Source organism: Cervus canadensis, chromosome 28 (assembly GCF_019320065.1).
Source record: "Cervus canadensis isolate Bull #8, Minnesota chromosome 28, ASM1932006v1, whole genome shotgun sequence".
Classification (NCBI taxonomy): Eukaryota; Metazoa; Chordata; class Mammalia; order Artiodactyla; family Cervidae; genus Cervus; species Cervus canadensis.
In genome coordinates, this window is record NC_057413.1 from 35,837,207 (window position 1) to 36,125,564 (window position 288,358).

A 288,358-nucleotide genomic window follows, 5' to 3' on the forward strand; every position below is an offset into this window, starting at 1 on the left:
CTTTCTTAAAAGTCCTCCCTGGAGATTCCGCGTTGTCTGTGATAAACTTCCTTTGAGTTATTTCTACCTAATACTTTCTTTTGATTTAAGTCTGTGGTTACAAAAGAACAACTCTACCAGGTATAGAGTCATTTTCTGAGGGAGGATAAAAAAATAATTTGGCTTAAGCCTAGATTCCCGAATAACATTCTCCTGTTCAACTCTCTTATTAATATTATTGGGTCTAACCCTTTTTCACTGTTGCTGAATTTGAAACACCATGTGTGTGGTGGCATGGCAGTAGGTCACGCCTACACTCTGGGTTAGAATCCAAATGTTCATGTGAGAACGTATGTCATGCTTATGTTCCTTGATAAGGAGATTTTTCCTGAAAATGCCCAGAACGAATCCAGGATATCAAACTGTGGCTTGGAAACCAACAAATGATGAACAAATGATGAACTGGCCATCGGTTTCTTTAAAGTCTAATTATAACAGGCACATATTTGCCATCTGACATAACTGGCTTTGTGAAAACAATCCTAAGCAACAGCAATATTCTCTTCTGTGTCCTTTGGAGAAACTTGCTTTTGGGGAAAGTACATGTTTTTCTAAGAAGTTATTAATTGACTTAAGGGTCCATGTGTAACTGTCCCTGGTGATTGGATAGTTGAGAGATACTGCCAAAAAAGAAACAATGGGATGCTTTCAGAGAAGACTGTATATTGGATGTGCTCAATTCTTAGAAAAATAAATGCAGAACATCTAATCTCACCACAGTTGGATACATATGTTTTTGCAGATGGAATGTAATTTTCTAAAATGTCAGCTGTGTATGTCTCATAAATACTGAAAACATATGCTAATTTTTGGCAGCAGCCGAGGGAAGCCTTGGCTTCCCTTAAATGGGGCCTTAAATTCAAATTTAAATGCACAATTGGTGAGTGAATCCTCAGCAATGATGGGAATGTACAAGAGAGATGGCTCATGTGGTGCAGAGTCAAAGATTGACAGAAGGAAGAGCAGCAGGTGGAGAAGGAGGCTGCTGAAGGCACTTAGGGGCCTGGTAGAAAGGCAAATGGCAGCAGGGCTCAGGTTGTTGGGGGTGCAGTGGACCCCAGGACAGGATGGCTCTGACTCAGACTCTGAGACCATTACAGTCCCAGAATGGCTTGAGGGATGTTAGAGCCTATTATCTTATCCCTCCTTTCCAAATCAGCTCTTCTGTTGGCCAGGGCTTTAACTTGGCTTTAAACTCCACTTTCAGAAAACTAAGATCATGGCATCTGGTCCCATCACTTCAAGGCAAATTAGATGGGGAAACAATGGAAACAGTGACAGACTTTATTTTTTTGGGCTCCAAAATCACTGCAGATGGTCACTGCAGCCATGAAATTAAAAGACACTTCCTCCTTGGAAGAAAAGCTATGACCAACCTAGACAGCATATTGAAAAGCAGAGACATTACTTTGCCAACAAAGGTCTGTTTGGTCAAAACTAAGGTTTTTCTAGTAGTCATGTATGGATTTGAGAGCTGGGCTATAAAGAAAGTTGAGTGCCAAAGAATTGATGCTTTTGAACTGTGGTGTTGGAGAAGACTCTTGAGAGTCCCTTGGACTGCAAGGAGATCCAACCAGTCCATCCTAAAGGTAATCAGTCCTGAATATTCATTGGAGGGACTGATGCTGAAGCTGAAGCTCCAATACTTTGGCCATTCTTCTTGATGTGAAGAAGTGACCCCCTAGAAAAGACCCTGATGCTGGGAAAGATTGAAGGCGGGAGAAGGGGATGACAGAGGATGAGATGGTTGGATGGCATCACTGACTCGATGGACATGAGTTTGAGTAAGCTCCAGTAGTTGGTGATGGACAGGGATGGTGTGCTGCAGTCCATTGGGTCACAAAGAGTCGGGCACGACTGAGTGGCTGAACTGATTGGCCAGGGCAGGGTATCTCCAAGAGTGTTCCTTGGGAGTGCTGCTTCTGCTGGGTATATTGGATGTTTATATGTTCCCATTAAAACAAAGGGCAAGGGGCCAGTTGGGGTAAAGGGGGGCTGAAAGTAAGTTGGAGATACAGTGAATTGAACAAAGTTATATACAAATCTTTACTTTTGGACTTTGCAAAGCCATATATTGCCAGGTGGTGCTAGTGGTGAAGAATCCACCTGCCAATGCAGGAGACACAAGAGAAAGGGGTTTGATTCCTGGGTGGGGAAAAACCCTTGGAGAAGGAAATGGCAATCCACTCCAGTATTCTTTTTTTGAAAATATTTTTATTTATTTTAACTGGAGGCTAATTATGTTGCAATATTATAGTGGTTTTTGCCATACACTGACATGAATATTCTTGCCTGCAAAATCCCATGGACAGAGGGGCCTGGCGGGCCCCTCACAATCCAAGCGCACACACACACACACACACACACACACACACGGGTTGTCCAGAACGTTTGTTTGGGTTTTTCCAAACTATCTTACATATATATATATATATATATATACACATATATATGTACATATATATGTATACATATATAAGAATTTTGAGTCTTTAAAATGGAATATGGTATTCAGTATCTCTCAAAATGATCTAAACACAGATTAGTTTTTTCCTTTGCTATATCTCATAGGGCAAGCGTTTGTGAAATATGCTTGGGGAATGCTGGCTTGGATGCCTGAAATTTGCCCGTCAGCTAATTATTCAATTGAGTTAAGATAGTAAGATTCCAATCCTCCTTTTAAAATAAATATAAAGCTATTTCCAGAGGTCCTGCAGAGTGAAGTGCTATCTGGTACACACACCCCAGCACTGACAGAGCAAGCAAGGGGTTGCTTGCTAACTGAGCGTGAGTAGGGAGTAGGAGAAGTGGAGGTGAGTGGCGGGGGCATGCTTGTGGTTTTTGAACAGTGAGTCTGAGGCTGCAGGAGGGCAGCCGAGGTGCTGGGATGGATGCAGGCAAGGTGAGAAGTTGGAGGTGAAGTTACTGTATCGGTATGAAGAATGGATATTTTAAGACTCTGGGAGCAAGGGTTGCATGCATGTGCGAAGTAGCTGGGGAGAGTCGAACGGTGCTCATGGCTGGAGCGAAATGAAACAGAGGGAGACAGGCTGACTTTGGGGCTACGATCTAAGTATTTAAAAGACATATGCCTCTGAAAATAAATGAATTGTCAGCTTCTGTTGAAAAAAAAAAAGTGGGGTTGTTTAAAAGTTATTCCTAAAACACAGTGTGAGCTTTGTCAAGAATTTCAGCATGTCCAGAGTTTCTGAGTAATGTCTAAAAGAATGAGAAAAAAATGCATCTTCTTAGCCAAAACATTTCTCCTTAAAATATCATTTTTAATCATAAAATAACATGTATCTATTGTAGAAAATTCCAGAAATATAAAAAATAAGACAAAAAGAAAGGTCATCTTTATCATCCGTAATCTTTCAAACTAGAACAATCCATTATTATAAAATACTGTAAATCTTTTACCATATTATCTTCCAGTTTCCCCTCCCCTCTCTAGGCTCCTCAGTTTTCAAATTGTGTAGTTCTGATTGATATTGAATATCAAACATAACATTTTCATGATGATATCATAGCTTAACTGAGTGCGTGCTTAGTCATGTCCAACTCTTTGTGACCCCATGGACCATAGCCCACCAGGCTCCCCTGTCCATGGGATTTTGCAGGCAAGAACACCAGCGTGGGTTGCCATTTCCTTTTCCAGGCGATCGTCCCAACCCAGGGATTGAACCCACGGCTTGTGCATTGCAGGTGGACTCTTTACCGATGAGCCACCAGAGTCGGCAAATATGGCCTGCTACCTGTTTTTGTAAAAGCCCTGAACCAAGAATGGTTTTTACATTTTTAAACTGTTGAAAAGAATCAAAGAATAATATTTCCTGATATTTGAAAATTCTATGAATTCACATTTCAGTGTCCACTAGTAATGTTTACGCGGACACAAGCATGTCCACTTCTTTACTGGGCTGCTTTCCTGCCACCATGACAGAGAAGTAGTTGGGACAGACACAGCACGGTCTGCAAAATTTAAAACATATACTCTTGGGAAAATTCCCGAAAAATCTTTGCTGACTTCTGGTTTAGTCAGTCTACAATTTGTGAGCTTCTGTTTGTTTCTTTGTTATTATTTTGCCTATTATATTAATGTTTTAACTGATATCTTTTGATGGAAATCTTTGCCTACTTTTTTGGTTATTCTACTGGGTATTTGCCTAAAAATATGATTACTCTGTCAATATGAGGTATGAATATTTTAGGGCTCCTGATGTATGCATATCAATTTCTTTCCAGAAAGGTCAAACTAAGTTTTACTCCCACTGGAAGCATACAAGGGCTGCATAGATTTTGCTTTTGGAAAGATAATCTTTGTACTATCCTGTCTTAAACTATCATCAGTTTGATAATGAAGCAGTATTAGTCAAGTCCAGCCTTGCTAGTTATGAGGATTTGCTGGGGAGTAAGTTTCACTTCCTTCATCATTTTCCCTTCTCCTTTCAAGGCAGCCCTGACTGCTAACACTTCCTGTTCTGAGACCTCAAACAACCTGTCTGCTCCTCAGTCACTGCAAGCAGGAATGTCTAGTGGAGAAGGAGAAATAAAAGATTCATCAGGGTCTGCGTCTGATTCTGTGCAAATCTGAGGTTAGGGCTCCTTTGCTGGTCTACATGAATATACCTATATTTTGCATGACTGATTTTATACTCAGCCTTACAAATTCCACCTGAATCTGCCCACACCCTCCTGTTCTACTGGTGAATATTTTCATGTCCTGAAGAGGGAAGCGTTGTTAGTATCACTCCCACGGGGGCTAAAAAGGATAGAACGGTGCACATGCCCAGGGCCTAGCGACTCTCACTGTAATGGTATTTGGTTGGAGAATGGATCTTTAAGCTTCAAAATGTTAAGTTTAGATTTTACCTGTCCTTAATGTGAAACTGATTTAGGCTCTAGAGAATCCAGTTTTTTTAAATGTATTTTTATTGAAATATAGTTGATTTACAATGTTTCAGGATTAGGGTGGATTGATTCATATATATATATATGGTATATAAATAGAATGATATATATTTATTCTTTTTCAGATTCTTTTCTGTTATAGATTATTACAAGATATTGAATATAGTTCCCTGTGCTATACAATAGGACCTTGTTGCTTATCTATTTTGTATACAATAGTGTATATCTGTTAATCCCAAATTCCTAATTTATTCCCCCCACCTTTCCCCTTTGGTAACCATAGTTTAGGTCCCAGGTTCCAGCCTATCTTCGCGGGACTGGGACTGAAAAGTATTATGAGACCATTGAATTAATTAACTTTAATCATTTTACTTTATTATTTTTTATAGCACATCATCATATACCACATTACCTCATACCTCATGTGTACCACATAATATAATACATATACTACAAATTGTTTAAAACATTTTTTATATTGGAGTATAGTTGATTTACAGTGCAATGCTAGTTACAGGTATACAGCAGAGTGACTCAGTTATACATATACATACATCTGTTCTTTTTAGAAAGCTCTTTTCCCATTTGGGTTATTACAGAACATTGGGCAGAGTTCCCTGTGCTGCACAGCGGGTCCTTGTTGGTTATCTGTTTTAAATATAGCCGTGTGTACATGTCCATCCCAATCTCCCAGTTTATCCATCCTCACCATATTTCCCCTTTGGTAACCATAAGTTTATTTTCTAAGTCTGTGAGTCTGTTTCTGTTTTGTAAATAAGTTCAGTTGTATCATTTTTTTTTTTTTTTTTTTAGATTCCGCATGTAAGGATATCATTAATCATTTTAGCTTGGCCTTAGGCTGGTTGCCATCTAGAGACCCTCATTCCTTTATTCAGCAACTATTTAATGGAGTAGTCTCTACTGAAAATATTCTTGAGCCCTTAACTTTTCCTTTTCAAAAAATCAGAAAAAAAATCCTAGGGAGACCGCAGAATTACCACCTCCCATGCGTCCTCACATAGGTTCCACCGGTGACTGGATGGGGCCCTGATGAGGCTCCCCCAGCTGAGCCCAGCAGGTCTCCCAGGCTCCTCACACTGCGGGTCTGCCGGCAGCCTGTGGGGCCGGGCCTTCTGTGAGGCTTGCTGTGAGCAGGTGCACTGTGGCTTTCTCAAACTCAGGCGCCAGCAGGTGCTCAAACCCGAGCTTTCAGGAGGGCTGAGGGGGAAGCCACGTCTCTCCCGTGCACAGGTTCTAGCAGACGACTGGCTGTCCCGGCAGAGCTCCTCTGAGTCACTTGGCGTCTCGGAAGCCGTGTGCAGCCTGCCAAGTCTCCACCCCGCCCTCGCCACCCCAGGAGGCCTCCCAAGTATGCTTTTAGCCAGGGAGAGACCTTGGCAGAGTGTAAGGGACAGATTTCTCCCTCTGTTCCTTACAACAGGATGTCATGCAGGCAGGCGGCCTAATTTATCATGGCAAGTTCTAATAAAGAAGGCACATACATCTTCAAGAAAAAAATCAGCTTCCCAGGGCTCTGGGGCAAAATCCACAAAAGTACACACACACACTCTCCCTTTGAAGGACAATGATGAATCTAGAAAGTTAGGAAAGAAAGATTTTATACCAAACTCTGAAATGAAAGTGATGAATCTAGAAGACAGTTTGTTAAATTAGCTATGATTTACAGAACATGGGAAGTAAGGGAAAAAAATGCAGTTTCTAAGGTAGGATTGTAACGCTGATGTGACAGTCCCCACAGAGGACACAGAAGTTCAGACTCTTTAGATCTGGAAAGACAGAGACATAATTTCATCCATTATCCTAATTTTTCATATGTCATATGATGAAATATCTCTTAAATATGGTCTAAGTGACCTTTATAAAAAAACATTTGGAATTAAACAGAATTAAAATTTAAGAGGCTGAGTGCTGAGTCATTTACCTGGAGAAAAACTGCAAGTTGGATAATAAATGTCAGATGATGACAGAAAATAAGTCAAGGGATTATGAGCATGAATTGTGAAGCTGAATAGTATAGGACTGATTTTTTTTTCTTTTTGAAAGTAAGTAGCATACTGCGGGGTGTTCTCTGCAAGTCATCACTGACAATTTTCTGGATGAATTATGATTCAGGGACATATGCAGCACTTGAAGAAATCTCAGAGGGGTACTAAGAAAATAACTACAGAAATGAAAATACAGCATTTAAGAAAACTTAAGGAACTGGGACTTTTAGAGTTTTCAAAAAATATATTAAATAACTTCAATATCTTTAAATATTTCCCATTCTCTCTCTCTTTTCTCTCTTTCCCATTTTCTTTCTCTTTTCTCTCTCCATCCCTCTCTCTGTCTCTCACACACACCCATTGGAGCTTGAAACAATTTTTTTCTCACATATTGATATATTAACTTCAAAGTTAATGGAAATTGAGCTGTTCATTACCTATCCTAGCCTGTTACTAACCATTCCTATTAAGAATTCAGGCTAAATGTTCATTCATGGATGAATGGATAAAAATGTGATACATATATACAATGGAATACTACTCAGCCATAAAAAAGGATTAAGTAAAGCCTTTTGCAACTACATGGGTGGACCTGGAGATTATCATACTGAGTAAGTCAGAAAGAGAGAGATAACTATCATATGATATCACTCATGTGGGGAATCTAAAAAAGATAAATATGAGCTTATTCACAAAACAGAAACAAACTTCACAGACTTAGAAAACAAACCTGTGGCTACCAAAGGGGAAAGAGGGAGGGTGAAGTATGAGTTTGGGGCTAAGAGAACAGATGTATACTACTGTGTTTAATGTGTATACAACCAACAAAGAACCAGTGTATAGCACAGAGAACTCTGCTCAATATTCTATAACAACCTAAACGGAAGTGAATTTGAAAAACCTAAGTACACGTATTCAGATAACTGAAGCATGTTGCTCTACAACTGAAGCTAACATAACATCGTTAATCAAATATCCTCCAACAGGAAATAAAAATTAAATAAATAGATTCATTGAATTAAAAAAAGAAAGAATTTGGGGCCCTGTAAAATCCTAACTGATAAGAGTCCAATTTTTAACCGTAACTCAAAGGAAAACCAGTAAATATGTTTTCACTTCAGATACATTTCAATCATAGAAGGATGACCAACAAAGCATTTATCTTCCTCCTATTTTTGAAGATGTCTGCATATAAATGACTCCAACACAGAGGCCAGTCACATCTCCACTTCCCTCTCCACTGGGATAACCAAAGTGAAGCATCTTTTGAAGAATTTCTGTGGGAAGAGGCCTCACAAGAAATCATGGGTTAGAAATAGTCTAGTTTCTCATTTCTATGTTATGGTTTAAATCTGAGGAAAGTTGAATTTGCCTTTCAGCCCTAAGATAAAAATATAAGAAATGTGACCCAAACTGTGGGGAACGTAAATTCCTTCAGTGTTCTTTTGTCCAGGAAAACTTGGGACTCTGAAATTAAGGAAGAAAGAAGCTATAAAATGGAGGAATTATCTCCAAACTCTTTTGGAGTATACTTGTATGCACTTTCGTATATACTTGTAATTTTTCTTTCTGCATCTTTATTTGCCAATGTGGGGGTCTCACAGTTGGATCTAAGAACAAGCCTTCAGAAATAAGACTTGCAGATAGCCTGGCCAAATTAGAATGTAAGTCAAATTTCCTTGGGCTTTTGGACTTTTAACTGAAGTTATAAAAATATCCATTATAGGTGCTAAGTTGTGATATTCAGCACTAATAGTTAGCAGTGAAAGTTAGATATTTAAGCAGGACTTATGGCACAAGAGGGTTTTATATTGACATTCTGTTTTCCTAAGTGTCTTTCACCTTCAGAATTGCTTTGGGTGTTTAACTCAGGGCTCTTCTGGTTGACAGCAACAGAAACCCAAGCCAAAGGAGCTTAATGAAAGCAAAAAGGGTTTATTAGCTCACAGAAGGGAAAAACCTGAGAGTAAGCCTACTTGCAGGACCCTTGGTCTTATTGCATTAGGTCCATTCCTTCATGCAGTGAATATTGGTTTATTCTTCCATAGGAATGAGCTGGTGAGAAGTACAGACATGGCCCTTACACTCCACGACACTGCCTCTTAGGTGTAGGTTTGTGGCTCAGCAGGTGTAGATGGATGAAAGATGCTTTAGTTGTTGACACTTAAAATGTAATAGTACAGCAAATATATAATGGTTTATTCTTCTGGACCTCAAGCAGAAGTGAGTCCTGAAGAGTCAAGGCAGAAGGCAGAAGCCATTTCTAAGATGGCAGTATTTCACGTACAGGCAGTCCCTTTGTAACATAACTCCTAAATCTACAGCCTGGGTTGGTATGAAGCTGAGGTGAGACAAAGGTAAGACTGTTTCCTGTTTTCTAATTTTGGGGTCTATGACTTAGATCTCTGTCATTGAGGAGGAAGGGGCCACATTGTGGATTTGGATACAATAATGTTCTCAAACAAAAATCAAGGAATTTTACTTGACAAACATAGAATTTTCTAATTTTAAAATTTAAATGCTTATATCCCTGTCTTAATAAAGAAAACAATTAATAAATATTAAATAAATAAATTATTGAATAAAATGAAATAATAAGATATTTACTGGAGGATATGATAACTAAATGATATTAAACTAAAATTGAGAGACTTGCCTGGTCAAACCAGTGGTTAAGAATCTGCCTTCCAATACAGGGGACCTGGGTTCGATCCCTGGTGAGGGAACTAAGATTCCCACATGCCATGAGGTAGCTAAGCCTGTATGTTCTAGAGCCCACATGCCACAACTAGAGAGAAGCTCATGTACCACAACTAGAGAAGCCCCTGAGCCACAACAGAAGATCTCAAGTGCCTCAACTAAGACCTAACATGGCCAAATAAATATTAAAACAAAAATAAAATAAAATTCACATTTTTAAAAAATTGGGAAACTTTACTTGGCACACATATTCTATTTTTAAAATTTCAATATTTCTACACCAGTCTGAAAGAAAATATTCAGTTCAGTTAAGTAGCTCGGTTGTGTCCAGCTCTTTGTGACCCCATGGATTGCAGCATCTCAGGCCTCCCTGTTCATCACCAACTCCCAGAGCTTGCTCAAACTCATGTCCATTGAGTCAATGATGCCATTCAACTATCTCATCCTCCTCTGTCGTCCCCTTCTCCTCCCGCCTTCAATCTTTCCCAGCATCAGGGTCTTTCCAAATGAGTCAGTTCTTTGCATCAGGTGGCCGAAGTATTGGAGTTTCAGCTTCAGCATTAGTTTTTCCAATGAATATATAGGATTGATTTCCTTTAGGATTGACTAGTTGGATCTCCTTGCAGTCCAAGGGACTCTCAAGAACCTTCTCCAACACCACAGTTCAAAAGCATCAATTCTTCGGTGCTCAGCTTTCTTTATAGTCCACCTCTCATATCCATACATGACTACTGAAAAACCATAGCTTTGTCAGCAGACCTTTGTCAGCAAAGTAATGTCTCTGCTTTTTAATATGCTGTCTAGATTGATCATAACTTTTTTTCCAAGGAGCAAGCATCTTTTAATTTCATGGCTGCAGTGACCATCTGCAGTGATTTTGGAGCCCCCAAAAATAAAGTCTGTCACTGTTTCCATTGTTTCCCCATCTATTTGCCATGAAGTGATGGGACTGGATCCAATGATCTTAGTTTTCTGAATATTGAGTTGTAAGTATTAAATAAATGTACTAAATTATCAAATAAATAAAAATGAAATAATTCATAAATAAGATCTTTACTGATAACTAAATGATATTAATCATATATTAAAATATATTTATTAAAGTAAATAGCTCAGAAAGTTCACACTCTGCTAGAATAGCTGGGTATACAGTAGTTGTATTAGTTTTCTATTGCTGGGTTACAAATTGCTACAAATTTAGCAGCTTAAACTAACACAAATGGAGTATATCACAGTTTCTGTAGGTTGAAGTTGGGCACCGAGGGTCTGGGGAAGCAGAAGTTTCCTGTGATCTGTGATAAGGGATGAGGAGGTGGGGAGGAAGTGGCAAGCCCAGAGGGTGGAGAGTGTCTTGGAGATGGTTCAGGAGCTCAGAGCTGATGTTAAGTGCAGTTGGATTCGTGTCAGGGTTTCAACAGGGAGAAGGTCAGAGTCACTTCAGAGAGGAGACAGTGGCAAAGTCTGACCTTGACCCATTGGATGGGTGGTGGTGACTTTGGGAAAGACAGGGGAGCAGAAAGGGGGAGCACATTGTCTTGGAGGGAAAGAAAGATAATAGATGCAAGTCTGACCACATTTCATTCCAACTGCCTGTCATTCATGCAAGAGAAGATGTCCAGTGGACAGTTGGGATACTGGCTGAAAGTTAGAGAAAGAGACCTGGGTCGATAAGGGAGTGGTAAGAAACTATTCCAAGGATATGGTAGGGGCCAACTAGGTGAAAAGCTAATGAGAGAATACAAGGAAAAAGAAAGAAGTGATGTGGAGCCTTTGCAATAGTTCTTAACAAAAAATATGTACTTGGATAGCTTCAGAGGAACTTCTGCAAGCTGTGGATCTGTAGATCCCATCACCAGCATCCTGAATCAGAGCCTGGTTAAGCACCCCTGGTCCATTGAGTACAGTAGACCCTCTGTATCCATGGTCTTTGCATCCTTGGATTCAACCAACTGCAGAGAGGAAATTATTTTTTTAAATCCAGAAAGTTTCAAAAAGCAAAACCTGAATTTGCTGTGTGTTTGCAACTGTTTTCTTGGTGCATGCCTGTTAAGTTTCTTCAGTCATGTCTGACTCTTTGGGACTGTGTGGACGGTAGCCCGCCAGGTTCCTCTGGATGGGGTTCTCCAGGCAAGAATACTGGAGTGGGTTGCCATGGTCTCCTCCAGGAGATCTTCCCAGCCAGGGGTTGAACCCACATCTCTTATGTCTCCTGCTTTGGCGGGCTGGTTCTTTATCACTAGCGCCACCTGAGAAGCCCCATTTACTTAGCATTTATAATTTATAATACATTTACTTAGCATTTACATTGTGTTATGTATTATAAGTTATAAATGAGTTAAAGTATATGGCAGGATGTGCATATTTATATGCAAATAATGCGCCATTATATAGGGCACTTGAAAATCCGTGAATTTTGGTATTTGCTGGGGTCCTGGAATGAATGCCCTGGAGATACCCAGGGACAAGTGTGTAAGAGATTGTTTGCAGATTTGGCTGGGGCATTTCAGGAAGTTGTAAGAGCACAATTATATAGTGAGTTGGGATAGAAGAGCCTAGAGTAAGTTCAAACAGGCTATTCTAGAGGAACAGTTTAAGACAGGAGGAGATGGACCCATCCATAGGGTGTTTTGTGAGAAGACAGACCGTGGTGGGACACAGATCAACAGATCAACAACTGAAGGAGGGAATGTGGGAAATGATGATCATCCCAAGACCCCAAGACTTTCCTATCTGACCTGAATTCTGTAGGACTCACTTCCTGAATGAGAGCATTTCCTCCTGGGGAGAAATTAATTTGTACATTCATTCAGCCCAGATTCACTGAGCACTTACTATATTTCAGATATTTCTAGCTGCAGAGGATAAAGCTGGGAGCAAGAGGACAGGAGCCCTCCCTGTCTCTTAGTGCTCACCTTGAGACGAATGCAAGACACCTGAGCATCTAACACCTAGAACTTCATATAGTGATCTGTTGAAAATAAAGTGCAGTCAGGGGTCCTGGGTGGTTCTGTCTGGAGCGGGTACGCAGGAAGGACTCTCTGGAGGGGACCTTTGAGACCTGAATGGAGGCATCTGTGATAACGTTTGGAACAGAGCTTTGGAGGCAAAAGAAGAATCGAGTGTGACTAGAACCCACTGGTGTGGATTTGTTTGCTGTTCAAACGCTCAGTCGTGTCTGCCTCTTTGCGACCCCATGGGCTGCAGCACACCAGGCTTCCTGTCCTTCACCATCTCCCCCGCAGCTTGCTCAGACTCATGTCCATCGAGCCCAGGATGCCATCCAACCACCTCGTCCTCTGTCGTCCCTTCTCCTCCAGTCTTTCCCAGCATCAGGCTCTCTGCTAACGAGTTGGCTCTTCGCATCAGGCGGCGTGCGTAAGGAAGGGCACAAAGGTCTTGGGCGGAGGGGGAGGGATGAGAAGCCAGAAGAGTGACGGGTCAGCCAGGGCCAGAGCGCTTGCAGGTCTGAGCGCGGGTGATGGTTAGAGAACTTTCTGGCTGCCGCGTGAGGGACGGACTAAAGGGGGCAGAGCGCAGACCGTCCATTTCTCAGGCACCTTGTTCCCGACTTTCCCTGCCGCCCCTAAGTCCTCCAAGGTAACTGCCTACTTATTTGAACGCGAACTTCCCTCAGGTGTTCCTGCAGCTCAGGTCAAAGGCAGGTCCACCGGTCAGCCGCTGGACCAGGTGGACCAGGTGTCTGATCCCGGCGTCCGGCGGCGGGCCTGGGGCTCCCCGACTCCGCGCCCGGGATGCGCTCGGGTCGCGTCTCACTTCGCCCTGCCGCCTTCCACCTCCGAGCCGCCTTGCCCTGACCTGCTTCCCGGGAATGCCGGGCCCGCCTCTCCCCAGTCCCACTGGGACGTGAGCTCCTCTGGCTTCTAGCGGGGTGCCCCGGCAGCTCGCATTGGGGATTCGGATCCAAAACCCACCCTCTGGCCGCGGCTCGCGGAAAGGGGGCGGGTGGGGGCGCGAACCTTATCTCGGGCTCCGCCTCCGGGACCGGGAGCGTCCCGCGCGCTCCGCACCGGCCGCCCGGGGCAGACGGGCTCCGGGCTCCGGGAGGGGAGGGCGGCCGACCCGCTCCGGCCCAGGTGGTGGCAGGGCCGCGGCCGGTCACTTCCAGGACCCCCGGGCCCCCGCGGGGCGCGCCGCTGCCGCGACAGCACCCCTGAGCAGGGACGCGCGCCAGGTAAGGCGGCCCCTTCTCCTCCCCTGTCCCTGCCGTGACGGCAAACCGGGGACCTCCGGCTGGAGGTCCCGCGTCTGCAGGGTGCAGCGGGCCGTCTGGAGGGTGCAGTTTCATCCCGCGCGTACGGAGGCAGCGGGTGAACCGGGAGGCAAGTCGGGACCCAGGATGGAGACAGGGACCCGGGATCTGTCCCGCAAAGTTCCTGGGCGGTTGCATGATCTCCGGAGCCTCTCGGGTCTCTGATTTCTGCTCGGAGCATTCTGGCCTCGGAAAATGGATGGTGCGCGGTGATTTACTCCCCTAAGCTCGTCTCTCTGGGCCGCGGTCTTTCTCGAAGGGGCTCTGCTGTCCGCACGTGCGGCGCCGGGAGCGTGATGCAGAGCGCGGGGTGGCGGGCTGTGCGCGATGCCCCGGACGTTCTCCGAGACTGCGGCCCCGGAGGCTCACTCAGGGGAATGTGAAAAATCCGGGGCCGGGGCAGCACCCAGTCAATTGTATCGGAATCTGTGGGAGTGGGCTGCACGCTTCCCAGGTGACTGCTAGGTGGGGTGGCTTTGGGACCAGTGGGTGAGAGCCTGCTTGTCCAAGGAAGGGGTGTCTCTGGGCAGCGGCAGCAGCCTCCCCTGGGAACTTTCAGAAATGCAGACTCGGGGGCCCAGCTCGGGAGGCGCAGACTCTCCGAATCTGAAACTGCGGGGGAGGGACCAGCCCTCTCTGTGTTCCTGGACCCTGCAGGTCATGCTAGCGCTGGCTCTCTGTAGAGGACTCTGGGTCGGGTTTCAGCGGAGGGAAGGGCAGACGCCTTTGGATTTCCTTCCAGAGAAGGGAGGAAACAGACCCCTTTCCCGAAAATTTTAGATATTGATCAGTAGGGTTCTTCCCATATTAAAAAAAAAAAAAAAATGCCGTGGACTTTGGAGGATTCTAAAAAGGGTGGAGACTTAGCCATCACCTGGAGCCAGTTTTCCTGTAGTAAACATTTTCTATTTTTAAGAGTTGAAAGGAAGCCAAAGAAGACATGTACCTAAAACTCCTGGCTGCAATAACACCAACGTTTGGCCCCCGATGGGGCTGCTCCCTATCATCCCTGTCATCAGTACATGTTACAGGACTCATATGAGGTATGAGCAGCTCGAGGTTTCAGGGATTCATGCCATTTCTCCAGAGTACAAGGAAATTCAGCCTTGCAGGTCTCTGAATTCTCTGAGTGGCTTTTTTTTTTTTTTTAAATAGAGATCTGAGATTTCAAAATTTTGGCGAAAAAAAAGTTCCAGCTGTTCCTAAGTCATTAGTACAGAAATAGAATGACTTTGCAAATAGGCTTAAATGGATCTGAAAATCTGATGTTGGAACAAAAGCTAGAAGAGGCGTGACCGTGGTCCTAGCACATGTGTGCTGGGGTGAATACTGCTCCGTGTATGTGGGACTTTCTGCGTGGAGAACAGGTGCTTTCCAAGCTGCTATTTTCAGAACCAATTTGTGATGAGGTATAGAGACAGGTTCTAAGCTTGTGTTTAGAGAACTGGGGGAAATACAGGTTGTGGTGAGGACCAGGAGCCTTGATCTGAGGCCTAAGCTGCAGGTTCAAGATCTGCTCTTCTGATTCTCTGAGCTCTGGGGCAGGGGTATAACTCTGCGAGCCTCACCTTCCCCATCTGCAAAATGGGTACTGCCACAGTTCTCATGTTTTCAGAGTTAAAGGAAATAATGCTTCCAGCAAAGTCAATGAAATATTTGCTAGTCCAAAATGTGCACACACACACAGACACACACCCCAACTAAAAAGAAAGTAAAGACCTAATCCCCAAACTCTTGGAATGAAAACTATGTTGAGAACATGGTCACATTTTAAATTTACGTGTATTTATGTGTCAACCTCACCCTTAGAATTTACAGTTTTTCCTTACTAAAATCTGAATATATGGACATCCTCTATCTTCCTAATTTTACTCTATGTTTTATATAGAACTTTCTAGAAAAATATTTTTTCTAGTAGATTATCTTCAAGTCAACAGCCTAGTTTTTTTTTTTTTTTTTTTTTTTAGATAGTGGAGTGCAGTTTATTACACCGGCGGGCCCAAGGCAGAGTCTCCTCTTAGCCAAGGGCCCCGACCAGCATTTGTGAAAATCTTTTATACCCCATGTGTCCAAACCCACTACCCCAATTCCCTTGAGACTTACATAAACAAAGGAAGGGTAAATACAACTACAATAACCCCATCATTCACGTGTTATGTGTTCAAACAGTCAATAATCAATAAGCCCGCAGTTACATTCCAAATAGTTAATAACTGATAAGCCTGTGCTTACATTCTGATAGATAGTGTCCGGAGGCAGGGGTGATTAGTGTCTGTTCTTCAAGATTCCCCTGCCCAGAGGGGGGTCTTATCCTTCCATCCATAACGAGCATCATTTATTGAGATATATTGTACCTTAGCCCTCCTGCCACCCACATGAGAGCAGCCTAGTTTTTAATCTACTCACTGTGTATGGTAAAGGATTTTACCATTTGGTGGAATTTATAATCTAATCACATTCAAATTTAAATAGCCTTAAATCTGGCTCTCCAGAATATTACTCCTTATAAAAGACAGTTCAAATGATAGGCCTGGCATGCTGTGGCTTCCAAGAACATCAGTTTAGAAGTCCTACCTGGCATTTCCTAGGTTCTTGAGAGAGAAAAATGAAACCTTATCCAGTTGCATCAAGGTTTGTTCAAGACAATGTAAGAGAAAGCAGGTTGAGGACACAGCAAGGACAAGCCTAAACTGGCAGAAAGGTTAGGTGAGGTCCTTTTCTTTCTTAGCTGCAATATTTTCCCAGTGCTTCAGAACCACATACAGAAGAAGCAACTCCTTTTACAATATTTGATTGGAACTGATCTGGGTGATCCTCTTAGAACCAAAGAGTTCTAGTAAAAAAAAAATATGGGTATTAATTCCAAAAGAATATACCATTTGATTCTGTACTTTGAAATGCGTCTCGATTCACCTTTAATTTCAGTGATAAATTGACTATTAGATTTCCAACTGAGGATGCAATTTTAGGACTCATCTTCCATCTTTAAATATAAGAGATTGTACCCTTTCTGTTGCCAATGTTCTGTGACTTCTAGAAGACTAAATAGAATACAGGTTTCAGCACATAAACATCTTAGTTACTTCATTCAGGAAATCAGGTCTTCATTAGGATACTTTGGAATTTTCAAGGTAATGTTATTAAATTGAATGAGTAGAATTTAATGTTATTAAATTAAATGTAATTGCAACTTAATGTAAGTAGGGTTTTCTTTTTGGCTTACTATGTATGAGATGAGGAGTGGCTCTGGGCATGGAAAGTGAAGATCAGAGGCACTTCTCTTGATGGGGAAAATGAAGGCGTGTGGAAGCAAATTTAAAAGCTCAGTAATCAAATTATGTATCCTGGATAATTTAACTCAAGAGCTGAGTGTCTGTGATGTTGCAAGTCAGTGACAAGATGAGGCAGCCCAGTGAGTGGCCAATTCAGAAAGATGCTAATGCCCCATGGTGATTTCATGATTCTCCGCTTGCAGGCACAAGGGCAGGAGCAGAGATAATCATAAAGGAGTGAGTGTAATTGCCTTTATTTTTCATAACTTGGCTCACTTAGAAAGGTTCTGATGGTCTTCATTTCAGTTCATTTATTTTGATGGCCCACTTTGTTCCAAAGTTGATGGTTTTACCATTAAGGCCAACCTGGAAAGTCGTGTGAGCAAAACACATCACAGGAAAGGCATATATGTTTTTATTTTGTATTTATTATTTTTGGATTGTATTTCTCAGCATGCAGTAGTAATTCTTTAGTTTGTTTCATTAGCATTCTTGTGGGAAACAAGTTGAAATATTTATTTCTGGCAAGTGATCCAGTCTCACGAAAAGAGAATTGGCTCTGGAGGCTGAGATCGCAAACCTTTTCCATCTCACAGTTATGAACACACACTCTTCAGCCATAACACCAAGCCTTTAGTCCTGACTGTCACTTACTAGTTGTTTGAACTTGGACCAGTTGTGTAACCTTTCTTTGTTTCTGTTTCCTCCTTAGTAAAATTGGGGTGAATGCATATTAAGTCGCTTCAGCTGTGTCTGACTCTTTGACCTCACGGACTGTAGCCTGCCAGGGTCTTCTGTCCATGGGATTTCCCAGGCAAGAATACTGGAGGGGGTTGCCATGCCCTCCTCCAGGGGATCTTCCTGACCCAGGGATCAAACCTGTGTCTCTTAAGTCTCCTGCATTGGCACCACCTGGGAAGCCCTAAAATTGGGGAATAGTACCTACATAAGGGGGGTTATCATGAGGAGTAAATGAATCAATGAACATAAAGTTCTACTAACGGTAAATGCTTAATAAGTATTTCCTATCATTTCACCTTGGATGTTAATGGTTTAAGCTGAAGCTCTCTTTTTCTCTTTTCACCTCTGACAGTTAGATCCTGAAAAGGTAGTGCTAATTCAAGTTATGTTCATTTGATGCTTTTTCTGTTTTAGCTAGTAAGAGAATTTGTTTCTGAATAAATGAAGTCCTTCAACTTTCTTGGAAAATAATACAAACTTTTGAACAACATTCTAAAAGTTCCCAGATGCTGCTACTGTGGGCCTGAGATCACACTCAGAGAATGACTGCTTCACACACTAGTTCCCAAACTGGACTAAACATTGGAATCACCTGAGATCAGAGCTGTAGCATGTTGATGCCCAAACTGATTAAACAGTTGATCAGTTGGGTTAATTTATTGTGAATGTAGTTGTCATGTGCTTTGAAAAAGAGAGGCTGTGTAACATTACACCTTACCTGTCTATGTGGAATTCCCATGCACTCATAGCATTTTTAGGGATATTATAATTTGTCCAATCAAAATGGGGAAACAGTCTTGGGGACCTCATTCTTGGCTGAAAGCTCAGGAACAGTCAGTGATGGCACCAGATAACATCAGGATTCCTGTATTCTGCTCAGTACATTTTTCACTCAACCGCCTTGTCTTCTGAAAAATCAGATAATGTGGTAGAAGCACATAATCCAAGATAGAGTGCCCTGGGAATCCTATGGACCTGCCTGTCTCCCTTGACCCAGTTTGATTTTTGATTTCAGGGTTGTTTATTAAAAAACTTCTCTAAATGAAAATCCACTGACACCACCATACTTAAATTTAAGAAAATAAACCTATAGCTACTATCCCTTGTGAAAAGGATGAATATTTTTCTAGCTAGGTTAAGGATCCAGTTGAGTTTTCCCTCTTTGATGTTACTTTAGCAGTTTGGCTTTTACTAATGAAAAACTCAGAGGTATTTGAAAATTTCAGAAAACATGGACAGTTTTCTCAAGTCCAAGTTTGGTGACCTGCTGGGAATCCTGCCAGGTTCTCGTGTTGATTCGCTGTTTAATTTTGGTTCTGACTTGTCTTGTTTTGATATAGGTCAGTGTAGCCATGATTGCAATGTTATGTTACCCGTAAACTGTTGGTTTTTACAGTTATTGGTGTCGAGAAGAAAAGATTAAGAACTGACACAATTTTCTTTTTAAATTGAAAGTAAAAACTTCTAGTGAAGTTTGAGCTTTATAGGAAGTTCTTCTAAATATATTCTTTGGAAATGTAGCCTTTTACATTTTAATTATGTAACAGGGGTAAATAAAAACAAACACTCAGAATATACGTTTTATATTTTTATGGTAACTTTCAAATCTATAGGTGATTCAATGAAACAAAGTATTGAATGTTTTACAAATGCTAAACCTTGCTGTATTTCTCTACTGAATTAGGAAGAGACAGTTTGATTCCACCTCAAGGGGTTGTCTAGGCACTCACCAGTACCCAGAATTAGATACAATATTAAAGATAAGGAAAGGAGGGACATTCTTTTTAAGTGTTCGGCCAATAATCACACGGTGGTAAAGCGCCTGTCCAGCCTGACTGTCCCCTGGGATTCAGAGAAGTTACTTTGTTCAGTTTAGTAAGTCTATTAATAGCCAATTGGCAGTTTTCTTTTTTCAAATGGAAAGCGCCTCTTAATTTATTTCATAAAAGTAACACTTTGTACCTATTTTTAAGTGAAAAAAGGTATAAGGCAAAAATAGTTTTGATTTAAATTTATGAAAATCAACAAGTGTGGCATTCTCATTTAACATAATGTCTTGAATTAATCTTTAGAAAGGGCTGAATATGATTAAAAAAATTATTGAAATATAGTTGATTTCCAATATTGTGTTAGTTCCAGATGTACAGAACAATATCCAGTTATGCATATGCATAGTATATATATGTGTATATATAGGTATATATGGTCTTTTATAGATCTTTTTCATTGTAGGTTATTACGAGATGTTGAGTATCATTCTCTGTGCTACACAGTAAGTCTTTGTTTTATATATAGCAGTGTGTATCTGTTAACACCAAGCTCTTGATTTATCCCTCCCCCCCTTTCCCCTTTGGTAATGGTAAGTACGTTTTTTGTTTCTGTGGGCCTATTTCTGTTTTGTAAATAGGTTCAACTGTATGATGTTTTTTAGATTCTACATATAAGTTTTATCATATGGTATTTGTCTTTCTCTGCTGACTTACTTCACTTAGTATATAATCTCTATGTCTACCCATGTTGCTGCATATGGCATTATTTCATTCTTTTTTATGGCTGAGTAGTATTCCATCATGTATGTAGACCGTGTCTGTATCCATTGATAGTTCATAGCAGCACTATATACAATAACCAAGACATGGAAGCAACCTGTGTCCATTAGGAGATGAGTTTGATTTGAATTTATATCATGGCAAGAAGTGGAGAAGTTACCCCAGAGGGAGGCAGAGTGGAGAAGGGAAAAACCTGAGGCCTTGAGAATGCGGACGATTCCGCCACGTCTCTGCAGAAGCTGCCCTTCTCCCTCCGGCAGTGTCTTTCCATCCTCTCATAGTTCCTTTGCTTTTCTTTCCCTGTTCAAACCACCTGTGAGCCAACACTTCTGGACTAAGGTTTGAAATGAGAGAGAGTGAAAGATGCTTCGTGAGGAGCGGAGATGCCAAGGTAACTGTCTTAGGTAGAGTGGTTCATATATTTCCTACTTAGCTCCCTTCAGAATGAGGAGGGAGCAGGGATGAAAAGAAAACGTGGGATTCAGAACTCTTGATGAGATGTGGAGGCACATGGAACCTTATTCAAACTCCCGTATAACTTAGTGGCGGCAAGTATGTCAATGTGGGATGTGAGCAGGTAGGTACCTACAATCTAAGTTATATGTTGTTTTCATTCTGCCATTTGAATAATAGTACAGTATCTGTACATGAAGTACTAAATAAATAGACACACATTATTTCCAAGAAGGCTCTGGGCCAGGAAATGGGAAACCTGGTTTCTCATCCCAGTCCACCACTAATTTACTAAATTGGTCGCTTATCAGAAAAGCTTGTAGTAAAACAGACCCTTGGTAGGTGTGATCGGAAAGTCTTCTTTCATTTTCTTTTTCTTGGTGAAAAGCACCATTTAAGACCATCATGGATCATGTGAAAAGTTTCAGCTTAGACCATCTGTGTTCAGAGGTGAAGTCAGTTCAAGTAAAACCCTTCAGGATGTTAGTCTCTGAAGAAATGTAGCATTCACTCCAAAAATTCCTATAACAATGTTCTTGAATGTTCACTGAAGATGGATGTTACTATGCATGGGAAATAATGAGATAGCAGATCTTTTTATTTCAAGAAAATTGTATTTTCCTTTTCATGATGCCTAAACAAACTTTTTTGGCATTCATGTGGGAATTATATAAAACATATTCACTGGTCTTTTCAACACTTGGAAAAAAAATTCCTATTCTTAATTATGGGTTTTACAAGCGAAATCATGTTTATATGAGTAATCATATTATGTTTTTGAGCTCAAAATTGTATGTTTCCCAAAATGTTAACAGTTGCGTTTTGGAGGTAGTATGATAGATACTTTCTTCCTGCTTTTCTTTGTTTCCTCTATTTTTTGACACACGTGTATTAACTTTATAATGCAAAAATAAATACATAACTACATGCTTTGTGGAGGAAGCATATGAAATGGTAATTTTGAATTCTAATACAAATGGGAGATAATGATGTTACAGTGTGATTCATATACATTCCTATAATTCACAAAGCACTTGTTATTCGAGATGTACTTTGAAATACCAGACACACTAATAAGAGATAGTAAAATCTGGCGAAAATGATGGGAGTGATTTTTATGAAAAGCAGAATATCACTTTCTTAATCCATGTGAATGCCAGAAGAATATTATGTATTCTGATCCTGTAAACCCATCGAGGATCATAGCTGAGATGGGCGGGGGGGGGGGTGGGGTGTGGTGAGTCATGGCCTTGCCACTTAGCCCCTGTGTGACCTTGTTCATGGTTCTTAACCTTTTAAAGCTTAATTTGCCCATCTGTCAAGAGAGGATCAAAGGACCTACTTCATGCTGTGGTCAAGAGTGTTCGGTGCAATAATGCACATAAACTCTTAAACACAGTGCCTGGCAGAGAAAAGTACTCAAATTAGTCATTATCACGAGTATAATATTCTTCCTACTTCTGAGCTTGTTCACACATCTGATTTGGATGTCTACCTTGTGGAAAGCATGCTGCTTCTTTAGGGGAGGATATCCTCTGGGCAGCCTGGGTCGTGGTGGAGAGGTGAATCCAGACTTTTACCCTTCTCCACGTTGTGCTGGGGATTCAGGGGAGTGTGTCTCCCTAAGCTGGCAGCGCTCTGGGGGTGCCGACAGAGGCTTTGCCGAGCAACTCCTGTATCCATTTGCCTCCTCAAATAGAGGTCTTTGTGGCTATAGCCCAGAATTGGTGTGTCTGTATAGGATATGCATTAATTCATCCACTAGGCAATTATTTTTTCAGCTCTTTCCATAGATTAATTCCAGATCCTAGAGATGCAGCAAAAATGAGACATGATCCCTGTCCTCAAGGACTCACAGTCTCTTTGCAAATTTCACTGTGTCTGCTTTGTCTATCAGGGTTGGTATCATATCACGGAACTCTTAAACCTAGTACATTGCTGCTCTCAGTAGAGCGCTTCAAAGAGGGTGTCATGGTTGATTTCATATGTTAATTGCTCCCATACCCACTAATCTGAAGGTTTATTATTGGGGGTCCCTGGTTGGGTCTATGCTTTTCTCAAAACTGCGATGAACTCTACATGTATAATGTACATCAGTAAGTTTTGCAAAGTAGACTAGGCGCATAGTCTACCAATCCAAAAAGTAAACAAAAACCCATGATGAGCTGAATTGAAGTGATCAAGGCTTAAAATAGAAGGAAGTTATGGAGACACTCCAGTGTTCTTGCCTGGAGAATCCTAGGGACAGGGGAGCCCGGTGGGCTGCCGTCTATGGGGTCACACAGAGTCAGACATGACTGAAGTGACCTAGCAGCAGCAGCATGGAGACACTGGGAAAATCGGAATCAATTATTTTTAGACTACACATGTCAGAGCCCTGAAAAAAAATGTAAATATTTTTGAGCTCTGATTCATTCTCAATTAGTAAATTAAGTGAATGTCTGGCCAGTTACCAATATAGGATAGTGAGAGCCATTTGTGCATCTGTATTTCCTTAACTGTGCCTCGAAATATTTTTAATTTTTAGCTGGATAGTGTAATTTCACATTGGACATTTTTCGGCCAGACCCATTACATCATTAAACGCTAAACTTGAGTAGTACAATGAGTTTGTGTGTTTTAAATGTTTCTACATCATCTTGGATGGATAAGGCTGCCAAGTTGAATTTCACATCTCATATCTAGAAACCTGCCATGTTTTCCATACTTGAGCCTAAAACAGTTTAAGTAAGACTAGTGAAGCAATTATAATTTCATATTTTCAAACTTGATTTGAATACTAATGACTTTAAGAATAAATGTATGCATGTTTTCCACTTTATTCCATCTTCAGCTTTTCTGCAAAGAAAAGCATGTATCATAAAGGTAGCCGCAAGAAGAACCTCTTCCCTCTCCCTCTCTATAGTTGTTTTCATGTTGCCAGTCCTTAAGCAAGGCCAATCTATTTCTCAAGACAGTGTCCTCGAGGAATCTGATTATTACAGGGTTGCCATCTTCCCAAATGCAGGGAAGAAGAGTCCTAGCCCTGCTTCTCCAGAGGGTAAGGCTCTGCTACTTTTACTGTTCAGTTCACTCACCAAGTCGTGTCCGACTCTTTGTGACCCCATGGACTGCAGCACACCAGGCTTCCCTGTCCATCACCAACTCCCGGAGCTTACTCAAATTCATGTCCATTGAGTCAGTGATGCCATCCAACCATCTCATCCTCTGTTGTCCCCCTTTCTTCCTGCCTTCAATCTTTCCCAGCATCAGGGTCTTTTCCAATGAGTCAGTTCTTCACATCAGGTGGCCAAAGTATTGGAGTGTCAGCTTCAGCATCGTCCTTCCAATGAATATTCAGGACTGATTTCCTTTAAATTAGACTGGTTGGATCTCCTTGCTGTCCAAGGAACTTGCAAGAGTTTTTTCCAACACTACAGTTCAAAAGCATCAATTCTTTGGCACTCAGCTTTCTTTATAGTCCAACTCTCACATCCGTACATGACCACTGGAAAAACCATAGCCTTGACTAGATGGATCTTTGTTGTCAGAGTAATGTCTCTGCTTTTTAATATGCTGACTAGGTTGGTCATAGCTTTTCTTCCAAGAAGCAAGTGTCTCTTAATTTCATGGCTGCAATCACCATCCGCAGTGATTTTGGAGCCCAAAAAATAAAGTCTGTCTCTGTTTCCGTTGTTTCCCCGTCTATTTGCCATGAAGTGATGGGATCGGATGCCATGATCTTAGTTTTCTGAATGTAGAGTGAAAGCCAGCTCTTTCACTCTCCACTTTCACTTTCATCAAGAGGTTCTTTAGTTCCTCTTCACTTTCTGCCATAAGGGTGGTGTCATTGGCATATCAGAGGTTATTGATATTTCTCCCAACAATCTTGATTCCAGCTTGTGCTTCATCCAGCCTGGCATTTTGCAAGATGTAGTCTGCATGTAAATTAAATAAGCAGGGTGACAATATACAGCCTTGAAGTACTCCTTTCCCTATTTGGAACCAGTCTGTTTTTCCATGTCCAATTCTAACTGTTCCTTCTTGACTGGCATACAGGTTTCTCAGGAGGCAGGTCAGGTGGTCTGGTATTCCCATCTCTTTCAGAATTTTCCACAGTTTGTTGTGACCCACACAATCAAAGGCTTTGGTGTAATCAATAAAGTCTACTTTTACTGTAGACAATTTCAAATTTTGACTTTTTTCCTTTAATGTCTTTCTCCTGGGATTTGTTTTCTCAGAGCCATTTCTTGATGTGTGCTAAAGCAAACAGGGAAAGAAAGAAGGCATATGTATTATCTGCAAAAGCCGCAGGAATGAGTTTCAGTCTCTGTGGTCATTGCCCTCATTTGGGAGTTGCCTGTGTACTCGGTTGCTCAGCCGTTTTGTCTGACTCTGTGACCCCACAGACTGTAGCCCACCAGACTCCTCTGTCCAAGGAGTTTTCCAGGCAAGAATACTAGAGTGGGTTGCCATTTCCCACTCCAGGGAATCTTCCTGACCTAGGGATCGAACCCTGTGTCTCTGGCACTGGCAGGCAGATTCTTTATCACTGTGCCGTCTGGGAAGCCCCCATTAGGGAGTTGGGGAGTTTTAAATGCAAAACGAGGACTTTTGATATATGAAAAGGGCAGGGGGAGACAAGTGCTCCCAAGAAAGCTGTTGTTGTCTTTCTTCCCATTCACAAGAAGGGGCTACTGACAATTGTAAACATGTTGATTTTGTGCTGTGGGCGGTGGGTGGGGGGAAAGTGATGAGTCAGCAAGGTCCCTGGCTCCCTGGGTACCTGGTAGACTGAGGTTGCTTATGGTATGACTGGGAGATGAACTACTTCAAATATAAGTTTGGAACAAAGTAAGACTCCAAGTGGTTTAATGCTGGAGGTCGGTGCCAGGGAAGATTTGGTCTGTGTCATACTTTGCTTCATGGAGGAGGTGTGGCGTGAGCCTGCTTCTTGAAGCATGGTTCAGTTTAGACACACGCAATAGTCAACATAAATCATAGGGCTGGAAATTACCTTACAAGTAATTGTCATTTATGATTCAAATGTTGTTTATACCAATGACGCTTGATGCCTTAATTTCTCCCGATAGCATAACTAATGAGCACATGATCTGATGCCAGATGCCATTAAGGATGGGAAACTTTCAGCTTTAAACATCCTTATTTATTAAAAATGATTTTCTTAGGTTAAACTGAAAAATTCCTCCTTGGAGTGTCCATGCATTGGCCCTAATTCTGTGCTCTCGGAGTTACAGGGACAAAAAAATCTCTTCCACTTCAAACGCAATCTTGCCAGGATTTGAAGACAAGTGGAACATGGTATTCTAAAACGGCTTCTTTCTTTTTTCTTTGTCTTTTGTGTGGTTTACAGTTACATCTCCAGCCTGGTCAACCTTCCCTGGACATGCTGAGTATTGATTCTTTCTGACCATTGGTTGCTAAATAGAAAGGGTGTAGCCCTGCTCTTTTCTCACTGTGGCCCAAGAGCAAACTAATTTTTGGCAGCTAACTCACACAAATGACTTCAGTTTGCCATTAGCTAAGGTCTTTTTGTCTGCTCAGCCCTCCTGCTGTTAGGCCAACGGATTCCTTTTAAGCATTCCACAATCCAAATTTTGGATCCCAGGATTTTTGTGTATTTCTTTTGAATTTTGTCTTATTGTGATTGGCTCATTATTTATCCAGGTGAGATCTTATCCACAGGCTTCCAGTCAATCAGTTAGAAATCTTTTTTAGCTTTTCTTTATCTAGAAACTTGATTTGCATGTCATCATTTTCCTCACTCATATTATGGATAACCAGTGAACTTGGCAGGACACAAGACGGAATTCTAAAATATCTCACCAGAAACCTCTTGCCAGGTTGGCAACCACTGTTACTCACCATGGGGGAGCCATTTGATTAGTTTTATACTAGACTACATTTATCTGCTTTCATTTTTGAAGTGTCATAAGTATAGTCCTCTCCTGATAGCAGCTTGGTGCATGCGTGTGCTAAGTCGGTTCCTTCGTGTCCGACTCTTTGTGATCCTGTGGGGTTCATAGGCTCCTCTGTTCGTGGGATTTCCCAGACAAGAGTACTGGAATGGTTGCCATGCCCTCCTCCAGGGAATCTTCCTGACCAGTGATTGAGCTCACGTCTCTCATGTCTCCTGGATTGGTAGGATGGTTCTTTACGGTTCTTTACCACTAGTGACACATAGGAAGCCCAATCCTATCAAAAAAGTACAGGTCAAACTGCACAGCGCAGGGAACTCTACTCAATATTCGGTAATAACCTGTATGGGAAAAGCATCTGTTGAAGAATGAATATATGTGTATATATGATTGAATCACCATGCTGCACATCTGAAACTAACAACACTGTAAATCAACTATACACCAATAACATTTTTTTAAAAAGTGAAAAAAGTGCAGGTCAGTTTAATGTGATTTATTCTTGGTACTCAAAAACATCGTGTCATGTTTAGGACATATTCCTTTTCTAAGTTTTGTAAGTGCTCACAAAAAGGAGTGAAGTTTAGAATGTTTAACAACCAGAAAAACCAGGGCACCAGCCTTGCAGCTCAGGCCCAGGGCAGTCAGAAGAGGCGTCAGGGCGGCCAGCTGACAGCTGATTTAATCCCTCAGCCTTGCGGGTTTCCCAGAAGCCCACATACTCTTGATCTTCAGTGCTATTTCTTTTCTCCTTTCTGTAAGTTTCTGCTGTTTACTTGGACTTTGAGCACTGGTCTATATTTCACAAATGAAGATGTATTGTGAAACAGACTTAAAACTGGGAATGGGTGTGATTTGTTTAAGGGCTTGATGGGAAGGGAGGGTTTATTGAGGGGAGAGCTGGTAATATTTCCAAGTACGGGACCTGGAACCCTTCTGTAGAAATGGTCACCGAAGCAGAGAGGATGGTGGTGTTTCTGGCTGAGCACAAATCTGTCAATCACAAGCTAACCAAAAAAGTCTAGAAGATGAAGACCAATCAAGACAGATACTACCTTTTGAGAAATAGTGAAGAAATGTTGCCAAGGGCACTGTAAAAGGATCGGTTATCTCAAGGAAGGATAACTCTCATGGAGGGTATGATCTTAATCAGAAGGAGATAAAGGAGCAGGGCATGGGCGTGGGTGAGAGGAGGCATTTCTTTGGAACTTGAGGAGGTCATTGATACTGAGGTGTGTGTTTCCATAATGGTGAGTATGTACATACTACTTTATTGGATTTTAGAAAAAATGAAAATTAACCTTTGAAGCTGTAAGATGAGTATAATAATTACTTGAGATGTATGATCAATAGAAAACAGTAGGGAAAAACCTAGAGTGGGCAGATTTAAGTAGAGAAACATAAACTTTCTGCCTTCCTGGTTAATATTGTTGTATTATTCAGTGGCTAAGTTGTGTCCTTCTCTTCATGGCACTGTGGTCTGCAGCACACGAGGTTTCCCCGTCCTGCACTATCTCCCAGAGTTTGCTCAAACTCATGTCCATTGATGCCATCCAACTGTCTCATCCCCTGTCACACATTTCTCCTCCTGACCTCAATCTTTCCCAGCATCAGGATTTTTTCCATTAAGTCAGCTCTTCGCACCAGGTGGCCAAAGTATTGGTGCTTCAGATTCAGCATCAATCCTTCCAATGAATATTCAGGACTGATTTTCTCTAGGATTGACTGTCCTTACTGTTCAAGGGATGCTCAAGAGTTTTCTCCAACACCACAGTTCAAAAGCATCAATTCTTTAGTGCTCAGCTTTCTTTATGATCCAACTCTCTCATCCGAATGTGATTACAGGAAAATCCATAGCTTTGACTAGATGGACTGTTGTTGACAAAGTGATGTCTCTGCTTTTTAATATGCTGTCTAGGTTTGTCATAGCTTTTCTTCTAAGGAGCAGGCATCTTTTAATTTCATGGTGGCAGTCACCATCCGCAGTGATTTTGGAGTCCAAGAAAAGAAAATCTGTCACTTTTTCCCCATCTATTTGCCATGAATTGATGAGATTGGTTGCCATGATCTTAGTTTTTTGATTGTTGAGTTTCAAGCCAGCTTTTTCACTCTTCTTTTCACCCTCATCAAGAAGCTCTGTTGTTCCTCTTTGCTTTTTTTTTTTTCCTGCCATTTTGCCATTCTGCCATTTTCTGCCATTAGACTGGAATCATCTGCATATCTGAGGTTGCTGATATTTCTCCTGGCAATTTTGATTCCAGCTCATGAGTTATTCAGCCCGGCATTTTGCATGATGTACTCTGCATAGAGGAGAAGGAAGTAGCAATCCAGTCCAGTATTCTTGCCTGGAAAATCCCATGGACAGAGTAAGCTGCTGGGCTACAGTCCATGAGTTGCAAATAATCAAACATGACTGAGTGTGCACACACACACACACATACACATGTACACAATGTATAGAAGTTAAATAAGCAGGGTGACAATATACAGCCTTTACATACTCCTTTCCTAATTTTGAACCAGTCCATTGTTCCACGTCTGGTTCTAACTGTTGCTTCTTGACCTGCATACAGGGTTCTCAGGAGACAGGTAAGGTGGTCTGGTATTCCTATCTCTTTAAGAATTTCCCAGGTTTTTGTGATCCACACAGTCAAAGGCTTTAGTGTAGTCTGTGAAGCAGAAATAGATGTGTTTTTTCTTCTGGAATTCCTTTGCTTTTTCTATGATCCAGTGTATGTTGGCAATTTTACATCTGGTTTCTCTGCCTTTTCTAAATCAAGCTAGTACATCTGGAAGTTCTCGGTTCACATACTGCTGAAGCCTAACTTGAAGGATTTTGAGCATCACCTTACTAGCATGTGAAATGAACATAATTATATGCTAGTTTGAACATTCTTTGAAATTGCTTTTCTTTGGGATTGGAATGAAAACTGACCTTTTCCAGTCCTGTGGCCACTACTGAGTTTTCCAGATTTGCTGACATATTGAGTGTTCAGTTCAGTTCAGTCGCTCAGTCGTGTCTGACTCTTTGCGACGCTATGAATCGCAGCACACCAGGCCTCCGTGTCCATCACCAAGTCCTGGAGTTTACTCAAACCCATGTCCATCGAGTCGGTGATGCCATCCAGCCACCTCATCCTCTGTTGTCCCCTTCTCCTCCTGCCCCCAACCCCGAGTGTAGCACTGGTTAATATAGCAGTTTCATTATTATGAAATATGCCTTCATTACAGAGAATAATTAGTATATCAGTGTGAATGAACCTTTCCGCCTGAAGCATTGTGCCATACCTTGCTTGGAAGACCCTTACCGCTCTGTTATTCCAGTGGTGATTTATTTGCAGACTATCCTCTAAGCAAAAGTACAAAGATTTGTGTCCCTCCGATTTTAGAAATATTCAGTCCTGCTGGCCATTTCTGAATCTGTGAAGGAAAAAGGAATATTGAATAGAAGGAAGAGGGAGGGTAGGTGTGAGGACGCACCATGGAAAGTTTTCTGTGGACCATTGTGAATTCCAAATATGATCTTCCAGAAAGTTGTAGGCTATCATTGTACCTCACTTTAATTCCTAAATTGCAAAAGGGAAAGGGGGTGGGGAGAGAGATAACTTAGAAAGTTGGTTATAGATATAATATACAGAATATTATATCTATTCTATATATAATAGAATAGATAGCCAACAAGGAGCTTTGTATAGCACAGGGAACTATACTCAACATTTTGTAATACCTATAAAGGAAGAGAATCTAAAGTTATATATATAATACTGAATGTCTGTGCAGTACATCTGAACATATCAACTATACTTTAATTAAAAATTAAAAAAAATATACCTGAGTTAGGGAGCTCTTTTTTCTTAATGTTTGCCTTGTGTTTATTTTTACAGAGTTAGCATTCTTACTAAAAGAAATACTGAGAGGGAAGACAAAGGTTTGCAACACATGAATCAGGTTATTTTTGACTCTTTCATAGAGATGATTTAATGGGGGAGAGCAGAGTCTGGTTTTAGCTGTGGATCGGTTGGTGAGCATGTTGTGGTTCTAAGATCCTTAGAAGTGTCTGTGTTGAGAGGGACAATATCAGCCAGTTCCCCTGTTACCAGCATCCATTTCCCTTCCTGTCTGATGGTCTGAAGGTCTGAGAGTCTGAGGTTCAGTTGGTTGGTGGGTCTATCAGTTGGGTTATCAATTCATTGCCTCTTTTTCTTTCTTTCATTTTAGAAAAAGTGTCTCTAGAATGGTTTATTATTCTGCTATTTGTATAAGTAAGGCATAGAAAATATCCTAAATGTTCAGTATTAGAAACAAGGTTGATATTTGCATTGATTATGAAATGGCATTAAAAATGGTGTTTAACAGTAAATGTGTCTTTAGATATAAGTAGAAAATAGTAAACAAATTTGTATACATAAATGTTCATGTCAAAATATTCAAAGGAAAAAGGATACAGTTTTAGAACTTATTGCTTAGGAAATGAGTATTTTATAAATATGGAATATTCCCTTCTTGGCCCTGTTTAATCATTTTTTGCCTTCTATTTTATGTGGTATGCCTATTTTGTTTTATTAGCATTTTCCTAGTGAATTATTTCTCTGACTGCTTATTTTCAACACTTGTTGTCACTGAATTTTAGGTGGATTTCTTATAAGAAGCATGTAGGTGGACTTAAAAAAATTATCTAAAATATTTTTGAGTTCTAAATAGTCAAATTTAACTTGTTAAATTTTATTATGATTGCTAATATGTTTGAATTCTTTCTTTGCATCTTACTTTATATTTCTATGTCTATCTTGTTTTCTTATTCTTTATTATAATTCTTACTCTTAGCTTTTCCATCTTTGTTTGGAATTAATAAAGTTTGCTTCATTTTCTCCCCCTACCAATTATCTCTGAAAGTTCTTCTTTGTGTAATAGTGATTACTATTACATTTCTATGTATCAGTTAAAACTTGCATTTTCTTACCATGGGATAGCCAGTTGAGATCTATCCCTCCCCCCCAAATAACTTACTTATCCTATTTACATGGCTTTTATCACCTTCACTGCCCTCCATGCCCCATTCCACAGCCAGTCCCCAGTTTGAGGGTTTATGTTTTATTTCCAGAATGTTATTAATGTCTTTTCAGTAACAACTTTATATTGAAGTTTTTTATTTTGAAGGAATAGTTATTGGAAGGTGGCATATTCATTGATTATTAAGAAAATTTCTATTTCAGAACTAGCTCTTAGTTTTATCTTCTAGTGATTTTTTTGCAGAGATAGTAGACTTTTGAGTTCTTAATCTTCAAATGTTCAAAATATTAAAAAATAAAAGTAACTTTGGTTAAGTCCAAAACTGTTTTCATGCATAACTTCGAAGATTTGGATCCATTATCTTTTGGCCTCACTTTTGTGATAAGAAGCCTGAAGAAATCTGAATTTTATTTCTTTTTATATATCTTTTCTATGCCCACACCCTCCCACTCACCCTACCTTAGGATTTTTTGCTTTCTTCTTTGAATTCTGATTTTTTACCAATACTGCTCTAAAATATCTTTTCCTCCCTGCTCAAGCAATTCGGTACTTATGAGACCCTCTAAATCTGAAGATTAAAATCTTTATTTAGCTCTCAAAGCTTTTATTTTACCTTTTCTTACATTATTTCTACACATATATCATTGTGTTTTTTCCTTCCGAAAACTTTTTGAATATTTCGTAAGATCTGTGTCCTTTTGCTTGTGGTCTGGTAGAATTCTTCAGCTTGATTTTCCATCTAGCTACTTTCCTTATTATTTTCACATACATTTCCGAATATGTTAATATCTGTATTCAGACATTCTTACACACATCTCTAAATATGAATGACATCTAAGCTAGTCTTTTTCAGGCTGTTGTTAACTCTGTTTCTATGGGTGTTAGTTACTACATCTGCTGAGTTTGTGGGCTTCCTCTGTGGTGCTGTATTTTATCATTCACATCTTTGTTTTTGCAGTTTCATGTTTACTACTGTATGGGTGTTTTTTCCATTTACTGTAGCTTACCCTCAATGACTGTGGTTTGCAGTACATATTGGTGTTATGTCATCTGGACATGCCTATCTGCTGTTCCTCTTGGGTTTGTTCGTGGTGAACCTGAGTCAAGCTCTGCCCATCCAGTCCAAGAACCCACAGCTTCCCCAGGGATCCAAAGAAAGAGCTGCATAATGTCCAAGAGGCCATGGTTCTTTCTCATTCTATCCACTTCTCTCAGTGTTTTTCCTCTGCCTGCTCTGAGAACCTTCCTTCTTTCAGCAACCCTGCCTCCCCAGCAATATAGGCCGTGAAATTCTGAAAAGGTCACGTCCAGTGCTACTCTGACAGTGTTACTCTAAAGTACCTATAATTGTGGAATGGAACAAAAGTCATTTTAGCACCTGCTTTATTACTTCTGCTCTGAAGTGAACATTCTGGACCAAGCAAATATCAACCTCGGGCTCTTGCATGATATGGCTTTAAGGATATTGTTTGCAATTTCTTGTGAATAGCATTTGGATGTTATAGAAAAATTAGAACATTTCCTTTTGGATAATTTCTGACATATTGTAATTCTGAGTCTGCTCTTGGCACTTGCTAGATAAATGTCAGTTTCCCAACAGGAACAAAGTCCAGTGCAGCTGTTTCTGCTTCCACCATGGAATTTGAAAGTCTGTGTAAGAGACTGGATGTAACCAGCCAGTTTGGGAGTGAACAATGGGAGGCATGAGAGTTTCCCACATCATGAATTTCTTGCATTGTAGATGGTAAATTTGGTAGTAATAATGCTGTCTTGAATTTGGGCATTATGATACCTTTGAGGGTTCCTTTCTGTAAGATTTTTAATGAATATTTAATAATTATATTTTAATTATAAATATAATAATTTATAATTTAATAAATATATAATAGCTCAGTCTCTTTATCACACTTATCTCACATAACAGAGATTTAAAGATATCTTTTTAAACACTGCCCACTGATCTCATTTGCCAAGGTGTGGACCAAAATATTTACAAAGTAGAATGATTTCTAGTTCTTGGGGCTGGTTTTTCCCAGGAAATGTTCATTATTTACTCATTTTGAAGTATAATGTTGTCACTTTCCAGAATACCAGGGATAGTTTTATTCAACTGTAAGCATGAAGCACATTTCAAAGCTCAAATGCACATCCCACTGCTCTCTGCCATTTAAGAGTATCTAGACTAGCTTTCACTGCCATCCTAGGTGGCAGAAGATCAAAATTCGACCATGGTATTTGTTGGTAACATTTGTGTGTATGTGTGTTGAGGAGAACAAAGTAAAATAGTTTAAGAAATCCCACATTTAAGGATCCAAAACCCCACTGCAAGCATTCAGTTGGGTCTGTGTAGTTCTTGTCATTTGTTTAGAAGGAGGACTATTTTCAAGGGTTTATGTTTTGATCTCATAGCTTAGCAATAGCAAAGAAACACTTTCATGAAAAGAGATCACAGTGATATTGTGCATATCTTTGAAGCTCTTTGAATGTAATATAAATAGGTATGTTACTTTAGATTACAAAATACTTATAGAAAATTCAGAGTCTATTAGATCTAGTAGATCCAATTTGGAACAATGGGAAAAAAATGACCTTTTGGAGGAATTTGTTTTAAGAAGCTACTTATTAGCCTTGTATTTAATGGAATAAATCATTCAATAAGTCATTTGAGAGAACAGAACTGTAGCCAATTTGAAATGGAAGTGCTCTCCAGCTCACTCATCTCTTCCTCCTGGTTTGATAGAGGATATGCTGAAGTCCAGCCAGCCCTGTTTTCTTGCCCAGATTCCAACAGTATCTTCGTGACCTTGCTGGGTCTGGGACACAGATGGTCCAGCTGCCAATACAGTCCTTTTTTCCCCCGCACCTGGCTGAATATGGCCAGGAAGGAACTGAATATTGTTGACTCATCACTTTAAAACAAGTTACTGTTATTGAACTGAATATAATACTTCTTTAATTAACAAATGCAGGATGTTCATCATTTTCCATGTCAGAGCTTCCTTTTATATGGTAAAAAATTGCACACTAGTGTATTTTGGAAGATGGGCTTTTCATTTTCCATTCTTTTAACACAGTTAGTCACATTTTATTTGGTTCTCTTAAAGTCAGGATGGTAGATTGTTCACATTGGCTCTTTTTTTTCCTCAGGAAATGTCTCTGGCATACCTAATGAGACAGTGGAACCGTCTGGGAGGTTAATGAAGATGTACTGCCTGAGACATTTATTTGTTACTCTTGGCTGTTTAGCAAACATTTTCCCCATAGAAACAAAGGCTGGCTTTTGGACTGACAGAGCTATGAAGGGTATATAGGAAAAAGGATGACAGTGTACTTGAGGGAGGGGCAGGAAACACTGGCATTGACTGAAACTCTTGCATTTAAATAAGCATTATAAATATTGCAACTATTTCACATGGAAGCTAGAAAGTAAGAGTTAATATGAATTCATTTTGGGAACAAGAAATTTGAAACTAGATTGATAAATGCTGCATTTTCCCCATAAACAAACACATAGAATGGGCATGTTTCCCATTAGTATATTCTTGCTGCTGCTAAGTCACTTCAGTCATGTCCGACTCTGTGCGAACCCATAGACGGCAGCCCATCAGGTTCCCCCATCCCTGGGATTCTCCAGACAAGAACACTAGAGTGGGTTGCCATTTCCTTCTCCAATGCATAAAAGTGAAAAGTGAAAGTGAAGTTGCTCAGTTGTGTCCGACTCTTAGCGACCCCATGAACTGCAGCCTACCAGGCTCCTCCGTCCATGGGATTTTCCAGGCAAGAGCACTGGATTGGGGTGCCATTGCCTTCTCTGAGTATATTCTTAGTTGAAGATAAAAATAGACTATTGGAAATTTGGAATTTTAATTCTGTGACAAGAAGTGAGATGCAATAGGTATTCTGTAGTTTTGAAATATACATTCTGCCTTAAACATCACAACATATGTGAGCCTGATAAAAATCACCCATGACAATGTTTTATAAGTTAAGAACAATACAAAGTAAAAAATTTTTATTACAGTTCATCTTGGTCAAGAGTGCCACTTAAATTAATATGAGAATTATATATATTCCCTCACCAATAAAATGAGGCTTTGTAGAATTAAGGAAAATTTTTTGAAGCTTTAAATTTATTTTAGGAAAAACAAAAAGTCATGGAATCCTTAAACCTTGGAAGGTGCTGAAAATATGTCACTTCATGGTATTTATTTTTAAAAAGTTTAAAATTGAAGTATAGTTGACTTTTACAACTTTGTGTTAATTTCAGCTGTATAGCAAAATGAATCAGTTATACATATACATATTCTTCTTCATATTCTTTTTCATTATGGTTTAATCACAAGATACTGAATATAGTTTTCTGTTGTATATGGTAGGACCTTGTTGTTTATCCATTCTAGTTTGCATATGCTAATCCCAAGCTCCTAATCCATCCCTTCCTTACTCCCCCTCCTCCTTGGCAACCACTCTGCATCTCTGAGTCTGCTTCTGTTTCATATTACTCAAAAATTACAAGATAATTACAATCATTTCTTTATGAAGATTAAGAACATGAGAAATAAATTTGTATTTTTAAAAGGAGAGCCCTAATTACATATTCCAAGGCAATTTACAAGTGTTTCCTGTGTTAATCAAATATGTCATATTCAGTGGTATACATATTCTTCATATGTGTGATTTCTTATGAAAATACAGTCAGTCTGTTTTTTAAGATATAGAGTTTGAGTGCTAATTATAAACTATGTTAAATTCCATTATGGTTTATCATAAGATATTGAATATAGTTCCCTGTGAGTAGGACCTTGTTGTTTATTCATTCTATGTATGATACTTTGTATCTGCTAAACACAAACTCCCAATCCTTCCCTCCCACACTGTTCATGATATTTCTTAATTGATTTATTCTTGAGAGAGCTTTATATTAAAGAAAGAGTAAAACTTGGACTCAGTTCTTAGAGTTGATGCTATGAAGGAACACCGTGTTTCCTTTGGTCTTCTGTGGTAGTCACAGAACTTTGGGTTAGAAAAGCCCAGTCATTATGTTTTTGTTATGTTTCAATATACTGGCTTACTTGGAGCTTCCATAGAACAATGGCTTTAAAAGTTTTTTTACAGGACCCCAGGAAGATATTTTATATTGTGGCACATCTGTACTTATTTGATAGATGTATATTAAATATTGTCTCATGACAAATACCCACCTTTTCTACATGATTGATGTTCTGACATTTCCAATTCTGTTCATTCTGTTGGAAAAAACACTGCTTATGACCTGCTAAGTTGTAGTTTGAACAACTGCTATAAAATTTCCTCCATATTTGTTTTGGGGGGGGGTGATGAATGTGTAGTTATATGTGATCATCATTAATTTTTTTGCCAAGTATATTTCAGGTCCATGATAAGTTGACATCTCCTGACCCCACATTAGTTCTGGTCAATGAGTTCAGTGGAAATTGACGTATGTTTCTGGACTGGAATATTTGAGACCCTCTAGAGTAAAGTGCAACATTCAGAAAACTAAGATCATGGCATCTGGTCCCATCACTTCATGGGAAATAGATGGGGAGACAGTGGAAACAGTATCAGACTTTATTTTTGGGGGCTCCAAAATCACTGCAGATGGTAATTGCAGCCATGAAATTAAAAGATGCTTACTCCTTGGAAGGAAAGTTATGACCAGCCTAGATAGCATATTAAAAAGCAGAGACATTACTTTGTCCACAAAGGTCCATATGGTCAAGTCTATGGTTTTTCCAGTGGTCATGTATGTATGTGAGAGTTGGACTGTGAAGAAAGCTGAGCACTGAAAAATAGACGCTTTTGAGCTATGGTGTTGGAGAAGACTCTTGAGAGTCCCTTGGACTGCAAGGAGATCCAACCAGTCCATCCTAAAGGAGATCAGTCCTGGGTGTTCATTGGAAGGACTGATGCTGAGGCTGAAACTCCAATACTTGGCCACCTCATGCAAAGAGTTGACTCACTGGAAAAGACCCTGATGCTGGGAGGGATTGGGGGCAGGAGGAGAAGGGGACGACAGAGGATGAGATGGCTGGATGGCATCACTGACTCGATGGGCATGAGTTTGAGTAAACTCCGGGAGTTGGTGATGGACAGGGAGGCCTGGAGTGCTGCGATTCATAGGGTTGCAAAGAGTCGGACATGACTGAGCGACTGAATTGAACTGAACCGAGAGCTCTTTACTTCTATCATTGAAAATGGTCATGTTCCCAGAATGGGCCTGAAAATCAGTCATGTGTAGCAGAACCAGTAGCCAGCCCACAGTGTACATCGAATATGAGCAAAAAATAAACATTGTTGTTAAAAGGCACTTCAATTCTTGGATATATTTGCTCCTCAGTATGGCTTAACCTTTCCTGATGCATAGAGGATAATTCAATTATGTATTCTGCTGGTAGGAAAGAGCCTTCATTTGAAATATTAACACTACACAGTTCCATATGTACATACCTCATGTGATGCTCGTACCTACTTTCCTAAAAACTAAGAAGCGTTTTATTTCTACTTGCCCATCACCCAGCAAACAATTTGGTTTTCCTTCTGAGTTCTTTTTCTTGGAAAGGACCAGAGGTGGGTCATTCTTATTTCTCCCCCACGCCTATGAACCATCACTCTTGGCCTGTCTCAGCTCCCAAGTCTCTTTCCACTCCAGTGAAAGGGTGGAAGGAGACATTCTGCCTCAAGTCCTCCTGCCTCCTGGGGGCCTTTCTGTTCCCTTATGCCTCCACAGTGAACTTTATAAAATGTGACCCAGAGTATGTCTATTGGAAAATCTCTCTGAAGAATCCCAGGATGAGCTTTAATGACAAAATCTGTTGCTCTTCATTTGATTTAAAGACCCTTCGTGGCTTGTTTGCATCACTGTCATTCGTCACCTTCAGGGCCTGCTGTGGACTGAACAGTGTCTCCTCCAAATTCAAGTGTTAAAGCCCTCAACTGTATTTGGAGGTAGGGCCTCTAAGGAGAGAGGATTTAGGTTAAGTAGGGACATAAGGGTGAGATTACAGGATTAGTGTTCTTATAGGAAGAGATGCTACCCAATGCACATAGCCAGCATGATAGTAGCCCACCAAGAGGGGGCCTCACCAGAGCCCACCAAGCCATCACCTCACCTTGGACCGCCATCCTCCACAGCTGTGAGGAAGTAAATGTCTGTGGTCAACCCCCTGCTGTCTGGAATTTTATAATAGCAGCCAGAGCTTCTCAGCCCCCACAGCGTTCCCTCTGGAAATCTCACTTCAGGAAAGCTGTTTCACTGAACACATTCTGCCCTTTAATTGTGCTCTGGGTATGATTCGGTATTATCTGTCTCTCCTTTTAAGATTACCTGCAAATCCCTGGTTCTCCTTCAAGTCACAGGTCAGACTTTACATCCTCCTGGAAAACTCTCTTGTCTCCTCTCCCAGGTGGAGTTAGATCTTCATTTCTCTGAGCTCCCCTGGCACCTAGCCCACACCCCCATTAACATTTCCCCTCTTCTGTGGTAACTGTACAGTTCATGTCTTTCCACTGAACTCTACATTTTAAAATTTTTCATTGAAGTATAGTAGATTTACAGTGTTACACTAATTTCTACTGTACAGCAAAGTGACTCAGTTATGCACACTCACACACACTTATATATGCATTCTTTTGATATATTTTTCCATTATAGTTTATCACAGGATATAGAATATAACTCCCTGTATTGTACAGTAGGACCTTGTTGTTTACCCATCATATATGTATAATAGTTTGTATCTGCTAATCCCAAAGTCCCAGTTGATCCCACCTCCATACTCCTTTCTCTTGACAACCACAGGTCTGTTCTCTATGTGCATTTCTGTTTTGTTGATATGTTCATTTGTGTTCTGTTTTAAATCTTACGAGTAAGTGATATTGTATGGTATTTCTCTTTTTCTTTCTGACTTACTTCACTTAGTATGATAATCTCTAGGTCCATGCATATCAGTGCAAATGGCATTTCCCATCCTTTATTATGGCCAAGTAATATTCCATTATATATAGATACTCGTGCTGGGTCACTTCAGTCATGTCCGACTCTCTGCGACCCCATGGACCATGGCCCGTCAGGCTCCTCTGTCCATGGGGTTCTCCAGGCAAGAACACTAGAGTGGGTTGCCATTTCCTTCTCCAGTGATAGTATGAAGTGAGTGAAATGAGTGAAGTGAAGTCGCTCGGTTGTGTCCGACTCTTTGCAACCCCATGTGCTGTAGCCTAGCAGGCTCCTCCGTCCATGGGATTTTCCAGGCAAGAGTACTGGAGTGGGTTGCCATTTCCTTCTCCATATATGTACTACATCTTCGTTATTCATTTATCTGTGGATGGACATTTAGATTGTTTCCATGTCTTGGCTATTGTCAGCAGTGCAGCTATTAATATAGGGCTACATGTATATTTTTGAATTATAGGTTTGCTTGGATATATGCCCAACAGTGGGATTGCTGGATCATATGACAACTCTGTTTTTAGTTTTTTGAGGAACCTCCATACTGTTTTCCATAGTGGCTGCACCAATTTACATTCCCTCCAACGGTGTAGGAAGTGAAACCTACTTTTTAAAAGGCCATTAATTATGCTTTTCCATCTCTGTATCCCTAATGCCTAGGATGAATGCCCCATTGTCTGAAATGGGGTGGTCGTGAATATTATTGATTGAATAGATGAATAATAGTGGTAAAGGAGTTAATCATTTATTAACTTTTATCTCCTGAAGATTTTTTCTTCCTTCTTACAATCCAAACAACAAAGCTTCATGTGTTTTCCTTATCAAAACCAGCTGTCAAGACAGGATTTAAAACCATTTACACTGAAGTATAAATAACTGATTAAGAGTTATATCTCCCAAGGGAATTTCCATTTTAACAAGGATAGAATTCTTGACCTACGAAAACAAATCTTTCTTGGTAGAATTTCAGGCCTAACAGGCATATGGGATTGGTTATAACTGGGGGTGAGAATGGGGCTTAAGAAATTTTCTCTGCTCCAAATGCATACCTTAAATGTGAGATCAGATCTGTTACCTGCTGGCTCATGGAGCAACAGGCATGTCAGATTACACAGCAAATTCACGTTTGTTTCTACTGCTCAGCATAGATCAGATGGACTGCACATCTGGTAAATGTTTGCACATGAAATGTGCATCTGCCAAGCACTGTGGTTTCCTGGTACATCCCATCCCAGTGGCTCTGCGTCAAGGTCACAAAACCAGCATTACAGAGATTTGGTGATCTGGAACTGCATTCTGCTGTTAGTTGTTGAGAAAGTTGCTCTCTTAATTCCTTTGAAGACCCTCCATGTTGCCATTAAAGGCTTGGAAAAGGACTTGGGTGATTCAGAGTCCATTCAGTTGTTTGAAGCCATCCCATAGGGATGAGAATCTTGACTACTAAGAAAAAAGTCTCCCCAGAAAGTTCTTCCCAATTTTTCTCATTGCCCCATTTTCATGTCTGGTTGTCTCATTGAAGGTTTCATTTGCTAAAAAAAAGTAGGTATATGTATAGGTATCATTGGTTCACTTTGCTGTACACTTGAAACTAATGCAAATTGTAGATCAACTATACTTTAATAAAAATCATCTTTTAAAGCTTCATTCTAAATACTAACTTAAATCTTGCCTAACTTAGCTTTGACACCTTGCTCTTCATGGATGTGAAGAGCATCTGATTTTCATATAAACTGTAATACTAGAGATACCAATCAGTACTTTGCTTCATAAAAGCAAAGCAAGCTAAAGAACACAAAAGCCATCCCAAAACAATTCAAACTAAATTAAGTTAGGAAAATAGGATTTTCTAAATGCAATGTGACTCAAAGCAGACCTGTTAGTTAGCAAGTCTGCTGGTTAGACTGGAAGGCTGACATTTTTCTTTTCTTTTTTTCATTTTTTTCTACTACAGCATAGTTGATTTACCCTCTTGTATTAACCTTAGGTATGCAGCACAGTGATTCCGTATTTTTATAGATTATACTCCATTAAAAGTTCTTACAAGATAATGGCTATGATAAACCTGTGCTATATAATATATTCCTATTGCTTATCATTATTATTTTTTCTTTTTTTTCTTTTTTTATTAGTTGGAGGCTAATTACTTCACAACATTTCAGTGGGTTTTGTCATACATTGATATGAATCAGCCATAGATTTACACGTATTCCCCATCCCGATCCCCCCTCCCACCTCCCTCTCCACCCGATTCCTCTGGGTCTTCCCAGTGCACCAGGCCCGAGCACTTGTCTCATGCATCCCACCTGGGCTGGTGATCTGTTTCACCATAGATAGTATACATGCTGTTCTTTTGAAATATCCCACCCTCACATTCTCCCACAGAGTTCAAAAGTCTGTTCTGTATTTCTGTGTCTCTTTTTCTGTTTTGCATATAGGGTTATCGTTACCATCTTTCTAAATTCCATATATATGTGTTAGTATGCTGTAATGTTCTTTATCTTTCTGGCTTACTTCACTCTGTATAATGGGCTCCAGTTTCATCCATCTCATTAGAACTGATTCAAATGAATTCTTTTAACGGCTGAGTAATATTCCATGGTGTATATGTACCACAGCTTCCTTATCCATTCATCTGCTGATGGGCATCTAGGTTGCTTCCATGTCCTGGCTATTATAAACAGTGCTGCGATGAACATTGGGGTGCACGTGTCTCTTTCAGATCTGGTTTCCTCAGTGCGTATGCCCAGCAGTGGGATTGCTGGGTCATATGGCAGTTCTATTTCCAGTTTTTTAAGAAATCTCCACACTGTTTTCCATAGCGGCTGTACTAGTTTGCATTCCCACCAACAGTGTAAGAGGGTTCCCTTTTCTCCACACCCTCTCCAGCATTTATTGCTTGTAGACTTTTGGATAGCAGCCATCCTGACTGGTGTGTAATGGTACCTCATTGTGGTTTTGATTTGCATTTCTCTGATAATGAGTGATGTTGAGCATCTTTTCATGTGTTTGTTAGCCATCTGTATGTCTTCCTTGGAGAAATGTCTGTTTAGTTCTTTGGCCCATTTTTTGATTGGGTCATTTATTTTTCTGGAATTGAGCTGCAGGAGTTGCTTGTATATTTTTGAGATTAATCCTTTGTCTGTTTCTTCATTTGCTATTATTTTCTCCCAATCTGAGGGCTGTCTTTTCACCTTACTTATAGTTTCCTTTGTAGTGGAAAAGCTTTTAAGTTTCATTAGGTCCCATTTGTTTATTTTTGCTTTTATTTCCAATATTCTGGGAGGTGGGTCATAGAGGATCTTGCTGTGATTTATGTCGGAGAGTGTTTTGCCTATGTTCTCCTCTAGGAGTTTTATAGTTTCTGGTCTTACATTTAGATCTTTAATCCATTTTGAGTTTATTTTTGTGTATGGTGTTAGAAAGTGTTCTAGTTTCATTGTTTTACAAGTGGTTGACCAGTTTACCCAGCACCACTTGTTAAAGAGGTTGTCTTTTTTCCATTGTATATCCTTGCCTCCTTTGTCAAAGAGAAGGCTGACATTTTGATGTTGTTTATATTCTCAACATCCTCAATGAATTCTGTCCTAAAAAGCCAGGTAACATCAATATAATTGATAAACTGGTTTATTTTCTATTGTTTTAATTCAGAAAGTCATTGAAGAATTTCATAGTAGTTATCTTTTTTCCTCTAGGATTATGAGGGAGAAGGACAAATACTTATCTCTTGACAAGTGGACTTTTTTTGTAGATAGATCCATATAAATTCAAGGATGAGGGAAATTTTCTATCAAGTTACCTTTATCTAGTTTCTAGAAAGAAATAATGTAATATTCCTATTATTCCAGGTGAGGGAATCAAAGTGACTGGTCTTAGTATAAACGTCACTGAAGCTATGCAGATGGTATTCTGCTGTGCTTGATCATGTCAGTATTTTTCTATTTGGTGAATGATTGGTTATGTTTTTGATGTTGAACTTGAAAAGTAGTCAAGACATATGGATTTTTTTAAACATTTCTGTTTAGTATTTGTATTATATAAACAATTCTGTTCAGTTTTTGTGCTCTGTTGATTTTTGGGAAGATTATTTAAAATACGGTGGAGAAAAGCACAAAGTGTTGAATAGCAGGCACAATACTGATACTAACTTCTATAAATAGATACATCTTTAAAGGTGTATCTGGTTTTAAAACAATAAGGTGTTCTATTAGGTAATTAATACATTTGAACATTACAAGCCATGAATATATTTAAAATCTACAATTTTAGAAAACCCTAAAGACACCACCAGAAAATTACTGAGCTAATCAATGAATATAGTAAAGTTGCAGGATATAAAATTAAAACACAGAAATCCCTTACATTCCTATACACTAACAATGAAAAAAACAGAAAGAGAAATTAAGGAAGTAATCTCATTCACCATTGTGATGAAATGAATACAATACTTAGGAATAAATCTACCTAAAGAAACAAAAGACCTGTATATAGAAAACTGTAGAACACTGATTAAAGAAATCAAAGATGACACAGACAGATAGAGAAATATACCATGTTCATGGATCAGAAAAATCAATATAGTCAAAATGAGTATACTCCCGACAGCAATCTATAGATTCAATGCTACCAATGGTATTTTCACAGAACTAGAACAAATAATTTCACAAGTTGTATGGAAATACAAAAAACCTTGAATAGTCAAAGTAATCTTGAGAAAGACAAATGGAACTGGAGGAATCAACCTTGCTGACTTCTGACTATACTACAAAGCTACAGTCATCAAGACAGTATGGGACTGGCACAAAGACAGAAATATAGATCAATGGAACAAAATAGAAAGCCCAGAGATAAATCCACACACCTGTGGACACTTTATCTTTGACAAAGGAGGCAAGAATATACAATGGAGAAAAGACAAACTCTTTAACAAGTGGTGCTGGGTAAACTGGTCAACCACCTGTAAAAGAATGAAACTGGAATACTTTCTAATACCATACACAGAAATAAACTCAAAATGGATTAAAGATCTAAATGTAAGACAAGAAGCTATAAAACTCCTAGAGGAAAACATAGGCAAAACACTCTCTGACATAAATCACAGCAAGATCCTCTATGACCCACTTCCCAGAGTAATGGAAATAAAAGCAAAAATAAACAAATGAGACCTAATTAAACTTAAAAGTTTTGCACAATGAAGGAAACTATAAACAAGGTGAAAAGACAGCCTTCAGAGTGGGAGAAAATAATAGCAAATGAAGCAACTGACAAAGAATCTCAAAAATATACAAAGAGCTCATGTAGCTCAATACCAGAAAAATAAATGACCCAATCAAAAAATGGGCCAAAGAACAGACATTTCTGCAAGGAAGTCACACAGATGGCTAACAAACACATGAAAAGATGCTCAACATCACTCATTATCAGAGAAATGCAAATCAAAACCACAATGAGGTACCATTTCACACTGGTCAGAATGGCTACTTTCCAAAAGTCTACAAGCAATAAATGCTGGAGAGGGTGTGGAGAAAAGGGAACCCCCTTACACTGTTGGTGGGAATGCAAACTAGTACTGCCACTAAGGAGAACAGTGTGGAGATTTCTTAAAAAACTGGAAATAGAACTGCCATATGACCCAGTAATCCCACTGCTGGGCATACACACTGAGGAAACCAGATCTGAAAGAGACACGTGTACCCCCAATGTTCATTGCAGCACTGTTTATAATAGCCAGGACAAGGAAGCAACCTAGATGTCCATCAGCAGATGAATGGATAAGAAAGCTGTGGTACATATACAGAATGGAATATTACCCAACCATTAAAAAGAATACATTGGAATTAATTCTAATGAGGTGGATGAAACTGGAGCCTATTATACAGAGTAAATTAAGTTAGAAAGAAAAACACCAATACAGTATATTAGCACACATATATGGAATTTAGAAAGATGATAATGATGACCCTATATGTGAGACAGCAAAAGAGACACAGATATAAAGAACAGACTTTTGGACTCTGTGGGAGAAGGCAAGAGTGGGATGATTTGAGATAATAGCATTGAAACATGTATATTACCATATGTTAAATAGATGACCAGTCCAAGTTTGGTGTTTGAAATAGGGCACTCAAAGTCAGTGCACTGGGACAACCCAGAGGGATGGGATGGGAGGGGGGTTTGGGATGGGGACGCATGTACCCCTGTGGCTGATTCATGTCAATGTATGGCAAAAACCCTCACAATATTGTAAATTAATTAGCCTCCAATTTAAACAAATTAATTAAATTAAAATTTTTTTTTCAAAATTTTGCCAGTGACCCATATTAGTGACACATTCTTACCATCTGAAGTCCTTTTGTTAAAAAATGACAGTATTGTGCTGAGTCTTGACCAAATTCTTTTATAATGTAGTTGATATTCTTTTCATTGAGTATCTGAAAACAGACTTCCTTTGGCCAGAAACAAGCTGAAAATTCAGCCAAGTGGCAACCTAAAGGCAGCCAAGTGCCAGGATGCTGTGGTCAGAGTAGGTTTTGGTTTCTGTCATTCACCAATTACCATATGTTCTCTTTGCACTTGAGCAGAGAACTTAGCTACTTAAAAGCTTTCCAGTTTCCTTACTTGACAAACTAGGAGCAACCACTAAAAGTAAAGCTCTGTAGAGGGTTTCAGAAAGCTGGGGTCAGTGCCTCACTCAACAGCAGGTGCTCTGAACCAATGATGCACAGTTGACCTAGTGGTGGGACAGTTTCTTATCAGTCCAGGGTTTCAAATGGATTTAAAGAAATGCCCATTTAAAACAGGAAGTTGTTCGCTTGAATAGCAGCGTTATTGTAACTTGTATAATGTTAAAGGAAGATGGAATATTTTAAGGGTTTTGTGGGGTAAAACTTAAGTTGTGGCTTTGAAGGAGTCAGTGGTGTTTAAATGAAATTAGTGGTTAGAATGATCATTTTTAGGGTTTTGAGAAAAGAGAAATCCTTCTGATTTTTTTTTTTTCCTGAAGGGTCAGAATTTTGTTTTTATGTCCCTGCTTATTGACTAGCTGTACTTTTTGCTAAATGCATTTAGATAATGGAGTTACATAGAATGGGAGACTGTCCAACTATAACATTTCAACATAGTTGTCAGAATGAAATCTAATATGTTATTATTTCCATCAAATGGCTCATCATGATGTGTCTTTTCCAGCTAAGGACTTGTAAAATAGAGCAATGTCTGGATAACAATAGCTTGTACGTAGGGTCACTGTTTTTATGTTTTGGTTGGGTCAAATCTGCTGATTTCTAAAAACACAATCCAGCTTTCAAGTATATTAAATATGATTTTATTGTTCATGTCTACCATGTTCCAAAGAGATTGAGATTTGTTAAGTATCAGTCACTTATTGAAATAAGGTATGTATCAGAATGAAAAGTATTAATATAATTAGTATTTTTGTTTTAATTGTGTCTAAAATTGTAGACTGTAATGTATCTTTGTTGCATAAAACTGTAAATCCACATAATAAATAATGGAGTTCAGTTAGAGACAGTGATTTGGTCTCTTTATTTAAAAAATAATGATTGTTTGTCTACTATGCTTACATCAAAGATTGTGAAGCATCTGAGATTTCACCCTACTTGAAGTCTAAGAAGTTACTCTGCCATTGTTTCAGATTGGCATACTGGAGACTCTTGGATCAGAGGCAGAGGACTTTATTACAACACAGCAGACAGTATGAGCTTCATATTTGCTTTGGTTCATCTTGTTCCCCAAGTCCCAGGAGGGATCCAGGTAGATTCTGCTTACACAATGGTTTATGCCACAGCAGAGGAACTCTGAACTTAGGAAATCCCTTTTATAATAAGGGTACTAGAACACTTGTCCAAGATTTGTACTGGAAGAAGTAGTCATCTGTACTAAACCAGCCAGGAAACAAATCCCTCATCCCACAAGAGGTACTATTTATCACCACAGCTATTTGGGATATTCCCAGCATCCTTGGGAATAGTCTGGACAAAAGCTGATTGAAAGGCACAGAAACACTATGCAGAACTGTCTTCCAGTGCTTTACAGTTAAATTAAAATGGGAAATTTTAATATACATTATAGATCAATTAATTTAGTTCTTATCAGGTGGAAATGTTTTTGGTGATTATCCGATGAACCCTGGTTCATTTTGTTACTCTGGTAATAGTACATGATATAATATTCCTGAGTATCTTTGATTTAAAGGCAGTTTGCCATGAATACATTATGCAAGTATAGTTTTACACTGATTAGCGATGTTATATAGTTTCTGAAATTAGAATTATTCCTTCAACTGTGAAAACCAAATCTGTTGAAATCATTTACTGGTGGCCTCCAAAAAACTTTAATGTACTTTGTTTGCCAACATATACAGAAAATGACATATTCTTCATATATATGAAGAATATATATAATATATATATAACTTCATATAATTTTATATTAAAATGTAATGATTTAGTTATTTGGAAAAGCAAACTGGTGCTTTGCACAAAGCATGTTGTAAATTGAAGAATATAGCCTATGGCATCCAAATAAAGAATGAATAAAAATATAAAATAAGAAATTACAGGCCTTTTCCTTCATATTGCCTCCATAAAGGACACTTTTACTTTTCAGTGCAAAGAGAAAGATAAAATCAAGATGACAAAGAAGCAAAGAATATAGAAAAAGACGTGTTATATCCTCCCTTCCACCGGTGTTATTATCACTACCAACCTTTTTTCAAATGAACACAACTAATATGTGGATTGATTATCATGGAAAGTATTATTGGTAGGACTACTGTTTATCCCAGAAGTGACTGGTCCCATCATGGCTCATCTAGGGGTTGCAATTTTTTTTTTTTTTTAAATTCTGAATAGACCAAGGATATGTCTTCCCTCAGTATGTACCTTCTCAGCATTTAATAAAAAATAAAAATATGAGCCACTCAAGTGAGATTTCTTTAGAATGAGAACAAAAATGTAAAGGATGGGAAAAGCAAAGTACATAAAACTAGCTTATTTGCCTACCATTGCCAAAGTCATCAACTAAGCTTAGTTTTTTAATCTGTGATCCACTTTGAAATACCTCCCTGGGAGTCCCTTTTTTTCAAAACAAAGGGCTTAAACTGAATGAAAATATATCCAATTGACAATCACACTGAAAATTCTCTAGGCTCAAAGCCAGAGTATCTTTTTGTACATTATTTTTTTCTTAGCCTTAAGTGTAGCCAGATGAATTTTCATTTAGTGCTATCCTATCAACAGATTTAATGAGTCTTCTAATGGGAAATCTGCATTTCATCACAGAGATGGGTTATATGCCTAAAACTTTACTCCCTAGAGAACTAGAACCTCTTTCATATTATATTCTTTAAATGTACTAAAGACTCAGATTATATAAAAGTTTCATTCTAGGCGTGATATCTTAGAGCTTTACAGATGTATAGATTGAAAAAACATGAAAAATATAACCATCACTATCATGCAAGTGTGTGTGTGTGTTAGTCGCTGGGTTGTGTCCGACTCTTTGCAACCCCATGGACTAGTGCGCCAGGCTCCTTTGTCCGTGGGATTCTCTAGGCAAGACTACTGGAGTGGGTTGCCAGTTCCTTCTCCAATCATGCATGTGAGTGAAATATAATAAAAATTTTGTAGGCAATATTATTATAATGTTTTACAATTAGTTGTTTGCGAAATCAGAATAGATTAGAAGGAAAATACTTTCAATTTTAAAAGGACTTTCCTGTTCATGGCCAAAAATGAAAAGCAAACGCAAGCAATGAAATTGTGTGTGGTAGGTTTGTTTATTTCCTTTTAAGTTATTCTTATTTTAAATATCTAATCTACTCCCTTTAGAATGTTTTATTCTGAAATGAAAGCACAGCCCAGAAACACTGATAGTAAAAGTATAGACCTTATGTCAAATCTGAAACAGAAGGCTAACCAACAAATTTTTGTTTTTACTTTATTGCTTTACTCTTTGGGCAAAGGATTATGAACATGGTGGTTGACTTCTAGCATGAAACCTAAGACTTAGAAAGTTCAAATGAAGTTTTATTCATCAATGTCTTCCAAGTGCCAATCCTTGAGGCAAGCCTCTATTGAATTGTAGGTTTTTTAATGTGGTTGATTTTGTCCCTCAGGGGTACAACTGGCTTCCAATGGGTAATAGGCCAGAGATACTGCAGACATTTAAAATGCTTTGCACAGACCCCATGATAAATTCTCATCTGGCCTCAGATGTCAATAGTTGAGAAACCCTGGACTTAATAAACAGTAGTGCATTTATTGCATAAAGAGGAACCACAGCATATTAATTAATGAGAGGCAGACTTTTGCCTTAAATGCAGCATTGATGAGTGTGGTAGAAAACCGGGGCCACGTGGCCTCAGAGGGACTTGATTCAAACTTTTAGTTCTGTCGTTGTGCGATCAGCTTTTAAAAAATCTCTCTGAGCCACACTGTGCTGTTGTAAACAGAACCAATAGTTTAGTTGCTATGTCCAGGGCTTGTAGGATTAAGCAAAGTAATATATATAATTGTTTAGTCCATTGCCTGGTTCCTGTAGGATCTCAATGAGGTCAGCTATTGTTCAGGAACCATTCAGGAAGAATCTTGCAGCAATTAGAATTGTCTAAAGATTGATGTTTGGGGGCAGCAAGTTTCCTGTTCTTAAATAAGTTCAAGCTGAGGATGGACAACATCTTATTATACAAGTTGTTTTCTTGTATTTTTTTCTTAGTTATACAAGACTATTCCTAAATAAAATGTAAAATGATTGATGGCTTCCCTTGAGTCTTTAAGAAATTTTAGGCAAGGTTGACATAAAGTAAGCATAGAACTGATATCATTACCAAATGCAAGTTCATGTGCCTGATACACAGGGAACCCTAACAATACTGCAGCGTCAGAGTCTGAGGCAGAGAAAGGTTTACTGCAGGGCCAAGCAAGAAGGTGGATGGCTCATGCCCTGCAAAATCCCAAACTCCCTGAAGGGTTTGAGCAAAGCCCTTTTTTTTCCCTCAGCAGAGCACTTTTAAAGGCCAGGTAAGAGAGGAGCATGGTTGGTTGCTGCAAACTCCTTGCTGTCGGAATCCTTTGTTCTTAACAGCTGTCCACAGAGGTCAGGTCACGATGTTCCTGCTAACCTCCAACAAGATAAATGATATATAACACTCTTTTACAAAAGTTGCAGAGCCAGTATGACGAAGCACAGGCAACGGAACACAAGGGTTAAACTAAAGGGAACAGACCTAATGTAGAATCAGATTTGTTCTTCCTATTACAGTGCTACTCAGAGATACTGAACTTGCTTTGTATTTTGACATTGAAGCGATGACTCTCATTCCTTGCACGCATGTTTCCTGAGTTCCCCCTGCTAACCAGTATTAGTTACTTGCTTGGATTTCCATAAGCTATTTTCTGTGTTTCTATCATCAGATTTTTTTGTATGCTCCTTATAGTGAAACACAGGGAAGCTTGGTGCGCTGCAGTCAGGTTGCAAAAAATCAGACACAACATAGCAACTGAACAACAGCAATGCTTAGCGCAAGTCACGGTTGGCTATCTGACTCGCTATCGAACATGACACTTACTGAACTCCCCTGTATGTAAGGTCCCATGCAATGCACTGGACATGTGCTATAGCATTTGGCCAGTGGTAAATGTTTGTTGAATGAGTGAATTAAATATATTAATAATAAATGTAATATTAAGTTTTTACTCTGTATTATGCAATATTATTAAAAATAAACAATATGAGATACATCTTCAACCCATACCTTAAAAGCTCTTAATATTATAGGATAAACAGGGTATATAAATAATAACTTCTTCTTCAGTTAAGAGCTTTGATGAAAATGGTGCTCATGTGATAGGAACTACAGAGTACTATATATTGGCTGTTTTCTCCATGATTGGAATGGATGAGGAATACATTTTTTTTTTTCCCATCTGAGATGGAGATCTACAAGATGCCTTGTAGATCTATAGCAAGGGCAACCCATATGATGATTTTTACTACACAGTTAATTTAAGGAAAAGCTTTTGAATTAGAGTTGTTGAGAAAGGTACTAAGAAGAAAATAATGATATGATGAACAACATTCATGAAGTTATTCTGACTTGTTTTTTTAAACAAAGAAACTATACCTTTTTAAACTTTTATACATGGAATTAACATTAGAGAACAATTAGGGGTATAAAACTACTGAATATTCATCAACTATGTTTTTCTCTGTGAGGCTTCCCTGGTCATTCAGAATTAAAGAATCCACCTGTCAATGCAGGAGACATACGTTTAATCCCCAGGTTGGGAAGATCCCCTGGAGAAGGAAATGGCAACTCATTCAAGTATTCTTGGCCAGGAAATCCCATGGACGGAGGAGCCTGGTGGGCTACAGTCCATGCAGTCTCAAAGAGTCGGACACGACTGAGCGACTAAACAACAATAACTTTATACTCTACACTTTAAAGGCATGGTACTGTAGAAAAATTTGGATACCTTTCTAATATTTTGTACCAAGCTGATGTTCTATAAATACTTTTAATGTATTCTTCTTTATAGTACAGATCAGTGACTCGGTATCTACTCATTTGGGGATTCAGAATTTTTAGTACTTTGTATAGTATGTCACCATATGAGAAATTATCATCTTTAGTCCTCGCGTAGTAGGGTTGGCCTCCCACCTCGGAATGCACACATTTGAAGAATATGATACTACTGGAGATGATATGTTTGATTAATACAGGAAATACTTGTGAGTTGTTTTGGAATATGTAATTAGGGCTCTCCTTCTAAATATACACATTTATTTTCTCATGTTCTTAATTTGCAGAAAGAAGTGACTGTAATTAGCTGTAATTTTTAAAGTAATATGAAACAGAAACAGACTCACAGATGTAGAGAATGGACTTGTGATTGGCAAGGGTGAGGGGAGGTGGAGGGAGGGAAGGACTGGGAGTTCGGGATGAGCAGATGCAAACTATCACATACAGGATGGATAAACAGCAAGGTCCTACTGCATAGCACAGGGAGCTATATTCAGTATACTGTGATAACCCATAATGGAAAAGAATATGAAAAGGAATATATGTATATGACTGAATCACTTTGCTATGAAGCAGAAATTAACACAACATGGGAAGTCAACAGTTCTTCAATAAAAATTTAAAATATACAAATATGAACAATGCTGAGGCAAATGATCTCATAATTAATACAATTTTCTGTTTACAAATGCAAACAGATGTGGAAAATGTAGCTTAGCTCTCATGTGTTTTGACCCGGATAAAAAAGACAATGTCAAGAAAATATAGTTCCAATTCTGCAGGTGGTTAGGGATGAGACTTGAATTGGAATCTTCCTTAGTCAGAGGCAGTAAATAATGCTGACCTAGCCCTAGCTACATCCAACTGTCCACCCTCACATCTGTGTGCGGTTGACCATAGTCAAGAGGCTCTGTGATTATTCCAGTGGGAGTTATTGGAATAACAGAGCCCAGAGTAGGAGGAGAGAGAATGGGATTTTCAGCATCTCTTTGAGTCATCCTAGTGTGAATTGGGTTTTAAAGTCATCTTGGGCCAAAAAGGAAGTTTATGTGTATGTGAATAGGGAATGGATATCTTTTTGCTGTTTTTATATTTTGTTGTATTACCCTTTGATTCTACTTGGTTTATAATTTCAAAGCTAAGATATAAATTTTATAAAAATAAGCTCTTCTCCAAAAATAATAATGTTTGTTTTCTCTGTGGGGTTGAATGGTACCTGGGCTGGCTTGGTTAATCCATTGGAACTTGACCACTGGTGTGGGAAAATGTCCTACATGCCAGTTGACTTTGTAATCCTCCACAATGGCATTTTGTATACTCTGTCCTAGCCAATCATTACATGGATGTGTGAATTCAAAAGAAGTCATCTTGGAAGGTGAAGATGGATTAGTATAAATCTATCACCATTGTGAAAACAAATAAAACTCAATATCAGTGGTGGATGAGCCATCAAAATATTTAACTGATGGCCTCTAACATGTAAAGCATAGTGTGGCTTAGGGAATTAGTGGTTTTAAACCTTGTCATCTGGGAATTTACGTTACTGAATGCAGGTTCATGTGCCCATTGCATGGTGAGGCCAAACAAACCAAAACATCAGAGTTAGCAGCTGAGAAAGTTTTACTGCAGGGTCATGCAAGGAGATGGGTGGATTGTGCCCCTAAGCCCCAAACTCCTCAAAGGGTTTCAGCAAAGCACTTTTAAAAGCAAGGTGAGCATTGCAACAAAAAGAATAAAATACTTAGGAGTATATCTACCTAAAGAAACAAAAGACCTATACATAGAAAACTATAAAACACTGATGAAAGAAATCAAAGAGGACACAAACAGATGGAGAAACATACCGTGTTCATGGATTGGAAGAATCAATATTGTCAAAATGGCTATTCTACCCAAAGCAGTCTATAGATTCAATGCAATCCCTATCAAGCTACCAACGGTATTTTTCACAGAACTAGACCAAAGAATTTCACAATTTGTATGGAAATACAAAAAACCTCGAATAGCCAAAGTAATCTTGAGAAAGAAGAATGGAACTGGAGGAATCAACCTGCCTGACTTCAGACTCTACTACAAAGCCACAGTCATCAAGACAGTATGGTACTGGCACAAAGACAGAAATATAGATCAATGGAACAGAATAGAAAGCCCAGAGATAAATCCACGAACCTATGGACACCTTATCTTTGACAAAGGAGGCAAGGATATACAATGGAAAAAAGACAACCTCTTTAACAAGTGGTGCTGGGAAAACTGGTCAACCACTTGTAAAAGAATGAAACTAGAACACTTTCTAACACCATACACAAAAATAAACTCAAAATGGATTAAAGATCTAAATGTAAGACCAGAAACTATAAAACTCCTAGAGGAGAACATAGGCAAAACACTCTCCGACATAAATCACAGCAAGATCCTCTATGACCCACCTCCCAGAATATTGGAAATAAAAGCAAAACTAAACAAATGGGACCTAATGAAACTTAAAAGCTTTTGCACCACAAAGGAAACTATAAGTAAGGTGAAAAGACAGCCCTCAGATTGGGAGAAAATAATAGCAAATGAAGAAACAGACAAAGGATTAATCTCAAAAATATACAAGCAACTCCTGCAGCTCAATTCCAGAAAAATAAATGACCCAATCAAAAAATGGGCCAAAGAACTAAACAGACATTTCTCCAAAGAAGACATACAGATGGCTAACAAACACATGAAAAGATGCTCAACATCACTCATTATTAGAGAAATGCAAATCAAAACCACAATGAGGTACCATTACACGCCAGTCAGGATGGCTGCTATCCAAAAGTCTACAAGCAATAAATGCTGGAGAGGGTGTGGAGAAAAGGGAACCCTCTTACACTGTTGGTGGGAATGCAAACTAGTACAGCCGCTATGGAAAACAGTGTGGAGATTTCTTAAAAAACTGGAAATAGAACTGCCATATGACCCAGCAATCCCACTTCTGGGCATACACACTGAGGAAACCAGATCTGAAAGAGACACGTGCACCCCAATGTTCATCGCAGCACTGTTTATAATAGCCAGGACATGGAAGCAACCTAGATGCCCATCAGCAGATGAATGGAGAAGGAAGCTGTGGTACATATACACCATGGAATATTACTCAGCCGTTAAAAAGAATTCATTTGAACCAGTTCTAATGAGATGGATGAAACTGGAGCCCATTATACACAGTGAGTGAAGTAAGCCAGAAAGATAAAGAGCATTACAGCATACTAACACATATATATGGAATTTAGAAAGATGGTAACGATAACCCTATATGCAAAACAGAAAAAGAGACACAGAAATACAGAACAGACTTTTGAACTCTGTGGGAGAATGTGAGGGTGGGATATTTCAAAAGAACAGCATGTATACTATCTATGGTGAAACAGATCACCAGCCCAGGTGGGATGCATGAGACAAGTGCTCGGGCCTGGTGCACTGGGAAGACCCAGAGGAATCGGGTGGAGAGGGAGGTGGGAGGGGGGATCGGGATTGGGAATACATTGAAATCCATGGCTGATTCATATCAATGTATGACAAAACCCACTGGAAAAAAAAATAATAAAAAAAAATTAAAAAAAAAATAAATAAAAGCAAGGTGAGGGAGGGGCGTGATTGACTATTGCAAAGTTCTTGATATAGGAATCCTTTGTTCTTGCAACTGTCCATGTGGATCAGGTCATGATGTCCCTGTAAACCTCTAAATGTTATTTTCTGTTCTGAAAATTTTTGTCTCTCTATGAATGGACCCTTAAAGGTCAGAGCCCTGAGAATGGGCTCTCCTGTATTTTTCAGGCTGTAGGCAACATTCTTTCCCAAGTGGCACAGAGCTAGCATGACTAAGCACAGGCAACAGAGCACAAGGGTTAAAGTAAAAGAAACAGATCTGACATGGAATCTCATGTGTTCTTCCTTATTACACTCAGAGCTAGTCAGGCAACTGGACAACACACATATACATGAATGTATATTACCTTACAGAAAAGTGATAGACATCTTAAAATTTATAGACAATGGTTTATGAATATTCAGGGAAGGGGGAATTCTTTTCAAGTACAGCCATCATTGTTTTTTTCTTTTTTCAATCATAGTTTTGCAAACCCTGGTGTTAAAAAATTTAAGGAAAGAGGGAAGAAAAATATTAGTTATTGATGAGCAAGAGATTTTACTAGTTTTTCAGTTCAGTTCAGTTCAGTCGCTCAGTCGTGTCCGACTCTTTGTGACCCCATGAATGCAGGACGCCAGGCCTCCCTGCCCATCACCAACTCCCAGAGTCCACCCAAACCCATGTGCATCGAGTCGGTGATGCCATCCAACCATCTCATCCTCTGTTGTCCTCTTTTCCTTCTGCCCTCAATCTTTCCCAGCATCAGGGTCTTTTCAAATGAGTCAGCTCTTTGCATCAGGTGCCCCATTTTATTTAGCATTCCCAACAAGCCTTCAAGGTAGAAAGGTACTTCAAGGTACATTTATTTCTTATTTTAGAGAGAAGAAAAGTAAGCTTCAGAGAGATTAACAACCTTGCTTTAAGCCACACAGTAAGTGGTAGACGAAGGACTTAAATCTATTTTAACAAAAAGCCTGTATTCTTTCAACTATGCTATGGTTTCTAGCAATGCATGCAGAAAGATAAATAAGTGCTTAGATTTGGGAAAATCTAAAATGCTTCCATTTTGATCTATAGGTAATTGTACTTCGGCATATAGATGGTGTGAATCAGGAGTGGACACCCAAAGAAAGTACAGGTACAATGGAAGTGGTAGCATCAGTCTTGGAAATCGGGGATAAGTGAGCTTGTGGGAAGACAGCCAGAGGCCACCCAAACTCTCAGAGTCCCCTAGGGCTGGACAAGTGTGTATGTCCAATACTTCCCTGGCAAAGAACATCTCTCCAATAACTTAAACCTGGTAGGAAGCAAGGCTGACTTTTAGCAATAAAGGTCTGTATGTATCTCCATCCATTACCCACTCACTGAATTTCTAGTATGTGAAAGCACTATGAAACACATTGGGAAAGAGAGAGATTCAGATATGTCTCTGTCCATAAGAATCTCGTTAACAAACTAGGGGTCACAGTGGGGAGAGGGAAGATGGACAGGCATTTAGGTCTCTCATCCATCTGTACTTGCTGTTAGTATAGAGTGTGAATAGTGGTGCAATTTTATTCAATTTACCCTTCCCCATATGCTTACCTATTACAGCACATTTATCCAACAGTCCACCTCTTCACAACTCGTTTATAAAGCCACTTCTCTGTTATAACAAGTTCCCATACATAGGTGGATTTTTTTTTGAATCTTTCTTCAGACCTGTTTTTCTAGTCAAAACTTTTATTGATACTGAATCTTTATAATTACTATAGTTTTAAATGAAACAATATCTGTTGTTGTTCATTTGCTAAGTCATGTCCGACTCTTTGTGACCCCATGGACTGCAGCACACCAGGCTTCCCTGTCCTTCACTATCTCCCATACTTTGCTCAAATTCATGTCCATTGAGTCAATGATGCTATGTAACCATTTTATCCTCTGCTGCCCCCTTCTCCTTTTACCTTCAATCTGCTAGTACAAAACTATTACTTATTTTTCTTCCTTAAAATTGTCTTGGCTAATTTTGGCCTGTTTTGCTTTCATTGAAATTTTTGATTAGACTTATCAAGTTTCATACCCACATTCAAACACAAAACATCTTGGTTTTGATGAGAATTGCATTGAATGCATAGATTCATTTGATGGAAAATTTGTCACCTTTATGATATCAAGTCTTGTCATATGAATGCATTCATTTTTTCATAAATTTAGAACATTTTGCCTTTCAATTATAATCTTGTTCTAGTCACCCTAGACATACCATTATTTTTATTGCCACTGTAAATAATATCTTCAAAAACACATGCATAGAATAAGAATTTGATTTTAAACAGCCTAGCTTTGTATGCAATGACTTTGCCAAAATCTGTTCTTTTTAAATTATTTTTATGGAAATTTTTATTTATGTAATTTTTCTAATGATATTGGTAATTTCATTTCTTTCTCAATTCTTATATCTTATTTTTATCTTACTTTCCGAGATGGAATGTCTATTAAGTGCTAAATAGAGATGATTGCAGGCATCTTTATATTCTGTCTGACTTCATTCAAAGAGAATTCTTCTCATATTTTACCATTAATTGTTATATTTCCTATTGATTTTTTTATTTTATCATATTAAAACACTTGTATGTTTATTTTAAAATAAGTAATGGCTGTTGTATATTTCAAAATAGTAAGTGTTGAAATTCTCAAATGTTTCTTCTGCATCTATTTCAGTGGTGTGGATGGATATGAAATGAAAAAGCCCCAAGCCTATGACAGTAGGCTTGTGAATAGGAGACAGTAGTCAGTGAATATAGAGAAAGTAGAGTCTTTGGGGTTTTGTTGTTCATTGCGAGAGGATGAACAGAAAATAGCTGTTGGAAGACACTCATGGTTCTGATTTAGGATAGCTGGGTAAATGGTAGAGTCATTACTTGAATACAGAATAGAAAGACAATTGCCGTTTTTCAGAAATAGATCTTGAACTCACATCAAGATTGGATGAAACTGAGATGCATGTCAGCTGTATAAAAGTTGGTATTCACTAGACTTTTGGATGTAATTATTTAAAAATGGACTCTTGAATGAAGGAGTGAAGGGTACTCTGGAGATAAACATTTGGGATTCAATGTTATCAAAGTAGAAGTTAAGGTTGTAGGAGAGGATAAAGTTCTCCAGTGAGAGTTTGCAGATAAGAAAAGTAGAGATGGTGTGAAGTAAGTCAGAAAGAGAAAAACAAATGTTGTATATTAGCACAAAAATGTGGAATCCAGGAAAATGATGTAGATGAACTTATTGGCAAAGCAGAAATAGAGACACAGACATAGAGAGGAAATGTATGAATGCCAAGGGGGGAGGGAGAGAGTGAGATGGATTGGGAGACTGGGACTGACATGTATATACCACAATGTATAAAACAGATAACTAGTAAGAACTGACTATATAGCACAGGGGGCTTCCCTGGTACTCGGTAAAGAATCTGCCTGCAGTGCAGGAGACCCGGGTTCAATCCTTGGGTCAGGAAGATCTCCTGGAGAAGGAAATGGCAACCCACTCCAGTATTCTTGCCTGGAAAATCCTATGGACAGAGGAGCATGGAGGGCTACAGACCATGGGGTCGCAAGAGTCAGATGTGACTTAGCAACTACACCACCACCACCATATAGCACAGGGAGCTCTATGCAGTGAGAGCTCTACACTCTGGTAACCTAAATGGTAAGGAGATCCAAAAGAGAGGTGTATGGATACATGTAGCTGATTCACTTTGCCGTACAGCAGAAGCTAACAGCGTTGTAAAGCCACTATATTCCAATAAAGCAAACAAAAATAACAATGCAAAAAAGATAAGTAGAGACTCTTTGCTAACCTCCAGGAACCTAAAAACACACGGGAGAGTAGGAGGGACTCCCAGAGGAGTCTGAAAATATGTCATCCCCAGGGTGAGTGTGACGGGAAGCCTTAGCGTGAAAGTTTCAAAAAAAAGAAAAAGAAAAAATGAGCCATCTGTATGAGCCCAACATTAGGAGGTTGAGAGAGATGGCTGGAGAGAGTTGGGTTACTTTGGCAATCAGGAAATCACTGGTGTGCTTGATGAGCAGCATCAGTAGCACGCTGGAGTCAGACCTTGCATTGCAGCTGGGGAGGCTTTAAAAGAATGTGGGGAAATGGGGGGGGAAACAGATGAAGACCTTGCCCATGCTCATGAACCTTGGCCACAGAGGGAAGGATTGAGATAAAGGAGCATTTACACAAGAGAGTCAAGGGAAGAGTGATCCTGTGAGAATTAACTGTAAGTTTCCCAACTTGGAAACTGTTGGCTGGGTAAAGCCTAAAAGGTTCAACTTTAGTTACATGGGATTATGAGCTGGTTATTGGACGTGGGGAAGAACTGAGCGAGTTTGTGTGATTGGACAGTTTTATTTATTTATTTACTTTAATCTTTTTTGTATTTTGACCTTTCACGATTTTAAAAATTATTTAAATATTTAATTAAAAAAATTACATATTGTCCTTGGCTTTTCTGACTTAGGTCTGAAATCATGGTGTCATGCAAAAAAAAAAATTCATAAGAAGCAAATTCAAAGACTGAGCCAATCCCTACATGACCAGGAAGTCCTTAAGGGTATGCCTTTAATGAAAGTAAAACATAAGACGAAAATATGTTTATATAAACCATAAACATTTTGACACCTTATTTGTGGCCTAATAGTCCAGTGATCAAATGGATCTCTAATTTGAAAACGATAATCTAAAAAAGAAAGGTAACCTTGCCATTTGGGGTAGAATTGTGAGTCTGTTTTGGTTATCATGATTCAGTAAAAGCTCTTAAACCCACAGAATCTGCTGGTCTGTAATAGAGGAAGTCTTTGTCCTTGTTCTTGCTCCAGCGTTAGAATCAGAAGAGAACCATATTCTAGATTCTGTTTGTTCTGGCACATCTTAGTTCATTGGATTTGTTTCCAATTTAAATGATATCTTTGCCAGGTGAAGTTGGTAATGATTAAAGAAGTTTAAAAATAGGTCTTAAATCCAGTGAGATGCTTTTCATGTATTTAGCTGTCATTTGAAAATTATATTCATTGTAAAATGGGGTAAATCTTTTTAAGTTGCCACATTTATTTTCATAGTTGAAATTAGCCAAAATTGCCAGCTAAGTTGGGCTGTAACAAAAAAGTTCAGAGTTTCTATGGAAACATGATTTCATCCCATCTATGAAAACCCATTTTGTTTTTTCTCCTTTATCATGGAACTTGAATCTCTGCAATGTTTTTCCTGTGAGTCCTACTCCAAGAAAAAGAAAACAGGTTTCCAATTATACAAAATTCACATTTTGTCCATTAGAGTTTAACTCCAAGGGACTTTCATCAAGGGAGATAAACAATGGCCATAGCCTAAAATCTTTCCTATTTGGGTATTAATATGCATTTTTGTTATTTTTGTCCAGTATTTTTAAATACTTTGGTCAACTTCTAGTTACAGTTGTTCCAAGTTATGTGAAAATTACTTCATGCTTCTAATATCCTTGTGTGGTAGCTGGCTGATTTAGAAATCTCCAATGAAAGAACTGTAACATTCATCTTCATTTTTACTTTCTTCCCATGCTGACCCCAAAGTGTAACCCAAGTTTATTCTTAACAAATTCTTATTGAACCAATGATGCAAAAATTATTTCAGTGCCTTCTGGGAATTTAGCATTGTTGAAGGCTCTGCAGGATACAAAAGACAGACAAAATAATTTCTTTTTTGTAATTAGGAATCTAGAGAGAGTGAACAGTGAAATGTAAAGTGCTTGCTAGCATTATTTAACCTCATGCGAACCAGAGTTTTACTATCTCATTTAATCTTTACAGTAGTCCTAGAATAGCTGTTGCATTTTTCAGATGAAGAAACAGATTTGAGAATGGGCCCAAGAGAGAAACTGGGGGACCAGGGTTGAATACCAGCCCTATGCTGACTAGTATGTGTACTAGTTGGAGAGACAATTCTTCTACATAGAAACCCACTGGTGAAGTAGGAAATGTTATTGGTTGGGAGGAGCTCAGACGAGGAATGATGAAGTAGGTGAGAGTAATCATGAATAATTGTAAGTGAAAGCACTCTTTACTACATGGTGAACATTACATGTGCCTGAAGACAGAGTGCCTGAAGACAGAGTGCCTGAAGAACTATGGACAGAGGTTCGTGACATTGTACAGGAGGCAGTGATGAAGACCATCCCCAAGAAAAAGAAATGCAAAAAGGCAAAATGGTTGTCTGAGGAGGCTTACAAATAGCTGTGAAAAGAAGAGAAGTGAAAGGCAAAGGAGAAAAGGAAAGAGATACCCATTTGAATGCAGAGTTCCAAAGAAATGCAAGGAGAGATAAGAAAGCTTTCCTTAGTGATCAGTGCAAAGAAATGGAGGAAAACAGTAGAATGGGAAAGACTAGAGATCTCTTCAAGAAAATTAGAGATACCAAGGGAACATTTCATACAAAGATGGGCTCAATAAAGGACAGAAATGATATAGACCTAACGGAAGCAGAAGATATTAAGAAGAGGTGGCAAGAATACACAGAAGAACTGTACAAAAAATCTCCATGGCCCAGATAACCACAATGGTGTCATCACTCACCTAGAGCCAGACATCCTGGAATGTGAAGTCGAGTGGGCCTTAGGAAGCATCACTACGAACAAAGCTAGTGGAGGTGATGGAATTCCAGTTGAGCTATTTCAAATCCTCAAAGATGATGCTGTGAAAGTGCTGACCTCAATATGCCAGCAAATTTGGAAAACTCAGCAGAGGCCACAGGACTGGAAAAGGTGAGTTTTCATTCTAATCCCAAAGAAAGACAATGTCAAAGAATATTCAAACTACCGCACAATTACACTCATCTCACACACTAGCAAAGTAATGCTCAAAATTCTCCAAGCCAGGCTTCAACAGTACATGAACTGTGAACTCCCAGATGTTCAAGCTGGGTTTAGAAAAGGCAGAGGAACCAAAGACCAAATTGCCAGCATCCGTTGGATCATCAAAAGAGCATGAGAATTCCAGAAAAACATCTATTTCTGTTTTATTGACTATGCCAAAGCCTTTGTGTGGATCACAACAAACTGTGAAAAATTCTTCAAGAGATGAGGGGAATACCAGACCACCCCACCTGCCTCTTTAGAAATCTGTATATAGGTCAGGAAGCAACAGTTAGAACTGGACAGGGGACAACAGACTGTTTCCAAATAGGGAAAGGAGTACATCAAGGCTGTATGTTGTCACCCTGCTTATTTAACTTATATGTAGAGTACATCATGCGAAATGCCCGGCTGAATGAAGCCCAAGCTGGAATCAAGATTGCTGGGAGAAATATCAATAACCTAAAATAGGAAGATGACACCACTTTTATGGCAGAAAGCAAGGAAGAACTAAAAAGCCTCTTGATGAAAGTGAAAGAGAAGAGTGAAAATGTTGGCTTAAAACTCAACATTCAGAAAACTAAGATCACGGAATCCGTTCCCATCACTTCATGGCAAACAGATTGGGAAACAGTGGAAACAGTGACAGACTTTATTTTTTTGGACTCCAAAATCACTGCAGATGATGACTGCAGCCATGAAATTAAAAGATGCTTGCTCCTTGGAAGAAAAACTATGACCAACCTAGACAGCATATTAAAAAGCAGAAACAGTACTTTGCCAGCAAAGGTCCATCTAGTCAAAGCTTTGGTTTTTCCAGTAATTATGTATGGATGTGAGAGTTGGACTTAAAGAAAGCTGAGCACCAAAGAACTGATGCTTTTGAACTGTGGTATTGGAGAAGACTCTTGAGAGTCCTTTGGACTGCAAGAAGATCCAACCAGTCCATCCTGAAGGAAATCAGTCCTGAATATTCATTGGAAGGGCTGATGCTGAAGCTGAAACTCCAATACTTTGGCTACCTGGTGCGAAGAACTGACTCATTGGAAAAGACCGTGATGCTGGGAAAGATTGTATGTGGGAGGAGAAGGGGATGACAGAGGATGAGATGGTTGGATAGCATCACTGACTCAATGGACATGAGTTTGAGTAAACTCCAGGAGTTGGTGATGGACAGGGAGGCCTAGCATGCTGCAGTCCATGGGGTTGCAAAGAGTCAGACAGGACTGAGCAACTGAACTGAACAGAACATTATATAGTATATCTAATCAACACTGTATATTGTTTTTTATCCAGTGAAATATAGTATCTTGGTTCTGATACTTCTTTCTTAAGTGTCTATAATTTGTTTTTTAAAAAAGTAGCAATGCAGTGGTATATTATTTTGTTGTTGTTGTTTGGTCACTATGTTGCATTCTACTCTTTTGCAACCCCACGTACGGTATTCCTCCAGGCCCCTCTGTCCATGGAATTTCCCAGGCAAGAATACTTGGAGTGGGTTGCCATTTCCTTCTCCAGGGGATCTTCCCAACCCAGGGATCGAACCCTCTTGTCTTGCATTGGCAGGCAGATTCTTTACCAATGAGCCACAAGGGAAGCCACCTGGTACAATTATACTTTTCTTTTTAAAAAAGCACACGAAAGAATACATGTAAATTGATTTTGCTGATTATCACAGATTCACAGAATTCCAAAGTGGTCACTTCTTTTCTTTTATAGAAAAGAGCACAAGTCTCAGAGAGCAGTCCTGGCTGTTATTTTTTTATTTTTTTTTCCATTCTCTCTTGCTTAAATTCTAATAATGGCAGAATCAGGCTAAATATTGTCCTCCAACACCTAGTCTAATAGTTTTAAGTCACATAGTACTTTCACCCATTGATTTGTAGCAGATAGATTGTTGTTATTGTTTAGTTGTTAAGTCGTGTCAGACTCTTGCGACCCCATGGATTGTAGGCCACCAGGCCCCTTTGTCTTTGGGATTTCCCAGGCAAGAATACTGGAGTGGGTTGCCATTTTCTCCTCCAGGGAATCTTCCTGACCCAGGGATTGAACTTGCATCTCCTGCATTGGCAGGCAGATTCTTTACCATTGAGCCACCAGGAAGTCCTGCAGCAGGTAGATATACATCATTAGTGGGTAAATATAATTCTAATAATGTTTGAGTGTGTACCTTTTGTTTCCTCATGCTTCTACATAAAAATATCTGACTGTGGAAACCATACATTTAGTGTCTTTGTACAGAATGTTCTCAGCAATTACAGAGAACTTTAAGTACAGCATTACATCAGATGATAATCATGTTTTCTATTTTTCCTTACCTTTTTTTGTGCCTTTTCCTTGGTGATATTTTGTTTCTTTGTCAATGACTTTAAATTTTAGATTTTCCCTGTGTTTTCTCTTGGGTTCCACCGTAAGTGCCATATATTTCCATTTTCTATGATTAGTTGTTTTCCTTGAAAGGGAAAAGTTATAAGTTCACAGAGATAATTATGATCATATTCTATTTAAATGCTGTCTTTATCAATGTGCTGTTTGTTTAACAAGCCTAGAATTTCTACTGTAAACCAAAAATAGCTCAGGTGGGATCAAATTTTGTATTTGTAACAAAACTATAGTATAAAATCATTTAATAAGTGGTTCATATTCATTATATCATAGAAATCTTATTCTGTGAGTGGTGGTCTGTTTCTGACTAGCAATTAATATTAAATAATCTGTCAATGGTTAACTCTCAACAGCAGTCATAGATCCATGACAATTCAATACCAGAAGAATAATGATCTAAACCTTTAAAAATGAATTAAGTACACAGTGCATATGAATTATATGAGGCCCCAAGTTATCATAAAGTAGTTCCAGGAAACCCTCTAGTGTATCATAACTACAACCTGAGTATGAGGAATGTTAATAAAATGCTTTGCACTGATGCTTTTAGAATTAAGAATGATTTAGCAGTAATTATTCAGGTTCAACCAGGTCTCTTAAACTCTCCAGGAAATTTGAATTGTAGCCATCCTATTCTCCAGTGTTCATTTGACCATTTCATAATTTTGAAACTCATCAAACTTGGTTAGAAAGATCAGAAAAAGAACTAACTACTCATAAAACATCATGCTAAAAGTTGTTGATATGGGCATACACATTCACTGAGTTTTAATAAAAGTCTAGAGGTATTTTATTAATTAGGTGGCCTTAAGTTTAATTTGAAAGTAGAAGCTGTAAGGAAGGGCAACTTAAAGAAGAGAAAGAAATTTGAATTTTCAGGGAATGACCCAGTGAGATAACATTTGTTTTTTTAAAAAGGGGGATAATTACACTAGTAGCTAGGTATGTCACCCATCCATTTAAGCTACAATCCCCAACCCGGTTCTAGCTCATGCCACTGCTCCAAATTTAGTTAATTCACTTAGAGTAGAAACACTGAAACCAGGTGAGGGGTTTTTTGTTTTGTTTTGTTTTCTTGCTTCCCAGGTGGCGCTAGTGGTAAAGAACCCTCCAGCCAATGCAGGAGACATAAGAGATGCAGTGCAATCCCTGGGTTGGGAAGATCCCCTGAAGAGAGCGCATGGCAACCCCCTCCAGTATTCTTGCCTGGGAAGTCCCATGGACAGAGGAGGCTGGCGGGCTACAGTCCGTAGGGCCGCAGAGTCTGACATGAGTCTAGCGACTTAGCATGTGTGCATGCAAATAATTCAATGCATTGCCTTCTTTCCCACGATAGCTGGGTGTTTACGCTATTGTCACACATGGTCTGTGAGTATCAGTCTGCTATTAGCCATACCCAGGAATTTTGTGACATATTTTTTAGTAACCTCTGGCCATTAAAAAGTTTTAAACTAAGAAAAAGATAAAACCAATAGGGTTGGCTATTCATCTTACAAAACATTTAGAATAGAAAATTTGTGTTTTGGATACAATTTTTTTTTTATTGTATCTGTTACAAATATTTTCCTCCATTGGGTGGCTTCTACTTTTATTATATTTGTATAATAAACATTTATATTTTTTTCTTCAATTACTTAAGAAGGTGATGCAAACAAACCACCATGCTTCTATTATACCCAGTGAATTTTTTAAAATGGTGTATGTCATCTAATTCCCAGTCCATGTTCAGTTTTCTATGTCTCAAAAATATGTACAGTTTGTTGTTTCAATCAGGATTCCAACAAAGTCCACAATTACATTTAATCTCTCTTTTGTTTTTATGGCACTTGTTTATTAATTGTACAAATTTTCACTTTCACTGATTTCATCATCTTGGTGTCATTTAAGACAGGATGGAATTTCTTGTAATTGGGTAGATACAGAGACGTGAGTAGTTTCAAGTGTTCTTTATTATTGACGGAAAATACTTCACAGACGGCCATGTGCTCCTATTACGTCATGTCTGGAGCAGCATGCATCTTACTCACTTTAATGATGCTCAATAAGGTAGGTGAGTGGGTTCAAGTGCCGTCAAGTAATGCGTGTGTTCTGATTTCGTCTCTAACCTTTCACCCAGTCATACTGGCAGCCCTGGCTTTCTTTGCCGTATTGTATTTATGAATATAAAGAAGGCTGAGCACTGGAGAACTGATGCTTTCAAATTGTGGTGCTGGAAAAGACTCTTGAGAGTCCCTTGGACTGCAAGGAAATCAAACCAGTCCATCCTAAAGGAGATCAACCCTGAATATTCATTGGAAAGACTGATACTGAAGCTGAAGCTCCAATACTTTGGCCTTGTGAAGAGCTGTGAAGAGCTGTGAGATGTGAAGAGCTGACTCACTGGAAAAGACCCTGATGCTGGGAAAGATTGAGGGCAGGAGGAGAAGGGGGTGATAGAGGCTAAGATGGTTGAATGGCATCATAGACTCAATGGGCATGAGTTTGAGCAAACTCTAGGATATTGGGAAGGACAGGGAAGCCTGGTGCACTCCAGTCTGTGGGGTTGCAAAGAGTTGGACATGACTTAGTGACAACAACTCATTCATTAGTAGTTGCAAAATATGATTTTTCTAATTCTGTTATGTTCTGGCATTTATTAACTGTTGCCTCATTAATTGTATTATTACTCTGAATTATTATCCATGTAGGAAAAGTAGGATAAATATTTGATTCTTTTTCTTTATTTGTATGCTAGCAATCTCCAAAGGTGACCCAAGTGTGGTTTTTATTTTTAGTATTTATCATCATGAATTCATAGGTTTAGTGTAGCCATTATCATTTTCAATGGTCAGATGGTCTTATCTTTAGCAAATAGGAACCCCTCAGTTTAGCTTTTGGGTCATTTTGATCTAATGCTAGTCACTCTTAAGACTTTCCTTGTTTTTAGAATGACAAGATTCCTCTCTCTCATGTCCCTCAGACCTGGAATCTGCTCTTCTCCCTAAAGAGCCTGATTTCTTTTAATGGGAAATGGTATAAGAAACCACATTGGGGTACTAGAGTTGCTTACTGATGATTTTCTTCATATCACTTGGGCATTAGTTGCTTTCTTCTTCCCGTTTTCTTTTACCCTGGCTCCTCTTTTGTCTATCCATTTATTTTCTCTTTATTATCCTGTACTGCTTTTTCGCTTTACAAATGCTTACATTTTATTTTCTGAGTTGGCATACCAGGCACATCTAGGACCAGAACTCACATCACATGCGCTGTTTTCCAGCACACTTTTTGGTGTATCGTGGAAGAATTGGGAGATTAGGAAGCTGGAGTACAATTTGACCTGAATTAGAATTTCAAAATTTTATTAGCTTTCCCTTTGGAAATTGATGTCTTTGCTTTTCATATGCCTTACTGTAAAAATTAGAACCGAGTTAAGAGAAAAAAATAAAAATTAGGCTAATTTATGTTAATAAAAGAGGAATTTGAGGATAGGAAAAAGTGCTACATTTATATGCACAGTTTAAAATTACCAACGGGATCCCATGTCCTGATTTTAGTGGATTTGCTGGTACAGGCCAATAAAATACACTGTACTCCATGTTCCTTGACTATCTTTTACTGGCCTCCTTTTAAATGGTTACACAGACATGTACATTATTTCATTGCTTGAATATTTAGAAGCTGCTATGGCCAGATGGGATTTTAAACCTCCCCGCCAAACTTCAGTAACTCCACCAAGTCACTGCCATTCACTTTTTCTTGTATAGCTCTAATGGGTGCTGTGTGGTATACTCTATAAACAGATCAAGAAAGCAGTCTCCCACTCTGCAGCATGAGAGCAAATTCTGCAAAGTGTAAAATCATAGCTTCTTGGAATCTGTTAGCCTCCTGTCTACAGAATGAGGATTTATAATTACCTGTCTCCTTACAATACTAGATTTTTATTTAGAGAAATATGATAACAGATGTCAGTTGTTTAGTTAACCACGAACTGTTATACATAATCAAGATGGCCTTGGTTAATTACATATTTTGGGGAGCTTAATTTGACCTATGAAGTTCCAGAAGATATAACTTTAGTTGTGTTGTTTTAATGATTACTCACACAAACCAAACTTTTCATGTGTCCATGAACCCATTCTTAATTCTTTCACTGGTTTGCCAGCATTTTGCGGTTTTCAGTTCTATCTGTCCCAGTTGATACTTCTCCCACCACCTTAGTGACTCAGACAGCAATGCAGGAGACCTGGCTTTAATTCCTAGGTTGGGAAGATGCCCTGGAGAAGGGAATGGCAAACCACTCCAGTATTCTTTCCTAGAGAATTCCAAGGACAAGAGGACCTGGCCAGCTACAGTTCATGGGGTCGCAAAGAGTTGGACACGACTGAGTGACTAACACTTTCCTACCATCTTAGGGCTTCCCAGGTGGTGCTAGTGGTAGAGAACCCACCTGCCAATGCAGGAGACATGAGACATGGGTTCAATTCCTAGAGGAGGGCATGGCAACCCACTCCAGTATTCTTGCTTGGAGAATCCCATGGACAGACTGTAGACTATAGGCTGATAGTCTGTAGTCCATAGGATCACAAAGAGTAAGACATTACTGAAGCGACTTAGCATGCATGACTATCACCTTGATGCTAAAAATATAGAACACAATAGGAGTGTGTGTGTGTGTGTGTGTGTGTAAAAGCATGGAGTCCAGAATTTCAGTTTCCCCTCCTTTTCCTGTTTTACAATTTGGTTCAAAGAGCATATAAATATGTGCATGAGTGTTAGTGTCTCAAGAGGGGACTATTTTTAGTCTTCAAATTTATTTGATGGGTTTATGACCAAGCTTAGCAACCACATTTTGAGATGGCATTTTTCCCGACAGTCCCTTGTTTTCAAAGCTTTGTTGCATTCCTGGTGCTGCTCACGCGAATTCCCATGCCTTTCCGGCCACAGACCCAGTGAGACCCATTCACTGCAAGGAGAAAAGGAAGTTGCTCTCATTTGTATCCACTTCTCTCAGAAGTTGACTTACAACTTATTACAAAATAAAGTATTTATTTTGATCTTAACAAAATATTAGTGATAGTGGCAGTGGAACGTAATATAGCAGATATATATATATATATGTGTGTGTATATATATATTTAAATTGGAGTATAGTTGTTTTACAACATTGTGTAAGTTTCTGCTCTACGGTGAAGTGCATCAATTATATGTATACATATGTCCCTTCCCTCTGGACCCTCCCTTCCCACCCTTATCCCGCCCCACTAGGTCGTCACAGGGCACTGAGCTACGCTCCCTGTCCTATGCAGCAGACTCCCGCCAGCTCTCTGTTTTATACGTGGTAATGCTCGCTCTCTCAATTCTTCCCGCCCTCTCCTTCCCCTGTGTCCACGAGTCTGTTCTCTACATTTGTGTCTCTCTTCCTGCCCAGCGAATAGGTTCTCTGAACCATTTTTATAAACTTAGAAAATGGAAGAGAGATAAAAAGTAAAAGAAGATAATCATCAATTGATCTCATTTCTCGAGAGTCACCTAATCCTTAAAGTTTAGAGATCTCTTTGATTTTGAAAGTGGGATGCTCTACCCAATGGGAAAACCTTACCATGATGCACAGGAGCTGCCCACCCTCCCTGGATTCACTGTGCATTCAGGGGGAAAGGTTCTCAATATAACATACCCTCCCTGGATTCATTGTGCATTCAGGGGGAACAGTTTGAGACATAACACACCAGGTGGGGTCCTGCTGACTCGGTGTAGCTCCTGCCCTTCCTCCCCTTCCTCTCTCACCTCTCTGTCACTAACCTTCCACCTGTCCCTGGAACAAACAAACTTGCTCCATCCACAGAAGGAAAGCTGGTCCTCCATTTCGGGCAGGATGGCTCCTTCATATTCCTTCAAGAGTCAGCTCACAGGGCAGCCTTTCAGATGCCTTCTCTGAGCTCTGTATTGAAATCAGCCCTTGCTCTGCTCCTGGCCAAGGTACCTTAGAGCATCTACCAGTGTCTGAAATGGTCTCATCAATCATTTATTTAGTCTTTGGTACGTAGGCACCACGAAAGCAGATTCCTTATCTAGTTTGGTCACTTCTGAATGCCCAGCACCTGAAAGAGTGTCTGTTACATAATAAGCACTTGAGAAATATTTGCTATTGAATGAAGACTGGAAAGAATTCTGGAGTGAGAGAATCTGAGTGTAAGTTCTGAGTCTGTTGCTTATAGAGTATGTGCAACAGGCCAGTCATGTTCTCTAGGTCAGTCTTATTTTCCTCAACACTTCCCAAGATTAAATGGCATAGAATAGTCTCAAGCATTTTACACTGTAAGTTTTCCTTATCACAATAATCCTATGAGGTTATAGTATATAGATCATCATCTCCATAGTTGAAAGAAGATTACAAATCACCGGTTTCATTTCCTTTTTTTGAGCATTAGAACACTGTAAGGATATTGAATTATAGTGGGTTAGGGGCAGTGTTAAATCTATAATCTGGATTGCTTGGTGGATAGTTAGCCTAGTATATATTTTCCATTAGCAGGAGAGCTCAGTTTAAATTCCTACATGCTATTAAAAGTAATTTCCCCCTTTATCCTTATTCATGAGGAAGTTCTTTAAGTAACATTTTTCTAAAACAAGCTTTTTCATGTTTAAGGACAGTGTGTGTTCCTATGTTCCTTAGAGGCCTTCATTCATATGAATAATCATAGGTGACAAACTTACTGAATCAGAGTCTGCCCTTTAATGAATCTCTTATTTGTGTGCATGTTGACGTTTGAAGGATGCTAAGGTTGCCTAATTACTCTCTGAGTAGTCAATTTTGAATGTAGAGATTCTGAGTTACGCTTTCCTATTTAGGGTTGCTAACTTACTTCTCTATAAGGGGAATGCATGCATGCATACTAAGTCTCTTCAGTCCTGTCCGACTCTTTGCAACTCCATGGACTGTAGCTCACCAGGCTCCTCTGTCCATGGTGATTCTCCAGGCAAGAATACTGGAGTGGATTGCCATGCTGTCCTCCAGGGGTTCTTCCTGACCCAGGAATCTAACTCACATCTGCAACTCCTGCATTGCAGGCAGATTCTTCACTGCTGAACCACCAGGGAAGCCCCATAGAGGAATAGGAAGTGTCTTTTTTCTTATACCAGAATTTCTAGAACTTTGGTGGACATTAGTCTATGGGAAGCTTTTTGTTTTAAGCGTTTGGCCCCTTGCCCTGCAATCTGAAGCCAGTGGGTAGGGTTAAGTCATCCATATGTTTAATAAGCTCCCCAAAAGACAGAAAAAAATGATAAAACTCAATATGCCTCAGTTTATATACTCCATGCATAAGTATGTGTACATGCCAAGTTACTTCAGTCATGTCCAACTCTTTGTGACCCTATGGACTGTAGCCCGCCAGGCTTCTCTGTCCATGGGATTCTCCAGGCAAGAATACTGGAGTGGGTTGCCATGCCCTCCTCCAGGATGCATAAGCATATGTCCAATTAAATAACTGTAAAATGTATTTGTTAAATATATGAGTTATGTTTCCATGGTGAAATAATATGGTGGTGATATTTATTTAATGCGCTTTTTATATTGTCTACATTGACAGTTGTCAACTAAAATATAAAGCAATTAGACAATTCACTTTAGCCCAAGGATTCTGAAGAAATTAAATACTATGTAGAAATAATGAGGATATTTTTGGTAGAGGAGCAGAATAGCTTAATTTGAGGTTTTGGAGAAGGAAGTTAGTCAATATTTATTAGTACATGTTGTTGCCATAAAACAGTACATTCTGGTGATGACTCACCAAAAATGCTTCTTTCTCAATGACATTTTTTGACCTTTATAAGCTCTTTGTTAAAAGGGCCAGCCTAATTTAAAAAATGATGGTGATGATTTTGGACTCATTGTTTTTCACTGAGGTATAAATTGTGTCCAACAAATTTTACAGCTTTTAAGCCTATTCCAATCTGTGCACCCAAATATCATCACTGCAAATATAGACTATTTGTAACACACAGTATAGTAATTTGTGCTACATTCCAGTCTCTTCTCATCAAAGGCAAACTTTTCCTAACAGTGCAGTTTTTTGTTTTGGGACTTCATATACCTGGGATCATGCTCTGTGTATTCTTCTGTGTTTGTCTCCTTTCATTAAATAGAATATATTTAAAATTATTCATGTTGTTGAATATAATAAAAGTTTATTTTTTGTTGCTCTGTTCCATTACGTGAATAATCAACAACTTGTTTATCCATTTTCCTGTGGATGGCATTTGAGTTATTTTTAGTTTGGAACTATTATGAATAAAATTACTATAAACATTGTTAAAGTCTTTTTGTTGGCACATGTTTTCATTACTCTATTAGCGAAAGGATTGCTGGTCATAGTTTAATTTTGTAAGAAACTGAACTTAACACTTCTCTGAAGTGGTTACATCATTTTACACTCTTATCATACATGTGTGTGTTCCAATTTCTCCACATAGACTCATAAACATTTGATATTGTCAGTTTTTTAATTTTAGCCATTTTAGTGGGTGTGAAATGATATCTTATTCTGGTTTTAACATACACTTCTTTGGTAACTAATGATGAGAACCATTTAATATGCTTATTGGCTATTTCTATATTTTCTTGATAATTTAAAGTTTGTCCAAGACTTTTGCTCTTTAAAAAAATGCATTGTTTTCTGTTGATTTCTAGCAGTTATATAAGTTAGTCTGTGTATGAATCATGTTTTGTAAATATTTTACTCTAAATATTGACTTATTTTCTTAATGGTATCTTTTAATTTTGGTGAAATCCAATGTGAATCCATTTTTAAAATTGCTAATGGTTTCTATGTCCTAAGAAAATTCACCTAATCCAAAGATTATGAAGCTATTCTCTTATGTTTTCTTCTAGAAAGCTTATAATTTTAGCTTTACCTTTAGATCTATACTTCATCTAATTTTTGCATATGAAATGAGGTGGGGTCAAGATTTGATTGGGATTGTGTTGAATCTATTGATCAATTTGAGGAGGATAAAGATGTAATCAATTCTGAGTCTTTTAATCCAGGAATATAGATTTCTCCATTTATTTGATCTTTAATTTCTTTCAACAATGTATTATATATTTTAGTGTAGAGATTGTTCACAATTTTCAATAACTTTATTTCTAGGTTTATGATGCTTTAATAGTATTGGATTATATTGAAAACTTTCATAATATTGCATATATTATATCCCTCATTGTGTTGCCTGTATGTATATATATTTTTAAAAAAACTATTAACCTTGTATCCTGTGACCTTGCTAAATTTACTTACTGGTTCTGCTAGAGTTTTAGTAGATTTCAAGTTTCTATGTAGATAATCATGTTGTCTGTAAATAATTGCAGTTTTAATTCTTTGTTATAGTTTTTTTATACCTTTTATTTGTTATTTGAAATGTGGCACCGGCTAGGATTTCCTGTATATTTTTGAATAGAAGTAATGTGAGAATATGGCCTTAATTTTTACTGACTTGGGGGAGACTGCATTTCACCACTCAATATGATCTGAGCTATAGATTTTTCATAGATGGCATTCGTCAAATTGAAGAATTTTCTCCTAGTCTTAGTTTACTGAGGGTTTTATCATGAATGGGTGCTAAATTTTATTAAATAACTTTGCTGTGTAAATTGAGATGTCCACACAATTTTTTTTTTTTTTACTTTCTTAGTGTTGTAAATTACATCAACTGAGATTTGAATTTTTTAAAAAAGTATTTATTTATTTTTGACTGCCCTGGGCCTTAGTTGCAGCATGCGGGGTCTTCCTTGTGGCACACGGGTAGCTTGCGGGCTCCGGAGTGCGTGGGCTCTGTAGTTGGCAGCACGCAGCCTCTCTAGTTGAGGCAGGGGGTTTAGGAGTTGTGGCATGCAGTCTTAGTTGCCCTGTGGCATGGGGGATCCTAGCTCCTCACCCAGACATGGAACCTGCGACCCCTGCACCCGAAGCTGGAGTCCTAACAACTGGACCACCAGGAGAGTCCTGAGATTTAAACGTTAAATATTCTTGCATCAGTGAGCTCAGCCTTACTTGGTCATGGTCTTTTTCACATGTTGCTAGATTTTATCTGCTAAAGATTCATTCTGTATTTTTACATCCTTGCCTCATGAAGGATAATGGACTATAGTTTTATCTTTTAATATCTTTGTCTAGTTTTCTGTTAAAGTTATGTTGGCTTTATACTAGAAGTTGAGGAGAGTTTTCTCTTCCTCTATTTTCATTTAATTTTGCTTTATAAAAGTATTTATTACTTTTTTAATGTTTGGTAGAAATTACTGGTGAAACTATTTGGCACTGGAGTTTTATTTGTGGGAAAATTTTTGAATAAAAATTCAATTTCTTTAATAATTTCAATTTAGATCAGTTTCAGTAAATAGTGGGCTTCCCTTATGGCTCAGCTGGTTAAGAATCCACTTGCAATGCAGGAGACCTGTGTTCGATCCCTGGGTTGGAAAGATCCTCTGGAGAAGGGAAAGGCTACCCACTCCAGTATTCTGGTCTGGAGAATTCCAGGGACTGTATTGTCCATGGGGTCTCAAAGAGTTGGACATGACTGAGTGACCTTCACTTTCAATCTTAAGACTTTGACCATTTCATCTGCCTACTTATTATCCTTTAAGGTCTGTAGGCTCTGTAGTATCATCTCTTGTTTCAATTTTGACTCAGGTAATATATATTTTCTGTCTTATTTCTTGACTATTCTTGCTAGGATAAGTATATTTATTTGTTAAAGAATGAATTCTTTACATTTGTTGTTTTTCAGTTTTCTATTTCATTGATTATTCCTTTTTTTAATATTTTACGTTTAATTTGTTGTTCTTTCTTTAGCTTATTAAGGTGGAAGCTTAGATATTGATTTTTCATTTTTCTTCTTTTCTAAAATACGCTTTTAAAACTAAAGTTTCCCTCTTAGTAGAGCTTTAAATGCATCATGAATTTTTGATTCTTTCTTTTTTTAAATTGATCAGTTGAAATGCTTTAAGATTTTCCTTTGATTTTCTTTTTAACTCATGAATTACTTAGAAGTACATTGGTTAATTTCCAAGTATTTTGGGATTTTTTTCCTTTAAAAAAATCACTTGTTTTATTAAAAAAATTTTAAACTAATTAATTTATTGTTTGTGGCTGTGCTGGGCCTTTGTTGCCGCCTGTGCTTGGGCTTTCTGTCATTGCTGCGGGTGGGACTACTCTCCAGTTGTGGTGCTAAGGCTCCTCACTGCGGTGACTCCTGTTGCAGAATATGGTCTCTAGGGCATGCGAGCTTCAGTAGTTGCACCTGTGGGCTCAGAAGTTGTAACCCACTGGCTTAGTTACCCCTCGGCTTGTGGAATATTCCTGTCCCAAGGATCAAACCTGTGTCCCCTGCATTGTCAGTCAGATTCTTAACCACTAGGCCACCAGGGACATCCTTCTTTTTCTAATTTAATGTCATTTAGGTCAAAGAACATAATTTGTGTGGTTTCATTTCTTTGGAACTTGAAGCTTGTTTTTTTTGCCAGCATGTGGTCTGTTTGGTGACTTTCACATGTACAACAAAAGAATGTATATTCTGCTGTTGTTAGGTGGAGCATTCTATGAATGTCCACTAGGTGAAGTTGGTTGATAATGTTTTTTAAACCTTTTGCACTCTTACCAGGTGGTGCTAGTGGTAAAGAACCCACCTGCCAATACAGGAGACATAAGTGATGTGGATTCAATCCCTGGGTTGGGAAGATCCCCTGGAGGAGGGCATGGTAATATACTCCAGTATCTTGCCTGGAGAATCCCATGAACAGAGGAGCCTGGCAGGCTATAGTTCATGGGGTTACAAAGAATTGGACACGACTGAAGAGACTTAGCATGCATGCATGTACTCTTACTAATTTTTTTTGTCTAATTCAATAATTACTGAGAAATGAATGTTAAAATCTCACATTTTGATATGAATTTATCATTTTATTTTATTTATTTTTTAATTTAATTTTATTTTTTTCATTTATTTTTATTAGTTGGAGGCTAATTACTTTACAATATTGTAGTGGTTTTTGCCATACATTGACATGAATCAGCCATGGATTTACATGTGTTCCCCATCCCGATCCCCCCTTCCACCTCCCTTCCCATCCCATCCCTCTGGGTCTTCCCAGTGCACCAGCCCCGAGCACTTGTCTCATGCATCCAACCTGGGATGGTGATCTGTTTCACCCTTGATAGTATACTTGTTTCAATGCTATTCTCTCAGAACATCCCACCCTTGCCTTCTCCCACAGAGTCCAGAAGTCTGTTCTGTACATCTGTGTCTCTTTTTCTGTTTTTGCATATAGGGTGAATTTGTCATTTAAAAAAAATTTCCCCCATTTTTCTTCATGTATTCTGAAGCTTTGTTATTAGATATCTACATATTTAAAATTTTATGTCTTTCTGATCCATTACCCATTTTTTACCATGAAATTTCTATCTAAAATTCTTACTGTTGTTCCTTTGTATGTCATTCATTTTTTCCCGCTGGTCAGTTTTAAGAATTTACTCTTAAACTTTCAACTAATTATGCTGTACCTAGGTGTGACTTACTTTGTATTTTGTTTGCGGTTTGTTTGATCTGATTGGTGGCAGGGTTTGTCAATTGGAAAATTCTTGGCCATTGTATTTAAAAATATTTCTTTATTCACTTTATCCTTTCCATATGAGAAGCTAATTACCTGTGTGCTATTAATAAATGAAGACCACTTGATGCTGTCCCACAGAGTTCAGAAGCTCTGTTGCTTGCATGACTCACTCATCTTCCTATACCTTTGAGTTTAATTTGGTTAATTTCTCTTGATTTATCTTCAAGCTTACTGATCTTTTCTTTTGATATATGCACTCACTGCATTAGTTCTTTTTAAATATATATTTGCATTGACATCTCATTCGCATATTTTTTCAATAGTTTGTATCCCTCTTCGAAATTTCATGTTTTTGTATACTGTTGTCCATCTTACTCATTAGATCCTTTAACATGTTTATCATGGTCATTTTATAAATCCTGCTTGGTGCTTCTGATATTGAGGTCATCTCTTGTTGTTCAGTTGCTCAGTTGTGCGCAACTCTTTAGGACTCCATGACTGCAGCAGGCCAGGCTTCCCTGTTCTTCACTATCTCCCGGAGCTTGCTCAAACTCATGTCCATTGAGTTGATGATGCCATCCAACCATCTCATCCTCTGTCATCCCCTTCTTCTCCTGCTTTCAATCTTTCCCAGCATCAGGGTCTTTTTCTATGAGTTGGCTCTTCGCATCAGGTGGTCAAAGTACTGGAGCTTCAGCCTCAGCATCAGTCCCTCCAGTGAACATTCAGAATTGATTTCCTTTAGGATTGATTGGTTTGATATTTTGCAATCCTAGGTACTCTCAAGAGTCTTCTCCAACACCACAGTTCAAAAGCATCAATTCTTCAGTGCTCAGCCTTCTTTATCTCTGAATCTGCTTATATTGAGCGTTTTTCTCCTGATCAGAGTAAAATTTTCTTGTTTCTTCTCATATCTTGGAGGACACTTGGAAGATTTCTCTCAGCTTGTCAGTATAGTTTCCGCCTTTTGTGTTTGAGTTCCATTTCCTCTCGTGTCTCGCCACTGTAGTGAAGGCCCAGTGTGCCTTGGAAGGGCTTTTCTCAGTTCTGCTGCTTCTCCCCTAACCTTCAGCAAGACAAGGATTTGTATTTGAGGAGTTCCCCGGGTACCTGAAGAAGGAGAGGGAGGGAAAAAAAAATCTCTCTAGATTGTTTTATCCTGCTCTCAATTTTCTCTGTATTACTTGTCTATTCCATGTACCTAGATAAGGCTCCTGGGGAAGATTGCTGACTGAGGGCATCCTTGCTCTGTGGCTGGGGCTTCTCAGAATTCTAGTCTTCACACCAACTTTGGTTTCTTCTATACTGTGGCAAATTCTTCCTCCTCCTGGAATGAAAGGAGCCCTGGATCTTTTCTGTTCTATTAATAACTTTTGGAATTCAGCTCATTTAGGTTTCTATAAACCCTGTCTTTTCTGCTGGGTGTTAAAAGCCTATAGTTTATCTGGCATGTTCTCATTGTTGGGAGTGTCAGTCTTTGGCAACATTACACACTTTAACCAGGAGTGAAGTCCCGGGACTAACTTAGAAAACATGTTAAAGTCACATAGCTGAGTGCTGATGAGTTAATTAAAATAGAGCTTAATGTTTATAATTATTACAACCATTAAAAATGAAATCCCATCATTCAGTTTTATCATATAAGCTTTTTTTTTTTTTTTTTACCAGATACCCTTTGGGCATTTCTTAAATGAAAATCCACATTTAGAGAGAAGGATATGTGTTGCCCCTGAGATAATAGAAAGAACAGGATATGGCTCTACAGGCTGTGTTAAAAGAAGGGATTCCAGTAAATATTTTGAGAAAAGCTTAAAGTTTTAGGGAAGTTTTTGCTTTCCCAAGATGATTATGAATTAAAAAACTTATGTTCTTCCTCAGCTCCGATTCATTATGTTGTATTAATATATTTGAAATGTGCCTATTTGGACACATATGTTAATTCCAAGATTAGTAAAAATTAACTTGGCTTTAACTGGGTATTGTAGTTTCCAAATTCAAACTTACAATTGTTAGGTATTTATCTTTATTTTTCTAATATATTTAACTTTCTTTTTTCCCCTCTTTATTTCTTTTTAGGAGTCCTAAAGCAGAACAAAAACAGAAACATGGCTCACCATATTACATTTCTTTGGATAATTTTGGTCCTGCTCCTTCAGAATTCTGTATTAGCTGAAGATGGGGAAATAAGATCAAGTAAGAATTATCAGCATTGTCTTTTTTTGTTATCAACACATTGACTGGGGAAATGAAATAAAAGTAGCCCAAGTATTGGCTTTAAGGATCTCATTCTTACTGTCTTTGACGCTGTGATTGCCTGAAATAAATGAATTGCTATGTTACACATTAACTGGGAGGAAAAGCTATCAGAAGTCATTTTAAGAAAATTCTATGGTAATAGCTTATTTTATTAACCCACACTTGTTCAGTCATTTATATAAGCATCATGATATGGAGATAAAGTACCTACTCACAGGATTGATTACCAGGACCATCCTGTGAACTTATAGAGATAGCAAGATAATCTATGTAAATAACACAGGTGTATAAATGACTCAGCCTAGTGACAGCTCGATGTGTTGACTCTTATTCCACTGCCTGTAGGAAAGCTTGCATGGGAGAAGGAAAGCTGGGTTTTTTTGTTGACTGCACCTCGGGGCATGCAGGATCTTAGTTCCCTGACAAGAGACAGAACCTGCTCCCCTGCAGTGGGAGGTGGAGTTGTAACCACGGCACCACTAGGGAAGTTCCAAAGGCTGCTAATTGTAGTTCTGCAATCCAGGGCACCTTTTACAGACATCCTAGCATGCACACCGAGGAAACCAAAATTAAAAGAGACACACGTACAACGTTCATTGCAGCACTGTTTATAGAAACTAGGACGTGGAAGCAACCAAGATGTCCATCAGTAGATGAATGGATAAGAAAGCTGAGGTACACATGCACAATGGAATATTATTCAGTTATAAAAAGAACCCATTTGAGTCAGTTCTAATGATGTGGATGAAACTGGAGCCTATTATACAGAGTAAAGTAAGTCAGAAAGAGAAACACCAATACAGCATATCAACGCATATATATGGAATGTCGAAAGACGGTAACAATGATCCTATATGCCAGGCAGCAAAAGAGACACAGATGTAAAAAACAGACTATTGGATTACCTGGGAGAAGGCGAGGGTGGGATGATATGAGAGAATAGCATTGAAACATGTATATTACCATATGTGAAACAGATAACCAGTGCAAGTTGGACGCCTGAAGCAGGGCCCTCAAAGCCGGTGCTTTGGAACAACCCAGAGGGATGGGGTGTGGAGGGGGTGGGAGGGGGTTCAGGTTGTGGGGGGTGCACCTGCATCCATGGCTGATTGGTGTCGATGTCTGGTAGGGGCCACCAGAGTGTTGTGAAGTGATTGTCCTCCAATTAAAATAAATAAATAAACATTTTCAAAAAGTGTGTTTATATTCATACTTTAAAACTTACAAATATAAGCTCTCTATGATAAATGAATTAATGTTCCTCTAACAGTAAAAAACAGGTTTGGCAACTTGATTCAACTTGACTTAAAATTTATTGAAACAATAATGTTTAATGTTTGCAGAATGCTTTCATAGTTCACTCCACCCAAGCATTTCCACTCAAAAACACCCTTTGTTTTTGAGTGGGAAAAGAAATTCATAAACTGCACAGGCTTTGCATACATCTGGTTAGAGCTGGAGCTCATATTTGAACCCTGCTTTTCATCTTCAGTGGGCTTCCCTGGAGGCTCAGATGGTAAAGAATCTGCCTGCTATGCGGGAAACCCAGGTTCAGTCCCTGGGTCAGGAAGATCCCTTGGAGAAGGAAATGGCAACCCACTCCAGAATTTTTGCCTGAAGAATTCCATGGACAGAGGAGCCTGGGGGGCTACAGTCCATGGGGTCACAAAGAGTCAGACATGACTGAGCGATTAACAGTAACACTTTTGTCTTCAGTGCATTCCTTTCCTGTGACTCTGGTGATCCACCTCTCTTACAAGGGCATCTCTCAGAGTGGTATTTCATCTGGGGTTTATAAATGGCAGTACTTGCTTTTGTGTCCGTCCTCTTGGCTAATCTTGCAGTTATGAAATATATGCCCCATGGCCCTGGACTGGAGTAGAAAGGGCCAAGAATAACCCTGTACAAGTTTATGACCACTGAATCAAGTGGTACACAAACACTCGCAGTTCTAGGCACAACGAGCTTCATAGCATCAAAGAAGGGCAACCTCGAAGAGCCAGCAAACACAGCCTTCCTGTCCTGTCTCTCCCTCAAAACACCAATAAAAGCGTAACCCTATCATCCTCATCCAGCCTCCAAAGATAGCAGGAGAACTGAGTTCCCTTGGGTGGGACAGTTTGTCTCTGGGCAGAATCCCATTTCTGCAGTTCCTGCCCTGAAGTCTGGCGATGGTCCCCATGACAGAGGTTACTGAAAGAGTGTCTGTCCTTCACACCCCTCTGCATGGCGACACCACCTCATTCGAGTAAAATCACACGACTTAATCATCCCCTTTACAATGTTGTGTTGGTTCCTGCCATACACCAATATGAGTTTGCCATAGGGATGCGTGTTACCCCTCCCTCTTGAACCTGCCTCCAACTCCCATCCCATCCCACCTCTCTAGGTTGTCATAGGTCACCGGGTTTGAGCTCCCTGCCTCATACAGCGAAGTCCCACTGGTTATCTGTTTTACATACTGTAAATGTAAACGTACACAAATTGTAAATGTACACATGTTCTAATGCTATTCTCTCAATCTGTCCCACCCTTTCTTTCCTCCACTGTGTCTACAAAATGTCCTCTATGTCTGTGTCTGCACTGAAAATGAAAGTGAAGTCGCTCAGTCGTGTCCGACTCTCTGCGACTCCATGGACGGGCCCGCCACCCTCCTCTGTCCATGGAGTTCTCCAGGCAAGAATACTGGAGTGGGTAGCCTTTCCCTTCTCCAGGGGATCTTCCCAACCCAGGGATCAAACCCAGGTCTCCAGCATTGAAGTCAGATTCTTTAGTGTCTGAGCCATCGGGGAAGTCCTCCAAGTCTGTCTTCACTGCTGCCCCGCAAATTTGTTCATCAGTACCATCTTTCTAGATCCCATATATATGCATTAATATGTGATACTTGTTTTTCTCTTTCTGACTTCACTGTGTATAATAGGCTCCAGGTTCAACCAACTCATTAGAACTAACTCCAATGTGTTACTTTACATGACTGAGTAATACTCCATTGTGTATATGTACCACAACTTCTTATCCATTCATCTGTCAGAGGACATCTAGGTTGCTTCCATGTCCTAGCTATTGTAAATAGTGCTGCGGTGAACACGGGGGTACATGTGTCTTTTTCAGTTATGGTTTCCTCAGAGTATATGCCCAATACTGTGATTGTTGGGTTATATGGTAGTTTTATTCCTAGTTTTTTAAGGAATCTCCATACTATTCTCCATAGGGGGCTGTATCAATTTACATTCCCACTAACAATGCAAGCATCCATTTTTTAATCTCTGATTTTAAAGCAGATTCATTCATTAATCCTTAAAATGAGATAATTCAAAAATATCAACAAAAATCATAGCCCTCATTTATAAAGAATTTTCATGAGTTAAGCAGTGTGTCAAATTAATCTTCACAAAATTCTTATAAACTGCTTACTCTATCTTTTACTTTAAAAATTTTCAGCTTTATTGAGGTGTTCAACATAATTGATATGTAAAATTGTACGATATTTAAGGTATGCACTGTGGTGACTTTATATGCATACTCATTGTGAAAGGATTCCCCAGTCTGGCTAATTAAAAATTCATGCATCTGAAACCTTCCTCTTTTTGTTTTTTGTGTAACACATGTACACTGATGGTTTTCTTTCTCACTTAGGTTGTCGTACTGCTCCGACCGATTTAGTTTTCATCTTGGATGGCTCTTACAGTGTTGGCCCAGAAAACTTTGAAATAGTGAAAAAGTGGCTTGTCAATATCACAAAGAACTTTGACATAGGACCGAAGTTTATTCAGGTTGGAGTGGTCCAGTACAGTGACTACCCTGTCCTGGAGATTCCCCTGGGGAGCCACAAATCGGGAGAGAACTTGATGGTGGCCATGGAGTCAATACATTACTTGGGAGGGAACACACGGACTGGAAAGGCCATCCAGTTTGCCCTTGATTACCTTTTCGCCAAGTCCTCACGATTTCTGACTAAGATAGCAGTAGTCCTTACGGATGGTAAATCCCAAGATGAAGTCAAGGATGCTGCCGAAGCAGCGAGAGACAGTGGGATAACGTTATTTGCCATTGGTGTTGGGTCAGAAACAGAAGAGGCAGAACTTAGAGCTATTGCCAACAAACCTTCATCTACCTATGTGTTTTATGTGGAAGACTATATTGCAATATCCAAAATAAGGGAGGTGATGAAGCAGAAACTTTGTGAAGGTAAGCCTTAATATACTGTAGAAACAAGAATGACAGTTCCTTACAGTTTTGTATGACCTGTTCATTTATAGTGGGGGAGACAGTTATATTCAATGTCAGATGAGTTAAGTCAGAATTGAAGTGAGCACATATTTCTGTGTTAGAGTTATTCTGGATAAATTTTGTTTTGGGGAACAATTGCTTTCTTGTAAAATCTACAGTTGGAGGAGATAACAGTTTGTGATTTTTTTGTGTGTGTGTTTTCCTTTCAGATACAATGTGTTTATATTGTGGAGGTCATAGAAAGTTAAGATACATAAAGAATGAAAATATATGTAAATCATATATTATTGTATCACTCCTGTTAGCAAGATTTCTGCCTTTTTCATTCTAGTCTTTTTTGATTTCAGAGTGTTTGAGAGTTTATTCATGTGCCTAAATAAGGATGTGGTGTGTGTGTGTGTGTGTGTGTGTGTGTGTGTGTATGTGTTTATTCAGTTGTGTCTGACTCTTTGCGACCCCATGGACTGTAGCCTGCCAACCTCCTCTGTCCATGGCATTCTCCAGGCAAGAATATTGGAGTGGGTAGCCATTACCTCCAGGGGATCTCCCCAATCCAAGGATCGAACCCAAGTCTCCTGCATTGCAAGTGAATTCTTTATTGTCTGAGCCACCAGGGAAGACTGCCTAAATAAGGATAATATTGTATAAATAATTTCATACTCTACTTTCACATTATTTATACTATATTACTCTATGCATGATTTTAATATTCTATTAATATAGCATATAATCTTTTAAGATTATTTATTTAAATTTTCTCCATTTTTGTATATTTGGTTTATTCCTCACTTTTTCTAATACAAATAACTGAATATTCCTGTACCCAATTGTGAATGAGAATTAAAGAAAACAGAAAACAAATATCAAATTACTAACATTTTTAAAACTTTTGAAGAATCTTAAAAACTTCACTTGAGAAAAACAAACTCCCACCAGCAATGAGGAAGCCTTTGAAAATGTAGTGCTTGCTAGTCTATTAATTATGTTTACATCATTCCATAAAGCATGGGAAAGTTCCAGTTTTTGGTAAACATTAAACCTGTTAGAGTACAGACATGCTTGTGTTCACGTTATTTGGGGGGAGAATAATTTATTCATATCATTTATTTTTAATATTATAGGCATTTAATGTGCCATCTACCTAAAATCATATTCATGCAAATGGAAATGTTTTTTCCCAGTTTACCTACAAAAAAATCTAAAAGTTGTTGGTTTACTTTTCATAGAAAAATTTCTACATGATTATGACTTAGAAAATTTTCTTTGTATTTGAGGGGACTGTGGTAGAGAAAAACACTTCAAAGTTTTTTAGATTATCTGCTAATATTTTAAGAAACCACTTCAAAACAAAGAGCACAGAAAATTAAGTATTTTCTATAATAAAACTTTTAGAAAAGAGTCGGGATGGGGAATACATGTAACTCCATGGCTGATTCATGTCAATGTATGACAAAACCCACTGCAATGTTGCGAAGTAATTAGCCTCCAACTAATAAAAATAATTGAAAAAAAAACAAAAAGAAAAAAAAAACTAATAAGTAAATACAAATGCTCAGTATTCTTTTTATGATTCTCTAACAGTAAGACTGTGTTAACTTTTATTGCGTTGAACAGGTCAAAGGAATTTAGATTTTTAATGTGTTGTTGGATTAGTTAGAAATCTTTCACTTTGAAGTTAGGTATACTTCATTATTAAAATAAACTTTCCATGGTAAAATTATGCTTACCATTCATTTTAATCATAAAATATAAATTTGATTAAATATGTCTGTTTAGTATTTGCTTCACAGACTTTTCCTGAAGATCTGTATTTTGATAAATGCATTCTCTGTACTTAAATTTTTAAAAATACACATGAAAGAGTAGCTGTGTGTAAAGGGGTAAAGCTTCTTTCAGCTAAAATGTCTGATCTGTTAAAAAAAAAATCAAATTTGAAATCTTGCCAAATATTTCTTCATCCACACTCAGAAAAAGAATGTAAGTAATGTCTGTGTCTATTCAGTTCACATATTCACTGTACAATAGACATCTTTTAAAATGTACATTTTGAAGTTGTGCTTGTGGAAGATATGAGTTTTTTTGCACTTGACATTTCATACTGCATTACATTGTTGTTAATGCACTAAATTAATGCACTGCTGTATTTCAGAAGCCTCACATTATATATTTGTGTTTGATTATTTGACAAACTCACCTTTTTTTTTTGACAAAAGTTAACTTCTATTTTGAGGTGTTTACATATAAGGTTGTTCCCTTTTATATTTTACTGTTGTTGATCCAGGATGAACAAAATATTATCCACATCTTTGTTCCTGCATAGATTATTTCATCTTCATGAATCTACTGTTTCCTTGAAGGTGTATTGTTCAATATATTCCTTATTTCAAGACCACCTAAAAGTGATGGAAAATGATTTCTTTCTATAGCGGGGAGTATTTCTTTCAATTTGGGCTTAGTTTGCCCTTTTTCAGTTCTTTTGACTTGTAAAGGTAGGCTGTTTATTTGAGATCTTTATTATTTTTATTGCTATGAATGTCCTTCTCAGCACTGCTTTTGCGGCATCCCATATGTTTTGGTATGTAGAATTTTACAGTTTGTTTGTATCAAGATATCTTCTGTCAAATAAGTCAAATCCTTATTTGACTTAAGGATTGTTCAAGAGTGTATTAATTTCCACATATTTGTGAATTTTCCAGTTTTCCTTCTGGCATATTAATGAAAAATATTAATAAAATAAAATAATAAAATTATTTTAATATCATTCAGTTGTGGTTGGAAAATATACCTGGTATGATTTCGATCTTCTTAAATTTGTTAAGGCTTATTTATTTATTTATTTTAACCTAACATGCGACCTATCCTCGAGACTGTTTCATCTGTGCTTGGGAAGAATGTGTATTCTGCTGCTGTGGCCATGATGGGGGTGGGCAGTGTGTTCTATATATGCCTATTAGATTCATTTGGCCTATAGTGTTGTTCAAGTTCTTCTGTTTTGTTGACCTTCTGTCTGAATATTCTATTCATTATTAAAACTGGAGCATTGACATTCCTTATTGTTATTGGACTGCTGTCTGCCCTTTCAGTTTTGTCAATGTTTGACTCATATATTTGGGTGCTGTAATGTTGGTTGCATATATATATTTATAAGTCATATGTTTTGTTGGCAAATTAACCATTTTTATCATATATATATATATATATATAATGTCCTTCCTTGTCTCTTTTGAGAGATTTTTGACTTAAAGTCCATTTTGTCACCATTATTGTTCGCTTTTGGTGAACTTTTGTATGGAGTATCTTTTTTCTATCCCCTTACCCCTTTACTTTTATCCTATGTGTGTCCTTAATTCTAAAGTAAATTTCTTATAGACAGCATGAATATTATTTTTTAGAATTCATTTAGCTACTCTATGTCTTTTATTGGGGATTTTAATTAATTCACATCGGAAGTAACTACTGATAGGGGATGATTTAATATTGTCATTTATTAATTTTTTTCTGACTTTTTTTAAATTCCTCTTTTCTCTCTTCCTATTTTATTTTGTGTTTCATTGATTTGTGTAGTGACATGCAAATTCCTTTTTAATTTACTTTTGTATATTTTCTATAGGTGGTTTGCTTGGGGTTACTATGTAACACAGGCACGCCTACTCAGTCGTTTCTGACTCTGCAACCCTATGGACTGTAGCATGCTAGTTTCCTCTGATATAGAAAACATCATATAGTTATATCAATCTATTTTAAGTTAATAACTTCAAAAACTCTAATCTTTGTTTTTTTTCTGCTCCCTTTACACTTCTTAAAGATGCCACAAATTATATCATCTTACATTGTGTATCCATTAATATATTTTCACAGTTTTTTATATCAGAATTAAAAGTGATTTAAATATCACTGTTACAGTGTTACAGTATTCTGACTGTGTCTCTGTATTTACCTTTACCAGCAAATTTTATACTTGCCAGTGCTTTTGTGTTGCTGCTTAATATCCTTTCAATTTGAAGGCCCTCCTTAGTATTTCTTGTTAGGCAGGCCTAGTGGTGATGAGCTTTTTCTTAATCTAGAAAAGTATTTATTTTCCTTTCTATTTTGAATGACAGGTTTGCCAGGTATGTTATTTTTGGTTGGCAATTTTTTTCTTTGAACACTTTGAATATAGCATCCCATTCCTCTGTCGCCTGCAGTATTTCTAGCAGACATCTGGTGATTGGATTATGGGGTACCCTGCATGTAGTGAGTTGCTTTTCTGTTGGTGATTTCAAAGTTCTCTCTTTATCCTTGTGTTTGAAAATTTGATTATAATGTGTCTGGATGTGGATTTCTTTCAGTTCTTGAATCTGAATGTCTGCTTCCTTTCCTACATTTGAGAAAATTTTGGCTATTATTTATTTAAATAAGCTCTTCTTCTTTATCTCTTCTTCTTCTGCAGCTCTATAATCTATATATTGGTCTACTAGATGGTGGGCATGAGTCATTAAAGCTTTCTTCAATTTTTGTCATTCTTTAAAATTTTTGATCCTCTACCTGGATAATTTCAAAGGACCTGTCTTCGAGTCTACTGATTCTTTCTTCTACTTGATCAAGGCTGACTTTTAACCGCCCCCAGCCAGTTTTCTGGTTAAATTATCTGTTTTTCTGCTCCAAAGTTTCTGTTTTGTTCTCCTTTATATTTTCTCTTTGTTGATTTTCTCATTTTGTTCATGTGTCATGTCCTTGAGCTCATAGAGCCTCTCATGATGGTTATTTTAAACTCTTTGTGAGATAATATACTTCCCTTTCTTCAGGGTCAGTATCTGGAGAGTTATTATGTTCCTTTGATTGAGTCATATATTTCATAGTTTGGTTTTGAGATTTACACATTTGAAAAAGCAATCACTTTCCCAGTCTTTACCAACAGGCTTTGGCCAGTGGAAGTCCCTCAGCAATCAGTCTGGCTAGAGATTTTGAAACCATTTTCGGAGGGATGTGATTTCTTTCGGACTGTGTAAACCAATTTGTTAATTAGTGAGACAGGTTTCTTTTTCAGAAACTTATTATCTTTCACTCCATTTGGTATCTTCCTGTAACACTTCAAGTCCTCTAGTTTTACAGATTTCCCCCCTCTTCCTTGTTCTTAGTGGCCACCAGATGTCCAGGTGTGCTGGCTCCTTGTCAGCATCATTAGTCAGGTGAGACCAATATCATTCCCTCAGGCAGCCCTTTGAAAACCTGGGATGCTGGATGCACGCTCCACTCTTCTCTTCCTGAGGGAGAAGCTTCAAGTCATGTGTCTTCTCCTGACCATGCAGAGCCATATCACAACAAGCCACCCTCACACTCTTGCTTGTTCTCTGCAGTCCCCAGGCATTCAATTGATTCTGATTCCATCAGTGCTGCAAATGAGTCAAGGCAGAAACCAGTCTGTCCATCTCTCCAGTCTCTCTGAAAGCTGGAGCATTAGATGCAGGCTCCATCTTTCTTTCTTCCTCACTGGGGAGTCATTATAAGCAAGGGCATCTCTCTTGGCACTTATTTGTGTCATCCTGGAGAGGGAACTGATGTGAAATTACTCTTATTGCCTACACCAAGATGTTATTCTTATTTTTGCGCTCATCTGGGGAACTTCAACTTCCTGACTGGAATATGGAATGTTCATAAAGGTATTTTGGCCCATATATCATTGTTAAACCAGCATTTCACTTAGGGAATGGTTGTCGTGACTTTCTATTCTGCTATCTTGCTGATATCATTCTTCTGTTGTTTTTAGTTTCTGTTTGAGTCAGCCAAGCATGTTCTTATTTGAGTCAGTGAAGTAAGGCCTTGATGCAATAGAATGAGGAGGGAAAAGAAAGTGATTTCCCCTTGTGCTTTGGAAGGTACCATCCTTAAGTATCTACAAGGGCTTCCAACAGCTTGTGGCTTGAAGGACTTGATTTCAGGACCCGTATTTTGATTCAGGTGAGCTGAACTCGCCTGTGCACAGGAGAAGACAGTTAAAAAGGCAGGACCTAAAAACAGCCTGTGTATTCTTACCATTCCTTTTTCCACCATCGTGATTTTTGGATGAAGCAGGAAACGTATCTGTTTCTTAAAAGAGTATATGATGTGGACTCAGGAGGGACCAGAAGTCAGAAGGCAATTAGCTGTGCAAATGTAGCCATATGTTCTTAGAGTGATGAGAGGGGAGCGGGAAAGCGAGCTGGCTTCCCTAATTGGAACTCTGGCGTCTTTCATCCCAAAAAGCACTGGGGCTTTTTTCCTTCCAGTGCTTTCCACCATTGCTGTACTTTAATTTGGAATGATATTCAGGACTTCTGAATTTCTTTTTCTCTTGTTGAAACTATTCACATTTTGGATGACTCTTTGCTTGCAGATTGCTGGGTAATTTGATTATCTAATTCAAGGCATAATACTTACTAATAACAGCCTGGTATACTACTCTCCCCTACTCTGTTTAACTTGCATTTCAATGGAAGCCACAAAGGGTAAAGATACACATATTAGGAGTCATGGCCAGGACAACTGAGTTGCTTTTGGTGATAGTATTTTATGATTACATGATTTCATAACAAGCGTGTGATTAATTTCTCCGTCCTTACATGAAACTCATTTCCTTCCCTCTGCCTCTCCACTATTGGTACGTATGTGCTTGAATTCCTAACCACAGAGATGGGGTACAGGAAAATGAGAGGTGGGAGGTGGGGTGAAGTTTGGCAGATGGGATTTGATGAGGGGTAACATTTCATAAAACCTCATTGAATATTCAGGGGAGTCATTTTGTTTTCTATCTGTAGATTAAAAGAATTTAAATATAATCTGAATTGGTGACAATCTACATTGTCAAGGGCTAGAAGTGTATGCAAAAATATGGATTTTCCATTCATTTAATTAGAGAGACTAGAGCTATGTTTCTAATAAAGAAATATGATATGTTTATATTTCAAGTGAAAACCAATGATGAGTATTAAATTTGAAAAAGTGAGATGACTATGGTACGGTATGATTCAGAAAATATTCAAATTATAGCACACAGACCTTGCTCTCAGGGTTTATGATTGGATCTAAATGCAGCTGTGTACGTTCAGTTCATTATTTCTAGCAAAGAAAGAAATAGAAAATATTCAGGATAATTTTCTTAGGAATGTTTAAAGTGTATATAAGTAGCTCACTCTCCCATTCTTTCTCTCCCTCTAAAATGTTATTTATATAATACACATTACTTAATGACATATTTTATTATTATAACATCCTTTTAAATGATTGTTGGCATGCCCATAGGACTAAAAATTGTACAATCACTTTGGAAAAGTCTTTGACATTATCTATTATGGCAGAGCATACTGGTATCTTATGAAACAGCAGTTCTACTTCTAGATATTAATATTTAACTGTGAGAAATAAGTTCATATGTTCACCAAAAGACTATTCAAGAATGTTCATAGCAGCTTTATTTAAAGTTACCCCAAACTGAAAACAACTCAAATGATTGCTCACAGGAAAGGGGGTAAGTACATCATAGTATAATTCATACAGTAGGTCAAGGCATTTTACTGAATTGTAGGTTGTATCTTAATAAAAAAGTTAAAAAATTTCAGTAAGCACAATGCAATGTATATTAAAGTACTTGATAGTTCTTTCTATAAACCTGAGGCCATGTGAATATATATGATGGCCCAATCTCTGGAGTCAGAACCAGATTTGAATTTGGTTCTTGATTTGGTCAATACCACCAAAAAATTGATGCTTTTGAACTGTGGTGTTGGAGAAGACTCTTGAGAGTCCCTTGGACTGCAAAGAGATCCAACCAGTCCATCCTAAAGGAATTCAGTCCTGAATATTCAGAGGAAGGACTGATGCTGAAGGTGAAACTCCAATACTTTGGCCACCTCATGCGAAGAGTTGACCCATTGGAAAAGACACTGATGCTGGGAGGGATTGGGGGCAGGAGGAGAAGGGGATGACAGAGGATGAGATGGCTGGATGGCATCACCGACTTGATGGACATGAGTTTGAGTAAACTCTGGGAGTTTGTGATTCATGGTGTCGCAAAGAGTTGGACATGACTGAACTGAACTGAACTGTTTCTAAATATGATATTAGGCTAATTGACTGACTCCAACTTTGGTAATAGAGGCCTTATTTTCATTTCATTTCATTCATTTTATCTTGTATTTGGATTAAATAATAATATCATTTATTATCTCATACAGTTTCTGTGGATCAGGAACATGGGCAAAGCTGGGCTGAATGATCCTGACTCAGGTTCTCTTAAGGAATGCAGTCAGGATATCAGCTGGGGCGGCAGTCAGCTGAAGGCTTGACTGGGCTGGAGGTCTGCTTCTAAGGTGACTCACAAGGTTGGCGAGTTGGTGCTGTTGTTAGCAGGAGGTCTCAGTTCCTGGGCAGGAAAACATTTCCAAGGAACTGTTTGAGCATCCCTGCAACATGACGACTGGCTTCCCCCAAAGTGAGTCATCCAAGAGAGCCAGGAGGATAGCAGTGTCTTTCCTGTTGGTCACAGAGGTCAGCCCTAATAGTGTGAGAGGAAAGAGACCACACTGTATGTGTATTATTATCAGCGTGCTAGAGGCTAGAGCAACAGAGAGTCCTGTTAAGATGACTGGATGTCTGTTAAGTAAACAATAGAGTCAGCATGTTAAAATGATGCATGACTGTAATATTTAACAAAAGTTCTTCTCATTTAAGTTAAAAATGAAAAAAAAGAAGGAGTAAGCAATGAGTTATAGGAATGGGATACAGACTGTTGTCTGGATTTGCATAAAGGTAAAATGCATTAACTTTCTCCATCTCTGGTATTCAATCAGAGAAAGGAATAGCTTAATATTTCATCACATAATCAATGCTTTTAAAATGAAAACTGACAAAATTGGATGAGTTATTTTTGTAATTACCCTTTATTTTCTAAGCCAAGGATAGATTTCCATTCCTTATATTTTTCTTATTGTTGAAAAGTAATACATTTTATGTTAGTGAGACTACTCACTGGTGAAAAAGATTTTTACTTTTCTGGGTTGTGCACAAGTTGTTCTTGAGGCTAATTGGAGTTTATTGGTTCCATTGATTCGCCCCTGAAAGGAGTCTTATAAAAGTCTATGCTTGCTATGTTTGGCAGACATCTTCCTCTGAGGAAGTACTGTTGACTTTAAATCAATCTATATTTCAAGACAGTGGGCTTGCTTGCTGGTAAAAAGGATGAGATCATTTAATCTGTGATGAGAAAAGAAATTTTGTGAATCTGGGCTTTGGTAAATGGACTTTTGCTTAGATAATTTATTTAGGATTTGCTATTGCTATTTTATTGTATTTCCAATATGATGAGATGGAGTCTAAGTTATTACAGTCTTAGTACTAAATTGAAACTGAAACCGTGGTGGATGTGGCACCTTTTCTATGACTTGTACATTGCATGATAGTGAAGTCCCTGGTGATATAACAGACGTTCAGAAAGGCAAATTATTAAATTGCCACTGAATGTCATTGAGGAATGTGTGTCAGTGACACCTATACTCACATTTGCCTTTCCATTAAGGCCAAGTTCAATTCAGGAAAGCTTAAAGGAGCTGGCTTGCATAGATCTGAGCTGTAGACAGGGGCATCACAGACAACTATATTTTACTGGACTATTGGATCTAGATCAGTCAAGTTGCTTTCAGTCTCTGACTGCAAATCTCCATATAAAATTCCCCAGTTATCAATAAAATATGTGACTTCTGCAGAGGGGTGGCTTACAAACAATCTAACAAGTAGAATTGTATTGAATAGGCACTTATAAACTAGGCTAGGTGAGATCTGGAAAAATGTGTTCATTATTAATTAGTATGATAATCCCACATCTTGTTAACGTCTGGCTTCCCTGGTGGCTCAGTTCAATTCAGTCACTAAGTCGTGTCTAACTCTTTGCAACCCCATGGATTGCAGCACATCAGGCTTCCCTGTCCATCACCAACTCCCGGAGCTTACTCAAACTCATGTCCATAGAGTCGGTGATGCCATCCAACCATCTCATCCTCTGTCGTCCCCTTCTGCTCCTGCCTTCAATCTTTCCCAGCATCAGGGTCTCAGGGTCTTTTCCAATGAGTCAGTTCTTTGCCTGGGGTGGCCAAAGTATTGGAGTTTCACCTTCAGCATCAGTCCTTCCAATGAATATTCAGGACTGATTTCCTTTAGGATGGACTGGTTGGATCTCCTTGCAGTCCAAGGGACTCTCAAGAGTCTTCTCTAACACCACAGTTCAAAAGTGTCAATTCTTTGGTGCTCGGCTTTCTTTAGAGTCCAATTCTCACATCCATACATGACTACTGGAAAAACCATAGCTTTGACTAGACAGACCTTTGTCAGCAAAGTAATGTCTCTGCTTTTTAATATGCTGTCTCGGTTGGTCATAGCTCATGGTTGGTCATAGCTCTTCTTCCAAGGAGCAAGCATCTTTTAATTTCATGACTGTAATCACCATCTGCAGTGATTTTGGAGCTCCCCAAAATAAAGTCTGTCACTGTTTCCCCATCTATTTGCAGTGAAGTGATGGGACCAGATGCCATAATCTTAGTTTTCTGAATGTTGAGTTTTAAGCCAACTTTTTCACTCTTCTATTTCACTTTCATCAAGAGGCTCTTTAATTCCTCTTTGCTTTCTACCATAGGGTGGTATCATCTGCATATCTGAGGTTATTGATATTTCTCCTGGCAATATTGATTCTAGCTTGTGCTTCCTTCAGTCCAGTGTTTCTCATGATGTACTCTGCATATAAGTTAAATAAGCAGGGTGACAATATACAGCCTTGATGTACTCCTTTCCTGATTTGGAACCAGTCTGTAGTTCCACGGTCAGTTCTAACTGTTGCTTCCTGACCTGCATACAGATTTCTCAGGAGGCAGGTCAGGTGGTCTAGTATTCCCATCTCTTTCAGAATTTTCCACAGTTTGTTGTGATCCACACAGTCAAAGGCTTTGGCACAGTCAATAAAGCAGAAGTAGATGTTTCTTTGGAACTCTCTTGCTTTTTCAATGATCCAACAGATGTTGGCAATTTGATCTCTGGTTCCTTTGCTTTTTCTAAATCCAGCTTGAACATCTGCAATTTCTTGGTTCATGTACCGTTAAAGCCTGGCTTGCAGAATTTTTGAGCATTACTTTGCTAGCGTGTGAGATGAGTACAATTGTGCGGTAGTTTGAGCATCCTTTGGCATTGCTTTTCTTTGAGATTGGAATGAAAACTGACCTTTTCCAGCCCTGTGGCTCAGCAGTAGAGAATATGTCTGCCAATGCAGGAGACGCTGGAGACACAGGTTTGATCCCTGGGTTGAGAAGATACCCTGAAGGAGGAAATTGCAACCCTTTCTGCTATTTTTGCCAGGAAAATCAAATGGACAGAGGAGTCTGGCAAGCTATAGTCCATGGGGTCACCAAAGTCAGACAAGCACACACAGAAAGGAGTAGCTGGACATATGTAATTGTCCTGGTCAGACTCAAAAGATACACAGGTTTTCTGTCCCTGACTATGGTGGGATTTTAAATAGAACACATTTTTATGACCCTGATAAGACTGAATTACTTATATTACTTAGCCCTTAGATTTAACAGAAAGCAATTATTACTGTACCCTAGTGTTTAAAATAAGTTGGAGTGATCCATGCTTGTTTTAGAAAGCATTCCTTTCCTGAATACTCTCTGTACATATTGGGGTAAAATTACAACTGTTTAGTTTCCTGCACTTGAGAACTTAGATCTTGAGTTCTTTTTCTTTTTTTGTCCTTGCTCCTAAATGTACTTCTTCAAACTAACTTGCTTTATCTAGATTGTTCAACTTACCTGTTGTGGGTATTATCCTCTGACTGACTCTGTTAGCATTTGATTTTCTTGGTCCTTAAAATAACTTCCAAGTTCCAATTTTTATTTCCAATTTCCAATGGAAATTGGTTGCATGCTAAAACATACATCTTTTTAGGACACTATAGAAAAGTTAGTTTTTTACCTTTATTTCCCTGGAAGGTTTTGATTGGCAATCAAAGTAGCTTTTTATTTATGGAAACTTTCTTTTACCTGTTTCCTATAGCTGCTGCTAAGTCACTTCAGTTGTGTCCGACTCTGTGCGACCCCACAGATGGCAGCCCACCAGGCTCCCCTGTCCCTGGGATTCTCCAGGCAAGAACACTGGAGAGGGTTGCCATTTCCTTCTCCAATGATGAAAGTGAAAAATGAAAGTGAAGTTGCTCAGTCGTTTCCGACTCTTAGCGACCCCATGGATTGCAGCCTACCAGGCTCCTCGGTCCATGGGATTTTCCAGGCAAGAGTACTGGAGTGGGGTGCCATTGCCTTCTCCTCATTAAAGCTGCTGCTGCTAAGTCACTTCAGTCGTGTCCGACTCTGTGCGACCCCATAGACGGCAGCCCACCAGGCTCCCCCGTCCCTGGGATTCTCCAGGCAAGAACACTGGAGTGGGTTGCCAGTTCCTTCTCCATTCCCATAGCTAGGTGTATGCAAATACGCAAACTGCATTTGAGCATTTTAGCTACATTTTACTTTTTAGTTCCTGTGTGTAAGGATATTTTATTGTTCTTGTAGGCGAGCAAATAGGGAAGAAAGATTATTCCTTCAAGAAAATATGAGGGTACCAGGGGCTGAGAAGAGAGAAACATGAGGAGTTATTGTCCAATGGGTACAAAGCTTCTATTTCTGAAAATTGAAGCTTTTCTGCTTTTGTGGAGTTTTCCTTGTTTTCTTTTCTGGTTCCCTGGAATAGTGGCAGTAGATATACAACATTTGAATATACTTAATGGTAGTGAATTTACACTTAAAAATAGTCAAAAGGATAAATTTTATGTTTACTTTACAATTAAAAAATTGAAAGCCGATAGAAAAATAAAATGTAAATATTTAAATACATTTTCCCTAATGAGGGGGCTTCTCTGATGGCTCAAGTGTAGACACGGGTTAGAGCCCTGGGTTGGGAAGATCCCCTGGAGGAGGGCATGGCCAGCCCACTCCAGTGTTCTTGCTGGAAAATCCCACAGACAGAGGAGCCTGACGGGCTTCAGCCTGTGTGGTTGCAAGGAGCTGGACACGACTGAGCATGCATGGTCACTAATGAGATGTGCTGGATGTTAATGAAACCATGGCTACAGTGTGATTATTAATATACATTTTTGATTTCATGCATTGTACCACACTGTTTCCTATACAATCCTGGGGATTATTAATAGAATACAGTGCAAAAGATTTGATTATAGAAAAAGGATGAACACAGTACTTGCTTTATTCCCCACACTTGCATGCTATTTTGAAGTTATGAAGCATTTCCACATACATCATCAGACGAGCCCTGTGAAGGAGAGCATTATTCTCACTTCACAGATGAGGGGCCAGAGGCTCGTGAGAGGTTAAGAGCAAGGCTTTGGTCTAAACCTCAGATCCTGATCTTCAGTTGGAGCTCTTTGTCTAATATCTTACAACTTCTCTTTGGTAAAACAAATCAAAAGAGCAATTCAAATCTGAATATTCTTATGATATAATGTTTAACACATTTTCTTTTCAAATAAGCTTCTTTCTTTTGCAATTTTAAATCAAATGCATTTGAAATGAGGCTTCATGTTGTTCTGTATTAGCCTGCCCCCTGCCAGGAACAAATCTTGCATCATAATGACAGGAAGAATTTAATTTATTGATTTATGATTTCAGTTATGTAATACAGCATTAGTACCACATTTATTCCCTGCTTCTTGTGTTTTCATGTGAAGGAGCTTCAGCCAGATTAGCTCTTCTTTTAATAAGTTGTCTTGATTTTACATTAAAATGAGTTTTTAAATGATAAGAAATCTAAGTTTTAAGTAGAGGTGAAAAGACAAATTAATTCAGTAATGTAGTAAAAGAATAATATTTGTCAGAACATGGATTATTTCAAAATGTAAAGATGGTTTAATAGTGAAGTCCAATTTGTCACTTCTCTGTTCAAAGTTCACTTGAGTTGGCTCTTTTCTAGGTATAGGCAAAGTTTTTTTGGGAGTTCTCATTCAAATCAAAAGCAATGCTGCAATGAGTGTATAGATTGACCTTTCTCCACCTTCTTTCACTCCTTACCACTAATGAGAAAGTGCGTCTCCGGATAAGGGCATCTGAGAAAAGCAGATGGTCATGTTGGCAAAGTGCCTTTAGCTTTTTCTTTCTGGATGGATAGGCGTGTGAAGCCGGAGCTCCCTTTTCTCTTTGGTCCTGTGTGAGCTTATGGGCAAGTCCTGTTCCTCGGGTGGTTGGGGAATGAATCAGACCTGCTGGGCTGCCAGGCCGGGTGGTAAATTACAGTTCACTGTCTCATCAGACTCACTGGATCACACCCCTAACCAGCATCTTCTGCTTGCAAAGTTTCTATATCTTCTCATTAGCTAAGCTTCCTAGAGGAAGAAGAATGTGATTGATTAGGTCCTTCAAAACTCAGCAACCTCTGATCTGAGAGGAAAATACCCCTCCCTTCCCAGGGATACATCTGATTCTATTTATATCAAAACTTAATTTTATTTGCAGTATTAGTGATCCAAATGTCCATCAGCAAGCGTATAGATAATTGTGATATATCCGTACAACGGACACTAATCAGCGACCAAAAAGAATGAACTACTGAAACAATAGCCAGAGTGGATCTAAAATAATCATGCTGCATGAAAGAAGCCAGACAAGAAAGAGGACAAACAACATGCTTCCATTTCTATAGAACTGTATAAAATTCAAACTTACCTGTAGTGACAGGAGATAGTGGTGCCTGGGAATGCGGATGGGATTGGGATAGGAGTGGTGATCAGAGCAGACTGCAAGGAACAGAAGGATGCTTTTGGGCCAGATGCACATGTTCATTGCTTTGTCAGTGGAGACAGGTTCACAGGTATATACATGTGTCAAAACTAATCAGATTGTAAACTTTATGTTTGGTTTATTGCATACTTTATGTTTGGTTTATTGTATCTCAATTTACCTCAGTAAAGCTATTTAAATAGCAAAAACCCAGAACTTCCCTGGGTGTCTAGTAGTTAAGACACCAAGCTTCCACTACACAGAGCGTAAGTTTGATCCCTGGTCAGGAACTGAGACCCCCCCCATGCTGCGCTCTGTGGCCAAAACGAATAAACAGACAACTGCAGCCAAAGAAAGCAAAAACAAAATAAGAAACAAACAAGCAAGCTAAAAAACAACTCAGCATCCTCAGACCTGAAGATGCAAATATCCATATCTTCTCAGGAATACATCTAGTTTTATTTATAACAAAACTTTAATTAGTTTCAGCATTCTATGGTTCAAGTTATGAGAGTATTATTGACCTAATAAAATCCATCCGATTACTTTTTATTATAGGATAAGTATGATACTGTTCCCGCTCTTTAATGTTTTTCAGGAGAATGATTATCTTAAAGCACATTTTGTGGAGTTTCTTCTTTTTATATTCTGTTAGCTGCTCTATAAAATATAGGCAGTCAGGCTCAGTGTGTATATTATAGGATGGCCTTGGAAGAATCTGAAAATGTTGCAACATTCCTACAGTATAACAGCTTAATAGCATTTCAACTGTACAGAATTTTCCACATAATTTGAGACACTAGTTTCCCAGATAATTGAAAAGCACATCACATTTTTATAATTTATATAGATGACTGTATAATACAAACCTTAATGACTCTTCTTAAGGAAAAAGTCTTTGTTCTTTTGTGAATGTGATTAATAGAATACATAATCCGATTAATCATAGATGAGATAATAGGCCCATTTGAAGAATTTCCATGAACAGAAAAGACCCGCAGTTAAGTTTTTTCCAGAGTGAGACAACCAATGGCATTTAAACTGTAAGATTATAAACTGCTAGAACTGGAAAGAATATAAGGAACAACACACATGTTTTTTCTTACCTCTCACATGCTGGGAAAGCAAGAAGGCAGTCAAGAGTTCATCTCCCAGATCCAAGAAGTTCAAGAGCGTTATCCAAGGGTGTGTGACTACCGGACGGTCCTGGATGAGAAGCAGAAGTCCTGCTCCAGCCCTCCACCGCAGCCCAGGTGTTTCGTGGCCTCACAGTCAAAGAGTGACGTGTAGACTTCAGCACAGTGTTGCCCTTAAAACAGTTCATGAACACATATTCGTCTTACATTTCATTCTCTTTTAGGGAGAAGGAAGACAAGACTCCATCGTCAAGTAACAAAAGCACTCTGAAAACAAAAGAACAACGTTTTCTCAGAAATACATTTGTGTACATTTGTGTGCATATAGAGATTTTATAATTCTATGTTCTTTATTCCTCCTTTAATTTTCTTTGTTGTTGAAGTAACCCAGGATTAATCAACTTTCACGCCTTTTCCTTCATAGAATCTGTCTGTCCAACACGAATTCCAGTGGCAGCACGTGATGAGAAGGGGTTTGATATTCTTTTAGGCTTGGGTATAAAGAAAAAGGCTAAGAAGAGAATTCAGCTTTCACCAACAAAGATTAAAGGATATGAAATAACATCCAAAGTTGATTTATCAGAATTCACAAGGTAAATGTTATATGTGTTTTTCTATTTTATTATTTTCGTGTGTGTTTGTCTCTCAGTTGTGTCCAATTCTTTGTGACCCTGTGAACTGTAGCCCACCAGGCTCCTCTGTCCATGGTATTCTTCAGGCAAGAGTACGGGAGTGGGTTGCCATTTCCTCCTCCAGAGGATCTTCCCCACCCAGGGATCGAACCCGGGTCTACCTTACTTCAGGCAGATTCTTTACTATCTGAATCACCGGGGAAGCATAATTGCTTTACAACGGGCTAGTTTCTGCTGTATAATAAACTGAATCAGCCATATGTATACAGACATCCCCTCCCTTTTGAACCTCTCTCCCAAGCCCCCACAATGTCATATGTTGATACAGTTTTTTCTTGATAAATCTGTAGACATGTTGAGAATTCTTTAAGCTCATACACATTCTTCTTTTTCCAGCAATGTTTTCCCAGAAGGTCTTCCTCCATCATACGTATTTGTCTCCACTCAGAGATTTAAGGTCAAGAAAATGTGGGATTTGTGGAGAATTTTAACCATTGATGGAAGGCCACAAATAGCAGTTACCTTAAATGGAGTGGATAAAACATTATTATTTACAACAACCAGCAACATTAATGGCTCACAAGTGGTCACCTTTGCTGACCCTCGAGTTAAGGTAAAGATGCCTGGGTATGATTGTGGTATTCATGGGGAATTACCGTCAAGTTGGTGTGTTTTGGGAGAGGACAGCCATAATTTAAGATGACTGAAAAGATACTGATTTCATAATGTAATTTTGCTTACTGAATAGAAGCAGCAAAGGAGGAAAATTAGCATTTTTTAATTATTGGAGTATAGTTGATTTACAGTGTGGTGTTAACTTCTGGTGTACAACAGAATGACTTATTTATATGTATGTGTTATCCTTTTTCATATTCTTGTCCATATGGTTTCTCACAGGATGTTGAATATAATACTCTCTGCTCTACACTGGGAAGGACCTTGTCGCTTATCCATTGCATAAGTAGCAGTCTGCATCTGCTAACCCCAGCCTCACACTCCATCCCACCCGTCCTTCCTGCCAGCCACAGTTCTGTCCTCCGTGTCTGCAAGTCTGTTTCTCTTTCTTAAATCAGTTTTTGTGTCCTATTTTAGATTCCAGATATCAGGGATATCACACTGTGTCTGTCTTTCTCTCTCTGGCTTGCTTCAGTTAGTGTGATAATCTAACCCATGTTGCTGCAAATGGCATCACTTCATTCTTTTTATGGCTGAGTAGCATTCCATTATATATACATATATATAAAACATATATACACATATATAACATCTTCTTTGTGCATTCATCTGTTGATGGGCATTTTAAGTTGTTTCCATGTCTCTATGAACATAGGGATGCATGCATCTTTTCGAAGTATAGTTTTGTCTGAAGTATAGTATATTGTCTGGATATATAACCAGGAGTGGACCATATGGCAACTCCATTTTGGTGAAAATCTGTCTTAATTCATGTGAGATTGTGGGGTGGGGAAAATCATATTTTTCAGTTCTTGCTTCTAAGTGCCAGGAATATTTACTTATAATAACCACCCAAGGAAGAAGCTATTGCTCTCATTTTACAGGAAAAAAAAATGTTCAGGGATATTAAGTTCTCCCTCTAACTAGCATGGCTAGTAAATTGTGACATCAGGAATTTAATTTCAGTCTAGTCAGTTTCAAAGTCCATGTTGGTCTGCTTTATACTGCCATGTCCTACAGGATATTGAGGTAAAGTCACATTTGTCAGAACATTAAATACAGGTAGATAATGATATAGAATTTGCATTTATTAGGGGGACAGTTTATATCCCCTGAAGGAACATACATTTAATAAAATACATAAACTAAAAGTGTATTTTCCAAGGCACATGTGTTCAGAATATAGATATCATGATAAAAACAATTACATTTTGATTATTATTATAATTATAACAGTCTAATAGTATGTTATATAATTTAGGAAATATACAAGGCTGTACATGGAACTATGCATTTTTGCAATTTCTTCATTTGGTGAGAAGAATAAATTTAAAACATTGTTGTCTGCTGTTTTCATTAAAGTCAACGTGCTGGTTTCTGTAAGAAGTGGCAAATGAATATGGCATGTTTCTCACCTAAATGAACTTATTTATGATGTGATATCCAGTGCTTCTGGTATCTCATAGAAGTGCAAAATGTTACTGCAGTGTGGAAGAAAAAGTGGATTCCAATACAAAATGTGGGCAAGTCTTCATAAATGAGTTGGTTTCTGGAATGGGCTTTGAAGGATGTATAGGATTTTCTGAGATTTAACCCTGTTTATTTTTATTTTTTTTTCCATTTATTTTTATTAGTTGGAGGCTAATTACTTTACAATATTGTAGTGGTTTTTGCCATACATTGACATGAATCAGCCATGGATTTACATGTGTTCCCCATCCCGATCCCCCTTCCCACCTCCCTCTCCACCCGATTCCTCTGGGTCTTCCCAGTGCACCAGGCCCGAGCACTTGTCTCATGCATCCAGCCTGGGCTGGTGATCTGTTTCACCCTAGATAATATACATGTTTCGATGCTGTTCTCTCGAAACATCCCACCCTTGCCTTCTCCCACAGAGTCCAAAATTCTGTTCTGTACATCTGTGTCTCTTTTTCTGTTTTGCATATAAGGTTATCATTACCATCTTTCTAAATTCCATATATATGCGTTAGTATACTGTATTGGTCTAATGAGATGGATGAAACTGGAGCCCATTAGACAGGATGTAAAGGATTTTGATGAAAAGAGAGGACACGGGAATTGGTGGTTCATTACTAAGGAGTCACGTGTAGTAAAGTGCAGGGTTTTTATGTAGAGAATAGAATGTGGTGCCCCCTGTGTTTCGAGTATAAGATACTCACACACACACAAAGTTAGCCAGGTATAAGTTCAAACTTGTATCTTGTATGTGAACGTGGGCCTGGGAACTCTACACACAGTTTTGCATTTCGTTCAGTCGATGATGGAATTCCATCAGAAAGTCTCGGTCACTGTCCTGTCAGGATCTAAGCAGCTCTCTCCTCTGCTCCTTCCCCTTCATAAAGAATACCTTTGACTCTTTCCTGGACCTGGGCTCGGTCCGAGGAATACAGAAACTATGAAGATGGGGGCATGAGATTAATTCTAGTAGAGAATTCTAGGTTGGCTTGGAGGGAAGGGACAGGGATTGAGATGTGTTTAAAAATTATTCAAACAAAGCGAGATACCTGTGAGCCTAAATTATGACAGAGAAGGGCAGTGCAGAAGTGAATCTGAGTTTTGCTTAAACACAGCCTTGCTGGAATTTTGCGTCTACTTGTTATGGCAACTGAGGTAAGGAGGAGGAGGTAAGGGTGCTTGCTGTGATTTAAAAACGGGGGATATTATTAATATCATTTCATGGAAATCAGGAGAGGAAGAAGGTTTGGCGGAGACTGTCACAGTGGACGGACTAGTTACATGATCCACGGTTGCTATGAAGTACGTAGGATGAGGGGATGAAAGAAGCCACTTGAACTGGGACATGAGGAACTTTTCTGTGACCTTGAGGGAGTTGTTTCCACAAACACTTTGGTCCAGCTTCTTGGGAATGTGCGACGGAAACTCATGTAGGGATTAATAAAGTGACTGGTGGGTATTGGCCTTTGGGACCCAGCTTGGGTCAGGGTGAGTTAGAATATGATACAACCAATCTGCGTGGTATGGATTTATGGTTGATGACTAAAGAATAGAGACAAAGAAGATACAAGATTGCTAGGAATTCTCTTTATGAATCTCCTGTATTCCCTTCCTATAGACATTATTTGATGAAGGCTGGCATCAAATTCGCCTCTTAGTAACAGAACAAGATGTAACTCTGTTTATTGATGATCAACAAATTGAAAACAAGCCGCTACATCCAGTGTTAGGGATCTTCATCAGTGGGCAAACCCAAATTGGAAAATATTCTGGGAAGGAAGAAACTGTTCAGGTGAGTAAAATGATTTGCTTTTTTCATCCTATAAAATGGAGCTTTGGTGATAGTATTTATCACATTTATTGTATTTAATTTAATTCCTTTAAGGGACTTAGTCAAAAAGTGGTCCGTTCTTTAGTGAAATTGTATGTTTGTGTATGTATGAAAATGAAAAATCAGACTTAATATAATAATTCTTAGAAATATGTTCTCCCGAGTGCATGGTAGAATTCTATGCTATTATGAAACATTAATTTCATATTTCCCAGGAGAAGCATAGATTATATCATGAATTTGGAAAAGAGAATGTGATTAAAGTTGTGAGTGGCAGTTATAAAAATTTCTTTGCAGCTGTGAGGATAAAATTAGATTAATGTGTGTCAGGATTTTCATAAGCAAAACTGTGACTGTTCTGGTATTCTTTTAAGCTAGCATATCTATTATGGGTTGAGAGGTGTATATTTCAAGCCATGTCTTGAAAAATCCTTTATTTGAAAAGGTATGTCTTTCTCACTCTGTTTCTATCAAGAGAAGATGGTGTCATATTCAAATGTATGCTTATGGTCTCTATGTACTAATGTCAAATTGTAGTAAATATTTAAATAGTAAGAGGTGCTGGGTTTACTCATCACACAGCTCTCTGTGCCAAAAACTAAATATTGGAAACCATAGATGGTTTCTTGAGCCTACTCTGTGCAGTCAGGGATGTGGAGAGATGCAGAGTGAACATGGAAAGCCTGGGAAAGCTTTCTGGTGGTCCAGGAAATGCTTTCTAGAGGAGCTCTTAATACAAGGGTACTACATAAGTACCACTGGGTTTCCCAAGGAAACCAGAGATTTGTGTTTGCTGCTAGGAAAGTTTTCCTTGGAAGTTACATTGCATCAATCTTTATACTGTACGTCAAGAATTCAAATTTTGTGTTCTTATTATTTATTGTATTTTACTGTTATCAAAGATAAGTGCTTTGATCTGTGACACATTATTACTACAGTGACTGCTTCTGTGTATCTGAGTTGCTTTTTATAAGGCAGTTTGTTTGGCCCTCAACTTTAACTTCACTGGTTTTGTGTTTCCAGTTTGATGTCCAAAAGCTACGAATCTACTGTGACCCAGAGCAGAACAACCGGGAGACAGCGTGTGAAATTCCTGGATTTGTGAGTAGGATGGATTATGTTTTCCACCAGGTGTTGCTTTAGAACTTTCAATGCAATAAATAGAATGCAGATAGCATGTGAGCTTGAATTTAACTTACAGAGTTAATCTGTTTCTTCATTTTCAGTGCAAATAAAATGATATTGATGAAAACATATTTTGAGGTTCATAATTGAAATACTGTTACTATGTATTAATGTAGAAGTGTAAATGGAAGAGCACAGGGAACATTTTTTCATCATCTTGGGGGTCGTTGTTGTTCCACTTCTTGAATGAAGCAGGGTTGGACCTGCTCTAGAAAAACATAGAATTCATTGTCTGAATGTCCAGTGAGTAAAACACGTTTGTAAACCTCATTGATTCTGATGTGGCACAGTTCTGAAGAGTAGAAAATTATTCATTTTCCTGTTCATTAGCATGTTTTTTCAAACCATAATGAATATAAAGTTTTCTTCTTATTGTTGTTAGTTAGGTAAGATTTTCTTATATTTCTAGGATATAAGCAACTTTCTATCTATTTAGAGATTTTAATGCATTAGGAAGAAAAAGATTATAAACTAAAATGTTAGAGTCTGATCATACGCATGTGTGAAACTGATTTTTCTCTGGGGAAAAAAATGGTATATTGTTGGTAATGCAGAAATGGTAGAATATAAAACTCTTTGACGATGTGAATTCTCAGTGACATTTGAGGCCTACATGGTTCTTCTCCTTGTTATAGTCTTGTCATCATCTTCCTTTTCCCTATTAAACTGAGTAACTTATGGATCCACATCTTCTGAAAATTTGAAAGCACAGAGCAGTGAATTTAAGAGATCTATAATGAAAATCAACAATGGAAACTTCTAGAAATGATTCCTTCTGCATTTTCTACTTTAATTTTTTAAACACTAACTTTTATACATACTTATAACTTGGAATATAAATTTCTTTTGTTTAAACACTATAATGTTTATTTTAGATACTTATAACTTGGAATATAAATCTCTCCTAAAAGCATTAAGCAGTTATTGTATTTTGAGAGTCTGTTGTACATACTTGATTTATTGCGTTTCTCCACTGACTTTTGCCATGACCATGGCCACTCCACCCCCTGCCTCCCATAATAGAAGCATAGCTTGAGACTGTAGATTCTGAGTTCTCATATCCACCTTCTGTGTTTTATGCCTCCTTCCTCTCATGTGTGACTTCTTCAGGTTTTTTTATACCCTTTTTCACCTTTATTCCCATCTTCTCAGTTTTTGATTGAATCTATTATTGTTTGGAAAGACTACTAACATATTTAAAACTGTGCATTATTCAGTAAGAAATAGAATGTTTAGCAAGAAGCTTTCCTAAAGTAAATTGCATAAATTGAATGTATGTAGTTTGTGACTTGCTTAGATGTGTTTTGTCTTTTTCTCGGGTTCTCAAGTGATTTCCCCAGGGTGCATGCATGCGTGCTAAGTCACTTCAGTTGTGTCTGACTCTTCGCATTCCTGTGGACTGTAGCCTGCCAGGCTCCTCTGACCAGGGGATTCTCCAAGCAAGAATCCTGGAGTGGGTTGCCCTGCCCTCCTCCAGGGGATCTCTCTGACCCAGGGACTGAACCCGAGTCTTTTATGTCTCCCTGGAGAATTCCGTGGACAGAAGAGCCTGGTGGATGACAGTTCATGTAGTTGCAAAGAATAGGACACAACTGAATGACTTTCATTTCACTAAGTGATTTCCAGAAAGTTCAAGAGAGCATAAAACCCCACGTTGAGGTATTTTTATTCCTGCGTGGCTGTTTTACCAAGCACACTCTCATCATTGCTAATTTCCTTCCTTCATCCTATTATAAATGTAAGAATAACATATATAGGTAATTTTTTAGGATAGTTGCTATCAAATGTTTTAGCTCTTGCTGGTTTTGATACTTCATTTATCTCTGCTCTAGACAAAGAAATATCTGTAAATTAGAAAGATAATTTAGAAATTTAATTCAAAGCATGTCTTAAAAACATGTTTGTTGTTGTTTTTCTTTCAGAATGGTGAGGTAGGCCTGGATACTATTATTCTCCTTATGGTAATGTTTGCATGGTGGGACTGTTTAGCTTCTTCCATCAATTGTAAGTATATTAGAGAAATAGAGTCCATTTCTATGTGGTTTGAGTGTATCTGGTATTCATAGCTTGTTTGTGTGATGCTGAATTTCTTATTGGATTGGGAAGTAAATGTAAGTTGTCTTCACCGTTTCACACACACACTGACACATGTGTGTGTACACGTGTGTGTGCATCTTGCCGTGTGGTGTGTGTACACGTGTGTGCGCATCTTGCCGTGTGGTGTGTGTACACGTGTGTATGCATGTCGTGTGGTGTGTGTACAAAGTGTGTGTGCATCTTGCCGTGTGGTATGTCTCCTTCTCTTTTAGTGCCTCAACGGTCCCAGTGATGTAGGTTCAACGGCAGCTCCCTGCATCTGTCCTCCAGGAAAGCCAGGACTACAAGGGCCCAAAGTGAGTAACACCTAACTTGCTTTTTTTGTTAAAACAGACAAACTAACGCTGAGCAAGCACAAAATTCCTAATCACCACTGAGCCTGTTGTGAATATTCTGCCTAATATCTTAGAAGAGTTTAAATGGTGAGTTTTAGTGATTTTTTAAAAAAAGTGTATCCTAATCTGTAATTGCCTTTGAACCTTAAATTGATACCACAATAAAGTGGGGGAGAATATTTTGTTTCCTTGCTTGTCCGTTTGTGTTTTTTCCCCTTAATGCCGCTACTGTATCCCAAGAATGATACTTGCTTACAACCAGGTGAAAAATGAAGAATGATATGTTCAAAATTCTTAAATGTCTAAATGCTTAATCTGTCAAGATGATTTTCAGATAGAAAAATGAAATAAAAACTTTAAAATTGGTTTGAGTGTTGTGTTTGATGTCCAGGTCTAAAAAGAGAGTCAAAGGTGTGTATATGTACTCATTTATATTTTTACTTATCATGCAATAATTATTTTTAGAAAGTATATTCTTTTAGTCATTTTCATACATGCATATCTCCCAGTTGCATTTCCATATTTATTTGCACATGTATCTGCATACATATTATTTGTGTGCATATGTATTTTTTGTGTATATTTGTATAAACACATATTCATTTGTGTACACATGTGTATATGATTGGAAGTATGATGTGCATGCTATTTTATAACTAGTTACCTTTTACATAATAGTCTGAATCTGTTTCTATCTATTAAATGTGAATGACTGAATTTTTAAGTAAGTTGACACTGACTTTGGCATCACTTAGACATAGCCTAGGACACTGAGATGTTAGTGGCTTGTCCTCTGTAGATGAACCTTGTTTGTGCCGCTGTGCTGTGCCTAGTCGCTCAGTCGTGTCCCTCTCTTTACGATAGCATGGACTGTAGCCCGCCAGGCTCCTCTGTCCATGGGATTCTCCACGCAAGAATACTGGAGTGGGTATCCTATCCCTTCTCCAGGGGATCTTCCCGACCCAGGAATTGAACTGGGTTCTCCTGCATTGCAGGCAAATTCTTTACTAACTGAGCTACCAAGGAAAACCAAATCTTGTTTACTTAATATTATTTAAAAATATCATCTAGATAAAAATGTCTAACTTGAAAGAAGTATGACTTCTTAGCTTGAGAGGATGTTCTGAGTATTGATCATTTATTACCTGGAGTGACCATAATAAATTTTGCTAAATATGAATTATAATATTCATTTAGATGGAATTTTCTGATAAATTTAAATCATCACAACTAAAAAATTTCAGATTTTAGATTGGTGATCTGGGAGAATTGAATTCTGGTCTTTTGTGCATGTTTCCCCATCCATTTTCAGGTGATAGTTTATGACCCACTTCAAACCTAGCTTGAAATTAGGAAAGAAACATAATTTAAGAAATAAAAGGATAAATTCAAAGTAAACCTGTTTGGCTTGAAATTTGACTTCAGTCCTTCATAATCTATTATTGTGAACAATTTTTAGGTTGCATTTAGGAAGATTAATTCAAGTGTTCTTCTGATAAAGTAGCCATGTTATTTAGGACGCTTTAACACAAAGGAAAAATACCTGCAATATGCTTCTCAAACAATTTACCTTGCAAGGCAGGTGTGACCTACCTACCCACAGACTATCTTTTGATATATGTTTATACAACTTTACTTAACTTGGAATATTTTACATTGAAGTGATTTGATCTGCAAGAGATACCATGTGGAAATCAGAGTTCCATGACATTGACCTCTCTAAGCCCAGAGGAACTTCCATCTGCTCAGGTTGCCCCCAGGGCCTCTAAGGGGCTGTCCATTCTGGGGGCAGGCATCCAGGGTCTCCTGATGTATCCTGATCTTCATTAGTGGTCCATTAGGCATCTTGAAGTGATACCAATTTTTATGCATGTATGTTCCTACAGCAAACTTTTAGCACGCCCTTTGTCTTATCTGTTAAAGCCTCTGATTTTCAGTATTTTCAAGTTTCATGTGTTCCTCATTTTCATTCTCTCTTCTTAGTCATCATCTCACCCCTTTGCCACCTACTACTTTAAGTGAAATTGCAGTTTTCCACTGATCTTCAAGTTGGCGTGCTTTCTCAATCTGCTTTCCATTTTCTTCAGAAACGCTGGCAGGAGGCCAGGAACACACACACACACTCTTCCATCCTTTCAGGGCTGTTTCCCCTGGAGGTTGTTCCTCACTCACATCAGGGACCTGTATGTGAAAAACAGGGTCCATAGCGACAGCCTGAGGTTTTCTTCCTTTGGAGAACTTCTGGCCTGGAAAATTGATAGGTTTTTAATTAGTGCACCAGAATCAGAACTAAAACAAATGAAGCGATTTTACTATACATCCAGCTGAGATGTATTGGTCGTTTTTGGTAGATGTTGTCTGGAACGTTTTACAGATTTCCATCGGGCAGACTTACCTGTGCAGGAGAGTCTAGTCTTCCCAGTAGCGAGACATTGGGTTCTGGGAGCTGAGAGTTAAGTCATGAAACTGAAAGAGGAGAAATGCACGTGTGGATGGGTGAGTACATGCTGATTCTAAGATGCAGTCAGTCATCTGCTTCAAGGTTTCTGAACTTCCAACAAATATGACAACCCTTTTGTAAAACCAGGTTAACTTAACTGAGATAGCCCATACGTTGGCTTCCCTGGTGACTCAGATGGTAAAGAATCTGCCTGCAATGTGGGAGACCTGGGTTCGATCCCTGGGGTGGGAGTATCCCCTTGAGGAGGGCATGGCAAACCACTCCAGTATTCTTGCCTGAAGAATCCCCACGGACAGAGGAGACTGGTGGGCTACAGTCCATCGGGTCACAAAGAGTTGGACACACCTGAGCGACGAGGCACAGCACGTTCCATACTTGGCGTCTTCAATAATCATAGAGAAATATATCTGTTGTGGGGCTGTGAGCCCCTGAATGAGGCTGGCTTATTCATTCTGTGTCCCTACTGTCAAAGGGAGTGACTAAATTAATGACACTCTGGGAATGATTTTTGTATGGAAGCATTTCACAGTGAAGGTTATAACGTTCAGTTCTCCTTTGGAATTTCAGTGTCTAGAGTAGTGCTTAATAGTAATAATTTTTGTTTAATGAATTATAAAATGATTGAAAAAGTAAGATTCACCTATCCCCCAATTAACCCATGTGGAATGCCTTTGTTCTATATGAACGATCCAGGCAATCTCTGGTTTAAAAATAAATCCCTTCCAAAAGACCTGTCCATGCAATGGCAGCTTCTTCCTCCACTTCGTGGCTAAAGGGACATTTGTGGGGACAAACTCCCCACATTTGATCTAATCTTCATAATCTGCCTGCCAGTGCAGGAGATGCAAGAGAAGTGGATTCGATCCCTGGGTCGGGAAGATATCCTAGAGAAGGAAATGGCAACCCTCTCCAGGATTCTTGCCTGGAAAATTCCACGGACAGGGAAGCGTGGGCTCCAGTCTGTGGGTTCTCAAAGAGTCAGACACGACTGAGCACACACACACACAGAGTGAAAATGTGGAAAAAAAGCAATTTTTTTTCCAACTTTTTCCTAAGGAAGAAGCAATTTCTTAATAACTTATTTTCTCTGAAATACCATTCTTTCTACAAGTTTATTGATGCCCTTTGTTTCAACCCTGATGGTTCTACTGAGTAGGGATTCCTTTGGGTTATCAAAGTAACCTCGGGCTAAAATACAAAAGCCTTTGGAAAATTTTAGGAACCACTGGGCGTTCACATATTTATGCTGATTTCCCCAAATTAAGTGGATTCCTTCTAGCTGAAGAGAATTAGCATTTGAGTTTTGAGGGAGAGAGGAGGTTGGTTTTGGTGAAAACCAAAGGAATTGGTCTTAGGTCAGATACTTCTGTGGAGGCCAATGGGTAGTCTCAAGGCACAGGGGTTTTGAGAAGAAAGTTTTAAAACACTGGATTCAGTCCTAGGAGACCTTTGCTTTGGATGAATAACTTAAAATAATTAGCTTACTTTTGCAAGCGCAGTTGTTTCTCACTTTGTTCATATTTGCACACTTGCAAGGCCGTGTGCAGGGATGTTTCAACTTAGTCCATGATGTTCCCATTCCTGGCAGAAACTCAGAAATTCTGTGGCACAAAATCAATTCATCATAAGTAAGAATTGCTTTTCAGCTGAATACTTATTTTTTGAAATTGCACATGTTTCAACTAAAGTAGAAGAAAGTAGATTAAGAATTTAGTCACAGTTGTGTAATTATATGTCATATGTCTAATTTAATATATTTGGAAAATCATTTCCACATTAAGCTTGCTAGCCTTCCCTGGGTTGGTTTTGATAACAGTTTGCATTTTGATGTGGGCAGAGAGAGAGGCATTTAGGAGCATCGTATCTAAAGTTGAATTAGCTGAGTTCCCATCTCCACTGCTGCTTTGTAACCTTGGACAAGTTACCTAACCTTCCTGGGCCTCAGTTTTCTTATATATAAAGTGGGAACAGTAAAATTACCTGCTTCATGGGATTCTTATGAGGATTAAGAAATTGAATACAGGTAAATCTCATAGGGGGCTTCCCTAGTCGCTCAATGATAAAGAACCTGTTTGCCAATGCAGAGGACATACGAGATGCTGGTTCAATCCCTGGGTCTGAGAGATCCCCTGGAGAAGAAAATGGCAATCCACTCCAGTGTTCTTGCCTGGAAAATTCTGTGGACAGAGGAGACTGGTGGGCTACAGTCAATGGGGTCTCAAAGAGTCAGACATGACTTAGCAACTGAACAACAGCACATCTTGTGGAGCAGTGCTTAATGTGTAGTAAGCAATCAGTAAAGGTTGGTGTCAGCTTTTACTACAGTAGTAAAATCGAATTTTTATTCTAATTAGCCTTCTCTTAAAAAATCAGTTAGGGTTTACTTTATTCTTCCAGTTTTTTGGAAGCAATAGCAAACCTACCTGAGGTTTTGCAAATAAACCAGTAGGGCAATAGTTCAAATAACCACTAAAAACCTACCAGAAATAATACAACCTGCAGAAGAGATTATTTTCCCTCTGCAGGCCATTGACCTGTGTTGCCTTAAGAAGTCACATTGGGTTTATCTCGTGGGTGATTTTTTTTCCCTTGGAAACTTAGTTTTGATTCATTTAAAATATTATCATTAAGTATGTTTTGTACTTTTATGCAGCTTAAAAACACAAGTCCTGTTTCTTCTCATGCCAAAGTTTTATTTCATCATCATCATAGAAGTTAAACCTTCTCAGATCCTTTTGATGTTGTGAATTTTGCTGGTAATTAATACTGTATGAGTAAAGAGGTCATTAACAGATTGGAAATAATCAGTTCAGTTCAGTTCAGTCGCTCAGTTGTGTCCGACTCTGTGACCCCATGGATTGCAGCACACCAGGCTTCCCTGTCCATCACCAACTCCTGGAGTTTACTCAAACTCATGTCCATTGAGTCGGTGATGCCATCCAACCATCTCATCCTCTGTTGTCCCCTTCTCCTCCCTCCTACATTCTTTCCCAGCATCAGGGTCTTTTCCAATGAGTCAGTTCTTCACATGAGGTGGCCAAAGTATTGGAGTTTCAGCTTCAGCATCAGTCCTTCCAAAGAACACCCAGGACTGATCTCCTTTAGGATGGGCTGGTTGGATCTCCTTGCAGTCCAAGGGACTCTCAAGAGTCTTCTCTAACACCACAGTTCAAAAGCATCAATTCTTCTGCGCTCAGCTTTCTTTATAGTCCAACTCTCACATCTATACATCACTACTGGAAGAACCATAGCCTTGACTAGACAGACCTTTGTCAGTAAAGTAATGTCTCTGCTTTTTAATATGCTATCTAGGTTGGTCATAGCTCTTCTTCCAAGGAGCAAGCATCTTTTAATTTCATGGCTGCAATCACCATCAGCAAATAGTTATTGATATTCTCCTTGGTACTCAGCATTGTCCTAAAACAGTGGAAAACATTGACCATGGGTTTAAGGGGCCTAGATCCAAACGATGGATGAAGAGCAACCAAGGGATGATTTTGAGAGAACCCCTGTTATGAATGAGTGACCAGTGAATGACTCGGGAACTGCTGCAGTATTCAGTAGAAACGGCATCAGGAGGAGATGCAGGAACAAGGAGGGTACACTGACTGGAAACCTTGTTATCCTGACTCAGACGCAAAAGGAAGAAAGTCTTCCCAGGAGAAAAAAAGAAGAAAAGAAAGATGGAATTTGTTGAGAAGTAGTGAGGCCAGTCGGAACATGGTTAAAGAAAGATGGCAGAGAGGCCAGAAATCAGTGTGGATCTTCTCAAAATAAGAAGAAAAAACATCTAATACCCTAGAGAATGGAAACCCTGCTCTCTAGTGCCCCGGCTGACACTGGCTATCTTTGGATTAGAATTACAAACTGTGCCTCTTCAGCATGAAATTACATGTCCCTGCATTACTTTTCTCCCCAAGTTTACAGCTATTCCTTTTCCATCTCTTTTAAAAACGGCGTGTCCCTTCTCCTCAGCCTTTCCACATGGTCGACCTCTTGGGCAAGCATAAGGAAAAGCCCATCCCTTCTCCACTGGCTCCTTGATAGAGTTCACACAGTTCTTTCCATTTTTCCTGTTATGTTTCAGGAACAAACCTCCCTCAGCAGTAGCCTGAAGTCGAATTTCAGACCAGAGCACTTGGCTCTCTACAAGTTCCCTTAGCAGTGGCCTTTAGTTAACATGTAACCGCTGTGGTATATGTGAATGATTTCTTGCCGTAGATGTGAAGCCCTGCTGAATTGAAATCAGTTATCTCTCTGTAGTAGTTCACCGATAAATGATGGCTGAGACATGATTTTTTTCAGCAAGATGCCACTCATGGATTCCATAATACACAAATATGATATTATTATTATTGTTGTTTTTGGATACACCCTGTGTTTTGTGGGATCTTAGTTCCCCGCCCAGGGATCAAACCTATGCCCTCAGTGGATGGAGTCCTAACCACTGGACCACAGGGAATTCCCTGATACTATTTTTTGAAGTATTTCTTAGAATTAAATTATAACACACACTCACCCCCCAAAAAACGTTGCTTTCATTGCTTTTCACACATGGTCATCTTCTGACTGGTCAGTTCAGCTCAGTCGCTCAGTTGTGTCTGACTCTTTGCAACCCCATGGACTGCAGCATGCCAAGCCTCCCTGTCCATCACCAGCTCCAGGAGCTTACACAAACTCACGTCCATTGAGTCGGTGATGCCATCCAACCATCTCATACTCTGTCGTCTCTTTCTCCTCCTGCCCTCAATCTTTCCCAGCATCAGGGTCTTTTCCAATATGATTGGTCAGTATTGGCCATTGTGCAACATGCTACAGTTTTTAGAATTTGTCTGGGCTTGTTGCTAAGCTGTACAGAATAATGTTCCTTGAAGGTCTCTGGTTGGTGAGGACAGCATTTGTATTTTAGGTGTGACATGTATTCAAGGACGTTGGGAGCTGGACAGGGTTGTTTGACTTGGGCCTGGTTTTCATGAGGCTTTGTTTTCATGGGGCTTCCCTTGTAGCTCAGCTGGTAAAGAATCTGCCTGTAATGCAGGAGACACTGGTTTGATTCCTGGGTTAGGAGGATCTGCTGGAGAAGGGATAGGCTACCCACTCTAGTACGGTTGGACTTCCCTAGTGGCTCAGCTGGTAAAGAATCTGCCTGCAATGTGGGAGACCTTGGTTCAATTCCTGGGTTGGTAAGATCCCCTGGAGAAGGGAATCGCTACCTGCTCCAGTATTCTGGCCTGGAGAATTCCGTGGACTGTGTGGTCCATGGGGTCACAAAGGGTTGGGCATGACTGAGTGAATTTCACTTTTTCTTTCACTTTTCATTTTGATGGAAATATTCAAATTGTAGAAGTTTAATAGTGTATTAAAATGAAATTATAAATATAGGCAGAGACACAGTGACTAGATTGAAAGGAACAATTGTTCTATGGCTTTAAACTTCACTCCCACATGGAAGATCGTGTAGCCTGTGGACTTTAAAAAAAAAAAAAAACTAACTTTTTTTGGATATAAATTATTCCTATTTTTATTGAAGTATAGTTGAATTATAATGTTGTGTTAATTACTACTATACAGCAAACTTATTCAGTTAAGCATACACACACACACACACACACACACATATATGTTTTTTTTCATGGTCTTTTCCATTATGGTTTATTGTAGGATATTGAATATATTAATAGTTCCCTGTGCTATGCAGTAGGACCTTGTTGTATATCCATCCTGTATATAATCATTTGCCTCTGTTAACCCCAAATTCCCAACCTATTCGTCCCCCACCTCTCTATCCCCTTGGCAACCACAAGTCTATTTCTGTCTTTGAGTCTGTTCCTGTTTCATAGGTAAGTTCATCGGTGTCATATTTTAGATTCAACCTACAAGTGATATCATATTAAAAATAATTATAAATTGAATTGTTAAATCATAAGTCGTGGATTCCTGTAGTGTAATGTCTAGAATAGAATTAAAGTTGCAGATTTCTGAGTGAAATATTAGTTGTTGAAGCCATAATTGTTGTGACATTGCACAGTTGTTCAGAATTCTAAAAATGTTTCCTGTCATAAATACTGACATTTTACATTAGTGAAAAGTACTTCCCTTGTTATACCTGTAATATTCACAGAATTAAATTCCAGAAATGTTTCATAGTAAAAAGGCTTTACTTTTAAAAGTAACTATGATATCATTTTCCTAGCCCTATTTTGGGATTTCCAGTTTTACATTTGTTTGTTTGTTTTACAAAAAGCTGCAAATGATGGAATTGGTTTTGAACCCTGGAGGGCTCTGACCGAATCAGTAGAATTGGTTGTTTTGGACTGAGAGCATTTTTTTCCTCTCTAGGGTGACCCCGGACAGCCTGGGAATCCTGGCTACCGCGGACAGCCTGGTCAAGATGGTAAGCCTGTGAGTACAGAAAGCTTGGTCATCTCCAGTACTGGGATTTTAGGGTCAATGTAACCTCATCGCATGGGGCCAAGTTCAACAGGCAGGGGAGATTTTATTCAAGACAGTTGTTATAGAGGAGAGTCAGCTTCACACAGTTGAACCAGAGGGAGGGGGGCTCCTGAGTGCGGGGTGAACTGGGGGGAAAGTGCTGGAGGCCTTTGAGGGGAGGCTGATCCAGGGATGGAGCAAAGGCAGTTGCTCCTGAGTCTGGCGGGTGTCCTCTGGGGGTTTAGCCCATGTATTTGCTCATGTGCACCTGTCCAAGTGAGGCTCCTCACCTGTTTCCTTCATGGTTCCGTTTAAAAAGGGACGGCTCCTGGGCCCTGGGGAGAGACCTGGGCTGTCAAATGGGCAAGAAGCTTTCTAAAAGATTTACATCTCAAAGGACCAGATAAAGAATTTAGATGATCAGTTTTCCAAAGTAAATGCTATAAGAAAGGAGATCAGGAGTGTAGAGTTGGGAAGAAAAAAACTGAAGTTTCTTCAAGCTGAGTGCAACATTAGGGCTAGCTTGATCAACAGAACTAGTGTCTTAGTCACCTAGGTATCTTCACAAGAGCATACATCTTCACTACTTTTAAAAAATTGCCCAGGGAGTTCTTAATAACAATAAATAGATGGGTTCAGAAATCCTATTTTATTTGCTTCATATCTTAAAGTTTTCAAGTTAAAGATGATGTTATTTTCCTAAGAATGTATGCACTGTAATATCCCTATAATCTGACTTTTAAAATATCTTGTAAAGTGCATAGAGAATTTTAGGGATATTTATGAATTAAGGAAACATAAAGCTTAACCACTTTTAAGCAACTGAGGCAAATGCTTACAGGTAAGTCATCTGTCAGAATGTTTATCACAGTAAACAAACACGATATATTAGGTCTTGAATGTTAAATAATTTTGCCAAAAGAGTATCTCCTGGGAGACTTTATCATGAGATATTAACTCTTGCCATGAAGCCTGGGAAGGTTTATGCTGTGAGTCAATAATTTTCGAGGCATGAAGAAGTATAATCCTCATGTTAAACCAGCAACACCCCAACCATCAGGACTGAGGAGCTTGTTCAGTCCCTGATGGAGGTTTGCTAGCAAATTTCATACCAAAGATACAGCCAGCTTTGGAAGCGGCAATGGAGGGTGCCTTCCACGTCTGTGTTGCGTGGGAAGGGGGTTAACATACAGGGGAGCTCCTGTGAGAGAGATGACAAGGAATGGCATCTGCAGAGGTGACGGGGCGGTGGTCAGCTTGAGCCCAGGAGCTGTTGGTCGGGGGCTGGTGCTGTGAACTGACCACCCGCACCCCCAAGACTCACTCCCTGGGGAGTGAGTGTGACGGAGATAGGTGGGGGCTGCAGAAAGGGAGTGACGTCGTCTGACTCACGATTCAGAAAGATAAAAATGAACTTTCTGTGGAGAGATCACATGAGTGTCAACTGAAAAAAAGTCATAACCTAAAGCTTTATTCAGGGGGCTTTCTGAGGACTTCAAGCCTGGGAGGCGTCCTCTCAGACAGCGCGAGGGACTGCTCTGGAAAAGGAGAGGCCAGAATATAGAGGGGTTATTGGCAAAAAAGATCAGGTCATGCAGACATCAAAGGTTATCCGACATCTCAGCTCAGGAGTTCAGTGGGTCTCCGTGTTTGGGAAGGGCCTGAGGCTGGGCTCCTTGAGGTCGTTCCCTGACCTGCACCTCAGCCGTCTGGAGCCAGTTGTCCTGCCTCCTCATCCCGCGGCTCCTCAGGGTGCATCCGGGGGGCTGCCGGGGCTGCCGGCCTGATGGTGGGCAGGCTGTTTCCACCCGAGTCCCTCAGGGCTGACCGTCCAGGCAGCTGGAGAGTGGTGGCTGCAGCATCCTTTGATTTCTGATAGGGCAGGTGGCGTTTCCCAGGCACATTCACAGTCTGTGCCTAGACTGTCGAATTTGCTTTTCATAATTTTTATTTTGGCTGCGCTGGGTCTTTGCTGCAGCGTGTGGGCTCTTAGCTGTGATGGCCGTGCTTCCCTGGGGGGACAGGAATTTCCCTCGCTGTAGTACGAGGGCCCAGGAGTCCTGGCACACGGACTCCCCGTTGCATGTGGGATCTTAGTTCCCTGACCAGGGATTGAGCCTGAATCCCCTGCTTTGAAAGGTGGATTCTTAACCACTGGACTTCTGGGGAGGTCCCCTGGATTTGCTGCATAAATGTCATTGAGGACCTTGATAAATGAGGTTTCAGGGAGAAGCTGGGTAGAAAACTGGATTTGAGAGAGGTAAATCAGGAGGTCAAATGGTAACAGGGTACAGATGCTTCTGAGGGGCATAGCAGGGAAGAGAGACCTGGAGTGGCGGCATGTGGAGGATATGGGACGAAGGGGGGTTGAAACAGCAGGGGGTGTTAGAGCATGTTTCTGTCATGATGAAAACTAGGCGGAAGGGGGCAATGTGGTGTTTTGGGAGATAAGGGGTCTTCTCGGGAAGAAAAGACTTGGGTGGGTAAGGGCACTGGTTCCACTCACTAGAGGGAGAGTGTGGCCTGGATAAGAGTCTAGGCGGTTAAATGTTTGCATGGGGGCAGAGAGCCAAGCCGCCCAGTGTAGCAACAGCTAGGCATGAGGATGGAATGTTTAGCATCAGAGTGCTTCTATTTGAGTTGAACGAAATGAGTAGATTTCAGTCCTACCATCTCCCCCTTTTCCTTTATCCACTCCTGTGAGGTACCTGTCAGTTCTCTTATAACCCTCCCCTTTCTCAGGATAGCTGCACCAGTTACGTGACCACAGCTCACTCCCTCAGCCCCACTTGCAGGGGGCAGTTCCCACTTGATCACACAGGGGGAGGTGGGCTTTATGAAGATGAGCCGGCTGCCTGGAGACCCCTTCCACGGGACACGCTCTTCCTGTTGCTGGCAGGTACAGCGCTGTCCCGGCTCCAAAGCAGAGACATTTCACATGCAGACATGTCACCTGCTGACCCTTCCCAGTGACGTGCAGCTCCCCGGACAGGACTGCCAAATTATTTGGGCTTTTGTCTTTTTAGTGGTTACGAAGTCCTGGGAAGTATTGAGAGGTGAGTGCGTTCCACAGGTTATCAGTTCTAGTTTGCTCTTTTTACCACTGGAAATTAACTATAATTAGACTTCCTAGTTGGCACTAGTGGTAAAGAACCACCTGCCAATGCAGGAGACCCAAGAGGGGCAGGTCGATCCCTGGGTCAGGAAGATCCCTTGGAGGAGGAAATGGCAACCCACTCCAGTATTCTTGCCTGGGAAATCCCATGGACAGAGGAGCCTGGTGGGTTGCAGTCCATTAGGTCACAAAGAGTCAGACACGACTGAAGTGATTTACCATGCACACAGCCTGATACAATAACTTTGGATGTTATACTGTGTGACTCTCATTTGAACGATACTAGGCTTATTGTCTCATCTCATTCAGCACATGGATATTTGTGTGTGTGTATATAGCTGTAGCTCTGCAGTGTCTGACATTAAACGTTAGACACTATCAGGTAATATCTGCTGTAAGAGAAAGGACAAGCTTAATAGACAGGGTAATGTCCACATCCTAAACTCCAAGCCCTGTGAATATGGCACCTTACGTGGCAAAAGAGACTTGGAGATGAAGACATTTTCTTGACTAATCTGAATGGCTCAGTGTCATCACAGTGGTTCTTATAAGAGGGAGGCAGGAGCGTCAGGCAGAGGAGGAGATGCTGTGGGTGATGGAAGCAGAGATCAGAGGGAGCTGCCCTGAGCCAAGGGATGCAGGCAGCTTCTAGCAGCTGGGCAAGCGAAGGGACAGATTCTCCCCTGGTGCCTCTGGAAGGAAGGCAGCCCCAACGACACCAAGAATTTAGCTCCCTAAGACCCATTATGGATTTCTGACCTCCGGAACCAGGAGTGTGTGTGTGTTAAGGCACTCTGTTTGGGGGGATTTCTTATAGCAGCCATGGGAACTGATACACTACCGCCAATCCTGTTTACCCAAAGGGATACCTTTTTCTCTTACATATCTTCCCACCCCCTGTCTTTTCCCCTCTACAGGAGATACGAGGTTGGGTGGCCAGGCAGTAGGAGAAAGTGAGCCTGGAGCCAGAGCAGCTGAGGGTCATTAGTGTGTGTCCAGGGCCAGCGGTGGAGTGGGGCGCGGTGGGTGGGGCCTCTGGCTGGTGACAGAGGCCATCTGGCCAAGGAAACTTGGATGGAACAATTCGAAGGGAATTCTGCTTTGTTTGGATTTGGTTTTGTGCAACCCCCCTCAATCAGCAATTTGAATCTTTTTCACATTATAACCAGGCCAAGTCAACTGAAGCTTTAAATAGGAAATTATTCCATTCTGGAGAAACACTAATTTTCATCAGGAAAATGCCTTCGACCCGAATTAAAGAGCTGCCTTCAAATCCTTCCACTGCTTTCTCATTTCTCTATCAGTTAAAGACTTCTCTCAGCACAGTGTCTGAAAGTATTACTATTTTACTGTTTCAACACTATCAAAAGAGAGGCAGAGGAAGTATTTATGTATCCTCTTAGGTACTTAAGGGTAGGAAAACTATTAAAGGCTCTGCAATGCTATGTACATTGGAGTTTTTAAAAGAAGGCCATTTTGGGAAACATAATGGGGCTACTTTATGATCTTGTAGAAGTTTTGGCTTTTATGGTGTTTGTTTCTGTCTTTTTTTCTGTCATCATTAATTCCTCTTCATGAAGGAAAGTACTTCCCTGAACCCAAAGCCCCGGCTGGTTGTTGGGAGGATCTGGGGCCATTTTGCTCTCTGCTTTTGAAAGTTGTTTTGCTTTCTTGGGCCTCAGCTTTTCTGTCTGGAAAATAAGAAAGTGGTGCCCAGTGAGGCCCAGTTTCTCTCCAATGCTGATTTCCTAAGATTTTATCAAAGTTATCACATTTGCTAAGAGAGAAAGGTGAGCTGGACCTAGTTTCAGGTTTCTGGACAAGATTCTCCATATTGGCCTTCAGAATTGAGGACTTCCCTGGCGGCTCAGATGGTAACGAATCTGCCTGCAATGTGGGAGACCTGGGTTCAGTCCCTGGGTGGGGAAGATCTCCTGGAGAAGGAAATGGCAGCCTACTCCATTATGATGGCCTGGAGAATTCTATGGACAGAGGAGCCTGATGGGCTGCAGTCCATGGGGTCCTAAAGAGTCGGACGAGTGAGTGACTAACCCTTTCTTTTCAGAACTGACCCAGGAAGATGACCATGCACTGCATCTGCTGGACCAGCGTGCTCGGTCCAGAGTCAGCCGTGGGATGCAGTGCGTCCCCCAGCCCCGCCCCTCTCAGCCTGTCCCCAAGTGGTCCACAGATGCCAGAAGAAGGGTGACTTTCTCCAGAGATTAAACCTTATAGAAGAGGCAGTTAGCACAGATGGGGAATTCCAAACTGCAGGACCTTCTCCAGCCGCAAATGGGGTGGGGCCAGTCCTCCAGATGAAGGGGAAAGGTCTGCGGGAGGAAGGAGGGGTCTCTTAGAGCCTGCAGGCCGTTGTGACCACTTGACTTTGGTTTCAGTCGGAATGAGCTCAAGAGCCACGGGAGGGTCTGGAATAAAGGAGTGATGTGATATCGCTTATTTGTGAAGGAAATGACTCTGACTTCCGAGTTGAAACTGAAAATTGGACTTTAGGGCAATAAGGGCAAAAGCAGGGAGATGAGACAGGAAATAATCCAGGAATGAGACGAGGGTGGCTGGCATCAGGATGGTAGGAGTGAGGGGAAGGGAACTGCTTATCTTCTGGAGATATTTTGAAGTTAGAGCCCCTAGGATTTACTGATGCATCAGACATGAGTTTGCGAAAGAGCAGTCAAGGGTGAATCTAGTCATGTAGAGGGATGGGGGCAGAGAAGACTGGGGAAGGGGTGTCAGGAGTTTGCTTTGGGATAGATCAGATTTTTACATTAGATGTTCAAGCAGAAATTGTAAGTGGATGACTGAACATAAAAGTCTGGCATTCAGAGGGAGTTCTCTTTATGAACTGTCCTTTCTTGTATTTTGGATCCCAGTTAATGCAATTCTTGTACATTAAGATAACGAATTCTTTGCTATAGATGTTGTCAATAGTTCTCTTTATTTGGTTTGCAAAAGAGGAGTAAAATTTCCCCACTATTAAGTATTTTGCTGTTTCTTCCAGGGTTTCTTTTTTTTTTTTTTTAAGCATTTGATATTCTATGTTCACTGACTTAATATGATTTTCAAGAATTTTTGATTCTTGATTTCATTTTGGGAATTTATTTTGGCTTTTGTGTTGACATGAAGATCCAAATAGCTTTGGCGAATTTGGAGAATGGCTATTCTAACAGACTGAAATTCAAATGGAATATTTGTCTGGGACATGGCATTTAAATTTAACCTTGTCAAAAGAAAAATTAACATATGTAATGTGTGACTTAAAAGGCTAATGTGACTTTTGGCATTGTTGGTAATATATGATGTGAGTATTAAGAAAGACTGCAGTCCTGCTTTTGGAGTGCTGAAATTGGTTAGAGGTACGAAGGAGCTGGGATTCACTCAGAAGTGAGTCAACTCAGAAGACAACCTTGGGAGGGGCGAGGGGGTTACTGAGCTTCAGGTGTAATCCCAGCAAGGAAGCTCTTCTCAAATTCCACAGTCCTCCAGAGTGATGGTAGAGAATAGGAGGAAAGGAACACTAGCAAATAAAAAATAAAATAAAAAGGAACACCAGGCTTGCAGAGTAAGCTTGGCAAGGCCTGGGGGGATAATTAGTAATAGGACCCAGGAGCAAAGCTTTTTATACTTTTTTTTTCAGACTCTGAACTGAATACGGTGTACTCGGTCATTTAAGAGCTATGGGGAGCTGGAGTCTGGGTGGTATGGAGATGGGTGGTCTGGAAAATGGGAGATGTTAGGGGACATTCTAGACATTCTAGATGTTGGGGACATTCTAGATGTTGGGGACATTCTAGACAGAATACTTTCTACCTGAGCCCTCCCTTCCCCTGGGTCTGTGTTCCTCACAAAACATGCTCACGGTCACACCACACACACACTCCTCAGGAGTCTCACTGATAAACTCAAATGTAGACCATTTGCCTCAGGTGAAGGATCCAGCGCTTGGGCAGTTTATCTTCCTTTTTCTGACAAAATGGTACATAAAACTCACCTCTTCTATAAAGCTTTTCTAGACAAACCTTAGTGGATTAGCTACTTCATTTTTTTTCAACACACCCCTTATGTCAACCTCATATATGAATCTTTCCATGTTTATCTCATGCATCCCTTAAATAGATTACAATATATTTTATATATTATAGGTAGTATGTACAATAATAATGATTGTGCATAATCATTATATATGTGAAAGCTATTTGTATATTTAATTAAATTAAGGAATTGTTTGGTGAGACATCTAGCACTTGTGATTTATTTTTTAGCATTGTGATTTTAAAGGCCAATTCATGCCTACATCATATCTTCTTTTGATTATAATCTGTCTGAATGCAGAGCTGTTTTCACTATTATTTTTAGACCTGTAGGTGGTGGTGACTAGTTGGACACAATGTTTATATGTTTGCTTGTTTATTTGTTTTTTCATTCTTCCATTCACATGCTAGGTATTTCATTGAGTGTTCTTCTAGGCTAAGGGAATATAGCAATGAACAAAACAGAAAAAATACCCTGCTGTTTTGAAGCTCACACGCTGGTGGGGAGAGACAGATAATAAATTCTCAATTATGAAATAATAAATAAGTAAGCAATATCAGATGGTGGGAAGTACTATGAAAAAAAGCAGCAGCAGAGCAAGAAATGGAATGAGGAACTATTGGCCATTCCCCTTTGAACATAAAGCATAACTATAGAGTTTATAATAATTATTAAAATGGTACCAGTTACCTTTAAAAGTTGTGTGTTCTCCTTTTGAAATAAGCTTAGTATAACTTTAAGTGTAACCTCATTCAGGGAATGAAGTAATTTACCTAAGTTTAATTGAATCTGTGAATCTGAGAACAGAACAGAGCTGTATCTGCAGAGATTATTTGTCAAAGGAAGGCAGTGGTTAGTTCAAGGCAAATTATTATGGGAAAGTGGATCGTGTTGTTTTATGATTATCATCCATTCCTTTATCTAAGGCAGGGAGAACTAGATTTAGATTAAGTTTCACTTACAGATGTTGCTGCCCACTCCCCATCTTTGGATGTTTTAATGACTTTTCAACTTTTTAAAAAGATGGTACAAAAGCACTATGTATTCAATAGAAATTATACGTTGAATTTTGATCTTTCCCTTGACTGGGTTTTGCCCAACTGTAGGCTAACAGAAGTCTTCTGAGCATGGTTAAATCTTCTGGGCTTAGCCATGATGTTGGGTAGGTTAGGCGTATTCTGTGCATTTTCAATTTTAGATATTTTCAACTTAAGATGGTTTTGTCTGGACGTAATCACATTGTAAATCAAAGAAGATCTGTACAGTAAATGTAGCTTGCTTTCATTTGAAGTAGAAATTCTGTTTTTTATTCCTCAAAAGCACATAACTTCTTTTTCCTTTATAAGTCAGTTTTATAGAGGTATAGATTATTTACAATAAAATACAAAATACACTCATTTCAAGTCTTGACAAATGTATAGACCTGTCTAATCATTACTCTACTCAAGATTCTAAGTTTCCATTCCTCTAAAATGTTCTCTCTTGCCTCTGTGCGATCATTTCTCCCTTTCTGCCTTGTATTAAATAGTTCCATTGATTCTATGCCCTTCAATGTTAGCCACCAATTCTACTAAAAATACTTCTGGAAGTAGGTGGATTATAAAAAAACAAGTCTCCATAAATGAAATAGACTTTTCAAGCTCTAAGCTTTCTTCCTGTGACTGTCATTCAATTTATTTATTTATTCTTTAGTCCATAAAAATATTTTTCTAATGTTTGTGCTACTTAGTATTTGAAAACCAATTAAACTGTATTTCCCCCAGAGGCCTTCAGTCAATGGCAGGATCAGCCATCTCTTGCAGGAGCCAGAAACCTAGGCTTCATTCCACAAATTCCACACCCCTCACTCCCTGTTCCCCACCTTCAGGTTAGACTAAACACCCCTGAGTTAGCTCGGGGTCTACCTCTCATCCTCTCCCTTGCAGGAAGCTTCCACTGTGTCCTCATGCATTTCCTGCCCCCTCTCACCTGTCCTCCAAGTAAGCTTTGCAGACCTCGAGTCTGCCTGTGTGGCCCGCTGGCTGAGCGGCTTGGATAGCGCGCCCACAGTGCTGTGTCCTGGCTCCCATCCGCCCGCGCTGGCCCTATCTCACAGCCTGCTCCCTCCTGCCCCCTCTTCTCTCTTCTCATGGATGCGGCTCATCCCGCCCACTGCAGGGCGGCTGAAGGGCTCCCTCTGATGCACGGTGCTTCCTTGACTGTTCCTTTGAGCCTGTCTCTTTAGGAAGCTTCCCTGGACTGCCTACCCTTCTCCCCCCATAGCATCATGCTTCTTTCTTAGAGCTCAGCGTGTGTGTAATTGTATAGATATTCATGTGATTTATTTATCAGGTCATTTTAGCAATCAGTTAAAGCCTATGAACTCCTTGGGATAGGTGACAAACTAATTTCTATAGTCCATATACCTGCAAAGACAGTTTTATGAATATCGTTAGAATGTAGCTGTGTAGAAAATTTAGTTGTGTGTAGACCTGAGTTGCCCAGAAGAATCCACAGCACACATTAAAAGTATATACTTGATTTTGGTTGCCTAGTTACCCTGGCTGGGTATCTAAGAGACTCTATTGGAAATTTGGGAAACACTGAAGAAGGTTATGTAATAGCGTAAAATTTAAATCACATTCTTTTTTACATTTAAAAGTGGGAGTGACATCCAAAGAGATTTCTCTAGATTTCATTCTCATTTTTAAGTTTAGAGTATTTAAAGGAAACCAATGACTATCCTCATTACTGAAACAAAATTATGCATTTAGATTGGCAGAATATTTTATACTATGATTAGAACTGGGCTCAGAAGAAATTGTGACCCTTGCACAATGATTTTATTTCTTAATTTCCTTTTCAAAGCTATACATCTTTCCTGGAGCATCAGAATTCTGAATCATGGAAGAAAGTAAATTGATTCTGTATTCTTCAACCCTGCAATTTGGCAGCAAGAATATTTTTTCCTAAAAAATGACTCATTTACAAAGAGACTGTGTGTGAACGTGGAAAAGACTTTCATACTCTCAGAAATCTTGCAGTTGGGGGAAGGGTGGGTATTTGGACCTGCTAAAATTGCAAAAGGGCAAAATTAATGTTGAGTAGTATTAATTGGTCTATGATAATGTGAAAGTTGCAGTTCTACAAGAAAACATAGGAACACCTATATTCCCAAAAAGAAAAACTCAGTAGCCTATATGAAAAGCTTATCATTTGTCCTATTTCAGGACTTTTTTTTTTTTTTGGTTTTAATGTACCCTGCTATGAGTCAAGCAATGTTTTATTTCTTGCTCCTCTTGGAAAGTGTTCTATGTTGTAATATTCCTCCCTGTTAACCTTTATTTTCCTGATCTTTAGTCCAAAATTTGTTTTACTGAATTTCATCCAACTTCTCCTGGTGATTTGCCTTGGGATCCCCCAGCTCGGATGTGGTTTTGGTTTTTCTTTATTTTGTTGCTAATCATGTTTCCTCTAGCGCTAAAATAATCCTTGAGTTTCTTGATACAATTAAGTTTTCAAGAATGCATCTTGTATGTCAGGAAAACAGCAGTCAGCTGGTTCTTATATAGTGGGAAGCATTGATTATTCCCGTGTTGCAGTTTTTCTAAAGACAAAGCAAACAGGCCCCTCGAGACACACAAGACCTTTTTACACGTTCAGCATTGGATCTGTACATGTGCTGAAGAAAGCTTAAGTCATGATGTGATGCCCAGCGTGTCATTCCTCATGCTCTGATGGTGGCCCTTAAGGCTAAAGAATAAGGTTCTGCAGAAGCGATCTATGGCTCTGTACATAGTCATTGAGTCTAAAGAAAAGGAAGAAGCTCACCTTTCCTGAGATTCTAACACCTGTCAGACATTTTCACCTGTGAGTCCATTGATTTACTGTTATTCCGGTTTATGGTCAGAAGCTGAGGCTTAGCTCTGTAAAATGGCTTAGCTGGAGTCCCGCAGAAAGTCAAGGGAGGAGCAAAAATTCAGCCCCAGGTCTTTTCCAGTTTTAAAATTCATTGTCTTTCCATTTCACTGTGTTGCCTCCCAAGACTTGGGGATGTGATGAGTGTGCCTGAGGTCACATTATGAGTCAGAGGTGAGCTGGGAACACTGTCTGGGGTATCTCCACATTGCCTTAATCCATTAAAATGTAACACAATCACTTACTCCTTCCTCAGAGGGGAGAGATGCCATGGCAGCTTTTGATCTACTAAAGATTAACTTTCTGAAAAAAGTAATAAAGTTCATATGACATTTGACTTAACTTTTGAAAAAAAAATGTGAAAGCAAAAATTCATTAAATGAGAACCATTGCTGATGACCAATCATTTTGATACATAGTCAATTTCCATGGTGACTTTCTTTTGAGGAATTGTATTAACACTTCTTTCCTCTGGGTCCTCAGAATTCTAAGCAATTTAAAACAAATCTGGGGACTTCCCTGGTGATCCAGTGGTTAAGACTCCGTGCTTCTACTGCAGGGGACATGTGCTCAGTCCCTGGTTAAGGAACTAGGACCTCTCATGCTATGCAGTCAATGATTAAAATAATAATAATAATAATACCAGCACATACTAGGCATGCAATAAATGCTAGCTATTAAAAATAAAGCAATAAAAATATGATCAAACTAGTCTGGCACATGGAATTCTTGAATCTGATTAATTGTTCTAGAATCCTAGGACTGGATGTGTCACGAAGCATTTTCTGATGAGAGGGTATTTCTACCTACTTGGTCTAGTATGTCACTTTTGGCAATTTCTCAGTTTCATCCTTTGCAAATGGGGATAATCTAGAACTGACCTTAAAAGGTGGCTGTAAGGATTAAGTAGATTAACATATATGAACATATTTATAGTTCATATATATACATATGAACTATATTTGTTGATTAATACTGTATAAATTATTGGTACTATTATTTTTTCCAATAATAGGAGCATGTTGTAAGTCATGTCACTCTCTCCGGATGGTGCACGCAGGGTTTTGAAGGATGTAAAGAGCATCTTGAGTGTTGGCATTTTTAATGGACCTGGTTCTGTGTAGGCACGTACTAGCAGTGGCAGCTGAAAAGCAATTCCAGGCCCATCTGATTCCAAAGGTGGAGAGAAGGAAATTCAGTGATGACTAGAGTGGTAGAGATTCCAGGCTGAACAAGCTGCGTCCATGGCTTTTCTTTTTCCTCCCTGATCTTGAGAGCATGAACCATGTGATATTACTAACAGTTTCAATTCCAGAAGCTGCTAAAGCAAACATGGTTCCTTGGGAAAAGAGATTTTTTACACTTGCATTCTGTGTGGATGACTTGGAGGTGAATTTTTCCAATATTTGATTGACAAAATATGTAGCAGATGCTCTGTTCAATGATATATAGAAATAAATGATTCTTTGTCTTTCATCTCAAGGGGGCAAAATCCAGTGACACGGAGACAGTGCCTATCTTAGAGAGCAGATGGTGGGTTTGGAAATTGCAGGTTGCTTTGTATGGAGTTTGAAGAGGTTAGTTTTGAGACTTGTTCATGGGCTGGAGTAAAATGTTTAAGGAGGGGGCCAGTGGACTCAAGAGAAATATAAGTTTAAGGAATACTGGAGAAGACATAATGATACATTTTGTGAACCAGCAAATGGGGAAAGATTGATGGTTGATGATAGAAATCATAGTCACCCCCATTCTGGGAGTAGCTGAGAGCATTTTACAAAATGAAAACTGCAAGTGTATATAAAAGGAGAAAAATAATAATCTGCGACTGATCTTTCTGAGGCCCTGTTATTGTTGCTATTATTGTTATTAGAGTTAGCAAAGGATAGTAAAAGGAATATTTGAAATTGGAATGGAAAAGCAGGGAATTCTGATGTCTCTAAAAATTGCAGCTGAAAATGTACTGACACGTGACTGAGTGGATACAAAGATCCATGCAGACATTCATGAATAGCCATGTGGGAATATGGCGCTTTTGGGTTTAAGAATGAGGGTGTTATTGGAGACATTAATGAGATCTGTGCTAATAGTTATTGGCAATAGAAAACTGTGCCTGAACAGTAAGGTCTGAGAAAGATGGGATGTGAATAAAGAGGGAATGTTTGTAGGTGCCAGGTGGTCCAAGTCAACCCGACACTGATCCTGGGAAACTTGGACAAGTGTTGAGGGTCTGAAGTTTGTTTTGGAGTTTAGTGACCACGCAGGGAATGAAGATTGAATAGTCTGCATCTGTCTGAAAAAGTTGTGTTTTACCAAGTTTCCAAATTCTGGAAGGATGTGTAGGACACAATGGATTTGAAAGTGACCTTAGCAGACAGCTCAGCCTTGGGAGGTGGCAGGACACATCATAGCCATGTTTGTGGGGTGAACTTTCTAAATAGGCAACCCAAAGTCTGTTATAGACTTATCCTGAAGAATAGCATTCATCCAGTTATAATTTATTGCAGATGACCATAATCTGGTTTTTCCAGTGGTCATGTATGGATGTGAGAGTTGGACTATAAAGAAAGCTGAGCACCGAAGAATTGATGCTTTTGAACTGTGGTGTTGGAGAAGACTCTTGAGTCCCTTGGACTGCAAAGAGATCCAACCAGTCCATCCTAAAGGAGATCAGTCCTGGGTGTTCATTGGAAGGACTGATGTTGAAGCTGAAACTCCAATACTTTGGCCACCTAATGCAAAGAACTGACTCATTTGAAAAGACCCTGATGCTGGGAAAGATTGAGGGCAGGAGAAGAAGGGGACGACAGAGGATGAGATGGTTGGATGGCATCACCGACTCAACGCACATGGGTTTGGGTGGACACAGGGAGTTGATGATGGACAGGGAGGCCTGGCATGCTGTGGTTCATGGGATCACAAAGAGTTGGACACGACGGAGCAACTGAACTGAACTGATACTCAGGTAGTTTTAAAATGTGTCACATTTGTTTAATCCTCCAATCCTAGATGGTTTTCTTTTGAATACATTAAATGTGTTTCTAATGTGCAGAACATTTCTCCAGGAACTCTGAACATTGACTCTGCATTTCCCTCTCAAAGCCTTCCTTTGCAGTGAAGCATTTGTTGATAATTTTATTGAGCTAGAGATATTTAATACTGTTTTCCTAAAGACTGGACGGTGTGCATTCCTTATTAAGCATTTGCCCCTTTGTAGTTGTGGTTTCTTAAACTTCTTAAACAGTCATGAAATGAAGTTGTAGGTGTGAGAAATGTGAGAAAGAGTGAATTCTGAAATGGAAGGCTGGGAATTCCCTGGAGGTCCAGTGGTTAAGACTCTGTGCTTCTACTATAAGGAACACGGGTTTGATCCCTGGTCGAGGAACTAAGATTTCGCATGCTGCGTGGGAAACCAAAAAGAAAATCGAAATGGAGGGCTGCCCTTTGTGAATATGATGAAATAATTATTTCTTGTTTCCTTCTCTTCAGGGATATCAGGGAATAGCAGGATCACCAGGTGTTCCAGGATCCCCGGGAATACAAGTACGTGGTCTGTGTATTCATATTTTAGAAGTACTGTTTCTAGTGAACCAAAGAACATAACTAACAGAATTTTATTTTGTGGTTAATTTAGGGAGCACAAGGACTGCCAGGTTACAAAGGAGAACCTGGGAGAGATGGAGAAAAGGTAAATACACACAAACAAGGGCATATCTGGTTGTTTCAGTCACTCAAAGACAAAGGCTGTTACCTGTGAGGACCCCCATTCAATGGTCTTCATCCTGGTGAATTCCAAGATTTTGGCTCAGAAACGTCAGGGACCATTGGCTGATCAAGCACACAGGAGGCGTTTATCACCAGAACAAAGTGGTTGTCCCTAGATACCACTGCAGATGGTGCGGGTATTTGCCTTGCCCTGGTACTGTATTCTCTGTCTGTGGTTAAGCTCCACAGGGAGCTGCCTTCTTAGAGAGAAGAGAATTATATGAATGCAGTCTGTTCCCACATTAGTCGCCTATAGTCATTCATCCATCTCTATAATAGAAACCCATTTTAATCTTACTGGGTGGACTTCTTTCTCCTGTAGGGATTCTGTGGGTGCAGACATTTGTCTGACTTTCCTTTTCTACAGCTCTAAGATTTGCTATGTTTATTTACTTATTTTTTGTTGAGAGTGTTGTTTTTTTTTTTCTTAAATTTTAGGTGCTTGGGGTATTTATTCATTCTTTTTTTTTTTTTTAATTGGAAGAGCTATGTTCTTTAAGTTTGTTCAATATTTTAGTACCTCCCAAAGGATCCAGTCCTGGATCCAGGACGCTGTTGCACATCTAAGATGGCCATTTGGATTTGCTCAGATCCCCAAGATGATTTGTTGGCTTAATTCCTAAAGCACAATCTTATTTCTGCATTCTTTGAAGGCTCTTCTGCTGTTTGCACCTGATGAAAACTTGTGCTTAATTTTCTAGCTACAATCCTTGCAAAATGATTGTCTTTTAAAAACAGGGTGCATGGCATTTACATCTGAGAAACACTGATCTGGACTCCATCCATTTTACATTTTTGTGGTTGTTCATACTGGTTATGGGAAATTGTAGCTGCTCAAGTTCTATCTCTGGATGGACCCCCTGGCAGATCTCTTGATGGGGGTGCTGCTTTCAAGCTGTTTGATCTTGGCTTGTGATTTGATGTCTTTGAATCTTATTTTGTTTGTTGAATCAATGGGGATTTCTTTATAGGTTTATATCACAAAATAAGTGTGATAACATATGAAAAATACTTAGTGTGGTCCCTGGTACAGGATTTTCCTTAAATAAATGTTTGTTGTTTTATTGTTCTGTTCTGTTTACCAAGGAATGAGATTGTGGTTGGATTGTTGCGTGGGGGTGGCTGACATGTGTCCTGGGCAGGAATTTTTAGGGCAAACAGGACAGTTAGTGACTGAAAAACATACAGAGAATGTGGAATTGGTCAGGGGAGCTCTGTAATGTCGGGGGAGCCAGGGAAGACAGAGCAACAACAGCAGTTGATAGAATTCTGGCAGAAATGGTACAAAATCTTCTTGCCTCTCAAGGGACCTTGGCCTCTGTGAATGTTTTTAGCCACTGGCAATCTCTGCCTATTTTAAATGATGAAGGTGCATATTAGGAGGTGATGGAGAGCAGGCCAGGCCCACAGGTATGGAGATGTTTTATATTTGTATGCTCTGTATGAGAGACCCCCAACTCCTCTACGAGAATGAGGGATCCCACTGGGAAGCTGCAGCTATTTGTTATGAGACCATGTGCCGGTCCCCTCACTCTGTTCTAGTCTACAGGATCATTGCTGTTTCTTTAATGTGTTCACGAGTAGCCTGATTCAGGCATGGGGTGAATATATAAAAGTATGCATGCGTGAATAAATGTATTCAGGAATGGATAAATGAATATATTTATTTAAATATTTTTGTGTTGACTTGGGTTTAAATGGAAGATTTTTATTCATTCACCACAAAAGAATTGGAGTAAAACACCTTATTTAAACATAAAGAACAGTAATCTACAAAACAAACAGACCCACAGACACAGGGAACTTGTGGTTGTCAAGAGGGGAGGAAGGATGGAGGAGGAAGAGAGTGGGAGGCTGGGGTTAGCAAGTGCAAGCCCTTATAATAAGAGGAATAAATAGCAAGGTCCTACTGTATGGCACAGGGAGCTATATTTAATATCTGCTGATAAACTGTAATGGAAAAATAGGAAAAATATAAATATATATACACACACATACATATATGTATTTACATATGATATATAGCAGCATCAGTTTGCTGTTTACCAGAAACTAACACAACATTGCAAATCCACTATACTCCAATAAAATAAAAATTAGGGGAAAAAAGAATACTGATTCTATTAGTTGCCTCTTAAACTACCTGCTCTATCATTTTGAGTCATTATATTATCTTTCAAATAAAAGTGAGTGACTCTCACAAAGCCATATATTCTAATGAAGAAGACAAAATGAATAAGATGTGTGTTTATATAAATTTCTCTGTTTTCAGACTAATAGTGATTTTGTTCAGTGTTGTTTTCTGAAGGTCATTGTTTGGGCGTCAACTCTGGTGGACCTTAACTATGGGCCTAAAATCCCTATGCGTTGCCCCTAACTTCCCTCCTGACGTCTCATGTGGCTCTGAGAATTTCTTGACTTGAGAGCTACAATAATTTAGTGAGTTAAAGGCTTTTCCTTGGTTCTTTCTCCAGAATGTTCAGCAGAGGGAAGGTTGAAAACATACCCTGGGGATGGCCTTGACTTGTGGTCGATCAGGGCATTTTTTCCAGGCATCACCCATGGCCTTCAGGGGATTGTTCCACATGTACTGTTCTCTACAGGGATATTTTCCCAGAATAATTTCCATTTTGTGGATTTCCACTGAAAACTCCCATGGGAGTTTCCACTTAAGATAATTAAAATTATATGCACTTTCTTGCTGACTGTAACATTTGTTCCTCACATATCAGACAAGAGAATGTATATAGATTTTGTATGGTTTCTTTTTCCTTGAATTTACAAAATTAAGAGGACATCTTATCTACCAAATGGTCTTCAGCTGATGACTTTCAATCCAAAGCTATTCTTTGGTCTCTAAGAAATACTTTAACTACTTCAAAGCACTTCCCCAACCTTAAGGAAGACTAATATATTTAAATAATGTGGAGAAATATATTTTGTTAAAGCACATTAAGCTGGGTTGATTGATGTATATTTATGGGTTTTCTAATTGACTATGAAACTTGCATGGCAAATGCAATCCTGGAGACACAGGAAGCATTAATAATTTTTTTAAACTAGCCAGACTTCGTTCAAATTCATCATTTGGTTTTTCAGGGTTTAAGAAAAAATATATCTTAATTGTAACCAAGGTTATCTTTATGGAACCAATTATATACATTGTATTTAGTACCTTCATTAGAGCGTCAGACACCTGAATTGTCCTTTCAGCATCTCCCTGTCCAGTTGCTCTCAGCATCACATCAGGGCATCATGTGATGAGCGAACCTTTCTTAGATGAATAAGCTTCATTATCTAAGCTTTGAAAGGCAATGATATCTATTACACAATCAAGGAATTCCAATATATATATGTTGAGAATAGTAATAAAGGACCAAGCTGAAAGGCTTATTAGGGAATAATATTTTAAAATTCAGCATTCCAGTGGCTTTACTTCTTCATCTCCCACCTCTAGCAGTGTTCCTGAGGATAAAAAAATTGTTTTTTTATAAAATTGAAATGAAGCCAATAGTGACATAGGAGGGAGAAATAAAACTGGCTTAGGAAGGGGCCACTTTTTACTTCTTTCTTCTTCATTTTCCTTCTTTCTTAAATAGGGAGAGTAATCTGCCCATGTAGCTTTCTGATAGCCCAGTGGTCCAAACATGGGTGTGTGCACATGTGTGTTGCACGGTGGGGGAAGGCTTAATGCAGTGACAGGTTTCAGGCTGTACCCTGAATTCAGACTGCTTCACCTTCCTAGTCATGCTTCTTAATCTCTTGAAATCTGTTTTCCCAAAGCTAGAAAGTTGGGCTATAAGTATTTCTTCATAGCCTTGTTGTGAAGACTGACTAAGGCCATGCATATGCTTGACCAGAATTAAGCACTGTAAATTAGAGATGATGACCATGATCATCATGGTGGTTTGTAAACTGCCCCCCCAAAAATTGTGAATTAGTTTGCCTGTTACTGTTTCTCTGCGTGTTGAATTGCACCTTCAGGAGCACCATGAGCCTTGTTTTGCTCCCTTTACCCTCGTTGATGTGTGTGTTTCTCTGTTCTGCCCTCTCCTGTTGCCACGGATGAACTGTCCTTGTATAACGCCCAGCCCGCCTACGTGCTCGAGGTCTCATCCTTCTCCATTACTGTTATTCATTAGTCCTGCTCTTCTGTGTCACAGGCTTTTTTTTTCTTTTTAAAAAAAATTACTGAAATAAAGTTGATTTACAATGTCGTGTTGAGTTCTTCTGTGCAGCAGAATGACTCAGAATGACTGAGCAGAATGACTCAGTCGTGTGTCTGTGTCTGTGGATATACATATATGTTCTATGGGCTTCCCAGGTGGCGCTAGTGGTAAAGAACCAGCCTGCCAATACAGGTAGACATAAGAGAAGTGGGTTCGATCCCTGGGTCTGAAAGATCACCTGGAGGAGGGCATGGCAACCCATTCCAGTGTTCTTGCCTGGAGAATCCCATGGACAGAGCAGTCTGGTGGTCTTTAATTCATAGGGTTGCAAAGAGTCAGACATGACTTAAGTAACCTGGCATGCACGCATGTTTCACATGATGTGATATATATAAGGATTCTTTTTCATATTCTTGCCCATTGTGGTTTCTCCACAGGATATTCAGTGCAGTTGTCTGTACTATACAGTAGGGCCTTGTTTTTGCATGCTATAGTGCATCTGCTAATCCCAGACTCCCACTCTATCCCCCGCCTCCCCGGCAACCCCCAGTCTGTTCTCTATGTCTGTGAGTTTGTTTCTGTTTCAGAGATAAGTTCATTTGTTTCACATTTTGGATTCCGCACATAAGTTATATTATATGGTACATGTCTTCCTCTTTCTGGCTTACTTCACTTAGTGTGATAATCTCTAAGTTCATCCATGGTGTTGCAAATGGCATTATTTCATTCTTTTTTGCTGAGTAATATTCCATTATAGATAGATAGATATATATCCCCCACATCTTCTTTATCCATCCATCTATTGATGGACGCTTAGGCTGTTTTTATGTCTGGGTTATTGTATGTAGCATTGCTGTGAACACAGGGGTGTGGACACCTATTCAGGTTACAGTTTTGTCAGGTCACATGCCCAGGGGCAGGATTGCTGGATTACATGGCTAGTTTGTTCTTTCTTATTAAATTTTCCCAATCACCCAAGATGTGACCCATCAGAAATGAACCAAACTAAACCCACTACAAAGCTTCCTTCAGCTGCCCACTATTTCTCTGTTTCCCATCACAGTGTAAATACTCAAAAAACCTCTTGAAACCCCTCCAGTGGGATGCCCATCACAAGCTTATGTTGCATGGTTAGATAATCAGTTTCCCCTCTTTGAAAGCCAGGAGTTGTTGTTTTCAGGTATCTGTTTATCTGTGTCTCAGCAGCATTTGACACAACTGTCTATTGCCTTCTTTTTGGAACTATTCTTCTCCTAGCTTCTGGGCCCACATGTTCCTAGGTTTTCTCTTGCCTTCACTGGTTGCCTTTTCATGATTTAATTGTTGTCTTCTGTCTCTGTTCTCTAGATACTGGGGAGTCCCATTTCAACCCCATGCCCTTTCTCTCCTCTAACAATAGAGTTTATTATTCTATTATTAAATATAAATGAATATGAATATCAATTTATGTGTCAAATATATATACACATCAGTGATAAGCATATATTGGAATCATTGTATGTTGGGGCTTCTCAGGTGGCGCTAGTGATAAAGAACCCCCTTGCCAATACACGTAGATGTAAGAGATGTGGGTTTGATCCCTGGGTCGGGAGGATCCCTTGGAGGAGGGCATGGCAACCCACTGCAGTATTCTTGCCTGGAGAATCCCATGGACAGATGGAACCTGGTGGGCTATAGTCAATAGGGTTGTAAAGAGTCAGACATGACTAAAAAGACTTAGCATGCATGCATGAATAAGTATATGTTATAAATCATAGAATAAATAATAAAGTATTATTAAATAAACACACACACTTTTTTCTTAATAAAATATTTTGTTTCATCTGAATCTGGAGAAATCATGAAGTTGTTATAAGCAAGGACTTTTTAGAAAAACTTTCTTTCCTTTGTATAGAAGAAGTGGTACCGCATTTCCCTTCTCTCCTACCTCCTTTCCTTAGAAGCTTTTCTTCCAAGGTGACAGGACCCTCCAGAAATCTTCTCTGGAGTCAGGCTTGGCTGAACATCCCTCCCATCTGTCCATGTGGTGCTGACCTGTGTGTTTCGTTTTTGCCTACGTCTGCAGACACTTTTGCAGTCTCTATTGTTTCCTGACCCTTTATCCTCTTTCCTTGTAGGGCACTATAGTGGATTCAGCCTCTCAGTTTATGATGAGGAACCATTCATTCTATGTCCTGCCTCATTTCTTCGATGTTCTGCCACTTCTTGTCCTGTTTCCTTTTTCTCTACTGCTGTCATTGGGAAGCTTAAAACTTTTGTTGAATTTTTACAGAATGTTTCATCTTTTCTTGATTTCAGACTCTTATTTCTTGTCTTCACTTGAGTGTGCTCTGTGTTATGGTCACTGATAAACTATGGCAGGGATGCTCTGGAAGGTGTAGTCCGATGGTGACTCCCAAGCCTAAGGGAATGCCCCTATGAGAGAGGGAACATACTAGTCAATTTAAATAGTTACCAGTAAATCATTATGGCCTGAGCCCATGTGACACTTAGGGTCTGCTTTTATCTAAGAGGATAAGAAGCAAAGAAGAAGTATAAGACTTGTACTATCTTGGATGCCTGAAGGTGTTACTGTTGTGTGTACTTTTTTCTGTTTTATTTTTAGACATATTTGCGTGGATGCTATCCACATGCATTCTCTATCACATGCCTCTCAAAAAGTCCTATAAGGTTAGTAGCATAAGTCACGCTTTGCCCATTTTACAGTAATTGTGAGCTAGATGATCCCTATTTTACAAGTTTGAAACTGAAAATTGAGAAACTTATCATCTACCTGAATTTACTCAAGAATTGGGGGTTGAAATAAAATGTCTTCATCTCAGTGTGGCTTTCTTTTCACTTTTTTTTTTTTTTGCTTTAGCCAGAATCTTTTTTAACACTATGATTATTCCTTTTTTGCTCTATTAGCTGCGGTATGGAAAGACCTGTGAGCAGCTGAGGAGAAGGGGAGGGGAGAGGGGGCACGGGATGAGGAAGGGGAGGGGAGAGGGGAAGGGAGGCAGAAGGGGAGGGAGCAGGAGGCTGGAGGGATGAGTGATGGTTTGCATTGGTTGTGCCAGGCGAGTGGACTCATTATCTTACTTTTCCATGTGTACCTGTAAGATGTTTCTGCCATATCTCAGAAACAAAGGCTTTAAGAAAGTAAAAAAATAACTTTTGAGAAAGAAGGGGTTGTTCACTTTAGATCTTAGTTCAGCAAACTTTTAAACTGCAAAATCTTTGCAATGAAAAACTTTTGGGCATGTAGTCTCATATATGTATGAATTGTACACTGTGCTACTGAAGATAGGATTATAAACATCAAAAACATAGACACATGGAAATTTTAAAAGAATGAGAGTTTTAAAATATTAGTTTTCATATTCTCTTGCTACTCAAAGATGTCATCTCAGCCTAACTTTGGAGACTGTGACTCTCAGTCAACCTATCAGATTGACATTCTCATCAAAGGCATGTTCATCAGTCATAAAAGGGTTGGAGGCAACCTGGAGAAAATGGAACTATTTTACTGCAAATCTTGGATTCTCTTTGATCCTAATCTCTTGTAAACTAAGTGGAAACTAAGAGTGTGACTCCTGAAAATAATTATTTTAATGGAATTTTCTTGGAGGACTCGAGTATTTACTGTAATTTAGAAAATGGAAGTATTTATATATTCAGTAAATTATCATGAATCATCATTAAGTCATCAGCTAGGATGGAGTAGGTTATGCTGCAATGACAAATCCCAAATGCTGATGCCTTAAAAGATTTATTGTTTATTAAATTAAACTAAGTTCTTAGCAGACTCAGGCTAACAGAAGTTTCACTCTCTAGATTATAACTAATTATGCTACCAGGTCCCTGGAGAATCAAACAGCTGATCTTAAACCACTTCCATTCATCGTTGTTTAGCCAGAGCAAATTTTGTAAACCACACCAACTTCAAGTGTCAGAAAAGTGTGATTTCCCCATATGCTTAGAAGTAGAGAGATATAAATATTGATGAATAATTATCACATCTACTAAGATAAAATAGGAGTGCAACAATGGATGCTTTTCTCAAGGAGATTGGGGTCTAATAAAGCACATGACCCATACAAAGAACTATTTTGAGAGAGATTATTAGCATTATGTGATAAAGATGAGAGCTGAACTCAAGGAGTTTAGTGGAAAGTTGAAAATTCAATAGGCTTTGTGAGTGAAGCTGTAAACAGAAGGTTAACCACAGCTACAGACTTATAGGGGTTATTTTTTTTTCAATTTAAGAAACCTCTAACTTAGGTATGCTGTGGTTCCTTAGTGTGGGTATGTTATCAACAATACTGTAATGAACATCTCTGTGTATTCAGTTCAGGTCAGTCACTCAGTCGTGTCCGACTCTTTGCGACCCTATGAATTGCAGCACACGAGGCCTCCCTGTCCATCACCAACTCCCGGAGTTTACTCAAACTCATGTCTATCAAGTCGGTGATGCCATCCAGCCATCTCATCCTCTGTCATCCCCTTCCCCTCCTGCCCTCAATCTTTCCCAGCATCAGGGTCTTTTCCAATGAGTCAACTCTTCACAGCAGGTGGCCAAAGTATTGGAGTTTCAGCTTCAACATCAGTCCTTCCAACGAACACCGAGGACTGATCTCCTTTAGGATGGACTGGTTGGATCTCCTCGCAATCTTCTCCAACACCACAGTTCAAAAGCATCAATTCTTTGGTGCTCAGCTTTCTTTATAGTCCAACTCTCACGTCCATACATGATTACTGGAAAAACCATAGCCTTGACTAGACAGACCTTTGTTGGCAATGTAATGTCTCTGCTTTTTAATATGCTGTTTAGGTTGGTCATAACTTTTCTTCCAAGGAGTAAGCGTCTTTGAATTTCATGGCAGCAGTCACCATCTGCAGTGATTTTGGAGCCCCCAAAAATAAAGTCTGACACTGTTTCCACTGTTTCCCCATCTATTTGCCATGAAGTGATGGGACTGGATGCCATGATCTTAGTTCTCTGAATGTTGAGATTTAAGCCAACTTTTTTACTCTCCTCTTTCACTTTCATCAAGAGGCTCTTTAGTTCTTCTTCACTTTCTGCCATAAGGGTGGTGTCATCTGCATATCTGAGGTTGTTGCTATTTCTTCCGGCAACCTTGATTCCAGCTTGTGCTTCCTCCAGCCTAGCATTTCTCATGATGTACTCTGCATATAAGTAAAAGAAGCAGGGTGACAATATACAGCTTTGAGGTGCTCTTTTTCCTATTTGGAATTAGTGTATTGTTCCATTTCCAGTTCTAACTGTTGCTTCTTGATGTGTATACAGGTTTCTCAAGAGGCAGGTCAGGTGGTCTGACCATCTCTTGAAGAATTTTCCAGTTTGTTGTGGTCCACATAGTCAAAGGCTTTGGCATAGTCAATAAAGCAGAAGTAGATGTTTTTCTGGAACTCTCTTGGTATTTCGATGATCCAGTGGATATTGGCAATATGATCTCTGGTTCCTCTGCCTTTTCTAAAACCAGCTTGAACATCTGGAAGTTCACGGTTCACGTGTTGTTGAAGCCTGGCTTGGAGAATTTTGAGCATTACTTTGCTAGCGTGTGAGATGAGCGCAACTGTGCACTCTTTTGAACATTCTTTGGCATTGCCTTTCTTTGGGATTGGAACAAAAACTGACCTTTTCCAGTCCTGTGGCCACTGCTGAGTTTTCCAAATTTGCTGACAGATTGACTGTAGCACTTTCACAGCATCATCTCTTAGGATTTGAAATAGTGCAACTGGAATTCCATCACCTCCACTAGCTTTGTTCGTAGTGATGCTTCCTAAGGCTCTCTTGACTTCACACACCAGGATGTCTGGCTCTAAGTGGGTGATCACACCATTGTGATTATCTGGTTCATGAAGATCTTTTTGTACAGTTCTTCTGTGTATTCTTGCCACCTCTTCTTAATATCTTCTGCTTCTGTTAGGTCCACACCATTTCTGTCCTTTATTGAGCCTATCTTTGCATGAAGTGTTCCCTTGGTATCTCTAATTTTCTTGAAGAGATCTCTAGTCTTCCCCATTCTATTGTTTTCCTCTACTTTTTTTTTTCGTTTATTTTTATTAGTTGGAGGCTAATTACAATATTCTAGTGGTCTTTGCCATATGTTGACATGAATACAGAGTGAAGTAAGCCAGAAAGATAAACACCAATGCAGTATCCTAATGCATATATATGGAATTTAAAAAGATGGTTATGATAACCATATATGCAGGACAGAAAAAGAGACACAGATGTATTGATTTCCTCTATTTCTTTGCACTGATCGCTGAGGAAGGCTTTCTTATATCTCTTTGCTATTCTTTGGAACTCTGCATTCAAATGGGAACATCTTTCCTTTTCTTCTTTGCCTTTCACTTCTCTTCTTTTCTCAGCTATTTGTAAGGTCTCCTCAGACAGCCGTTTTTCCTTTTTTCATTTCTTTTTCTTGGGGATGGTCTTGATCATTGCCTCCTGTACAATGTCATGAACCTTCGTCCATAGTTCTTCAGACTATCAGATCTAATCCTTTGAATCTATTTGTGACTTCCACTGTATAATCTTGGAAATAATGTTTCTTCTCTGCAATTTGATTTTACTCATATGCATTTTTTTCTTTTGGGCTGTTCATCTTTTTTTAAGAATGATTTTTATATGCATGTCATAAATTTGTGAAAATAATTTTCCTGGATTATATTATGTCTTTTAATTTGTTTTTTTTAGAATTTTAGTCATACAGAAATTTAAAATATGTATATATATAATGTATGTATATGTACACAGGTATAAGTTTTACTTCTTATCTCCTATATTTGTATCTGTATAGAAAGATTCAGCATTCTAACATTTTGAATATAATTACTCATGATTTAATTTTTTGAATTTCTATTATTTTATGTTTTAATCTTAAAATTTTTGGTATTTGGAGTAAAGTTAGATGAGTATTCATATTTTTACTTTTCTTTTTCTAAAAGAATAGCCAATTGCTGCAACAGTATTTATGAAATTTCACTTTTTTCTCCATTTATTTTAAAAACCAGCTCTATTCCTAAATTTCCATTTTCCTTTGGTTCCAGTGTTTTTGGCTTTCCACTCTGTTCCACTTATCTGTCTACGTCTTCTCCAAGGCCAAATTGTTTAATTATTGTCACTTCATAATGTTATTTAATACTGGCAGGCCTAGTACTTCTTCATTACTCTTTATGATCAAAATTTTCCTGGCTATTCTTACATGCTTATTTTTCCAGATAAAGTCCTGTATTTTTTTTTCAATTTTTAAAGAGGTTTCTATTTCTATTTTAATGAGGATTCCTTTGAATTTATAGATTAATTTTAGAGGCATTAACATCACTTCAATATTGAGCTTTCCTAGTCAGGATTGTGATTTACCTTTCTTTTCATTTCAATCTTAAAACTCAATGGAATAATATTATAATTTTATTTTGTATTGGTTCTCAACATTACCTAAGTTTACATGTAGGAATTTTTTTTTTCATTTATCTTTATTAGTTTGAGGCTAATTACTTTACAATATTGTAGTGGTTTTTGTCATACATTGACATGAATCAGCCATGGATTTACATGTATTCCCCATCCCAATCCCTCCTCCCACCTCCCTCTCCACCCCATCCCTCTGGGTCTTCCCAGTGCACCAGGCCCTGAGCACTTGTCTCATGCATCCAACCTGGGCTGGTGATCTCTTTCACCTTAAATAATATACATGTTTCGATCCTGTTCTCTCGAAACATCCCACCCTTGCCTTCTCCCACAGAGTCCAAAAGTCTGTTCTGTACATCTGTGTCTCTTTTTCTGTTTTGCATATAGGGTTATCATTACCATCTTTCTAAATTCCATATATATGTGTTAGTATGCTGTAATGGTCTTTATCTTTCTGGCTTACTTCACTGTGTATAATGGGCTCCAGTTTCATCCATCTCATTAGAACTGGTTCAAATGAATTCTTTTTAACGGCTGAGTAATATTCCATGGTGTATATGTACCACAGCTTCCTTATCCATTCATCTGCTGATGGGCATCTAGGTTGCTTCCATGTCCTGGCTATTATAAACAGTGCTGCGATGAACATTGGGGTGCACGTGTCTCTTTCAGATCTAGTTTCCTCGGTGTGTATGCCCAGAAGTGGGATTGCTGGGTCATATGGCAGTTCTATTTCCAGTTTTTTTTTTTAAGAAATCTCCACACTGTTTTCCATAGTGGCTGTACTAGTTTGCATTCTCACCAACAGTGTAAGAGTGTTCCCTTTTCTCCACACCCTCTCCAGCATTTATTGCTTGTAGACTTTTGGATAGCAGCCATCCTGACTGGCGTGTAATGGTACCTCATTGTGGTTTTGATTTGCATTTCTCTGATAATGAGTGATGTTGAGCATCTTTTCATGTGTTTGTTAGCCATCTGTATGTCTTCTTTGGAGAAATGTCTGTTTAGTTCTTTGGCCCATTTTTTGATTGGGTCATTTATTTTTCTGGAATTGAGCTGCAGGAGTTGCTTGTATATTTTTGAGATTAATCCTTTGTCTGTTGCTTTGTTTGCTATTATTTTCTCCCAATCTGAAGGGCTGTCTTTTCACCTTACTTATAGTTTCCTTTGTAGTGCAAAAGCTTTTAAGTTTCATTAGGTCCCATTTGTTTATTTTTGCTTTTATTTCCAATATTCTGGGAGGTGGGTCATAGAGGATCCTGCTGTGATTTATGTCGGAGAGTGTTTTGCCTATGTTCTCCTCTAGGAGTTTTATAGTTTCTGGTCTTACATTTAGATCTTTAATCCATTTTTTTATTTTTGTGTATGGTGTTAGAAAGTGTTCTAGTTTCATTCTTTTACAAGTGGTTGACCAGTTTTCCCAGCACCACTTGTTAAAGAGGTTGTCTTTTTTCCATTGTATATCCTTGCCTCCTTTGTCAAAGATAAGGTGTCCATAGGTTCGTGGATTTATCTCTGGGCTTTCTATTCTGTTCCATTGATCTATATTTCTGTCTTTGTGCCAGTACCATACTGTCTTGATGACTGTGGCTTTGTAGTAGAGTCTGAAGTCAGGCAGGTTGATTCCTCCAGTTCCATTCTTCTTTCTCAAGATTACTTTGGCTATTCAAGGTTTTTTTATATTTCCATACAAATTGTGAAATTATTTGTTCTAGTTCTGTGAAAATACCGTTGGTAAGCTTGATAGGGATTGCATTGAATCTATAGATTGCTTTGGGTAGTTAGCCATTTTGACAGTATTGATTCTTCCAATCCATGAACACGGTATATTCTCCATCTGTTTGTGTCCTCTTTGATTTCTTTCATCAGTGTTTTATAGTTTTCTATGTATAGGTCTTTTGTTTCTTTAGGTAGATATACTCCTAAGTATTTTATTCTTTTGTTGCAATGGTGAATGGTATTGTTTCCTTAATTTCTCTTTCTGTTTTTCATTGTTAGTATATAGGAATGCAAGGGATTTCTGTGTGTTAATTTTATATCCTGCAACTTTACTATATTCATTGATTAGCTCTAGTAATTTTCTGGTAGAGTCTTTAGGGTTTTCTATGTAGAGGATCATGTCATCTGCAAACAGTGAGAGTTTCACTTCTTCTTTTCCTATCTGGATTCCTTTTACTTCTTTTTCTGCTCTGATTGCTGTGGCCAACACTTCCAAAACTATGTTGAATAGTAGTGGTGAGAGTGGACACCCTTGTCTTGTTCCTGATTTTAGGGGAAATGCTTTCAGTTTTTCACCATTGAGGCTAATGCTTGCTGTGGGTTTGTCATATATAGCTTTTATTATGTTGATGTATGTTTTTTCTATTCCTGCTTTCTGGAGAGTTTTAATCATAGATGGATGTTGAATTTTGTCAAAGGCTTTTTCTGCATCTATTGAGATAATCATATGGTTTTTATCTTTCAATTTGTTAATGTGGTGTATTACATTGATTGATTTGCAGATATTAAAGAAATCTTGCATTCCTGGGATAAAGCCCACTTGGTCGTGGTGTATGATTTTTTTAATATGTTGTTGGATTCTGTTTGCTAGAATTTTGTTAAGGATTTTTGCATCTATGTTCATCAGTGATATTGGCCTGTAGTTTTCTTTTTTTGTGGTATCTTTGTCTGGTTTTGGAATTAGGGTGATGGTGGCCTCATAGAATGAGTTTGGGAGTTTACCTTCTGCAATTTTCTGGAAGAGTTTAAGTAAGATAGGTGCTAGCTCTTCTACAAATTTTTGGTAGAATTCAGCTGTGAAGCCATCTGGTCCTGGGCTTTTGTTTGCTGGAAGATTTCTGATTACAGTTTCGATTTCCTTGCTTGTGATGGGTCTGTTAAGATCTTCTATTTCTTTCTGGTTCAGTTTTGGAAAGTTATACTTTTCTAAGAATTTGTCCATTTCATCCAAGTTGTCCATTTTATTGGCATAGAGCTGCTGGTAGTAGTCTCTTATGATCCTTTGTATTTCACTGTCGTCTGTTGTGATCTCTCCATTTTCATTTCTAATTTTGTTAATTTGGTTCTTCTCCCTTTGTTTCTTAATGAGTCTTGCTAAGGGTTTGTCAATTTTGTTTATTTTTTCGAAAAACCAGCTTTTAGCTTTGTTGATTTTTGCTATGGTCTCTTTAGTTTCTTTTGCATTTATTTCTTCCCTAATTTTTAAGATTTCTTTCCTTCTATTAACCCTGGGGTTCTTCATTTCTTCTTTCTCTAGTTGCTTTAGGTGTAGAATTAGGTTATTTATTTGACTTTTTTCTTGTTTCTTGAGGTAAACCTGTAATACTATGAACCTTCCCCTTAGCACTCCTTTTACAGTGTCCCATAGGTTTTGGGTTGTTGTGTTTTCATTTTCATTCATTTCTATGCATATTTTGATTTCTTTTTTGATTTCTTCTATGATTTGTTGGTTATTCAGAAGCATGTTATTTAGCCTCCATATGTTTGAATTTTTAATAATTTTTTTCCTGTAATTGAGATCTAATCTTATTGCACTGTGGTCAGAAAAGATGACTGGAATGATTTCAATTTTTTTGAATTTACCAAGACTAGATTTATGGCCCAGGATGTGATCTATTCTGGAGAAGGCTCCAAGTGCACTTGAGAAAAAGGTGAAGTTGATTGTTTTTGGGTGAAATGTCCTATAGATATCAATTAGGTCTAGCTGGTCCATTGTGTCATTTAAAGTTTGTGTTTTCTTGTTAATTTTCTGTTTAGTTGATCTATCCATAGTTGTGAGTGGGGTATTAAAGTCTCCCACTATTATTGTGTTACTATTAATTTCCTCTTTCATCCTTGCTAGCATTTGCCTTACATATTGCAGTGCTCCTATGTTGGGTGCATATATATTTATAATTGTTATATCTTCTTCTTGGCTTGATCCTTTGATCATTTTATGTAGTGTCCTTCTTTGTCTCTTTTCACATCCTTTATTTGAAAGTCTATTTTATCTGATATGAGTATTGCGACTCCTGCTTTCTTTTGGTCTCTGTTTGCGTGAAATATTTTTTTCCAGCCCTTCACTTTTAGTCTGTATGTGTCCCTTGTTTTGAGGTGGGTCGCTTGTGGACAGCATATATAGGGGTCTTGTTTTTGTATCCACTCAGCCAGTCTTTGTCTTTTGGTTGGGGCATTCAACCCATTTACACTTAAGGCAATTATTGATAGGTATGGTCCCATTGCCATTTACTTTGCTGTTTTGGGTTCACGTTTATACAACCTTTCTGTGTTTCCTGTCTAGAGAAGATCCTTCAGCATTTGTTGAAGAGCTGGTTTGGGGTGCTGAATTCTCTCAGCTTTTGCTTGTTTGTAAAACTTTTGAATTCTCCTTCATATCTGAATGAGTTCGTTGCTGGGTACAGTAACATAGGTTGTAGGTTATTCTCTTTCATTACTTTAAGTATGTCCTGCCATTCCCTTCTGTCCTGGAGGGTTTCTATTGATAGATCAGCTGTTATCCTTATGGGAATCCCTTTGTGTGTTATTTGTTGTTTCTCCCTTGCTGCTTTTAGTATTTGTTCTTTGTGTTTGATCTTTGTTAATTTGATTAATATGCATCTTGGGGTGTTTTGCCTTGGGTTTATCCTGTTTGGGACTCTCTGGGTTTCTTGGATCTGTGTAACTATTTCCTTCCCCGTTTTAGGGAAGTTTCCAGCTATTATCTCCTCGAGTATTTTCTCATGGCCTTTCTTTTTGTCTTCTTCTTCTGGGACTCCTATGATTCGAATGTTGGGGTGTTTCACATTGTCCCAGAGGTCCCTGAGGTTGTCCTCATTTCTTTTGATTCTTTTTTCTTTTTTCCTCTCTGCTTCGTTTATTTCCACCATTTTATCTTCTACCTCACTTATCCTATCTTCTGTCTCCGTTATTCTACTCTTGGTTCCCTCCAGAGTGTATTTTATCTCATTTGTTGCATTATTCATTTTTAATTGACTCTTTTTTATTTCTTCTAGGTCCTTATTAAACATTTCTTGCATCTTCTCAATCTTTGTCTCCAGGCTATTTATCTGTAACTCCATTTTGTTTTCAAGATTTTGGATCATTTTTATTATCATTATTCTAAATTCTTTTTCAGGTAGATTCTATCTCCTCCTCTTTTGTTTGACTTGGTGGGCATTTTTCATGTTCCTTTACCTGTTGGGTATTTCTCTGCCTTTTCATCTTGTTTAGATTGCTGTGTCTGGAGTGGACTTTCTGAATTCTGGTGGTCTGTGGTTCCTTTTTATTGTGGAGTTTTTTGTCTCTTTTGGTCCTATGATAAGTGAAACATTTTCTTTAACATATTTTTATATTGATTATTGCTTATACATATAAAAACTGCTTTGTATGTTAATTTTTAGAATAGCAATTAACTGATTTCTCTCATCAGTTATTTCAAGGTAATAGGTATATTGGCAAATAGATGTATAATCATAAATAAATATATTTTGTACTCTTCTTTCCAGGTTTCACCTCTTTTATTTTTATATTTTGCCTTAATTCATGGTCTAGTAAAAACTGGCAGAAAAACATTAAAAGTATTGGTGATAGGGCAACTTTGTTTTAAAGTTTTGCACAGTCATAGCCTCTTTTAGTACAGATTTGTGGTTCTTTTGGTAGAATAATTCTCTCAACAGCAAATATTTATTTGTAATTTTTTTATTGTTGACTTGTGATTCCAGCCTGTAGCATCATCCACAATTTTATTTTAGTCATGGCCCTTTCTGCATTCACTGATTAGTTATTAATAAGTAGTAGTTTCTTCTTATGAAGCCATCATGTCCAGCTTGAGAGAATGTTTTGATGCAACTTTTACTAATTTAGAGAATTTGGGAATAGTTTTTCATGTTTATGGGGTTCTCAAGGCAAGAATACTGAAGTGGTTTGCCACTCCCTTCTCCAGTGGGCCACATTTTGTCAGAACTCTCCACCGTGACCCATCTGTCTTGGATGACCCTACACAGCATGACTCATAGTTTCAATGGGTTAGACAAGGCTGTGGTCCATGTGACCAAATTGGTTAGTTTCCTGTGATTGTGGTTTTCAGTCTGTCTGCCCTCTGATGGAGAAGGATGAGAGGCTTATGGAAGCTTCCTGATGGGAGAGAGACTGAGGGGGAAATTGGGTCTTGTTCTGATGGGCAGGACCATGTTCAGTAAATCTTTAATTCAATTTTCTATTGATGAGTGGGGCTGTGTTTCCTCCCTGTTATTTACCAGGGCCAAACTATGGTGCAGTTAATTGAAGATAATGGTGACTCCCTCCAAAAGGTCCCATGCATGCACTGCTACACTCAGTGCCCCCAGCCTTGCAACAGGCCACCATCAACCCGTGCCTCCACTGGAGACTCTTGGACACTCACGGGCAAGTCTGGGTCAGTCTCCTGTGGGGTCACTGCTCATTTCTCCTGGGTCCTGGTGTGCACAAAGCTGGGCAAAGGCTAATAGAGTTTTGCCAAGAAAATGCATTAGTCATAACAAATACCCTCTCCCAACAACAAAAGAGAAGACTCTACACATGGACATCACTAGATGGTCAATACCAAAATCAGATTGATTGTATTCTTTTCAGCCAACGATGGATAAGTTCTATACAGTCAGCAAAAACAAGACTGGGAGCTGACTGTGGCACAGACTGCGAACTCCTTATTGCCAAATTCAGACTTAAATAGAAGAAAGTGGGGAAAACCACTAGACCATTCAGGTATGACCTAAATCAAATCCCTTACAGTTGTACAGTGGAAATGACAAATATATTCAAGGGATTAGATTTGACAGACAGAGTGCCTGAAGAACTATGGACAGATTCATGACACTGTACAGGAAGCAGGGATCACCACCATCCCCAGGAAAAAGAAAAGCAAAAAGGCAAAATGGCTGTCTGAGGAGGCCTTACAAATAGCTGTGAAGAGAAGAGAAATGAAAGACAAAGGAGAAAAGGAAAGATATACCCATTTGAATGCAGAGTTCCGAAGAATAGCAAGGAGACATAAGAAAGCCTTCCTCAGTGATCAATGCAAAGAAAGAGAGGAAAACAATAGAATGGGAAAGACTAGAGATCTCTTCAAGAAAATTAGATATACAAAGAGATATATTTCATGCAAAGATGGGCTCAATAAAAGACAGAAATGGTATGGACCTAACAGATGCAGAAGATATTAAGAAGAGGTGATAAGAATACACAGAAGAACTATACAAAAAAGATCTTCACGAACCAGATAACCGTGATGGTGTGATCACTCACCTATAGCCAGACATCCTGGAATGCAAAGTCAAGAGGGCCTTAGGAAGCATCACTTACAAACAAAGCTAGTGGAGGTGATGGAATTCCAGTTGCGCTATTTCAAATCCTAAGAGATGATGCTGTGAAAGTACTACAGTCAATATGCCAGCGAATTTGGAAAACTCAGCAGTGGCCACAGGACTGGAAAAGGTCAGTTTTCATTCCAATCCCAAAGAAAGGCAATGCCAAAGACTGTTCAAACTACTGCACAATTGCTCATCTACACACTAGCAAAATAATGCTCAAAATTCTCCAAGCCAGGCTTCAACAGTATGTGAACCGTGAACTTCCAGATGTTCAAGCTGGTTTTAGAAAAGGCAGAGGAACCAGAGATCATATTGCCGATATCCATTGGATCATCAAAAAAGCAAGAGAATTCCAAAAAACATCTACTTCTGCTTTATTGACTATGCCAAAGCCTTTGACTGTGTGGACCACAACAAACTGTGGAAAATTCTTCAAGAGATGGGAATACCAGACCACCTGACCTTCCTCCTAAGAAATCTGTATGCAGATCAAGAAGCAACAGTTAGAACTGGACATGGAGCAGCAGACTGTTCCCAAATCAGGAAAGGAGTAAGTCAAGGCTGTATATTGTCACCCGGCTTGTTTAACTCATATGCAGAGTACATCATGAGAAACGCTGGGCTGTATGAAGGACAAGCTGGAGTCAAGACTGCCAGGAGAAATATCAATAACTTAAGATAGGCAGATGACACCACCCTTATGGCTGAAAGTGAAGAAGAACTGAAGAGCCTCTTGCTGAAAGTTGAAAGAGGAGAGTGAAAAAGTTGGCTTAAAGCTCAACATTCAGAAAACTAAGATCATGGTATCTGGTCTCATCACTTCATGGCAAATACAAGGGGAAACAGCAGAAACAGTGAGAGACTTTATTTTTTGGGGCTCCAAAATCACTGCAGATGGTGACTGCAGCCATGAAATTGAAGGCTTGCTCCTTGGAGCAAGTTATGACCAACCTAAACAGCATATTAAAAAGCAGAGACATTGCTTTGCCGACAAAGGTCCATGTAGTCAAAGCTACGGGTTTTCCAATAGTCATGTATTGATGTGAGTTGGACTCTGCAGAAAGCTGAGCACCGAAGAATTGATGCTTTTGAAAAATGGTGTTGGAGAAGACTCTTGAGAGTCCCTTGGACTGTAAGGAGATCCAACCAGTCCATCCTAAAGGGAATCAGTCCTGAATATTCATTGGAAGTACTGATGCTGAAGCTGAAACTCCAATACTTTGGCCACCTGATGTGAAGAACTGACTCATTGAAAAAGACCCTGATGCTGGGAAAGATTAAGGGCAGGAGGAGAAGGGGACAACAGAGGATGAGATGGTTGGATGGCATCACTGACTCAATGGACATGAGTTTGAGCAAGCTCCGGGAGTTGGTGATGGACAGGGAGGCCTGGTGTGCTGTAGTCCATGGGGTTGCAAAGAGTCAGACACGACTGAGCGACTGAACTGAACTGACTGAACTAAGAATGGCTTTTAGGGCCACACACTTGAGCTGTTTCTTCTCAGAGGCTGTGTTTTGACTGAACTTCTTAAAGGCCTTCTCCAATTTCATTATTTGCCTATTAGAGATGGGGGTGAAAAGGTGTATTCTCCCCATCCCAGTATTTTTAGACTTGGTCTGTTCTTTTCATTGCAGCTTGCAAACTGGCTGATTCTTTTCTGAACTGATCTCTTTTTAGTCCCCTTTTCAAGTGCAGCCAATACCAGTTGATTCATGACACTGTCATTCTGTTTTTTGGTTCTTTAGCTAAGTTCATTGGATGCATTCTTTGCCTTAGCAGTTTATTACAAGCGAAGTTTTCATTAAATATTCACTGTATTACATAAATCACTGTATTTCCAACCTCCAACAATTATTTTTCACTATCCACTACCTAGCCTCAGAGCCACCACCACATCTATTTTTTTTTTATATTATTATTTGGCAGCCTCTATTTCCTAGTAGATAAATTTCTATATTAACCAACTTAGGCTCACCTGTCCTGCAGTAACTGATGACTCAACTGCTCAATCGCCAACCCAGCAGCGTTTGTCTTTCACATTACAGAACCACTGTAGATAGACACTGGCTTACTTTTACAACTTCTTTACCACCTATTGCTTTTAAACCTTGGACACTACTTGGCTGAGTATATAGGGTTTGAGTTGCACTTTCTTGTGTTTTGTATTTTGTAGATATTGCCTTAGTCGTCTCCAAGCATTTTACTGTTTCTCTGCCCCTCCCCTCTTCATTGCTGGATATTAATATGGATGCTGTGCCTTTTAATTTTACTTAAAAATCTTGCTTATGCACGTGAGGGTGGTTTTGTTAAGATTTTATGTCTTCTTGGTTCCAGTATGGGTTAATTTTACTGGTCTTCTCTCTTCATCCAAGGTTGGTTTATCTTATCTCCAGGAAAACATCACCAATTTGATGATGGTGTCTTCTATAAGTAGTCAGAGAATGGAATTCTTAGGTGGGACTAGGTTCATCCTTGAAGGGAGTTCAGTTTACCCTTCTTTTTGTACTTTTATTAAGTACTCATTACCCAGCTAAGTTCCATCTTATCAAGAGTGTATCTTTGTCTACCTTGCCTTCAACTGTTGTCTCAATTCAGACAGGTGGTTCTCTCACCTTTAACTTAGTGCTGGGAACTGAAAAATGGGGCAGTAAGGTAACCATGTGATTTGGTGAGTTGGAATTTAGGGTGGAAAGAGTTGCCTTTCAAGGGTTCTATGCCTTGAATAACTGTCAACTCTTTAAAACGTGTGAATAAACAACCTTCATTAAAATTGAGATTTTTAAGAATAACATTTATCATAGATAACTGGTCACATCCTCTTCTCTCTCTACCAGACAGCTAAGGAAATCATAACTTTTTTGTGTGCAGTGTCTTAATTTGCTTAAATAAATGTGAATTAACCTAAATCTTGCTGAGTGAGCCATTGGACTTCTCTTGAAACTGTGTCTTGGCAATTAAGATTTTTGAAGCTAAGACATCAGCACTAAGTCCCACAGAAATAAGTATTAAAATTATGTCACCAAATACCAAGCTGCTGTGATTTTCTCTGTCTCTCCTCTTCTGGAGATCATGTAGGTCCTTCCCCCTTCATAGACACATGTGAGTAGACACCTACTACGAACAATTTACTGAGATCAGCAATAGGAGAAAAATTCTCTACAGAATCCTAGACTTTCATCTCAGGTCTATCCTCACTGTGCTGGGACGTCAGAGGATGGCTCTCTTGAGGAGAATATTAGCTCTTGGCCATTTCCATTAAGTCCTAGGTCTTGCCACATAAGAGTCTAGGTGTTTTTAGAATAGATGACTGCTCTCTAAGGGTGGGGTAAGGGCTGTTGATGAGATTCCCCTGGCCTGTCATATTCTCCTTCTCTGATCATAAATGAAACTCTGCTAAAAGAGGATTAGTCTTTTATAGAGACAGGGTTTTAGTATAGATGTATATTTAACTGTTTGCAGATTTGTTTCCAGTAGATTTTGTCAAGAATGAGGTGGAAGAGTATATGTTGATATTTTTAGGCTGAAATGTGTTTTCTTTAATTAATTTGTTTTATTTTCAGGGTGACCGTGGACTTCCTGGTTTTCCTGGGCTTCATGGAATACCAGGATCAAAGGTTGAAGAAATCTGTTCTTTATAAAATTAAGCAATATTGCATTTTACTTCAAATTGAAAGTACTCTATGTTATAAATGTGCTATCAATAAATGCTCATATATTAAGTTACTAGGTTAAGATTAATATATAGTTTACATAAAGCTTTTACAAATTTCATTTAAAATTTTCAGCCATAAATCTTATAGTATTTAAAAATTGTTGAGTAACTTTGATTATACAGAAATTTTCTTAACCTTTATCATATAAAGCCCTGTTAGAGTAACAAATGCCCTCACTTTTCCTTGCTTTTGTTTTATAAAGCCTGGGATATAAGATTTTTGTAAATAAACTTTAAATAATTTTATTTCTATTTTATTTTGATGTTAGCGTAGTAAACTCCACTGTGTATAATTGGTGTTTTTCTTTAATCCATAAGAGAAATACTAAATACTTCTCTAAAACTCAGGATTTATATTTTGTCTTTTAGGGTGAAATGGGCCCCAAAGGAGATAAAGGATCACCTGGATTTTATGGCAAAAAGGGAAGTTTAAATCCCCAAACAGAGTATCTTATTGAACTTTCAATATAATGGAAATAGAAAATTGAAATTTCAGTCCCAGTCCACTGTTCTGGCAATTAGCTTTTTTCGCCTTTCTCTGTGAGGTTTATTCAGAACAACGAAATAATGGGAAAATGACTATTGACTGTTAAACTTGATTTTCTATAAGAATACTTTGTGTTATTGACCCTTCTGAACTTTCAAAATATTTATAGAGGGAGATTACTTGGAAGTAGTAGCTGTTTAACAGTGTGTCCATTGAGAACCTTATTTTTTCTCATCGAAGGGAAATTATGTTTTCTCTATATTTAAGATACACATTTCTTTTTAATTCTGCCTAGACGTGGTTTCTGTGTTAAGATGCTTTTAGTAATTCTGTATCCATCTTATTCTCAATGTCATGTTGTGTCCTGGTAAAATAGTGCTTTGCCCGAAGCTGCAGGGCCAACACAAGCTGTGGTTCCATGAATTCTATCAGTCCATGAGGAAATTATCTTTCTTTCCTATTTAAGTTTGAGTTGGAATTTAAAAACCTTCTTGTAAGGATTGTTTTTGTTTGTTTTTAAAAACAGGGTGCAAAAGGTGAAAAGGGGAATGCTGGTTTTCCTGGCCTTCCTGGACGTGCTGTGAGTTTGATGGAAAATTTTCTTAAGTATTTACATTAAATAAAATTTATCCTGTACTATCTTCATTTAAAAAAGAAACATTAGTGTCAAAATATATTAAAATACTTGTACTTATTTTTCAGGGAGAACCAGGAAGACATGGAAAGGATGGATTAATGGGTAGCCCTGGTTACAAGGTATTTACCAAAGAAAAGATTTCTGTAACTAGTGAGTTACGAGGAAAATGTACAGATACTAGACATTTGTTTACATATGACATTGGTATAAAATGAATGAACTAAAAGTTGTAATTTAAAGATCATAATCAATTTATTTTGAATATATTATGAATTCTTATGTGTTGGAAATAAAATCCCAGGACATTAGAAGCTTCTTCAATGAGCCATTCAGATAGGTTTGTTTAGTGGATCTGAGCCACAGGTTCTTAGATGTGTCTCCCAAGGGATTTGACTTTTTTTTTTTCAGAGAGTAGGGGAATGAATCCTCAACCCTAACAATTTTAATCTTAACCCTGACAACTTGTGTGATATGAATATTGGAGAATTAGAGTAAGAAGAATGGGGAAGTGCCAATCACTCATCAATCCTGAAAAAACTCAAAGGCACATGCTCCTATGATGGTGGGTGAACCCCATATTATTCTTACATATAGAAGATTTTCTGGGTCAATTATCAAACAGAAACAGTCTTTCTATAGTTGACCTATTAAATAAAAGGACTTCAGGGACATATATGTATTCAAGTCAGTATATCTGGAATAAGCCAACAGTCCACTTCATTATCCTGCTGTAAGTGTGTTTGTTTGTTTGTTCATTTATTTGTTTTGATCCCTAGGAGAGAATTTGTGTAAATCCATCAGCCAGCAAGACCACTTGGTCAAGCACTGGATTAAAAATGTCATCATGTTTCCTAATGGTCACAACTTGGATGGCCACACTTGCTCAAAAATTCAGTTCAGATTTCCTTGATCTATAGGTGTTTTCTTTTCCTTTGGAAACATTGTCCATTTTGTTACTTAAAGGTTATGGAAGTTCTCCAAGCGTCAAGTGATTCCTTAAAGATTACAGATAGTGCTTCCTGAACATACAGTACGGGGCCCTGTTTTCAAGAGTTCAATCGTGTTATTAATTTTATTTGACTAGTTTTGTGTTTTATTTCCTATTTGTTGATTAAACAAATATTTATTTATACTTCATAGGTGCTGGACATAGAGAAGAGAACAAAACTCTCATGGGTTTTATAATCTAGTCTTTTGATGTTTTAGAGAACATAGATTCTTATATATATACAACTTGGAGAGTTTGCACATAGGTATATACAGTGTACCATCACCACAATTGATGGTATAAACATATCTGTCCCCTCCAAAAGTTTCCTTCCTCCCCCCTTATCATTGTTTATTGTTTTTTGTAATATGAGCACAATGTAAGATCTACCCTCATAGCAAATTTTAAAGTTTACAAAGCAGTATTGTTATCTATAGGCGCTAAGCTATATTGTACAGTAGATTTCTAGGACTTATTCATTTTGCATAATTGAATCTTTCTATCCTTTGACCAATACTTCCCTGTTTCCCTTTCCCCAGCCCCTGACAAAAATCATTCTATTCTCTGCTTCTATGAATTTGACCATTTTAGGTTCCTCATGAGAGTGGGACCATGTAATGGTTATCATTTTGGATATGGCTTATTCACTAGTGTATGTCCTCCAGGTTCATCTATGTTGTTGAAAATGGAAAGATTTCTTTCTTTTTTGAGGTTGAAAAATATTCCTCTGTGTGTGTGTGTACCTATCTATCTCACATCTTTAAAGTCATTCATCTATCGATGGACATTAAGTTTCTTCCATGTCTTGGCTATTGTGAATAATGCTGCAATTAACACAGTAGTTTGGATATCTCCTCAAAGTTTTCATTCTTTTTGTTAAATATGCAGAAGTGATATTGCTGGATAACATAGTTTTATTCTTAATTTTTTGAGGAACCTCCTTACTGTTTTCTATAGTAGATGTACCAATTTACATCCCTATAATAGTGTACAAGGGTTCCAGTTTTTCCAAATTCTTGCCAACACTTTGTATATATATATAAAATAACCCCAACTGGTAAGAGGTGATATCTCATTGTAGTTTTGATTTCCATTTTCTTGATGATTAGTGATGCTGAGTACCTTTTCATTTACTTGTTGGTCATTTGTGTGTCTTCTTGAAGACGTGATTACTCAGTTCCTTTGCCTATTTTTAAATGGGTCATTGATTTTTGTTTCTATTGAGTTGTAGGAGTTCCTTACATATTTTCTATATTAACTCTTTATCAGATATATGACTTACAAATATTTTCTTCCATTACATAGTATGCCTTTTCTTTTCATCTTGTTGGTGATTTCCTTTGTTGTGCAGAAGCGTTTCAGTTTGATAAAATCCCAGTTGTCTACTTTTGCTTTTGTCATCTGTGCTTTTAGTTATTTGAATACTAGGATTGTTTTTGTTATTTACATAGAAAAATGCCATTAGGGTTTTGGTATGGATTGCATTGAATATATAGATCTTTTGGGGTTGAATAAACATTTTAACAATATGAAGTATTCCAATCCATGAGCTAGGAATGTCTTTTCATTTATTAACTAATGTCTTTAATTTCTTTCATCAATATTTTATAGTTTCTAGCATTCAAGTCTTTCACCTCCTTGGCTTAGTTTATTCCTAAGCATTTTATGATTTTTGATGCAATTTTAGGATTATTTTCTTAATTTCCTTTGTAGATAGTTCATTGTTATTGTATAACATGCACTGATTTCCGTATGTTGATTTTGTACTCTGCAACTTTACTGCATTTATTAGTTTTAGCAGTATTTTATGTAGTCTTTAGTGTTTTCCTTATGCAATATCATATTGTCTGCAAACAGAGAGTTTTGCTTTTTCCTTTCCAGTTTAGATATTTTTAATTTCCTTTTCTTGCATTACTGCTCTGACTAGTACACTCAGTACTATGGTAAACAGATGTGGTGGATGTGGGCATCCTTGCCTTGTTCTTGATCTCAGAGGAAAAATCTTTACCTCTTTACCATTGAGTATGATATTAGCTGTGGGCTTTTCATACATCTATGGTCTTCACTGTGTTGAGGTAAGTTTCTTGTATACCTAATTTGTTGAGAATTTTTGTCATGAAATGGTGTTGAATTTCATCAAATACTTTTTCTGCATTTATTGAGATGATTGTGTGATTTTTATCTTTATTCTCTCAATGTGGTATATCAATATTGAAACATCTTTGCATTCCAGGGATAAATCCCACTTACTCATGATGTATGATCCTTCTGATGCACTGTTGATTTCAGTATGCTAATATTTGTTGAGACTTTTTGTATGCATGATCATGAAGGATATTGGCCTGTAGTTTTCTTTTCTTGTAGTGTCTTCTTGGGCTTTATTTGATACTGGCCTAATAAAATTGGTTTGGAAGTGTTGTGTCTTCTTTTTCTTGGAAGACTGTAAGGTGGATTGGTACTAATTCTTCTTTAAGTATTTGGTAGAATTTACCTGATAAGTCATCTGGTCCTGGGACTTTCTTTATTGGAGGGCTTTTGATTGCTTATATAGTCTTCTTTATTTGTCATTGGTCTGTTCAGGCTTTCTATTTATTCAGTCTTGGTAGATTGTAGGAATTTATCTTTTTTTCTAGTTTGTCCATATAATTATTCATAAGAGTTTTAAAATTTTTCTTTTGCATCAATTGTAACTTTTCCCATTTTTATTTCTGATTATGAGTCTTGGCTGTTATTGTTTTTTCTTAATTAGCCTCATAAGGATTTATTCATTTTCTTTTTTCAAAAAATCCAAACTCTAGCTTTGTCTTTTTTTATTACTATTGTTTTCCTATTCTGTGCTTCATTTAGTTTTCTTCTAATTAATTATTTCCTTCCTTCTGCTAGGCTTCCCTGATAGCTCAGTTGGTAAAGAATCTACCTGTAATGCAGGAGACCCTGGTTCAATTCCTGGGTTGGGAAGATCCCCTGGAGAAGGGAACAGATACCACTCCAGTGTTCTGGCCTGGAGAATTCCGTGGACAAAGTCCATGGGGTCAAAAAGAGTCAGAAATAACTGAGTAACTTTCACTTTCACTTTCCTTTTGCTAACTTGGGCTAAGTTTGTTCTTCGTTTTCTCCTTTCTTCCCCTTTCTGATATTAATCTGGGTGATACATTCACATGTATATACCCACAATTGTAAACCTCAGTTCACTCTTTTTAACAGCTTATTGATAAAAAAAGCCACATATCATACATTTACTCATTTGATGTATAAAATTCAATGGTTTCTAGTATATCTAAAAAGTTACTCAATCAACACTGCAGTTTAATTTTAGATAATTTCCATCACCTCAAGAAGAAACCCTGTACACACTGGCAATCACTCCAACTCTACTCATGGACATCATCATCTGGTGGCGTACTGACATCACGTTAGTCAGTACTGAAATCAGATTGATTATATTCTTTGCAGTCAAGGATGGAGAAGCTCTATACAGTCAGCAAAAATAACCTGGAGCTGACTGTGGCTCAGATCATCAGCTCCCAATTGCAAAATTCAGGCTCAAATTGAAGAAAATAGGGAAAACCACTAAGCCACCCAGGTATGACCTAAATCAAATCCCTTATGATTATACAGTGGAGGTAACAAATAGATTCAAGGGACTAGACCTGTTAGACACAGAGCCTGAAGGATTATGGACGGAGGTTCATAACATTGTACATAACATTGTACATAATGTACAGTGTACATAACATTGTACATAACATTGTGACCAAAATCATCTCTAAGAAAAAGAAATGCAAGAAGGCAAAGTGGTTGTCTGAGAAGGCTTTACGAATAGCTGAGGAAAGAAGAGAAGTGAAAGGCAAAGGAGAAAGGGAAAGATATATGTAACTGAATGCAGAGTTCCGAAGAATAGCAAGTTTTAGTAGAGGTAAGAAAGCCTTCTCCAGGAAACAATGCAATGAGAGAAGAAAAAAATAGAATGGGAGAGACTAGAGGTCTTTCTAAGAAACTTGGAGATACCACGGGAACATTTCATGCAAAGATGGGCTCAATAAAGGACAGAAATGGTATGGACCTAACAGAAGCAGAAGATATTAAGAAGAGGTGGCAAGAATACACAGAAGAACTGTACAAAAAAGCTCTTAGTCACTCAGATAACTATGATGGTGTGGTCACTCACCTAGACCCAGATATCCTGGACTGTATAGGCAAGTAGGCCTTAGGAAGCATTACTACAAACAAAGCTAACAGAGGTGATAGAATTCCAATTGAGCTTTTAAAAGCCTAAAAGATGATGCTGTTAATGTGCTGCACTCATTATGCCAGCAAATTTGGAAAACTCAGCAGTGGCCACCCTGCTCCAGTATTCTTGCTTGGAAAATTCCGTGGACAGAGAAGCCTGGTGGGCTACAGGCCCTAGGGTCACAAAGAGTCAGACACGACTCAGTGACTAACACTTTCACAGCAGTGGCCACAGGACTGGAAAAGGTCAGTTTTCATTCCAAATAAAGGCAATGCCAAACAATGTTCAAATTACCATATAGTTGCACTCATCTCACATACCAGCAAGATTATGCTCAAAATCCTTCATGCTCGGCTTTAACAGTACATGAACGGAGAACTTACAGATGTACAAGCTAGATGTAGAAAAGGCAGAGGAACCAGAAATCAAATTGCCAACATATACTGGCTCATAGAAAAAGCAAGGAAATTCCCAGAAAAATATCTGCTTTGCTTCATTGACTATACTAAAGACTTTGACTGTGTGGATCACAACAAACTGTGGAATATTCTTGATGAGCTGGGAATACCAGAGCACATTGCCTGCCTCCTGAGAAATCTGTATGCAGGACAAGAAGCAACAGTTAGAACCTGACATGGAGCGATAGTTCAAAATTAGGAAAGGAATCCATCAAGGCTGTATATTGTCACCCTGCTTAATTAACTTATATGCAGAGCATATCATGCGAAATGCAGAAGTGGATGAATCACAAGCTGGAACCAAGATTGCCGGGAGAAATATGATAACCTCAGATAAGCAGATGATGCCACTTTAATGGCGGAAAGTGAAGAGGAACTAAAGAACCTCTTGATGAAGGTGAAAGAGGAGAGTGAAAAAGCTGGCTTAACACTCAACATTGAGAAAACTAAGATCATGGCCTCCAGTCCTATCCCTTCATGGCAAGTAGATGGGAAAATTGTGGAAACAGTGTCAGATTTCATTTCTTTGGGCTCCAAAATCAACGTGGATGCTGACTGCAGCCATGAAATTAAAAGGTACTTGCTTCTTGGAAGAAAAGCTTTGACAGACCTAGACAGTGTATTAAAAATCAGAGACATTACTTACCAATTAAGTTCCTATAGTCAAAACTATGGTTTTTCCAGTAGTCATGTAAGGATGTGATAATTGGACCACAAAGAAAGCTGGGCATGGAAGAATGGATGCTTTTGAACTGTGATGCTGGAGAAGACTCTTGAGAGTCCCTTAGACTCAAACCAGTCAGTCCTAAAGGAAATCAACCCTAACTATTCATTGGAAGGACTGGTGCTGAAACTGAAGCTCCAATACTTTGGCCACCTGAAGTGAAGAGCCAATTCATTGGAAAAGACCCTGATGCTGGGAATGATTGAGGGCAAGAGGAGAAGAGAGTGACAGAGGATGAGATGGTTGGATGGCATCACTGACTCAATGGACATGAGTTTGAGCAAGCTCTGGGAGACGGGGAAGGACAGAGAAGCCTGTCATGCAGTCCATGGGGTCACAAAGAGTCGAACATGACTGAGCAACTGAGCAACAACAACATACTCAACCTCTCACCTACTTCCTTTCCACATGAATTTGCCCATATGGACATTTCATATAAACTGAATCATATGAACCATGTGGTCTTTTGTGGTTCATCTCTTGGCCTATCCTAACATTTGTGAGGTTCTTCGATGTTTTGCCCTGTGTTAGTACTTTATTCCTTTTCATTGCTGATAATATTTCATTGTTTGAATATATGGCTATTATTCATCTATCAGTTCATAGACATTTGAGTTGTTTGTAATTTTGGGCTCTTATAAATAGTACTTTATGAACATTTGTGTAAAAGTTTTTGCATGGAAATGTGTTTCCATTTCCCTATATTTCTGATAGTGAAATATCTTGAGAATACAATTATGGTTAACATTTTTAAGTTAATTCACTGTTGATATTTACTTTCCTGCTAGGTCCATGCTACCCTTCATATTTAACTTTGGTTATGTCCTGAATTTTCTAATTAGTGTGGATCTTCTAATATAGTTCTTCTTGTCTGTTTGAAGTTTTTTACTGGAGTCATTCACAGTTTTTTAAAAGTCTATTTAATTAAAAAGATAGACTTTATTTCTCAGAGAAGTTTTAGGCTCACAGTAAAACTGATCAGAATGTACTAAATGTTTCCATATACCTCCTGTCTCCTCCTCCTGTAGATTTCCCCAGAATTGACTTCTCATACAAGAGTGGCACTTTTTTTTTTTTTTAAACAATTGATGAACTTACATTTACACATCCTATCACTCAAAGTCCATAGTTTACACTGGTGTTCATGCTTGATAGTGTACATTCTGTGAGTGTAGTCAAATGTATAATGACGTATCCACCACTACAGTCTCACGCAGAATAACTTTACTGCCCTAAAAATTCTGTTCTCTACTTATTTATCTTTCCCTTCCCCTAGCCTCTGACAGCCGCTAATCTTTTTACTGTCCCCAAAGATTTTCCTTTCCAGAATGTCATAGAGTTGGAATTATATTGTGTGTAGTCTTCTCTGATTGGCTTCTTTTACTTAGTAATATGTGTTTAAGACTCCTTCGTGTCTTTTCATGACTTGATAGTTCATTTGTTTTTAGTGCTTAATAATATTCTTTGTCTGAATAGTCTGCAGTTTATATTTCCTTTTTGGAATGTTTGAATAATGAATCATACCTAATTTTTTCTGACCTTATTAAAATCTGTTTTCTTCCTCCCACCCAGCTTTTTGTTTTGGAATTTTTCAGTCATACAGAAAATTGCACCACATAAATATATAAGTATTTATTTCTATATTTTTTGTTGAGCCACTGGAAAGTAAATTAGACTCTGTGCATTTCTCTCCTAAACACTTCAGCTTGTATCTCCTAAGTGAAAGTCACTCAGCTGTGTCTGACTCTTTGCGACCCCCTGGACTGTAGCCTGCCAGGCTTCTCTGTCCATGGAATTCTCCAGGCCAGAACACTGGAGTGGGTAACCCTTCCCTTCTCCAGGGGATCTTCCCAACCCAGGGACTGAATCCAGATCTCCCACATTGCAGGCAGATTCTTTACCATCTGAACTACCAGGAAAGCCTGTGTCTCCTAAGAATACTTTAATTTCATCATGATGCCCAGGAGATTTAATGTCAATACAACACTATTTTCTAATATTCAAATTTTTCTAATTTTTTAAAAACAGTGTCCTAAATAGCTATTGTTACACTTGATACAATCAGTATCTGTGCATTGCATTTGGTTGTGTATTGGTCAGGGTTGCTCTAAGGAAACAATATCAATAGGATGTGTGTATGTGTGTTTATATTGTTTATAATATATGTGTCAATATAGAAATGTATATTCATATATCAAAATACATATTTATGTTTTCATGTGTGTGTATATATATTTTATATAGAGAAGGGTAAAGAGGTGTTGGTGAGGGAAAGGTTGAGGAAGAGGGAGGGATGGAGATTGATTAGTTGATTCATTCATTCATTCAAAGGAATTGAGTGCATCCACATGCATTCGTGTGGACTATGCTTTCTGTCACTAGAGTTTTGCTTCTTACAATGTCAATTAAATATAATCATATAGTATTTAAGGCTTCGCAGGTGATGCAGTGATAACGAATGTGCCCGCCAAAGCAGGAGACGTAGGAGATGAGGTTTCAATCCCTGGGTCGGGAAGACCCCTGGAGGAGGAAATGGCAACCCACTCCAGTATTTCTTGCCTGGAAATATTTCACGGACAGAGGAGCCTGGTGGGCTGCAGTCCATGGGGTCGCAAACAATTGAATCCGGCTGAACGACAGAACACACGCGCACACACCATGCTTAGTGGTATGGATATATGACAGTTGGTTTCTTCATTTATCAGCTGATGAACATTTGAATTGTTTCCTATATTTGGCATTTATAAATATTATTGATATGAATATGCTTATACACATCTAGATTGGACATGGTTTCATTTCTCTTGGGTTGATACCTAGTAGAATTGCTGCATTGTATGGTGAGTGTATATTTAACTTCCTAAGAATATCCCAAACTATTTTCCAAAGTGATTGTATTATTCGCTATTACCATCAGCAATTCAAGAGAATTCTACTTTTACCACATCCTGGCAACACTTAATATTTGGTATTTTAACTCTTTTTAACTCTTTTATTTGGTACGTAATAGTATCTCATATGGTTTTAGTTTGCATTTTTCTGATGACTGACAGGGTTGGCATCTTTTTATGGGCTTCTTGGCCATTTGTATATCTTCTTTTGTGAAGTGTCTATTCAAAACATTTGACAATTAAAAAAAAACAACTTTTGGTTGTTTTCTTGTTAATGAGTTGCAAGAGTTCTTTGTACAATAGGTCTTTTATCAGACATGTATTTGTAAATATTATCTCCTGACCTTCAGATTGCCTTTCATTTTCTTAATGGTATTATTCAATGGGAAGAAGTTTTTAACCAGGATGAAATCTAGCTTCTTAGAATTTCTTTTTGCTTATGTCTTTGTGTTGTCTTTAAGAATCTTTACCTAAGGTCAGAAATTTTCTCTTTTCTTCTAAAAGAAAATATTTTCAAATGTTCTAAATGCATATATAAAATACTATAGTTTCTAACATTGTACCACTGTAGCTTACAAATGGTGTGATCACTCACCTAGAGCCAGACATCCTGGAATGCAAAGTCAAATGGGCCTTAGGAAGCATCACTATGAACAAAGCTAGTGGAGGTGATGGAATTCCAGTTGAACTATTTCAAATCCTAAAAGATGATGCTGTGAAAGTGCTACAGTCAATATGCCAGCAAATTTGGAAAACTCAGCAGTGGCCACAGAACTGGAAAAGATCAGTTTTCATTCCAATCCCAAAGAAAGACAATGTCAAAGCATGTTCAAACTATCGTACAATTGTGCTCATCTCACACGCTAGCAAAATAATGCTCAAAGTTCTCCAAGCCAGGCTTCAATAGTACAAGAACCGTGAACTTCCAGATGTTCAACTGGATTTAGAAAAGCAGAGACAAGAGGCCAAATTGCCAACATCCACTGGATCATTGAAAAGCAAGAGAGTTCCAGAGAAACATCTATTTCTGCTTTATTGACTATGCCAAAGCCTTTGACTGTGTGGACCACAACAAACTGAAAAATTTTTAAAGAGATGGGAATACCAAACCACCTGACCTGCCTCTTGAGAAATCTGTATGCAGGTCAAGAAGCAACAGTTAGAACTGAACATGGAACAACAGACTGGTTCCAAATCAGGAAAGGAGTTCATCAAGGCTGTATATTGTCACCCTGCTTATTTAACTTACATGTAGAGTACATCATGTGAAATGCCAGGCTGGATGAAGGACAAGCTGGAATCAAGACTGCCGGGAGAAATATCAATAACCTCAGATATAAGATCACACCACCCTTATAGCAGAAAGAGAAGAAGAACTAAAGAGCCTTGTGGTGAAAGTGAAAGAGGAGAGTGAAAAAGTTGGCTTAGAACTCAACATCCAGAAAACTAAGATCTTGGCATCTGGCCCCATTGCTTCCTGGCAAATAGATGGGGAAACCATGGAAACAGTGAGAGACTTTATTTTCTTGGGCCCCATAATCACTGCAGATGATGACTATAGCCACTAAATTAAAAGACACTTGCTCCTTGGAAGAAAAACTATGACCAACCTAGACAGCATATTAAAAAGCAGAGACATTACTTTAACAACAAAAGTCTGTCTAGTCAAGGCTATGGTTTTTCCAGTGGTCGTGTACGGATGTGAGAGTTGGACTATGAAGAAAGCTGAGCACCGAAGAAATGACGCTTTTTTTTTTTTTTTAACCAGTGAATATGCTTATAACTTTAATAGTTTCTATCTGAAAAAAATTACAGGCTTGAATCTGTGTTTTCCAGGAGCAGGGAAAACCATCCCATCAAACTAATTATGACAGTAATTTGGTAAATATACATTTTTTTCCATTTATTTTTATTAGTTGGAGGCTAATTACTTTACAATATTGTAGTGGTTTTTGCCATACATTGACATGAATCAGCCATGGATTTACATGTGTTCCCCATCCCAATCCCCTCTCCCACCTCCCTCTCCACCCGATCCCTCTGGGTCTTCCCAGTGCACCAGCCCCGAGCACTTGTCTCATGCATCCAACCTGGGCTGGTGGAATTGATGCTTTTGAACTGTGGTGTTGGAGAAGACTCTTGAGAGTCCCTTGGACTGCAAGGAGATCCAGCCATATCATCCTAAAGGAGATCAGTCCTGGGTGTTCTTTGGAAGGACTGATGCTGAAGCTGAAGCTCCAATACTTTGGCCACCTGATGTGAAGTGCTGACTCATTGGAAAAGACCCTGATGCTGGGAGGGATTGAGGGCAGGAGGAGAAGAGAATGACAGAGGATGAGATGGCTGAATGGCATCACTGACTCGATGGACATGAGTTTGGGTAAACTCCAGGAGTTGGTGATGGACAGGGAGGCCTGGAGTGCTGTGATTCATGGGGTCACAAAGAGTCGGACACGACTGAGTGACTGAGCTGAACTGAGTCACTGGAAAAGACCCTGATGCTGGGAAAGATTGGAGGTTGGAGGAGAAGAGAACAACAGAGGATGAGATGGTTGGATGGCATCACCGACTCAATGGACATGAGTTTTAGTAAGCTCTGGGAGTTGGTGATGGACAGGGAAGCCTGGCGTGCTGCAGTCCATGGGGGCACAAAGAGTCAGACACAACTGAGCTACTGAGCTGAACTGAGTTTACAAATTTAGTTCTATGAACCATTTTGATGATTTTAATTCCTGTGTGATATAAAAGTTAAAGTTCTTTTCTTCCCTATTCTCCCTGGAGATCTGGTCATTCCAGTGCCATTTATTGCAAGGTTTTCATTTCCCATTGAATTACATGAGCATTTTTGCCAAGTATCAATTGATCAATATATGTGTTAACTGATTTTTGAACTCTTGATTCTGTTTTACTCATCTGTGTGTGTGCTAAATCACGTCAGTGGTGTCTGATTCTTTGTGACCCCATGGACTGTATCCCACCAGGCTCTTCTGTCTATGGGATTCTCCAGGCAAGAATACTGGTGGGTTGCCATGCCCTCCTGCAGGGGATCTTCCCAACCCATGGCTCAAACCCATGTCTCCTGTATTGCAGGTGGATTCTTTATGATCTGAGTCACCAGGGAAGCCCAGAATAAGTCTTGAAATTAGGTAGTTTAAGTCTCTAAATTTGTTTTTCTTTTTAAAATTGTAATAAATAATTGAGGTTCATATAAGCTTCACTTAAGTTTTAGTATCAGCATGAAATTTTCTAACAACAACAACAACAACAAAAAAAAACTGCTGGGGCTTGTTAAAGAAATTTTTTAGTTTGGAGTACTTTTGTATTTATAGAAAAGTTATAGATAAATAGTACAGTGAGGTTTCCTTATATACCTTACCAAGTTTCTCATGATGTTACTATGATGCATTTGTCAAAACTAAGAAATCAGTATTGTCAAATTCCTATAAATTAATCTGAACTCTATAGTTAATTTGGATTTCATTAGTTTTCCATGAAGGTCCTTATTCTGTTCCAGGATCCAATCCAGAATACACCACGTTCCTTTTTTTTTTTTTTTAATCATGTCTCCTTAGTTTCCCCTTATCTGTGATGATTTATTAGTCTTTTCTTACTTTTTATAACAGTTTTGCAGAGCATTAGTTAGGGCTTCTGTTAGAAGTCAGTCAGTTCAGGTTTGTCTGATTAGATTGGAATTATTTGGGGGTGGTAGAGAAGGATAACAGAGAGATGAATGTCCTTCTCATTACATCAGAGTAAATACTACCCACATGTCTAATCATTGGTATGTTACCCTTGGTCCCTTGATCATGGTGTTACAGTTGACCCTTGAACAACACTGGGGTTGTGGGCATAACCTTTCCCGCAGTTGAAAATCCAAGTATGATTTATAGTCTGCCCTTTGTGTTTGTGGTTCCTCTGTATCCATGAATGTGAATCCATGGATGATTTGACCAACCGGGAATCATGGGGTACTATATATATAACTTTGCTAGCGTGTGAGATGTATGCTAGTCAGAACATTCTTTGGCATCACCCTTCTTTGGGATTGGAATGAAAACTGACTTTTCTCAGTTCTGTGGCCACTGCTGAGTTTTCCAAATTTGCTAGCATATTGAGTGCAGCACTTCAACAGCATCATCTTTTGGGATTTTAAGTAGGTCATCTGGAATTCCTTCAACTCCTCTAGCTTTGTTTGTAGTGATGCTTCCTAAGGCCCACTTGACTTCGCACTCCAGAATGTCTGGTTCTAGGTGAGTGATCACACCATCGTGGTTATCTGGGTCATTAAGATCTTTTTTGTACAGTTCTTCTGTGTATTCTTGCCACATCTTAATATCTTCTTCTTCTGTTAGGTCTATACCATTTCTGTCCTTTATCATGCTCATCCTTACATGAAATTTCCCTTGATACCTCCAATTTTCTTGAAGATACCTCTAATCTTTCCCATTCTATTTTTTTCCTCTATTTCTTTGGGTTGTTTACTTAAGAAGGACTTTTTATCTCTCCTTTCCCTTCTTTGGAACTCTGAATTCAGTTGGGCATATCTTTCCCTTTCGCCCTTGCCTTTCATTTCTCTTCTTTCCTCAGCTATTTGTGAAGCCTCCCAGACAACCACTTTGCCTTCCTGCATTTCATTTTCTTGGGGATGATTTTGGTCACTGTCTGCTGTACAATATTACAAACCTCCATCTGTAGTTCCCCAGGCTTCTGTCTACCAGATCTAATCCCTCGAATCTATTTATCACCTCCCCTGTCTAATCACAAGTTATTTGACTTATAATATTGTAAATCAATTATATATCAATAAATATAAATACATAGATGAGGGGAAAAGACATGAATATATAATTCTTAAGGTGAAAAAAAGATGTAAAGTGGCCCTTAAATGTACAGAGATGTTCAACTTCACTCATAATAAGAGAAATACAAATTGGAGCTATTCCAAGGTACAATTACCCACCCATTAGATTGACAAAAGTTCAAAAGCTTGAGTTAAAAATCCATTCTTCTTGTCAAGGCTGTGAGTAAACAGACAGTGTCATATATTGTTGGTATCCAGGCAAACAGTACAACTCTTACAGGGATATGTGTGAAAATAATTGGGGCAGGAAGACTGGAAAGTGACCCCCACCTGCTGGTGCTGGTCTTTTTTAATTCCCGACTTTTGAATGTGCCTGGGAGCTATGACTTGCTTCTAACCAACAGGTGTCACTCCTGTAATGATGGTACATTATTAGGGGCTCCATTTAGAGCCTACTTGCTCAATTCTGCCAACATGGTGAGTTAATGTGAATGTAGATACTTTTGCAGTCAGGCCTCTAGAGGATGAGAGCACAACCCAGCAGACCTCCTGGTTACCACTTTGTAAGACCCTACTAAGAGAACTGGGCTTCCCAGGTAGTAAAGAACCCACCTGTCAATGCAGGAGACATAAAAGATGCGGTTCAATCCCTGGGTCGGGAAGATCCTCTGGAGGAGGGCATGGCAACCCACTCCAGTATTCTTGCCTGGAGAATCCCATGGACAGAGGAGACTGGGGGCTACAGTCCACAGTGTTGCACAGAGTTGAACATGACTGCAGTGACTTAGCACGCATGCACACACACAGATAACTCAGTAAAGCCATGCCCAGACTTCTGGCCCCTGCTGCTGCTGCTGCTAAGTCGCTTCAGTCGTGTCCAACTCTGTGCAACCCCATAGACGGCAGCCCACCAGGCTCCCCCATCCCTGGGATTCTCCAGGCAAGAACACTGGAGTGGGTTGCCATTTCCTTCTCCAATGCATGAAAGTGAAAAGTGAAAGTGAAGTCGCTCAGTTGTGTCCGACTCTTAGGGACCCCATAGACTGCAGCCCACCAGGCTTCCCCGTCCATGGGATTTTCCAGGCGAGAGTACTGGAGTGGGGTGCCATTGCCTTCTCCGTCTGGCCCCTAGAAACTATGAAATAATCAATGTGTGTTTTTTCAAGTACCTAAAAAGTAATTCATTTTTCCTAAATTATAATGCCAAACCATAGCAGTCAAATAGAAAAATGACATATTATTTGAAAATAGTGTAGCCTGAAACCAATCATAATAGTTAAAGAACTGTTAAAATTCCACACTCTTTGATGGCAGTAGAGCAGCTAACTTCTCTGGATCTTCCCTTCTGTTTCTAGAGATGTTCAAGTCACTTTCACAAAGACTCTTATTTTATTTTCCTAAAAAAAAACAAACTATGAAGTTGAGAATATCAATGTCAGTTTGAAATTAAAATCAAATTAAGAGTAATTAAAGAATTTACCCCAAAGTGAACAGTCCTTTACATGGCACAGCCTGAATTTCAGGCCTAGTTTGTGTGATCCCTTTATGCATGATGCATTCCAAATTTCTTGTCTGTTTATTTGGTTAGCCAGGAGGAGCTTACCCAGTCTTACATCTTTAATACATTCTCTGGCATGCTAGAGTTTTGTTTACATACTAGGAATAAACCATGGAATAAGATCAAAGGTAAATTATAGTGTTTAATAACAAAGTAAGGATCTTCTTCAAAATTAAATTATATTTTCATGGTCACACACCTTCCGCCAGATTTTGAGGGTTGCAATGGCCACATACTAAATTACTCATGCTTTCATTTTTGTGGGTAAGTACCAAAGACCATCACATGAAAGGAAATACACATGCAATGCAAATTTCACATCTCTGTTTTTGGTTAAATTTGCTTTTTAAAAATAACTGGTTTGCTGTAGAATAAATAATCTTTGACATTAGCTACAGAGACTGGATTGAGGAATAATGTTTAGCATGACATTTTCTATTTATCTTATATCAGGAAGGAATTAATAATATAATAGCAAAGTGATAAATTAGAGGTAGAGACATGCTACATGCCTTTTTTCCTACCAGCCAAACATACTGGTGTATGCCAGGATCTCCAGGTCATGAAAGGAATCAAGTGATAAAGTTAAGTTCTGGATACAGTACTGAATTTCATACAGTAGTTGTGTGTAGCATTGGAAAATTTTATGGATGATAACTAAGCAGAAATCATCCTTTCATTTCTCAATGAAACCTTATTAAAACAGTGAAGAGATCATTCCTAGGTCAAGATTACTGGCCATCATCTGGTCACAATTACCCTGCATAATCTTCCAACAGCATTTGCAATAGTTCTGTCCACAAATGCTGTATCCCATTTCCTTTTACAAATAGCTCTGTCCACAAATAACTCTATCCCATTTCCATTATCTTCCCAAAATTGAGCATTTGAGAATAAATCATCCATTTCTTCTACCTTGATGTGCTCTAGCAGTTATACATATAGTCATATTATGTTCAGCACAATTCTAAGCATTCTGGGTGATTAAAAAAACTTCTACAGGATGTGTTTCTATCCTTTAAAGAATGTGCAAGCCAGGAAACCAGTGCTTACATAAATGAGACACTTGCTGAACAGTCTGGCCATTATAAAACTCAGTACCAAGTGCAAAGCCAGACAAAGCCATTGTGGTTCACCAGAGACGGGTGGGTGAGTGCAGAAAGCGTATAGAGTCTCTTCCTTAAGATCTGGGTTCGAACCACGGTGGTTCTCAAAGTGTGGTTGCAAGACCAGCAGTATCAGCACTTGTTGAATTAGAAACTCTCGAGTGGGGTCCACCATCTGCAGTTTATCTAACCCTCCAGATGATTCTGATGCAGCTAGAGTTGGATAGTCTGCTATACATTATAAAGAGCAGATGCTGTTTTATTCATATGATTCTGTATCCTTCTGATTATCACTCTTAACAAGAAGTACAAAGAATAAGAAGAAATTAAATTTTCAAATAATTGTGAAACTTCATTATTGATGTATGTTGCTGATGGTGACTTTTTTTTTAAATACCTCTTAATCAGAGTAACATATTAAGATAGAGTTAATGATCAAAGTAATAAAAGGGGAGGTCTTTACCAACCAAAGTGGTCATGTAATACCAAATTAGTTGTTCCCACTGTTGGACAAACCTGTATGCAAGATAAGAAGCAACAGTTAGAACCGGACATGAAACAAGGGACTGGTTCAAAATTGGGAAAGGAGTACGTCAAGGCTATATATTGTCACCCTGCTTATTTAACTTACTTGCAGAGTACATCATGCAAAATTCTAGGCTGGATGAATCATAAGCTGGAATCAAGATCACTGGGAGAAATATCAATAACCTCAGATATGCAGATGACACCACCATTATGGCAGAAGATGAAGAGGAACAAAAGAGCCTCTTAAGGAAGGGGAAAGAGGAGAGTGAAAAGCTGTCTTAAAACTCAGCATTCAAAAAACTAAGATCATGGCATCTGATTCCATCACTTCATGGCAAATAGATGGCGAAAAAGTGGAAACAGTGACAGATTTTGTTTTCTTGGGCTCCAGAATCACTGAGGATGGTAACTGCAGCCAGGAAATTAAAAGATGCTTGCTCCTTGGAAGAAAAGTGCTAAAAAGCAGAGATATTACTTTGCCAACAGAGGTCCATCTAGTCAAATTTATGGTTTTTCCATCAGTCATGTACGGATGCAAGAGTTGGACCGTAAAGATGGCTGAGCAGTGAGGAATTCATGGTTTTGAACTGTGATGCTGGAGAAGACTCTTGAGTGTCTCTTGGACTGCAAGGAGATCAAATCAGTTAATTCTAAAGGAAATCAAACCTGAATATTCATTAGAAGGACTGATGCTGAAGCTGAAGCTCCAATACTTTGGCCACTTGATGGGAAAAGCCTACTCTTTGGAAAAGACCCTGATGCTGGGAAATACTGAAGGCAGGAGGAGAGGGGATGACAGAGGACGAGATGGTTGGATGGCATCACTGACTCAGTGAATACGTTGTTTTTGTTGTTCACTCGGTTATCTCTGACTCTTTGTGACGCCAGGCTTCCCTGTCCTTCACCATCTTCCAGAGTTTGCTCAGACTCATGTCCATTGAGTTGGTGATGCCATCCAACCATCTCATTCTCTGTTGTTCCCTTCTCCTCCTGCCTTCAATTTTTCCCTGCATCAGGGTCTTTTCCATTGAGTCACTCTTCCTATCAGGTGGCCAAAGTATTGGAGTTTCAGCTTCTCTGGGAGATGATGAAGTAGAGGAAAATCTGGCGTACTGCAGTCCAGGGGGGTGCAAAGAGTTGGATGTGACTGAGCAACTGAGCAACAACTGTTGGACAGCTCTCCTGCCCCCTTTAATTTATATACAGATGATCTAAACTACGAATTTGCTTCACTATGACAATCACATATGATAATACCTGGAGGTGGTGGAAGTTAAGTTACCTAATGACTCACAAGTCTCCCATGGTTCTCAAATCATCAGAATTAGCTGTTCACATAAATTGCTGGGCCCCACCATCCAGAATTTCTGACTCAGTGGGTTTGTAGCAGGGCCTGAAATTTTGCATTTTGGAGAAGTTCCCAAGTGAGATGAAGCTGATCTGGCTTGAGTAGGGACCATCCTTGAGAACCAGTGACACGGGTGGTTCCTCCTGATGTGATCAAATTGGGTCCTGCTGCTCAACTTTTACAAAATCAATACTGACAAATGTTGGAGGAGAGGAAAGTCGCCTTTAATCAGAATGCCAGCTGCCTGGGGAGAAGGTGAACTTGTGTCTCCCAAAAACATCTCCGAAGAGTCTGCTCAGCCATGAAAGCTTTCAAAAGAAGTAGGAAGTAGTATCAGTTAATCACTGGGATGGGGGTCAGAGTCCTTGCTATCCCCACTGCGTGCCAGCTTGGGTGCAAGCTTGTCGACTCCTCATAATATTTCTTTAGATCTTGTCTGGTTCCCACAGTTTATTTGGAAGGTTACTGAACCAGAAGCTGGGGAAGGTATCTGATCATCTGTTAAATACTTATTCTTCACTTCTATTCTTTCATCTCCAGAAAGAATCAAAAAGTTAGGCAAAATATCATGTGATCTAAAGATCTGAAAAGTGTGTCAGGACGGGAGATAAGTAGAACAGAGGGTGCCTGGTTTAAGGTTAGTGTCAAGACAAAGGGACATCTTGCTGAGAGCTCTCTCCTGCAGAGAGCTTTTTCCTGCCCAAAGCTGCAGTACTGATCCTCCAGTGTCAAAATTTGACAGAGTTCTTGTCTCTAATTTTTCAGGCTCTTGAACTTGTAGCTTTTGTGAATCTGACATCCATTTTTGTTTCTCTTTGATATTTTTATAAACTTTTCTGTAGAAGTGTTGGGTCAGTAGGACCTCCCTGACCACTAGTTTGGTTTATTTACAGGAAAACATTATCTTTTGCCCCCTTCTATTCTCAACTGTCATCTAGTGCTTGTAAATAAAACTGAAACAGATGAAATATTTGGCTTTAGTTGGTATTTCACTATGCTAATGAAATGCAAGGATTCATAAAAGTGGGGTAAGCACTGTTTATATAATGTGATATGGTTGGATTTTTTTCTAAGGGTGATTGTGTTAGCCAAGTGTTATTGGTTCTCCCCTCTGTGGTTCATTTTTTACAATTTGGGGAGTTCATTTGGATGTGAAATTATGGAAAATGGTGTTGACACATGCTTTAATACATGTATTCTGAGACTCCCCCCTCCCCACCTTTTAAACTTACCTGAACTCAGATATGTGAGTTATTTACAAGAAAAATATTTTCATTTTGGTTTTACTTTCTCCTTTGCTTTCATGTTGAATGAAATGTACTCTCTGGCAATTCACATGTGGCATAATTGTTTGCAGAGAACTTTGCTTGTTAAGACATAATACTTTGCCAAACAGACATACAACCTCATGGCTCTTTATGACCGATAGGTTTTAAGAAGCCTAAAACATCTATTTCAAGGGACTCTTCCCAACTGCCCTGTATTTTTGTCCAGACAGTTTAATGGCCATGTTGATCTGTGGATATTATACATTTTAGGATTAAATTCAGCTAATACTTAAGTAAGCATAATGTCATGGTATGTTTTTACATGCTAGCAATGGATTCATTTGGGAAAAACTTATAGCGTGCCAGAAAGTGGATGTAAGATAAGGTGCATAAATAATTTGAGCAGAATAATTTAAAGATATATAACTGAAAACTATTATAATTTTAACAGCTACCTAAAATACACATTTTATATGTTTTTTTTAAACTAATACCAGATTAAAATGCTGAGTAATTTCAAGTAATAAGCTATAGTAACTACATTCTTAATGAAAGCTTTGTTTTGATTTTAAAATGCAACTCTTGAGAGGTAAGGTCACATATCTGACAGGGTGATCAATTTTTTTTTTTTTTTAGGATGATCAATTTTAAAGTAAAAGTAAAACTATGGAAAGGACTGATATAAATATAAGTCACGTTTACTTTGAAGACAGAATCATCCTGTTCTCATAAGAATGAGTATACATGTATATCTTATGTATTCTCATAAGAATGAGTATACATGTATCTCATAAGAATGAGTATATGTTATCTTATAACTACTCAGTTATCTTCTGTCATTTATAGGTTTGATGTTTATATAGTCACCTTATGGATTTCAGAATGAGTTATTTGATGTCAGGAAAAGTTGACATCAATAATCCAGACAACAGGACCTATTGTATAGCAAAAGGAGCTATATTCAATATCTTGTAATAAACTATAATGGAAAAAAAGAACTATAATGGAAAAAATCCTCAAAAACTATATATACATATATGTATGTATACATATAGGCTTCCCTTGTAGCTCAGACGGTAAAGCGTCTGCCTACAATGCAGGAGACCCAGGTTCGATCCCTGGGTCAGGAAGACCCACTGGAGAAAGAAATGGCAACCCACTCCAGTACTGTTTCCTGGAAAATCCCATGGACTGAGGAGCCTGGTAGGCTACAGTTCATGGGGCTGCAAAGAGCCGGACACGACTGAGTGACTTCAGTTCGCTTCACTTCATACATACACATATACATACATATACAAATATACATATATGCCTGAAAATGTACGTGTGACTGAATCACTCTGCTGGACACCTGAAACTAATACAGCATTGTAAATTAACTACACTTGAGTTTTTTTTACTTTTTTCATTTATTTTTATTAGTTGGAGGCTAATTACTTCACAATATTGCAGTAGGTTTTGTCATACATTGACATGAATCAGCCATGGAGTTACATGTATTCCCCATCCGGATCCCCCCCCCCACCTCCCTCTCCACCCGTTGAATTTTTTTAAATGAGGAAAGAAATCCAGGGGTAATTTTACTTTTTTGCATCTAACGTGCTTCAGTATATATGTGCTGTATGCTTGGTCATGTCCAACTCTTGGCAACCCCATGGACTGTAGCCTGCCAGTCTACTCTGTCCATGGCCAGTGCTCTGTCCAGGCCAGAATCCTGGAGTGGGTTGCCATGCCCTCTTCCAGAGGATCTTCCCAACCCAGGGATCGAACTCAGGTCTCCCGCATTGCAGGCAGATTCTTTACCAACTGAGCCCCTGGGGAAGCTGGTAATGTTGCATATACGTAATGTCACATATTACTATTTTAGTGAGCGCACCTGCAAATGGGATTCTCTGTTTCTTTTTATCATTAAAAGGGAGAAGCAGGACCTCCAGGTGCTCCAGGGCAGGATGGATCTCGAGGAGAACCTGTGAGTACCTTCTGGATTCAGTTCTAAAGGATGACGTTCTTCACCCGTCATGAAATCGTTTGACTACTTAAGTTCTCCTCTTGCCTCCCAGATGTTTTAGGAACTGTGGAATGCTATAAAGTATTAAAATATTCTACCATCTTTTACAAACTGGGTAAGGCTTTGCTAACAGAAAATTTATGTACTGAATGGATCTAAGTCACACAAATGACAAGCAGGTGCTTGACATGACAGGGAATCATGGCAGTGGACAGTGAAGGTATTTGGGTTTAATCTCTCCTCCTAAACCAGCAGACAGAAAACTGGGACTTCATCCCCTCCTCTGCCCCATGCCGTCGGTTCAGAGAAGGCAAGAAAAGATCTGACTCCTCGGTCCTGCTGAGGGAAGAAGGAAGCAAGAAAAGACCACTTAATCCCTTTTCTCTGACTCCTCGGTCCTTCCTGCTGAGGGAAGGACCTCGGTCCTCCCCTGGTGGGGAGGAAGCAAGGTTTGCTGCACTGAGAGATGTACTCTGTTGGGAAAGCAATTAGTCGATTAAATATCTAAAGTTTGCCCATATTATCTGGATATAATTCTTCTGGTCTGTATTCTTTTCCAATTAAGAATGTATATCATTATGTTATTCTGTTATTTTGCCAGTCACGGAAACTTTGGTTTTTAGAAATATATCCCATGAAGATTGATCTTTACCAAAGATCAAATATTTTTGTGTGTGAAAAACTTTGAAAAACAGGAAAAAAAATTGTATTAGATTTTGTGATGCAAAGGAATGAAGACTCTTCTGTTGTGTGTGATGCTGGTTTTAAGTATTTGTGATGAAGATTTGGGCCCCACTAAAAGGAATATGTTCACTTTATTTGTTCTATAAATGTGGTAGCCAAGAAAATTAGTGGTGCTTAAGTAGGAAGGACAGAGCACTTATATAAACGCTTTAAAGCTAATTAAACACAGCTTGTAGAAGCAGAATGGTGATTCATCCCTGCAAGCAGATTGATAAATGTGAACACTAACTCTTGGAATTAAAATTGAGGATAAGGGATGTATTTTACTGGGAAATGATGATATTGTTTTAAAGTACAATTGCATGCACAGTCCTGTTCTTTGAAACTTAAAGGCTGGTATTGATCAATCCTAACAGTTCTTTAGTCCTAAGGGTAATTTACTTTCTGAGTGGCAAATGATTCTCAGTTAACTTCAATCCAGGTAATAAACTCAGTTCTACCACTTGCTGAATTTATTAGCATTCGTTTCAACCGTATATCACTGTGTTTAAGAGTTATAATCTTTTAGTCATTCATTCAGTAAGCATCTACTGTCTGCTTTGTGCCAGACATTATATCAATTGAGGAGAAAATGAAGATGAATTTGCCATGGTAGTGCCCTCAAGAAATCATATGACACAATAGACAAAAACATTGTATAAAATGTTCTGGAGTGAGACATGAAGTGGGGATGGAGGAGGTTTGCAAAGTTGGCAGAGATGTATATGATGCTAAATGAGTTTTAGGACATCACTGAAAAGGACACATTTTTTTAATAACCATTTTTGGAGATATGATTCACATACTACTGTATAAAATTTATCTATTTGAAGAGTATAAGGATCCATTCTTAAGCAAGATGCTCTCTTGGCCAAATTCTGGAGGATAAATAAGAGTTGTTTAGTTGTTTGGCCTCCTAAGGAAGCAACCTGTAACATGTTCCAAAATATGAGAAAACTGATGTTAGTTGACTGCTTAGAACAGGTGGAGGGGATGGGATAGAAAAAATAAATGAGGTTGCGGACTTCCCTTGTGGCTCAGCTGGTAAAGAATCCTTCTGCAATGCGGGAGACCTGGGTTTGATCCCTGAGTTGGGAAGATCCCCTGGAGAAGGGAAAGGCTACCCACTCCAGTATTCTGCCTGGAGAATTCCATAGACTGTATAGTCCATGGGGTCACAGAGAGTCGGATACGACTGAGCGACTTTCACTTTCACTTTGCAGGGGTAGGTAGAGGCCAATACAAGACGTTGTATGTCTGTGCTATTTGGACTTAAATCTGAGAGTTGTCGTGGTCATTCAAATGTCCTAAGGAGGGAAGCAAGGTGTTCAGTGACATTTTAGGAATGTCACTCCGACAGCAGAAGGAGAATGGGAAGTGGGCTGAGGTGGAGGGCAGAGCATGGCAGGAGGCCAGCTGAGCCCTACGGCCCCACCTCCCACTGAAGCAGGGTCATTCAGAGTTGGGAGGGGGAGAGGGCTTCTAATCTGAAATGAACTAAAAAAGCATCAACAATGCCCAGGGGTCAATTGGATGTGAGCAATATGAAAAAGGATGGCTTTCAAAGTCTTACCTCACAGATGGAAGCACAGGAAGACCAAGCAATGAACAGGAAGTAGAGTCAAGAAGGATTTATTTCAGTTGGGGAGGTGATCCTACGATATTTTCAAATGGGACAGTAGCAAAGCCATTTAAGTAAGAGGCCCATGATTTGCATAATTAGCATAGATATAGAAAATGGGGACTAATGTAATTCCAATAAGAAAAAGTAGGTCAAATTCAAGGCAGTTTTAGAAGAATTTCTATGACTACTAGGTATAGTAGATTGAAATGTGGTCCCCGCCAGGATACCAGATCTTAATAACTTAAAACATGTAACTGTTATTGTATCTGAAAACAGGGTCTTGCAGGTGTGATTAAATTAAGGATCTTGTGATGTGGTCTATCCTGGCTTGTCTGAAGGGAAGCGGATCTAATCAGTTAAGAGCAGAACTGAAGTTTCTCAAGGGAGACAGTGATATTGGAGTGACGGGGCCGCAAACCCAAGGGATGCTGGCAGAAGGCAGAAAAGGCAAGGGATGGATTCTCCCCTGGGGCGTCTGGGGGAGTGCAGACTTCCAGCCTCTATAACTGTGAGAGAATAGCATTCTGTTGCTTTAAGCTACCAAGTTTGTGATAAATTTTTACAGCAGCTATGGGAGATGAGTACACTAGTCTAATCTTTAACCACCGTTTATGTCACAAATCTATGTAAAAAGCCCATACTGATACACACCAAACTCTTCATAGCACATGTATTGATTAAAAATATTTGGGTTCAAAGCAAGTAGATAGACAGGTTTAAATGACAATTTGGTTAAAAGCAAAGCTCTTCAATCATTAGCATTTTCTGAGTCATCAATTTTGTTAAACTCTCATGTGTTTTGCAAAACTTCTTTTGCCCACTTCATATTTTTCTACATTTTTGCATTATTTTGTTTAGTAACTTTCATCCCATCTGTCTGCTCTGTACTATTCATCATATTGCAAAATTGGAACAACTTAAATGCCTGATACATTATTGTGTATGTAAACCATAGTATAAAAATATAATATTCTATGTTTACATAAAACATAATGTCTTCCCTGGTAACTCAGCTGGTAAAGAATCTGCTTGCAATGCAGGAGACCCCAGTTCAATTCCTAGGTTGGGATGGTCCGCTGGAGAAGGTATAGGATACCCACTCAAGTATTCTTGGGCTTCCCTGGTGGCTTAGCTGGTAAAGAATCTGCCTACAATGTGGGAGACCTGGGTTTGATCCTTGGGTTGGGAAGATCCCTTGGAACATAATAAAGTCTGATACTTTATTATGTATGTAAGCCATAATATAAAAATATAATATTCTATGTTTATAGAGAATATAATACTCTCTGAATATACATGCATAAGGAAGAATCTACATGACAAAAGTTTGGTTTAATCACGTTTTGGTTACTTTGGTTACTTTGCTCCCCAGTTTGCATTTTGATTCCTGCTTTTTGCTTGTCTGTGTTTTATTTTCTCCTGTGAGCATGATATGGTTTTTGTAATACATTATAAAAAAATAAGGCCTGGCTTTTGCGTGTTTTGCAATGTTTCTTTGTTTTTCAAACATATTAAGTTTGTCAGGTTGTATTTTCATTTTTGTGCCAAGGAATGGCACAAAATCAGATTGCTTCAAGGAATCTTCAGTTGTTGGAAATGTGTTTTCTTAACTTCTTACTAAATCACTCTGATTTTACCTTGTGCAGTTAGGTGGATGGGGAGACAGGGCAGTATGGGAACAGCATCATGCCAAATTTACTTGTAGTTGACACAATAGCTGTGCATATTCATTTTTGACCAAATTGGCTTTTAGATCAAATTATCATGTCAGTCAGCTACTTGGCTTTTGCCGGGGGTTGGTGACCAAGTTACCTGAACTGTCATGACTTCCCCCACTGTTCATCATAGCTGTTCTGAGCAGGTTGGAGCTCTGCAGTGTCTTGTGTTTATCGTAGTTTTTCTTCTTGAGTGTCAGATCCTTCACATCCTTAGTTCTCTGATCACCAGCCCACCCACTGCGCACAGGGCGCAATGTCTCTTGGTGAGGACTCGCAGGCAGGACTTGGGTTCCACTCTTTGCACTAAGATCCCTGGAGCCCCACGAGGATGAAAGGATGCCACACTTCCTGGGTCTATGGAGGTGAGCACATCTTTCTTTGTTAAGAATGCCTTAAGTCATTTTATTTTGCACACACTTGCCGTATCATTTTTCCAGAGATGAAGGTGTGGGGATCTCTGTATTGTATTTGAGGACATTGACTCATAGAGGCTTTTGTTTCATTTCCTCGTACCTTATGAATTCTTGCTAAACCACATCTCATGCTTCTCTTTATAGTGTGTGTTAACTGCTGAGGTGGTCTGAGGTATCATTTACTTAAGAGACAAGTAGGTTTTTTGTTTCATCACCTTTTCTGTGGTGCAATTATTTGACATGCCACCTTATACACAGAGGTCAGAGGCAGAAAATCCTTGAGGGAAGTTAAGTTGAATTGCCATGGTTGTTTCCCACGTGGAATAATCCACTTTATTATACTAGCAATGTGGACGTGTCTTTATTTACTCACTTGGCTTTATCTTTTACTTAAAGGAAAAAGGTAAGAGGAAACAAAACCCCACTAGTTTTGATGTGGCTCTTATTTAATTTGCAACTGTATGGCAAGCTTTTTAAAGTCAGTACATATTTGTAAGATTTTTTTTTTTTCCCCACTCCTCTTTCAGGAACCAGGAGTGGCACTTCCTTGGTATGTGTTGAGTGAAACAACCTTTTAAACCTGATATCTGCTGTTAAGAATTTCACAAGGCACTTAGGGTGAAGGCAACTCACATTTAACAACTGAGAACATTTTGAAAATTAAATTGTCTTTATTATTGTATTAGTGCTAGTTCCAGGGTTATGTTTTAAAACCTGATTGAGAATAACTCTTAGCGTGCACTTTGAATTAAAACACATAAATATCCCATTGGTCTACAGGTGTTACTACAGTTGTAACCAATATATGCAACTTTTTGGTCTCCCAAAGAATGATGTTTGGCATTGTTATGATCACGAAAATATCCTTTAATCTTAAAAGCAAATGTTGGCCTGTTATTTACAAATTAGTTCATCAAGTCCCACTAGGTTTACTTATGCATATGTTTCTTTTCTATTACAAATGATTCCACTGATATAGTAAAATCTGACCACCAGATTTATTTAAGATTTAAATAAACACCAGTGTGTTTATAAAACAACACTGTGGATTTTAAATTTAGAAGTTCTGTGCATTATGGTACTGATTATGTTTCTTACTGATGTTTTGAAGAAGTCTTTTAAAATCATTGTTAGACTGTTAGTAAGCATTAAATAATGCTTTATTTAAATCTTCTTCATTCATTTCTTTAATCTGAAAGAGGCTTTACTGAATCCTGAAATGACAAGGTGAATAAATTCAGTTGAACGTATGAAATGATGCATGAGTTATTCTCAGAATAGGTGGCAAATTCTTTGAGTCAATAGAATGTCTTTGTTGCTTCCAGGGGGCTCTGTGTTTCTGCTAGTGTGGGCACTGATGACACCCATCTTTGCTTTGAAAAGAGGGGTTGAAAGGAAACTGACACTGCAATTGGTATAGGATATTGAGTCTAGACTTCAAGGCTTTTAGGACTTTGACTTTAAAATTATCTTCTGCAGTCATAAGGGGACCAAGGGAGATTTTGTATACTTTCATTAAAAGCTTTTGCTATAAGGTCCTTATATGATATTCTTGAATTAGTCCAAATAAGTTCTTTTCTCAAGGCATGAAAATACATAATTAACAAAACACTGTTGTTCAAGACAAAGGCATATTTTATTGTATATTTGGTTCATGAGCTATCTAGATGGCTATGTTAGCAGATGAAATAAGGAAGTTTCACATTCTTTCTACTTTCATGAGTGTGGTAGCTATACTTTTTTGCATGAGCTGATGAACACATCCTTTTGGTAACTAGATCATTTCATTTTAAAGATCTCTTTCTTGGTTTCTATTTTTTAAAAAAAATTTCAAAATGCTTGAGTGTGTATCACACGGAACACTGAATCAAATATTTTGATGCCTTGAGAGTTGACAGCAGAAAATCATTGATGTTCTAGGTATGTTTAAGGGAGGTGAAAACACAGATGGGGAATTTCTGAAAAAGCACTTGAAAATTTTTGCTTATATCAAAATACATTTTTATTTTTGAGAATCAGGTAAGAAGCTAATAATTAGTTAACTGATTGCTAATAGTTCTAGATACTTAGTTTATAAAATGATTTTTGTAGCTTTTAATACTGAACTAAAGTGTTCTATTGTTTGAAATAGAAGTAGTTTAGCTGTAGTTAGGTGTGTTGCTCGGTCTTGAATTTATAAACTAAGTAAACTTCAGGATTTTGTGATGGACAGGGAGGCCTGGCGTGCTGCGATTCATGGGGTTGCAGAGTCGGACACAACTGAGCGAGTGAACTGAACTGAACTGAAGTACCTAAAACTATTGGCAATCAGTTAACTATTAGCTTCTTACCAATTTTGCTCTTGCTTCATTAAAGATTATGGCTTTGAAATGCTTTTGGCAAAGATTCACATTTTGGAAGTTGTAGAAATAAAGGTATGCTTTAACAAAAGATTAATCATGAGTAGACTAGTATTTATTAATACAATCCAGAAGTCCTGTACTACTCTAATGGTTCAAAATTAATCTAATTCAATGAAAATTATCTTATCAATACGAGATATTAGAATATGCATTTATTTTAGTAATTTAATCATAACATAAGTTCTTAGGCTTTTTAAATAAAATTATTTCTTGAAAATAAAGTATAAAGAGTAATTTATAAAGTAAAATTAAAATTAAACTAGAGTAAAGTAATTGCATAATGATTTATTTGTTCTAAGAACTATGAATAATTTCTTTGTTGCGATACAATATTCTTCCTTTCTGCTGTCTATGGAAAAAGAAGATGCTTTATTGATGGATTTAGGTGAAATATGAAGAACTTCTGAACAATATATATCAAAACTGGATTAAAACCACTAGTAGAAAACTATTGGGGCTTCCTAGGTGGCGCGGTGATAAATAATCCACCTGCCGATGCAGGAGATGTGGGTTTGATCCCTGGGTCAGGAAGATCCCCTGGAGGAGGAAATGGCAGCCCACTCCAATACTCTTGCCTGAGAAATCCCATGGACAGAGGAGACGGTCAGGCTACAGTCCATAAGGTGGCAAGTCCGACAAGACTGTGCGACTGAGCGCACATACACAGCTTTAGAATTGTTGACAGCTCTTAGTGAGATAGGTAGTTAGGTGCAAATATTTGCTGAGCGATCATGGAAAGTACAACACTGTACCAAGTGGTTTTAGTTGGAACATTTATTCTCTAGTTAGGAAAACAGAAAATTCACTCAAGAAACATATGTTGTACAGAAGAGTGTATCAAAATCCTACTGTGGACAGAGTGTTCAGTCCAGTCACTCAGTCATGTCCAACTCTTTGTGACTCCATGAACCGCAGCATGCAAAGCCTGCCTGTCCATCACCAGCTCCCGGAGTCCACCCAAACCCATGTCCACTGAGTCCGTGACGCCATCCAACCATCTCAACCTCTTTTGGCCCCTTCTCCTCCTGCCCTCAATCTTTCCCAGCATCAGGGTCTTTTCCAGTGAGTCAGCTCTTCACATCAGGTTGGCCAAAGGCTGTTAAAAGCCATTAAAGACAAGTGAAGTTAATCACGAAAGGGAGAGTATGAAGATTTTTTTCTTTCTGATGAAAGGTTAAAGATTGGTGAGAGAATGATCTACAGCAGTTTTTAATCAGAGAGGCATATGAAAATTCAATTTGTAGAACTTCATAAATCAAAAATACTCCAACACAAATAATTTTCAGGAGAGTTGTTTCTTAATTTCACGGCTGTAGTCAGTGTCCACAGTGATTTTTGGGGTCCAAGAAAATGAAATCTGTCACTGTTTCCATTTTTTCCCCATCTATTTGCCATGAAGTGATGGGACCAGATGCCATGATCTTAGTTTTGTGAATGTGAGTCTTAAGTCAGCTTTTTCACTCTCCTCTTTCAACTTCAAGAGGCTCTTTAATTCCTCTTCACTTTCTGCCATTAGAATGGTGTCATCTCCATATCTGATGTTATTGATATTTCTCCTGGCAATCTTGATTCCAGCTTGAGCTTCATTCAGCCTGGCATTTCACATGATATAATCTGTACATAAGTTAAATAAGCAGGGTGACAATATACAGCCTTGATGTACTCCTTGTCCAATTTGGAACCAGTCTGTTGTTTCATGTCTCGTTCTAACTGTTGCTTCTTGACTGACACACAAGTTTCTCAGGAGGCAGGTAAGGTGGTCTGATATTCCTATCTCTTGAAGAATTTTCCACACAGTCTAAGGCTTTAACATAATCAATGAAGCAGATTTTTTCTGGAATTTTCTTGCTTTGTCTATGATCCAGTGGATGTTGGCGATTTGATCTCTGGTTCCTGACTTTACTAAATTTAGCTTATACATCTGAAAGTCCTCAGTTCATGTACTGTTGAAGCCTAGCTTGAGGGATTTTGAGCATTACCTTGCTAATGTGAAATGAGTGCAGTTGTGTGGTACTTTGAACATTCTTTGACATTGCTCTTCTTTGGGATTAAAATGAAAACTGACCTTTTCCAGGCCTGTGGCCAGTGCTCAATTTTCCAAGTTTGCTGACATATTGAGTGCAGCACTATAAGAGCATCATCTTTTAGGATTTGAAATAGCTCAGCTGGAATTCCATCACCTCCACTAGCTTTGTTCACTGTGAGGATTCGTAAGGCCCACTTGACCTCACACTCCAGGACGTCTGGCTCTAAGTGAGGTATCACATTATCATGGTTATCCAGGTCAGTAAGACCTTTTTTGTACAATTCTTCTGTGTATTCTTGTGTATTTTTCCTTTCAGTTCAGTTAAGTTCATTCACTCAGTTGTGTCAGACTCTTTGTGATCCCATGGACTGCAGCATGCCAGGCTTCCCCGTCCATCACCAACTCCCGGAGTTTACTCAAACTCATGTTCATTGAGTTGGTGATGCCATCCAACCATCTCATCCTCTGTCGTCCCCTTCTCCTCTGCCCTCAATCTTTCCCAGCATCAAGGTCTTTTCCAATGGGTCAGTTCTTCGCATCAAGTGGCCAAAGTATTGGAGTTTCAGCTGCAGCATCAGTCCTTCCAATGAATATTCAGGACTGATTTCCTTTAGGGTGGACTGTTTACCTCCATGCTGTACTCCAGATCAACTGTACTTGAAGGAAAAAAAATTTAAATGTTTGAGAACACTAAAAAACAAAAAACCAAAAAACAAGAAAAATGACAATACACACGAGAAAGCACATTCAACATCGTTAGTCATTTGGGAAATACAAATCAAAAGCACAATGAGATATTACTTCACACCCGCTGAGATAGATGGTTATAATAAGAAAGACAGACAATAATAAGCATTGGTGAAGATTTGGAGAAATCAGAGTCCTAATATATTGCTGGTACAGCAACAAATATATATATATATAAATAACATGTTTATATATATATAAAATGGTACAGCCATTGAGAAATCAGATTGGCAGTTCCTTAAATGGTTAATCACAGAGTTATTATATGAGCTAGCAATTCCATGCCTAGGTGTATAGCCAAGTTACATGGGTATACTGGAAGCATGCATCCACACAAAACTTGCGTACAAGTGTTCATAGTAACATTATTCATAATAACCAAAAAGTGGGAACAACCCAAGTGCCTGTCAATGAAATGATAAGCAAAATGTAGTATTTCCATACAATGGAATATTATTGGGTTACCTTATGGACTAAATATTTTGTTTCCTACCCACCCAAATTCATGTGTGAGGCTCTTACTCCAGTGTGATGATTTTTCCATTAATGACTGTTGGTTAATCAATTATCTCATTATGTTTCAATAGGAAAGATGGTGATATGCATTGTATGCACTGGTTAAATGTAATAGTATACGCAATATTTCAAAAATATGATTGTAATTAAAACACATTTTTGAAAGTTGCTCAGTCATGTCTGACTGTAATCCCATGGACTATAGCCCACCAGGCTCCTCTATCCATGAAATTCTCCAGGCAAGAATACTGGAATGCATTGCCATTTCCTTCCCAACCCAAGGGTTGAACCTAAGTCTCCTGCACTGCGTGTGGACTCTTTATCATCTGAGCCACCAGGGAAGTCCATAAGATACATAGAAGATAGCAAATTTAATACAATTTTCAAATAAGTGGTTTTTTTCTTTTAACCATATAAATTAACTAAGGTTAAAAATTCATCTGTTTTGTTCATCAAACTAGCTTCACCTTGATTTGGTGTTTTAAAATGTTTTTTTGTTTGGTGACTTCTAGTATATGTGACTATGCCAAAACCTTTGACTGTGTGGATCACAATAAACTGTGGAAAATTCTGAAAGAGATGGGAATACCAGACCACTTGACCTGCCTCTTGAGAAACCTATATGCAGGTCAGGAAGCAACAATTAGAACTGGACATGGAACAACAGACTGGTTCCAAATAGGGAAAGGAGTATGTCAAGGCTGTATATTGTCACCCTGCTTATTTAACTTATATGCAGAGTGCATCATGAGAAACGCTGGGCTGGAAGAAGCACAAGCTGGAATCAAGATTGCTGGGAGAAATATCAATAACCTCAGATATGCAGATGACACCACCCTTATGGCAGAAAGTGAAGAGAAACTAAAGGGCCTCTTGATAAAAGTGAAAGAGAAAAGTAGAAAAGTTGGCTTAAAGCTCAACATTCAAAAAACTAAGATCATGGCATCTGGTCCCATCACTTCGTGGGAAATAGATGGGGAAACAGTAGAAACAGTGTCAGACTTTAGTTTTTTGGGCTCCAAAATCACTGCAGATGGTGACTGTAGCAATGAAATTAAAAGACGCTTACTCCTTGGAAGGAAGGTTTTGACCAACCTAGAGAGCCTATTAAAAAGCACTTTTGACTCACTTATGTCAAAGGATAGGTTACTTTCCCAGATTTGGGGGTTCAAGAAAGTTACATGACTTTCCTGTGACATGGCAGTACAGTTTTGCCCCTGGATCTCTCAGTCCTCTTCCGTTCATCCTCTGGGTTATCAGGTGTATTATTTCAATTTGATAAGCATTTTTCTTTTTTTTCTTGTCATGAAAAATAATACTTTAACAATAGCAAAATTTGAGAGGATATCTTCTTGGATTAAAAAAATAGAATATTGGGATTAACATATATACACTCCTATATAAAACATAGATAACTAGCAAGGACCTACTGTATAACAGAGAACTGTACTCAATACTCTGTAATAACCTATATGGGAAAATAATCTGAAACAGAATGGATATATGTATACGTATAACTAAAGAATCTGAAACAGAATGGATGTTACATGTATAACTTACAAATAGCTGAGAAAAGAAGTGAAAGGCAAAGGAGAAAAGGAAAGATATACCCTTAGATTTCAGAATTCCAAAGAAAGCAAGGAGAGATAAGAAAGACTTCCTAAGTGATCAGTACAAAGAAATGGAGGAAAAAAATAGAATGGGAAAGACTAGAGCTCTCTTTAAAAAAATTAGAGAGATTCATGCAAAGATGAGCACAATAAAGGACAGAAACAGTATGGACCTAACAGAAGCAAAAGATAATAAGAAGAGGTAGCAAGAATACACAGAAAAACTATACAGAAAAGATCTTAATGACCCAGATAACCACAACAGTATGATCACTCACCTACAGCCAGATATCCTGAAATGTGAACTCAAGTGGGCCTTAGGAAGCATCACTACAAACAAAACTAGTGGAGGTGATGGAATTTTAGCTGAGCTATCTCAAATCCTAAAAGATGATGCTGTGAAAGTGCTACACTCAATATTCCAGCAAATTTGGAAAACTCAGCAGTGGCCACAGGACTGGAAAAAGTGAGTTTCATTCCAATCCCAAAAAAGGTAATGCCAAAGAATGTTCAAACTGTCACACAATTACACTCATCTCACATGCTAGCAAAGAATGCTCAAAATTCTCCAAACCAGGTTTCAACATACATGAACTGAGAACTTCCAGATGTTCAAGCTGGATTTAGAAAAGGCAGAGGAACCAGAGACCAAATTGCCAACATCAGTTGAATCATTGATAAAGCAAGAGAATTCCAGATAAACACCTACTTCTGATTCATTGACGCTAAAGCCGTTGACTGTGTGGATCACAAAATACTGTGGAAAATTCTTAAAGAGATGGGAATACCAGACCACCTTACCGACCTCCTGAGAAACCTGTATGCAGGTCAAGAAGCAACAGTTTGAACCGGATATGGAATAGCAGACTGGTTCCAAATTGGGAAAGGAGTACATCAAGGCTGTATACTGTCACCCTGCTTATTTAACTTATATGAAGAGTACATCATGTGAAATTCTGGGCTGGATGAATCACAAACTGGAATCAAGATTGCTGGGAGAAAAATCAGTAACCTCAGATATGCAGATAACACCACCCTATGGCAGAAAATGAAGAGGAAATAAAGAGCCTCTTGATGAAAGTGAAAGAAGAGAGTGAAAAAGCTGACTTTAAAAGTCAACATTCAGAAATCTAAGATCATGGCATCCGGTCCCATCACTTCATGGCAAATAGAAGCGTAAACAATGGAAACAGTGACAGACTTTATTTTTTTGGGCTCCGAAATCACTGCAGATGGTGACTGCAGCCATGAAATTGAAAGACGCTTGCTCCTTGAAAGAAAAGCTATGACCAACCTAGACAGCATATTGAAAAGCAGAGACATTACTTTGCCAACAAAGGTCCATCTAGTCAAAGCTGTGATTTTTCCAGTAGTCATATGGATGTGACAGTTGGACCATAAAGAAGGCTGAGCACTGAAGAATTGATGCTTTTGAAGTGTGGTGTTGGATAAGACTCTTGAGAGTTCCTTGGCCTGCAAGGAGATCAAACCAGTCCATTCTAAAAGAAATCAACCCTGAATATTAATTGGACGGACTGATGTTGAAGAGAAACTCCAGTACTTTGGCCACATGATGTGAAGAACTCACTCATTAGGAAAGAAACTGATGCTGGGAAAGATTGAAGGCAAGAGGAGAAGGGAACGAACGACAGAGGATGAGATGGTTGGATGGCATCACTGACTCGATGGACATGGATTTGAGCAGGCTCCAGGAGATGCTGAAGGACAGAGAAGCCTGGCATGCTGCAGTCCACAGGGTCAGAAGGAGTCAGACACGACTGAGCGACTGAACACCACCACCAAATTACTGAATCACTAGCTGTACACTTGAAACTAATGTAACATTGTAAATCAACTATATGTCAATAAACATTTTAAAAGAAGAAAAGAAAATGTAGAGATGACTTTAGGTGCAAAAGAAAAATGCAAGTAACATGAAGCAACTTTTCATGGGCTCTCCCAGAGAGTCTTCCTATGATAGCCCTGGTCTCATTCTGTAGCTTATTATGACAAATGGGTTCTATTTTCTGTTATATGTAAACACAAGTAGATCATCATTATTTGCAAGGCATTTTCTGTTGAAATTATCTTTGGCTATTTTGAGTATAGCTCCAAGTAAGTCCTAGCCTGTAGACTAGGGAGAATAAATTCAACCTTTGTTTCTTAGCTTACTTTTTGTCCCCTTAAAGATGAAAGGGAGTAGTAAAACTGTTTTAAAGGGTGTCATAAAACTGATAATTTCCTTATAAGGATGTACTGCAAGTACTTGTATATTGGTTTCTTTTAGGTCTGGCAGCTATGATTGTGAGTTACTTCTCTTCAGAATTATTTCACCACAAAATAATCTTTTGTACATCATTCGTAATGATCTGTCAGTGTGAAATTTTAGAAAATTGGAAAACATTGCAGAATTCCACTACAAACATATTTAAAACTTTTAGTCATATTTCTTTCTCAAAAATAGTAATGAAGCATACTTGAAATATTTAAAAAGTCAAAGTCATTATAGTATTTTTCCTTTTTAAAAATGAAGTATAGTTTACATAGAATATTACCATATTTTCAGGTGTACGATGTCACTATACTACATTATAATCAGACATTTCTTTTCATTATGAATTGATAACCTCAGGAAGTCTAGTAACCATGTCCCCATGCCAAATTATTACAATATTATATACCATATTCCCTGTGCTGTACAATACATCTGCACATCCCTGTGGCTTATCTGTCTTACAACTGAATATTTCTGTCTGTTAATTCCTTCACCTGTTTTGCCCAGCACCCCACCCATCCCCTTTGAGCACCCCTCATCCCTTCCACTTTGTTCTCAGTATCTATGAGTCTTTGTCTATTTTGTTTAGTTTATTCATTTGTTTTGTTTTTAAAATTCTGCATATAAGTGAAATCACTTGATATTTATCTTTCTCTGACATTTCACTTTAGCATAAAGTGAAATATATATATACACACTATATATATATATACCATATATATATATATATACACACCCTATATATATTTATATAAATATATATACACACACACCACAGCTTCTTTGTTAATTCATCTACTGATGAGAACTCAGGTTTCTTCCACATCTTGACTGTTGTCAATAATGCTACTGTGAACATCGGGGTGCATACATCTTATCAGATTAGTGTTTTCACTTTGAATAAACACCCCGAGGTAGAGCTGTGGCATTGTTGGACCACAGGGTCATTCTATTCTTCACTTTTGGTGGACCTCCATACTATTTTCCATAGTGACTGTAGCAATTTACATCCCACCAGCAGTGCACAAGGATTCCCTTTCCTCTACATCCTTACCAGTACTTGTTATTTTGTGTCTATTTGTTAATAGCCATACTTACAGGTGTGAAGTGATATCTCATTGTGATTTTAATTTGCATTTCCCTGCTGATTAGCTGTCTTGAGCATCTTTTCATGTGTATTTGGCCATCTGTACCCTTTTCTTGGAGAAATGCCTATTCAGGTCCACTTCCCATTTTTTAATTGGATTAATTATTTTTTGATGTTGACTTATATGAATTCTTTGTATATTTTGGATATTAACCTTCTATCAGATACATAATTTACAAATATCTCCTCCCCTCCAGTAGGTTACCTTTTCATTTTGTTTATGGTTTCTTTCAGTATGAAAGCTTTTTAGTTTGATATAGTCCCATTTGTTTATTTTTGGTTTTGTTGCTCTTGCTTGAGGAAAGAGATCCAAAAAATTTCTCCTAGGAGTTTTATGATTTCAGGTCTTACTTTTAAGTCTTTAATCCATTTTGAGTTTATGGTGTAAGACAGTGCTCCAGTTTGATTATTTTGCATGTAACTGTCCAGTTTTCCCATCTCAATTATTGAAGAGACTTTTTCCTCCACTATGTTCTTGGCTTTTTATTTGTAAATTAATTGATCGTGTAAGTGTGTGTTTATTTCTGGGCTGCCTATTCTGTTCCATTGATCTGTGGGTCTATTTTTGTGCCAATACCAAACCAGTCCATCCTAAAAGAAATCAGGCCTGACTCTTCATTGGAAGGACTGATGCTGAACCTGAAACTCCAATACTTTGGCCACACGATGTGAAGAGCTGACTCATTGGAAAAGACCCTGATGCTGGGAAAGATTGAAGGCAGGAGGAGAAGGGGACAACAGAAGATGAGATGCTTGGATGGCATCACCAACTTGATGGACATGAGTTTGAGCAAGCTCCAGGAGTTGGTGATGGACAGGGAAGCCTGGTGTGCTACAGTCCATGGGGTCGCAAAGAGTCAGACACAACTGAGTGACTGAACTGAACTGAACTGCAATGTTTAGGATATTATAGCTTTCTAGTTTGAAATCAGGAAGCAAGATATCTCCAGCTTTCTTCTTCCTCCTTAAGATTGCTTTGACTACTCGGGGTCTTTTGTGGTTCCATATATATTTTAGGATTATGTCTTCCAGTTCTATGAAAAATGCCCTTTGGAATTTTCTTAGAGATTGCATTGTTTCTATAGATTTATTTGGGTAGTATGGACAATTTTAACATTATTAACTCTTTCAATCCCTGATCACAGTGTATCTTTCCATTTATTTGTGTCATCTTCAATCTCTTCCCTGGTGTCTTACAGGTTTTGGATTACAGGTCTTTCACTTCTTGGTTAAAATTATTCCTAGGTATTTTTTTTAAATTTTTGATGCAATATTGTAAATGGGATTGTTTTCTTAATTTCTGTTTCTACTAATTATTATTAGTGTAAAGAAATGCAACAGATTTCTGTACAGTTGACCCTTAAATATTTAGGAAATTAGGAGCACTAACATTCCATGCAGTCAAAAACCTGCATGTAACTTTTAGTCAGCCCTTCATATGTTGGGTTCCTTTGTATCTATATCTGAATTCCACATCCTTGGATTCAGCCAACGGTAGATCTTGTACTATTGACTTTTGAAAACATCTTCATTTAAGCAGACTTGTGCAGTTGAAGCCTGTGTTCCTCAAGGGTAACAGTGTAGTAATTTTATATCCTGTAACCTTATTGACCTCACTGATGAGTCCTGACTGTTTCCCAGTGGTGACTTTGGTTTTCTATATATAGTATGTCATTTGCAGATAGTGACCATTCTTCTTCTCCCTTTGCAATTTGGATGCCTTTTATCTCTTTCTCATATCTAATTGGACTTTCAATACGATATTGAAAAAAAGTGGAGAGAATGGCCATCCTTGTCTCAATCCTAACCTTGTAGGAATACTTTCCACTGTTGAGTGTGATGTTCGCTGTGGGTTTGTCATATGTGGCCTTTCTTATGTTAAGGTATGCTCCCTTTGTCACCACTCTGCAGAGACTTTTTATCATTAATAAATGTTGGATTTTGTCAAATGCTTTTCCTGCATCTATTGAGATCATCACATGATCTTTATCATCTGTTTTGTTAATGTGATGTATCACATTGATTAATTTGCAGATATTGAAACATCCTTGCATCCCAGGGATAAACCATGCTTGATCATGGTGTGTGATCCTTTTCATGTATTACTGAATTCAGTCTATTATAATAATATTTTGCTGAGGATTTTTGCATCAATGTTCATCTGAAATATTGGCCTACAATTTTCATTTCTTAAATGTTTTTATCTGGTTTTGGTATCATGGTAATGCTGTCTTCCTAGAATGAGTTTGGAAGTATTTGTTTTTCTTCAGTATTTTGGGAGTAGTTTCTGAGTGATAGGTATTAACTCTTCTTCAAATGTTGGTAGAATTCACCTGTGAAGACTTCTTGTCCTGAACTCTTGTTTATTGAGGGTTTTGGGATTACTGATTCAATATCATTGCTAGTGAGTGGTCTGTTCACTATGTTTTGATTTCATCTTTGATTTCTTTGTTAAACCGTTGGTTGTTTACTAGCGTATTGTTTTGCCTCCATCTGCTGCTGTTCAGTCGCTTAGTCATGTCTGACTCTTTGTGACCCTATGGACTGCAGCACGCCAGGCCTTCCTGTCCTTCACTATCTTCTGGAGCTTGCTCAAACTCATGTCCATCGAGTTGCTGATGTCATCCAACCATCTCATCCTCTGCCATCCCCTTCTCTTCTTGCCCTCAATCTTTGCCAGCACCAGGGTCTTTTCCAATGAGTCAGCTCTTCGTTGTCAGGTGGCCGAAGTATTGGAGTTTCAGCTTCAGCATCAGTCCTTCCAATGAACATCAAGCACTGATTTCCTTTAGGATGGACTGGTTGGATCTCCTTGCAGTCCAAGGGACTCTCAAGAGTCTTCTCCAACACCATGGTTCAAAACCATCAATTCTTTGGCACTCAGCTTTCTTTATAGTTCAACTCTCACATCCATACACGACTACTGGAAAAACCATAGCCTTGACTAGATGGACCTTTGCTGGCAAAGTAATATCTCTGCTTTTTAATATGCTGTCTAGGTTGGTCATAACTTTCCTTCCAAGGAGTAAGTGTCTTTTAATTTCATGGCTGCAGTCACCATCTGTTGACTTTGGAGCCCAGAAAAACAAAGTCAGCCACTGTCTCCACTGTTTCCCCATCTATTTGCCATGAAGTGATGGGACCAGATACTATGATCTTAGTTTTCTGAATGTTGAGCTTTAAGCCAACTTTCTCACTCTCCTCTTTCACTTTCATCAAGAGGCTCTTTAGTTCTTTTTCACTTTCTGCCATAAGAGTGGTGTCATCTGCATATCTGAAGTTATTGATATGTCTCCCGGCAGTCTTGATTCCAGCTTGTATTTTATGTGATTGGGTGCTCCTAATTTGAGTGTAAGGTGTTGCAAGTGTTGTATTCTTTTATATGATGAATCCTTTTGCCATTATATGATGCCCTCCTTTGTCTTTGTAACAGACTTCTGTCTTCAGTATTGGTACCCCAGCTTTCTTTGTTTCTATTTGCATGGAGATTTTTTTCCCATCCTTCACTGTCAATCTCTGTGTGTCTTTAGGTCTAAAGTGAGTTTCTTGGGGGTCGAAGATAGATGGGTCTTTTTTCAAATCCATTCAGTCACCTGTGTCTTTTGATAGGCACATTTAGTTCATTTACATGTAAAGTAATTATTGATGGGTATACTTAGGTATACTGCCATTTGGTTAATTGTTTCTGTTTTTTTTTTTCTTTAGTTCTTTTCTGTTTTTATTTTCTTCTCTTGTCTCTTCATTTTTTATGTGATAGCTTTCTTTATTCAAATATCTCATTTTTTGTTCATCTCTTATAGATTTTTGGTTTGTACATACCATGAGGTTCATATATAACAACCTCTATATATAGCAGTCTATTTTTAAGTTGATGTTTGCTTAAGTTGAAGGACACTCAAAAAGTCCTATATTTTAATTCCCTCAACCATGTTTTATGTTTATGGAATCATATTTTGCATCTTTTAATATTGTGTATCACTTAACTGTTTTAGATATTCTGATTTCCCTGCTTTTGTCTTTAAACATCATACTAGGTTTTAGTTGGTTGACCCACTACCTTTACTATATGCTTGCCTGCCACAGTGATTTTTTTTTCATAATTTTCTTATTTCTAGTGATGACCTTTTTTTTTTTTTTTAAACTATTTAAAGAAGTCCCTTTAGCATTTCTTATTAGATTGGTTTAGTGGTGAAGGACTCTTTTAGCTTTCGTTTGTCTGGAAACTCTCTCTCCTTCATTTCTGAATGCTAACCTCTCAGGGTAGAGTATTTTGATAGTAATTTTTTTCCTTTCAGTACTTCGCACCAGTCCCTTCTGACCTATAAAGTTTCTGTTGTAAAATCAGCTGAGAGTCTTGTCTTATGAAAGTCCCTTTGTGTATAACTATTTGCTTTTCTCTTGCTGTTTTTAATATGCTCTTTTCAATTTTTGACATTTTAATTATAATGTCAACTGGATTCATCTTGATTGTGATTCTTTGTTTCCTGGACTTGGATGTTTATTTCCTTCACTAGGTTGGGGAAATTTTCAGGCATTATTTTTTTTAATATATTCTCTGTCAGTTTATCCTCTGTCTTCTCCTTCTACAACCCCTATAATGTAAATGGTGGTATGCTTGTTGTTGTCCCAGACGTCCCTTAAACTATCCTAATTTTTTTCTTTTTTTTGGTTTCTTTTTTCTACTCCTATTGGGTGATTTCCACTACTGTGTCCTCCAGATCACTGATCCATTTTTCTGTATTCTCTAATCTGTCATCGATTCATTCCAGTCTGTATTTCATTTCATATTCAGTATTCTTCAGTTCCTGTTGCTTTAAAAAAAAATTTTTTTTTTCTATCTCTTTATGGATGTTCTCACTGAGTTAGGCCATTTGTCTTCAGAGTTCAGTGAGCATCTCTGAGACTATTGCTTTGAACTCTTTATCTGGAAAATTTGTTATCTCCATTTCATTTAGTTCTTTTTCTGAGGTTTTTGTCTTTTTCTTTCATGCAGAAGGGCAGAAGGTATTCTTTCATCTCTTCACTTTGCCTAAATCTATATGTCTCTTTCTATGTATTAGGTATAATAGCTACATCTCCCAGATTTGAAAGAACAGTCTTATGTACAAGATGTCCTGTGGAGCTGAGTGGCACAGTCCCCTCTGGTCACCAGAGTCAGCTGTTCCCGGGGTATCTCCTGTGTGGGTCACGTGTGTCCTCCTGTTGTGACTGGGCTGTGATGGCTGCAGGTTCCCTCATGTGTGGGTTGACTCCCTGGATCAGGGGCTGCTTTGGAGGGGTGCTGGGGCAGCCTGCTGTGGAAGGATGGGGAGGGAGGTGCTTTACAGTAGGCAGCAAGGGCAGGTCCTCTGGGGAATGCTGGGGAAGGGATGCATGGTATTAGCTAGGTTGATAGAGAATAACAGAAGTACCAGGCCAGCTAGGTAGAAGGAGAGTGAAAAAGAATGATGTCTGCCAGCAGTTCTGACCCCAGAGAAGCTCCACCAGATCCCTGTCCCCCAGCACCTGCCATAAATTAGTCAAAGGATCTCCTTCTCATATGACCCAGGAGCTTTTCAAGCTGCCGCATCTGTTCTGGGACTTGGAGCGAATGTAACCCCACTGGTTTTCAAAGCCAAAGCTCATCTTCCCAGTGTAGGGCCTCAGGCTGGGAATCTTGACGTGGGGCTCACACCCCTCACTCCTCAGGGGGCACCTCTCCAGCTGTGATACCCCTCCCCCTGGTGGGTCTTCACACTGGGGATGAGAATTATAACCAGATTGCTTCTCTGCCCCTGTGTAGCCTTTTCCTTTTGTCCTGAATTGTAGAAAATCTGTCTTGCTAGTTTTCAGGTTGTTTTCAGAGATGGTTGTTCCCTATGCAGTTGTGATTTGATGTGTCCATGAGAGGGGATGAGCTCAGGATCGTTCTAATCTTCCATCTGGATCTGGAACCTCATTATAGTATTTTTCTGCAGTCAGAATCAGCCAAACATGAAAAGGCAAGGTTAGTGAATGACCGGCAATGCTAACCTGTTGGTGCCCCCTAGTGGTAAGCCTTAAATTGCCAGAGTCCTCTCGAGCACTGAACTTTGGGGAATGAGGTAGAGGAAGGCAAGGTGAAAAGATGTTAAAAAAAGAAGAAAGACACAGGGAAAAAAGTCCTCAAAATGAAAGAAAACAAAAATTGAGTCTTGGAAAATAATTGACTTCATTTATTTTGCGACTTTCAGGAATGAGCTCTGAAAAGTCATGAAAATTTGTTTTAGTCCCAGCACTGAGCTGTGTGCGCGTGCTTAGTTGCTCAGTCAAGTCTGACTCTCTGTGACCCCGACTGTAGCCCCCCCCACCAGGCTCCTCTGTTCATGGGGATTCTCCAGGCAAGAATACTGGAGTGGGTTGCCATTTCCTCCTCCAAGGGAGCTTCCTGACCCAAGGATCGAACCCAGGTCTCCCACATTGCAGGCAGATTCTTTACCATCTGAGCCACCGAGAAAGCTTGAGCTAAGTGCTGGTAAGAACTCACTGACATAATATACCAACCACAGAGCTAAGTTCTGTTATTTTTCATCAGGTATAAGATGGGGACACTGAGATTCTAATTTAAATATCTGGCCTGGAGTCAATCAGTATGAGATGAAGGGCTGACTGGTCCAGAGTCCAAACTTTCAACTGCTTCTATTCTGGCCTTTATTAATAATCATTTATAATGTCTGTAGCTAATAAGAATGATACTGTCAACATATGTTTTGTATTCATTGCATCTTTAGGAATGAGCAAATAACTTCTTGATATAATAGAAGAAAACTTTATATACTTCTAATATTTTGATAACTGTATGATAATAAATATCTGTAAAATTCTGTAGAAAGGTTGAAATTTTTGATTTAAAAATTCCACTAGTTGATTAGATTTGCTTTTGTACATTGAAATTATTGCATTACTTAACAGCAGATTTGATACAAAAGTCAACAACCATACCATCAGCAGTGCACCCAATCTAGTTAGAGTTGACCCAAGATGCTCTAACTTCAGGAGCTAAATATTCCATTGCATGTGGAAAAGTATAAAGTGATATCTTGTCTTTTCTAAGTAATGCATCATGGACATATTTCCTTCATTATGAAGTGGTCTCTAGGAAATAGGCGCCAAACCCTTTATTCTAAACCATGCATTTCTATTTTTAATGACTTTTTTGTTATACATAATGGTTTAATGGTTACAAAGAAGCTTCTAGAACATTTTTTCATGTCAGCATTCTTTCACCACAGCATTACACAGGATTTTCCATTTGATTTTCTGCTCTTCTTCAAGCCCAAACTGAAATCGTAGAACTGGAAGAAACATGTTCCTTTATTCTCACCAAATAAAATTCTTGCTTCTGTTTTACTTATACATGCTCACAGTAGCCTGAACCCAAAACCACACAGGCTGAATTCGAAATACAAAATAGTTTGCTTGGAAAAACATTTACCCTATGAAGTAATTGTTACTAAATACTTTTGAATCAACAAACTGGTAACACTCAAATGGTTTTGAATAATATTTCTAATGTGAAATTGGCAAACTTTAGTCAATTTCAGTGAATGTATTGGGAGACCCAGGAAAATATTGTCTAGGAGAATTTTATTAATTAATATAACTCTGAGTGATTTCAGTTCTTCTCATGAACCTCTCTCTCATCAGTTTTTTATTCTTTGCATGCTTGTGGTATTATATTAGTTTTGCCAAGTATTGCTTTTATTAATTGTTTTACATTTTATTTTTAATATTATATGGTATTATGTGTTTTGCTTGGTATTTATGAAGTATTTAGTAATTCTTGATACAGTTGAACTAGAAGATATTATGACTTCTTTTCATATCTTTGACTGAATGTATTCATGTTTGACTAATTTATGAAGACAGGCAATAGGAAAAGGAATCTATTTTTCTTAATCTGAAATCCCCCCAAATACACTCAATATTAGATATTGGATATGTTGAAATAAAGTAAGATTTGTGGGTATGTCCTAATGTAGACCATGCTTAGTATTAGAATTATTCAGATCAAAGGTATTAAATCCAGGGACTGAAATGGGTGGAATGGGGGCTCTTAAGACCTTCTAGGAGGTGATGCCTGGGTGCTGCTCAGGGATGTTTGGGCATAGTTTTGTTTTTCCTTCAGAGTGAAAATGTAGCCTTGCTGACAGTGGGGTTGCCTGCAGAGACAGCAGTAACTAATAACTACTAATACAGATTGTGTAAGAGCATAGAGATTTGAACAGGGATGAAACCTTAAGTGACAACAGTTTCTATGCAGCGCAAAATTCAGCTTCTCAGGTCTGATGGTATCAGGGCAATTGTAGGATCTTGTTAGGAATTCTTGGGGCCAAGCAACACAGCACTGACGCTGCTGAAGAACTATGTAAGTCCACCTTGCATCTGGTAAGAGTTTACAGACAGATTTTATTTGAATTTTATTTAAATTCAGACCTTTGTCATTTTACTGAATTGGTGTGAGTGTGTATTTGAGTGGGATTTGGTTCTGGATGGTTTCATGCTGAAACATGGTTCTATTCATGAAACATGAAGTGGACTTTAACTGATTGCTTTGAGAGTGTGCATTTTCTGCCTTACAAGTATACAGTTCACATCACTCTATCTCCTTTATAATCATCGCTCAATTATTTACTTTTGATTTCCCTTTAAAGTGCTAATGGGCATACTGTGCTCATGTATTATAATGTTACTTTGAATTTTTATATTGTTTTATTCATTCTCTAGTTAGTATGTTTATAAAGACTTGTGTTTTCAACTGGTGTGTGAGCCCCTTGTTGATGGTCGCCGCTCTCATACAACTTTTGTTCTCCGCAAAGTGTGAACTGAATTGAGCCAAATAGAATCAAACTGAATTCCACTTTATGGAATTTAAGTTTGGGTTTTAAAACTAGAACTGTGTGCTGTATCTTGCACCATAATTGTGGCTACCGCATGGACAAATGTTAAGAGTCAAGATGTGAACATCAAAACAATGGCAGACCCTCCCTGCAGTAGAAAATACTTGATTTCATTGTCCTGATTTATGGAGGACCACTGCTGTTTTTTGAAAGCCTTGAGGATGCAGAGGGTTTCAGAGAAATACTGATGGTGCTCAATTTCCCTATCTTCCAAATTCCTTTTTTTGCCAGAGTCAATACATATACATAAAAACAAATGTTATCCATTTGTTCAATTGAAGTGTCATCAAGAAAGGAGCTAGGAAGAAATAAATATTGATTGGTACCATCACTGTTCAATAAATATGTGTGATAAATGATCATTTTGGTAAATGCGTCGAATGATGATAGAACTACTTTCCTATTAATAAATGTGCTCACATTATTATTAAAGTTAGACAATTAGCATTAATTTTCTCTGAATCTTGCTATAGAACTTGTACATTTGGGTCAAACCAGGTGAATGAATTATCTTTCTTTCTCTCTTTGTGTCTCTCCACAAACTGGTCTGCATATGCTCCACAATTTTCTCAGCAAGGAAGTCATCAGGAGAAAGATAGCTGTATCTTACATAAGGAGTTAAGTTCCTGGGTGTTTCAAGGCTCAGTTTGAAGGAAATTATTTAGTTTCATTAGGTTTTAGTTATGGTTGAGAAACTGTGAGGGCCTTTGGACCTGTTTTGTTGAATTTGAGCTCCTATGATTTGACAGTGTTTTTGCATTAATCATTATAAGTAAAGTAAGAAAGTGTTCAAGTGAAATATCCTTATTTTATCACTTAAGTTGCTCTGAAAGAAGAGCCAAGGTTAATATCCTCATAGTTTCTTTTCTTGAGTCTGTATTTAAAACTATAAATATCAGTACATGTTCATATAATATTAAATCCCATAAATTTTTTCTTTTCCAAAATTTAATTCCTATAAATAGCAGTTTCATACTGTCAAGAGCTATGCTTGATGATTTGTATCATTTGCAAGTTAAAAGTCCCATTTTGGCCTATTCTTCTTTAATGATACTGTCTAAATTTCTTAAATTAAAAATCTACTTTATTTCTTTTTAGGGAATCCCAGGATTTCCTGGAAACCAAGGATTAATGGGACAAAAAGTAAGTACGACTGAAAGTTGAAAGATTTGGTCCTGGGGTCTGTTTATGAAAAGGGCAAAGTGGTGATGTCTCTACATAGAATATATTTTGTCACATTTATGGCAATAGTATGGTTCAAATATGATATAATTTTGGAAGCTATTATTTTGACCTTACAACTTGTTTTTCTGGTTTTATACAGGTAGTATAAATTTGAATTTACACACATGCTTTCCATTTTACTTGGTTACTTTCTGTCTTGTTCTCTTAGACCATCCTTTCAGGGCAAGTTTTCTACTTCCTGAACTATATCTTTAGAAATTCCTTTAGTACAAATATCTTGATTGTATATGTTCAGTTTTTATGTAATTACTTCCCTGGTGGCTCAGATGGTAAAAGCGTCTGCCTACAGTGCAGGAGACCTGGGTTCGATCCCCGGGTTGGGAGGATCCCCTGGAGAAGAAAGTGGCAACCCACTCCAGTATACTTGCCTGGAAAATTCCATGGACAGAGGAGCCAGGTAGGCTACAGTCCATGGGGTGGCAAAGAGTCAGACACAACTGAGTGACTTCACTTCACTTATTTTACTCTTGTGTTTGAGAAAGGATTTTTGTAGGGTATACAATTCAGGGTTAATGATTATTTCCTCTTGATACATTGAAGTTTTTCTACTATCATTTCCTGGCTTCCATGGTTAACTATGAAAAATCTGCTCTTGTTTCTAATCATCATTCTTTTGCAGTGATCTGTCCCTTCTTTTGGCATTCTTTAAGGTATTTTATTTGTTTTTAGTGTTCTTAAAGCTCAGTGCAGTGTGTCTCAATATGGATTTGCCTGTATTCATCTTGGTGGGAATTCAGTTTTCTTCCTGGCTCTCTGTAGGTATTTATATTAGGTCTGAATGACGTGGGCTGTTAATCTCCAAGTTACTTCTCTTCATTCTCCACTTTTCCCTCTTTCTAGAAAAGCTAGTTAGACGTATCTCATTCCTTCTAACTTTGTCCTCTCCATCTCTAAATTGCTTACTTTCGTATCCTTGATCCTTAAATTCTGGTTAATGTTTTGGTTATGTTTTCCAGTTTATTTTCTATCTATTCTTCCTTTACTCTGTCTAACCTGCTGTTTAAACCATCAGTTGATACAAAAATACAAGAAATCATATTTTTCATTTTAGAATTTCAAATTTTAATGATATCTTTTTACTCTTTTTTCTTGAGGTACAGCTGATTTACAGTGTTGTGTTAGTTTCAAATATACAGCAAAGTCATTCAGTTTTACTTATATATATATATGTATATATATATATATATATGTATATATATATATATGTATATAACTGAATGACTTTTTGGATTCTTTTTCCTTATGTGATGTGAAAGTTGCTTAGTTGTGTCCAACTCTTTGTGATCCCATGGACTATACAGTCCATGGAATTCTCCAGGCCAGAATACTGGAATGGGTAGCAGTTCCCATCTCCAGGGGATCTTCCCAACCCAGGGATCAAACCCAGGTCTCCCACATTGTAGGAAGATTCTTTACCAGCTGAGCTACCAGAGAAATATTAAATATAGTTCTCTGTGCTAATAGCGTCTTTTTATTCTTGATAGCCTCTTATTCTGTTTTCAGTTCTAATCGTCTTTGATGATTCTGTTCTTTCATTTGTAAAGATTTCAGAGAATAGCTCTGAATTCAGTTTCTAGCCATTCTAACATCTGCAGTTCATTGTTATTTCTCTTGATTCTCTTGTCTTGGTGGTTTTCTGCTTCCCTTGTCTTGATTGTTGATTCTGAGCTCATTGCTTCATCCTAGCTGGCAGGCATCCTGTCAGCCTAGCTGAGGCGTGGGGAGCCTAGCTGCCTCCTGCTGGCAGGCCTGTGTACCCCTTCAGCCCGCTGTGAGAGTCTTAAGCCTTTGTAGGTGTTAAAGACTCCTGCCCTCTCCCTGTGGCTGCCCAGTGTTCGGTTTCCGAAAAGCTGAGCATGTACCCTCCACACCCCCAGCCCTCTGGTTTCCTGCATCTCTATCTCTGATGAGGTTTCTGCACAGTTCCAAGTCTTCATAATTATAGTTGTAATCCAGAGTATATTTTATTAAAATAAAGGATCTTTGAAGACTTCCCCTACTTCTCATAAGGCCAGCACTCTCTCAAAGAGGATGAGGGCTTTTGTTCTTGATTCGGAGAATCTCTTGGAGCATAAGGTCAACCACAATCCCCAAAGTTGAAATCTAAATGCTATGATTTGCTCAGTCATGTCCAACTCTGTGACACCAGGGACTGTAGCCTGTCAGGCTCCTCTGTCCATGGAATTTTCCAGGCAAGAATACTGGAGTAGGTTCCCATTTCCTTCTCCAGAATGCTTTGCTAGGAAATTCCTAATGATGAATTGGTAATTTGCAATTTTAAACTTTATCTGTATTTGATTTTTAGGGAGACATTGGGCCTCCAGGACCGCTAGGGAAGAAAGGCGCTCCGGGAATACCTGTACGTTAGTGTCATTCTTTGGGGTGTTGAAATAGTGTTGCTATGTACCAAGAGTTCTCATTCTGAACCTCACACAATGCAAGTGTTCAGCAACGAGATGCACAGGCTCCACAACTGCCAATCCATTTGTATGAAAAAGATTTTGTCCATTTTTATAGAGAATAGACTTCTTCAGCTTCTGAAAAAGTTGGCTATCCAAGAAAAGATCAAGAACTCTTACTGTAGCTAAACCAGAAAACAAATACTCCAGCTCTTTATTTAAAAAAATAAAAACAAAAAAACTGAGCACCACAAAAAGGTCTAAAAATAAATGTCCTTTTTTATTTTTTAGATAATTTACAAATTTATTTATACAAATGAGGAAGAATACATTCAGAGCAGATAGTATAGGAAGATCCTGATTTAATGAGAAAATAATTTTGGAAGTTGTGGGAGTAAAGGGACATATGAGTTTGCTACTAAAAGTTATGAAAATCCTATGGTATATAAGACTCCATAAAAAATTTCTGAAAGTTATTACTAAAAGTGATGTGGATTTTAACCTATGAATCAAATTGCCTCTAACAGCTTTTTCTTTGAGTAAAAAATATCTGATAGTTTCTGACTTTTCTTTTAATTATTTAAGTTTAAAAAGCAGGTATTTACCTTGTGAAATGATTTGATAAAATTTTGGTGAAAGACTTGAATGGAATATTCTTCCTCTACCTCCATCATCATGACCAAATTATTTTTTCATTGAAATATTAAACTTAATTATTTATCAGTATTTAAGTTAGTCTCCAGAAAATGAAAGTATTGATTAGAACTTCACTGAACTTAAAAAATAAGTATATTAAAAAAAAAAAAAAGTATATTTAATATTTCTAATATTTGAAACACTATGCTATGAGTAGTATATTTTAAATTTTATAGTTGTGATAACAGCCTAAATTGATAGCAAAGCATAGTAGTGATGAAATGGTATTTTCAGTGTGACTATATTGAGATTCCATTTTCTGATAATGCTAACTGAACATTTTTGCTTATCACATTTTCCTTGCTATGATAAAGAGAAAGCAAATGTTTTTAATACATATAATAGTATTTAAATTGAATCTAAATTAAATTATTTCCTTGTTGCTAGGGTAGTTATTCAGTGTTTGTAACTTACAAATTATTATATTCAGAGAATTTATTAGATTTTAACACTTTAAAAACATTATTCAAGAAAATAAAAAATGTAAGTAAAATTGACCAAAATAATATCTAGGAAGAAATTTAAATGTTGATCATCATGAGAAAAGGAAGAAAGTGAGAGCGTTGGAAAAATAAACTTTTCTTTACAGTTGTTTTTTACTAGCTTTCTAGTAATTTTTGCTATTGGTAGGTGATGTAAGCAACCAGTTATAAGGGCTTTGCTGGCCTTCATGTTATCTTGCATAACTTGATTCTTTATTCTCCTTTATTTGGTTGTGTGAAGGGAAGTTTCCGGTATGTTGCATTATACTTTAGTGGATTAATTATTATGGGACTGTATAACTTGAAAATTGATCGACTGCTGTTTAATATTCTTCTCTAAATTGCTCTTGCAATTCCCACTTAAAATGTAGGGTTTGATGGGAAGCGATGGCTCGCCAGGTCAGCCTGGAGCCCCAGGATCTAAGGTAAAGAAAATGAATTTAATAAGACTGAGGACTGTGCAAAATGACCATTGATGTACTTTGGTCAGAGTTTTCCTTACACTGATATTATTTTGAATGTGCTGTGAATCTATAAACAAGCACTGAAGGAATGAAGTCTTAGGTGAAAACGAGGCACATAAAGCACAGTAATGTGAAGGAGCCCTAGTTTAAGCCGGAAAGAGTCCCGGAGCCTCGTGACAGCGCTCTGTCCGCATGGGTAGCCCCGCGCACTGAGGAGCACCCGAATTCTAAGCAGCCCAGAGCTCAAGCCACTGTCTAGAGCATCCGTAGTTATGAGGGAGGGAACTTTACCAACTTCCAAGCCCTCCTTTGGTATTTTATTTTGTGGAATATATATGGAATTTTTATTTGTAAAATGCCTGATAATGAGTTGTATTACGCGTTTCCTCCCTGAGGACTGGGTGTAAGTTGGCATGTTCTCTTAACTTCCACATTTAAAAAAGTAAGGCAAGCTTGACAAATATATTGAGATTTCAGGTGATGCTGGTTTTAAGTTAGAACTGAAATTCTTTGAGTTTCATGGTTCAACCATTTTCTAGGTGTACCGAGTCAGGTGCTAAGAGAATTTTTCTTTCTTTCTTTCTTTTTTTTTTTATTAGAGGATCAGATTGGGTACCTTCTGGCTTGACTTAAGAAACTATTCTTGACTATTTAATGAGTAGATTCTAGGATAGCTTTCTGAAAGAAAGTGATGGAATCTGCTCTTTTGAGAGTATTCATCCTTGAACAAGACCAGGGAAATAGATCCTGGCATACAACGTGAGTTGTATGACCTAATCTATTCTACTTTTAATTTCTAAAGTACCTAGAGAAAGAGATGGGATAAAATGTCGTGGGAGTCCAGTGAGTCAGGAAAAGTAGCTGCCCGATTACCAGGGGTGAACTCTGAAGGTCCTTGGAACATTGTGGGTCCCAGCAGTACTAAATGTGCCCCTGCCAAATGGACCTTCTCCATCATTTCTCAAGGTCATTTTGTAAGGAAAGTAGAGTATTTGTATGCTCCTTAAATAACTGGGATACAATGGACTCTCCCATGATTCTGGATGCTCTAATTCTTAAGAATTGCAGCCTAAGATTTTATCAGCTTTTTAAAATGAGCCACTTCCCATCATTGGCTCACTCTGAGCTGGAGATCAATTAAATCTGTTGGACTTTCCATAAAAGATTTTTGAGCAATGTATTTGTGGCATCCACCCCTTGGGCAGGTCTGCTGATACGGCTGGCGAGTCAAGCGATTCTAACATCCTAGTTTGTTTTTACATAAATTACTATGAAGTTTGATTTTCCTCATCTTGTACAATTTTAAAAATAGATTCAAGATGTTAAAATAGATTTTTAGCATCTATTTTTGAATCTATTTTGTTTCAAATAGACTCAAGATGTTAAAATTATACCTCTAAAATGTAATCTTTTTGGTGAAATGTTTGACCTTATTTTCATGCAGTGTATTAGCTCAGGTCTTAGAATGTTTTTCTGCCAAGCACCAGACAGGACATGTTTTGGTCTTTGAGGGCCATATAGCTTCTGATGCAGTCACTCAGCCCTGCTCTTAGAATGTAGAAGCAGCCACTGTGTGGGTAGACTCACATTCCTGCACAACTTTATTTATAAAAACAGGCATTGGGCTGACTTAGCCTGCAGGTCATAGCTTATCTGCCTCTGTATCAGGAGTCTCCAACCTCTGGGCCTAGGTACCAGCCTGTTAGGAACTGGGCCACATAACAGGAGGTGAGGGGTGGGGGAGCAGTGAAGCTTCATCTGATGCTCCCCATCACTCCACATCACTTGTGTTACCGCCTGGACCATCCCCTCCCCAGTCTGTGGAAACCTTGTCTTCCACGAAACCAGTCCCTGATGCCAAGAACTTTGGGGACTGCTGCTCTATATTACTGTATCTCTCTGGTTTTGTCAACTAATATATCTGGGAACAGTGCCTACAATATCAACGGACATAAGGTCAAGAGTAGGATAATAACGCTGTTGCAAGCAAGTCCGGTATGATGCTGAGACCCTGTGTAGATCTTCAGAGAACTTCCAATTTCAACTATAATATTTCTTTTTAGAATAGGTGTTGAACCACATGTAAGTCTTTTTTACCATACCAGATTCCAGTTTTATAAAATATTATCTAAATGACATCAAAGTGCATTAACATAATCAAGTCATGTAGCTTTCAGCCAGTCCTGTCACCCCTGTGAGTTTCAACATGAGCATTTGTAAAATTAGAAATTTTAAGGAACCTTGATGCTATGGTATAATCATGCTGTTAATGTGACAAATGCTTTAATTAAGTGCAAATATTAAGTTCATGTGGTTCTCAACATGAGCTGAGAATGAAGGTGGTTCCCTTTACTGATCACTACACCCGCCCTGACTCTGGGTGGTCATCACCTCCTCTCCCGGGTGTCACACCAACCTCTTTAATAACAGGGTTTTGCCAGACATGGACAGGGTTATGATTTCAGGTGTCAGAGCATATTTGAAAGCCGGAACCGCGTCTGACAATCCCTCCTGATGAACCGGAGGCGGGTTGTCTCTTTTTGTAACCAATCCTGTTTTCCTGTCTTACATGCTTTGGTCTAATAAGTTGGTTTTGCTTTCCAAGTGTCTGTTAGCAAGGACTGTACTGGAATTCTAAAAAAGCATGCAAACTAAATGTTATCTGATTCATGTTTCTTCCAAAAGCCACTCAAAAGTGCATTTGAGGCTAATTTTCTTTCCTTAAGTTACATACTGAAAATGAGCTCTACAGAGAAAGTAAAACAGGGAAGGATGATTTCCAGCCTAGAGGATGCTATTAAGATACATGGGTCTGGCCTCTGCAACACAGACCTAGCTGATTAGGGCTGGTCCCTAAAGATTTTTTTTACTTGGAGCTACCAGCTTCAAACAGGCTCATTGAAGACTTTATAAATATGCAGACTCACTTCCTTGCTTAAAATTGTTTTTTTTTTTTTTTAATAAGAAGACCTAACATATAGATTCTATTTTTTAAACAATTGGAAAGTTGAAACTGTATAAAAATTGTTTAAAATATGTTCCTTTAAATGTCTTGTGACTAAATATATATATGGTGACTAAATTCAAAATTTAAAATGATTTTGATGCATTGACAGGGAAATAAAGGTGAACCTGGACTTCAAGGGCTGCCTGGGGCTTCTGGTCTCAAGGTAATTCATTGTGTTTTGACGCATTTGGAAATGTTTTCGAAGTATGCAGTCCTCTCATTTTTTTGGTAAGATTAACAGTTGTATTAAGAAAAGATATATGAAATGAAGGATGATCTATTAGCATAAAATTAAGGTACCTGAGTCAGTGGTGAATGTGGGCCAATTTCATTTCTGTGTTTTGGATATTTTATCATAGTTTGGGTAATAAAGGCATGGCATGTACCTTAAGTTTTCTAGAATTGGTAAAAGTTGGTTGCTAATGTGACTATCCTCTCTGGTCCAGAGAACATCACTCTCTTCTGTGGCTGAGCATGAGAGTGTGTGTGTGCGTCTCCCAGGGTGGTTCTGATACTTGGTTGATTATTGATGGGACTTTATTTTCAGTTTGGGAGTCACAAATGCCTTACCAGTTTCCTCCAAACCAAATAGTTGATGTCAGTCATTTTAAATTCTTTTCTAGCCTTTAAAAATCTAGAGTCATATTCAACAACTCACAGTGAGCAAAGAGAACAGAACTTAGTTTCCACAAAAGAGAGTCATTTTTAGTTAATGTGACTAGAGTTTAGGACTAATGGTAAAACAAACAAAGCAAAACCAAAGCACCATGAAACATGTTCGGGAGTACATCCTATCTCTTAAAATTTTAACCTAAATGTTGAGACATCATCATTATATACTTTCACATTGTAAGTCTTTCTTATTTAAGGCATTTAAAAGAAAGGAAATAATATCTATGACATGATAGGGAATAGAAAATTCAGTTAAGATAAGTCACAGAATATTCTTTGTTCTGAAAACAGCTCAAGAATTTGTCTAAGAAAATAATATTCCAGATATATAAAGTAAAAATCATAAATGTGTATATTTAATGATAAGAATGTTCACCCCAATATTGTTTATAAAAATGGTGAAAATGAGTGTTTAGCAGTAGAAATTTTATTAAATATGGTAAATCAATACAATTGAATGATGTTCTATAATTTTAAAAAATTTAAAACATGTAATGGTATATTAAAATTTTCAATATTAATATATTTTGAAGTGAAAAATGTATTATAAAATTATGCATACCTAGCACATTTTAGTAACTAAGTTTCCTATACGTTTGTGAGAGGTAGAGGGAAAATATATAACCAAATAAAAATATTGGGTAATGAAATTTTTAATAATTTTATTGCTTCTTTTTATTACCAGTTTTGTAACAATAAATTGTTTAAAGGAGGATTTATGAGAGAAAGCAATTTCAAGGATGAAGAGAAATATTAGTAAATGCAAAGAGAGATACCCGTGTTTATTATTTTCACTGCTTAATTTTTTATTGTTGAAGTTATAAATATAAGAAAAATGCCAAATATTTATGAAGCTTTCAAATATGATATGCTCTCAAAATTTCTTAACTAGAAAAGATAGGAGGAAGCATAAAAAAGTTTATTAGGACATCCATGGACTTTTCATTCTTTGCTAGTTCTGTAATAATATCTCTGAATGTTAATAAAGTTTTTAACTATCAGTTTTAAGTTTGAGATGAATGTAGAGATACAAGCAGTGGGGCTGTTCACAAGCAGTGGGTCTGCGATGTTCACGTGATTTCTGTGTTATTTAGGGAGAACCAGGAGCTGTGGGTCCCCCAGGAGAACCAGGATACCTGGGTTTACCTGGAATTCAAGGGAAAAAGGTATGATTTTTAGGATCCATAATTCAGTGTTAATCAGCTGTGAACATGTAGGTTTTTCTTTTGGGCAAGTAGCATAGGAGGACCGATGATGCATTCAGTGGTGAGATGACCTACGTACTTGGTGCACATATAATGTGTTCAACCCCATGCTAAGAGCAGTGGCCTCTTTCATGTCCCTGCATGGGTACCGTCTCCTGTGTGAGGACCTTGGAAAAGATAGATCAGAAAATAAACAGTTAAGTAATATCCTGTAAATTCATATTGTTCAGTAGTCAATCCAGGCGAGTCAAGAATTTTTTAGGGAAAGTGTGACCGAGTCCAAACTCGCTCTGCTCTCCACACGACTAGTCAGTAAATCTGAGAGATGAGTTTTAAGGCAAGGAAGAGACTTTAATCAGGGAGCCAGCTGACCAGGAAGATGCAGGCTAGTGCCCCAAAATAACCTTCTTGTCAGGGCCTGGTTGCCAGGTTCTTTTAGGAATCAGAGATTGGGGGAGGTGAAGAAACAAAGGAAAAAGACTATTCAGTCCTTGCAAGTGTCCTATAGAATCGCAAGGCTCAGGCAGGGGGATGTGGTAGTTTCACTTCCCAACAGTCCTTCACGGGTTGCTCAGGTTACCTCCCTCAGGCAGGCCATTATATATGCTAACAATAACAAAAAAGGGTAAAAGTCACAGAAGCAGATTCAGTGTAAATTTAAAACTAACCCTTTCGGGTTACTAAAGGATTCAACTTGAGACACTCAACCAAAGTATGAATATCTTTCCCAAACTGAAGCAAAAGTCACAAATGATAAAAATTACAACCAAAATGCTTGACCATGACATTCTTGTCTCTGAAACAATTATATTTCATAATAATTCATCTAAAATTAATTTGAGTTTAAAATATAAGGCTTATATATTCACATAAAATATTTTGGGGAGATAAGAGAGCATTATGTTGGGTTCTCTATCCCGTTAAATAAAAGTGTTCTGAGTTTTATCTGTATAAATATTATTGTTGGCTCGAAGGCTTTGAGCAAGAACTTAGCTGGCTGTCTGTCAGAGAAGTCCACAGCCCTGAGTTAGTATCTGAACATTCAGGTTAAAAGTGATTGTACCAATTTTCTTCTGTAAAGGGTACAAATTCTTATGTCTCCATCTTTGCATCCCTTGCTGTTTCAGTTTCGTATCATTTCATTTTTTCTATCCCTCATGTGTTACCTGCTCGGGCCCTCGGTTACTGTACCCAGAGCGATCCTTTTTGCTCTGATGAGTGGCGGGCAGCACTTGTTGACACAGGGATGGTCCACACAGCAGAGATTAAGTGTTGGATTTTTAGTGGATAGCATTTACTTAATACTATTGACTATACTATTTACTTACTAAATCTATGTGAATATATGTTTGGACTTAGAGAATTTCCTTGTTCAGAAACGTGCCAGTTAAAAGAAAACCTGTGTTTTATTTGCTGTAAGCACAAAACTCTATGTTTGGATAGCATGGTCCAAGTTCAACTTTGGGCAAATGCTTACCTTTCCTGATCTGTGTGTTCATTATAAGAGCAAAGACATTGAACTAGTTGGTTTCAAACATCTCTCCTGGCTGAGAAGCTCCAGGAAACAATATTATGGTATATGACTTTTCCCCCAAAAGTTAATTTTTAAAGCACATATTTTCTAAAATACCATTTCAACATTGTTTAATTTCATTGTTTCTTATAAATCTGTGGCTACTGTTAGCTGAATAGTAAGAAGACTTTTCAGTTTGATTTCATAAAACAAGATTTGTCAAGTCTTCTCTTTGTTTAACCTCAGATTGTCATCAATATGGAAAAGTTTTCTTCTTCCTTATAACAAAGAAATTGTAGTAAACTTTCTTTTGAATATAAGAGCACAAGAAGTATTCATTTAGAACATCACTTTGACATAATGTGGTTTTACTCTCTTCCCAAATATTATGTTAGCTTCTGTGTATAAGGCACTTGTGGAATTTGCATGAGACCATGTATTTTTCTTTGCTGAAGAAAAACATGTTTATTTGGAAGGCTACAGAATATATTATATTATGCTACATATAAAACTGCCTTTTTGCAGGGGGACAAAGGAAGTCAAGGTGAAAGGGGTATTCAGGTATGTTACTGGCTTTTTTTTGGCTTGCAATAAAATCATGACCTCATGCTTTATTCTTGTAATATCTGTTCATTTACATACTTTATGGTGTGTTGGTTTCCCAGATGATTTGACATGACTTATAGCACAAATAAATTTGATAAGACATTATTCACTCTACATATAAAGCGCATTCAAACTAATAAAAAGAAGGAGAATTATACCAGAAAATTATATCAGGCTGAAGAAATCTAGGGTGATTTACAAGGACATTTGGTTTTGGGTGTCTTAGCAAAAAAGGTGAAGAGAAGAAATGTGTTACAGCTTTGAGAGGAGAGGACAGTTCCACCTCAGTCCAAGTGGCTCTAGAAGAGATTTTTCCTTAACTGATCACTGGTCCATGAATAGGACGCTGCTGGCTGAATCAGTGACATACTGATCAGGAATAAACTGCATCTGTCAGCCTTTCAGTCTTTCATGTTCTAGAAATATATAAGATTTTTTCCGACCAAAATTATAAATCTGGACAGACAGTATTTCAGCGATGTTTTTAAAATTACGAAGCTTAGCGATAGTGGCTGAATTTTGCTACATAAAATAAGCTTCACATAAAAACAAAGACACTACAAAAGTTCCCAGAATTTTCAAAATTTTGGGATATCTGGAGGCATAAAAGAAAACTTCAGGATAAAAACCTGCTAGGGTCACAGTCTCAACGTGTTTCAGACAATGAAAGTGGAATTAAGCCCCTTCTCTGAAATCCACCACCCTGGTCGTTTCTTGTCATGGGTCCTGGGTGACTGAAGCATCATTCTAACTGGTCTTCTTGAGTCCAGTCACCCTTTCCCCCAACCTTAAGAAATGTGTAAGTTGTGTAAGTTGAAAGTGTAAAAGGTATTGGTTTGATCCATTTATATACTGCAATATGATTACTACTGTAGGGTCAGCTAATACCTTTATCATGTCACATTAGTTTGTTTTTGTTTTGAGAACAGTTAAGATTTAGTATCTTAGCCACTTTGAAGTTTGGAATTTAACTGCATATTTAAGATATTAATTTGCTTAGCTTCTGCACCACACAGTAAGCAACTCAGGGGCACTCTTATAGGGTCCTGCCAGCAAATAGGGCCCCTGGGAATTCATGGATGTAAGTAAATGAGAAAAATTGCTATTCAGGAGTGATTTAAAATTTCAGTCACTAGATCTTTAATTGATTGTATATCTAGGTGTATGTTTTACTAGACTATATTAATTACCCTTTCAACATAGGGATGAAATAGTGGTATTTCAGGGTCTGGCCCAATGTCTTATACAAGATGGATGTCTTATACAAAATATTAATTGAATGGACAAATATGTTTGTATCTTTATTAAGTTTTATTTATTTGTCCCAATTTAAAGATCTTCTTTCCAAATATTTTTCACAGTGTAAATGTAAAATGTCTTTTAAATTTAAAATTTCTTTCAAGTGGTCTTCTTGCCCTCACATGTGCATAATCCACGCCAAACATAATGCCATTGAAATTAAGAAAAAGACCACAGTCACTGGATTTTTGAACAGTTTTCATGCTGTGAACATGGACTCCGCAGAACACCCGCAATTGTCTAACATGTTTTATTTACATGTTCCCCAAAGTCAGTAGTTTGTTCCTTGTCTCCGTCAATTTAGTTAGGCTAACTTTCCTCTCGCTTCTTTTTTTCTCTTCTCTTGCATCATTTTGCATATTTGCATCACTGCTCTTGTGACCTTTGTTCTAGACAGCAGGAAAGTACATAGTATGTGTTGTATATGTGAATGCATCATGTATGTGTAAACTAATAAATAACATTTATTCAATTTTAAAGGGTCAAAAGGGAGAAAGTGGAAGACCAGGGATTCCAGGATCACAGGTATTTTTCTTTTTTTTTATGGAAAATGAATTAATGAATCACATAACTGAACAAGACTGAGAGAGAGTTACTTGCAAATAAAAGTGAGTGAGGAGAAGGGGAGGTGTAGTGTGCATTCTAAGTGCCCAGGATGAGAGTCCTCGTGGTGATGGTGGTCAGGGCTTGCTTTAATCGCTTGATTTATGTTTTTATTTTCCCATGCTGATACTCTCTGTGGCTGTGAAACTTGATTTTCAATGCTTACATCTGACCGAGTACATGACTAAAGGTTGGGAGTTCCCTGGTGGTCCTGTGGTTAGGACTTTGCCTTCTAGTGCAGGAGACACAGTTTCAGTCCCTTGCAGGGAGCTGAGATCTCACGTCTCTCAGCCAAAAATCCAAAATGTAAAAACAGCAGCAATATTGTAATAAATTCAATAAAGACTTTAAAAATGGTCCACATTTTTAAAAATGACTGAAGGTAGACAATTCCGCCTGTTTCTCGGAGTAGTAATGGCCCAAGGCAGCCATCCATAGCAGCATCTCTGTACCTATTGTCGAGTTTTTATTTTTTTGTTAAAAATGTGAGCAGTTGAGGCCCTGTGTAGTGAAACGGTAATCAACTTGTTTCCCTCTAGTTTGTTCAAAGATAGAATTTGCCACCTTACAGATGTGTTAATCCTATCTCTGGAGAACTGTGTCATGAAATACATACATAATACATGCTTTTCTTCTTTTTCAAGAAACATTTTAATCAGAGTATAATTGCTTTACGGTGCTGTCTTGCTTTCTGCTGTATGACAAGAACCAGCCATAAGCACACTTATCTCCTTCCTTGTGAGCCTCGCTCCCAGCCCCATCCCATTGCTCCAGGCCGTGCTCCACGGGCAACTTCCCACCAGCTGTCTGTCTTCCACATAGTAACCTGCGTGTTTCAGGGCTGACTTTCTTCTTCTTTGACTAAACTCCTCGTGAAGCCATGTTTCTGTGAGGTTGTCTCATGGAGTGTAGGTTCAGTCAGAGCCAAACTGGACAAATAAAATCGTCCCACTGATGGGGAGTGTGGGCCTAAGGCGGATCCCATGGCTGCGCTGACCCTGCTGCAAGGGGGATGAAGCTTGAGGTGACGCCTCCAAGGGCGGAGTTTCCGGGTCCTCGCCTGGAGGGATGAGGGAGGGATCGGAGAGGCCCTGGCGGGTGGGAAGGCGCGTCTTGGACGAAAGGTGAGGACTGTGGTGTCCGGAACTTGAGAGCCTAGAAGCCGAGCTGCAGAGCGGGCGTCGCTGAGGCCGCCCGTGTGCCGTGACGTCAGGAAGAAAGGCCTCAGTGTGGGCCCGCTCGCCCCACGGTAAACCCGGATGACAGGCGGCTCTGTCCTGCTCCTCGCCGACCTGCTGTCTCCCCGGGTTAACCGCGCGGCATCCTAGGGCTCTTCCCTCAGGAGAGCCTCACCTCTTCTTGCGGCAGCCTGCACGACCCGGCCGTTTCCCCCACGCTTTTACTCACGGAAACTCTGATAGGAGGCCATTCTTTTGCATTTTGAGCGCACAATTTGGCTAGCTCACTGGTTGACAGATGACACTCTTCGCAAGTTTCCCTTAAAATGTTCTTTTTTTCCCCCCTCACTTCTCAAGAGAAAAAGCAAGTCTGTTCCCCCAAAGTAGGATTTGGGTTCCCTGGAAAGCTCTGTCCTGGGTGTGTTGGAAGCTGAGTTTCCACCACCATGACCTGAGTCTGCAGAGGGGTCAGGGCAGCTGTGGCCTCTCAGCTGCTGAGTGGTTGTCCTACCCGCCTAAGTAGACAAAGCCCCAAGTTACCTGTCATCCTACCAAGTGTTGCACGTGTGCATTTGATGTATTTTGGCCTTCTTGTTGTGAATGGAGTCCAAGTGAATGTTTCTCTCACAAGATCATCTAAGTGGATTCTCAGCTGACAGCTGTTTTCAGTTTCAGATCTAATTTGGTTCTCCTCCTGGGAACTTTTATCTTTTTATCTTATCTTTCCCCTTACCTGGATCCAATTGGAGGATTCTATCTGGTAGCAGACACCTCTGCATTTCTTCAGAAACCTCTATATTTAAAGAATGGCTTGACAAAGAGTGTTTTACTCACTGATTGATTTTTATATGAAAACTAAAATTTAGTCTTTATGCTCAAGTTTTGAGAATCTCCCTTTCTCTGTGCCAAACATTGATTTTCCCTAGTTTTGTTCTTCTGTCTCATTTGGATCTTCATGTTGAAGGAACCTAGAAATAAATCAACGTAAATCCTCAAACTTCATTGTTATACATGGAATTCTCTATTGAAATGTTTGTTATACACTGAATTTCATATTGAAATGATATATACTGAATTTTATATTGAATTGCAGAACATGAATTTTTAACTTTAAAGTTGATTGATGATCAACTATATTTCAATAAAAAATAATAAAGTTGATTAATGAAATCCCTCCTGTGTATTGTGAAAACTATACCCTTTGTTCTAAACTAATATTGGGTGATTTTGGAGCCTGAATGTATAATGAATTTAAAAAATGAACAATTATAGTGTATTTCCTAAAGGTTCTTAACATTGCTCAAAAATGTCATTGGAATGACTATGTAAACTTTAAAGGAACCATTCAGATGTATCCCATGATTGTGATGATGAGAGAGCTTCAGGTAAAGGTCCCTAGTTTATATCGTGGGAAGGAAAAACTGCCATATTGGTCAACATGAACACATGCATGCTAAGTTGCATCGGTCATGTCTGACTCCTATGGCTCCTCTGTCCATGGGATTCTCCAGGCAAGAATACTGAAGTGGGTTGCTGTACCTCCTCCAGGGGATCTTCCTGACCCAGGGATCAAACCTGCATCTCTAGGGTCTCCTGCATTGGCAGGTGGGTTCTTTAGCACTAGTGACACTTGAGAAGCCCATTGTACAAAATTTGTGTTGTTCAGTTTCTAAGTCATGTCTGACTCTTTGTAACCCCATGGACTGCAGCATATCAGGCTTCCCTGTCCTTAACTATACCCCAGAGTTTGCTCAAACTCATGTCCTTTGAGTCAATGATGGCATCAAATCATCTCATCCTTGGTCGCTCCCTTCTTCCCCTGTCCTCAATCTTTCCTCTTTTCCATTGAGTTGACTCTTCACATCAGGTGGCCAAAGTATTGGAGTTTCAGCTTCAGCATCAGTCCTTCAATGAACATTCAGGGCTGATTTTCTTTAGGATTGACTGGTTTGATCTCCTTGCAGTCCAAGGAAATCTCAAGAGTCTTCTCCAGTGCCACAATTCAAAAGCATCAGTTCTTTGAAACTCAGCCTTCTTTATGGCCCAATTCTTACATCCATACATGACTTTTCCAGTAGGAAAAACCATAGCTTTGACTAAATGGATCTTTGATGGCAAAGTACTATCTCTGCCTTTTAATATGCTGTCTAGGTTGGTCATAACTTTTCTTCCAAGGAGCAAGCATCTTTTAATTTCATGGCTGCAGTCACCATTTGCAGTGATTTTGGAGCCCAGGAAAATAAAGTCTGTCACTGTTTCCACAATTTCCCCATCTATTTGCCATGAAGTGATGGGACCAGATGCCATGATGTTAGTTTTCTGAATGTTGGGCTTTAAGCCAACTTTTTCACTCTCTTCTTTCACTGTCATCAAGAGACTCTTTAGTTCTTCTTCACTTTTTGCAATAAGGGTGGTGTCATCTGCATATGTGAGGTTATTGCTAGTTCTTCCGGCAATCTTGATTCTACCTTGTACTTCATCCAGCCCAGCATTTTGCTTAATGTGCTCTGCATATAAGTTAAATTAGCAGGGTGACAGTATACAGACTTAATGTACTCCTTTCCCAATTTTGAACTAGTCCTTTGTTCCATGTCCAGTTCTAACTATTGCTTCTTGACCTGCTTACAGGTTTCTCAGGAGGCAAATAAGGTGATCTGGTATTCCTATTTCTTTAAGAATTTTCCACAGATTTTTGTGATACACACAGTAAAAGGCTTTCGTGTAGTCAATGAAGCAGAAGAAGATGCTTTTCTGGAATTCTCTTGTTTTTTTCTCTGATCCAGTGGATGTGGACAGCTTGATATCTGGTTCCTTGGCCTTTTCTAAATCCAGCTCATACATCTGGAAGTTTTCAATTCATGTACTGTTGAAGCCTAGCTTGAAGGATTTTAAGCATTACCTTGCTAGCGTGTGAAATGAGTGCAATTGTACAGTAGTTTGAGCATTCTTTGGCATTGCCCTTCTTTGAGACTGGAATGAAAGCTGACCTTTTCTAGTCCTGTGGCCGCTACTGAGTTTTCCAAATTTGCTGCCTTATTGAGTGCAGCACTTTAACAGCGTCATCTTGTAGAATTTCAAATAGCTCAGCTGAAATTGAATCATCTCCACTAGCTTTGTTCATAGTAATGCTTCCTAAGGCCCACTTGACTTCACACTAACATGCTGCTTTCCTAATCTCTGAATTTCCATCCATGAGTGATTTAAGCATAGGACAGTATGTTTTTCTTCCCTGTGAATCACTTTTAATGTTATCTTTTCTTTAACCCATCTTTTATCTCTAGTACTCAAGCAAAATTTAATTTTAAGAATACAAATTTGAAAAAAAATAGAATACTCTTTTAATCACTGAATAAAAGAATAAATATTCCTTATTTTAGTGATTTAAGTTTTTTACTGAAGTATAGTTAGTGTACAATCATATATAAGGTGTACAATATAGTGATTTGCAATTTTTAAAGGCTATATTCCATTTATAGTTATTATTAAATATTGGGTATATTCCATGACTTGAGTTTTAATTTTCCTTAAACTAATAATATAACTTAAAATAAGAGTAGAGTTTTAAAAGAATTCAGATAGAATGCCATTCTAACCTACATATTTGACCTGCATCATATGAAAATATTCATGCAGAAGAATGAAAGTTCTGTAAATTAACCCTTTTATATTATTCATTTATTACATTTCCTAGTTATTAGTCTCCTTTAAAAAGGTAAAAAAGGTCTCTTGTATATATAATTTTGTCACTATTTCTATTGCTGTCTCCCAAACCAAAAATTAAAGTTTGATTAAATATGTCTAAAGGGTACATGCCACATTGCTAGTACTGTAACTTGCACATTTTTTTTTTCCTATTAATTTTTGAAGGGAATTCAAGGCCATCACGGTGCAAAAGGAGAGGTATGTTTCTTCTTGTATTATGCTGTCCAGTCCTCACAGCTTAATTTTCAATACTGTATAAATAAATCTAGCTGTTGACATCACGAACAGAAAATATCTTTCATGTTCTTCAATAGTTCCTAAATATTTTCAGAATATGTAGGTTCACTGAATTAGGTATGAAATGGTATGCATTTGTCAATAATATTGATTCCAATTCTAAATTAGGAACTGTTTTTCTGCATATTTTCCAATGAGGAATATTATATATTTCTATGCCTATCACTAGAATTTAAACTCCTTGGAAACAAGACTGTCACGTTCACTGATGTATCTCTGGCACTATGCATATTGCCTAATCAATAAATGTACTAAGTAATGGTTATTTGTAGGGTTGGATTGATTGGATGGATAAATTGCTGTTTAATATAGTATGAAATTTCCCTCCTGATCAGTTATGGTGTTTCCCAGCAGTTACTTGTATAATTTAGATATATGTTTGTATATATTCATATCTGTATTCTTGAGGAGTTCTATGGTGCAATTATACCTCCTGAAATATTTAAATAGAACTTCTGAAGATTTCTTTTGCTTTTAGAGAGGTGAAAAGGGAGAGCCTGGTGCTAGAGGCGCCACTGGAGCCAAAGGAGAGTCTGGGGTGGACGGTCTGATGGGGCCCCCGGGCCCCCAGGGGCCACCTGGGGATCCAGGTCCTCCGGGCACCCCAGGACTGGATGGGAAACCCGTATGTATTCTGCTTCTTCCACAGTTTTTATGTTTTCATTCTTTGTATTTGGCATGTCCATGTTATAACCCCTAATAATTTGATGCAGGGGAGAGAATTTTCAGAACAGTTTATTCGACAAGTTTGCACTGATGTATTAAGAGGTAAGTCTCAAACATACAGATTTTAATAACTTTCAAATTTCAGAAGTAATATAAATATTTTCCTAGAAATTATAAAGGTATAAGTAAGATAGAGAAAAAATAAAGGACATTTATCAATCTTTGTCTTTCCTAGATAAGTATTTTTATATTTAACTTTTATAATCTTTTTCATAAAGTAATTTATCATTATTTCACCATTGATTAAATTTTCTTTTCTGACATAATTCTAGTAATTTTATTCCCCAATATGACACTTATAATTTAACAGTTTCTTTTAGGGAGATACTTTTCCCCTTTATTTGAAGCAATTTCCACAATAAAATTATTGTAAAGAGCAATGGATATTTCCTAGTTAAATTTCTAGAAATAAAGTTATTGGCCAAGAATTAGGCATCTGTAATTTTTTTTTAATTATGAGTGATTTTATTAATGTCCATTCACCATTTAAACATAAGGGTGGGGGTTTCTTTCTTTTCAAGCCCATTTACCTGTCTTACTTCAAAGTGGAAGAATTCAAAGCTGTGATCATTGCCAGTCCCAGCACGGCTCCCCTGGTATTCCAGGGCCACCTGGTCCCATGGGCCCAGAAGGTCCCCGAGGATTCCCTGGTTTGCCAGGAAGAGATGGTGTTCCTGGATTAATGGGAGCTCCAGGACGCCCAGGTGCCAAAGGATTAAAAGGTACTTTGTTTGTGTAAGCAAATGAACAACAGAAAATGATATTTTTTGTATTCATTCACCTCTTAAAGTGATTTAATAGGCAAGAGTTCATTTGTCTTCTTAAAGACAAAAAATTTTTCTATCCCTACATCTTTAAGTAATTTGTTGACTGAGTTAAAGAATAATTACTGTATTTTTTGAAAGCATATCCTAAAGTCAAGAGAGAAAGGTCAAGGTTATGAAGCGTGTGAACGTGTAAATCAGATAATGTTGACAATGAACTTAAAAATTTTGCTTGAGTCCAATAATGTGTTTAAATAGAACATCACAGATACCATTTCCTTATGTTGACTTTGGTAACTTCTGTTACTGTATTCAACATTGTTTTCTATTATAAGAAAAATTAGAGACTTTGCTGGTGGTCCAGTGGTTGAGGCTTAGTCTTCTAGTACAGGGGGTGTAGGTTTGATTCCTGGTCAATGAACTGCAATCCCTCATGTCTTGGGGCCAAGAAACTAAAACATTAAAAAAAAAAAATAGTGGAGACAGTGTTGTGTCAAATTCAATAAAGATGTTAAAAATTGTCCACATTAAAAAAAAAAAATCTTAAAAAAAAAGAAAAATTAGGTTTTGCAACCAAACTCTCTAATAGTAGTCCAGACTTACTGCTCTTTGCCTTTGAATGTTTATGTGAAATGTTGGTTGATAATACTTTCCTTTTAGTTTAATATGATTTGAACAATTTAGATGTTTCATCAAAGGAACAGCTATGATTAACAGAAAGGGCTAAATAATTTCAAAATTAATTCCAGCAATTTTCCTTTCTTAATATTTAATCTCATTATGTTTCTAGACCACTAATCATTTTGAAAATTGTGGCTTAAAAAATTCTCTTCCCCATTAGTAATAATAAATAGGTGGTAAGTAATAAGTAGGTGAAACTTCTTTTTGAAGATTTATTTTTCTTTAATGTGTATATTAACAGCTTTGAAAGAAGCAATCTAGGAGGAAGTGATTTTATGGGAAAAGTAAGCTTATTCCCCTCTCTGACACTCTGCAGGCCTCCCTGGACGGAATGGGGCGAAGGGGAGCCAAGGACTTGGGTACCCTGGAGCACAAGGTCCTCCTGGTCCCCCAGGTAAGAACTGGTGAGGGTCATAAGTGTTCCTGCACATTTTGCTTTAGAAAAATCACCATAGATCTATGTCCAGAGATTTGAAATCAAGACTTTTCTTTCCTTTTTTGAGTGATTCACATTCAGCACATTGAGATCTAACTACTAGAAGTTTTATCCTATATTACATTCATGAATCATTCAAGCTTCTCTCTCACTTATCATTTAGATTCTTTAGAATACCACTCCTTAGAATAGCTCTCATGTGGTTTCACTTGCTCATGCCTATCTAATGTATATCACTGTCTATATCACCGTCTTATCTTTATGATTCTCAGGGACACAAAATAATGCTGAAATGGACTCAAAAGCCAAACTCTGCTAGCTGTGTTAATTTTACTTTGCCTCCGTTTTCTCATTTGTAAAATATTGATGAGATGTTAGTTCAGTTCATTTCAGTTGTTCAGTCATGTCCAACTCTTTGCGACCCCATGGACTGCAGTACATACCAGGCTTCCCTGTCCCATCACCAACTCTTGGAGTTTACTCAAACCCATGTCCATCGAGTTGGTGATGCCATCCAGCCATCTCATCCTCTGTCACCCCCTTCTCCTCCTGCCCCCAGTCCCTCCCAGCATCAGGGTCTTTTCCAATGAGTCAACTCTTCGCATCAGGTGGCCAAAGTATTGGAGTTTCAGCTTCAGCATCAGTCCTTCCAATGAACACCCAGGATGGATCTCCTTTAGGATGGACTGGCTGGATCTCCTTGTAGTCCAAGGGACTCTCAAGAGTCTTCTCCAACACCACAGTTCAAAAGCATCAGTTCTTCGGCTCTCGGCTTTCTTTGTATCATGACACTGTTGGGTGATTAAATGAGTTAATATATGTTGTGCTTTCAGACAGTGAGTGACAACCAAAGCTGTGTTTTCAATAAAAGTTCATCATCATCATTATTTTAGATGTTACTACTTCTTGAGGCTTTTAGGTGGAGCAGATGATTCAATAATTTGTATGCAAAGCATTTTGAACAATACTTAAGTGTTGAATAAACATTTATTAGTAGTAATAGCAGGAATTATTAGTGATAGAGAGTGCCCCCAAACTGCACTGCTCCATCCCCAAACCTAAGTATTTCGGTCACCAACTTTAAAAGGCCAGTGTCTTGATTTAATTTTCCTTTCTTTGAGCATGCTAGTTGAACTAAATTATGGTTTACAAAGTGGTGTTATAATACCTTTGTGTATGGATTATTATGATATTATGCTAATGACAATGTATTTCAATGTGGAAACTATATACCTATAATGAAAATAGTCATTTTGACCGCAAATATAGCACAAAGGTGATTTTCACTTACTGATATATTACTGGCAAATTTAAAATAGTATTGGCAAAAGTAAGCAGAAAGTAAGAAATAGTGTAGCCACAAACTGAAATCTTAAAATTGAAATTTTTTAAATTGTGAAAATGTGAAATCCACAAATTGAAATCTTAAAATGTTAGCTCTGTGTCTTCATTAGCTGCATGATTTCTGTAATAACATAGCTTGGCTTAGTTTTTGAAAATTATTTTTGGATAGTTCTTTTCCAAATGGAAGGCATATAGAATTATCAAGAGGATTTCTTCTCTTTCCTCTTTGAGTGCAAATATGTAAAATGCTGAAGAGAGTCTTTTTTCCAGTTTACATGTTTTACAGATTCAGCTGTGTCAGCCCCAGAAACAAACTCCTGTGTTCACATGTTGCTAATGTTCCATCATAGGTCCAGAGGGCCCCCCTGGAATAAGCAAAGAAGGTCCTCCTGGAGACCCAGGCCTCCCCGGTAAAGATGGAGACCATGGAAAACCCGGAATCCAAGGACAGCCAGGCCCCCCGGGCATCTGTGATCCGTCGCTGTGTTTTAGTGTCATCGTTGGAAGAGATCCCTTTAGAAAAGGACCAAACTATTAGTTTCTGATGCCTCGTCCAGCAGCCTAGGCATGGTGCTCTTCTTTTGTGGTCTTTGCATCTCAGGAAGATAACAACAGTAATCCCTTGAAAAGAAACTCAAGTACCTCGGTGTTTTTATTATTGTTTTTTCCTTAAGGAAAAATATAGAAAAGGTCACGTATACTGATTTTAAAGGCTCCTCAGTTCTTCGGAGCCTTTAGATTGGTAGCATTAACTAAATCTCAAGGGTTTCTTGTAAGTCCATTCGTTTTAATCAAAGTTGAATATAAAAAAAAAAAAAAACCACCATTGCCTGTCAGCCAGTCGGTTTCACTCACTGTGAAAAGTTTCACATTCAGCCTCCGTGCAGCAGAGTATTTGAGTTCAATTTCTTGTCTGTGTGCATTTCATGTTTCATAGCTCATGCTTCTACATTAGCTGAAACGAGCATCTGGCCGTGGGAAATGAGATCAGGGCTGATATTCAGCTTGGGAACAGACTGTATCACCACACGGGCACTTTCTCCAGTGTCTGTGCTCATCAGACGGGGTGAGGGACTGTTAGTTGTTCAGTGTTTTGAATGTCACCTATGAAATAGATTAATGTGTTTCTTACTCCATTTGCAAATTCTCAAATGATTCAGTGAATGATGATGCTAAGAAAGAGTAACGATTACATTGGGAATGGTCTAAATATGAACCATTAAAAACATTCTGGAGAAAAAGGTTCATTAGACCTGGTCAATATGTTCAAAGGAATCATAAGTCCAGAAACACTAAAAATACTTTCTTCTTCATACCTGTGTAATAATTGGAGTGTTTGTTGCATGCCTTCATTTTCCATTTCATTTATTACATGTGTATGTTCATATATGTTAACTTTTATTGTAGCAGAGCTAGTGGGAATCAATGCTCTAGTTGACAGGAAAGGTAACTCCACAGATCCTAGGATGTCTTGATAATTTTTTAGCAGACTTTAAAATATTTTAAACAATCTTTGTGTACTGTACTGAATGCTTTTGTAAGGAATGTAGTTTGAGATATTCCATCCTTATCATGCTCTAAATTTGTTACATGCTTGATATTCAAAGTACAATAAAATTTTGTAAAAGCTTGATCGCAGCATTTTTTATACTTGTAACTGATTTTGAGTATATTATTCATCTCACACGATCATTTATTCAGTGGGTATAATTTATTAAATTATTTACCCTATTTTTAAATGACTGATTCATATGAAGCAAGAACTTAGAAACTGGGTTGGGTGCCACTCGCCTGGGCAGGTACAGCCCCTGCTTCCTGGTCCAGGAATGGCTGGTGACCAGAGTTTAGCTTAATTGATGACATGTCCTTCCATGATGAGGACCTTGGAGGGGACTGACACCCATACATTCAGCAGCTGAATCAGCTTAAGGCTTGTTTTGGTGTTCTGTCTCCAGCAAAGCCTCAGGTGTCTGTTAGACCTGACCAAGCTACTCCCCCTGCTAATAATCCCATTTTCTGGGAGACCTCGTGAAGGGGCAGAACGGGAACTCCCTTCTACCCCTTGTTCCTTCAACCAGCTTGGAGCACATGTGATGCTGAAAACTCAGCCTCTGTTTTCCAGTGCTGAGCTGAATCTCAGAGTTTTAGGTAAAATAGAAAAGAATAGCTTTATTGCTTTGCCAGGAAGAAAGGGACATAGTGGGCTCTTGTCCTCGGAAGCTGTGTATCTCATCCTGGGAGGATCTGGTGAGGAGTTTTTATTGCAATGATTCAAAGGCCGCATTGCTGATATGGTGTGGTGTGTGCAGGGTCTGCTTTCCTCTAATCCGGTCTCAGGTGCCCTCTTGATGAGCTTCTCTGGTTCCTTTAACCTGGCCCCAGGTGGTCTTCTCTGGAATGAAGAATGCTGACATCTTCCGTTTATTGGGGGTTTTAGCTTCTGAGGCACCAGGACCCTGCCCCAAAGTTGTGCTGTTTCATGACTGCTCCTCCCTTGTCTCTGCATCCCTTCCCTTCCCTGATTAGTGACTGTTTGAACTTGCCCTTGGGACTCAGGGAAGGTCATGGAGGTTGGAGTCTGTCCCCTACACACAAGAAAGGGGGGACAGAAAAGCCTCCATGTTCAGGGGCCCCATGAAGTCCTGCTCAGCTTCACACGGCCATGAAGTGTGCAGAACTGGCCAGGGACACAGTGATGACGGAGTCATGTGGTCTGGCCTGAGGGCCCTCGTGTCTAAAAAGAAACAAAGCAACAGGGGATTGCTATATAATCATTCTAAAACAGGAGAAAGTGCTACAGAAATGTATGCATGCATGCATGCTAAGTCACTTCAGTCGTGTCCAACTCTTGTGACCCCATGGACTGTAGCCCCCAGGCTCCACTGTCCATGGGATTCTCCAGGCAAGAATACTGGAGTGGGTTGCCATGCCCTCCTCCAGGGGATCTTCCCGGCCCAGGGATCGAACCCACGTCTCATGTCTCCTGCATTGGCAGGTGAGTTCTTTACCACGAATGCCACCTGGGAAGCCCATAGAAATGTATAGGGTGATATCTATGGACTAAACTGTGTCACTTCCAAATTAATATGTTGAAACCCTAACTCCCTAGGGGACCCTATTTGGAGATTGAGGTTTTAGGCTGTGATTATGGTTAAATAAGTTCGTAAGAATAGGATACTACTCTTGTACAATTGGTGACCTCTTCTCATACGCCTGCATATGAGAAAAGGCCATGTAAGCACACAGCGAGAAGACAGTGATTTGAGAGCCAGGAAATTATCATACTAACTGAATAAGCCAGACAGAACATGATGAAAACAATACCAATGAACTCTTTTAAAACAGAAATATATTCACAGACATAGAAAACAACCTGATGGTTACCAAAGGGGGGAGGGGGGAGGAGGGACAGAGTAGGAGTTTGGAACTCACAGACACACTCTTCTATATATAAAATAGGTCAACAAGGGCCTGCTGTAGAGCACGTGTCTTGTAATAACCTTTAACGGGAGAGAATGTAAAATAGAATATGTATTTGTATAAATATATATATATATACTTGAATCACTTTGCTGTGTACTTGAAACTAACAGAATACTGTAAATCAATTATATTTCAATGCTAAAAAAGTTGCATCAAAAAAAAAATTCAAGGACTTCCCTGCTGGTTCAGTGGCTAAGACACCTTGCTCCCAATGTAGGGGGCCCAGGTTCATTTGCTGGTCCGGCTACTAGATCCCACATGCCACAGCCAAGATTTCCTATGCCACAACAGCAAGATCCCACAGCCTCAAGGAAAATCAAAGATCCTGTGTGCTACAGCTAAGACCTGGCATGGACAAATACATAAGTAACAAATACTTTAAAAGAAGCCAGGAATATCACCAACATTGATCTTGCGCTTTCAGTCTCTAGGACCAAGAGCAAATCCATTTCTATTGTGTAAGCCACCCTGTGTGGGGTGTTATATATGGGAGCTCAAGCTGTGAAACAGAGGAGGGTGGGGGAAACTCCCTTAAAGCCATGATTATAAACTGAGATTGGAAGGCTAGGAGACATTAGCAGGCCACCCAGTCACGTAAAGGGAATGAAGATGAGCCAAATCTGGGGGATTAGGACTGAGAACAAAACCTGGGGAACAAAAATCATATTTACTTTCAGTACCTGCTTTCAAAATTGTTATCGAAAGGTGAAATATTTCTGTAGTTTACCAATGGTATAGGGTATGTGCTAATATATTCTTGCCTAACAAATCAGTTACTACTAATTTGAGACTAACTCATAAAATGCAGATGTTTAAAGAATGAGTAAGTGGATGATTTTGTTCTACAAGTACATTTGGACCACAACGGTTCACCAGCATCTCACATGCCTCTTAGTGTGGTTACAAGGCCATGGCTTCTGTAGTGAGGTTGCCTGGGTTCAAATTTCCACTTTCTTTTTCTAGTAAGAGTCTTCAGGAAATGTCTTTATCTATTTGTGCCTAAATTTCTTCATATATTAAAAGACAAATTTTAGTAGTATTTGTTGTTCAGTCACTAAGTTGTGTCCAACTTTTTGTGACCCCATGAACTGTAGCATGTCAGGCTTCCCCGTCCTCCACTACCTCCTGGACTTTGCTCGAATTCATGTCCACTGTGTCATGACGCTATTGACCATCTCACCTGCTTCACCTTTTGCCCTCAGTCTCTCCCAGCATCAACTTCTTTTCCGGTGAGTCGGCTCTTTGCATCAGGTGGCTGAAGTATTGGAGCTTCAGCTTTAGCATCAGTCCTTCCAATGAATATTCAGAGTTGATTTCCTTAAGGATTGATTGGTTTGATCTCCTTGCAGTCCAAGGGACTTTAAAGAGTCTTCTCCAGCACCACAGTTCGAAAGCATCAATTCTTTCATGCTCATTCTTCTTTATGGTCCAGCTCTTATATCCATACATACATGACTATTGGAAAAACCATAGCTTTGACTATTCAGACCTTTGTGAGCAAAGTGTCATCTTTGCCTTTTAATACACTATCTAGCTTTGTCATAGCTTTCCTTCCAAGAGCAAGCATTTTTTAATTCTGTGGCTATAGTCACTGTATACAGTGATTTTGAAGCCCAAGAAAATAAAATCTGAAACTGCTCCACTTACCCCACTTCTATTTGCCATGAAGTGATGGGACCAGACGCCATGATCTTAGTTTTTTATAATACTGAGTTTCAAGTCAGTTTTTTTCACTCTACTCTTTCACCTTCATCAAGAGGCTTCTTAGTTTCCCTTCACTTTCTGCCATTAGAGTGGAACCATCTGCATATCTGTGGTTGTTGATATTTCTCCCAGAAATATTGATTCCAGCTTTTGATTCATCCAAGGTATTTTGCATGATGCGCTCTGCCTAGAAGTTAGATAAGCAGGGTGACAATATACAGCCTTGACACACTCCTTTCCCAATTTTGAGCAAGTCAGTTGTTCCAAGTCTGATTCTAACTGTTGCTTCTTGACCTGCATACAGGTTTCTCACCACACAGGTCAGGTGGTCTGGTATTCCCATCTCTCTAAGAATTTCCCACAGTTGTTTTTGACCCACACAGTCAAAGGCTTTCGTGTACTAAATGAAGCAGAAGAAGATGTTTTTCTGGGATTCCCTTGCTTTTTGTCTCTGATCAAAGGAATGTTGGCAGTTTGAAGTTAAAAGACACTTGCTCCTTGGAAGGAAAGCTATGACAAACCTAGATAGCTTATCAAAAAGCAGAGATATCACTTTGCCGACAAAGGTCCCCATAGTCAAAGCTATGATTTTTCCAGTAGTCATGATGTATGGATGTGAGAGTTGGACCACAAAGAAGGCTGAGCACTGAAGAACTGATGCTTTTGACTTGTGGTGTTGGAGAAGACTCTAAAGTCCCTTGGACTGCAAAGGGGTCAAAGTAGTCAATCCTAAAGCGAATCAACCTTGAATATTCATTGGAAGGATTGATGCTAAAGCTCCAATACTTTGGCCACCTCATGGAAAGAGCTGACTCACTGGAAAAGACCCTGGTGCTGGAAAACATTGAAGGCATAAGGAGAAGGGGACGTCAGAGGATAGATGGTTAGATCACTGATTAAAGGGACAGGAATTTGAGCAAACTCCAGGGCGTCGTGGAGGACAGGAGAGCCTGGTGTGCTGCTGTCTGTGGGGTCGCAAACGTAGGATAAGACAACCACTGAACAACAAGAACAAGCAACAAAACCTTGGGGCTAATCATCTTCAGGCATTTTATCTGTATTTTATTTCATTAGTTGCATTTATATCAACTGTATTTTCATCCTGGTTCTTAGAGCTTTACCAGATAATTATTTCATTTCCATCATAAAGAGACTTTCAGTTGAGATGGAGCTGCATATAATTCCTTTTTCCTTTTTTTTTTTTTTTTGGTTGAGGTTTTGTTGCTTTACAAAGTTGTGTTGCTGATCATTCCTTCTATTCCAGTAGAGGGCAGCAAAATACACAGGCACAAACACCCACACACACAGAAACAAGCTATGAAAACTTACTACATTAATCATGTAAACTATTGCTGTGTATAGTTAGCCTGAACATTTTTTTCAGTTTTCTAAGTACAGTTAGATTTACATCCTTAAAATAGAATTGTTCCAAAGGAGAGAAGAATCACAAGGTTTTTATAAATTGAAAATCTAAGCCAGAGTGAATGAAGCTGCTTATACTTTGATGTCTTGCTGGGCTGCTTTATCTTGGTGTGATTTAGTTTATTGAATTAAAGTGCCCTGGCTAGGACCTTTGATGATATCTTCAGAGTGATAACTACTTTCAGGGAGAGGTTGGAAGCTCACTTTTTGGAGTCTTCAGTTACGGATCTGTCTCTTTGACTTGTCTTAGCTGTGCTGTGTCTGAGGAAGGCAGGGAACTGTCTTTGTCCTTGTGTAGTGATTCCAGTGAAGAGTCAAACCTCATGCCCTCTAATCTGGGACAGCACGTGGTATAGATGGTTAACACAACAGATGATCAGCTCTGTGGCTAAAACGTTAACAACCTAATTGTTGAAGGTTATGAGGCATGATGGGGAAACAGAAAGAAACTCAAAGTCTGTTTGCAGTTTAAAAACAAAAGACCAGAAACAAACCCAGACTTTAGTTAAATTGAGCTGCAAAGGTTTTAACAAAACATTTTCTTAAAAGATGGGATGAGGAGGGAGGTGGGAGGGGGGTTCAGGATGGGGAACACATGTAAATCCATGGCTGATTCATATCAATGTATGGCAAAAACCACTACAATGTTGTAAAGTAATTAGCCTCCAACTAATATAAATAAATGAAAAAAAAAACAATTAAATGCACTGTAGGAAGTTGGAACAAAATTAAGTGAAGGATTACAGAGAAAAAAAAAAAGCTACACAGAAAATTTTCTTTTGCTCCAAATACCACATTTGAAATAAGGAATGTTACTATTCCTACGCACTAAGTTATTTCTGAGCTCCACTTTACCTTCCCCTAAAGTAAGTTTTCATGTAAAAATTTTGAGTAAATAGATTTCAAAAGGACAACTTGAAGTAGCTGACAGAAGTGTCATTCTGAATAAGAGAGAGTGACAAGCAGTGACAAGATGTTTCCCTTCATGTCCCCATCTTGAAGGAGGAAACAGACAGAACAGGCTCCGTCTTGAAAGCAGGACTCCATCCTGGGCTGGACTGTGGACTCCGAGCTCTATGCCCAGTATCTACAGAAATGATCTACCAACTGGAAAACCACCACCCCCCACCCCCGCCACGGAAGAGCCCCAGGGCTCGTACCTAGACTCTCCGTCACCTAAAAGAATACCCTAATTATCTGTGTAACTGAATAGAATCATACATTCTATTATGCTTATTGAGGTATGACCACAGGCCTATTGATAATTGTCCACTGTTTACCTAGGCTTAAGGCTTATGAATCACGGGTTAACTTTGATTGTATCTTTCTTTTCCTTTGTTCAGCCTAGTTTCAGAGAATTTTGGGAGGTGAGTTTGAGCACGTACACTTAGGGTATATAAGGTTTTCACAGAAACTGTTCAGGGTCCTTGGCTAAGAGAAGACTGCCTTGGGCCCACCGGTGCAATAAACTGCACTCCACTATCTGCATTGTCCTTCTGAGTGATTTTGTTTCCCGGAACACTTGGCTACAACAACCTCAGTGTCCAATTCAAAATAACATTAAATCAAATTGGAAACATGTCTATAGATCTTACAGAGTGAAATTCAAAGGGAAATCTTGAAATAAGTAATTTTGACCCCCCAATAATAATAATAATAAAAATGTTACAGAGAGTCCCGTGATATGTGACCTTGGATGAATCTGATAACTTCCTTGAATTTTTTTTTTTTTAAATTGCTAAAACAAAGGGTTTAAGTTACCATGTTTTGCAACTCTGGCTGCATTAGAATCACCAAGGGAGCTTCAAAAAATATTCTCTTGCCAGAGTTCCACCAAACATTCTGGGGTCACTTTCACTGCCTTGCCTTTGAGGCCTCCGGCCAGAGAACAGAGCCCTGTGAGAGTGACAGTCAGTCGTTTTTAGGCTTTGGGAAGCTCCTGTCGAGGGTGGCAAAAGATGAGAGCAGAGATGCAGGGAATGGGAACAGGGCTGGAGAGGGAGAAGGCAGACACCAAAGAATCTTGCAGGATTGCAGGGAGGAAATAACAGGAGGAGGTATGCCTTGCAGATAAATCACTCTGACTACAGTGAGAAGACAGGATATCAGGCAAGACTGGAAGTAGAAAAGCTAATTCAATGCCATTCCTGTGGCCCTGGGGATAAAAGGATAAGATAGAGGCAGGGGGTTGGGGGAATGACCATCAGCATATTGATGCTGAAAATTCAGCCTCTGTGCACTAGTGCTAAATTGAAATCAAAGATAGAGATTTGGGTGAAGTAGAAAAGAATAGCATTGTTGCTTTGCCCAGCAAAGAGGGAAATAGCAGGCTGTGCCCTCAAAACTATGTGTCCGGACCTGGGGGGATTTGGTGAGGAGTTTTATAGCTATGGTTCAAGAGCTGGGATTGCTGATAAGAATCCTGGTATAGGCAGGTCCTGATCTTCTAATTTGGCCTCAGGTCATATACCTTTGGGCTTCCCTGGTGGCTCAGATGGTAAAAGAATCTGTCTACAATGTTGGAGACCTGGGTTCTGATGAACTTCTGTTCTTGAAGTTATTGAACTCTGACCTTCTCTGAAATAAAGTAAGCTTCATTAAGTAGTTCAGTTCAGTCGCTCAGTCATGTCCGACTCTTTGTGACCCCATGGACTGCAGCATGCCAGGCTTCCCTGTCCATCACCAACTCCCTGAGGTTACTCAAACTCATGTCCATTGAGTTGGTGATGCCATCCAACCATCTCATCCTCTGTCTTCCCCTTCTCCTCCCACCTTCAATCTTTCCCAGAATCAGGGTCTTTTCCAATGAGTCAGTTCTTCCCACCATGTGGCCAAAGTATTGGAGTTTCAGCTTCAGCATCAGTCCTTTCATTGAATATTCAGGACAGATTTCCTTTATGATTGACTGGTTTGATCTCCTTGTAGTCCAAGGGACTCTCAAGAGTCTTCTCCAACACCACAGTTCAAAAACATCAATTCTTTGGTGCTCAGCCAACTCTTACATCCATACATGACTACTGGAAAAACCACATCTTTGATTAGACCGACATTTGTTGGCAAAGTAATATCTCTGCCTTTTAATATGCTGTCTAGGTTGGTCATAACTTTTCTTCCAAGGAGCAAGCATCTTTTAATTTCATGGCTACAAGTCACCATCTGCAGTGATTTTGGAACCCCCAAAAATAAAGTCTGTCACTGTTTCCATTCTTTCCCAATCTATTTGTCATGAAGTGATGGAAGCAGATGCTGTGATCTTAGTTTTCTGAATGTTGAGTTTTAAGCCAACTTTTTCACTCTTCTCTTTCACTTTCTTCAAGAGGCTCTTTAGTTCTTCTTCACTTTCTGCCATAAGGGTGGTGTCATCTGCCTATCTGAGGTTATTGATATTTTTCCGTACAATCTTGTTTCCAGCTAGTGCTTCATCCAGTCCGGCATTTCTCATGATGTACTCTGCATATAAGTTAAATAAGCAGAGTGACAATATACAGCCTTGATGTACTCCTTTCCTGATTTGGGAACAGTCTGTTGTTCCATGTCCAGTTCATACTGTTGCTTCTTGACCTGCATACAGATTTCTCAGGAGGCAGATCAGGTGGTCTGGTATTCCAGTCTCTTTAAGCGTTTTCCACAGTTGTTGTGATCCACACAGTCAAAGGCTTTGGCATAGTCAATAAAGCAGAAGTAGATGTTTTTCTGGAATTCTCTTGTTTTTTTTTTTTTTTTTTTGATGATCTGATGGATGTTGGCAATTTGATGTCTGGTTCCTCTGCCTTTTCTAAAACCAGCTTGAACATCTGGAAGTTCATGGTTCACATACTGTTGAAGCCTAGCTTGGAGAATTTTAAGCATTACTTTGCTAGCATGTGAGATGAATGCAATTGTGCAGTAATTTGAGCATTCTTTGGCATTGCCTTTCTTTGGGATTGGAATGAAAACTGACCTTTCCAGGCCTGTGGCCATTGCTGAGTTTTCCAAATTTGCTGGCATATTGACTGTAGCACTTTCACAGCATCATCTCTTAGGATTTGAGATAACTCAACTGGAATTCCATTACTTCCACTACTTTTGTTCATAGTGATGCTACGACCCACTTGACTTCACATTCCAGGATGTCTGGTTCTAGGTGAGTGATCACATCATCATGGTTTTCTGGGTCATGAAGATCCTTTTTGTGTAGTTCTTCTGTGTATTCTTGCCACTTCTTCTGCCTCTGTTAGGTCCATATCATTTCTGTTCTTTATTGAGCCCATCTTTGCGTGAAATATTCCCTTGGTATATCTAATTTTCTTGAAGAGATCTCGTCTTTTGCATTCTATTGTTTTCCTCTATTTCTTTGCATTGATCACCGAGGAAGGCTTTTTTATCTCTCCTTGCTATTCTTTGGCTCTGTATTCAAATGGGTATATCTTTCCTTTTCTCCTTTGCCTTTCTCTTCTCTTCATTTCACAGCCTCCTCAGACAACCATTTTGCCTTTTTGCATTTCTTTTTCCTGGGGATGTTCTTGATCCCTGTCTCCTGTACAATGTCATGAACCTCCATCCACAGTTCACCAGGCACTCTGTCTACCAGATCTAGTCCCTTAAATCTATTTCTCACTTCCACTGTATAATCATAAGGGATTTGATTTAGGTCATACCTGAATGGTCTAGTGGTTTTCCCCACTTTCTTCAATTTAAGTCTGAATTTGGCAAGAAGTTGTTCATGGTCTGAGCCACAATCAGCTCCCAGTCTTGTTTTTGCTGACTGTATAGAGCTTCTCCATCTTTGGGTCAAAGGATATAATCAGTCTGATTTAAATATTGACCATCTGGTAATGTCCATGTGTAGAATCTTCTCTTGTGTTGTTGGAAGAGGTTGTGTTCTCTGACCAGTGTGTTCTCTTGGCAAAACTCTATTAGCCGTTTCCCTGCTTCATTCTGTACTCTGAGGTCAAATGTGCCTGTTACTCCAGGAATCTCTTGACTTCCTACTTTTGCATTCCAGTCCCCTATAATGAAAAGGCCATATTTCGGGGGTTTTAATTCTAGAAGGTCTTTTTGGTCTTCATAGAACTGTTCAACTTCAGCTTCTTCAGCATTACTGCTCTGGGCATAGACTTGGATTACTGTGATATTGAATCGCTTGCCTTGGAAACAAATAGAGATCATTCTGTTGTTTTTGAGATTGCATCCAAGTTCTGCATTTCAGACTCTTTTGTTGACTATTAAGTAGTTAACATCTCCCATTTGTTGGTGGTTTTAGTTCCCTTAAAAGTTCAAAGATATTTCCGTGTGTGTCCCTTGAATAGGCACCAAAGCCCTGCCGCCAGACTGCACTCTTGTTTCTTGGCTGCTCCTCCTTAGTCTCCTCAGCCTTCCCTTCCCTGATTAGCAGCTATTTGAACCTGCCCCTTGAAACTCTGGGAAGGTCATGGAGGCTGTCTCTGTTATTCACTCAGTTGTGTCCAACTCTTTGCAACCACAAGGACTGTAGCCCACCAGGCTCCTCTATCCATGAAATTCTTCAGGCAAGAATACTAGACTGGGTTGTCATTCACTTCTCCAGGGGATCTTCCCCACCCAGGGATCAAACCAGGGTAGATTCTTTGCAGATATTAGGGTAGAATCATTGCAGGCAGATTCTCTACCATCTGGGTCATCAGAGAAGCCCCATGAAGGCTGAATGAAGCCTCAGTTCATACAAACAAAAAACAGGGGACACAGTGAAGTCTTCCAAGCCCAGGAGCCCCACGGAGTCTGGCTCAGTTTCAGTGTTAGTCCTACTAAAATCAAGGGTAACACCCAGAATCCAGCCACCATGTCCTCAGGGACCCGTGGCGGGCGGGGGCGGGGGGCAGTGAGGTCTTACGAGATAGGATTCCTAGGAATGGCTTTCCATCACGTAGCTGTGAGTGAAACAGCGTGTTTTTACCCTTGCCACTTTCATGCCAGCAAGACTGTTCTCTGGTAGCACCTCTGTTACCTTAGCCAACTGTCTTTTTATACTAACTGAACAGTCTGCCTGCAGTCCAGAGTGTGGCTCCTGTGGTCCTTGTCAGCAGTGCCAACAGGCAATGCTGCACAGTTCCTGGAAGAGGTGATAACATTTGTTCCTGAATAAATCCCTCTGTGTTGACTAAGACTGTGTTCAATCAAACCTCTTTGTTGCTGATAATTGCCACGATTTCTCCTATTTCATATATTTATTTATTCAATTCATTCATTAAGTAACTCCTTGGAAGTAAATTAGTGAACTTTCTTCTGTGCTTCTAGCAAGACTGGTTTTTATTATTTGAGTGAAACTTGCTGCAGCTAGCTAACAAAAATGTAATTTTTTTCATTTTCTGTCTTGTGAAAAACAAAAAGTGCTATGATGTCTTTGTTACCATCCCCAAAATGCCATATTATTTTAGAGTCAATAGAAAAACAATACTTTGAAGAATTTTAAGTACTTAGGCTAATTAAATGCCTTGAAAACATTGGACACTAGATAGAGAATTAGTCAGCTTTGGGAAAAAGTGGGGGAATGGATAATAGGAAAAAATAGACATGTTGTTAAGGAAAATCATAATTCCCAATTCCACTTTTTGTGATGTGTGATTTAATATTGGTGCTTTCTAAGGACATGACCACATTATCTAATTATCAGTGGAATAAAGTGGTTTTCTGGTGCCAAATGCTACATTCCATAAGACTAACTGCTGATGAGATTAGGAAAGCTTGTTGACTGTTAGAGATTCTGGTCTTTTGGCATGACAATTAAAGTATCAACTACATAACTTTTTAAGGCCTACTATTATCTAATTTCTACACATGAAATTGGCAAAGAAATGTTGTTTCCCAAATGTATGTACTTATATGAAAATCTGCATCAATGCCTATTAAATGAAATTGGTAAATAATATTACTCAGGGGAAAGAAAATTCTAAGAGCAAAAACAATTGAAATTGTTTTGTATTTGATTACACAAAAAATCCTTCAAATAAAAATAAACAAATAAAATAACTATCCTCCTCATTTCACATTTTTAACACTGCCTGAGATCGATCTGTATCCTGTCATTTTTTAATCTCCTGCCTTTCTCTATTCTCTCCCTTTCTTCCTGAAAGTCCAAAATATAAACTAAAACTTGATTTTGTTTACTGTATATATTTAGCAAATATAATAGGCTAACCATAAAAACAATTTCATGAGGTATAATTTACATACAATTGAAATATATCTGTTTTTAAGTATACATTTTGATCAGTCAGTTCAGTCACTCAGTCGTGTCTGACTCTTTGCGACCCCATGGACTACAGCACACCAGACTTCCCTGTCCATCAGCAACTCCCGGAGCTTGCTCAAACCCATGTCCATTGAGTCGGTGATGCCATCCAAGCATCTCATCCTCTGTCATCCCCTTCTCCTCCTGCCTTCAATCTTTCCCAGCATCAGGGTCTTTTCCAATGAGTTGGTTCTTTGCATCAGGTGGCTAAACTATTGGACATTTTGATAAGTTTTGACAAATATACGTGCCCTGTGAAACCATCACAGTTAAGAAATGTGTGTCAGAAATTTGTGTCAGCCTCAAAGCATTTTCTTGAGGCTTTCCCCAGATAATTTACCTCTCTTCCAGCTGCATTTACCCCCAATCTGCTTTCTGTCGCTATCAATTGACAATTTTCTTTTCTAGAGTTCTGTATACATGGAATTATACACCATGTACTCTTGTTTCTGGCTTCTTTCATTCAGCATAACGTTTTTAAGATCCATCCATGATGCTGGGTCTACCAATAGTATTCCTTTTTCTTTTTAATATTTAATATTTATTTATTTGGCTGTACCAGGTCTTAGTTGCAGAATGCAGTATCTTTCATTGTGGCAGGCAAACTCTTAGTTGTGGCATGTGGGATCTAGTTCCCCGACCAAGGATTGAACCTGGGCCCTCTGCATGGGGAGGACAAACTCTTAGCCACTGCTCCACCAGGGAAGTCCCTTGAATAGTATCCTTTTGAATGGCTATATTTCATTTTGATTATTCATTCACCTGTTTATAGACAGTTGGATTATTATCAGTGTGGGACTATTCTGACTAAGTCTGCTATGAATATTCATTTACAAATCTGGATGGTGATGCTTTCATTTCTCTTAGATATTAGCAGGAGGGAGAAAATTCACTCTGAAAGAAAGAGGGGAGAGAGAAACATTTGTTTGGAAATAGTGGGTTGGCCAAAAAGTTTGCTCAGATTCTCCCATAAGATACAGAACACCCGAGAGAACTTTTTGGCCAATTGAATACATTCAAAAACTAAGTGAAGTACCATCCCATTTGTGATTTCAGGAAAAAGCAGGGGAGTTGGCTGACCTTTGGAATGAGGACACTGCATGTTTCTGAGGCGGATTTGAGCTTCACAACACTGTATTTCAATCCGTGTGTGGGGAGAGTGGTGAAATTCACTTGGATGTGACCGAGGCTGGAAAGAATGACCTTCATCCAATGTGGAAGGCCACGGCTCCCTCAGTGTTTACAGTCACCAAATGCATCATGTTCTGAAAACTCAACCCGATAAGCTTTTCTTTTCAGTTCAAAATTAAATGTTCATGTCTATAGTTTTTGCAAAGAAAAGGAAAAGAAAAGAGTAGGTTACAAAGCACTTGTATTTGTTGAAGACAGGTTGTCCAAAACACAGTATGTTTGGGAGGAAAATGTTATTGCTATCTTGAGAGAAGTCTTACTTTACAGAGAAAGCTTGCACCCTATGAACAAAATAAAGTAAACATTTTCAACTCATTTTAGAAAAGGAAGCTGAGGTAAATAATTGTTGACTTTGTGAATATCAGGTATCTGGTTAAAAACAGAGAAAATTTCTACACTTTGATCTCTTAATCTCTTAATTCTCAGTTCAATCAATGTATTTCCTTCCTTCTTATCTGCTGCCTCACTCTGTGCCCAAGTGAAAATAATCTTTAAAAATCCTGCAAAAACATATACATAAGGCAGTCTAAGGCAATATCAATTAATATTTTAGCTTTAATAGTCTTTGAACAGCTGCACATTCCATAGACCTTGAATTTGAACAATAAGAATTTAACACTTATACTTCATTCAAATTACTTTCTTGAAATAGTCTTGTTTCCATTGTGACTTTCATTGTATTGCTCTTTCTTAATATGAGGATTAGAGCATATCTGATCATTTTTGTTGACAAATTCTTGACATTGCAGCACACTTGTTTGAACTTTGAAGCTATCCACTCTGGGTATTACAACTTTTTTTTTTTTTTAACTTAGATTTTCAAGAATTGAGAGTCTTGGCTTATCTTCTGTAGCTCTGCATTCCAATAAATACTCTGGATAATCATGATAGTGAAGGAAGATCATATTTGGAACTAATTTTTACTTTGGCTTTTGCTTTTCCAGAACATGTACTCACAATTCCTCTGAAATGCTTATAATCCCTCAGGTTTTTGAAATGAAACTAAAAGACAGTATGCATAGATCTTGAAGGCTAGAATAAATGGACCTTCAATTAATGAACTTTCAAAGATGTAAGCATGCCCCTGTATGCTAGCCGTTGTACTGTACTACTGTACTTTTCAAGATACTGTATTGTAAGATTAAACACAGTTTATTTATTTTTCATATTTGTTCTTTATGTATAATTTGTGTGAAAAGTATTATAAAACTATTTTAATACAGTACTATACAGTTGATTGTGTTAGATGGTTACCTAGACTAACTTTGTTGGACTTATGAACATGCTCTTGGGATGGAACTTGTTTGTATGTTGGGGACTTACTGTACTATTAATTAAAGAAAACCAGATATGTCAATTAAGAAAGTTCATACTTTTCTATGTATGGGAAGATGCAAGAGTCTGGGCTCCCTGAAATCCTTCCTTTCATATGCATCTAAGCTGTCTGAGGCCAGCATCCTGTGTTCTTGCATCCTAAGTTTCCTCGGGGCTCACCCTCGTGGGGAGTGGCTGCAGTCTGATGCCTGCTAAATGGCAGGTGGTCTTTCCTTCCTGAGTTCCCTCAGGGCTCATCAGCTCACCGTAGACTGCGGCTGCAATAGCTGATGACTGTGACATCCTTTGTTTACCAATATGGCAGGTAATATTCCATTCCTCAACATATAATATGAAGACTTCCAGCCCATGGATGGAGCCCAACGAGATGACTGGGGAGACGGGCTGAAGCTGCCAGTGCAGCTAGGACAGTAGCTGTGATGACTTTCACTGAGCCAAGATCTCTTGCAGTAGAAGATAGGTGTGGAAGCTACTTGGATGGTTTCCCATTTGGGTTCAGTTTGAGTATCTGCATTACCATGGCCTTCAAAAGCATTGCCTCCAAAATAACCAAGACCTGAATATTTTTAAGGCTGTGACGAGCTTCTTGAAAGGCCAGAGGAGGGGCCAGCTGCTCCTGGCTGCCCTTGGGTCCTTCAGCTCACACCAGGACCAGAAGGCAGAGACTAACCAGGTGTGTTTTCCTGGGGCAGCCCACCCCCACTGCTTCCTCTCACCCCTTCTCCTTTTCTCTTTTAAAAAAATTTATTTGCTTGTTTGTTTTTGGCTGTGCTGGGTCTTCATTTCTGTGCACAGGCTTTCTCTAGTTGCAATGTACAGGCTTCTCATTTCAGTGGCTTCTCGTGTTGAGTATGGGCTCTAGGTGCACAAGCTTCAGTAGTTGGTGGCATTTGGTCTTAGCTGCCCTGTGGCATGTGAAATCTTCCTACATAATGGATTGAACCAGTGTCCCCTGCATTGCATGGCAGATTCCCAACCATTGGACCGCCAGGGAAGCCCTGCCTCTTCTAGGGCAGGGTGGGGGGAGAGATGGTTTGTACTAGGGCGGGGTGGGGGGAGAGATGGTGCTTCCAGACAAAATGATTTATCTAATCATTGACAGAGGAAAGGTAGTCCTATTTCCTTTAAAGAAAGGAGGCAGTGGGGCAAGAAATATCTTAAGAATGTCACAGCATCTCAGCTTCAGCTACTTCATGCTTTGCCCACACAACTGCTCTCCGCTGAAAAGTTTTGGTGTGGAACAGTGGGTTGAAGATCATGTTAGTCCTCTGAGGATGAATTCTGATCTTAACTCAAAATGTAAAACCACAATAGACAAGGATTTTTGTATAGCCATTTGTGTATTTGAAGATTTCCAGCATGTTTTGCTCATGACAAAATCATCCTATTTTCCCCCCTCTTAAAATTTTGTCCCAATTTTGGATCCTGTGTCAGAGACCACAAAATCTCCTCAGTCTATTTCTTCCTCTTTCACGAGAGGCCAATAAACTCAGAGGAGCCAAGGGGCGTGAGATGTTCCATGCTTTTGTGCTCAGATCAAGCCCTTCACGTCCCTGGTTGAATTTCTAACCCTGCTCACCACTTTTGATAATTGCTACTTGAGGGGAAAGGGTTGCAAAAGAAGGAATTGCTCCCATGAAGTGGAATGATGAGTAGCTACAGCAGGAGAAATTTTGTATTCACTTCTGAAATCATGCAACTCAGATTGGGACTTGTACCCACAGTCTTTTAACTGAGGTCATACACCTAGTTTCCGGACTTAATGGTTCTTAATGTCTCATCACAGAAAGAATTCAGTGAGGGACAAAGTCATAGATAAGAAGTGGATCTATTTAGAGAGAAACACACTCCACAGAGAGAATGTGGGCTCTCTCAGAAAGTGACAGTGGCCCCAGAATATGGCATGGTTAGTTTTTATGGGATAATTTCATAGGCTCATGAGTGGAAGGACTAGGGGGAAGGATTTCCCCTTTTTGGCCTTTAATGGTTGGCCTCAGAACTGTCATGGCACTGGTGGGTGTGTTGTATATATGCTAATATATTACAGCAAGTGTATACTGTGGCTCACAGTCCACTGGAAGTCAAATCTTCTGCCATCTTGTTGGCTAGGACCTTGTTGGCTCTAACCAGTTTTTGTCATATCTCGGGCTATGTCATTCTTTTAAAGGTTGTGCCCTGTTCCCCCTCCCTCCTGTTTCACTTCTGCCATGAGAGGTAGGGGTCACTCAAGTACACTCAGATGTCAGAGGTTCCTTCCCTGGAAGGGAATTTATCCCAGCTTGCTAGCCCTCTTTGCCATTTCTTTCTCTCTTCTATTTTTAAAAGTGGAGAATGGGGGACTTCCATGGTGGTCCAGTGGCTAAGACCCTGTGCTCCCACTGCAGGGGGCCTGGGTTCTATTCCTGGTCAGGAAACTAGATCCCATATGCCACAAGTTGAAGAATCTCTATGCTGCAGCCAAAGATCCTGTATGCTACAACGAAGATCAAAGATCCCAAGTGCCACAGCTAAGACCAGGCACAGCCACACCAAAAGAAAAAAGTGGAGAATGGAGCTGGGAAGTGTAACTGCTTTCTACCTCTAAAGGCATCTAAGATGATAGAACTCTGTCACCATAATGATTTGATGCTGAACGTGTTTGTAACATCAGGTTCCCTATTCAAAATCATGAGCATTCTAATTCTCTTGCACCAAGCTTTCCATGGTGAGTTTTTGACCCCTGATGTTTGGCTAAAGTTCTGTCCTTATGAAAGGTGCAAGCTAAGTAAATTGCTGTTGCTTAAGGCTTTTTTTTTTTAATAAAGATATTTAAAATACAACATCACTTTTGTAAACTGTCATTTTATCCCATTTTGACTCCTAAGCTGTGCCATGCTCCGCACAGATGACTTCATGGACCTTGTTCTTTCTGTACCATAATGCTAATAAGGTATCTGTTGTTGCTGTTAAATGTCTCACTAACCAACAATGAAAAGAGCTACTTAATGGAAGTTTGCTTTGCACCAAGAAGGGATTTATTTGAGGTCAAAGTTCTCAGCAAGGAGTTTGTCAATGGGTCTTGTGTGGGAGAGAGAGTCTCAGACAGAGCTAAAAACACACAATTGCCTTTTTATTTAGTTGGCAGCATCCAGTCAACACCTGGTCCTGAAATTTAAAGATGCTCATTCCTTGTGTGGAATTAGTTGCAAAAATCTTTAGGCTGAATATCATTTATAGGTCAAGGGAACTCCCATTTTTATTACTCTTCTCAATGGAAGAGTCTAAAAGCATCTAAAATTATGTTTTAACTCAAGCATCTAATTTCATTTTGGATTTCCTAGCAACATTGTAACTTCAGACAAACCAGTTGTAATGTGGACCTTCCTTGGGAAGATTAAATGAAAAGAAACAAAACTCATCAAGGGCTTAGTATAGTAACTAGATGCTTCATAAAAGCAGGTATTAGTGCCGACTGTATTTTGCATTCAATCATCCTCCCGTGGTTCTGTGTGGCCATGTGACCAAGCGCTGTCCCCTGATATATGCTCAGAAGTGACCAGGGCAATCTGCAGGTTGTGCTCACATGGGAGGAGAACTTGCCCTCTCGGAGCCCCTCCTCTATCCCATTGCTTGGAAGGTGGAAAAGGTAACAAGTCCTCAAACTATGTAGATCAGACCAATCTGCTAGGGATAGCAGACCAACAGAGGATGAGGTGAAACAGATTCTTCAAACTTCCTATGGACTGTTCATGGCCAGACAGAAAAATAAACTTAGCTTAATTTAGAAATCTCTTGTGTATGACCTAATGTATATTCTAATAAATGTTAAAATAACTACCAAAATATTTGGTTTGTCAACATACAAGTAATACTAATTGTTCTTTTATGTGAACCATACTACTTTTTTTACATGAAGTACAATAATACATGTGTATACTTTAAATACAAGTACTTATTTTACTTGTGAAGTCAAGTGGGCAAAGTAAGTGGAGGTGATAGAATCCCAGTTGAGCTACTTCAAATCCTAAAAGATGATGCTGTGAAAGTGCTGCGCTCAATATGCCAGCAAATTTGGAAAACTCAGCAGTGGTCACAGGACTGGAAAAGGTCAGTTTTTATTCCAGTCCCAAAGAAAGTCAATGCCAAAGAATGTTCAAACTACTGCACAATTGCACTCATCTCACATGCTAGTAAAGTAATGTTCAAAATTCTCCAAACCAGGCTTCAGCAAAACGTGAACTGTGGACTTTCAGATGTTCAAGCTGGTTTTAGAAAAGGCAGAGGAACCAGAGATCAAATTGCCAACATCCACTGGATCATCAAAAAAGCAAGAGAGTTCTAGAAAATCATCTATTTCTGCTTTATTGACTATGCCAAAGTCTTTGACTGTGTGTATCACAATAAACTGTGGAAAATTCTGAAAGAGATGGGAATACCAGACCACCTGACCTGCCTCTTGAGAAACCTGTATGCAGGTCAGGAAGCAACAGTTAGAGCTGGATATGGAACAACACACTGGTTCCAAATAGGAAAAGGAGTATGTCAAGGCTGTATATTGTCACCCTGCTTATTTAACTTACATGCAGAGTACATCATGAGGAATGCTGGCCTGGATGAAGCACAAGCTGGAATCAAGATTGTGAGGAGAAATATCAATAACCTCAGATAAGCAGATGACACCACCCTTACGGCAGACAGTGAAGAAGAACTAAAGAGCCTCTTGTGAAAGTGGAAGAGGAGACTGAAAAAGTTGTCTTAAAGCTCAACATTCAGAAAACTAAGATCATGGCATCCGGTCCCATCACTTCATGACAAATAGATGGGGAAACAGTGGAAACAGTGGCTGACTTTATTTTTGGGGGGCTCCAAAATCACCACAGATGGTGATTGCAGCCATGAAATGAAAAGACACTTACTCCTTGGAAGGAAAGTTATGACCAACCTAGACAGCATATTGAAAAGCAGAGACATTACTTTGCCAACAAAGGTCCATCTAGTCAAGTCTATGGTTTTTCCAGTAGTCATGTATGGATGTGAGAGTTGGACTATAAAGAAAGCTGAGCGCAGAAGAATTGATGCTTTTGAACTGTGGTGTTGGAGAAGACTCTTGAGAGTCCCTTGGACTGCAAGGAGATCCAACCAGTCCATCCTGAAGGAGATCAGTCCTGGGTGTTCATTGGAAGGACTGATGCTGAAGCTGAAACTCCAATACTTTGGCCACCTGCTGTGAAGAGCTGACTCATTGGGAAAGACCCTGATGCTGGGAAATTTTGAAGGCAGGGAGAGGGGATGACAGAGGATGAGATGGTTGGATGGCATCACCAACTCAATGGACATGAGTTTGGGTGGACTCTGGGAGTTGGTGATGGACACGGAGGCTTGGCGTGCTGCGGTTCAAAGAGTCGGACACGACTGAATGACTGAACTGAACTGAACTGAACTGAACTGAATTAGTTTATTCACTTTATATATGATACTTAACACATTTCTGTGTCCGCTGTTGAAGGAGTCTTTGGGCCTAGAAAAGAAAACAACAGTCTCAAAGGCCCTTGCTGAATCATCTAACTTCAGAGAAAACAAAACAGAACTTTAAGTCCTGCCCTGATGCTTCAGGCCGGTTGCACCTATCTGGGACTTATTACCCCCATCCAGAAACCTTCCACCCCCTACACCTGCCAAGAAGACTTATCACCCCCTGCCCAACTACAAATGGCATCTCAACTAAAGAATACCCAACACATCCCGCATGATTAACATTTTCCTTATCTCTTCCATAAACCTCCCTATAAATATGGAGCCTCCCTGATTCCTCTCGGCGCTCAGCCTGGTTGTTAGACCAACTGTCGCCCCTCCTTGCCTGAATAAAGGCAACCTACTTCTGTTGAGGTCATCTTTCCTTTTCTGCCTTGGCCCGAACTATATCTTACAAATGTCATAACCATTGCTTGTTATTTATTAACACACACACACATACCATAAAGTATTATATATACTTTGTATATGTATACATATACATATACTTACATAAACACTCAAAATTTAAATAGCTTATAATCTTACCTTTCTGTATTTGATACTATATAACTCTCATTTAGCGGGTTTGATCCCTTGATTGGGAAGCTCCCTTGGAGAAGGATGTGGCAACCCACTCCAGTATTCTTGTCTGGAAAATTCCATGGACAGAGGAACGTGTCTACAGAGGCAGGCTACAGTCCATGGAATCACAAAGAGTCAGACATGACTGAGAGACTGCACACACACATACAATCCTTACTTAAAGTAAAGTGTGTGGTTCACTTAAATTACTACAAATTATAAGCATTTTTGAAGTATTGCTTTATTATAGGAAACTGATGTTTTAACACTTTATTGAATTAGAGATTTGTTTTAGCCAAGTTTATATTATGTCACTTTCCAAAAGTCTCACTCCACTTAGCTACATAATGTGGGCTTGGCACCTTACCAATTTCCCAACCCATCATTAGTTCAGAATCCCAAGGCTTCTGTAATGAATAAAGATAAGCCATCCTTGAGAAAGTACACTGTGACACCATCACAAGAGGAAGACAGGAGCAGGCTGCTACAGAGGGGAGTCAGAGAGAGTCAGAGCATACGGAGGACTGGGTCAGCCATCGCTAGCCTTGAAGATGGAGGGCATCATGAGCCAAAGAGTGAAGGTGGTCTTTACAGGCCAGGAGTGACCCCTGCGTGAAAGTCGATAAGGACAAGGGACTTCAGTTCAGCAAGAGTGTGGGAGTTAACTCTGCCAACAACTGAATACAGCCTGCAAGTAACATCTTGATTTTAACCTGCTGAGACCACTTTCAGAATTCCACCCTACTCAACTGAGAGATTATAAAATTGGCTTTGCTTTAAGCATCTAAATATGTACTCATTTGTTATATCAACAAAAGAAAACTGATCCCAGAATAGCTTTCTGGTTCCCCAGTCATGACAAGAGCACAGATTAGATTATCAGTGAAACTTTGGCTCAGGACCATGTCACACTGGGTCAGTCAGATGTGAAAATGCAGCTTTATATTATTCACTATGTTTCCTAAGTATATTATTGAATTAGATATACTCAGTAGATTTGCAAAATGGCTTGAAAATTGTTACAGAGTCAAGTGATAGATACTGTAATACTAGTTCCCTACCAAATACAAGCTAAAGAAATACTGCATACCTGCATGGAGATTATATGCATTATTGAAAACTAGGAAAATGTATTTGTGGTTATCCTTGTCACAGGCTCACTTCCTGTTGTGATTGGGCCGTGGAGAATAAGTGCTTGAGTGCAAGCTTTATCAAGCAGGGATTTCATTGAAGATGTAGTTGTTTTACCCGAGTAAATTGACACAGCCCCTGGTTCTTGATGTGGAGCTATTGATCTAGAAAATACACCTTCCTCCCCCGCATTCCAGTAATTAAACCAGAAAGAGTTGGCTTTACCCTGCAGAGATGGCTGAACCACCTTAGGGCAACAGGAATAGGACCTGGAAACATGACACTCAGATGTAATCATTGCTTCTTGATAATAATCATTGTTTCTTAACTCTTGTTTTGGGAGAAAACCAGGGAACCTAAAGGTGGTAAATGAAAAAGGTGACAATAAATGCTCTGACTGAACTCTGATCTATTCCATGATCATGTTTTATACTGTGCAGCAAACACACTAATGAAGTCTGGACCCAGTCCCTGGTACATTCCCAGACTAGCCTGTGTGAAGAGCTTTTCCCATTTTAAATATATGACATTGGTATAAAGGGAAGTATTTGGGCTTTCAGGAAGTTTGACACAGCTTTCAATCATATATATATTTTTAACCTGCCGTTAATATTCCCTTTTCTAGGAGATCTGAGGAATTTACACCAAAATCTGATAAAAGCTACTGATTCCTTGGCAATATTCTGATGGCTCTGAGTTCTTTCTTACTCTATAGCAAATTGAGTAAACTTTACTAGATAGTGAAAGTCCCTCAGTCATGTCCAACTCTTCGCGACCACATGAACTATACAGTCCATGGAATTCCCCAGGCCAGAATACTGAAGTGGGTAGCCTTTCCCTTCTCCAGGGGATCTTCCTAACCCAGGGATCAAACCCAGGTTTCCCACATTGCAGGAGGATTCTTTACCAGCTGAGCCACAAGGGAAGCCCAAGAATACTGGGGTGGGTAGCCTATCCCTTCTTCAGCAGATCTTCCTGACCCAGCAATTGAACCAGGGTCTCCTGCATTGCAGGCAGATTCTTTACCAAATGAGCTATTAGGGAAGCCCTTGTATACCTATGACTGATTCATGTTGAGGTTTGACAGAAAACAGGAAAATTCTGTAAAGTAATTATCCTTCAATAGAAAGTAAATTAATTAAAAAAAAGAGAGAAGCCCTTACTAGATAATTAAACCTGATTTTATCTTCCTATGTCATGTCTTTGTATGCTGTCATCATCCATTTGAAATTACTATTAATATTTTCTAGCATGGTGATTTCATCACTCAATACAGATATTCCTCCACAAATGTTGGCCAGGGTACTGGCACTGCTCAGCGCCTAGGTTTCCAGCAATAGCAGCCAATCCTGATGTCACTGCCCCTTCTTCTCCCATCTCTGCCTCCTCCACCTTGCCTATGCATACCATGAGTCCTGGCCACCAAACTGATTGCAGGCTGAGTATCATGATACCTTCTATCAGGGACAGGAAAACACTTTGTCCTTGGTGGAATACACACTTGAAATAAGGTAAGCCTTTTCTGACCGCCATACATCTGAAAGTTTCCTCCCATTAGACAGCTCCATGTGGACCTTGGATTCAGAAGTGAGCAGCATGAGCAAGTGCTCTGGTGTGGGACTGTGCAGTTCCAAGATCTGCAGTGAAGACTAAGGCTCCCATCTCCAGTGCAACAGGGAAGGACAAATCTAACTCCATATTGGATTCTTTGCTTTTACTTCTGCATTCTATTGTTTTTTCTACAAGTTAATCACTAGAGGGATATTGCCTATAGCTTGACGTATACATAATGCCCCATGTCAGGGAATCCTGCTTCCCAGGTAATGAGCCTTAAGATAAAATACCTTTATTTAGCTCACAGGAAACACCCTGACCAGACCACCTGTGAATGGCTGCAGGTAAGAAGAAATTAATACATCACCTCTGGAGTCTGCCCAGAAACAGGAAATATTTGCAATAACTTATCATCTTTTTTTGCTCTACCTCCCCACCTCCCTCTCTTTATTCTATGAAAGAAACTAGCATCCAAGAAATCCCATCTGGGCAAGATGGATCTTTGGGACACTAGTCCATCATCTTCTCAGTCTGTTGGCTTCCCAAATAAAGTCACTATTCCTTGCCCCAACAGTTCATCTCTCCAATTTGTTGGCCAGTCCTGTGGTGAGCAGTATAAGTTTGGACTTGATAACACAAGTGGCCAGGGTGTTACTGCTGATAGCTCTCAGCAGAGTTTGTCTGCAGGAATTACCCATAAAGTGCAGCCCAATCCCCCTCCCAAGAAACAACTTATATGCCATGACTGGTGACTTTATTCGGGACCCAGCTGACCAAGAACCTGGTAGGCTAATGCTTCAAAAGAATCATCTTGTCTGGTCCTGGATGCCCGAATATAGATGAGGTTCTTTTATGGATCAGAAGTGGGTGGGAAGTGAGGAAACAAAGAAAAAAGACTATTCAATCCTTGCAAATGTCTCCTAGAATGGCAAGCCTCAGGCAGGGGGGTGTGTTAGGTTCACTTCCTTACAGTCATTTCACGGGTGGTTTGAAATGGAATATCTCCTGTCATATCAACAAAGATGCCACATCCAGCTGTGATTCTGGCCTCCCCAAGTGTGTATTTCTGGGCTAAGCTGGTAAGCAGCAGATGAGGGGTCACCTGCCATTTGCACACAAAGCATTTAGGAATGTCACAGTCCTTCACAGGTGGGCAAGATCAGGGTTATCTCCCTGAGGCAGACCATTATGTATGCCTGTAGTAACAAAAGCAAAAGCAAGAAGATGAGGATTAAAGTCACAGAGCAGACCCAGTGTGAATTCAAAATGAACCCTTCCCAGTTACATACACTCTCTCATGGGTGCTGATCTCAAGTGTATTTCCTAATAAACTTCCTTCACCAAAGTCTCAAACCAAGGGATTTCCCCAATAACCAGACCTATGGCATCAGGTTAGTACAACAGCCGTGTACAGTGTTTTGGGGGAAGTCGTGTTGGAATGTACAGAATCTTGTCTGAGGCACTTGTTACAATTTTAATATTCCATTTTTATTTGTCCTAAAAGTGTACATGAGGTATTTTTGATCAGACACAGATTTCACATTTATTACCTTACCATGAATACAAATGTGACTCTCACTTCAGCACTTACCCCCGAGGGGATGTGGTGAGAGCCAGATGGAAGAGCCTTCTTCATAAGTAGCTGGACACTCCGTCGGTGAGCAGAGTGGACTGTGCTTACACGCAGGACAGTTGCCTTCCCTTTCCTCTCCTGAATGGAGCAAGAGACACCTCTGCTCTGTGGAGATGGGATGGGGAGGATCCTGGGTTCTCACTGTAACCTTCTGGAATGCATACATATGTCTCCAGAGGCTGCATGAACTTTGGGTATCTCTGACTTTTTATGACCTACAGATGTCTCCAAGGTCCTGGGCCTCATTTTCTCTTGAAATGCAAACACATACCTTCAGGATTAGGTCGGTCTTCCTGGAATTCTCTCATCATCCTGTGCCAGGATCCCCAGTTTTCAGCAAAATGTATTTAGGAAGCCCAAACCTTGCAGAAACACAGAAAATATTTTCTCTATATTCCACAGAGATCACAGATGCTGTTTAGAAGCATCGATGTTTTCATTAAAGATTTCATGATGTGATTGGACTGTGTAGTTTCACATTCTGCCTTTTTGAGAGTTGTGGAGATTTTATTTAATATGAACTACTTAATATTCAACATAAATTCTCCTTTCTGCTTAAACTAACCAAAATAGATTCTTTTGCATTTGCAACTGAGATTCTTGGTTTTGGAAGATATTATTTATATAGTATTATAAAATGCAAGTAAGTCTATACATTGTTTAAGGAAAGAGACATGTTTAGTAAAACTAAAAAAAAAATCAAGGAATAATTAAATCAAATTTAGGTTTACTTGATAGTTACTTCAGAGGTTGAGTAAAGGAAATTTTTTGACTGGTAAAGGTCACATAGAACTGTAACCATATTGATAATGTTTTATCTACTATAAGGGTAAAGGGTATAGAAGTAGTTTCTGTTTTATCATATATATGATATTGTACAATACATATACAAATACCTGCAGAAAATCTTATAATGCAAAATTTCAGTCGCTATAACAAAGAACCTCTCAAATGCCACAGTTTAAATAAAAATTAATGTATTCCTTTTTCCACATAAGAATTCATACAGAAACAATCCAGGTTGTCGGGGAATCTCTGCTCCACAGAGTCATTTGGGGCCTTATTCCTCCAAGGTTGTGTCCTCATTGGCACAGTGCATACTGGGTCACAGCTGTGTGCTGAGAAAGGACCATGAACTTCATAGGCTAAAACAGCTCACACCAGAAAGGACAGATGCCCATGGCCAGAACAGGCTGCAAGAGCACCTGGGAAGTCTTTCCAGTCCAGTGATGATGCCAGCTACAACTTTCTTATGGTAGAAGAAAGAAGGAATACATTTTGATGAAAATAAGCCATCTTTCCTAAAGGGACTTTTTGAAAACTGTGTACAAAGAATGATTTAATAAGACATCAAAACCTATGTACAATTTTCTTCCTTGCTCAAGAATCTACAAATACTATCGATTACCATTTAATCTTCCTTGAGAGGAGAAATTTTGCATTTTAGAGTCAGATAAACTCCAGAGAATATGCCTTTTCTGGTTCTTAGTGGACTCAAGGACTTACATGGCAAACAACCTACTTAAGACTCAATAGGAAAATAGTTAAGAGCGTTTATAATCCTTCTCACTGGATCTCTTGCCATTATTAACCAATGCCCTTTGTGAGGAAACTTGTGGACTGCCACACGTCTTTTTCTGGTTGGTGTGTTTTGTTTAAGTTCACCTTTCAATTGCACGTTCTCATGTCTTCTCATGACAAAGAAGATTGTCTTCTTGCTCTGCATTTGAACTTATGAAGGTCTTCCCCAAACGAGGAAAAGTTACCGTGGCAACGGTGTGTCTAAATTATTCTCTCCAACTAACTAGTCATGATTCCTATCTATGCTTAAAGAAAAGCAGTCTTTTGCTGGAACAGAATTACAGCCATTTAACAACTCATTTTGTGTATTCAGCACAAATTTTGTCTTTTAATATTTTTGGCTTTCTTTTTAAAAAGTTAATTTATTTATTTTAATTGAAGGCTAATTACTTTACAATATTGTAGTGGTTTTTGCCATACATTGACACGAATCAGCCATGGGTGTACATATGTTCCCCATCCTCAACCCCCCTCCCAACTCCCTCCCCATCCCATCCCTCTGGGTCATCCCAGTGCACCAGCCCTGAGCACCGTGTCTCATGCATCAAACTTGGATTGGCAATCTGTTTGACATAAGATAATATACATGTTTCAGTGCTATTCTCTCAGATCATCCCACTCTCACCTTCTCCCACAGAGTCCAAAAGTCTGTTCTTTACATCAGTGTCTCTTTTGCTATCTTGCATATACGGTCATCATTACCATCTTTCTAAATTCCGTATGTATGCATTAGTGTACTGTATTGGTGTTTTTCTTTCTGACTTACTTCACTCTGTATAATAGGCTCCAGTTTCATCCATCTCATTAGAACTGATTCAAATGCATTCTTTTTAGTGGCTAAGTAATATTTCATTGTGTATACACACCACAGCTTTCTTATCCTTTTGTCTGCCAATGGACATCTAGGTTGCTTCCACATCCTAGCTATTGTAAACAGTGCTGCGATGAACATTGGGGTACATGTGTCTCTTTCAATTCTGGTTTCCTGGGTGTGTATGCCCAGCAGTGGGATTGCTGGGTCATATGGCAGTTCTATTTCCAGTTTTTTAAGGAATCTCCACACTGTTCTCCATAGTGGCTGTACTAGTTTGCATTCCCACCAACAGTGTAAGAGGGTTCCCTTTTCTCCGTACCCTTTCCAGCATTTATTGTTTGTAGAATTTTGGATAGCAGCCATTCTGACCAGCATAAGATGGCACCTCATTGTGGCTTTGATTTGCATTTCTCTGATAATGAGTGACATTGAGTATCTTTTCATGTGTTTGTTAGCCATCTGTATGTCTTCTTTGGAGAAATGTCTGTTTAGTTCTTTGGCCCATTTTTTGATTGGGTCATTTATTTTTCTGGAATTGAGCTGCATGAGCTGCTTGTATATTTTTGAGATTAATTCTTTGTCAGTTGCTGCATTTGCTATTATCTTCTCCCATTGTGAAAGCTGTCTTTTCACCTTGCTTATAGTTTCGTTCATTGCACAATTTTTTAAAGTTTCATTAGGTCCCATTTGTTTATTTTTGCTTTTATTTCCATTAGTCTGGGAGGTGGGTCATAGAGGATCCTGCTGTGATTTATGTCAGAGTGTTTTGCCTATGTTTTCCTCTAGGAGTTTTATAGTTTCTGGTCTGACGTTTAGATCTTTAATTCATTTTGAGTTTATTTTTTGTGTATGGTGTTAGAAAGTGTTCTAATTTCATTCTTTTACAAGTGGTTGACCAGTTTTCCCAGCAGCACTTGTTAAAGAGTTTGTCTTTTCTCCATTGTATATTCTTGCCTCCTTTGTCAAAGATAAGGTGTCCATAGGTGCGTGGATTTATCTCTGGGCTTTCTATTCTGTTCCATTGATCTATATTTTTGTCTTTGTGCCAGTACCATACTCTCTTGATGACTGTAGCTTTGTAGTATAGTCTGAAGTCAGGCAGGTTGATTCCTCCAGTTCCATTCTTCTTTCTCAAGATTGCTTTCACTATTCGAGGTTTTTTTTTTTTTTTTTTTTTTTTTTTGTATTTCCATACAAATTGTGAAGCTATTTGTTCTAGTTCTCTGAAAAATGTCATTGGTAGCTTGATAGGGAGTGCATTGAATCTATAGATTGCTTTGAGTAGTATACTCATTTTCACTATATTGATTCTTCCAATCCCTGAACACAGTATATTTCTCCATCTATCTGTGTCATCTTTGAGTTCTTTCATCATTGTTTTATAGTTTTCAATATATAGGTCTTTTATTTCTTTAGGTAGATTTATTCCTAAGTATTTTATTCTTTTCATTGCAATGGTGAATGGAATTGTTTCCTTAATTTCTCTTTCTGTTTTCTCATTGTTAGTGTATAGGAATTCAAGGGATTTCTGTGTGTTAACTTTATATCCTGCAACTTTACTATATTCATTGAATAGCTCTAGTAAAATTTTCTTTCTCAATATTAGAACCATTTTAAAAATTAATAATGAAGCTTATTTTTGGCTGCATCAGGTCTCAGTTGTGGTACCTGGGCTCTTCATTGTGGTGCATAGATTTAGTAGTTGTGGTGCATCAGCTAATCTCTCTGGCAGCATGTGGGATTTTAGCTTCCAAACCAAGCATCTGACCTGCATCCCTTGTATTGGAGGGCAGATTCTTAACCACTGGACCACCAGGCAAGTCCTCTAGAATGTTTTTTTAATTAAAACAGTTTCTAGGTAGAAAAAATATGCATATCTCCATACACTTTATTCCTTTCAGCTATAAAAAACCAGAAAAAAGAAGATGGAAGTATAGAGGTTCTGTCCCATCACCTCCATTTTACCAGTAAGTTTTCAGTAGTTTGAGGCTTAAATTGGAGCATATTTTAAAGTTTTTGTCAACACAGATCAGTAGATACCTAGGGTTCAGGTTTGATTTAAAACACTTCATATTGAGACATCTTGCCATAATCACTACAACCTTTCTTTCCTTTCATATCTTGACTACATTTTTTCTACTATTAAAGTGGAACATAAACAAAATATTGATGGATCTGTACTTGTGATTAATAAATATGTTACATGTGGTATATAATCCTTAATAGCAAGGGAAGTACTTAGGCGGATCTCTAAACTGTGCTCAATGTTTCATGTTAAGTCATGAGGCTTCTTTTTGGAATTATTCTTGCTACTGCTGTGAAAATAATAAACAATATTTTCTTCTTGGAATACTTTGACATTTTGTTTTTATACGTCCATGTATGGAGGATGATTGTAATGTTACTCATTGAGCAAAAGCCTTAATTGTCTTTTCCATCAGATTTTACAACAACCCTGAATTATATCTCCTCAGTCTTTTTTTTTTTTTTTGAAGGAAAAAACAAGAATTTGGGTTGTATATTTAGAATGTTTTCATGTTCTCAATACTCTTAAGTGTTGATTTCCTAAAATGTGTGTGTATACTTTGCACAGATTTAAAAGATCTTTTATTTGCTTACTTACTAAGGCTGTGCTGGGTCTTAGCTGAGGCTTGTGAAACCTCAATTGCAGCATGTGGGGTCTAGTTCCCACCAGGATGGAACCCCTGCCCCCTGCATTGGGAGAATGGAGTCTTAGCCGCTGGATCACCAAGGAAGTCCCTTTTACACAGATTTAAAATGATAAAACTGAAAATAATCTTAGATATAAAATCATCCAATACTGTTGTTTTACAACTACTGAAGGTGAAAAAATCACATGGGGAAAATCACAGAGCTGACCACCTGTGGGGCACATTGCTTAGGACAGAGACACTACACATGAAAGACTCCCACTCTCCACCTCTAAGCATGCTCCTTCCCAAGCCCATCTATGGTAAAACTTGCTAATCAGTATTGAAACCAAGCAGGACTCTGTGGGGCTCCAGGACACAAAAGCCTTTCCAAGACCCCTGTTTCTTGTCTGCAGGCAATAAGCTTCATTTGGGCCACCCAGATGGCATAGCAGTAAAGAATCTGCCTGCCAATGCAGGAGATACAAGAGACATGGGTTTGATTCCTGGATTGGAAAGATCCCCTGGAGAAGGAAATGGCAACCCACTCCAGTATTCTTGCCTGGAGAATTTCATGAACAGAGGAGCCGGGCAGGCTATGTCCATGGGGTTGCAAAGAGTCAGCCACAGCTGACTGACTGAGCAGGCACAGGCACACATGCTTCATTCAGCCTTCATGACATTCCCTGAGTTCCAAAGGTCAGGTTCAAATAATTGCTAATCAGAGAAGGGAGCAGATTCAGAGATAAGAGAAGAGCAGTCAAGAAACCATAGTGCAGCCTTGGGACAGGGTCCTGGTTCCCCCTCAAGGGATACACATAAAAATAGTTTTGAACTGTTTTGCAGATACTGAAACTTCCACCTGGTTGTAAAAGTTAACTGTAGTCTGCCCACAGGCACATAGGTACCAAAACGATTAGAACCAGAAGGTTGATGATACTGACTCCCATCTACTTCACCACCAACCAATCAGAAAAACATCCACAAACTAATCATGCCCTCTTTGGACCCTGACTGTAAACCTCCTCACTACCCTCTTCAGGCTGGGACACACAGCTTTGAGGGCATTAGCCTGCTCTAGCTCCCTTTGCCTGACAAAGCAATAAAGCTATTCTTTTCAACTTAACCCATAACTCTGTTCTGAGATTTAATTTGATGCAGCACCAGTATTTGTCCTAGTGAATGCAGCTGTGGTCCATAACTCATTCTCCACCAAGTGTCTCAGATGGTTTCTGTTATTTGGAATTAATACTTGAGCTGAAGCCAGAGCTTGTCTAATTCCTTGTCTTTTCTACTGTAGTCTAATGTGTTTATATTTGCTACACTGTAGTTTTCACTGTCATATAAATGACTCAGGTGTTTTGTTTTAGGCTGTATTAATGTTTTCTATAAATCAAGCTACTTTTGTTGTTATCATACTATCAGTTCAGTTCAGTCATCATGTCCAACTCTTTGTGACGCCATGAACTGCAGCACGCCAGGCCTCCCTGTCCATCACCAACTCCCGGAGCCTACCCAGACTCATGTCTATTGAGTTGGTGGTGCCATCCAACCATCTCATCCTCTGTCATCCCCTTCTCCTCCTGCATTCATTCTTTCCCAGCCTCAGGGTCCTTTCAAATGAGTCAGCTCTTCACATCAGGTGGACAAAGTATTGGAGTTTCAGCTTCAGCATCAGTCCTTCCAATGAACACCCAGGACTGATCTCCTTTAGGACGGACTGGTTGGATCTCCTTGCAGTCCAAGCGACTCTCAAGAGTCTTCTCCAACACCACAGTTTAAAAGCATCAATTCTTCAGAGCTCAGCTTTCCTTATAGTCCAACTCTCACATCCATACATGACTACTGGAAAAACCATAGCTTTGACTAGATGGATCTTTATTGACAAAGTAATGTCTGTGCTTTTTAATATGCTGTCTAGTTTGGTCATAACTTTCCTTCCAAAAAGCAAACATCTTTTAAATTTCATGGCTGCAATCACCACCTACAGTGATTTTGGAGTTCCCCAAAATAAAGTCAGCCACTGTTTCCACTGTTTCCCCATCTATTTGCTATGAAGTGACAGGATCATATGCCATGATCTTAGTTTTATGAATGTTGAGCTTTAAGTCAACTTTTTCACTCTCCTCTTTCACTTTCATCAAGAGGATCTTTAGTTCTTCTTCACTTTCTGCCATAACGGTGGTGTCACCTGCATATCTGAGGTTATTGATATTTCTTTGGACGATCTTGATTCCAGTTTGTGCTTCTTCCAGCCCAGTGTTTCTCATGATGTACTCTGTATATAAGTTAAATAAGCAGGGTGACAATATACAGCCTTGACATACTCCCTTTCCTATTTGGAACCAGTCTGTTGTTCCATGTCCAGTTCTAACTGTTGCTTCCTGACCTTCATACAGCTTTCTGAAGAGACAGGTCAGGTGATCTGGTATTCCCATGTCTTGAAGAATTTTCCACAGTTTATTGTGATCCACACAGTCCCACCTCCCAAGCACAATTACTTCATTGATAAAAATGTTAATTTTTTCCCTTAAAGTTCAGGATTCTGCCTCACAGTTTCTACACCTGAATTACATGACACTTGAATACTGTAAGTGCCCTATATATGAACAAGTTCCATTCTGTGAGTGCACTTGTAAGCTCAATTCCATTTTAAGTCCAACAAAGTTACCCTAGGTATCCAGATAACACCATTGGCTATACAGTACTGTACTGTAATAGGTTTATAACACTTTCCACACAAATAATACATAAAAAAACAAACACAAAAAATAAAGAAAACATTTTTAATTTTATAGTACAGTACCTTGAGAAGTACAGTAGCATAGTATAACAACTGGCATGTGGGACCTGGCATCGAGTAAACAGTCAAGAAGAGTTACTGACAGTAGGAAGGAGAGGAGACAGAGACATGGTGGAGCAGAAAGACTGTCAGAAATAGGAGATGCAGGGCGAGCTGCGATTTCACTCACTTGACACTGATAGCAAAGGTTCTGGTCCTTGCTGGATTCAGGTCTATCTACACTCTTGAAAAACTGATCCAGTGATGTCTGGGCAGTAGTTCTTTCTTTCTCATCATGCCAATGCCAGCTATATCACTGCTGCTTTTACGCTTGCTTCTGGACATCTCGGGCCTGAAATAAGACACTGTACTTTGGTACTGTGTACAGCACTCTGCACCAAAGTACAACGACTTGTAGAGGATGCATGCATGCATGTGACAATGTACACAGAAACATGAACTAACATACATGGTTGGATGTGTCAATGTACATTCACATCTTTGAAAGTTCACAACTTGGAGGTTCAAGTGTAGGGGACTTACTCTTCTTCTTTTTTTTTTTTGCTCTTGAAATAAGTTTGCTTGAAATAACTTTGCTCTTGAAATAAGTTTGCTTGAAATAACTTTGCTCTTGAAATAAGTTTCTCTTCTGGAGTTATTTTAACAACAGATGTCTTAAATAACTGGGTACCCTATCAGTTAGGCTTCCCTGGTGGTGCAGATGGTAAAGAATCTGCCTGCAATGCAGGAGTTGTTCAGTTACTAAGCTGTGTCCGACTCTTTGCAACCTCATGGACTGCAGCATGACAGGCTTCCCTATCCTTCGCTATCTCCCTGAGTTTGCTCAAACTCAAGTCCACTGAGTCAGTAATGTCATCCAACCATCTCATCTTCTGTCACCACCCCACCCCCCTCTTTTCCTCTTGCCCTCAATCTTTCCCAGCAGCAGGGTCTTTTCCAATGAGTTGACTCTTTGCATCACATGGCCAAAGTGTTGGAGCTTCAGCTTCAGCATCAGTCCTTCCCCTGAATATTTAGGGTCGATTTCCTTTAGGATTGACCAGTTTGATCTCCCTGAGGACCAAAGGACCCTCAAGAGTCTTCTCTAGCCCCACAGTTTGAAAGCACCAATTCTTCAGTGCTCAGCCTTCTTTATGGTCCAACTCTCACATCCATACATGACTACTGGAAAAACCTCAGCTTTGGCTATAAGGACCTTCATTGCCAAAGTGATGTCTCTGCTTTTTAATACACTGTCTAGGTTTGTCATAACTTTTCTTCAAAGGAGCAAGTGTCTTTTATTTTCATGGCTTCAGTCACCATCCATAGTGACTTTGGACCCAAGAAATAAAATTTGTCACTATTTCCATTCTTTCTCCATCTGTTTGCCATGAAGTGATGGGACCAGATGCCATGATCATAGCTCTTTGACTGTTGAGTTTTAAGCCAGTTTTTTCGCTCTCCTCTTCCACCTTCATCAAGAAGCTCTTTAGTTCCTGTTCACTTTCTGTCATCAAAGTGGTGCCAACTGCATATTTGAGGTTGTTGGTATTTCTCCCAGCAATCTTGATTCCAGCTTGTGATTCATCCAGCAATGCAGGAGACCCAATTTCAATGTGAGAGACCTGGGTTCAATGTCTGGATCAGGAAGATCTTCTGGAAATGGGAAGACCTACTTGCTCCAGTATGCCTGCCTTGAGAATTCCATGGGCAGAGGAACCTCGGGGGCTACAGTTCATGGGGTTGTAAAGAGTTGGACATGACTTAGTGACTGAACGATGACAAAATGTATTTGCATAAATATGATCTAGTGATGATTAAAGTATACACACTATAGAAAAAGCTCCCTGAATGGAAAAATTCTTAATGTCTCCTATTTTCAAAATGTGTTGTATAATCCTAGGTTTTTTGTTTTTTTATTTTTTCCCCAGAATATACTAACATTTGTTGTTCAGTCACTAAGTCATGTCCCGTTCTTTGCAACCCCGTGGACTGCAGCATGCTAGGCTTCCCTATTGAACCAGAAAGATGTGACAAGCAAACAAAACTGGACCTTCCTAAGACAGGATATTGGGTCAAATCCTACCATAAATCCACATATGAGACTTTTTGTAAGGCATCCTTTTCACAATTAAGGGTATAATTTAGATTTTGGTGGTTATGTCTGTGTACACTGAGGGGTGAAAAAAGAAGAGGTTGAAATAATTCAGAGATCACCATTGTTCTCGCTGTGTTTTTGGTAGACTTTGCAAAGAGTTTGAATTAGACGCCAAGAAGAAAGACCACACAGAAAAACAATCTTGCATCTTATTTCAACTTTACAAGTCAGTTTCTCCATCTCTTGTGATAATACATGCACATTTAAGACAAGGAAAGTGGCTATTCAAATTTCCATGCTCTCATCACCAAGCCAGGAATGTCATGCTAATCAGATTCCAGCCTTTAGAGCTGGAGTGACTGCTGCCTCCTGGTGCCTTGAATTCCCATTGATGTTTTGAGTATCATTTTATGTCTCATTGGGAGCCCAGAAAGCTGCTTCTTTTAGAAAGGAAACAGGTTAACTTAAGGCCTCATTAGATTTTTGGTGATTTCCTGTAGTATTAGTAATTGTGTTGATGGATGATGTGGGGCTACTTATAAATCATAATAAATAATAATTCAAGCTGTAACTTTGAATTTTGCCAACAAATAGCTTTCTAAATGTTTTATCTGAGTGTTTCTTGTATCCAAATGTCTTTCTTTTAATGTGGTTTATTTATGATATTCAATGAGAAGGCTTACTGTCTTCTGTCCTGTTCCTTAGTGCTGTCCTCTTCTTTTTTTTTTCCCCCTCCCCCTGAGTGCTGTCCTCTTCTGAAGGAGGATGGAATGGCAGCAACATAGATAAGTGAGTTTTCTCACTTTCATTTCTTCAGTTTCTTTCTTTTTTTTCCTTCTTTGTAGGGTCCTAAACAGTTATATCTTCAAAGGAGACTGGGAGGTTAAGAATATGTTCTTTCTAATCAATTTATTTTACAAATAGAAAAGTAGATTTTTATTACACTTTATTCTTCCTTTAGTTTCTATTTCCTGAAACAAAGAGAAATCTGTGTATTTTCTATACGTTCTTTCAAAATTACAAGCAATTTTAATCTTTCTTCACTTCCAGCTGAAACTCTGATCACTGATCAATTTCTTTAACCACTATCTCATGATTAGGGACAATGTCCTATATACTCAAGTTTCCACAATGCAAATTCTTGATCAAATATATATATATATATATATAGTCCACAAATTTAACTCAATTCTCTTAATATATAATGAAGGGCTATGTTTATGGGACTAAGAAGTTTGAAAATTATTTTTTTTTCACACCTGAATTATGATTTAAAAATTTGTATAGATGAGATCTAGCTTTTTGGCTAAATCTATAGGAGATTCTTTGAAGTTCATCCACTTTGCTATTGTCTTTGACAGAGATCCAATTATTGACTTGTACCCTCACCAGTCAAAGTATGTCATTTCAATCTTTTTTCTAGAGTGGCAGTGGCAATGTGCCATTGTTTCTCTTTTCCAACTGTTGACGTCCAAGCCACTTCCTCTCTCTGCTCCTGGGTGTTGATCTGACCTTCCTCCTCAATGCTGCTTGAGCACCTACCACAGCATCTGGCACATAGGGAATATAGTAGGTTCTTTGTAAATCATATTTGAATGAATGGAAGAGACGTTAGTACAACCTTTATTTAACCTTAAAGGTGACATGGACTGAGGGGACCACTCTGTCAGTTTGGGTGGCACTGTTGGCATTTTAGACTGGATAATTCTTTGTTAGGGGGGAGAGAAGCTCGCCTGTGTATAGCAGGATGTTTAACAGTATCCTCTGTTTAACTCTGGCCTCTACCTGCTAGATGCTTGCTTGGTCTTGACAATTAATAATGTCTCTCTGTTCAGTTCAGTTCAGTCGCTCAGTCGTGTCCGACTCTTTGCGATCCCATGAATCGCAGCCTCCCCGTCCATCACCAACTCCCAGAGTCCACTCAAACTCATGTCCATCGAGTCGGTGATACCATCCAGCCATCTCATCCTCTGTCGTCCCCTTCTCCTCCTGCCCCCAATCCCTCCCAGCATCAGGGTCTTTTCCAATGAGTCAACTCTTCGCATGAGGTGGCCAAAGTATTGGAGTTTCAGCTTCAGCATCAGTCCTTCCAATGAATACCCAGGACTTATCTCCTTCAGGATGGACTGGTTGGATCTCCTTGCAGTCCAAGGGACTCTCAAGAGTCTTCTCCAACACCACAGTTCAAAAGCATCAATTTTCGGCACTCAGCTTTCTTCACAGTCCAACTCTCACATCCATACATGACCACTGGAAAAACCATAGCCTTGACAGACGGACCTTTGTTTTTTTTTTTTTTTTTTTTTTTTTATTTTTTTCAGTGGGTTTTGTCATACATTGACATGAATCAGCATAGATTTACACGTATTCCCCATCCCGATCCCCCCTCCCACCTCCCTCTCCACCCGATTCCTCTGGGTCTTCCCAGTGCACCAGGCCCGAGCACTTGTCTCATGCATCCCACCTGGGCTGGTGATCTGTTTCACCATAGATAATATACATGCTGTTCTTTCGAAACATCCCACCCTCACCTTCTCCACAGAGTTTCAAAAGTCTGTTCTGTACTTCTGTGTCTCTTTTTCTGTTTTGCATATAGGGTTATCGTTACCATCTTTCAAATTCCATATATATGTTAGTATACTGTATTGGTCTTTATCTTTCTGGCTTACTTCACTCTGTATAATGGGCTCCAGTTTCATCCATCTCATTAGGACTGGTTCAAATGAATTCTTTTTAACGGCTGAGTAATATTCCATGGTGTATATGTACCACAGCTTCCTTATCCATTCATCTGCTGATGGGCATCTAGGTTGCTTCCATGTCCTGGCTATTATAAACAGTGCTGCGATGAACATTGGGGTGCACATGTCTCTTTCAGATCTGGTTTCCTCGGTGTGTATGCCCAGAAGTGGGATTGCTGGGTCATATGGCAGTTGATTATGGCAGTTGATTTCTTGGGAGACAGATTCTGAATGGCCCAGTTGAGGTCAGGAGATGACCCATGGATTAGCTAATATTGTGTCCAATGTACCTGGTGTCTTAGCCCAGCTATGACCTGTGAACACCCACATCTGCAGGGAAAAGACATCCTCAGAGTAGAATGAGGACTGACTGAACTGAGTACCCGTTCCTTGTAACACTATATATCTATTGTCCTATAATAAATCATTACAAATACAGAGACTTCAAACAACACACATGCATTACTGCATACTTTCTGTGGATCTCAGGAGTCTAGGAGTGGCTTTACTGGGTTCTCTGCTTCAGGGTTTCACACGAAGCTGTAGTCAAGACACCAGCCAGGTTGGGAGTCTCGTCCAAAGGCTTGACTGAGAAAGAAGAAACTGACTTATCATGTGGATCTCTCCAATACAGCATCTTGTCTACCACAGTATACAAGTCGGGAAAGCTACCTAGTTTGCTAGCAAGATGGAAGTTATCATCTTATCCAACCTAAGCATGGAAATGAGTTTCCATCACATTTGGTGAATTTTGTTGGTTAGAAACAAGTCACAGGCTCTGTCTACGCTCAAATGAATAGGATTTCACAGGGTATGTGCACCAGGAGGCAGAGACCATGGCAGGTGATGTCTACCATCTGCCCTCATAAGCACTGCAATCTACCTCTAAATTATTTGGTTAGTTTAGCAAGTTCCATATATCAGGCACTATTTTAGTTGACTGAGGGTGGAAAAAGAAAAATGATGAATCCCTGCCACCACTGCCCTTAAAAAATTTTTAGTTTAGCACATGAGCCAATGACTGAAAACAATATAAACATAATAATTCAGGCCATATATTCCTCAGTTTAAACTTTTTAATTGCTTCATGTTGCTCTGAGGCTAGAATATGATTTCTTACCTTAGCTCAGCAGAGCCTGTGTTATCTAATTCTTTCCTGCTTTGATATTCTCATTGTATTTCCTCTATTTTTCACTAGGTTCTACCCATCTTAGCATCTGACAAGTCCTAAGACATGGACATGTTAGAAAACATTTTAAAAATAAAGTTAAATGTTGTCATTAAATTCCCATCATTAAAACCTCAATCATCCAATGAATATCTAGCTTTAAACCTTTAAATTTCATATTATGACCACTAAGTAAACTAGTTGTCAAAATGTAACTTTTGATAATGAATTGTACTGAATTGCTTTGTAGGACTTCTAGCTATATGCTGGCTGATAATTGAAAGCAGCCTTGAAAAGATAAATGTTTTAATTTTAAGAAGTAACCTCCTAGACTTCGGAGTTCTTAGAACACTCTGGAAGAGTTGGAAGATTCTTACAGATTACATCTACCAATATCTTCAACTTAGTGGTTGTTTTTTTCCCTCTGCATCACACAATATTTTCTTACTGAGCAACCACAGAATAAATTATCTCCTTTTCAAGAGAAGCTTCTTTTCAGGAGTTGTTTTTAGTTCATCTATGAACACTTAATTGTGTAACTGATCAGAATACTGCTTTTCTTTGCCAAAGACACATTTTGAGTCATAGCCACAACTGAAACCTACATAGTGGCTGAAAAACCTGTGATCTTTCTTTATATGGAGGTCGCATCTTGTCGTGGCAAAGGGGCTTGCATAGCTCAATGAAATGCTTTTGAATTGTTATGCTGGAGGAGACTCTTAGAGTCCCTTAGACTCCAAGGGGATCAAACTAGTCAATCCTAAAGGAAATTAACTCTGAATGCTCATTGGAAGGACTGATGCTGAAGCTGAAGCTCCAACACTTTGGCCACCTGATGCGAAGAGTTGACTCATTGAAAAATACTCTGGTGCTAGAAAAGATTGAAGGCAAAAGGAGAAGAGGGAGACCGAGGATGAGATTAGTAGATAGCATAATTGACTCAATAAACACAAGTCTGAGCAAACTCCAGGAGATAGTGAAGGACAGGGAAGCCTGGCATACAGCAAAAGGTCAGACACGACTTAGCGACCAAACAGCAATAACACATCTTTTTATGTACATTGCTTTGTCTTCATCTTAACAGTTCACCTAAGTCAGTATAATATTCCTGCATTACAAAAGCCCCTTTTCCTTTCTAGTCCTTTTCCTCTCTAGTTTAAAGTTCCTCAAAGTATTATCTACCTAAGGTTCTAAAAGATTTGGGGTGACACATATTGTCTCTCTTACAGATTTACTCCTTTTTTTTGTTTTGTTGTTGTTACTTTGATGTGAAGCTCCTTCCCTGGTGATCATATCGTAAAGAATCTGCCCACAATTCAGGGAAACCCAGATTCAGTCCCAGGTTGGGGAGATCCCCTGGAGAAGGAAATGGCAACCCACTCCAGTATTCTTACCTGGAGAATCCCATGGACAGAGGGGCCTGGTGGGATATAGCTCACGGGGTTGCAAAGAGCTGGACATGACTGAGCAACAAGCACTTTCACTTTTGATGTGAAGAGTTTGACTCAGCAGTTATGAATGGGTAAGTAGAGGTCTCTCTCCCCTCTTCCTTCCATCCCTCCCTCTGTTCTCTTCAATTTCCTCCTCCACCATCTATTAGATATGTAATATTTTTGTAATATGTACACTCAAGTTAGAATGCATAAACTTTGAACCAAACCCCCTCAGGTTCTATTAGAAAGTCTATAAAGAAGCTGGTGAACTGTACATTTACTTGTTGCCCTCTTCTTTCTCAGTATAATTACTTATGTCACTTGGGGTGTTTTACCGTTTTACAGATGTCTCCTAGTGTAATAGGGAAAAATAAATCTGACCCCATGTTGGATCTCTTTCTTTTACTTTAACCTTTGTGCTCTGCTGTCTGTCATGCTGGCTGTACACCTTTTGTAAAAGAATGGTGACTATAGTCTGGAATATACAGGATAGACTGTTCTCAAGGCTCTGATCCTTAAAGGTATCACACCTTCCCATTCACACAGAGATAAAATGTTGCAGAACAAAGACTGTTCTGTTGTTCAGGCACTAAGTCATGTCCGACTCTTTGCTACCCCGTGGACTGCAGCACAACAGGTTTCCCTGTCTTTCACCATCTCCCAGAGTTTGCTCAAACTCATGTCCATTGATTCAGTGATGCATCCAACCATCCCGTCCTCTGTCATCCCCTTTTCCTCTTGTCCTCAATTTTTCCCAGCCATCAGGATCTTTTCCAAAGAGTCAGCCCTTCGCATCAGGTGGCCAAAGTATTAGAGCTTCAGCTTCAGCATCAGTCCTTCCAATGACTATTCAGGGTTGATTTCCTTTAGGATGGACTGGTTTGGTCTCCTTGCTGCTCAAGAGACTCTCAAGAATCATCTCCAGCAACTCATTTCAAAGCTGTCAATTCTATGGTGCTCAGCCTTCTTTACGGTTCTCATATCCACACATGACCACTGGAAAAACCATAGCCTTGACTAGACAGACCTTTGTCACCAAAGTGATGTCTCTGCTTTTTAATACACTGTCTAGGTTGGTCACATCTTTTCTTCCAAGGAGCAAGTGTCTTTTATTTTCATGGCTTCCATCATCATCCACAGTGATTTTGGAGCCAAAGAAATAAAATTTGTCACTATTTCCATGTTTCCCCCATCTATTTGCCATGAAGTGATGGGACCAGATGCCATGATCATAGTTTTTTGAATGCTGAATTTTAAGAATAACATTTGTCTTGTTTGAGGTTTACTGGAACCTCATGACCTGACCTATAGGGACAACTCAAGAATAAAAGATTCTGACAACAAGAAGTTTGCAACAACCAATCACACCACTTCCTGTTTTAGGATAAAATAAGCTGGAATTCCAAGTCAGGGAAGATGGTTCTCTTGACATTAGTCTATCATTTTCTATGTCTGCTGGCTTTCCTAATAAAGTTGTTATTCCTTGCCACAACAACTGATCTCCCAGTTGGTCTGGGTTTATATTTGTCTGTTATGTGGTGAGCAGAATGAGTTTAAATTTGGTAACACTGGTATGGGGTTTCCCTGGTGGTTCAGATGGTAAAGAATCTGCCTGCATTATGGGAGACCCAGGTTCAATCTCTGGCTTAGAAAGATCCCCTGGAGAAAAGGGAATGGCTACCCACTCCATCACTGGTATAGGAGGAGAGAGGAGGAAAAGAGAAGGACAGAAAGAATGGCTTCATAACTAGTCTGAGGAAATAGCCTTTCTGAGAGTGACATACACAAGGAGCAGCACATCCAGTCAAGTGAGAAGTGACTTGGAGATGGATTTAGCTGCTCATCTCTAAGGGACTTGGATTTTCCTTCTGCTATTTAGAGAGGATCACTCTCTGGGTGAGCCAAGCTGAGCCCAAAAGAACACAGCTCCCCTGGCTCTTCTGAAAGTGCTGAGATTTATTTCTCTGGGGTGGCCCCCATGAGTCCTGCTTCATTCCAACAAATCTTACTGTTTTCAGTTAGAGATGAATATATTACCATATAACACCCAAAGAAAACTGGCAGAATTTGTGATGATATATTTGAGAGCCATCTCACCATAAAATAAATGGGAAACATAGGGCCTGTTGTATGTTTAGATATACAGAAAATTGTATGGGATTACCTAAAGGAATAATTTTGAAACCAAGGTCAGAGTGTCACAGAATTAAAATATCTCAGTTTCACCTAAGTTTACGGGAAACCACCAGAGGAGTTCCATTTAGGATGAACAAGCTGTCATACAGATTTCCACTTTGACTGTTGGCATTTATTTATTGCTTCCCACTTAAACATGATTTGCTCACTTATTCAGTCAATTAATTTAATAAACATTTATCATGTGCTAAGTGTGTGATGTTGCTTAGGATAAAAAGATTTATAAGATGTGACACTTGCCTCGAGGAGTTTCTAGGTGGTTGAAACTATTCATCTCTAAGGAAGACAGTTCCTCTCCTTACCCACCTTCATGGGAGAAGTACAGAAAGATAATGATAAAATAAGACTTAATGCTATAATAGTCCACGCATATGATCATATTGTTTCATTTTCTCAAGATCATTCATTTCTGTACTTACCTACTTTACTGCAGTTTCCTCCTGGTCTCTCCTTGAGACCTACTCCTATCGTCAATGATTTCCTTGATGTTTTGCTTCTTCTAGCTGCTTTTACCAACAGGAACCCCAGTGGGTCACAGAGAGGCACAGCGAGGTCAGCACTGACCCTTTCCTCCCTGGGGAGATCATCTTGAGATGATGGTGACTTTCCACTGAAGGTCATTTCCCTTCCTTAGGAAGGTTTCCCTTTGAAGACTCCGGTCCTGTGTTTTCTCACCACAGAATCTGAGCTTTTTTTCTTTTCTTTTTCTCTTTTTGAGGAGGTAAATGCTAATGCCATAATGTTCCTATTCTTCCTTCACACTCTGCCTACTCTTTTGAAAATAGTTTCTTTGTAAATCAAATCTCAGTCAGTTCAGTTTCAGTCGCTCGGTTGTGTCTGACTCTTTGTGAACCCATGGACCGCAGCACGCCAGGCTTCCCTGTCCATCACCAACTCCGAGAGCTTACTCAAACTCATGTCCATCGCATCAGTGATGCCATCCAACCATCTCATTCTCTGTCATCGCCTTCTCCTCCTGCCTTCAATCTTTCCCAGCATCAGAGTCTTTTCCAATGAGTCGGCTCTTCACATCAGGTGGCCAAAGTATTGGAATTTCAGCTTCAGCATCAGTCTTTACAATGAATATTCAGGATTGATTTCCTGTAGGATTAACTGGTTGGATCTCCTTGCAGTCCAAGGAACTCTCAAGAGTCTTCTCCAACCCCACAGTTCAAAAGCATCAATTCTTCAGGACTCAGCTTTCTTTATAGTCCAGCTCTCACATCCATACATGACTACTGGAAAAACCATAGCTTTGACTAGATGGTCCTTTGTCGGTAAAGTAATGTCTTGCCTTTTAATATGCTGTCTAGGTTGGCCATAGCTTTTCTTCCAAAGAGCAAGCATCTTTTAATTTCATGGCTGCAGTCACCATCTGCAGTGATTTTGAAGCCCCCCAAAACTGTCTGTCATTGTTTCCATTTTTTCCCCATCTCTTTGCCATGAAGTGATAGGACCAGATGCCATGATGTTAGTTTTCTGAATGTTGTGATTTAAGCCAACTTTTTCACTCTCCTCTTTCAATTTCATCAAGAGGCTCTTTAGTTCTTCTTCGCTCTCTGTCATAAGGATGGTGTCATCTGCATATTTGAGGTTATTGATATTTCTCCTGGCAACCTTGATTCCAGCTTGTGCTTCATCCAACCTGGCATTTCTCATGATGTACTCTACTTATAAGTTAAATAAGCAAGGTGACAATATACAGCCTTGACGTACTCTTTCCCAATTTGGAACAAGTCTGTTATTCCATGTTCAGTTCTAACTGTTGCTTCTTGTCCTGCATACAGATTTCTCAGGAGGCACGTCAGGTATTCCCATCTCTTTAAGACTTTTCCCAGTTTGTTGTGATCCACAAGGTCAAAAGCTTTGGCATAGTCAATAAAGCAAAAGTAGATGTTTTGCTGGAACTCTCTTGCTTTTTCCATTATCCAGCAGATGTTGAATCAAATCTCCTAGAATTTTCCCATTTTGAATGATGGATTGATTATGACAGCAGTCTTTCATCTTCCTATTGTATCTTATTTCAGTCTGGCATTGTTCTAAAAAACATAACAAAATCTATTTGTATATTATTAATTATTTTTAAGTACAAAATTATAAGTTTTAAACTAAATGAATCTAACTAAATATTGCAAACATAAAAATGATGTTCTTTTCTTTAACCAAAGCATTTTCTCAGCCATTTTCATGTACATCACCAAGACTGTCAGTATAAACAACAAAAATACAGGTCTCACATACAAAATGAGATGGATAAAATTGTGTCTTAAACAGAAATAATTTACTCTTTGGGTTTTCTTGGTGTTTCTTGTTCTTGTTTTATTCTATTTTCCAGTCTTCAAAATTGAAATGAAAAAATACTTCTTTGATTTCTTGTTTCAGTATTATAATGGTCTTCTCTGACTTTTAATGGAGCATGTGCAGGCTTATAGTCTGACAAATCTGGGCAGATCTCTTAAAAGAAACAGAAGTAACACTGCTTGACCAACAGGTGTTTTGTTATTCTCACAGGCCAGATCAAATGACTGAGTTAGAAGTTCAGATAAAGTTTAGCAGACTGGCTTCAGGCTAAAGAACAGTTTTTTTTTAAACGGGTCAACTAAGATTTCTGAAAGTGGAGTATAAATCATGGCAGATTCAAAGACTGTAATTTTCATGATTTACAAATGTTTAATATATTCATTTATATTCTATGACATATTTTCATAATTTATAAACAGATTAGGGTTTATAGTCAACAGAATCACAGTACATTCTGGTTTTCTCAAAATACAACCTTTCAATTCTATAAAATTTATAGCCACCTAAGATTTCTTCTGGCCCCAGAGCTATAGACATCAAAGGTATATAATCAGGGGCTCTTAACCTACAGTCTCTGGCCTCTGGTCCTTGGGGACACTTAACAGGGGTTTCACAAGGCCTAGAAAATTATATGAAAAATATTCATGTTTGTTACATATTTGTATTTTTCTAGGAAGATATCACCAGAATTCAAAGTAGATTAAGAACCACTGGTTTAATTTTTATTGAGCATGGGAGATTTTATGATTGTTGAAAATATTCAGGAAATGTATATATTGGGACCCCTGTCCCTTACAGGGACTTATATCCAGATGAGAATAGATACGGGACTAGTTTTGGTCAATAAAATATGAATAAACATCATGTGAGTCATATCTGAGAAGAAGCTATACAACCTTTTGCAATGTCGGCACCTTCAGATTTACCTCTGCCATTAGACTAGTTATGCCCCAAATAGAGGGCACTTTGTCAGCCTGGGTCCTATTACAGAGAAGTAAGTGGACTTTGAAGGTGTTTTTCATTTTTGAAGCAAAGATTACCTTAAGCGGTCTGATAAGTAAGATGATCAATTTTCCAAACATTTTTAGAGCAGACTAAATCCATTTTCCTGATTAAACAGTAAATCAGGTAAATTTTATTCATTGTTTTTCACGCTATTCCACAAAGCCTGGTGTGTCAACGTCTATGATTATCTCAACTCAGGCTTTCCTTCTTCCACAAATGTTTCATGAATGCTCCTTTGTTAAAATCAGTTCAGTCACTCTGCTTCCAGCCTAGGAGGACTAATAGGGACCATATTTATCCTCCTTCTCCACCCCATTCTGAAAAAAGCAATAAGAAAAATATAGACAAAAGGTATGACACAAAAGTTTTCAAGATACTGGACATCAGGCAACAAAAGGCAGTCTTCCCTAGAGACGGAAAACTAAGGAGATGAGTCTTATCTGACAAAAACCGTTCAAATGATCATTGAGATAATGATATTTGATGTTGCAAGTTAGCTTAGTCCATAGAATCGTATAAATCCAGAAACACTTATTTCTTTCATATTGAAGGTATTTTCATTGCTTGGCTAGCCTTATCAACAGAATCTCAAAAGTGATTTAAACATATGTTGATTTAATGCTAAAATAGCTGAAGTCATTTTTTCTGCAGCCAAGCAATTTGCAGTTTATTGAACTCTAGGAAAATTACATTCAGATGACAATTAAACAGCTTCTGAGTGTGAGTGAGCTTTAAGGATTCTAACTTGAAACTCTCATCAAAAAGAACTTCCACAAGAGTTGGCTCACAAAATCCAGCTTGTTTCTTGTTATTATGATTATTTGGAAACACATTTCATCCTAATAGTACCACACTTTTGCTATTAAAAAAAAGTAAGAACAATTGGAAACCTCTTCACTAAACTTAAAAAATTTATGGCTCTGGGATTTTATTAGAAAATGAGATTTAACATTTTCTACAAGGATGTATTTAAGGAGATTCTTTTTCTCAAAATATATATATATTTTTTATTTGACTGTACTGGGTCTTCGTTGCAGCATGTGGGAGTTAGATCCCTGACTGGAGATCGAATCTAGGTCCCCTGCACTGGGAGTGAGGAGTCTTAGCCACTGGGCCACCAGGAAAGTCCCTAAGGGAATTCTTATTTTCATTTCGAAAATCACAAAAGTAGAATATATACAAGACATTTTGACTCTAGACTAAAGTTGCTCTCAAGCTTGAAAATTATGTACATATGTTTCAAACAGCAGAAAGAAAAATTATTTAAAAAGTTTTGAGATTTATTTCAAAATAGGAAGATCTGTATAATGAGACATAAAGCTGGAGAGATGGAGGAGCAAGAATTAGTCTGTTTTCATTTTGCTTCCAGCTTCTCTGAAGTTGTGAGCAAGACAGTTCATTTAGTGGTGCTTTGCTTCTGTATTCATTTATCTGTTTTACTGAAGCATAGTTGATTTACAATGTTGTGTTAGTTTCAGGTGTATGGCAACATATTCAGCTACACATATATGAATCCATCCTTTTTCATGTTCTTTTCCATTGTAAGCTCTTACAAGCTACTGAATGTATTTCTCTGTTTATGTATTTTACACATAGCAGTGTGTGTTACTCTCAAACTCCTACTTTACCCCTCCCCTCCTTTCCCCTTTGTTTCTGTATTCTTGACATTCCCTCCCAGTTAGAAAATCCTCTCACATAAAGCAGTCTAAGAAAGCTTTGAAAAGGGATGAAATACAATTGTCAGCAACGTCAGAATGAGCCATCACTTTCCCACAGCTGTCATGTCCTCGTGATGCATGAGAACAGCTAAATGAAGCCTGTGTAATCATTTGCGTTTGGGATTCAAGCTCCATCTTATCCATAAATAGGTTTTTCTGAACTAATTAATTCTAGTTATTATAATATGTGAACATGTTATGAAGGATGAATTCAACTTATACATGTGAACATGTTATGAAGGATGAATTCTGCTTTCAGAGAAGGGAACCCCACTCACTTGCAGCGCCCACCTGAGATTTAGACGGGCCAAGAAGTGTGGCTATGGAGATGCCTGCCTGTATTTTCTAGATGCCTTCTGTCTTTTCATGAACATTTCGGAGGTTGCTATTGCTTAAACAAATGTACAGCTACCAGAAATATTATCATCAACATTTGGATGTCTTGCTCAATTGCTTCAGTTGTATCTGACTCTGTGCGATCCCATGGACAGCAGCCCACCAGGCTCCTCTGTCCAAGGGATCCTCCAGGCAAGAATACTGGAGTGGGTTGCCATTTCCTTCTCCCTTGGATGTCTTACTTGAAATAAACAATCAGGCAATTGAAACTTATACCTAAACTTACAATAAGAATCTACAAATGCAGTTTTCAGTTTAATCATGATCATAATTGTGACTCTAATGAGGTCACTGTTTTGACTTTACCAAATATTTAAGCATTTCAGCTTAAAACTATGTTTCAGATAACTGTGATGGTAATATATTCATCTGGATAATAAATGCCAGCTACTTACCCCACTCCCCAAACTCAGTTGCTTAGCACAATAAAAGTTCATTCATTGCCGACATCCAGTTTCATGGCACTGAGGTGGCATTTTTTGTGGGGTTCCTTTCGCCACTAATTCAGGGGGTCAGTTTTTTTCTGTTGGGAATCACCGGCATCCACCAGAGGAGGCTGTGAATGGAGTACATAGCTGGAGGTTTGCACGGCTGACCCGAGAGTGTGGTCGTTTGCTTCCACACCCCGTTGGCTGAAAACCACACAGATGGCTGGTCTCAGCCTGACGTCATGGATGGCAGGGAGGTGTCACCTTGACGGCCACTGGCGAAGAGGAAGCAGATCAGAGAATGTCCCTTTAGCCTCTCCCACAGGGAATACAATGTTAGTATTTCAAAACAGATACTTTTTAATTCTTCTTTCCCCAAATTCACCTTCTTCCTCAGCTATTCTACCCTTCCTCAGGGGAAGGAGAAAAACAAATGTCTCTCTTGGGAAAGGGGGGGTGACACGCGGGTGCCCTGACCACGTGGGGGGGAGGTGAGTACCACGTCTCACGCAGGGACTCCGTGGAAGGCAGGGAGATGGGGGGACACACAAGCGGGGCAGTTCTCACAAGCGTTTGAGTGGAAAGCCGAAAGTCCTCCTGGGAGGACCCCTAGAAATGCCAGGAATGGCAGTTTTTTCATGAGGCTAGAGGGGCTCAAAAGAAAGTTAGGGAAATATCTCAGAGCCAGAAACAAAGACAGAACCAAACGCTGGAGCTTTGAGGGTTTACAGGTGATGCTCTGGGCTCTCAGTATTTCGGGAATTTGAGTATCGTATCCTGAGTGGGGACAGGAGACTGGGTGCATGAAAACAATGGAGTTGAAACTGAAATCTCAAGATGAAGCAAATCCCTTGGAAGACTAGAAGAAATTCACCCATTTGAGGAAGGAAGACGGTAAAGTAATTTGTCCGTATCAGCTTGGACTCTGGGTGATGTGATTTGTTAAATTAAAGCCTCCTTTTCATCATTGGAATACTTTCTACTGATTTCATCACATATCTTTATTAGTTTTGTTTCTTGTTCCAGATGGCGAAGGTGCTGGGGTGGGGATAAGGGGTGGGGGGACAAGGAAAGAGAAGGTTAATACTAGTAAGGAAAGGAGTTGTGTCCAAGTTTAGTTCCATTTTGTACTAGTCACATGCTCCCAAGCAAGACAAGGTCCTCAGTTTCCTCTTCTGTATAATGGGGCAATAATATGTCCATTCAAAAGGAAATCAACCCTGAATATTCACTGGAAGGACTGACGCTGAAGCTGAAGCTCCAACACTTTGGCCACCTGATGCAAAGAGTCAATTCACTGGAAAGGACCCTGATGCTGGGGAAGACTGAAGGCAAGAGGAGAAGCCGGGGGTGACAGGAGATGAGATGGTTGAATGGCATCATCAATGGACATGAGTTTGAGCAAACTTCTGGAGATAGCAAAGGACAAAGAAGCCTGGGGTCCTGCAGTCCTTGGAGTTGCAAAGAGTTGGACATGATTGAGAGACTGACAACAAAAATATGTCTCATAGATTTTCTTTGAGAATTAGTCTTTATGTGTAAAGGGCCTGGAACACTGCCTGGAATAATATAAATGTTAGCTAGAAATATTAGCATACTATGTGCTTTATAAATATATAAAGTAAGAAAACATTTAAAAAAGTACTGATATAAAAAACATTTTCAGGCATCTTCACGGCAGAGTTTTATCTTATTCTGCATGTGTGCTTTTAAGTGTCTTGCTGTAGAAAATGTCTTCTTATTGGCACTAGTTAATTTTCTAAGGCATAACCTTTAGGACAAGGATGTAAATGTATATTTTAATGTTACTCTTGCACAGTAAAAATAATTTACAATAGCTTCTTGGCACTTACTATGAGATAAGCATTATTTTACCTTTTAGTGAGGCTGGCTATACATTCACACTAGTAACTCTAAGCTTTCATTTTTCTTTTTCTCTTGAGTTTGTGTGTTATTAAGATTTTATGTTTTGAAAATTTTTGTGGGAATATTTTAAAACTGCATGCTGCATAATTAGATTAGATTATGCATGAATTGATCTGAAATCTACTCATTGGGTTACAGAAAGATGAATCATTTTGTTTTTCCTTTATAATCCAGGTATTTCTGGTGCCAGATGCCATAGAGCATTTTTTTGGTGTCTTTCACCCTTGTACCTTGATGTTGGGTGAGGTGGTTAACTCATACATACATAGCCATCTCATACACTGAGATGGTTGACAAGTATTTAACTAGACTTGAGCGTGACTGCAAATCACGTGAATATATCTCATCGAACCCAAACTAGAGGGATGCTCAGCTATGCATCCTCTCAGTCAGGTTCTCAGAATGCCCATGGCCCCTCCAGCATAACCCTGTGTAAGAGCTGTGATGGAGAGGTGGTCTCCATGGAAAGAGACAGGGGTCTCAGCTGGCTACAGCTAATTTATCAAAAAAAAATCACTGTGTCCAGATATGGCTGGAGAACCTTTAAGGACCTTGAAAAAGGCCCTTACACATGAAAAATACCCAAGTTTGGGGGTTTTCTTTTTACTGCAGGGCATGCAGGATCTTAGTTCTCCAACCAGGGACTGAACCCTTGTCCCCTGCAGTTGATTGACAGGTAAGTCCTGAAAGACGTTGAAGTTTTTAGTTTACTAGAGTTGCAGTAAATATGTTTTGGCTGCTCTCTTCATGGAACTCTCCAGGCAAGACTACTGGAGTGGGTAGCCATTCCCTTCTCCAGGAGATCTTCCTGACCGAGGGATCGAATTCTGGTCTCCCACAGTGCAGGCAGATTTTTGCCATCTGAGCCACCAGGGAAGCCCTTTATAAATAAATAACAGGATTTGGTAATTCCAGGCTCAAATTCCAGTTTAACTTGAACAGTCTTGAAGTATATATTCTTAAAGATTAAGGCCAGGGTAGGACCAGCACTCACCCTAGTGGATCCCTAGTAGTCAGTTATTTGATGATTAGTTTATTATTCTATTTTGTGATCTTAAACATTTATTTTTATAAAGCCAAACATTTGTATATTTTGTTACCAAATAACATATCATGTTATGGCTATGATGGAGAATTTGTGATTTTGGCTGCCAGGGTGAGCCTTTTTTTCAGTTACAATGCCCATTTGTGCACTGTAATTGGTGGTAGGCTTTAGAAGATCCTCATAATGTTCTACTCAGTGAATTTCTTGGCACTGAACCTTGAGTGTCGACTTCATATACCTGTGTTTACCTATCAGATTAAATGGTTGAACACTTGATAGGATGTTTTCCAGGAGAATTTAAAAACTATATTGAAGACTTATTATTGGTACCATTGTTCTATGAACCTTGATTTTGGAAGGTGTTTTAGAGACTTTAAAAAATTTACATTAATTCTCCAAATATTATTTGAGATTATGGCTTAATAAAAATTTCAAAATTTGAGGAAGTCATAAAATGTATCAAGTATAAAACTTATAAAAGTATTAATCTGATTAGGAATTTTAACATGTTTATTTCTGATATTTCTAGTTACTTCCTTTTTTGTAGAAAACACCTGTGGTCAAGCATTGGACTGTCATTGACCTCTGCCACGTAATAGTCCTTTCTCCAAAAGGAATTAAAGCTTTCATGGGGAGACTGAGCTGCATTGACTCCTTGAAAATGAAAGCTGCACCTCTCTGGAATGTATGGATCCAGTCCATAGATTTGGAATGATTATGGATCTTCTATATAGTGAGATATGTTATTACCCAAGATCTGCAAAGCCATTTTGAAATGAGAGGCCTCTGATACTTACATAACTTAACTGCATGCACTATTCATGAAGATAACTGGCACTTAAAACTTATTTCTGATGAATTAAGATTATTTAAATGGTGTCCCCAAAATAGTGAAAGGACAAATGTCAAAGATCTAGTGGCCAACTGTTCTTGCTTCTTTCTGGGATAAATCTTAGGCCAGTTGTTCTTGTTTTTGTAGTATGTGGGACCTAATTCTCTGACCAGGAATCTAACCTGGGCCCCCTGCACCGGGAAGCACAGAATCTTAGCCACTGGACCATCAGGGAAGTCCCCTGGGCCAATTTTAAGACATCTTTAAGAATTTCCTTAAAGAATTTTAGAGATTTTTGTCAAACATTTAAGTGAGTACTAACTTAATCATGACACTCCTGGGAATCAATTTGAAATGACTCATCCCTCACTCAATAATTCCAAGGGATCTTTATACTATTGTTTGACCAACAGGTCAATCCTAAAAGCTCAAAGTTGATCACATTCACTTGAATGCATCATGTGAACTGTTTATGAGGTATGCATTGATCAAATTACATTTTAATGATTTAAATATGTAAATTTTATCAAATACAATTAATAACACTTCATAGCACTAAACAATAAGAATGTTAAAATGTTTATTTCATATTTGTACTTTAACTCGTTTGCTCATCACAACCTTGAGCTTGTGGTTTTATTAAGAAATAAATGTTAACAAATGATAAAAAAAAGAATTCATGCTTCAGAACACTTACCTTTAGCCCATATATGCCAAGAAGATTGTTACCACTGATGGTGTGGGCCTGAGGAGTTAAAACAGAAAAGCTGGCTATTAGAGTGGAATTTTATTTTTTCATATCACCCGCAGTCAGATGCTTTGTTTTCTCATGGGAAAATTACTCTAAAAGCATCTCTACCCTGGGAATGGCTTTGGCATTCACACACCAAGGTTAACACAGAATGTCTTAGACAATGTTAGAGTTATTTTTAACACAGGACAGAAGTCATGCGGTGGGAATTCTGAAATGTGAGAGTTATTCTCTCTGCAATCACATCTTAGATAATGCAAATAGGTGATGTTCATTCCTTGCATCCAATTTTGGCTTTATACAAATCCAAAACTAGCAAGTAAATAGTTCTTCATCACATTTACAAAACCCAATGAGATTTGGTGCAAGAAATGTTTGATTTGAACGAATTAGATGGAATTAGGTCTCAGTGTAGAATGTAAGCTCAATGTCCCCTTTTCTGTTTCCTCTCTCACCACCCAACCACCAGCTTGGTAAGTGTGGAGAGAAAGGATCAAACATTTCACAGGTGTTCTGTGCATGCCAACATAGCAACAGAGCTCAATATCCACTCTTTTAAAAGATAATAAATTTGTTACTTATTTTCTGGGTGTAAAAGGAAACATATGTTTATGGTAGACACTTTTGAAAATAGAATAAAAGACCAGAAAGAAATTTAAAAAATCCCCTTTAAACCACTGACCAGAAAAACAAAACAAAACAAAACTACTGCTAACATGTTGAGGTTCAACTTTATAGATATTTGTGTCTGCAGACATGTGAAAATGTTGGTTCATTTGCGGAAATTTGTGTGTGTGTGCATTGGCAAATGTTGGTTTTTAAAGATTTGACATACATTCATCTTATAGTATTATTTTAAAATTTAATTTCAGTAGATCAGGTTCTTTGTTTTGTTTATTGGTGTATCCCTACACCTGGCACATAGTAGTGAAAAAGTTTGTTAGTCGCTCAGTCATGTCTGAGTCTTTGTGAGCCCATGGACTGTAAGCCCAACCAGGCTCCTCTGTCCTTGGAATTCTCCAGACAAGAATACTGGAGTGGGTAGCCATTCCCTTCTCCAGGGGATCTGCCCCACCCAGGGACTGAACTCCCATCTCTTGCAGTGCAGGCAGATTCTTTACCATCTGAGCCACCAGGGAAGCCCAGCACATGGTAAGCTATCAATAAATATTTGTTAAACTTACCAGGACAGAATGACTTTTATTCACTATTAGCAAATACCCTTAGAAAGCATCATATTTAATAGTTGCCTGGCAGTCCATCAAGTAGTGAATTGTAACTTATGTAACAAGCATACTATTGCTGGGAATTTAGGTTATTTCACATTTTTTTTTTTAGAATAAAATTACCAGAATATCTCTTGTCCATGATTCCTTTAATTTTTGTACAATTTTGACCACTTGAAATAAAATAAAAAGTTGGGTTTGTTTGAAATTCCTTATTTTAAAAAGACTTCTATAAAAATTCAGTTAATGGACACACTTCCTTCATGGGACTGTGTTGCCTATTTCCTTTGACGGGCCATCCCTCTGACAGTCTCCTCCAGAGAGTGTGGGAGAGATCGGCTCCCTCTGTGCAGACACACTTCTGGCCAGAGTGAACATTCATGGATGGACCGTGACTTAGGTCACTGAAGTGAGAAATATTCACTTTCCCAGGACTGCTGGGAAAATCATTCTCTTGGCTCCTTGATGGAAAGGAAGAAGAACAGAGCTGTGGAAATGGCTGGAACTGTTGAGGTATATGAGGAATCAACTTTGGGTAAAGTGGACATCACAGAAAGCTGAGAGGAGACGCAGAAAGAAGGTGAATTTCTGTTCACTGGGGCCAGGCTTCCCTTGAAGTTTGACCTAACCTTGAGCTTTCCCAACGCCTGAACCAAAGTGTCCCTTCCATTCCCAGTCGAGATGAATTTTCTATTAGCTGCGATAAAAAGAAAATGATTCAATGAATTTCCCTCACTGTATGGAAAGACTCATTTCCCCCAGATCTGCTCAATATCAGTTATTCTTATACTGGCTGATTTCACAGGAAATACATTCTGTCTTCTGTTGATTTGAATTTCTTCAGTGGTTGTTGATGGTGAAAATTTTGTGTGTGACCATCACAGTTTAATTCTTCTTTTATGGTTCCAGTTCCTTGGGAGGCATTTCAGCTACTTAGGTTCCATGAGACAAATCAGTATCCTTTTTTTTTTTTTTTGGCTTATTTTTATATAAGTTATCATTTGGAATAATCTCAGATTTACACAAAAGTCATAAAGGCATTTCAGCAGGCCCGTGTATGTCTTTCACTTTCCTTTCCTGACACCCTACGCAACCGTGGTGCATTCACCAGAATGAAGAAAAACATTGGTACAATGCTAGTAAATAAACTACAGGCTTTATTTGGGTTTAACAGTTCTTCCACTGTTGAAAAAGGACTAATGTCCTTTTTCTGTTCCAAGACCCAATCAAAGTTATATTTAGACCAGTTACCCTTGGTAGTGAATTCCCCCGTGAGGAGAATTCACAAATTCTTGCAACCCAATTCCACTTGGCTGAGTCAACATGAACTTACAAAGTGCTAAGTGACTTTTAACATTAAGTAAGTGGGAGGAATATTTCCATTTGATCATGCTTTCATTATTTTTTCTTTTATCATCCACAATACTGCTCCATGAGAATCCAGGTTGATGTAAAGAGGATTGACTCAGTCTTCACCAAATGAGTAGGCTAATTCAATATTGTGGTTACAAGATGAATGCGATAATTTCTGAAGTCCCCTGAAATGTGCATTCCCTTTGAGAAAAGTACTGAACTTTAAATACAGTAAGACCCCTACATACGGATGAGTTTCATTCTGAGAGTGCACTCGTTTGTAAGTCCACTTTGTTCGTAAGTCAAAGGAAGTTAGCCCAGGTACCCAACTAACATGATTGGCTATATAGTACTATAATGTAGTGAGCTTATAATACTTTTCACAGAAATAATACATAAAAGAACACACACACACACACAAACCAGCTTTAACTTACAAAATCGTACCTTGACAAATACAGTAGTACAACGTAACAGCTGGCATTAGGGGCTGGCATCGAGTGAACAGTCAAGATGAGTTAACGATGGGGGAGAGAGAGGAGCTGGGAGATGGTGGAGCTGAAGGATGGTCCCAGCAGGAGATGGAGGGCAGGCTGTGATTTCACTCATGCCTGATGCTGATGGCACAGGCTCTCATTCCCTGCTGGATTCAATTCTATCCACCTTCTTGCTAAAATGATCCAGTGATGTCTGGGTACATTCTGGGCTTGAAATAAAGATACCGAACAACAGAACTCTATACCGCACTGTACAGTAAAGTACACACACACATGACATAGTTCTCCAGACATGTAAGCTAACCTGTGTAACTGAACATGCAAACAAGACGTTCATGTTTTTGAAAGTATGCAACTTGAAGGTTTGTATGTAGGGGACTTACTGTACTGGAAAATGTACCAGCTGTGTGTGACCCTTTGAGAGTTCCCTAAAAATTGCCCTTGTAGACAATCACCTTATGAGGCTTTCCACATTTAACATCAGGACTAGGAACACTTGATTCCATCTCTCTTTCTCCTTGTGCTCCAAACTGTCCACCCCTCCCCTTTGTAAGGTCTTCCCTGGTGACTCAGATGGTAAAGAATCTGCTTGCAAAAGAGACACAGATGTAAAGAACAGACTTTTGGACTCTGTGGGAGAAGGCGAGGGTGGGATGATTTGAGAGAATAGCATTGAAACATGTATGTTACCATATGTGAAACAGATCACCTGTCCAGTTTCGATGCATGATACAGGGTGCTTGGGGCTGGTGCACTGGGATGACCCAGAGGGATGGGATGGGGAGGGAGGTGGGAGAGGGGTTCAGGATGGGGAACACATGTACACCCATGGCTGATTCATGTGAATGTATGGCAAAAATCATGACAATATTGTAATCAGCCTCCAATTAAAATAACTTAATTAATTAAAAAAAAAATCTTTGCTTGCAATGTGAGAAACCAGGTTCAATCCCTGGGTCAGGAAGATCCCCTGGAGGAGTAAATGGTACACCTCTCCAGTATTCTTGCCTGGAAAATTCCATGGACAGAGGAGCCTGGTGGGCTCCACTCCATGGGGTCACAAAGAGTCGGACACAGCTGAGCGGCCAACACATACATGCCCTTAGTAAACTGTATCCTCTTCCATTCCACTGGAAGCCCAGCCCAAAACAGAGGTGTCATCCCTCAAGAGACACTGCTGCAATCTTAAGAATCCCAGATGACGGTTTCGCCAAGTCAAAGGACTCCACTCAAGCACAATAGTAGTAGCAGGCTGATTTGGCATCTCCCACGGTCTTCCTATCTCCCTTCCTCCCTCCATCAGTGATGGAGAAAGTGTCCGCCAGTCCTACCAGGCACTCACAATGCTGAATGAAGAAAATAGACATGTTTTCTTCCCTCCCCCATGTATTGATATCCTTTATCAATAAAGGATAAAGGAGGGAGTGGGCATTGATCACACAACTGCCTGGGCACCTGGTTGCAATTGGAGATGGATGGTGTGAGGGACAGCTCAAGCTGCACTAAGGGTCAAAGCATCTGGCTTTCTGAGAGCCAGGCTTTGGCAGGGGTGGCAGGCAGTCTTCTGAAGAAAGCTGACACTTGCTGCGGATGCGCAGTCTGAAAGGGAGGTAGCTATGGGTGAACGCGGTGTGGCATGCGGTCGGGTGGGCATCACGCATTCTGGGATGTGTCCGAGACATCTCCAGGCAGAGAATGGCAGAAGTGACTGCTCTGGGGTCCAGGATCCGAAGGAGAGTCAGGGAGCCTGGATGGACAGGGGCAGAGGCAGGCAGAGGAAGCGGCCTCCGAGAGGAGCTGGAGCGGCACGGAGGGGCCGCGAGGGGCGAGGGCATGAGGGTGCGGAGGAGGACAGAATGAGGGAGATGCCGGGCGCTGAGACAGCGGAGGGGCCGCGAGGGGCGAGGGGCGTGAGGGTGTGGAGGAGGACAGAGTGAGGGAGATGCCAGGCGCTGAGACAGCGGAGGGGCCGCGAGGGGCGTGAGGGTGTGGAGGAGGACAGAGTGAGGGAGATGCCAGGCGCCGAGACAGCGGAGGGGCCGCGAGGGGCGTGAGGGTGTGGAGGAGGACAGAGTGAGGGAGATGCCGGACGCTGAGACAGCGGAGGGGCCGCGAGGGGCGTGAGGGTGTGGAGGAGGACAGAGTGAGGGAGATGCCGGACGCTGAGACAGCGGAGGGGCCGCGAGGGGCGAGGGGCGTGAGGGTGTGGAGGAGGACAGAGTGAGGGAGATGCCGGGCGCCGAGACAGCGGGCACTGCACTCCCTCGCCAGCTTCAGAAAGGCCACCATGCCCTTCCCTCCATGAGATGTTGTATGGGAAACTTTATGTCTCCTCCTAAAGCCCACAACTTCAGTCACTCCATGAGAACATCAGACAAACCCAAACTGAGGGACAGGCTACAAGGTAGCCGACAAGTGCTCCTCACAGCTGTCATCCCAGAGGGACAGTCAAAGAAACTGTCAGAACCATGAGGAGCCTGAGGGGACATAAATACAGACCGTGGGGCATCCTGGATGGTATCCTAGGACAGAAAAAGGACAACTAGGGAAACAGGAATAAAGTACAAATGCTCACTAATAGCAGTGCATCCATAGAATCCTGTTAATTATAGCAGTTATGTTATACTGATGCTAAGATGGTACAAATGGAGAAAACTGGGGTGGGTAGTATGGGTCTCTGGGTACTGCTTACTTTTTTTCCCCCTGTAAATCTAAAACTATTTGAAAACGAAAAGTTATTTAAAATATCTTTTTATGTCAGAAAACTTACTATGAGAATTTCTGAATTTTAGCAATCCAAATCCCCAAATTTTACTTGTAAAATTTCTGGACTTCACAGATCAGATGCAATCCTTCTGTTCACGGATTAGACCTCTGACTTTTCCCCTTGAACAGATTAATATTGGTTACACATTCCAAGTTTATTCAAGTAAAATTGCTCACCTGAAATTTGGTTTTCCAGTGATAGGAAGCCATTTTCAGTTTGTTCACTGTGCCTTTATAATATTATCAGCTCATCCCTCCACCAGAACCAAAATAACTCTGACTCCTCCTTCTAGGACTTATGCCACTTGCAGAAAGTAGGGAAAAACACTAGCATATTCAAGTATAAATGGTTGTCTGTGGAGGCCATACAAATAGCTGAAAAAAGAAGAGAAGATAAAGGCAAATGAGAAATGAAAGATATACCCATTTGAATGCAGAGTTCCAGAGAATAGCGAGGAGAGATAACAGAACAGACTTTTGAACTCTGTGGGAGAATGTGAGGGTGGGATATTTCAAAAGAACAGCATGTATACTATTTATGGTGAAACAGATCACCAGCCCAGGTGGGATGCATGAGACAAGTGCTCCGGCCTGGTGCACTGGGAAGACCCAGAGGAATCGGTGGAGAGGGAGGTGGGAGGGGGGATCGGGATGGGGAATACATATAAATCTATAAAAAAAAAATTAAAAAAAAATAATAAAAAAAAAACAAAAAAAATACAACAACAACAACAAAAAGAAAGCCTTCCTCAGTGATCAGTGCAAAGTAATAGAGGAAAACAATAGAATGGGAAAGACTAGAGATCTCTTCAAGAAAATTAGAGATACCAAGGGAACATTCTATGCAAGGATGGGCTCAATAAAGGACAGAAATGGTACAGACCTAACAGAAGCAGAATATATTAAGAAGAGGTGGCAAGAATACACAGAAGAACTATACAAAAAGATCTTCATGACCTAGATAACCATGATGATGTGATCACTCACCTAGAGCCAAACATCCTGGAATGTGAAGTCAAGTGGGCCTTAGGAAGCATCACTATGAACAAAGCTAGTGGAGGCGATGGAATTCCAGTAGAGCTATTTTAAACCCTAAAAGATGATGTTGTGAAAGTGCTGCACTAAATATGCCAGCAAATTTGGAAAACTCAGCAGTGGCCACGGGACTGGAAAAGGTCAGTGTTCACTCCAATCCCAAAGAAATGCAATGCCAAAGAATATTCAAACTATTCTACAATTGCACTCATCTCACACGCTAGCAAAGAAATGCTCAAAATTCTCCAAGCCAAGCTTCAACAGTACGTGAACCTTGAACTTCCAGATGTTTAAGCTGGATTTAGAAAAGGCAGAGGAACCAGAGTTCAAATTGCCAACATCCAGTGGATCATTGAAAAAGCAAGAGAGTTCCAGAAAATCATCTACTTTTGCTTTATTGACTATACCAAAGACTTTGACCCTGTGGATCACAACAAACTGGAAAATTCCTAAAGAGATGGGAATACCAGACCACCTGACCTGCCTCCTGAGAAATCTGTATGCAGGTCAAGAAGCAACAGTTAGAACTGGACATGGAATAACAGACAGGTTCCAAATCAGGAAAGGAGTATGGCAAGGCTGTATATTGTCACCCCGCTTATTTAACTTATATGCAGAGTACATCATGAGAAATGCTGGACTTTATGAAGCACAAGTTGGAATCAAGATTGTTGTTAGAAATATCAATAACCTCAGAAATGCAGATGACATCACCCTTATGGCAGAAAGCGAAGAAGAACTAAAGAGCCTCCTGATGAAAGTGAAAGAGGAGAGTGAAAAAGTTGGTTTGAAACTCAACATTAAGAAAACTAAGATCATGGCATCTGGTCCCATCACTTCAAGGCAAATAGTTGGGGAAACAATGGAAATAGTGAAAGACTTTATTTTCTTGGGCTCCAAAATCACTGCAGATGGTGACTGCAGCCATGAAATTTAAAAGATGCTTGCTTTTTGGAAGGACAGCTACAGCTACAGCTAAGTTGCTTCAGTTGTGTCCAACTCTGTGCGACAGCTATGACAAAACTAGACAGCACATTAAAAAGCAGAGACATCACTTTGCTGGCAAAGGTCCATCTGATCAAAGCTTTGATTTTTCCGGTAGTCATGTATGGATGTGAGAGGTGGACCACAAAGAAGTCTGAATGCCAAAGAATTGATGCTTTTGAACTGTGGTGTTGGAGACGACTCTTGAGAGTCCCTTGGGCTGCAAGGAGATCCAACCAGTCCATCTCAAAGGAGATCAGTCCTGGGTGTTCATTGGAAGACTGATGCTGAAGCTGAAGCTCCAGTACTATGGCCACCTGATGTGAAGAGCTGACTCATTGGAAAAGACCCTGATGCTGGGAAAGAATGAGGGCAGGAGGAGAAGGGGACAACCGATGATGAGATGGTTGGATGGCATCTCTGACTCAGTGGACATGAATTTGAGTAAGCTGTGGGAGACAGTGAAGGTCAGGGAAGCCAGGCGTGCTGCAGTCCAAGAGTTGAACAGGACTCGGCAGCTGAGTAAGAGCAGCTCCTTCTAGACTCCACTTGTGACGCCTCCTCTAGGAGGCCCTCTGTTGCTTCCTCAGACT

The 288,358-nt window shown here is 39.0% G+C and overlaps 1 protein-coding gene and 1 non-coding gene across 5 annotated transcripts; both read left to right on the forward strand.

Moving 5' to 3' along the window:
• Nucleotides 1–13,171: 13,171 nt before the first annotated feature.
• Nucleotides 13,172–226,897, forward strand: COL21A1 (collagen type XXI alpha 1 chain). Of its 4 annotated transcripts, none has more exons than XM_043449847.1 (30): nt 13,172–13,253; nt 79,896–80,012; nt 83,712–84,263; nt 100,643–100,811; nt 101,247–101,463; nt 104,620–104,793; nt 105,856–105,933; nt 107,940–107,948; nt 108,327–108,410; nt 117,250–117,312; nt 131,888–131,941; nt 132,033–132,086; nt 154,642–154,695; nt 155,163–155,216; nt 155,807–155,860; nt 155,983–156,036; nt 177,734–177,787; nt 203,044–203,088; nt 205,496–205,549; nt 207,139–207,192; nt 210,348–210,401; nt 212,005–212,076; nt 214,154–214,189; nt 216,014–216,058; nt 221,182–221,214; nt 221,792–221,938; nt 222,027–222,081; nt 222,561–222,761; nt 223,801–223,878; nt 225,615–226,897. In XM_043449847.1, the coding sequence occupies exons 2-30, from the start codon at nt 79,925–79,927 to the stop codon at nt 225,800–225,802; spliced, it is 2,874 nt and encodes a 957-aa protein (XP_043305782.1). In that variant the 5' UTR covers nt 13,172–13,253; nt 79,896–79,924; the 3' UTR covers nt 225,803–226,897. The 4 variants fall into 4 exon arrangements, with proteins under 4 accessions (XP_043305782.1, XP_043305781.1, XP_043305784.1 ...); XM_043449846.1 differs by lacking the exon at nt 13,172–13,253 and adding an exon at nt 13,701–13,848; XM_043449849.1 differs by lacking the exons at nt 13,172–13,253; nt 79,896–80,012; nt 83,712–84,263; ... (3 more) ...; nt 105,856–105,933; nt 107,940–107,948 and having other exon boundaries at nt 108,325–108,410; nt 117,250–117,304.
• On the forward strand, nt 203,442–203,514 carry TRNAC-ACA. Its single transcript has one exon. It is a non-coding gene; the product is annotated as a tRNA-Cys (tRNA).
• Nucleotides 226,898–288,358: the final 61,461 nt, after the last annotated feature.

Coding starts and splice junctions, on each gene's coding strand:
- COL21A1 (XM_043449847.1), top strand. CDS start 79,925: ATGGCTCACCATATTACATTTCTTTGGATAATTTTGGTCCTGCTCCTT. Junction 132,087..154,641: donor CTGGGAGAGATGGAGAAAAG/GTAAATACACAC, acceptor TTTTATTTTCAG/GGTGACCGTGGACTTCCTGG. Junction 216,059..221,181: donor CAGGGATTCCAGGATCACAG/GTATTTTTCTTT, acceptor TAATTTTTGAAG/GGAATTCAAGGCCATCACGG.